Source organism: Amblyomma americanum, chromosome 5, assembly GCF_052857255.1.
Source record: "Amblyomma americanum isolate KBUSLIRL-KWMA chromosome 5, ASM5285725v1, whole genome shotgun sequence".
NCBI classification, from domain to species: Eukaryota; Metazoa; Arthropoda; class Arachnida; order Ixodida; family Ixodidae; genus Amblyomma; species Amblyomma americanum.
The window spans coordinates 202,836,706-203,125,063 of NC_135501.1; the positions used below are offsets into that span (position 1 = coordinate 202,836,706).

The following is a 288,358-nucleotide window of genomic DNA, read 5'->3' on the forward strand; positions in this document are numbered from 1 at the left end:
CATTTTCGTTTCATATAACTGTGGCATCTATGAGGCGATCGCGGTCTCTATACGCCCTTTTTACTCTAAAAATTTCCGCCTTGGCACTGAATTACCACACATGAACTGGAGAACTACACAAAACTGTATGTTCGTAAAATGTAGTTCAGTTAGTTACATGAAAACGCAGTAAAAAGCGGAATAAAAAGCAAGAACTCGAAACCTTAGCGGTCTTAGAAGTAGGCACCTCATAGCCCTACAAGGACTCAATTTCAGAATGGTAACAGCTGAAGCATGACAATGTATGTCAAGAATGTACAGGAAGTCACAGTAAAACGCGCAATAAAACTCAAGAATTCGAAATATTGGTTGTCTTCGTAATAGTGAGGTCATAGCTGTAGAAGGATGCAGTTTATGAATGGTAGCAGTGCGGAGCAAGCCTATGTTTGCGAAGAATGTCGCGAATACGGCATGGGCCTATTCAGGCTCCGCGGCTCTACCAGAAAGAGCATCTGTCCGGGGGATTCATGAGGTCGCCCGGCTTGCAGGAAAATGCCTTGGAGAACTCGGGCATGTTTTGCAGAGGTACGATGCAGCGAGACCGACTGTGCCAGTACTTGGAGCCCGGAGTGCGCCGTCGACCGGGCGTCGTGGAGCATAAGTTGAGGCAACGCGACACGAAGAACGTCTGCTCGGCGCTCAGTCCAACATCTGGCAAGGACCGCGTGCGCACGTGTTCTGGAAGGCGCCGGTAGGTGGCGTACGCAAGCACGGCGCCCGCGAAGTCTGCGAAGCCCTCAGAGTCTGTATCTCTCTCTGAGGTCCTCGCACGGGACAACGATGCCTCCGCCTGCAAACAAAGAGTGGATGTTACGAACACTGAAAGCGATCGCTGGTACGGTGGATACAATCGATTTCGGAGTGTTTCTAGGGGCGCAGTTAGAAACTGGAGGGGACACTGAAGCTCCGCCTTAAGGATATGACGCGACAGCACCAGTGGGTTAATGCCCATATGTGCGCAATAGATCATTCTCGACTTTCCATTCAAATGTCGCTGGGAATCCCCAAACCACTCCTGGCCCAGTGGCGCAGTGGTTAGAAAATACGCCACTGTCCTGCGATGGCAGGTGCTGCCACTGGTGGGGCTTGTGCGAAATAGGTTGCTCTTCCCGGGCAACCTCTCGCAACCAATCATTAACTTAACGCCGCGGTGGCTCAGTTGTTGTGGCACTCGGATGCCGGCCCGAAAGACGCGGGTTCGATACCGGCCGGGATGGCCCAATTTCTATGGAGGCGAAATTCTAGGGGCCCATGTGCTGTGCGATGTCAGTGCACGTTAAAGAACACCAGGTGGTCTTAACTTCCAGAGCTCTTCACTGCGGCGTCCCTCGTAGCCAGAGTCGCTTTGGGACGTTAAACTTCCACCCGCCACGGTGGTCAGTTTGCTTACAACCCGGTGGGCAGGTTGTGATGACGCCACTAGGTTACGTGACCCAGGCGGCCAACCCATATTGCTTCCCTTGCAATTTTTTGCCCACAACCCTTACAAAAAATTCTTTAGGCAGTCTATAGACAGTCTATAGAATTTTGTGTATAAAGTCTACAGACTGTCTATAGACAAATCATAGAAAAAAATCTATGGGCCATACAAATCCTGTAGACACACAGTGATTTGACGAAAGGAAATATCTATATGAAAGCAATAGGTTTCATAAGAAGTCTGTAGACTCTCTACGGACAACGTTTCTGAGGGAACGCCGACGACGCCTGATTTTCTGCGTAACAGGAGTCTCAACATTATCGCATCGCAAGCGCGGCGCGCCTTGGAACCGCTGTCTGGTGCTGTCATTTCTTCTCTTAAGCGATGCAGTTTTAGTCTTCATTGCGTACAAATTTGGAAATGAAAGGATTGGTGAATTTCTTTAGCAGTTATTAAGAATTACACAAGCTCGCCCCCTTCCTCTGCCCAGAAAAACATTATTGTGTCTGTGGCAGCCATCTTCATGGCATTTCAATAACGATGTACTTACCCACCTTAACTTGATCCCGTAAACCACTCGGTGCATAAACAAGGTTGGTCGAATGAACTGTTTTCGTATGTCGAAAGGTGGGCAATGCTTTGAAAATTGGGAGCATTTTAGTATAGCGAGGAAATTACTCTTGGTGGCGCATCTGCGTATATTATGTGCAGCTATTTCCTGCTGCCCAAAACTTCCACTACCTTCATTGATAACCAAATATAAAAGGTCTTTCATGACATGCTTATTGGCGGGTTAGTCACATCCTAGTCGAAATGAAGAGGAAGAAATGGGCTTTGGCAGGGCATGTAATGCGAAGGGTACATAATCGATGGTTCTTAAGGGTAACAGAGTGGATTCCAATAGAAGGCAAGCGTAGCAGGGGGGCGGCAGAAAGTTAGGTGGGCGAAGTAACAAGTATGCGTGGATTGTGTGGCCGCAGCTGGCAAAGGACAGGGCTAATTGAAGGGACATGGGAGAGGCCTTTGCACTGCGGTGGGCGCAGTCAGGCTGAACATCATGGCATGCTTTGTCCGGATCAAAACCCCGTAGGTGTGCATGGGTTACGAGAGACGGCTGAAAGGGGTGCTCCGGATTAATTTCGACCGCCTGGAACTCTTTAAAATGTATTAAAATCGCACAGCATTTAATCTTTCCTACATTTCGGCTTCATCAGAGACGCGGCCACTTCGGCCGAGATTTGACCGCGTATGCTTGGTTTCAGCAGCTGAATGTCATAACCACAGAGTAACCGATGCGGACGTATATATGTAAGGGGCCGAACCTATGCGGGTATAGGTAGCGTCGAATATTTGCGAAAGTTACGTACCCGTTCGTATGAAGCACGGATGCAGAGAAGCTTCTTTTTGTACTCCTTCATTGTCATCGTATCGTCGAAATTGCGGCGAATGTACCGGTAGGAATATGTGATCCCATCAGCGTCAAAAGCGTGCATTATTTCGTGTCCGACCACCTGGGAACAACGTTCAAAAGCGTCAAGCTGTGTGACTCGGGTGAAATGAAATTTTTCACTTACAGCAGCGGTCAAGCCATAGCATGGAAGGGAAAGATAAACTGTTATCTTTTCATAATATATTTTAATATATTTTTATAATAAAGCATTACATATTAAGTACTATACCGCATAGGCGCCGCAGAAAACGCGAGAAGACATAGCAGCAGCATAGTATTTTGTTAAGAAAGCTAACTCAACCGTTCACGATATGATTAAAGCACACGCAAAAAATACTGCTAGCATTATTGCACACATTTCCGAATGTGGCTCGAAATTATGAGATTTATGAAGATGAAAACTCGCAAGCAGAAAAAAAAAGCGTTGGGTGAAAACGCTCCGATACTTGCTAGTGTATACTTAGATCTCCTTTGTTCAGCACAGCGCATCGCTGTGCATGCATTAGGGATGGTCAGGCTGAGTCATACCAGGCATGTGCCATGTCTGTGGACAATATGTAACTTAAACGACTCAGTCTTTCATGGGGCACCGTTACACACATATGAGAAAAGCCTGTCGGCTTTTTTTGCATGTAGGTATATTGTAACAAGACCTTCGTTACCCTGGCATTGTGTCTGTCAAGAATTCAAACATGTTTCCATCAGAAGCTCAGAGAATATCGACGTCGGCAAAAAAAAAAAGATATTGCAGCTGAGCAGAGACGCAACTGAAAGGAAGCTCGCTTTACGTATGGGGACATGAAGGCGTGCTGGTGATTATTTTGGCGCGTTTCTTCATAACGTTCTTCACAGCTGTGTTAATTTCATTGAAGAAAATCACACTGAGTGGGCGCACAATATTTTTGAAGCTGCGAAGCAGACAGGAATGGAATGGAACAGACAAAGTGGTGATTCTTGGCGTATAGAAGATCGCGTGTGCGTTGACGCAGATTGGATATTGCTGCATAATCTGAGAAGCTCTTTTCCTTCGTTCCTTCCAAAAAAAAAAAGAGCCTATCTTAGGAGATTGGATAGCAAGGGGATTTCGATAAAAGCATACTGAATGCATGCAATGAACAGATTCCTCAGTAAGTACAGAATACAATACTGTGGCACTGAACTGCTGCTTGATTTTTATACCTATGCGATCACCACAGCTTTACCAGTTCATGTTGGATGCGGTTCTAGCCTATGAATGAGTCCCGTTTATTAGGCAGGCCCGTCAGCTGCCTAATATTACCATTCCGCCTGACTCATTCTAGGCACTCCAACCGTAGCTTATGTGCTCTGTTACACACAAAAAAAATTCAAAGAACGGTTACGAGCGAGTAACGCGAAAATGTTTCAGCGTTAGCAGCTACGCGACAAAGGAAGATTAATTTTTTTCTTCTCGTTGCTATGGCGCGATGTTGTAATGTTCCGGGTGATGTCACTACGTGTTGACCTATTAGCATGACTGCTTGCAGTGTGGAAGCCAGTCCCAACAATAATAAACCGGAGCAAAACTAGTAACACCTAAGGCAGTAAAATAGTTCACATAAGGGTGACCTAGAAAGCTCAGCAGTATCAAAGGAGAAACGTCGTGCACGTTAAATGAAGTTCAGGGAACGTTTATTTGAAAGCTTCCCCTGTTGCGTGAATACTTTTGCAGGAATCACGAAAAAAAATTCTAACAGAGAGCCTTTACTTTTCAGGTAGTTAGTTTCCAGCATTCAAATAGACAGATATTTTTGTTGTTAGTTTAAGCAGGTAATTAGTTGATATATGCACATGACTGCAACCATATGGCTACCACCCTTACCCCTCAAAAACGGTTGAGACACTTAACCTCCACTGTAAGGATATGACGCGATATCGTTATTGAGTTAATGCCCATATATGAAGAATTAGTCACTGGCAACTTCACGTCCCTGGAAGTCCTCATACCGCGCCTTGAGCAATAATGCAGCAGTTGAGGAATACGCCAAGGTCTGCCGATGACAGGCACTGCCACCGGTGGGTCTTGTGCTGCGCAAGTTGGTCTTCTCAAGCAGCCTCTCGCGATCAGCCATTAATCTAACTGCCACCTGCCAGGGTACCCGGAGCGTAGACTGTGATGACCCCACAAAGTCACGTGACCTAGGCTGCCCACCTAGGTTGCTTCTCCGGAGGTGGCTCCCTGGGCCACCCTACGCCACCCTATTTATATCTCACAACGCCGACACCGAATTTCGCAGCGTGTTATAAACTTTCTTTTCGTTCCAAACTAAAGCTTCATTTTCTACTCGTTTTAAAAAAAAACAATCTCCAATTTCTGCGCCCGTGTGCTGTGCGATGTCAGTGCACGTTAAAGATCCCCAGGTGGTCGAAATTATTCCGGAGCCCTCCACTACGGCACCTCTTTCTTCCTCTCTTCTTTCACTCCCTCCTTTACCCTTCCCTTACGGCGCGGTTCAGGTGTACAACGATATATGAGACAGATACTGCGCCATTTCCTTTCCCCCCAAAACCAATTATTATTCTGTCAGCTGCCCCCCCCCCCCCCCCCGCGCGCAGAGTGGCAGGTCGGAAATTGGTGTGTGTGTGAGTGTGTTGGGGGGGGGGGGTTCTGTTATACTTTTGCCTCCGACATTCCCACTGCAAAAAACTTGCGGCAGTTAAGAAAGGAAGGAGCCTTTTAAACACAGTGGCACTGGAAGTCTTGTGGTTAGCAAATCAAGGAGATGGAAACCTCGGCTAATATCTTTGTAATTAACCTAAATTCGCATGTTTTGAAGATGGAATTCATTTCCGCTGCAGCGAATCGTAAATATTCCGCATTTTTATTGATGAAAATTTACCCCATAGCTTGGTCAGCGTACCCTGCCCCTGAAAAGGAGTGCGCCAGAGGAAAGCTTACTTCCTTTCTACTTCTATACAGGCTATACCGCGCTTAGAGTGAAGTAAGACGACTATTTGGGCAAGTTGGCTCCAATATTACGATGCAGGAACATTTGATGGCGAAGGCTCGGCTCGGCGAAGCATGCGAAGTCACGTGATGCGTTGCTATGGTAGCGGCGCAGCAAGGGCGTTCAAGGTCAAACTGGAGCCCACGGCGAAATCGGCGCCGCTAGTCCAGCAAAGATTTCGCTTTAAAACGATGTTCAAAACGAAAGAAGTGCGAAACAAAGAGGGGCACTGAACACCACATTTTAGGGCTTTGCGTGATGTCAAGTATTGCAATTTTCTGCACTCAAAAGTTCGTGTTTTCTAGTATATACCTGTCCCAGTCCTCCGTAGTTAATTGCAGCGGGAGCGCCCTTGAAGAAGAAGGGCGGCTGAAGAAGGCCAGGATAGATGGTGATTGTGTTCCGGCTTCCCAGGTAGTAAGCGTTGACGCTGCTCAAAGTGAAGTTCTCAGTTGCCTGCTCCTTGAAGATCCGGGTCGTGAGCAGACGGTGGGACTTCATGTACGGAGTGAAGAACTTGTTGCGAGCGCGGGGAAATGCCGCTGCGTCGATGTCAGAGAAAATAAATAAAAATTTGGAACATATTCATACACGAGTAGCTTTAAAATTATGTCGCGTACCCAGTCCCACTCTTGAGAGCACTACCGAAATGGGGGTAACGAACGGCAGTCTCAAGATATAGAGTTTGCAAAGAACGTTCTTGCGCAATAAGACAAAGGACGAGACACATTCGACATGTACTGTACAGAGCGCAACTTCCAATTGCTTATTTTTTTGAAGAACCGCGGTACCAACCAGATCGATAACAGACGCTCACGAAACAGTCATGTCCGCGCATCGCAACAGCAACCATCCACCGAGGAGAACGGCGGCAGCCTGGTATCACCAGTCTGCCTCTGATATGCCCCGAAGCACATTCAAAACGTGTTTGAAAAGAGATCGGTGGCGGTGGGTGAAGGCTGACTTGCCATCACTTCCTCGTGACAAAGGTACCTTCGAGATTTGCCCAAAACAAAACAAAGAAAACTGACGATGCAAAATTGGCTGCCAAAGGTGACAATGAAACGTGATAAAACTCATCGTAACAAACGCAGCGTAAACAATAAACCGAAAACAGACAAAAAACAAACGAAAACTGTGCCAGTAGGAGCCGGCAGGTGACGATGGATCATGAAAAACAACATGTCATAGCAACAGCACTGTCAGTGAGAAAACCGCAATGGCAAAGAACAAAATAACACTCTGAGGCAACCGGTCAACAGTCTCACAAGCGCCTTGCTCAAATTAAGGACCCCATGACTACATTAACCGTAAAAAACATTTCAGTTGCACAGAAGGTTCACACATGACGTCCAGAAAGGTTAATTCTTCGTCGAGAAGTAAAACCGATGCACTACTAACACATTTGTCACCTGATTTAGAAATATAAAAGGCATCTGCTTCCTCTGAAGCTTTGTTTTGGCACTTGACAGAATTGTGGTCCCTCTGAACAAAGGTTTTCAGCTGCGATTCATAGTGTGCTCTGGAAGGCGGCGTCTTTCGTTATTTTTTATTGTCCTCTTGTATTCACGACGTTTTTCATTAACACACTTGCCCGTCAGTCCAACGTATATACGTTTACACATGTGAAAGAAATAGTATTTTTTTTCCTCGTATATCATAAGACGCGACAACTCCGATTTGCAGCTCTTAACGTTCACCACAAAAACTCAACTGCGGTTGAAAGTGAGGGGAGCGGTCGTCGGCACCACCTGCAGGGTTTCGCATCCCGGACGACAGGCGGTGCAAGCACTGTAATACTCGGGGCGCAGCCCTTGCGGCACCGTTATGGGCGAAAATTTATATAACGGTCCGCAAAAGACTTCGTCTTACCTTAAACACATTTAGAGCTTATAAAGGGAGCCTTAAGCGCCCCCACTATACGCCCGGTAACGCTTACAAAATTTTCAGAAAGTCTACACAGACTGTTCATAGTCTTCAATCTATAAAGACTAAAGACAATTTTTGGAGAACAGTCTATAGGCGATACAAATCTCGTAGGCAGTCTATAGACAGTCTATAGATTTATGGTCACACACTTTTAGTAGACATTTGTCTATAAACAGTCTACACACTATAAATAGACAAAAATAAATATCTATATAGGAAGGCAGTAGAGTCTATAGAAGTCTATAGATTTTCTATAGACCATTTTGTAAGGAAAGGAATATACACCGTTGCGTGGCTAATTTTCACAAATGTCCGCGTGAGCGAAGCTGCCAGGGTGAGGTGGCTAGCAAATCACCATCGAGCTACTCAGAAGTTAAGGGATTTATTCAGCGATAACTCTTTGATTTCCTGTACTCCGTTCGCTGCACCTTGTGGTTTTAGAAGGACACCGCGATGCTCCCGTTGTACCACCATTCAATTCACTTCAGCCAGACGCCAGAGAAAAGCCGAGCCATGAGGGTGGCACATCGTCATTGGACGTCATTTTAACCAGGAGATGAGCTCTGACATGTTGGTTACTCATTTGTGATAATCAGCGCAAAACGCAAAAGAGACAAGCGCTGGTCTCCTGTCCCGGTGTTTTGCGCTGTTCCATCACAAAGTCATTGTTACGCCAACCCGCTCGGTCTTGCGTTTTCGATGAAAGACCGACTGCCAAAGGCGCTGCGTATTGCAGCGGTAGCTGTACGTTTCACCACCACGATCACAAGTGGCATCAATGTTAGGAGGGGTTTGAAAACTCCGAGCTAGCTCATAAATTCGCCGCATCTTTGGTGGTGGCGTACCTTTTTACTTAAATCGGTGGCAAACGGAGGTAAGCGAATAGACCTTTTCACGACCCATGGGAGAACCGGTTTTCTGGGCTGAGGGTAGAACGTGCGGGAGCTAAACCCTCATCTCCTTCCTTTACTACGAGCACAGTCCAGTGCTCAATAAGGCGGCGCCCGTGGACCTGCTTGTGAAAAGATCTATACAAGCAAGGAATAAGACTATCGATCGATATACGAATGCTTACCGAAGAAGGCTTCGACGAGGGAGTTATTGGCGAACTGTTTTGGGTAGCCCGTGATAAGCCGCATGGCCTTGGCCTTGCCAATCATCAGGCACCACACGGAGTCCCGGATCCAGTTGGAGTTGTTGATTTTCTCCATTAGGGTTTTCCTCACATTCACCACCACACGTCTTGCGGACTTCAGCGCACTCGGTGGGACAACTGGGGAAAAGACGGTGCATTGTACAACGACAACAGCGGCCCCGTTCTGTCTCTTCCTGTGACGTTGCTGTTCAATAATTTGTAACAAGCAAATTCATTTCGGCACCGGGAGATGGTTCTAAAGCTGCGAAAAATTCTGCACGCTAGCATGATAATGCCAAGTGGTTCTCATAACTTAAAAAAAAAACAATACTAGATAGCAAAGGAAACAGGCCCCAGCACGTGCCAGGCGATAAAAGGGCGGCCCACGGACCAAAATGTGTCATGCGATTATGGAGTAAATGAAAAGATAGTGGCTCACATTGTAACAACTGAGCATGGAAATGCAGGAGATATAAGGATTAATAGCGTTATTTTGGCGTTCCAAGTCGCATAACACAAAGTGAAGTGCCATCATGCCGCGAAACCCTTACCATTATCAGTGCATCCCATCATGTGGCCACATTTCGGAAAAATATTTTGTTTTAGATGCGCGCTGTGTTGTTCTTTTTTTAAGCGAAAGCTTTACTGCGCTAGGTAAAGCAGATTTCGCCGTGCGTTGCCGTTTTACCTTCATGTGAGCCAGAGGTCAAGTGTGGCTATAGGCCTCTCCATAACTGGTCCATCATGGTGTCGCACCACTTGCCCTTTGACCTTTCGATTCGCTGGTAGGACGTGGTAGTATAGGCCGCAGCGTTCATTGGGTGACTATACCTCTCACGATCAACCATTAATTTAACTGCCACCTGCCAGGGTGGGCGCGCTGCCTATCCAGTGTGTGGAACACCCTCAACGTTAGAGACGCAAGGCCGCATCTACTTGCACGATTCACAATAGCTTTCGCTATTTAACCATGTTCAGCAGTAGTTAAACCGCAGCTAATTGTTTTGGGGGGAACTGTTCGCAATCTCTTACTTTGTGCTCCCTCTAGTGCGCCCTTCGATGATGTGCTTTAATTTCTGGCAACATGGCCTCACAGTGGTTTCGATTTCCTGGATGGAGCGGTATCCATGGTAGCCCAAACCTTTAGTCGACCACACGTCATCCCCTTGCCGTAACAGCTTTGAGTATGAAAATTGTGGACTCTACTGTATATACTAAAAATGACTAATTATGCCTGGCGGAGTAGATTGATAATAGTTTTTGGGATATCAATTTTGCCGATGTGCAATCGCCATAGCGCTCGCTGATCATTGTTTCCAGCATTGGGATACACAAAAACGGGTGCATGCACTGGCCTTCTGCAGCGTTTCTAAAAGAAATAGTTTGCCGAATCCGAGCACCTTAGGCAGAAAGCTTCCAGCTGCGCCAAAAACGATTCGGTGCTTAAAATTCGGCACGGTTCCTTTAAGACGGCCTGACAAATAGACAACGTGTGGTGCAGCATGCTCCTGGAATGCGAGGACAAGCTGCCCTTACACTGCCGAATATTCGAACAATGCAAATTGATGAAGAGATGCCCTTAATATGGTTGGGTCGCGACAGCCACTGCTTCATCGGTTTTTAAAGTTTCGAGAAAGGGTTCATTATTCGGCACAATGTCAGTGGCCTGTGTTTCCAAGCACAAAACGTACTATTCATTTCAGACCACTGAACTTAAAAGAGAAGGTCCTCCATTTGACTTGGCGACAACTCGGCTCTAGCAAAGGGTCACAGCAAGTTAAGGGCATGTCAGCGAAAACAGTATGATACTGAAAAGTGAGAACACGGCAGTGGTGTCTCTGACAAGTAGAAACTACGTTCTGATGGCATGTGTATCCCTTAAAATAAGAGCCGACATTCTTCGGGCGAGTTTCCATGGGCTCGCTATTTGATTGAATGGTTGGAAAGAGTACTGTGGGATAAAAATATTTCCAGTGTGAGAAGACATGAACACTGAACAAGATATTTGGCGGGAAAGAAGGCTCCATCAAGTTGCGACCGGAGAAGCATTAAAGAAACTAAATAAGTCCGGCTTGTCGGTGTCACATGCTACTGAGGAAGCGAAAAAATTGGAGGTGGTTTAGCTCTTGTTAAACCTGGAGTGACGCGATAGCTACAGCTGGCCGAGTAGAACCTGGTCACATGACCAACCACGTGATCGGCCACAGCGCTGACAGCTGCTCCGCACCACGTGACCAACCACGTGACAGCGTGGGGGCGCAGCCACAGGGTGGCAGCGCCGCCACGCTGAAGGCTCGAAATGCTGCTGTAATGTAGCTATCGCTACAATAATCTGGATATCAGGGCTACTGGCCCTCACTGGTCAAAAGTCCGTCGAAGTCGCCCTGTTTGCAACAATGCTGGTACATTTTTCATCATCATCATCATAAGCCTCTCTACGCCCACAGCAGGAAAAAGGATTCTCTCATACCTCTTCAATTAACCCTGTCCTTTGCCAGCTGCGACCGCCCAATTCCAGCAAACTTCTTAGACTCATACACCCACCTAACTATCAGCCACCCCCTACTACGCTTGCCTTCTCTTGGAATCCACTCCGTTACCCTTAAGGACCAGCGGTTATGTTGCCTTCGCACAACATGCCCTGCCCAAGCCCATTTCTTCCTCTTGATTTCGAGTAGGATGTCATTTACCTGCGTTTATTCCCTCACCCACTGCATCCACTTGCGGTCTGTTAACGTTACACCTATCATTTTTATTTCCATAGCTCGCTGCGTGGTCCTCAACTTAGGCTGAACCCTTCTCGTTAGCTTCAACGTTTCTGCCCCGTAGGTGAGTACCGGAATAAGTAAGATGTCGTCTGGCACTACATATACCGGGTGTGTTAGTGAGCAGAAAATAACTAGTTAAAATAGGGGCGTTTAAATAGAAACACCTTTTTTGGGACCAACTGTTAGCCGCGGTTGACGTAAGTTATTTCGCCAGACACGCTAATAAACCAGCTAGATAGCTAAAAAAATTAACTTTTTGATATGCACAGCCTGGTGGTTAGTATGGTGAGTTCGTAGCCGCGGGAAAGACGTTGCAGTACCGCCAGTTACGCCCGAGCAATGCGCTCTTTGCAGTTGTAAACTACTCGCCCCTCAGATGCTTGAAGGCCGCACGATTAAATAAAAAAAGATGAACGCAATGCACTGTAATACGTACGCATGCGGAAGTAATGGCTGGTGATGGCTAGTGACATGACGCCGTGGACCGCTTGCAAGCAGAAGTCGCCAATGGGGTCCGGGTGATTGACGAATTCCCTCGCAGTAAAAGCCCTCATCGCCTTGCCATGGGCGAACGGGAGGAGCCGGTGCAGCAGGCTCCAAGCCATCAGGAGCCGAGAGTCTTGGCGTGCCAGGCGAGTTGTGTCCAGAAGAAGCACCACCACAGCCGTCGCGTTGTCCCACATGACGACCGTGTCGGAAGCGTCGAACAAGTCTCCCGTGTAGTGCGTGATGAGCTCCTCCCAGCGGTCTAGGGGAGCAAGGTGCTCAAGGTATTAATGCGTAAGCATTATATGGCTATGTTTCTGGTTTCGTGTCATCACGAGCTTGTCATCACGATAACGTCCGAACGAATGAGTTATAAGAAAAAGAATGATAGCATTAGATACAGCATCAAAAATCTCTCAGGGAAATCATGAGGAGCATGTGAGGCAATTAGGTAGTTAATTAGAAACAATTAAGTGAGAAAAAATTCGACAAAATGGCGTCTGGGGTCACGTGTCACCATGGACATCAAAAGTGTGGGTGGGCTATCATCGACCTCTGGAAAAAAAAATTCGGTGTGGCGTCATAGGTGTGACGTCATGTGGTGCGAGAATTAAAAGAGCTAATTAAGTGCGGAAAATGCGACAAATTTCGCCCAGGATCATATGTCACCGTGAACGTCAAAAGTGTGGCTGGGTTACATCGACGTCTGGAAAAAAAATGCGGTGTGGCGTCATAGGTGTGACATCATATGATGCGACAATTTATGAGAGTTAATTAAGTGGAAAAGAAGCGAACAGTGCAAAGGAGTTTCAGAAAACGCTTAAGCATTCCCCAAGTGCGGTTGCCGCAGTGATCTCATATTTTGTTATATCCTAAGGAAACGCATATAACAGTAACCTTCGATGCCTGACTACATGATCTGCCACGTTGCTACTCAAGGACGTCCTTACGAACTGCGCCAGAGGGGCTAAAACGACAGCCTTGGCTGTTTATTCAATTTATTACCCCCTCTTTTAGAGTGAGCGCCACAAATATTTATTTCGTGTCGCTATACGTGTTATAGTAAATCATTTTCTGGAAACTGTTGACACAAGACTTCTTTTAACACTCTTTGCTTAAAAACTGTCAGTAGTGTGGGAATGGAATCGTGAGCATATTTTTCATATCAGAAGCGTTGCTCTCGCTTACAAGCTGTGAAGGTAGACTAAATTAAGTCAGCGGAAATAAATTCAACATTGTTAACAATGAAAACGAGATCAAGGATTTCAGGATAAATAAATACGGGTTGCAGCTTGAAAGCCAAATGACCCAGAACAGTTCATTAAAGTACCTGTGGAAGCCAGCACGCGAGTTGAAACAAAGAGCTAGACAGCAGACATTTCAGATTGTAGCACCCACGTGGAGTCTTCATACGACCGCTGTTGAGTCATTTACTCGAAGGATGCACTAACTGAGCTTCCCCATTAGCACGCACCGGGCCCCTAGGGTCCTGTGAATAAATTAATGAACTGTACGAAAGGTTCATCCTTATCGAGAGAAATAAATTTTACATGCGAAGTCTCATCAAAAAATGTCTTGAGCAGGCTTGATTTCTCAGATGTCTTCATGTGTCTAGATGAAGAATTGTTACAAGTGGGAAAAAAGATGAGCTAATTGGTATACGTTCATCTCAGAAAAAAAAAAGAGGCGCCAACTTGGAGACACTGGACACAAGAAATCCGCACATGTGAGTAGCACTGTGTCCTGTGGTTTTCTTCCGTCCACGTCTGAAAGTTATCCACTGTATGTTTTCACGACAAACAATTGTGGCGACTAGTGACGAATTTTTCTGCTTCGACACATGAGATTCGGACATTTGGAGCGATTAATGTTGACACATAAGAAAAACAGTAAAAACAATAGCGAATAATTATCTGTGAACACTCGGTAAGCCTCCTGTATAATGGCGGGCGCTGGTTAATGAATTAGTAATAATGAATTTATTGTCAACCTGTGTGTGGAAATCTGTTATCGGAGCTTATTGAAATGAATGATACCTGTTATCTTCTCTTGTTGCATTTTCTCTTTACACGTATAAATTATGAAACTAGCTTGAACTAGTCTTTGAAAAGGAACTGATACTTCAACTCTGCAGCAGGTACTATAGATTGACTATCCCTACTAGCATGACCCAGGAGGGACCATACATCGATTTATGCTTTACAGAAACTGAAATCCGTGAGCTGAACAACACAAAACATTAGAAACACTTGAGGCGACTACCCCTTATCAGTCACCACTGAACTCGCAACTTTTCAGGAACGCCATAGTCAGATATTCGTCAAGAGGGGCCTGATCCCGTTGTGCGCACTATGCCACATGCCGAGGTCAATGGTACAGGCTTCGACATAAGTTACTAGGCCACCCTTCCTCTCCTTATGCTATCAGAAGACTTATCATCCAGTGCAAGACAGTGGTCGCCCATGCTCACAACACGCAGATTACCCTCACAGCCAGAGAGCGTAGCGTCGTCACTCACGCTCTTATCACGGACACCTGCTTTCATTTAATGGCTACGACGATAGGAGACGGTCAATAAATGCGAGGAGTCCAACGCACCTTCTGAGACGTAACCTTCTGTGAAGCTTCCAAGTTCGTCAACATGGGTCCTCACCGTCTTTTGTTTCAGGCGGACATATTGCAAAGTCTGTCGGACTGGGAGAAAAACAGTGAGAAGCATGAATGCACTTATGATAGAGTGTCCAAGAATGCCAACCCAAACAACTGAATTCAAAAATATACTTATCAGTAGCCCCTTATCCTGTGTGCCTTGTGACCTCATATCATGTTGCGCTAATCTTGTCACCCGAAAAGGTTCACCAAATTGACTATGCAAGAATTTTCGTTGAGTAACTTAGCCTTGAAACATTTCTGACATGCAACGTATAATGTAGGCGCTGAGAATTTGTTTATATGAGCCATCCGCAGCTTCGTGCTTATAACCAGCAACGCTTTGACAGGCACCTAAGTAGCTGGCACAGACGTCACAGTCTCTTACGCTGTTGTGTCCCGTCTGTGAAGGCTACGATGGAAATATGAAGTTTGACAATGGTACTCAGGGGACGCTAGAAGGGTATTCATCAGCTTCAGAGCGCTTTGTTCATAGTTTTCATATACAGCATCAAACTTCTCAAATTCGTTCACAATCATCTCGTACTGGAGCCATCGCTGTTCATTGTTTGCTCTAAGAAGGGTTGGATTTCTAAATGGCTGGAGATTGCCTGTCCTTTGCAGAATAACCACTTTTAAGGTATTAATTGTAATAATAAAATTATTAATATTACTTGGTTTTGGGGGAATTGAAATGGCGCAGTATCTGTCTCATATATCGTTGTACGCCTGAACCGCGCCGTAGGGGAAGGGATAAAGGAGGGAGTGAAAGAAGAAAGGAAGATAAGAGGTGCCGTAGTGGAGGTCTACGGAATGATTTCGACCACCTGGGGATCTTTAACGTGCTCTGACGTCGCACAGCACACGGGCGCCTTAGCGCTTTGCCTCCATAGAAAAGCAGCCGCCGCGCTCGGGTTCGAACACGGGAACTCCGGATCAGTAGACGAGCGCTGTAATCACAGAGCCACCGCGGCGGGTATATTTGCGGGTGTTAATTGTGCAGAGTTCGTTTTTAAGACAGCGACAGTACGCGCGTTAATCTGCTACAGGGACGATGTATTTGCATCATCTTAAACATTATTGCGTCACTAGACCCCTGCTTCTCCCCACTTTTCGTCGGCCTACTCAGTGCCAATAAATGTGGAAATGCAAGCCAAACTATTTCACAATGTACCGTGACTACAGCGCAACGAATGGGACGTACGCAGAAGGACAAAGGCAGGTCCTTCTTCTACGTCCCTTTCGTTGCGCTGTAGTCATGGGATATCGAAACCAACTCGCCCAGCAACTTGCCTTTTCGCAATGTACAAATTCGCTTTCCGATCATCGTCACCCCAGTCACATCCACTGGGGTGCAGCGGACTCGCTTTGCTTACGTGGCAAATAGCCGGTAGTCAACGCACGAGTAGCAGCAAGCTCTATCACCAACGGGCTAGCATGACGCCTGGCCATGAGCATAAACTTTAAAACGAGTTAACTTCCCACGTCTCCCTCAGTAAACATAAACACAGGAGGCACGAAGTGTCATCAAGACATCATTAGGTATAAAAAATGTTGCCACCACCGTCTGGAGGGCGTTGAAGTAACGACTGTTAGCTGTTTGGTTTACTCGAATTGATATGAATGAGATTAAGCGAGGCACAGCAATGGAAATACGAAGTTGTACGTTCATTTTTCTTATTTATTTTTACTTTTCCTTTGTATTATTGGCCGACATCTTGGATTTATAAGTCACGTCACCAACCAATCAATTGGATATATCAACGACGTGACCAATCAATCACCAATCGGATATTTCAGTGATGTCACCAATCAATTACTAATTGGGTTGATATATCGATTTACTATGGGGGCCGCCATCTTGAATTCGTGGGAGGGAAAATTTCTCGCCGAAGGAAGATGGTAGCAGACACCGAGAATTCGAGAAACGTGATGAGTTCACGCTCTTAAAATCGTGTACCATAAGCTCAAGCTTGCAACGAATCCAACTGTAGGCGGCTGTTGAAAGCTACAGTGAAAGGCTGAACAGATGAGCCGGCCGGATTGCGGGGTATTTTCTCCCTAGATCCTACTTACCCACTTGCTCGCTACGGATGATGCGCTCGACGAGCGCTTGAGCGTCCAACCTCGGTTTGTAAAGGAGCACGTAGTCCTCGTAAAACCGCGCCAGGGCAACGCTGGCCAGCCTCTGGTGATTGCTCTCAATCCATCGCTCGTCAGGTTTGTAGATCTGCATCTGTTAAGGCAGGACCGTCCCAATCAATTACCTTTGCTCGATCAGGCACAGAGAGGCAAGCACACAGCCGTACGCGTAATGCTAAAAGCCTGGGAAATCTGGACACCCAATTGATTTCCTACGCCGCCAGGGCTACAGTAAGGTGCAAAGTTGGCCGAGTTGAATCAGAGTCATGATGAAAGCTGCGCTTCCGCAAGCAGTGCCAGCGCAGGAAGAACTTTGTCTTATTCTGTTGCGTGTAGGAGCACTGGTACGTCGCTGTCAACTTCGCGCACCACCCCGCCCCACTCTGCAGTTGTATGCTAAATACATATGAAAATATTTCCAGAGAGTTTCGTGATGCCCGCGACTGGTGGCCGACAGATGGCGCTATAGATGGTGATATCCAGTAGAGTCTCGCCCACTAAAGTTGGACATGCTGCAAGTGCAACCAATGCCTAAGCTGGGAAGTGCAATTAGAAAGCAAAACCTTTTCGTGGGCAGGAACTGAGGATAACGATTGACGTCCTAACGTTGCAGCCTGCAGCGAAGCTCTTGGCAAGGAGCGCTACATTGCGATGGGAAAAGCGAGCCGGGCCAGAAATGGGACTACATGTGGCAATGGCAGCTTTTAGACGCAAAAATGATGCCCGGTGCTTTCATGAAAAATTTTAGCGAACTTAGAGGCATTTCGTGCCCGCGTTTCGAGCGCTTCGTGCATGCACTGCGGTGCTTTTTAGGGTAAAATTCGAGGTCCAACACCACATAGATACAAGTACCAGCTTGCACTGCATATACTATACGATAGGTTGGAGGAAGGGTTATTTAAGTTAGCCTTCTTCATATTTAATTGGACAACAATAAAGAGTCCCCATGTCCTCAAAAGTATAACTGTGTACACAACCACGTCGAGGGTATATTCTGCACCCTTGGCCGCATAAGTAGCAGCTAGGTTGTTCATGTTACCAGATGGACTTGCAAGAGGCAGATAAAAAAGGGGAAGCAATAGTACGTACAGAAGAAGAGGGCCCTGACAGAGGGGACGACAAAGTATGGGAGCTCCCGCAGAGAAGAGTTCACCTCGAGAACAACAAAAACATCTATTTTGACACTGTGCAGTATACATCGAGAAGTATGGCACACATTGCCAGCTTGACAGTATAGGCCCCCTTCTGCGCTCATGTTAGAACATATTTAGTGTTGCACTAGAAATTTATTACTGCGAAAGCAGTGCCAATGTGACAAGAGAAAAATTCTGGCGTGTGTCTGTGTGTAGCCTCGATTATTGTAGCCTCCATGCTCTAGAAGCACGTCTGTGACGTCTTTGTGTCATAAATTTCAGCTTTTGTATATTGTTAGCGGAGAGCCTCAATGCCTTTAAAGCGCGTCCAGGAAAATAAGCGCTGGTCTAGATTATAGACATGGCGGCCTTTCTATCCGCGTCACAATACAGAGTGTTACGTACGTATAACATTTTGTTGCGAATATGGGGCCTCTTGAAGTAGCCGAACTTGACGAAGGTTGGGAAGCCATATTCGAGGGACAGCCGCACGATCCGTTCCGCGATGTCGAACTCGGGGTCGGGAGGCATTCTGGACATATCGAGACCCAGCTGGCTGAGGAACGACCTCAGAGATCGAACCTGTGCGTGAGAGCGTAAAACACAGGCCTAAATGAGCGCCCACAAAGAAAGTGACTTCGTTGGAAACAATGTTTCGTTTAACGAGCCGTGTGCTTGTACTTAGTCCTCGATCCGTCATGCGGGGCATGCTGGGGTGGCAGCCCGTCTTGTCATTCCTAAAGTGGTAATGCCATGAGGTACTAGTGATTGTTATATTTTGTGCACGTACCGCTGTCGCTAGAAGCCGCTGCCACCCGCCGTCACATTACGCCAAATGGAAAGAAAACCTGCGCAATCCTAAACGACCATGAAAAATTGACAGTGGCTTAGCTCGGCTGTTCCAGGATATACGTAACGAGAGGTACGTTTCTCTGCTGAGCTTGTTGTGGTCACTGTGTGTTTAGCAATGAGAGACATTGGGTATACACGTCTTTTATTCATTTTTTGCTTGACAGAGATGAAGACTGCCCGATGATTTGTGAAGTAGCGTGCAGCGGCCTCAATTTTGTCTATACAGTAGTTCGATTTGGTAGAGTCTCTTTGGTATACAAGGTCTATAGTAGTTCCCCACTGTGTAGATTGGACGTGAGGGCCCGAAGCTTAAGTCAACCTTTTCTTTCATACACTGACTAAGAGAGTCCTGTTTCCTGTTGAAATCACACAAAGTCACACACAACTATGAAACCGTGCCGTAAGCTGGTATACACGTGGCAACCACATCAATCGTCTGCTTGATAGACGTTTCCGGTGCCTCGTAGACTCCTTGGATAAGAATGCCGCCCTCCAGAAGCCGAACACAGCAGGCTTCGCCGCTATTAACCGCGATCGAAGGGAGATGTCTGACAGCGGTGACCCCTGAAGTTGTTTCACGTACAAACAGACTCCAGCGTTCTTATTTGGTTCAAGTCAACTGTCAGGAGACAACTTCACGATCGGAAGAGCTAATATTCTGTTGTCTGTACCTCCGTTTAGCAGCGGCTGGACTCTCCTTTTCTGCATGCATGTCAAACGTTGTGATACAGCCGCCCATTACATCTCTGCCTTTTATACGCAATCCTGCGCATGCGACGCGCGGCTCGGGTGATAGAGCGGCGTGCGGCGAGGCGGCGACGAAGAACGTGGCGCAGCTGTGGGGTCTCTCTGGTTACCATGGTATCGGCGCATGCACACAACTGCTTATCCACGTGACGTCACGCTCGGCTTTGCCGGTGGAGCGGGCGCGCGGCCGCGTCGACGGCGAAGCGCGCGCCGCACCTTGCTCCTCTCCGGTTGCCATGGTAACGGTGCATGCGCACAACTTTCCTCTCCCATGCACTGCGAAATGCCCGACTGGTAGCCCAGTGTAGCTCTCGCTACAAAACTCGGCAGAGAGGACAGGCACAAAGGCCAAAATTCGTGAACATTTCGTCCTATTTTGGGCTGAACGTTATGCTCTAGTCACGTCTGAACAGAGCGTCGGGGAATCCTTTAAATGCATGCCCAACAATTCTGGACAAAATCATTTTTGAACGAAGAAGAGTTTATGAACGCAATTTTTTATATGTTGTAAGATTTCACGAGAAAAATCAATATATCCGCAGATGTCCCGTCGGCAGGCTTTGATTTTTTTGTTGCTATAGACGTTTTTGCTGTAGTTCAAAGTGCTACCTACTGGCCTTTCCTGGCAGTATTAACTGCTCGATGCGAGCGATGGGAACACTTAAAAAACAGTTTGCGACATATCGAAGGAATGGACCATTATTTTCAATATATTCATACCATTTTCTTACAGTTCTGCGATATTGGTGTTTTTGTCCTAGCATGTTGGACGTGTTCTTGCATGGAATATTTAACCTTTTCCTCAAACATCGCTTTACAGCACCACAAGGCCATTGCTGTTGTCTGTGCAACATATCCTACGTGTGCTCTGTGGGTTACCTGCGAATGAACATGCTTTCGTATAATGCCCCTCTGTGCCCTGAAAACTGCCTGTTTTACTCAGGATTGGTTTTGACGCCCCATGGAAGAAAGAGTGCTCTCATGCCTCGTGTTCTCTGAAAACAACGCCCCAAGAAATAAACTGCCGGCCTTCCGTTCTCTTCAAAAGCTCCCTAATGGAGAACAAAGCTATAGATGCGCCAGTGGGCGACCGTTATGTTGGCTAAAAGTAGTAGATATGCAGTGTTCGCTATGATTGAGTTTATGCTGGGCATGTATACGTCTACGACCAGCCTCAGGAACAGCGTCTGCGTATATGGGCTTTGCACCGTTGAATGAATCAATCTCACGGCTGACAGTTCCCCTTCCAAGCTCAAGCCCATACCTCGGAGTTGTCGTCGCTGAGGCCGAGGTTGTGACAGGCCTGAAACAAGCCAGCAGCCTTGTGCACAGCACGCCGCTTTTTTCCTGGGATGTGGAGATCGAGAAGCATCGATTTGGTCGCCGCTCGTAGGTAGTGGCTTTGCTGATAGGAAGAGGCAAAAAAGCAACAAAAAAACAAAGCATTTTTTGCTTAATGAACCGACGCTTGAAAGCACTGTATGTCAAGCCTTATTATGTTTTTTTAGGGGGCGGGGGCGTTAACACCATCAAGTGTTCACCCTTTCGACGAAGCGATGAGAGGCTCCTTTAGAGTGTTTCTTCATGCTGGCCAAACAGGTTTGCTTCCAATATCGTCAAAAACATGCGATTTGTGAGTCCATTTTTGCCGCAGGGTTTAATTTATCGATACATACATATTGCGCACCCACAGGTTTGATTAGGCAGCCGTAAAATTTTAAATGTTAACGGGACTGTACATGGTAAGTTAAGCCTTTTTCGGTTCGCCTTATGAACGATTATCTCCCAGTTGCCCAAAATCATTGATGTGCAGAAAGTTTGAATCATAAGCCGAACGCGGGCCTGGTACTAGGCGCATTTGAAACTGTGGCATACGTGGTTGTGTGGCCCAGATTAATGTGCATGGCTGAGAGAGAGATATAGAGGGGGGGGGGGGGGGATGGTGTTCCTGACAGGGCACGAAAAAAGTGCACAAGCGTTGAGGGGGTAGCCTCAGTACTCTTAGCCAACGTTTCGGCAAAAAGACTTGTCTTCGTCCGGGAAAGCGTCAACTGTTGGCAGGGGACAAGCTTCGAGGCAGTAGCCTCGATGAAGGAAGAGTAGGAGGGTGTGATGTGGGAAAGGTGGTGGGATGGGGAACGTGAACTTAAAAATGGACTATCCAGGTAGGATGACTGCTAGAAAGGATTAGACTGGTTGGCAGGAAATACTGCGACAAAGAAAAACGCCAGCTAATCAAAATAAAATTCGGGGGTGGGGAGGAGGGAAAGACTGTGGCAGGTACACACTAGGTTGCCCTAGAAAAGTTGGGATAAAAAAATTTAGATGCAAGCGTGAAGGTTGGGGTGGAGGCGGAAATAAATGCGCCTACACCTTACACACGCGGACCAGAGGAAAGGGCCTTGCTGTCCCACCTAAGCATCTGCCAGCAGTTCTAACCTATGTGAGGGCTAATGAGGACGCAGAAAGAAGACGTGTGAAGCCTGGTGAGGCTTTCTTCTTGGTTGTTTTCATGCACAAAATGGCGCAACGGGTTTGGTTTGACGCCCCAGGTAGGTCATGAGTTATTCAGCCAAAATTATGGACGCTTATGGTTATTAAGGAACCGTGTAGTTGCAGAAGCAGTTATGGTTATGGCTAGCTGGAGGAATACAAATTTTTTTGTAACACAAAAGATCTGAGGAGCATTACTTATCTATAACAATTCAGTTAAGTAGCTAGGCATTATACTGGATTCACATATGTTAAGTATTTTTGCGACAATTCAGCCGCCATCCTGCCACAAAAAGGATTCATTTTTTTAACTGGCAGCGTAAGCTTCACCAACAAACTTATCCCCTCTCTTCCATTTTAGATAAGCTCCTATATCCACTACAGGTGACTTTTCCGACATCCTCCCATCAAAGCCTAATGCGAAGCTGCAGATGCTGAAGTGAATGAATTAATAAATATATAGCCTATTCGCCACAAACATAACGCGAAAGGGCACATCTTTCGCTATAGTGGATATCACTGCCATCCGCATGTGCTGCCAGTCGCCGTGTGTACGACACTTTGCAAGTGATGAAAAAAAAACATCAGCCAGTCAAGCACGAAGCTCTTACACGACGTGCCCCTCAAGTACAGAAAACATTCGTTTCCCTGCAGACAACTCCAGAATGCCGTGCGCTGAGTACAAACTTACGGACGAAATGGCGTCAGCGAGAGGACCGCTAAACTTGCTGCACACAAAGTTATAGAAGTCGTTGCACGGCGAATACTTCCATTCCAAGGACTCATTGATGTAGCGTGCGACCAGCTGATCGACGCCCTGATCAGACGGTGGTTCCGGCGGTGGCGGCGTTCTTCGGTCTGCGGGAACAGCCAGATCGACGAGCCTTATACGTCAATCAAGCAAGCGAGAGCTGCATCACCACTGGCTCTGCCATGCGCACTCTTTATACAACGCTGCACCGTACTGCGCTGCGCTGTTTTGTTGACGTGCTGCTTTTCCTGTATTCTTCTGTCGCTGTGCCTTTTTTTGTGTGTGCTGGGTGACGCGTTTGTTTTTGAAGCGAAAATTTTTAATACACTAGGTGAAGCAGTCCTCGCGTAGGCCGGGGAATGACCTTCAACGACCTTCAGCCCAACCACGTTAGCCGTGTATGACCATATGTGATGCAGTTATGGTTCAAACTCTCGACCCCTGGCCTTGACCAATCACCTTTAGTTGAACTTTGACATTAGGTGACCTTTGGGTTGGCCTTTGACTTTAAGAACATCCGATCGGGTGATCTGAAGCCACGTGATGACATCCGATGGTGGTGTCGTAAGACCATGTGGTACCACGTCATAGCCACGTGGTCGTGTGGGTATTATATAACGGCTCTCGCGAACGTGTAGTGGAGCTGCCATGGACGAGCCTCATACGCTTAGCAAACGTGTTTGCTTTTCGCTGAATTCCTAGGTTAGCCAAGTTAAGCCACTGACAATTTTCTTCCATATCCACTGGGTTAAGTATCAAATAGACTAAGCTAAAAAATCCGCAGCTAACGCTTCCACAGACGCGTACATGTTACTACACACCCCTGCGGTTCCGCAATAATTTCATCTAAGGTGTGATACATAGTACACTGATAACAAAACTCTCTGAAACCACTATCGAACAGTCGCTATTTTTCAGCTTCTATAACCTATACCCCCCGAATGTCACCCTCACGCACTTTCTTCATAGATTTAAACGTTCTACTTATCTGGGCCCTTTATTTTTACATTGGTATCCTATTCTTTAAAATTCTTCATCTTATGTTCCCGCTGAGCATATTTTCTTCTGTCACGCTCATAAGTAACATCGTCACACGTTTTGCGCTGCGTAATAACTTTTTACTTCCTATGGTCAGAACTACGGGAAAAAATGCCTTAGTTTTTAATTCATATCATTTTGGAATTCTTTGAACTTGGACATCAAACAAACTACTACGCTTTCTTTGTTCAAGGTCAAATTAATGTTTTTCATTCTTAATATGTGATTTTTCCTTCTTGTTTGTTATTGGTTGTATGTATCGCGGCTTCTGTGAGTGTTTTATTGCATATTATCCTGCATTACATTGTTTGTGTTTAAATATTTCGGTAATTCATATTTCACTATGTATTCATTCTCTGCATCGCTAATTAATTTGTTGTGTACCTCTTATTTTGTTGCTTATTGAAATTTTTTGTCATGGGAGGCCTCGCCCGCGGTCTTGTACCATGGGACCTCTCGCTGTATACGTCTGTAACTTTGTTTGAATGCATTAATAAACTTTCCACTTTCTCCAACAAGTATCGTTTGCTTTTCACTACGCACTTCAAGACCTCGGAAAGGGCATATATTTTGCATAACATATCGATATTAAAAATTGAACCATGCACTCACGCACCATCTCCCAGTGTCGGATAATGCGTTGCTTTCTTTCCTGTGACGCTTCGCCTTGCAGCGCCGCCGGCCCTCTTGCGGACGACGATGTCATCGCCCACGTCTTCGTAGTGTCTGCCACCTCCAGCGTCGTCATCACTGCTGTCACCTGCGTAGCACGAGGCCGCAGTGTACAGTGCGTCGCAAATCTTCTGGCGTCCTCCGTCGGTCATGAGACATTGCTTTTTTGCATATCGAAGTAACTACTTAGCAGAGCAGAACGTTAGGACAGCTGGTGTAGCCACGTATTCAGGAAAGCTTTGCGCAGATTAACACGAGACAGAAGGGAGAGAAACGCACAAACACACGAGCGCAAACTTGCAACCATGTTTTCAGAAACGATACACCGCCTTAAGAAACAGAAAGTGCGCAAGCGTACAATATCCAGAGCATGAGGGATTTTAATAGGGGAAATAAATACCTTCTCCCCGCTTCATCGCGGCTGACATACGAAAACGCCGGACCCGACCCCGTGATCCGGTACTGCGGCTTATAGCTCATGGGAGTTTAACGTCCCAAAGCGGCTCAGGCTATGAGAGACGCCGTAGTGAAGGGCTCCGGAAATTTCGACCACTTGGGGTTATTTAACGTGCGCTGACATTGCACAGTACACGGGCCTCTAGAATTTCGCCTCCATCGAAATTCGACCGCCGCGGCCGGGATGAAACCCGCGTCTTTCGGGCCAGCAGCCGAGCGCAACAACCACTCAGCCACTGCGGCAGCTAAACACGTACTACCGAGCGCACGCCGACCACTGCGAGCCTTGCTCCGAGCGAACAAAGGAACGACACACTGGCTGACACAAACATGAATTTATTGCTACAGCAATAATGACGCCAGTAACCAACAAGGTACACCAATGAATCGAGGTCATCCGACTCACCAGTAAGGTTACGAGCTAATGTTCGCCTACGCTAGGGCAAGGGATATACTCCGAGGCCGGAAAGGACGAGATACGGGAGTGAGTCTCCCCGCCGCTTCCTCGCCCCGCTAGCGAGGAGGAGGAGGATAAACTTTATTTTCGTCGACAAAAGTAGCAGATGGTGCGGGGTTATAGCCCCACCAAGTGGTCATGAGCCCGTGGCGTTCGGCGACTTCTAGGGCTTTTGTCACAACCCGGATCTGTGTGTCCGCGTCGGAACTCAGCAATGCGGCCTCCCACTGGTCTGGATTCGAGAGCTGCAAACCTCGCGGATGGGAGTCCTGATGGCAAGCCCAGAGTATGTGAGATAGAGTGGCATGTTAGCCACATAGTTGACAAGAAGGAGAGTAGACCCGATGGTATATGCAGGCATATATCGCGGGGTTGGGGAAGGTGTTCGTTTGGAGTTGCCTCCACGCAACCTCTTGGGGTTTAGTTGGAGAAATACGTGAAGAGCAAAGCCACGAGCGATACATCCGCTCGCGCCGACGATCCCAGCCGAAGAGGATGCGCTCTCCCGTGCGCACGCGCAACAATCACGCCGTCCGTGGCGCCCTCCCTTGCTAGTTAGGTTAACTAACCAGGGAAAGTCACGTGGTGCCGTGGGAGGGTGCACCGCGGGAAAGCAAACCACAAGGGAAGGCTGCGGGGCTGAGTCCTTACAAGCAACAAGTGTGGGAAAAAACAGTGACCACATAGGTACAGCAAATATTACATCAATGATAGGCGCAAGCAAGGTCATACCAGAACTATGCGGAATTGGCTAGAAACCAAGAACAACAAAAGCGGGTTAGCTATCACTAAGAAAATCAAGTTCTTTTTCGAGAAGGGCCACCGATGACTTACTCAAGCACCCTTCCGTAGTGCTAACCTCGAGGGCCTCCACAATTGCACGGGCCAGCCTATCAAGGTTAGTAGCAGAGGCCCCCAAGATTAGTGCTACGGAAGGCTGCGTGAGTAAATCATCGGAAGCCCTTCTCGAAAAAGAACTTGATTTTCTTCACGATCGATAACCCGCTTTTGTTGTTCCTGGTTTCTAGGCAATTCCGCTGAGTCCTGGTATGACTTTGCTTGTGCATATCATGGATGCAATACCCTCTGTACCTATGTGCTCGCTGTTGTTTAGCACACGTGTTGCACTGGATATTGCACGCTTGCGCCCTTTCTGCTTCTTAAGGCGATGTATTGTTTCTGAAAATAGTTGAAACTTTGCGCTCATGCGTGTGTGTGTCTGGGTGTTTCTCCCTCCCGGCTTGTGTTAATCTGCGCAAGGTTTTCCTGAATATGAAGTAACAACTACGCGTTGCAGGCAACCTGATTCGCTGCTCTGTTTAGCTGCAAACATTTCTGCGTCTCTGTGAGCCCCGTTTTACGGGGGCAAATGTCGGTAGTCCGGAAATAAGGCAACTGTTTCTGTCACGCAGCCGTTGAGGACGAAAATTCAGGCTGCGGCGGCATATTGTGCAGACCTGACCTGAATAGTCCCTAATATTCATTTTGTGTAGACAAAAGCATTTTTGAGCGGGAAACCGTTTATGAACGCGATTTTCTCATAAAATGCAAGATTTCACTATAACTATCAATATATCCACAGATCACCAGACGGCAGTCTTGTATTTTTTTTTCCTTCACGTTTTTGCTATCGTCAAAAGTGTTCACCATTGGTTTTCTATGGCAGTCTTCACTGTTCGATGGTATCGCTGGAAACACTATAAACGAAAGATTTTGCTACATATCAGAATATTGGAACATTACCTTTAATATTACCATAACAGTGTCTTAACTTCCCAATCACCAAGTAGATATTTCACAAAATTCCTTTACAGAAATAGTCTATAGACAGTCTATAGGCTTCTTATAGACTTTATTGCCTTCCTATAGATATTTCATTTTGTCTGTAGATAGTCTATAGACTGTCTATAGACAAAAGTCTACTATTAGTGTATGGCGATAAATCTATATAGATTGTCTATAGACTTTCTATCGTATTTGTACTGCCTCTAGATTATTCTCTAGGATTTGTCTATAGACAGTCCATAGACTTTATAGGCAGAAGTCAATGGACAGTCTATAGACGAACAAAATATTTGTAAGGGTAGGTTTCAAAACCTTTACGTGGTGATCCCTTTCTCAGTTCCTTTTTTTTTTCTGCATGGTTATACAACACTTCAACACTTATCGTCATCTGTCTGGACGAAGTGAATACTTATACAGAATTCTCTATGTGCTGATATTGTATTACACTATTCTAGCGGGTATAGAAAATTGTCCTCAGGTACTTGTTTATTCGAGCTATATCATAGCCTTCCCACCCACCCTATGTAATGCAAGTAAGGGTACGTAGACTGTAAAAAACTATACCAATTTTTTTGATTATATTGACTTAAAGTGCACTTAGTGACAAATATATGGTTTCTATGTCTCTCCTTTCTTACAAAAATGGTCGGTAGACAGTCTATATACTTCTTATAGACTAATTCCTTCTTATAAATATTTTTGTTTATTTGTATACTATATATTGTATATAGACAAAGGTCTACTAAAAGTGCATGGCCATAAATCTATAGATTGTTTATAGACTGTCTATAGGATTTGCAATGCCAATCGAGTGTTCTATAGGGTTTGTCTATAGAGAGTCTATTGACTTTATAGACGGACGTGTATGGAGAGTTTATAGACTGTGTAGAGAAATTTTTGTATGGGCTAGCTTGCGCCCTTGTCACCAGAATCTTTTCTCAGAGGTTAGCAAGGCAGATAAGGCAACTAAGATGTCATTTACATTCTAAGTTCGACCATAAAGCGCCTAACGAAATTAAATTCCATCTACTTGTAGCACTACACAAGGATAATGACCTGGAAGAAGCTGTGGCTTGACCCTCTTCAAAATGCATCATTGCAAACTTTTCCCTGATGATATTCGAGGTGTGGGCCTAGCTGGCCTGCTGGGATTTACCGGTCGTATCAATCGCGCTCACCGTCGCCAATGCTTCTATTGATGAGGAAGATAACAGCCACGAGGCCTCCAATGAGGAGCACGATGGTCACGATGCCCGGGATCAGAATGTCGTGATCAGAGTGCCTGCGAGGTTGGTGTCGAAAGATAATTTCTTTATTAAGAAATCATCTTAAGATAATTTCGAGCGTGTGCCGGATGAGGCACTTAACGGTCGACTCTTTAAGTGCTACAAGGAGTCGCTTTAGGACGTTAAACCCCATAAAATCATAAAATCGTTATTTTAGTTGTCACCTGTCACGGTGGGCAGGCGACAACTGTGTGACGTCCTCGCAACCTGCCACGGTGGCCGGTCGGGATGACGTCACAAGGTCAATTACCGAATTTCGTGAGACCGGACATTGATGGGGTTTTGGTAGAACGACAAATACTTTATTTGTCACTTGCCACTATTGGCACGCCGTTACGATGTCACAAGCTCGCGTGACCTATCCGACTAAACAGAGAATTTCGTCACACCGGACATTGGCGAGGTTTTGGTGTGATGGCCATTCTAATTCCATCCAATTAAAAACATTTCGGTATTGGTAAGAATTACTGGAGTTGCTCCATGAACAGATACAGGGTCATATTTTCTTTGTCGTACGGGCTCTTTAGCCCTACATTCCCTGCTCAGGCCATTTCACTTCGTACATTTAACACTCTCCGCGCATCAGCAGCACTCCTCAGCAAGGATTATTTGATAGCAATGCCGCCGCCTCGGCCACAGCAAACCCGCACGTTTACTTCTAAGACTAACGGCGAGGAAAATTTACTACCACTCTTAATTTCTTACCAGTTACATTTTCCTCTCATTGCGTCTCTTTTCTGTCGCTGTGAAAGCTTCATCAAGAGCATGGTTCAACCAATGAGCCTCTGGAATATGACCGGTTTCGTCTCAATGTCACCAGAAGTCAAAAACCCCGCCTTTAAAGCATAGCTGCGCTCCGACAGAAAAGGTAGACTGGAAACGAACATTTGTACTTCGCAGTTTCCCCACTAACAGCGAAAAGGCGCCGTCCACACTTTCGCTGCTAGAGAAAAAGCGCCCACATATTTTTGGTTTAAAGCTCGTCCGTTGTGTTTCAGTGCAGCTTGCTCATTTATAATCGTATGGCGCTAGATGCTCTGCATTCTGAAAACTTCTGGCGAAGAAAGACGCACTTCCTATTGAAACACAGCGTTATGTCTCAGTGTGTCAGCCACAATAACTGCTACAGAAATTAAGCAGGGCTGCGAACATGTCAAGATGATGTAGAATCTGGCCGTGCTGCAGGTCACGTCGCAGCTTGTAGTCAGCGCTGAATTCTTATCACTGCCTCGCTTGAACGACACGTTTGAGAAAAGACTTACTCTTTTTCACTGGCTGAAAAGAGGCAAAACCACAGTGAGCTTTGCGAGACTGATCGAAAAGGTTAATTATATTCTGTAATAGTCCACTGGTGTGAGGGTGGCACATATAGATATAAATTAGAAGGAGCGCGTCGCTGTAGCTCAGAGCTGCAGCACCGCACTTTAACCGGTCAGAAAACCATGTTGCTTATATTTTCGCCCTGGGTTGAAAAAATTAAGTGACCACGTTCAAGCATATATTGACGTTTTCACCATGATCACCCTTGCAAAAATATTTTTTACAGTCTATAGACTGTCCTTAGACTTCTGCCTATGAATTCTATAGACTAGAGAACAGTCTATAGGCAATACAAATGCACTTTTAGTAGACTTATGTCTAGAGACAGCCTATAGACCACGAATAGACACAAACAAAAACCTATAGGAAGGCAATATAGTCTATGAGAAGTATATAGACTATTTATAGGCAATTTTTGTAAGGGGCAGGGAACAGGTACTGATTTTAAGCTGGTTCTCAACACCAATAGAGCACAAGAACAAATAAATGCATGTTACATCGGTATCTACGAGCGGTAGCACGTGCACGAGAGCAGGAACTATATTACAATGGCCTGCATTCGCTGCGCTGGAGTTATAGTATACTTGCCTGAGATCAGGAAAAGCTCACTGTTCACACCGCCTACGATTCCAAAGAGAACAGAAGTCAATGTTCAGAAATGTTCACACTTGGACTGCATGTTCGCATTAGAAAGGAGCATTGAATTTAAGTTTATTTCGGAACATTTATACAAAGCATATCTAATCTAAAACAACACCTCGAATTCTAGCTAAAAGCTAGTTAGGATGCATGTAAAACATATCAAGTTAAAACAACTGCAGGCACAAGAACAAACTATTTAGATTACACATGATGAAAGCTCTTGCATTCAGATAGAAAGGTGAAATCTTCTTACCCAACGAAGGTATAAACTAATCAAATATGTATATACATACAAATACGAAGTTTCTACACAATCCAGCATACAAAGAAAAAATACTCTCATCACTCTGATTTATAATATTTTTTTAAAGGAGTGGAAAATTTCTGCTTTGCGTCACATCATCTGTAAGGGCATTCCACATGGTCGTCCCTACATGACCTATGGCAAAGGAGACCTCAAAAATTCCCATCTTTCAAAGCGTAGAATTATCGGAACGTTCGGAGGCGTACGTAATCATCAACAGATAGCTTCACAATTCTTGTACGCTCGATGTGCTATTCCGTGTGTTCGGTTTCAGTCGCAATGCGGCCTTACAGCAAGGCCGAGAAAGTCGATAGCTCAATGCAGTCTTGTAGATAAATAACGTTTCTCGAGTTTGACACCAGAATTATATGTCGGTAACAGCGGATTTATGTGCTCAGCCGCGTTAGTGAGAAGGTGGCCGAATGAGCGCAAGTGAACACGGACGAACTCTGCAGCCCGTAAAACAGCGAAGGCAGCGCAAGACGTTGAGTGTGCTGACGCGCTCAAGGAAATTAAATTGTTAAAAGAAGCTGCATGTGAAGTAGGCAGGAGACCTAGCCGAGGCTCGCTCTAAAAGCGCTGCTTGCTCCAGCACCTATGCCCAGTGACTCAATGAGCTTCGCCTGTACGTAATTCGTTTTATGCTTAAACTTCACCTACGTAGTGAAAATTGCGAAGCTTACAATGAAGGCGTTCGTATTAACCTTGAACAAAGCATTGGCTGCTTACCCCTCGTAGAAAACACTTGCTGATCCTGGAAGGCGGTGACCGACATAGTGAGCTTGATTTGCGCTCCGTCTTCTGAAACCGAACGACCTGCAGTCAATTCAATTTGGCTCACTTTGGCTCAGGTATCCTCCTGAACACAATACGCTGATCGCAGTCTGGTACAAAACATGATCTGTGTGTTGTGTTGGGTTGGGTTTTATGAAACATAGGCAGGTAAGGTCATCGTGCGCCAAACGCAAGGTACAGAAAATTGTCTTGTGCTGAATTTTATAAAAAAAAACGGTGGTGTAAAGAACTTAAACTGTTTTTTAATATTACCCAGTGAAGATAAAGGGCAGAAAACTTTTTCAAATTGCTAATGATAAAAGTTTTAAAGAAGGTCAGGTAATCTCAGCAGCCATCCTTTGCAGAGGAAGGATGTAGAGGCCCCCAACCAATTAAATAGAAACCTTAGCCTTCTTCTCAGGAGTGAGAAAGTGGCCGAGGTGTGTATCAAAGAAAAGTGAGGCATTCACAGTTTATTAAGACAACCAGCCTCGCATAAAAAGTTAAAACATCAGAAATATCAACAATTGCATTATTACTCAAGAGTAGCGCTGGGTGAAATGGAATGCAGTGATTGCAAAATTGACTAAAATACTTTTTCCTTAGTTTTTCTAGGTTTGAACATGCGAATAACATATGGTTTAGTGTGAGCTCGTCTCCGCATCTTTCACAAACAGGTTTGTCTTCTTTTGTAAGTAAGTAGTCCTGCGTCAGGTGTGTGTGTCCTTAGCGAAGGCCACATAAGATTACTTTAGTGAAATGTTCCTGGTGTCTGCATGACTTCCGTTCCTCCGAAGCGGGCTTTATGAAGTGTAGTTTGTTGTTGAGTTAATTATCCCACTCTTTCTGCCATTTGTTCTTTAATTTGTTATGTATCACCTTCATGCAGTCTTTAAAAACTATGGCCACAATTTTGATTTCAACATTTTGACCTCGTACTGCTGCTGAGTCTGCTCTCTTGTCATCCTCTATGCCGACGTCCTTGTGTCCTTCATATGTCCTTGTGCCCTATCATATGTCCTTGTGTTGTGAATTTTTTTTGTGTGTATATGATGCTGCCTAATAATGGTTCAACTGCATTTATTGACAACAACGCTGTGAGTAGGCTGATGGAATCTGTGTATATTGTACTGTTTTCGATGTTCTCATGTACTATTTTGTCCACAGCCTACTGGAGAAGTTGGCGCGGAAAAACGAGGACAAGCGAGACAAACACCAACTAGCCCAACTTTCTGCTCTCCTAAGTGTCCACAGCCATACACACTGCACAAAATTTGGCAGTAAACATTGGTACATAACTTGTCAATCTTACTATTTTTTCCCATTTCCCCTGTAATTCCAACGTACATCGATGTTTTCGAGCCATCTGTGTAAAACTACATGTAGCTTGAATATTTTTCTTTCAAAGCCAAGTATTCTCGAAGTAGGTGTTGATGTGGTGTTTGTTTTTTACGAAACTGTGTTAGCGTGAAGTCGGGTCAATTTTAGGTAGGGCATCTAGTATTCCGAGTTAATTACATGCATCTTCAAACCTTAATAGCAAAGGTTTGATTTATTGTGGTTTATTATTGAACACTCTTCTAGATGTGGACTTGGTAACTATGGGGTTATAAATATGTTTTGGTAAGGATCTTATTTTCAGTACCTATGCACAGGTAAGCATTGCTCTTCAGTTTGCAAGAGATGGTTCATTTGTTTCTACATACAGACTGTTTATGGGGGATGTTCTGTATGCACCACTTGATAGACGGAGGCCTAGGTTTTGTACAGGATCCAGTTTTTTTTTTAGGTATGATGGTCTTGCAGACCCATACACAATGAATCCATAGTCCAAAGTTGACCGTACTACGGAGCGGTATATCTGTACAAGGCATAACCTATCGGACCCCCAGTGTTTCCTTGAGGGTATCTTCAGTATATTTAGAAATCGAGAAGCTTTCTTTTTGAGGGCGTTTCTGTGGGGTAAGAATGTGAGCTTTCTGTCGAAAGTTATGCCTAGGAATTTATTCCCTTGTTTTACTTGTACAACAATCTCATTCAAGTGCAGAGTGGGATCAATCTGCACACTTCTTTCCAGTGAGGAAAGGACGGCAACTGTTTTTTACTTAAATCCGTTTTGGTCTGCTCAAGTTGCTAGTTTGTTCAGTGTAAGCTGCATCTGTCTTTTGTATGTTGATAAGCTGGATGATGTGCATCAAATTTGAAGGTCGTCAACATATACGGGATACATGATGGACTTATGGACGGGATACATGATGGACGGGATACATGATGGAATTATTTGCGATATTGAGTTCATTTTTACAATAAAGAGTGTGGTAATTAGAATACACCCCTGCGGTACGCCATTTTCTTGCATGAATTTTTTGGAAAGCGTGCAACCTAGACGTACACGAAATGAACGGTAAGAAAGTCGTTTACACAGTTCATCATCCTGCCACGGATACCTATATCCGCGAGGTCACGAAGAATCCGAGACCTCCAGGTGGTATCATAAGCTTTTTCCAATTACAAAATACTGCCAGACAGTGCTGTTTGTGTATGAATGCTTCACGGACTGTGTTCTCAAGACGGACGAGATGGTCATTTGTAAAGCAGGCTTTTTTAAATCCCCATTGGTGGATATCAAGAAGCTTGCGCGATTCAAGGATGAACATTAACCTAATATTTAGTGCACTTTCAAAACTTTTAGCAAGACAACTCATAAGTGCTATTGGCCTGTAACTACCAGCCGAAGTTGGAGGTTTTCCATATTTCAGGAATGGCACAGCCGCGGCGTTTTTCCACGCCTCTGGCATCTTTCCAGACTGCCATATTTTATTGAAGAATTTCAGAACAGCTTCTACTGCATCTTCGGAGAGGTGTGCAAGCATTTCATTATGGATTTCATCTGGGCCTGGTGCTGTCTGTCTGCCGGGCGGAAGTACTGTACGGATTTCTTGTAGTGTAATTAATTTATTGCAATCTTCATTTGCAATGCCACTGGTCGGCAGTCGTTTTTCAGTTGTATTCTTGCACTTTAAAAATGATTATGTGTAATGTGAGGAGCTCGAAACTGTGGCGAAGTGTTCCCCTAGTTTGTCGGCCTGTAATGCTTGTTTGTGTATCCGGAGGTGCTAGGAAAGGAACCGTGGAAGGAGAAAAGCTGCCATTAAGTTTGCGGACTTGTTCCCACATTTGTTTTTATGTAACTGAACTATTTATGGACGACACATAGTTTTTCCATAAACTTTTTTCAGCATTGCGACGGATAAGTCGTGCTTTTGTTCCAGCCTTTCTTAAAATGTATGAGGTTGTCGTGTGTGGGGTATTTTTGGAAAGTTCCCCAGGCTTTTTTGTTTCTTTTTTGCTTCTCTTCAATCTTGGTTATACCAAACCTTGTGGTTTTGGCGTACAACTCCTGACGACTGCGGAATAGCTAGACGTGACCGCAATGATACCTGTTGTAAAAATTTCATTTATTTCGTGAATTCTAAGATCATCCGAAAATATTTTCTACAGATAGGTCTTTTCTTGAAATACTGGCCAGTCCGCGAAGTACAGTTTCCAACGACGTGGTTTAGTTGGGATGATGGCTGATGGTGATGAAAAGTTAATTACTACTGGAAAGTGTACACTTCCGTAAGGGTTATCAAAAACATCCCGCTTAAATTCGGTAAAAACGGATGGAGAGCTAAGAGGCAAGTCTATGCAACTCATCTTACCTCAAGAACAAGAGCAATATGTGGGTTTGCCTGTACTGAGCAAGCAGACGTTGTTGCACAGCATAAAATCTTCCAAAACACAACCTCTACTGTCTCTCTGTTCACTCCCCTAAAACAGGGAGTGCACATTAAAATCCATAGCTACCAGATATGGCTCTGGTAGCTGCCTAAAAAGTTCCTCTAGATCTTGCAGTGTTACGGTGAGATGTGGTGGAAGATATAAAGAACATGCGGTAATTGTTTTCAAGCTTAGGACGGTGACTGCAACGGCTTCATAATTTGTCTGCAGCTTTATTTCATGGGTTGCAACGCCGCTCTGAACTACAACGGCAACGCCTCCAGAGAGCTTATTTGCCTGCTCACGGTCACGGCGAAAGACATTACACTTTTTAAAAATATTTTTATTAGAAGGTCCCCAGTTGGTCTCCTGCAGACACAGTGCTGAGGTGGATAAGGACTGCCATGATGATTTTTTGCGATCAAGAGAGTTCCGCCTCCGCAGCGGTGGAGGTTAACTCTGACTTGTGTCCATCGCCTTACTGGAGGCGTTGGAGTTCCGCGGGGAGTCCGCGGGCAGGGGGGTTGTGGGCTTCTTCCGAATGGGGGAAGCCTTGCGGGCTGCCGAGTTGGTGGACGGCAGGACCCTTTTCAGGGGTGGCATAGCAGCTCTCGCTGCATCTGCCGGAGGCGCGGATGGCCCTGCCTCAGCCTCACTATGCGTGAGCTTGGCAGGTGCCTGAGACTGGTGTGATGCGCCGTGCCCGCGCACCACATCGGCGAAGTTTGTGTTGGGAGCGAAGGAGAAAGTGCCATATGAAGCACTGCATAACGCCTTGTTGCCTCTTTAAATGCGATATTATCTTTTGTCTTTACTGTAATTGTTTCCTTTTCTTTCTTCCAGGCAGGAAAAGACCTTGAATAATTAGAGTGGTCGCCTCACGCAGTTTGCACAGCGTGGCGCGGCATCGCAGTCGTCTGATTGGTGGTCATTTGAGGCACATTTAGCACAAGTGTTACGGCCGCGGCAGCTTTGTGAGCCATGACCGAACTTCTGGCATTTGAAACAGCGTCTAGGGTTGGGTATATACGGGCGAACGAAGATTTTTGCATAGCCGACCTCGATTGACTATGGTAGGGTGCAAGAGTCAAACATCAGGACCAGGAGTTTTGTTGGAATCTGTTAGTTGTCTTTGCGGATTGTAAGCGTATGGGCATTGGTCACATTTTGAGGAGAAAGTCCTTCAAGCATCTCTCTGTTAGGTGTAGAAAGTCACTGTCTGAGACGACTCCACGTACTGTGTTCAATGCTCTGTGTGGTGTGACAAAGACAGAAATGTCGCCAAAAGTTTCAATGTTTGCAAGCTTTGATATTTGAGTAATGTCGAGCAGTTCGAGCAGGAGGTAACCACTAGCCAACTTTGGGACATTGTACTGAGGGCCCAAAGAATCTGTAAAAACTCTTGAAACAAGGAACGGGGCTATTTGTCTGGCTGGCTTTTCCGTTTCTTTACTGTGGACGATGTGATACTACGGAAAAGCTGTCTTCTTTTTGTTGAAATACTGGGATGTGACATCGGTCTACCCCCTTTTCAGAGGGCGATCATTAATAAGCAGGGAGGAAGCCATAAAAAATTGTTTTTCGGTCATGGTGGCAGCCACCCACCATGAAGCCCAACAAGGGCACGGGACAGGAACTTTAAAACAAGCCCTGCCCACGCCAGCTGTACACCACTGCTATAACCAAATATGACGAAACCCAGGGTAGTTCGCCACACAAGGTTAACCCTAGCCGCCAGGAAAAAAGGAAAAACCAAGGGAGGAGGAGGAGGAGACAGGAGAGTAGTAAAAAAGAGATAGGAAAGTGAAAGATGGAGGGGAGGACAGGAAAAGGCGACTGCTGATTTCCCCCAGTCGGGTCAGGCCGGAGGTGCCGTCTACAGGAAGCTGGGGCCAAAGTGGTGTATTGCCTCCGCCGAGGGGCCTTAAGGGTCCAAACGCTCGGCATCGGCTCAACCACTAGGATCCGCTTTGCCCCTGAATCGGCGATGCCACGCACGGCCATGCGCGGGTGCTCGGGTCTGTGGTGATGCACGGTTCACCATCATCCCTTTGCGGGGATGTCCCTGCGGATTCTCGGGAACCCGTGGTGGCGCCACTCACCAACGCCTGCAAGCTGCAGACGCCCCCCCCCCCCCCCTTTCGGGCAACAAAACACGATCTGAAGAAAACTGAAGCATATTGGGGTTGCAGAATGAAGGGCAGAAATTCTCTCTAGTTTCTTGCTCTATCACCGCCAAAAACTCAGCAGCGATAACTGTACCGCTTCTTGTGGTGACGCCACATTTACGCAACTTTGTCAGCAGAGTTGCATGTTGTGTTGCTGTGCGAGCTGTTTCGTCACAGCTGGAGAAATGCCGGTACCACAAAATACACGGCCGAGAAAAACAAGCGGTCGTGAATTCCCTCCTTTGTGCATCTTGGTCCTATTGCAATTCCGCTAAGATTTTTTTTAAAGTTAAATAGGATGGGTTATTTAAGATGGCAAAATTCTTTATGCCCTCAGCGTAGGCTTTTTAACGTTTTCACGCGCACGCGTACGTTCGTCCACGGTGTCCACAGCCAGGAAATCTAGGTGAAACGAGGTGGACAGGGCAAGCTACGAAGGAATAGTGGTAAGAGAGTGACAACCGAAGCGAGCCGTAATACTGACCGAGTCGCATGTAGTTGCGGGCTCCAGGCTTGCCACCAAACTGAGATGCTTTAGCTACGGCTAAAAAAATCTTATTTCACAAGTGCCTTTTAGATGTTGCAACTGTATTTTTGGTTCTCATGTTGTACTTCAAGAAAGCAGTCTAGGCCTTACAATGAAAGCGAACTGCAATTTATGTTTCGGTACGCTTATTAGAACCAGAACGGAGGAGAAACAGAATCGCATATATTACACTGCAGTTACAGTTTTTCGAATCATAATTAAGATAGATAGATAAAGAAGGAGGGAAATGCAGGGATGTTTACCAGAAAGGGGTTCCGGTTGGCTACCCTGCACTGGGGAAGAAGAATTAGGGGACTAAAAGGAGGAAGAGGAAAGGGGAAAAGGCATAACACACACACCCGCACAACGCTGTCACAATTTGTCACTCAATCCAGTCGCTCTCAAGTAGGCAAAGCGGGCCTTGTACGCCTTGAGGGCAGTCGACTGCTGCGGTCACGGACCGAGGATATTTTGCTCTGTTAATGGGCGAGGATCGAGGTGGTCCAGGGCACGACACAGTGTATGCCTTGCACTCGGAAATGCAGGGCACTCACAGCGAAGATGTGCGATGGTCTCCTCACAACCACTCAATCTGTCAATGCGTGTAAGCCCAGGATTCGTGCCACGTCATTCTATTTCTGGCAAGCACCGGGGCCTTCAAAAACCAACGCGGCCGTCAAAAAGAACCGAATTGCATAGCGTGATGCTGGAATGTACACCCCGGACGAGGCTTCAAAGTGCTTTGATTGACAAAACTAAAGTCGCTGCTGGGTTTACTGGAGAGGTGAGGCGCCTCCACTGGCGCGGCATCTTCGTAGGGCTGCAAGGACACCGACTAAAAAAGAGGCATTGTGCTCACTCTGGCAAGAGCGAAGATGAGGCAGCTTCGTAGCAGAAAAGAGCAGGGCCTGGAGGTCGGAGGACAAAGGCTGCAGTTCACTGTCTGAAGGCGAAGAACAAGGCGGCAGGGACGTCAGCGGAGCGTACGCAGCAACCACAATCAGGGATGACCAGCTCTTGTTCTTTTTGTCGGAACAGACCGCAACGCCTGGAGTCGCGAGCGGCTTCGTCTTCTTCATTTCTTCTGCGGCCCCCTGGTGGCGGCTATTTCAACATTAACCAATCCGACTCCATCCAGTCATTATCAGAACAGCTAGGTCATGCTAGGAAAAAAATCTATCTTGTCTGTCTACGGCAGTAATGCATGTGAACGGAATAGCGGGAGGCGCACGTTGACCTCGGGATATTTGGTAAGCTATCACATCCTAATGACGACATAGCCGGCAAGAAGCCGATGGGGGGCTACAGCGATTGTGTGGGCAGCCTTAATTCGGCTTGATGAATTTTTTAAAGCGACAGATTTAAGGGTCCCATTGTTGCTGGCCTTTGGTGGAGTGGCACATATCCACAGCGAGGGCTGGTTGGGTGACTTGCATATTGAAGCATTGACCCAATTAAGGTATACATAGAACGCAAAACCCGTCGTCCTGGTCGTCGGTAGCGATGATAGGTTGCGCCGGGATGACATGAGTGCTCCCAGCGATCTATGAATCCAAAGCAGACAATGACTATTTCTGCATATATGTCTATTAACTCACCACCGCTATCGCGTGATATGCCCTGAAGGTGGAGCTTAAGTGTCCCTTCCTGATATTTTATTACAGAGCCCATATTATGTACAAGCAAGCAAGAAGGCAAGCTTAGCAGGTCGCAGAAGAAAGTTAGCTGGGCGGATGAGATTAAGAAGTTTGCGGGCATACGGTTGGCGCAGCTGGCAAAGAAGAGGGTTAATTGGAGAGACATAGGAGGGGCCTTTGCCCTGCATTGGGAGCAGTCAGGTTGACGGTGATGATGATGATGTCCATCTGCCCTAGACATTACCGAGAAATCGGGAACGCTCCAATCCAGTGCCTCTAAGACTAGCGACCTATATGGCATCGGTGGAATACACCACCACCATCATCATCACCACCACCATCATCATCATCATCATCATCAGAACCGCCACGGTGGCTCAATGCTAAGGCAACTCAACTACTGATCCGGAGTACTCGGGTTTGAACCCGACCGCAGCGCCTCCATCGAAACGCTAAGGCGCCCGTGTGCTGTGCGATGTCTGTGCACGTTAATGATCCCCAAGTGGTCGAAATTATTTCAGAGCCCTCTACTTCGCACCCCTTTCATCCTTTCTTCTTTCACTTCCTCTTTTACCCCTTTCTTTATGGCGCGGTTGAGGTGTCCCCCGATATGTAAAACAGATACGTAACCATTTCCTTTCCCCAAAAACTAATAATAATAATAATAATTGGTTTTGGGGAAAAGGAAATGGCGCAGTATCTGTCTCATATATCGTTGGACACCTGAACCGCGCCGTAAGGCAAGGAATAAAGGAGGGATTGAAAGAAGAAAGGAAGAAGAGGTGCCGTAGTGGAGGGCTCCGGAATAATTTCGACCACCTGGAGATCTTTAACGTGCACTAACATCGCACAGCACACCCGCGCCTTAGCGTTTTTCCTCCATAAAAACGCAGCCGCCGTGGTCGGGTTCGAACTACGTTTCAATTTTTCATCATCATCAGCCTGATTATGTTCACTGCATCGTAAAGACGCCTCCCACGTACGTCTCTCCAATTAACCCTGTTCTTTGCAAACTGCGGCTACCGTAAATATTCATTCAAACTTCTTAACCTCATGCGCCCACGTAATTTTATGCCGCCCCCTGTCACGATTGCCTTCTTTTGGAATCCACTCCTTCACCCTTAATGACCAGCGGCCGGCTTCCCTCGGATGTTATTTTTCTTTCTTACTTCACGGGGGATGAAAAGGGCTATTTTGAACGTTCAGAGCCATGCGTCACATGGTGGTCGCCAAGAGGACTAGAAGCGCTTGTCCCAAATTCCTGGTAATGGCAACCGACAAGCGACTGAAATAGGCGCCATGCGGGCTCGCCTGATTTAGAGCACCACCGCGGCCGATGTGGGAACTACAGGGGTTACTTTGGGTCAGCTTCATTCAGGCTTAGACGAGGTTTTGCTTACCTAGAGCCCGCATTGATGTTGCATCTTCCCTCATGTACCCGACAAGGGCTGATGTCAAAAGCATAAGGACATCTCCATTTTGCAACCCCGCCACGGCTGATGTGCGACCTACAGAGGTTTCGTTCGGGAAGCCACCTCTGAGGTGGCTGTGACACCACCATGATATCTGATACCTAAATATCTCCTGCGGGTTCTTGTACTGAAGATATTAAACTTACTTTCGGAATATGGCGGAGTGCTTGGCTTGAAGCAGTCTGGCACGGGTCGGCCTGGTATTGCACTGCCTCCGGGATCGGCCCGGGGAATATTAGCGCGCGCCTTTTCTTTCTATCTTAGCTCAGCGCGTGGCAGCGAGCGTGGCTCGGCTTGAGCCCGCAGGCAGGCTCGTGCACTTTCCTTTTATTTCTTCCTATCAGCAACAGCAGCGGCAGCCCCATTTCGGCTAGCAGAGATTTTCTCCTCCATAAAGCCCATATTTACGTCTCATCATCCCTCGAATGCCCGACAAGGTATTAATGAGGGTTGGATGTGATCATGTGGGCTAAGCTACCCTCCCAGCTACTGGACACTTGTAGGATCAATCGGAGCAAGCAAAATTGAGGCTTCCCCACTTATTCCGTACAAGGGGCCGACATAGGTCCAGGAGGACTGTCCCAGCACCGCTTTCAGATGCGAAACTCACAGCGGCCTCACACAGTGCGCAACCTGGGATGACTCCATTCCGCCTAGACCCCGTTATTAAAGACGTTTTCGCATAGTGTACACCATATGACAGCTTTCGCCTTCAGATTTGCAATTTTGGAGGAATTAAGTTGCATTGTATATTTTCTATTAATTGTACCGTATATTCTGCATCACCACCAATATATCAGTTTTACCAGTTCCATACTTTCGCTTCCATGCTTCTACATATGTTGCTTTGCTCTCTCTCTACGTAATGCAATACCACAGCGTACTGCAGCCTGTGAAGCATTGGCAGATTTACTAGCGCCACTGATTAATCCGTTCTCCGCCAGAGCTGTGCTATCCAAACACCTCGTTTACAGTTTATGAGCGACTACTGCACACGAAGTACTGTCTGGGCTAAAAAAAAACGTATGCGTCGTTTTCGTATGTAAATCACAAACACCGGCATTGCACTGCTGCACTGGTGCTAAATATACACCCAGATCAGAGGCAATCGCCTCTCCTGTACCCTGCGATGGGCATTTATAGAACAGCAGATTTATTCATGCGATCAGCGATTTTCCCCCAGTGCCAGTAGGATTATTTCGTTAGCATTTTCAGGGAGTTCCTTTTCCTAATATCAGTTCTTAGGTCCTGTTTGATCAAGGCGGATTATCACCCAGAGCAAGTACACAACGAGAGCGCTGGACCTAGCATGTCCAAAATCGAAGCAGGAAAGTGCAGTGTGTAATCTATAGATTTGTGGCCGTACAGTTTTAGAAGACAGTCTATAGACAGTGTATAGACTATGAATAGACATAACGTAATATTTATAAGGAGTAAATATAGTCTGCAATAAGTCTTTAGACTGCATATAGACCATTTTATAGGGGGCACCAGAGACAGCTTTAGATCCAGAGATAATACAAAACGGTCAGTTTCCCATCAAGTATCTGAAATGACGCACGTCAGCATCGCCTTGCACATGTAAATTGCTTAGCGAGTTGACGCGCTGTGACGAGTCGGAGATCGGTCGTTTTTTTATTGGGACTGCCCACCACTCTACCAGAAATCACACCTTTTCGATGGATTCATCATGTCCCCAGGTTTGCACCCGAATGCCTGGGCAAACTCGGGCATATTTATGAGAGGCACGAGGCAGCGGGAGCGGCTGTGCCAGTAGAGGCTTCCGGAATGCCGCCGTTGGTTATCTTTGTCAGCGTTGCACCACTTGATGCAGTGCGCCACAAAGAAGGTCTGATCGGGGGTGAGTCCCACATCCGCCACGTTCAAACCGCGCTGCTCCAAGGGCAGTCGCTGAAACGCGTCGTACGTCAACAACATGCCCGAGAAGTCGGCGAAACCTTCCGAGTCTATTTTGTAGTCCAAGGCCCTCGCCCGTGCGTCCGCCTCCGTCTGCTCGCGCGGATAAGGTTACGCATGCATTAGTCGTCATCATCATCATAAGCAGCAGCAGCACCACCACCACCAGCAGCCTGAATACACCTACTGAAGGGCAAAGGCCTCTTCCATGTCTCTCCACATAACGCTCTCCTTCGCCAGCTGCACCAACCCTATGCCCGCAGACTTCTTGATCTCACCCGCCCAGTTAACCTTCTGCCGCCCCCTGCTACGCTTGCCTCGAGTTTCAATTTGGCCACAATAGATTAATGTCTTAAATTAATGTCTTAAAAGCTAAAAAATGTCCAGGAAATGAAATGGAGGTATTGCCTTCACATATCGTTTCCGCAAGCAAGCTGCGGTGACGTCAATTCAGCTTTTGGAGCGGATCTCAGAGCATAGCGTGCGCGGCCATTCATCAAAATTTTCAGCAGTAATTTTATGTTGTGCTCCTCAGCAAACATTCAATGCGTTTCAATGCGTTAGCAGCCAAACTTTCGTTATATCCGAGGTTGACACAATAAAGTTCGTTATATCCGAGGTGGTACACTTAGGTTCTTATTACCGAGATCAACACGCTAAATTAGTTATATCCGAGGTTCAGGCTCGAACGTTCGTTATATCCGTGGTGGCATACCTTGGTTCGTTATGTACAAGGTGACGCACGTCCCTTATATCCGATGTTAGCTGACAAAAGTTTGTTATATCTGATGTGGCGCATTTAGGTTGCGTATGCCCGAGGTTAACGCGCTGATGTTCGTTTTCTCTGAGGTGGTATAACAAGCTTCGTTATATCTGAGGTTATCACACCAAATTTCGTTCGTTATATCTTACGTGGCATACTAAGGTTCGTTTATGTAAGGTATTATACTGAATTGCTATAGGTAGTTATAGATGGCACATTTACCACGGTGGGCCACCTGACACTGGCTACTAAAGGACGGCGGATGCCATTTCAGATTGTACTGACTAATTACAAGGCATAAATAAATAAAATTTAAATTTCATGAAATTGTATTACCGCCTATTTAAGAGGTGCCGTAGTGAAGGGCTCCGGAATAATTTCGACCAGCTGGGTATCTTTAACGTGTTCTGACATGGCACAGCACACGGGCGCCTTAGCCTTTCGCCTCCATGGAAACGCGGCCGCCGCGAGCGCCCGAACCACTCAGCCGCCACGGCGGGTTATCCCTTCCCTTTCGGCGCGGTTGAGGTGTCCGCCTATATGTGACACATACTGCTCTATTTCCTTTCCCCAAAAACCAAAATCTACCTAAGTAAAGTAAATTTTCTAATATTGTCTCAATATTTCCGACTACCAACCTTGCTATTTCTGACAGTATTGCATTATCCCCTATCTTACTGGTCTACCCTGAGAGCTTTCCTCGTGTAAATAACACCTCTGCACTGTAAACGATATATCGATTGCTGAGGAATATCTCTGGTCATATTCGACCGAGAGAATGGAACAGCGCAGACATGGCAGATTGAGGTGAACGATCGTCCTGGTGTGCGCCCTGTTCAAATATGGCATATGTTAAACCATCTAGCCAGTAGCAGCACCATTGTGAAATTTCACTGAACATCATGCGCGTTGTGCACGTCGGATCGGCGTCAGGATTCCCTACCTCTTGGTAGGAGCGCCGGAGGCAGAGCACCTTCCTTTCATACTCCTTCATGGTGCTCGTACCTTGGAAGTTATGCTCACGGCCTGTGGAGTCCGTAACGATGCCATTGACGTCGAAGGCGTGCATGATCTCGTGGCCGGCGATCTGCAGACGTCGTTGACGTGGTGACATTAACGTCTTATGAGGCTAAGAAATACACTGATGATTCACAACAGCGCAGCAAACACGGACAAAAAGGAGACCAGAAAAAAACAAGCGCTAGACACAGCAATACCGCAGTATTTTCTGCTAAAGCCGTTCTTTTTAGGTATAAGAACCAATTGCCTAGAGAGATAATGCAAGCCTATTACCAGCATAATTCTGGAGACACTTGCATCAGTCGGCTTTCAGTAGTGGTGTCACTAAGTGAACTAGATTTCCTCACGGGTGCTTATGTTGATTGATAGCGCGATTAAGGACGCGTCCAGTGTTATCTCCCTCTAGCCAGTGTGTTGTTTATCTTGGGCGCGTGCGCATTAGTTCGTGGCTTGTATGCCGGTTCCGTTTGTGTTTTTTTGTAAGATTCAAAGATGTATATATTCTTCCCTTCCCGTGATAGATTTGACCTGAAGTGCACAGATTGTTTTATCTAGTCTTTTTTTTGTCCGTGTTTGCTACGCTGTTGATAATCATGAATATATATATACCAACTCATACAAATCAAATCATTTTGTAAAAAGTTAAGGGATGAAAAGAAACAAGGCATTAATCTCATAACTAATCTGGCAAACTTGCAAATGAATACCCATTATTATACAACTAGACATCCTGAGCACTGGGAAGTTCATCGTAACCGCACTAATTATGGTGAACAAATGTTACCACAAACAGTACCAAGTGTATTAAATTATTTTTTTCGCAAAGAAATTGATGTGATGAGCATTTCGAAAACAGAATTCAGAGATTTATTCCTTTAGTTGTTTAGAAATAGGGTTGAGAAAAGGGCAATTACTTTTTTTTTCTCTTTCTCAAATGCTACAATTGTACTACCTATGCACTACCTTTTATGGAATTTTTTTTTTCTCAGGTTTGATCTGTGTGCTCTGTGTACCTGTTAATTCTTCTGTTCGGTTTTATAACTGCTGTTCTTTCAAATCTTTGAAGTATTTTCAATCATGCATACTTACACTGCGTTTCGTACCTATACATTTCACGGAAATCGTCTTTCACCAATTTTAGTGATGTATAAAATACCCATCAAAACGTGTTTTTGTGTGTGTGTGTGTGTGTGTGTGTGTGTGTGTGTGTGTGTGTGTGTGTGTGTGTGTGTGTGTGTGTGTGTGTGTGTGTGTGTGTGTGTGTGTATGCTGATCAGTATATGTATGTTGTATGAGCTGCTGTAGCCTATGTAAACAAGGTGGGTGGGAGCCTGTCAAGTTGCTGTTCAGCAGCTTTTTCTTCCATCTCCCCATGTTTTGTACAAACATGAAAATAAACCGTATTCGTATACAACTATCTTCACTTATTAAAAATATACTCACAGTGAGAAATATTGGTAGTCGTCTCAGAATACCACCCTTAAAATCAGGATCATGTCTTGCTCGCTTTCAAAGCGAACCATTCAAGGCGTAGAGATAGAAAGATTTTGCGTACCTATTTTTGTTTGAAAGTGGCAAGCTTAGAAATCTTGAAAATGTGCTCAAAACGCCAGCGCGCAGCGTGAGTAAATAATTATCCACGGTTTTGTGCAGGAAGTTTCGGTCTCGGTGGGCGCCAGCGCTGAGGTACAGTGTTCTAGAAGGAGTGGCAGTGGCAAGACCGAAGCGGGTTTCGATCGGAGGCGCTGAAGCAAAAAAAACAAAAACGGTTGGCCGCGCGCGGCGCTGCCGCCGAATACTGGAGGGGAAAAGCCGGCCGTCTACGTTGCTGCATCGTTGCATTCAGCGAGTTTGAGCGTTGTCATTGGGAAAGGGTGGCGCTTTAACCTCGGTTGGGATAATAAAAGCGGGTGAGCGCGTCCCTCAGAGACATAAACATATGCAGAAAGTCTACAAAACGCGGGTACTACTCCACACCCAGCCGACCGCGAATATTTCGCCTGAGTGGGGCACCCCGTGAAGCATTGCCAACCAAAGGCATATAGAGCAAGAAACCACCTGTGGCAGGGAAAGTGCACTGCAGAGCAAGTAGGCGGCCAGCGAACGCGGGCAAAGTTGACGAACAATTACAAGCGATGAGCAGCGAAGCTCGCGGAGGAGGTGAGAGAATATTCGCTGAATGAAATATGGAGGTGAAACCACTCGGCTATAGCACGAAACGACGGTAAAGCAAGAATGAAAGGGTGCAGACGAAGAGTAAAACGGACGAACGGTGGTGTTGGAGAAGATAATGTGGGGGTTATGGGGTTCATCCTGAGGTTTACCTCGTAACCTGAGTCGCTATTGGGACAAGTGACTCGGGTTACGAAGGATGACGTAGCCAGCCTGGATAATTTCGAACACCTGGAGTACGTTCTTTATTGTGCCCTGACATCGCAGAGAACGCGCGTGCCTTTATAGCACTTCGCCTTCATCTAAGTATGCGACCGCTGTGGCCGGCATGATCCAACCCGAATCTTTCGGGCCAGCAGCCGAGCGCGCACTATATACAACCATAGATCAGTCAGCACGGCGGCGAAAGGAAAGGGGCGCGCAAAGAAAAAATACAATAAAGTAAGTGCTCATTAAGCGGGAAAAAGAAGGCGATAAATAAAACTGTGCGGAGAGACACAGAGATTAGAGACCTAGCTACGTCCGCCAAGGCGGACAGAAACGACCTTTTCCTTTCTCTGCAATGAGAGAGGGCTCGCTGATGCGGCAGAAGTAATTTGAACGGTTTCAGTATATCTTTGGTAAGGCCGCCACTCTTCGTGATCACTGAGCTGCTCTCAAAGAATGGCAGGCAGCCGCAGTCCCTGCAGTGACACCATTAAGGCGTCCGCCACGGTACCTCTGAATCACTCTTTCCTTAGCTTGAGCGCCAGAACAAAGTGGAAACGAGGCAGTTTTCTGCCTATATGTAACATGTGAACATAACAGCTGTTATTATATTATTCCATATGTCCCATCTGAGAAGGTACGTCCCAACTCCAAAATGAATGCTCTATTGAAAACGATAGTTCGTTGCGTTGTTACCTGCATCAAAATTAGCATTTTATAATTCTAAAATTGCATTTACATGGCTTGCGGTTACGTTAACGTTAAACTTAAATTTGAAAATCAGTTCTACGATTATGCAGGAGCGACATGAACTGAATTATAACGTCTGCATTAATTATATAGTGGTGAAAAACAGAGCTTTGAGAAGCGAGTATTAGAAGAACCAGTAACAGTATGGGTTGGTCATTATGATTAATGGCGCAACCTATTTAAGTGAACTTGAACAAAGAATAAGCACTGACGCCATGGATAGAAAATCGCGCACTATAAGGCGATTCGCATGAATGCTAAAATCGCGCACTATAAGCTGACTTGCATGAACGCATGAATGGCCTTCATTAAATAGTGGGCGTCGTACTCCATGCAGCTGATGCTTTATCCGCCCGTTCCATCAGCCACGAAATGTCCAACAATGGAAGCGTAGCAGCAAAATCACCTAGTAACGCTATAAGAACGCCTTGAGCGCATGACGTTTTAATAGCGCAATAAAATTTTCACGAATAAAACTACAGTCAAAATGGTGGTGAATTGCTGCATAGCAAAAAATCAAGGATCAGGTGTCCTGTGCTGTGAACCTCAACGAGTGAGCGAAACAGTAAAAGGCACTTGCGGACGCATCGTTCAAGCGCTATCCTATTTCGTCTGGAATATATTCCACCTGACCTGGTTGAAAAAAATAAATAAAACAAAACTGCGGAAAAATCAAGATTGGCAGCTGCCTTTTTTCAAATAGAACAAACTTGCAGCCAAAAGTTGTAGGCTATGGGTTTACCATTCCAAGGGCTGCCCAGGATGCCCTATGGGGGCAGCGTACGTCGATGGGGGAGTTAATTTTTGGGAATTGTTCCTCTTCAAGACAAAATAAAAAGAACAACTTGCGGCAATGAGACAGCGGTATATGGTTTAACTTAACGCGACGCAAAGATTAAGCCGCTTTGATGCTTGTGAGTGAAGAAAATCAATTCCTCCAGTGACAGAAAGGAGCGCCGGGCAAGTTTTCGAGGTATCGACCGCCATCCCTTGCCTCCCTTTGGCGCCGTCACTGAAACACAGCCACTGATTTCGCTTTGAAAGATTAAAAATAATTATCCATTCGTTTTTTGCATCTTCATTGGGAGCCAAGCGGTGATGCATTTAAAAAAATGGGATACTTATGTGACAACGCCATAAAAAACAGCGCGACTGTACTGTCGGCACCGACGTCGCGCTGTTTCTGCTCCAGGAATCTACGGCAGCGCCGCGCCGCGGCAACCGCTTCTAAAGCATCACGGGGAGAGCTCCGCTATTCCCACTACAAAACACTCTACAACACTGTAGCTGAGGTGCACCATGCGTCGAGGCCGGCCGCCTAACCTGCACTACCACACTCCTGATGACGTCACCGGCAAACACTGGCTGCTCCCGTGAATAGCCAGTGGGTTCGGTTGACGTCTTAATATTTACGGCAGGTACATCTTGACGTCACTCCATACAGGTGGAAATGCCGAGTGGCTCCTCCTAAAACATTCAAACCCAAATTAAGTTCCACTCAACTCCCGTCACTGAAACTTTCTAGAACGCATTTCTTTAGGGCCGATGAAACAAACCATGTCGTTTTTGTGAGTTCGTAATTTCGTGTCTGTACCCCTTCAAGCGTTTATAGCACAGATCGAAGTATTTACTTCAGAATAAAAGAGTAAATTAAGCTTTACCTATAAATATAATGATTCATTGTAGTGCTAATGCTTGCCTTTTTAAAATCATTACCAAAATTTTCGTCACTCTACAAATTGTCCTTCTTAGTTCTGAATTATGTTCTCCAAATTAGGATTCTGCGAAATTTATAAATATTTCAAAAAATTTCATTTCATGTAGGGGGTTTAACGTCCCAAAGCGACTCAGGCAAGGAGGTACGCCATAGCAAAGGGCTCCGGAAATTCCGACCACCTGGGGTTCCTTAACGTGCACTGGCGTCGCACATTGCACGGGACTCTAGAATTCCGCCTCCATCGAAATTCGAGCGCCACGGCAGGGATCGAACCCACGTCTCTCAAAAGACCTCAAAGAAGTAAAGGGAAATGTCACTTCGTTCTTGGCTTGACTGCAGGCATGAAGTTACTTATTCGGCATCATATGATAACAGATATGCGCGCTAAGGGTTTTCACAACGAAGCACTGGGGGATTTCTCTCAAGCAGTAGACAGTGATCGCCTCAACATGTCAGATTTTATTCTCATACATGAATTTATATTCATCAACTTGTCTGTCTAGAAAGTAAGAGCCATAAATATTATGGGATTAAACAGATTTTCTTCACTCCCAGCAAGTAATTGCTTAAGATTTGGTGTTTATTTGAGATATAATAACGGGACTCATTAATTCGAACTGGAAAGCAACCCAAGATAGGTTATCGTTATGCGGAGTCCGAAGTAAGGCAAGCTGTTGAAGGGAAAGTTTTTTTGCATTAAAATCCTGCCCAAATAATAATTTTTATCGCCTCAAAGTACTTTGCTTCAGTCTGATTCTCTCGTATAATTCTTCGAGAAAGGAGGGCACAGTAGGAAAAGAAAGTAAAAATATGTCGATACTGTGAAGGTGCAATTCTGAGGTCACCAAGCAACGCACATTTCAGACTCATATCTTTGGCTCCAGCAGAGAAGGATGATTATTTTCAGAGCATAGAAGCTTATGTTCTACATGAATTGTGAAATAAGGTGCCCTAAAAGAACTCCTTTCAATGCGGAAGCACTAAATGGCGCATGGCCCATTTAGTCCCGGCGACGTTATTCAGCAGCAGTGATCCGAAACCACAAAGAGGTCCCCATGATCTCGCATTGTTTCACCAGTGGTCCAAAGAGGCTAATGGGTGATCATAGACAATGAACCAGACATTAGTTATTAACAGTTAATGAGAGTGATATTTAGTGAGAGTGATAGTGGTATAGCTATGAAATTATTTTCTTTTTCTAAATGGGAGACAACAAAAAGTTTTATTGGATATGATAAACGACGTTATTAACTAATGATGAGGGTCATTATAGACAATGGCAGTAATACGCGGTAAAGACCTTCACGGCAAATGTCCTTAGGTTGAAGGCATTTCGGTGAAAATACTTTATGGTAAAAGCCTTTACGGTACAGGACTTCAGGTCAAATGCGTTCGTGGAAAAAGCCTTTAGGTCATGGGAGGCTTTCGGATACACAGCACGTAAGGACCTCAAGTGCCCAACAAAATTTTTTATGGACGGACTTAAACCATCATCATCATCATCATCATCACCCTGACTACGCACACTGCAGGGCAAAGGCCTCTTCTATGTCTCTCCGGTTAACCCCGTCCTTTGCCATCTGTGACCACCCTATGCCTGTGAACTTCCTAATCTCATCCGCCCACCTAACCCCTCTGACATACCATGAAATGGATTCAGTCTCTGTGCAACGTAGCTCGTAATTCAGATTGGCTCTCATCGGGATATGGAGCATATTTAGTTACGCCTGGTCATGCGGTCATCTGGAATCACGGAGGCACCCTCAGGGCGTACCTGACCGAAACCAGCGTAGTTTAACGAAGGCGGACCGTTCGGGATGTACACCGGCGGAAGCAGAATGCCAGCAAATGCAGTGATGGTGTTCCTGGACCGGTCATATTGGGCATTCACGGCGTCAGCTCTGAAGTTAATGATGCCGTCCCCTCGGACTTGGCGCTCCGTGAAGACGCGGAGTGACTGCAGGTACGCATCCAAGAAAGTCGCTCCGACATCCGGGAAATCAACTGGGAACGACAGGAGAGAAAGATTATGAGCGCCAATGTGAAACCCTTTCCCTGTCGTCTTTCCCCCTCCATTTTTAATTTATTCTATTTTCTGTATTATTTGTTTATTTTGTTTTTATTATTCCTCACTTCTATCCTAAAGATTACTATTTGTTTATTTTTCTATCTTTGTTTTCTCTATTTTTACGTCGTTGTTCTTATTTTTTGCATTTTTTGCATTTCTTAATTCCTGATTTTTATTTCCTTACTTAGATGTTACTTAACAACTGCTGAATAATTAACTGGTATATGTTTGCTTTATTTACTATACAGCTTGTGATTGACAGTTCGTGCCGACTACTTCCGTCCACGAACTTTCGCCAACGTGTTCCGTCCACGCCGCTCATGAGCAGAGAAACGCTTACGCCTTAATGACGCTCCTGCACATTTGATACAAGTTGCTAATATGCAAATACCGGTAACAGAACAAATTCACCGTCGATCATACTATGTGACGCGACAAATCTGCGTTGAAAGTATTGGCTGTACATTTCGTTCTGACGATTGCGTTCCCATTGCGCCTGTGAATCTCATTTATATGTCACTTTTTCGTTTAGAAGCGGCGTACAATTCTGGCGGGTGGAGGCTTTGGACGGTGAAGATGAGTGGATAGATGTATTGGGTATCCGCAGCGGTTGTTGAGTGGTTAGAGCGCTCGGCACCCGGAGTACCCGGGTTCGAACCCGACCGCGGCAGCCGCGTTCCGATGGAGGCGAAACGCAAAGGCGCCCTTGTGCTGTGGGATGTAAGTGCACGTTAAAGATCCCCAGGTGGTCGAGATTATTTCGGAGACCTCCACTACGGTACCACTTTCTTTCTTTCATCTTTCACTCCCTCCTTTATCCCTTCCCTTACGGCGCGGTTCAGGGCACCGATATATGAGACAGATACTGCGCCATTTCCTTTCCCCCAAAACTAAAATTCCAGCAATTTTGTGCTCTATCATACACACGCACAAACCTGTACAGAAAAAAGTTATTTTAATCTCCGGTGCTGGCGCAGAATTCTCCTTTAGCGTGAAATAGTATTGGCATTTCTTAAATACTTATACACGGCTGCTTTCTGCGCGGGCCAAGCGCTGAACTATATGTACTGGTGGGACCCTGTATATTTCATTCAAGTGCACCCTTAATTATGATACAATAATTGTCAGTATTATTCACACGCGTTTTTCAAGAAAAAATTATTGTGTATATAGAATAAATATTGTTTGTGTAAGATGCCTGCACTTTACTGGATGGCAAGGGTCTATACTTGCGAAGTCAGACCACCAAAGTGGTCACCGGACAGTCTGGGTGTTTCGAACCACCGCCTGGCTAAGTGCCGCATTGGAGTAATGCGAAAGCAATAAAGAATCCTCGATCAATTTAATGATCGATGATCTATTCATTATCTATGATCCGGTGATAAGCACGTAATTACTTGATTTATTTCACCGTCCTAATTAATCAATCTAATTAATCATTGGTCATAATTAGGTGTGAAATGTGCTCAGTACTTTCATTAATCATTAATTAAATGATTGTATTTCGATTAACTCCGATGATTCCCTCGTTTCATCTCAGTACCCATTTCGTGTTTTCAAATTTGGCGCTACGCGTAGCCCTGGCTATGCCCATTTTTTGGACATTTTTTGATTAATTAAGAAATCAACTTATCGACATAATTCTTTTTTCGACACCAACCTCACATCATCCGCTTTCGGTTACAACTGCTGCGGACACGACCTCTCCGACATAGTCTAGTAAAGCTAGTAATACTAAGAGTCGACTCATCATTCAGTGAATCAATCGTTCGACTAATGGACTAGTCAAACTGGCTAAGTGAACTTATTACGAAGAAGTGCTCAGTAGTCGAGCTGCTCAGCGGAAAGTTTGTTGCTCACCATACAAGGCCTCCACAGCGGCCTCGGAGGAGAGCGCATCTGGGTAGCCCAAGACAATGCCGAAGTTTTCAGCCTTTACTATGCTGATGTTCTTCAGAGGCGCCCTTATCCAATCCGTCGTCCGCAGCTTCCGCAGAAGGGATGACCGCACGTTCAGCAAAACTTGCCGGGCCGACGAGAGTGCTTGCCCAGGAACGACTGTGAAGAGAAGTGTGCGCACAGAATGACAGTCCAGCTAGCGTGTGACGGTCAAGGTTATGCAATGAAGCACTAAGTAGATATCTATGGGTATTGTGTTCAGGTGAGTTTCGGCAAATGGCAATTTCGCAAAGGCGCCCTCTATCACCGAATGGTGCTGTAACGCACTGTGAGACTGCATGGGTTGGTAGAGAGCGCCTCGCCCCAGTTCCAACTTTTCAGCCCTGCAGACTGGCATTTATGATACATCAGAGTTCAAGATCTTTGTACGGCGAGATAGTGTCTCACACCCACTTCTCAGGACGGCATTGTTTTGATAGGTGAAGCAAGTGCTCGACTGTACTTCTCAAACGCGTATACCTTGTGGCCTGGGAAATTTCAACGTGAAGATATATAAGGGATTCTGTCTGTATATTCTTCTGCAAGAAGTTTCCTTGTTTGGTTGCATTACTCTACGACAAGGATCTCTTCTGGTACAGGAGCGATACGATGAGAAGCAAACCCATAAGGCATGCGTCACATCTTCACTTCGCAGAATAATAATGATAATGTTGTCTGGAAAAGCAGCGCAGAACAGACGAGGACAGAGACGAGGCGACAAGGACGGGCGCCTCGTCTCTGTCCTCGTCTGTTCAGCGCTGCTTTTCCAGAAAACCATGTACCAACACGCCCAACTCGCCGCATAATGTTCTCTATATTACGTTTAGTTGAAAATAAACAGTGCTCTGTGCTCTCCTGCAAAAGAAGCAACCGTTGATTTCACAAATCTCGACATCGACGCATCTACACTCAAACCACCGTCCATTCTCGCTCCTTTTATGTCGTCAGAATAAAAGTAGAAATACGCACATATCTCGAAGAATCGCCTGTAGACGGCCGGTGCCATGATGGAGTTGACTGCTCGGTAGCAAAATTTACGGACACCATCTTGCCCGTGTCCAAGCATATCTGCTTTCCTGGTCAATGCACGGCCATGGGAAAACTCCAACAGCCGGCGAACAAGGCTCCAAGCAATCTGAATGTGAGAGTCTTCCAAGTCCATGAGGCGGGTGTCCATGAAAAGGACGACGATTTTCGTCGCGTTTTTCCACAGCCACAGATGATTCCGAGGTGTCAGAGTGTAGTTCGGAATCAGCCCCTGCCACTGGGCTGGAAAGGAGACGCACAGTAACGGCGCGAGTCAGTTTTCTGCAGTAGAACACCCACGAGTCGTGTTGCTGCTCAGCACACAGTGATAGCTACTGGTAGCGCAGTCCGATTGTACGGGTCTGTCTGCTCCCGACTGCATTACGGTAGTCCCATCGCTTGGTACTGCGCACTTCAAAGCAAACATCGCTATTAATTGAACTACAGACACGCACACTCAAAACCCTGGGTGAAACTGATGGCGAAATGCATTCCCTAAGAGTGCCGAAAGAAGGACCTTTTTATTTTATCGCTGCTGTCTTCATAGTGCAATGCTTCCTTCTTTTTTTGAATATTTTCACGAATAACACGGATGACCGCTCCATACACTTGCGAAGCCCTATATCCATGGTAGCATTTCATTGGTATTTTTGGCATTCGTTGCTTCGACGCGATCTTAGCCTCGATTAGTATTCTGTGGTTGTTTTTGATTGGTGCGCTAATTTTGAACAGTTGCCGTAAATTCAGCACGCTGAATTTTGTAAAAACCTGGCTTGCAAGCACTACAGGGGAATTATGCAATAAAAACGAACTTTGGTTGCGTATGTTAATTCATGCAAGACTAAATAACTATAGCCGTCTCGAGAACACACTTTCGCGCCGCACATATTCAGGTAGTCAGAACGTGTTCTATCTGCTTTGTGTTGTTTACTAGTTGCAGCTGCTGATATTGCGTCGAGATGGGTACGAAGGAAATAAAAATAATGAAATATAGCCAAGCAACCTCAGCGGTGAAGAATTCCAGGTGGTCGAAATTATCCCAGTGTCTTTCCACCTCGGCGCCTCTTTATCTTGCTTCTTTCATTCATACCTTGGCCCCTTCCTTCACGGCGTAGTTGAGGTGTACACCGAGAAGTGAGGCATATATTGCGCAATTTACTTTCCTAAAAACCACAATTTTTCATTCATGAGTATTCAGCTCACTTTTTCGCTTACAACAAACGAATAGATGCATGATTCCCTAACTTCACCAATAATTCGAAGGAGCGAAAGCAGCGTTCTCACATGGGAATTATTGGTGTCCTCTTGTGGGTCCAAGTTTGAAATATTGGTTTTCTCTTATGTTGCTAACGCTTTCAGAAACACCCACCAAATTATTTTACTGGATTGATATGGGCATACGTATGTTCCATGCCCGGCACGAATACAAGCGAAAGTGAACCTGCATATAAATATTGCAAAAGAAGACACGATTTTGTCCATGGCAACTTAAACTAATATAAACTTAAAGACGTAAACACCCTGGCACTTTATTGACGCTCAAACAGTGTTCTGTGCAAAGACACACCATTGGTGTCAAAAGTATGAAGTTTTAATAAAATAATAATAAAAATGACGGAAAAGATTTTTCATAGCCTCGGCATCTGCCATCGTTACTGAAGCACCTGAGCTGGGGCAGCGGAAATAAAGGATAGCAGGCAGAATGGAGAAAAGAAATGAAAGAGGCGAGGGGACAGGAAGATAGTATAAAGGGAGAGGTTAATGCACAAAAACTATTTACAAGACAGGAAATGTGTACAGGTTGTGCGCGTGATTCCTTCAAAAGGGAGATGAACATTTGCTGCCGTATACTCTTTATAATGACCAGAACAACATTTCTCCTCGCATTTTCTTCATTTCAATACATCTATTAGCGGATTTTTACGTGAAAAAGCAACAGCACTGGAAACAAATTGCCGTGTAGAGAAGAGCACCAAATTATTTTGAGTCTCGGGAGTGTTTTCATTAAAATGAAAAAGGTATGTTGTTGCTAGTGGCTATTTCTTAATAGTATAACAATGAAACGAAAAGATGTTGCTAGCCGCGTCATATGCCATCGAGACTTGAAGCACCTGAGCTGCGGCTAGCGGGGATAAAGGGACCGGTAGAGGGAAAGAAAGGGGGAGCCATAGTAAAAAAGGATAGCGGTAGGGCGGCAATATACACTATGAACAAATACAGAATAGGGAATAAATGAGGATGCTGTGCCGTGTAGGATATTTTTTTTTTTTGAGGAAAGGAAATGACGGAGAGGAAATGTTTCACTTATCCACAAAATCTACCTGTGAAGAATTAAAGGGGCTGCGAAACATTGCTTGAACGGATGCTGGTTACACTTCAGGAGGATTCTTTGTCACATAGATGCTGACTCAAAAAGAATTACAAGAATCGATCTATAGGAACGGGAGTTATTAAACGAAGAAATTTCAAAATACAAGGAAACGAAATTCTACCCTCAACTCGATTTTCGCGCACCTTCCCTACCCGCCGTAGTGGCACAGTGGTTACAGCGCTCGACTACTGAACCGGACTTCCCTGGTTCGAAGCAGACCGTGTCGGCTGCGTTTTTATGGAGGAAAAACGCTAAGGCGCCCGTGTGCTGTGCGATGTCAGTGCACGTTAAAGATCCCCAGGAGGTCGAAATTATTCCGAAGCCCTCCACTACGGCACCTCTTTCTTGCTTTCTTCTTTCACTCCCTCCTTTATCCCTTCCCTTACGGCGTGTTTCAGGTGTCCAACAATATACGAGACAGATACTGCGCCATTTCCTTTCCCCAAAAAACCATTATCGTTATCATTATCATCATTATCATTATCATCATTATTATTATTATTATCACCTTCCCATTTCCATTTCAATCTCCCAATGACGACACTTCGGGGGACCAATCAAAACAGCCTATCTGAGCACGTCGCGAAATCTGAACTCCATGGTTGCCAGTTCTCTGTAACTCGTTCCTGTCAGCGGCATTTGCATGGTTGCAACAACCATGTGAACGCCCAGCTGATCCAGCGATGCTTCATCGTCACGTCGACGGCGCAGAAGGGAACACTGACCAGTGACGTTCCCTTACTTATGAATCTGAACGCGATCCGAGCAGGATCCGAACTCCAGAGCGAGAGATTGCTACGGTGTGACGGCCTGCGCAAGATAAGACACATTTAGCATAGCGCGTACCGCGACCACTACTGCTCACCGCCTACCATGGCCCGTCGCTCCTGGCGCGCTACGCTTTGCCCGTTGGACAGTTTATAGAAATGAAATGACGCCAGCCTCACATAATTTGTTTGAAGGAAAGGAAATGACGCCGGTCTCAAGTTTCTCTCTGTACACCCGGACCGCGCCGTAAGGGAAGTAAAAAACGACACCGTATTCACTAGACGCGCCTTTGCTCACTTCAAACCATCGAGCTGGCGTGCCGGAGTGGTTAGCGTGCCTGGGGAACGCCAGAGCGCGCGCCGAACTCAACGTGTAGCGTGTCGGATCCGTCGTTTTAAAGCGAAAGCTTTACTAGCCGCGAACTTGCGATTTTGTCGTGGCGGTGCTCCGAGGAGGCACATGACGTCACAACGCGCGCCTCACCGCTGATATTTCTCTCTCTCTCGCTCCCTAGTCACTACAGCGCATGCGTCACTAGTAGCACCGAGCCACAGGTGTTCCGCCGCTGCGCAACGTCGCGCCGCTCTTCAAAATCTCTCTCTCATCTCCCTCCCTCCTTTATCTCTTCCTTTACGGCGCCGTTCGGGTGTCCACCGAGATATGTGAGACGGTTAGTGTGCCTTTTCTTTTCCTCAAAAACCAAACAAAACAAGTGAGCCGACGGCGTTCATAGAGTTCATTGGCATAGACAACTTTGCAAAGGCCGTTTATTTTCACGAAAGGAAAGGCGCACAAACGGCTAAGTGGGTCAGTGGAGACCTCAATCTCGCTTTCAAGTACGTGGTGTTGGTGTCCAACAAAAAAGCGTGCTTTGATTGCGTTCCGCACACTGGGTAGGAAGCGCGCCCTCCCTGTCACCCTTGGAGGTGGCATGCAGGTAATGGTCGATCGCGAGACATTGATCACCCAATGAACGCGGCTGCCTAGCTATTGCTGCCGCGCCGCATGTCATAATAATAATTAATAATTGGTTTTGGGGGAAAGGAAATGGCGCAGTATCCGTCTCATATATCGTTGGACACCTTAACCGCGCCGTAAGGGAAGGTATAAAGGAGGAAGTGAAAGAAGAAAGGAAGAAAGGTGCCGTAGTGGAGGGCTCCGGAATAATTTCGACCACCTGGGGATCATTAACGTGCACTGACATCGCACAGCACACGGGCGCCTTAGCGTTTTTCCTCCATAAAAACGCAGCCGCCGCGCATGTCAGCCACAACGCTTTCAGCGCTAATGCATTCAGGACACATCTCTTTCACCACCACCACATGTATCAAAGAACGAATGAGGCGGCCGCATATCCAGGGAGCCAGTAATGCGCCCTTCCTTTCCTCAAAGCCATCGTCGTCTAGAACATTGTTAATGCCAACGCCAATGAACACAGTGAACGCCGACATCTTTCGCTTTTTATAGCCTGTATTGGCTGAGCTAATCCACATTAATTTTTTCGACAGCAGCCAAGGCTCATCTTCTTCGCCCCTACAAGACCAATGTCTTTCGACGCAGCAAGCAATCTGGATTACGTGGACACCAAATTTCGCCAGGTTGGCCAAAGTTTGCAAATTTTACGGCCGAATTACACCCGACCACCCGGGCGACGCAGTTTGACCTAATGGCGTTGGCGTTCCACGCCGACGCGCCGCGGCATGGAACCGGCCTCCCGAGGTAAAATGGCTGACCCTGCATCATTCGTGAGGGGTTACGATCTCGACGGCGTCATCTGGACGACAGTCTCAACATTAGAAGGTGAAAACTCCGCTTCTGTTTCGAAATTTTGGCACCAATCTCTCAACGAAGCGGTCGCGTGCCGCTCGATCATTCAAGCCAAGCTGTCGGTGTCCATCGCTGCCCCGTCCTACGGGACACCGGCTGGCATGCAAGACGCAGCCTCCTGCCTCGCGCGCTGCAGGAAGCAAAGTGAAGGCCCTTCCCAACTGCAAGCCTCGCCAACTCCTAATACCGGGCCCAGACGACTTCGATTGTGGTCGTGCTCAAACCGTGCAAACATATGTCGCTGCACCAAGCCTTTTCAGAGAATCGCTACGGCGCCGCCATTACGGCCCACCTCGGCCCCTAGGTAGCAAGGTCTGTTACAGTTCTGCCATCCCGTGAACAAACCCTCGTTGTGATTTACACCCCGAACCCGGCGGCGGCTGATCGGCTCCTCGAGGACAGCTCCATTAACACCGAGCATGGGAATATTCCACTCCACGGATACCTTCGACAAGACGGAGGCAATGGCTGCCAGGGCGTCATCACCGTCAGCAACTCGGACTCTACTGAATTGCTTCGGCAGCAGGTGCAGTGAGGGCAGGCACCTGCACCGATGTTAAGAAATTCGGCTCCTCTAACAAAGCTCGGATCACATTCGCCGGGAGGGAGAAACCGCGTTTTGTGCACTACGAGAACATGCTGAACCCTGTGAGAAACTACTACCGGACGATCCCGCCCTGCGGCCTGTATGGGGCCGTTGGCCACCGAGTGGATGCTTGTCCCAAGACGCAGCTGAACACTTGTGGTCTCTGGGTTGCCACAGAACCCGCTTCAGGAGGGGGGCCTCACGAGTGTGTGCCGCGGTGCTCGGTATGCGCCGGTGCAAACGCCACAAACTCGTGGGAGTGTGCGGCGAAATCCCGCAAGCACAAGATGATCACCACGAAGGGCGGGCGAAAGGAAGAAAACAGCTGCCAAGAAGAGCCGCCATCATGGCAGCCCTGTTGCGTTACCAAGCCGGTGACACGTGGCCGCGGGAGGAGCCGGCAAGCGCCCGTTGATGCAGGCGCCAGCACACGGCGACACTGAAAAGCAGTCGACAGCGCCACCACACGATCAGACCGGGGTCTGGGTCAACGCCGTGAAACGTGGAACGCAGGTGAGCGGTACGGACAGGGCTGCCTCCTCCTCCCTCCTGCCCCCCTGCGGCACGCAGTGCCGAGCAAACCAAAATAGCTGCTCTTCAGGGCAAAATTGAGATGCTGCTCCAGAAAACTCCGCTCCTAGACTCGCAATCAAAACAGCCTATCACTCCCACCTCTAGCCCCGCTACCGAGGCAATGGAGAGTGAGCCCGCGGCACCGAACGCAGCACTGAAGGCGGAAGCTGCACTTGAGGCCCGTCTAGAGGCCAGCTTCAAAGCCCAAGAAAGTCAAATTTCCGCGGAAGCCACCCCCGCGATCGCCAGGACGACCGAAATTGTACCCGCAATCGTCGCACAGCACATCGAACAATCTTCGCGTGGTGTCCGACGCGTCGGTGGTCTAATCAAAGACGTGTCTGGCCGCTATCGCAAAATGCGTCGCGCCATGAAACTTTAGTAGAAGACGAAGCCAGCTGCTCGCTCTCAGGAATAGAGGATGGCCCCCTCACCGTGAATGCTGGCTCCAGAGTAGCGTCCCTACAATCGACCTCTCACCTAACTGACCATGGCGGACAGGACTGAATTTAGGCGCTCTCCTGATACCAATTCGGCCAACCCCATCGAAATTACCCAGTGGAACTGCCGCGGATTCTGTTCCCGTGCCAAGCGGGCGAACCTCCGGCTTTTCCTGTCAACATTCGATTTACCTCTTGCGGTGGTCGCCCTCTAGGAGCCAGGGAGCGGCGCAACCCTTACGAATTATGTTACGCTCCAGCAAGATCCCTCTTCCTGTATCTGCGTGCAAAAAAATTATACAGCCAACTTGATTGATTTGGACCGCTGATTTGGTCGGAACCAAACCACTGGCAAGATCCCACGCCCAAGCCCGCCTACCCGACTGGACAAAGTTCCGGCAAACCTACACAAACACTGTAACAAGGTAACCATGTGGGCTAGTTGGTGTATTTCATACATATCTTCACCAGCAAAGGCAAGAAACACCAGGAAAAGAAGGACACAGGACAAGGCTGGACTAACAACTGAAGTTTAATCCAGAAACGGCCAACCTAGGACACCAGAAGACGCATGCGTATCAGATACACTTAAAAAAACTAAAAAACAAATACATAAGTGGCGTTTCACGAAGGAGTGGATACACGCTCCATACATCGCAAACAACAAAAGGCACATACTTTGCCTGTCAAACGTGCACACGCACACTTTTCGTTAGGAAATGAAAGCCGGAACACAATCATTACAACTCTTGCAGTAACGTCGGAGATTATTTTGATCAAATTTCGGAGGTAATTGCTATGTTCGCGTGCGCGGTCATTAACACATCTTCCGGTTTCGTCCGTGTACACACTACCACGTGACAGCTGTAACTTGTAAACGACACGAGTCGAACAAGCAACGAACGTGTTGGCATGCTTCAGAGTGCAGCTCTTGGATTTCCTCCCCTCACTGGCCTTCGCGATTCGTGAAAATAATCCAGACAGCTTACAAGGCGCAGAGAAGGCCGCCGTCACGCCGAGCCGTTATGCCACTTTCTTCAGGTTGTGTGAAAAACCGTGAAGATAGGGCACCATTTCAACTTTCTTCCCCTCCAGACTAACATTTCTGGGATCACGTGTGTTCTGGTTCTCAATTTTCTGCAGCATCGACTCACCAACTGCAGTCGGCCCCTACCCACGAACAAGGCTACCACGCATGGTCACAAAAATTAGTGAAACACCTTCGTTCGGTAGAAACTCAAGTTCAACTATCGGAGGCCACGCCGGAGGTGGACAACCATCTCCTGCGCATCTGGGAGGCACGGCATAGCCTCGTCCGCAGATGGCGCCAACAGCAATATAATCGGAAACTCAAAATTCACATCGCCGAGCTCACCCAGCGAGCGGCTGAGTACGCGGACCTGCTCGGCGACTCGAATTGTGTGGACCGGTGCAGCACGGCCGCTAGACATATGTCTAGACGGAGCACTTGGCGTCTCTTTCGCGCCTTGATCGATCCGACTAAAACAAGAGCCGAGGCACAAGAACATCTCCAAGGGCTATCCATAGCTTCGAAGGAGATACCACAAAATTAGCATGGAAACTACGCGATCAATACCTCTGCATTCAACACGACCCCCGAGGGCCAGCGTACTCGTATGCTGGTTCCGAGAACGCGAAACTGGATCAACCTTTCCGGCTCCAAGACCTGAAGGCGGCCTTGAGTAAACGAGGAACGGCGCCGGGAAGGGAAAAAATAACTGAAATTACTTGCCAATCTTCCCGACCCGGCCTACGAGGGGCTCCTCGCATAAATAAACTCAATCTGGCTAGGTGAGGCACTCCTCCCAGTCGAATGCAAGACCGCCCTGGTCACCTTCGTTCCTAATATAATAATAATAATAAAATAATAATAATAATAATAATAATAATAATAATAATAGGTTTTTGGGGAAAGGAAATAGCGAAGTATCTGTCTCATACTGCTCTATTTCCTTTGGACACCTGAACCGCGCCGTGAGGGAAGGGATAAAGAAGGGAGTGAAAGAAGAAATGAAGAGGTGCCGTAGTGCAGGGCTCCGGAATAATTTCGACCACCTGGGGATCTTTAACGTGCACTGACATCGCACACCACACGTGCGCCTTAGCGTTTTTCTTCCATAAAAACGCAGCCGCCGCGGTCGGGTTCGAACGCGGGAACTCCGGATCGGTAGTCGAGCGCACTAACCACTGAGCCACCGCGGCGGGGACCTAAAGCCCGCAAAACCATAAACACGGACAACCTCCGCCCCATCTCCCTCATGTATAGAGGGGGGGGGGGGGAGGGAAGCTGATGGAGACTATGGTGCGAGACACGCTGTCGTGTTTTTGGAAAACCAAAATGTATTCGCAGACACCATGTTCGTGTTCCGCCCGCACCGGAGCGCGCAGGATGTCTTGCTTCAATTAGACCGCGAAATTCTGAATCCCGTCGAATACCCCCTTAGTCACAAGGTAGTACTCGCCCTCGATATGAAGGGGCCTTTAGACAATGTAACACACGACATAATTCTGACGCGCCGTTCCCAAATCAACTGTGGACACAACACGTTTAAGTTCATTAGGCAATTTTTCTACGCCCATAATTGTATATCCGGATAGAAAATGAAGAACACGGCCCCTACCAATTATGTACGAGAGGGTACCTCGCAGGGCACGCACCTCTCACCTCTGCTACTCAATTTGGAGACGATGAAACTTCCGGCTCAGCTGGAAAGTGTAAGGGGTATAAAGCACGGGTTGTATGCCGACGACATCACCATCTGGGCTAAGCACGGATCGATAGGAGATATTGAAGCCAACCTGCTAGGAGATTGTGGACGCTTACGCCCGCAGCTGCGGCCTTGAATGCTTCCCGGCCAAGTCGGAATTTGTCCACATTCGACCCTAGCCGAAGTACACTACCAAAGTCGAATTATCCGTAGCGAGCGCACCCATCCCAGAATACGCTCAGATCAGAGTACTGGGTATCTTCATAAAGAAACATCGCCTTGTCGAAACAACACTGACCAAAATGCGCCAGGTGGGGGACCATGTGGGCCGCATGATCCGCCGGGTTTCCAATAACCGCGGGGGGTTACGGTGCAAAGATGCCTTGCGGCTGGCGCACGCACTCGTAACCAGTCGAGTCTTGTACTCGACTTCTTACCTGCACCTTCGCAGATCTGACGACAAAGGTCTTCAGGTGGTTCTCCGTAAGATTTACCAGCGGGCTCTCGACCTCCCGGTCACCACGTCCAAGCAGCGCCTCCTGGGCCTGGGGATGGTCAACCCCTTCGAGAAGCGCACTTGGCAAACCACAGCACAAGACTCTCAATGGCGCCGTCGGGTCGCCGCCTGCTTGCCCGACTTCACATCCACCATCCAACACTGACGGAAGAGAGCGTGCGCATCCCAGAAATCTGGAGATACGCCCTGCATGTACGCCCTCTTTCGGCCAACATGACACAGGACGGTTATACTGCACGGCGCCTCGCGCGGGCGAGAGCCTTGGCATGCTACTATGGACCCAAACACAGAGTATTTTGTGCCGACGTCACTGGCCCACACCATAGTGGTTGGTACACGGCCGCAGTCGTCCACCAAAAGACCGCAGTGAACAGCCTTACGCTCAAAGCACAAGACATTACCCATGCGAAAGAGGTGGCAGTCGGGATCGCCGCTGCCTACCAAGACTAGCGGGTCATCATTACCGACGACTCGCGAGGGGCCTGCAGGATAATCGAAAGGGGCTTTATTCCCTATTTGGCATACCTTTGACTTCAACGTAGTAATTTTCTCGGGGCTGCCGCGTCCCGTACAATATGGACTCCCGCGCAGACGGGTCTCGAGGACAACGTAGCGGCCGACGCTGGTGCCCGCGCGCTCATTCTGCGGACATTACCCTCGCCTCCCCCCGATGCCGACTCCGGCACTAATCCGGCGTTTACCTTCAAGGAAATCATCCAATATTACCAATTCGGCCATGCAATCTTTCTTAAGCCCTGCAAGGGTCTCACGAAGGCGGAGCAACGCTTACTCTTTCGCCTTTATACTAAAACACTGCTGTGCCCGGCAGTCATCAAACTTTTCGACCCTGCGTGCACAGGGCGAGTGCCCGCACTGTAGGGAAAAGTCATCGGAGATCTCCCACATGGTGTGGGCATGCCAATCAACCCCGCATCTTCCCCCTATCCCCAGCCCTACCCGGGAGATCTGGAAGGCGGCCCTGCTCGGCTGCTGTGACCTGGCGAGCCAAAAGGCCCTGTTCGGGCGCGCCCGAGCACCAGCTACCGCCAATGGGCGGTTGTAATGAGCAGCCCACCAAGAGTTTGTAAGCAACAGCCGGGGCTTCGAAACAGCGCTTGAATGGATGCCGGTTACATTTCAGACGGATTCTTTATGTCACATAGATGCTGACTCAAAGAATTACGAGAATCGATGCATAGGAACGGGAGTTATTCAATGAAGCAATTTCAGAACACAGGCAAACAAAATGCTGCCCTCAACTCGATTTTAGTCCAGCTTCGGATTCCCATTTCACTCTCCCAAGGACGCCCTTTAGTGTGACCAATCATAACAGCCTATCTTTGCACGTGGCGGAAGTTTGCACTCCATGTTTGCCTGTTCTCTGTAGCTCGTTCATGCCAAGGCTGGAAGCCCCGTTTGCACGGTTAGAACAACCATGTGCACGCCCAGCTGAGTCAGCGATGCTTCATCGTCACGTCGGCGGCGCAGAATGGAACACTGAGCAGTGACGTTCCCTTGCTTATGGATCCGAACTCGAGCGCGAGATACTGTGACTGTGTGACAGCCTGCGCAAGATATCAGACACATTTAGCATAGCGTGTACCGATACTGCTTTCCACCAACCATCGCCCGTCGCTCCTATCGCGCTGGTTGGTCACGGCGAGCAAGGAGCGCGCGCAGTTGACAGAAACGTAGCGCCATCTGGCGCCGCCGCACGGTGATCCTCCACAAGCTGACGATTCGCACTCACTGCTAAATGTGAAACGTACGCATCTTTCCTTGGCACCGCAACGAACGCTTATAGAGTTCAATGGCTCGATCCCATTGATTCCGCAAAGCCGCTCTCAGATACATACAGAGTAGCCATAAGTGTTGAGTGCTAGGTCGTAGGATGTTTACAGAGGCGCAAAGTACTTCAATGCAAAAAGTAGCCAGAGCCTCTGGTGGTGTTTTGGTTTACTAGCTTTACAGCTGTTTTATCTAGGGCAAACAAATTGGTTTTGTTAATGCAGTATAAAACACAAAGACTTGACAAAACGTATCTCAAGTTATTAACAGAATTTGCGGTATATATACTCTGTCCAATCATCAAGCTCCCACTAAGTGATGTCATATGCTCTGCTAAACACCGCCACTGTATGGTGACACCGTCAGCGCCACGAATTTGTTTTTTCGAGCTAATTAAAATATTAAAAACCACAGTATACGTGGTACGACCGATGCTCATAGCTACACTATAACTTATTCTATGCAACCAACAGGCAAAACAAAGCACTGAAAATGTGTTTCGGGCCCCCCTTAAGGACCGCTCCACTCGCTCCCTGTATACATTTTGAAATAAAGTTTCAGTCAGTCAATCAGCCTGCTCGTCTCGCACTCCGAAGGCCCTGGTTCGATCCCCCAGCTCGACCAATTTCTACTCTGTTTCACATCAAGCTGCACGTGAGCTCCATAAACTTCTATAACGAGGACCCTCTCCACACGTAACGTGCGCATCCGCCTCGCGGGGATCCCTGGACGCGGGCGATGACTACGGGAACCAGAGTCTCCTTTCTTCCTACGCTTGCATACCACGCCGTTACCGAAGACCCTACTGATGAGTCCAACAACTTGGCTGTCCTAATGTGCAGACTAGAGCGTGCCAAACAGAGGAGCCGTGCACGACTTATGGCTGTCACACCACCGTGTTACCTTGATGCCTCAGCTGCTCTCACATCGCATGAGCAGATCATCATTAATAAGATCATCGCCGATGCCGCCTACACGCCCAACATCATAAGTAAATGGTCTACCAGCCCTCGCTGTAATGAACGGGGTAATACTGACGTTGTGAAGTGCCCGTACTGTGGCTGTATGTGTCGTGCTGGCCTGTACCACCTAGTTTGGCATTGTTCAGAGTTCCGCAAGGGACGCGACCACCTCGTCTCCAAGCATGGTTTTCAAACCGATGATGAGGAATTTCATGCATTGGCCGGAGCCGGAGCGAACGGCATCTGGGAAAATATTGGAAAATATGCTAAGTGGCCTCTACAAAGCAGTGTAAAGCGTGGCTAGACCTCCCATGTCGTCTCCTCATGCATCAATAGACCCCTACTTTTCCGTTCCTTAAACAACCCCATTCCCGAATTAATGGCCTTGAGCTTCCCTATCTGAAGAAATAGTTCATCAATTCACTCTACTAGGTTTTATTTATTAATGCTTCTGGGATTTTTCGCTCACGGCCAACGCCGCCGACGACAGGGGCTTTTCTGCGACATGGAGCCCTTAACGCTGTCGGGTTAAAATTGCGCAAACACTGCAAGAACACAGAAACACACTGCCAACGTAAAACTGGACGACTAGAGCGCCAGAAAAGACAAGCAGCCACTGTGCAAGCACTACAAGAGCAGAAAAAGTCTTGTAGCACAAAACTAAACAACTAGAAAACAAGAAGCACAAGCAGCTGCTATGTTTCACGCGTTGCCTAATCAATTTGGCAGCTATGGCACCTCCATGCTATTGTGCGAGGAACATTTATTATTGATGTTTCATTCGGTTAATACGTGATTCCACTTGGAATGGAATATCGTTTTCCGTTTACGCTTGTTTGCACCTGTACCTAGATGGCAGCCTTAATTGAAATGCATGAGCCTACCCCTTCCAGAAATGTTCTATAGACAGTCTACAGAGTCTATAGACTTCATTTAGCCTTCCTATAGATATTTATTTTTGTCTATACAGTGCCTGTAGAGAAAAGTCTACTAAAAAAGTACAGCCATAAATCTATTGATTGTCTATAGCATTTGTATAGCCTATCGACTGCTCTCTAGAGTTTGTCGACACGGAGTCCATAGACCTTATAGACAGAAGTCTATGGAAATTCTTGTAATTTGAGGCTTCGTACGAAGCCTCAAATTATGCAAAGTGACATTTGCTTTGAAGAGCCCAACACACCTTTTGAGATGGAATTGTTCGTGAACTCTCCCAGCCGCCCCAGGGTTGCCGCCGTGAACAACGGTGCATTGCGCCGGAGGATTCGCATCATTTGCCGCACTGCACCAAAAAAAGAGCAAATGAGGAAAGGCATAAGGTCCACGCAACCAATCACAAGCCACTGGGCACCACAGGCATCTGAAGTTCATTAATCATAAACCATGGCCCCTACGTTTACATTAATAATTCTAATAACATCAGTTGAAATCATGTGTTCGACCACTACAACAATACACTATGAAAGGTGAAAATAACGAATGCTATGCACTTTCATTTACACACAGCGAAGGCGAACACGGATAAGAGTCGAGAGAGGAAGAACTTATGCACTAAACGAAGATGACTAAATTTTGAATTGAATTGATTTGATCACAAAGCGCTGCGTGGCATCCCCCTTATTGTCCGTGTTCGTCTTCGCGCTGTGTAAATGAAAGCATGAAACACCAAGCTGGACCAGCAACTGGTCTTAAGCGAATGCTGCTTACTTTCCTCAAACTTAGCTTATCTTCAAACACAACTACTGAATAGTTTTCTCATCAGAAATATTGACCTACTTATTCACAACTTCTGGGTAACTTCCAAATGCATTCAGTTCCCCTTTTATCCTTCTAGCCTTTACCTTCTCATGACGAGGATCTGTGGTACACTACTTCCCGTAGTTAGGTGCCTTTGCTTCTTAACTCTTCCAGTACATCGTTGGCTATGATATCTCAAACTGTTTTATTTTTTAACTGATGAATATCGATTTTGTTTTCTTTACTAATTTTAGTCCCATTGATCTAGTTTGAGTTATTTCCTGCAAAACTAGTAATCCATACTACTAAGCTAGTAAAACAAGTCGCCTAAAACCAATGGCTGTGCTCAGGGGGGGGGGAGAGCAATAATGATTTAAATTATGCGACTCCATAGGAGACCGTCGAGCCGTATCCGGGCGTAGTGTCGCTTTCACACTCTGAGACAGCAGTTTCCATAGCCAGAGATCATGGGCCCCCCGTTTATCGCACAAGAGTGGTACTGACTGCGTTCTTATCTGCGTGATATTTCGGACCTGACTGGTAGTAGCAACATGCGCCAGCCATCGGCAGGGAGTTGAAATATCAGCCATCAAATGCAAGGGCGTCTATGGAAGCAGTTTACACTATGGATGCAATAGCAGGGGTGTCTATGAGAGCGGCTTTGCTGACGCTTCGTAACAGGTAATCATTGATAAAGTGTCCACCTTGGGGGTGATTTTTACACTCTTGACCCTCCCTGACATCCTAAGCGTCTCATTCATCGGCTGCGAATCCCAGTGCACTGCAACGTTTACTCAAAAACTGTGGCCCTCGCCTCATCATCCTGCGAACCATCTCTCATGTTCACGACACCCGCTTCAGACCTACTGGGGTAATTTGATCACGTGTCGCATTCAGCAGCCAAATTGGCTTCTTTTTCCGTCAAAGTAATTGGAAGGCCGAGATAGATTTTTTTTTGCTTCGTCTTTCAGATGATCAAACATTATCGCAAATAAATTCACGCAATATAAGTTTGCCATGCAATGGTCAGCAAAGGCCTATACGTACCAATTTGCTCGGTTCGCACAATGCGAGCGGCAAAGGCAGAAACGTTTCGGATGTTCGGCTCGTAGAGCTTGACCTTTTCGGCGTAGGAACGTGCCTGCCTCAGCTGGCCGCCAAGCTTCATGAAGTTGTCTTCCATCCGTCTCTCGTCGTCTCGGTTGACTGCTATCTGCGTAAATGCGTCGGAACACCAGCAAGTTGCATATTTCCATCTCAAAAATATGCACTGGCTTAACTCGGATAACCATGGATTGAGCCAAAAGCAAGGACGCTTGCTAAGCATTGTGGGGACCTGCCCTGCAGCCCCCTGAGTTTGCTTTCCCGCGAGGCACCGTGCAGCAGCAGTCGTACCTCGAGGCTGATTGGATTCCCTTGTCAGTTACATTAACTGGCAAGAGAGGGCGCCAGCGTCGCTGCGCGGGAGACTGCTGAAGCCTGCCCGCGGGAGATGGGCTCTCTTGGGCCGGGATAATCACCCTGGGCGGACGCGTCGCTCGGGTCTCCGCTCTTCGCCGACGGGGCGAAGAAGCGACGGGGAGACAGGCTCCCGTACTCGTCCCGTCCGGCCTGCGGAGTTTATATCCCTTGCCCTAGCGCGGGCGAACATTCGCTCGGAACCTTGCTGGTGAGTCGGACGTCCTTGATTCATTAGCGTACCTTGTTGCTAGCTGGCGTTATTGTTTCTGTAGCAATAAATGCCTGTTTGTGTCAGCCAATGTGTCGTTCCTTTGTTCCCCCAGAGCAAGGCCCGCCGTGGTCGGCGAGCGCTCGGTAGCGTACGCGATCACGGGGTGGGGTCCGGGCGGCTTTGAACCGTGTCAGCCGCGATTGAGTGGGGAGAAAGTACTATCTCCCCATGTCAACCCCACATCTGGCGCCCAACGTGGGGCCTGCTCTTGGAACATTGGACGACTGTCGGTTCGGTTCGAGGAACGCTCTTTGTCCGGACTTGACAAGTGCTAGGCCTAGAGTGAATTTTGATCGCTAGGACCTGCGGCATGCTTTCTTGAGTGCGAGGTGTATTGCGCTGCAGCATGTTTGAACTTTTCGACATGCTCAGCACATTTTTTTTCCCTGGAGTTTCCTCGTGAGAATGACTTGGCCCGCATCGAGGGAGTTCGAGGCCTAGCGCCCGCGGAGTCGCCGAGCCCGAAGCGAGTGAGTACGGAAGCCGCGTGGGTGGTCCGAGTTTCTGTATATATTTTCTCTACTATCTCTTTTTCGACTCTGGGAGTCGCGGCTCCGGGAGCCGGGTGGCCTGGGGCCACGGGTGCCGCTACGAGCTCGCTGGTATTGCAGCTCGGCACCGGGCGCTCCGACACCGTCCGATACGGTGGGCGCCGACCGCTCAGAAGCTGCTTTGTGCAGTGAGCGGGGTAGGACCACCCCACAAAGCTGATGTCTCCTCGCGGCTGGGCGCACAAAACCCGTTTCGGGTCTTTCTTGTGGTCACGGTCGTTGTCGGAGTGGTCGTTAGGCCTGAGGCTTTTCGGAGCTGCCTGCACCACATTAAAAGAGACATGACCACCGGACCGTGACGTTGAGAGGGGGCGCACTTTGCTGCCCGTCCGTTTTTTTTGTAACCTCGCACGAACTGAGCAGTCTCGTTCAACTCAAGAAAGGGCTTTGTTCACTCGAACTTTGCGTTCGCACAGCCGCCGACACGTTTTGCTAGCGAGTTAGGCATTGTGCCACGAGGCCCTTGCGGATGCCGTTTCCCCTCCCGTGACCTACGTTAAAGGCACGCCGAGAGCGTTTCGACAATTTTGCAGATCCGGTGGAGCCACCCAGGCTTGCTGACCGGTGCACATCGTCTCGCTGCCACCTGCTGCGACGGAGCGGCCTGTATCCTGTTCGCCGCATCCATCCGGGGCAGCTGTGGCGAGACCAGTCAGCAGTCACCCTCGGCTGCTGCTGCCCTGGCGACTACTGCAGGATCCTGGCCTGCAGTTTTCCCACCGGCCTTCGATTCGCGGGCCTGCGGACACGGTAGTCCGCGGGCCATACGAGTCATCCCAGCGGAGACCTTCACGCCGCCTTCGGAATACCGCGGAAGTCTGCGTGGACGCTGTCGGCGTGACCTCCGCTGCAAGACGTGCCTCAAAGACATGAAGACCAGGAGACTCCTCCATAGCATGTACTTTCAGGCGCGTGGGTCTATTTAAGGTTGGGGGGATGTGGGGACCTGCCCTGCAGCCCCCTGAGTTTGCTTTCCCGCGAGGCACCGTGCAGCGGCAATCTCACCTCGAGGCTGAGCGGATTCCCTTGTCAGTTACATTAACTGGCAAGAGAGGGCGCCAGCGTCGCTGCGCGGGAGACTGCTGAAGCCTGCCCGCGGGAGATGGGCTCTCTTGGGCCGGGATAATCACCCTGGGCGGACGCGTCGCTCGGGTCTCCGCTCTTCGCCGACGGGGCGAAGAAGCGACGGGGAGACAGGCTCCCGTACTCGTCCCGTCCGGCCTGCGGAGTTTATATCCCTTGCCCTAGCGCGGGCGAACATTCGCTCGGAACCTTGCTGGTGAGTCGGACGTCCTTGATTCATTAGCGTACCTTGTTGCTAGCTGGCGTTATTGTTTCTGTAGCAATAAATGCCTGTTTGTGTCAGCCAATGTGTCGTTCCTTTGTTCCCCCAGAGCAAGGCCCGCCGTGGTCGGCGAGCGCTCGGTAGCGTGCGCGATCACGGGGTGGGGTCCGGGCGGCTTTGAACCGTGTCAGCCGCGATTGAGTGGGGAGAAAGTACTTATCTCCCCATGTCAACCCCACAGCATCTGAGACTCGGCCATAGCAGCTCGCCTACACGATCGCGACAGCCGTTTCATATATATATCCACACGACCACGTGGCTATAGCGTTAATGAGTTCATACCCATATAGGTGGAATTGGTAATTCTCAGCATTAGATTCATATTTCCCTGGGAGTCCCAGTACCACTTTTTGAGCAATGGTACAGCTGTTAAGGAAATACGCCACTGCCGTGCGATGGCAGTTGCTGCCACCGGTGTTTCTTGTACGGCACAAGTTACTCTTTTCGAGCAACAAAATTAGGTCGAGACTGGTGATCGAACGTGGGATTATCGGCTCTCCGATACAACCAGCCTACCAAGTCACACATCTGGAATATCGGTGAAATGTTTAGGGAAATCTCCGAAGATGGAGTGAATTTGTAATAAGGAAGTAATTACTCATTGGCATCCACCCGAAAGCAGCCCCGGACCAGGACGAATTTTTCTTCAAATACGAAGTTTCTTAGAAATATGTATAGCTTTTCTTTGTAGCCGTATGGCTGCGTTCGGGTGGATGCCAATGAGTAATTACTCGCTTATTACAAATTCACTCCATCTTCGGGTATTCCCTTAAACGTTTGACTGCACTGTTCCCAGTTCGAATTATTGATCAATTCGCTCTCGCCCTGCCATAAGCTTGCCGTTCCGGTTAGCTCAGTTCGTAGAGCCACTGCGCCACTGCTCCGCTTACGGCGGTCCCGGGTTCGAACCCCGCACCGGGATGAATGTTTCTTGAACTGCGAAGCTTCTTAAAAAGCTGCATAGCTTTCCTATGTAGCAGTTTCGCTGCTTCGGGTGTATGCCACTGAGTAATTAGTCCTTTATTACTTGCAGGATATTGCAAAATACGGCTATGAACAAACTGAAGAGACTGGCCTGCAATTAGAAACGTGGTCGAAAGACTCTCTACAGACTCCTTAGACTATTCTCTGTTTATAGATATATTTCTGTCTATTCATAGACTAAAGAATGTTTAAAGACAAAAAACTGAAAGCGTTTGGCCATGAATCTACGGATTGTCTATAGGAATTGTCAGGCCTATAGACTGTTCTCTAGGGTTTGTCTATAGAGAGTCTATAGACCATACACAGAATCTTTTTGTAAGAGTGGATTTCAGATGCGTACCATAATATCGCTTTTAAATCTGTCCAGCGCTCGCGCTGAGCATTCAAGACTGGCATAGAAAAATTAATAGGCCGCGTATTTGGCGATAAATAGGAGAAGGCTACCAGCGTCAAGAGGAGGAATCTGCGGATATATTGAATTTTATGGTGTAATCTTCATTACCAGCGTTAAGTAACATAAAAAACTCTGCTCTAACACGTGTAAGGCAGATGCAAAAACAGATAAAGTAGATAACGTTAAGAGAGGTATATGGCGAACAAACACAGACGGCAACTGTGCTGCAAGACTACGACGTAAGTGCTTTAGCTATTCCTACCAAAGCCGTGCTGAAAACGGTCAGCGAAGGCATGAAAGACGTCGTGAATACTGAATCTGCTGGTAACAAGAGAGTATATCTGCTAGTAACATGAGCACAATGCCATCTTAAACTTTGAAAGTTGTGCACCTATCATTTCCTTTATGCCCTCTCTTGTGTTTTCGCAAAGCAGGCGCACACATAATGCACAGCAGTATCTTCATCTTCAAAACAGTAAGTCGGTGAAACTCATGTCTGGCTATGTCTTTGCTGAAAGTCCGTTTGAGCAAGGTCAAGTAGCGCGATAAATGTTTACCTTTAATTTATCAGGAAAGACGAGCGATGTCAAGTCCAATTTCAGTAAGAGTAGGGACATCGCGCCTAAGTGACCATTGTTCACACTTTTATCATCGCGTTCATTCGCCTGTCGAATCTTTCATCGAGAGTAAGCGAGGCCGGTGGAGTTCCGGACATGGCGGCGTCTTCCCACTACCGCGCGAGAACACATGCCGGTCGTCGGAATGCAAGCCTGGGTGAAGGGTGGCAGGCCGCCAATAGACGGGCATCAGGATACTGATAAGTCAAGCGATCGCCTCGTACAGGAAGGTTGGAAGCAAAGCCAGGCACCCACCGCACACCTCAGGGGCTTATCACGGGAGATAGTTTCTATAGATGGCCTGGACTTACCAAGATCCACGCACAAAGTTCTCATTACGTCGCCTTCCCCTTTTTTCAACTTATGCCTCATGGCGCGCTTTTCAAATAAAAAAAAAGTATACAAGTTCTAAAAAAGTACGCAAGATCTAAACCACCACGCTTCGCGAATGCGCAGACGTGAATTCTCAGTAACCTTGGCCTGATACCAATTATTTCCTCCGGCTTTTGGTGGCAGACCTTACACAAATAGTCTACGGACAGTCTATAACTTTCTTACAGACTCTATGGCCTTCTAATAGATACTTCTTTGTCTATTCAGAGTCTAAAGGCTGTGCATAGACAATATCTACTAAAAGTGTATTGCCATAAATCTATAGATTGTCCACATACTATCTAAAGGATTTGTATTGTCTATAGACTGTTCTATAGGGCTTGTTTATATTAAGTCGATAGAATTTATAGATAGAAGTTTAAGGGCAAGTGTACACAGCCTAAAGAAATTTTTGCAGGGTAGCGCTTCGAGAAGTGTGGCAGCCACGAGCTCGCGTGTTACCTTTCGTATTCAACAATACTGTACAAGGCGCACAAAGTTTGCTGCAGCCAGCACGACCACAGTGCCACTGCGTGTGCATGAAGCAGCACTAATTCCATGAAGTAACGGCATCCCGCACCTAGGCTTGCCGCCCGTGCAGTCCACATAGACTTACAAATTTCTAAAGAGAAAATTAGTCGAATCGGCCATTGTTCCGATCCAGTTGTTCACTATCCCTGTCGTGTCCGCACTGCTGATTTCTTTTTTTTTCCTTCCAATACCGACTTCATTGAACGGAGCAAACTCCCCGAGTATCGACCGCCCACCTGTACTTTCTCAATAGAGTTACGAAGCTTCGAATAACCATGCGGGCATGACCGAGCGCGAGTTTCTGAACGTTAGCACAAAAATGCCCCATCTAAGGCCGTGGCCTTAAAAAATAAACTGCGCATTTCGCAGCTCCGCTCTGTTTTGAGCATACTCTCGACTGAAGTTTTCTTACTAATTATTTAGTGGCCACTATAGAACTGACATAACTATTATCATATCTCTCTTCTGGATACGCTGCTCGTCAAAGGCATAATCTAATTACCTAGATTTTTCTTTGCGTAACAACTTTTCATTCTTCCCCAGCACAATGCTCTCAGAAACAATGACGTATTTGCACTAAAGTTAAATAATTTTATCAAGTTTAAGACGACACTATCTATATATTATTTGCTAGTTTGCTTCTTTTCTGTAACCGCGATTGTGATGATTTAACTTTTTATTTATTTTTTGTTGTTGAGCCCAACTGCGACTTGTTTGTTTATTGTGCTTTCTATTGTATAACCAGTGCTTAGTGAATTTTTTTCTTTACAAGCCATTCTTCCAAATCATGCTTGCATCACCCTGTTATAATAGCCGTGCGGTGATAGCAGTATAAACAGATAAATAAATAAGTATATAAATTATAGGTCTCCAGTTTTTATCTGAGTACTGTGCGTAGCGTCACAGTCGGCTAATTTTCAGGCTGAGGACAAATTCCAAGGTCCTAGTTCCTGGCATAAAACAAGATGGGAGTTCCAAAAGTGGCACAATTAAACAAATGCGTTGTAAGTTCTCAACGTGTCATACTTCCAAAACCGGATGGCGGGGCCGGCCTTCCATCCAATTCACTTTAAATGACACGAAGGTGTGGAGACCGTACACCAGGGAGAGCTTCGTCATCTGGTCCCAGACCTTGAAATTCTGGTCAGTGCGCATAGTTGAGAAGTCGAGGTTGAGCCCCCGCAAAAATGACTTCAGCGATGCTACCTGCACTCGAGAGGAAAAAAAAAACGGCAGTGGCCCTTTAACTTGGCTAACCCTGGAATTCAGGGAAAAGAAAGCATGCTTGCTAAACATCTAAGGCTCGTCCATGGCAGCTCCGCTACACGCTCGCGACAGCCGTTCTTTATATACCAACACGACCACATGGCTATGACGTGTATCACACTGTATTACGACACCCCCACCGGATGTAATCACGTGGCTTCACATCACCCCATCGGATGTTTTTAAGGTCAAAGGGCAACACAAAGGTCACCCAATGTCAAAGATCAGAGCTCAACTCAAGGTCAGAGGTTCAAGGTCACCTAAAGGTAATGGGTCAAAGTCAGGGGTCAGTGCTTCGACACCATAACTGTACCACATATGGTCATACATGGCTAACGTGGTTGGGCTGAAGGTCGTCGAAGGTCTTTTTCCGGCCTTCGAGACGACTGCTTTACTTAGCGCAGTGAAGCTTTTGTCTTTAGAAAATGAACTAAAATGGCGGTTACCAAAGTGTAATAGGACATTAAGCGACAGCTGTTAACGTAATTATATTTCAAAACATATTGAAGTCCACAATACAAGAGCGAATTCATATCTCTTTAGGTATAGAGAGGTAACTTTCGTTTTCAACATCTACTCGTTCCTCGACCGGCGCTTCTGCCCAGTTCACCGCTCCCCCTTAACTCCTCCCACTTGCCTCCGGGTGGTTCCCGTAGTAAACACCTTCCGGTTACACACTCCTACGATCTTGTCAAAGCTTCATACTGGTTCCCATGGCAACCACCTGCTGGCTATGCGGACTACCAGAACTACACCAACCCATAGCTCCCATACATCAACCCATAAAAACGAGTGAGGGAAGCCCCTCCCCGTTTCCAGGGAAGAGGAACGAGAGGGAATTAGGGCTTTACCGTTTTAACTTTCACGTTTCACCTCAATCGAAATGAGTCCGTCGCTGTAGGGTCCGAACCCGGGTGCTCCGGCTCAGTAGAAGAAGGATGTAACAGCCGTATAGGATTTAAATTCCAAACCGCGAGGATTTTTCACGCAGTCGTGAAGTGCCTGTACACGCGCCCAGCAGTACACGCCATTGGAAGGCGCCAATATCACGTGACTGAAGGAGCGGTGAGCCGAAGAAAATAATAATAATAATAATTCGTTTTTGGGGAAAGGAAATGGCGCAGTATCTGTCTCATATATCGTTGGACACCTGAACCGCGCCGTAAGGGGATGCGTAAAGGTGGGAGTTAAAGAAGAAAGGAAGAAATAGGGGCCGTAGTGGAGGGCTCCGGAATAATTTCGACCAGCTGGGGATCTTTAACGTGCACTGACATTGCACAGCACACGGGCGCCTTAGCGTTTTTCCTCCATAAAAACGCAGCCGCCGCGGTCGGGTTCGAACCCGGAAAATCCGGATCAGTAGTCGCGATCCGAAAAAGCGGCGAGCAGTTTAGTGCAGGAGGAAAGGATAGTTCCTTTCAGCTGGGAGAGTTGAAACAAGTGTATGACATGGCTTTTAAATTCAAAAACAGATTATTTGTGGATCTGCTGAACTGCATGTGGAACTCAACTCGTTGCTAAATATGCAGCTGGTGTGCACATAAGCAGCTGTACTGTGCTAAACTTGTTAGCGAAATTAAGCATGCGATAGGATCGGCGGTCGCGATGCCTGGGCAGTTGGCAGTGTTGCTTGTTTGAGTTGGCTGGCTTTTGCGTTCTTGCTAACCCCTATATATATATATATATATATATATATATATATATATATATATATATATATATATATATATATATATATATTGTAGGGGTGTGTTTATTCGGTGAACCCAGATGATTCCAGCCGCTCAGGGGAGACTCGCAGCGAAGCGTCAGGCGTGGCGAAAAAGCAAGGCAGCGAACAACTTCTTCGTCCTTGAGAGCGGCAGCACGCGACGCATGTCAGTGGTTATATCGATGAAGATTACCACACTACAGTTTCCCCCCGGGCAGAGAAGGAGCCATCCTGGCGACTCATGGTGCGGAAAGGACAGACGGATCGTAGTAGGGCTTGATTCGGTCCACATGAACTATTTCGCGTCCACGGCGACGCAAGTCCGCAGATGGCGTAACGGGCTCAACTACGTAGTTCACAGGAGATGTTTTTTGAAGCACTCGGTATGGACCGTGATACCGAGCAAGAAGCTTCTTTGACAGGCCGGCGGTTGTGGCAGGAACCCAGAGCCACACCAGGGAGTGGGGCGCATATGAAGGCGCCTCACCAGTGTCACGATGGTGTTTTTGTTGCCATTGATTTTCCTTTGTGAGCGAACGAGCGAGCTGACGGCATTCTTCTGCATACTGGGCGGCGTCCGAGAGTGGCGTCGATTCAGAAACATCAGGGCGGTAGGGAAAAAGCGCGTCCATTGTGCAGGTTGGCTCGCGCCCGTAAAGAAGAAAAAAGGGAGAGAATCCAGTGGTGGTCTGTATCGCAGTGTTGTACGCGTAGGTTACGAAGGGAAGAACGTGGTCCCAGTTGGAATGAGCGTCGTTGACGTACATGGCCAGCATGTCACTCAGAGTACGGTTGAAGCGTTCTGTCAGGCCATTCGTCTGAGGGTGGTAAGAAGTAGCGGTGCGATGAATGATGCGACATTCTTTCAGTAGGGCCTCGAGAGCGTCGCACAAGAAAACGCGTCCGCGGTCACTGAGCAGTTCCTTCGGAGTCCCGTGGCGAAGAATCAAGTTATTGAGAATGAACAAAGCAACGTCTCTTGCAGAGGCAGAGGGTAACGGTGATGTTTCAGTGTAGCGAGTCAGATGGTCTACTGCCACAATAATCCACCGGTTTCCAGCAGGAGTAGTCGGAAGAGGGCCATAGAGATCTATGCCAACGCGGTCAAACGGACGAGCAGGGCAGGGTAACGGCTGCAACGAAACAGAGGACTTCTGAGGAGTTTTTCGGCGTTGACAAGATTCGCAAGCGCGCACGAAATGTCTTACGAAGCGGTACATTCCACGCCAGTAAAATCGCAGACGTAGGCGTGTGTAGGTTTTCAATACGCCACCGTGAGCACATTGTGGGTCACCATGGTACGCAGCACAAATGTCGGCGCGGAGATGACGCGGGATGACTAGAAGCCACTTCCGTCCATCAAGCAAATAATTGCGGCGATAGAGAAGACCGTCACGAATGGAGAAGTGGTGTGCTTGGCGGACGAGCGCTTTGGAGGAATGACCGGGAGTAGGACTTGAGAGAAAATTCAAAAGTGCATTGATCCAGGGGTCATTCCGCTGCTCGGTAGCCATGTCGATAGTTGTAAGAGTCGACATATCGTAGGCACAGACGTGGTCAGACGAATTATCTCTAGGCAATGGCGAGCGGGAAAGAGCATCCGCGTCCGTATGCTTCAGCCCTGATCGATAAATGACATGAATGTCAAACTCCTGGAGACGAAGAGCCCAGCGAGCAAGGCGACCGGATGGGTCTTTCAGAGAGGCAAGCCAGCACAAAGCGTGGTGATCGGTCACAACGTAAAACGGTCGACCATACACATAAGGACGAAATTTTCCGATAGCCCAAATAATGGCCAAACATTCCCTTTCTGTGACTGAATAATTAGATTCTGCCTTTGTCAATGTTCGGCTGGCGTATGCCACAACATACTCGCTGTAACCAGGCTTACGTTGGGTAAGGACGGCACCAAGCCCAATACCGCTGGCATCAGTGTGGATCTCCGTAGGCGCAGCCGGATCAAAGTGGCGTAGAATGGGCGGCGAAACCAAAAGGCGGCGTAAAGTGTCAAAGGCTTTATCGCAGGCTGGAGTCCAGGCGGAAAGGTCGGAGCTGCCGGCAAGGAGCTGGGTCAGAGGAGCGATGATAGAGGCGAAGTTCAAGATGAAACGTCGAAAGTAGGAGCAGAGGCCGATAAAGCTCCGAAGCTGCTTCAGGGAGGTTGGCTTCGGGAACTCTGCAACTGCGCGAAGTTTGGTGGGGTCGGGAAGAATGCCGTCCTTAGAAACTACGTGGCCTAAAATTGTGAGTTTTCGAGCGGCAAAGTGGCACTTCTTCAAATTCAACTGAAGCCCAGCGCCGGCGAGACACGTGAGGACATCCTTTAGGCGGAGAAGGTGAGAAGAAAAGTCGGCAGAAAAAACTACGATGTCGTCCAGATAACAAAGACAGGTCTGCCACTTGAGTCCACGAAGAACAGTGTCCATCAGGCGCTCGAAAGTAGCCGGGGCATTGCAGAGGCCAAAGGGCATAACGTTGAACTCGTATAATCCATCCGGTGTTATAAAGGCAGTTTTCGAGCGGTCATTATCAGCCATCGGTACCTGCCAGTAGCCGGAGCGCAAATCCAAAGAGGAGAAATACTCGGCTCCCTGTAAACAGTCCAAGGCGTCGTCGATTCGCGGCAAAGGATAGACATCTTTGCGCGTGATTTTGTTAAGCCTACGGTAATCGACGCAAAACCGGATGGAACCATCTTTCTTGGTGACCAAAACAACCGGAGAAGCCCATGGACTGTTAGATGGCTGTATGACGCCCCGGCGAAGCATGTCGTCCACGTTGTCAGCAATGACTTGGCGCTCAGAGGCCGACACGCGATAAGGACGCTGTCGTAAAGGTGCGTTTGTACCAGTGTCGATTGCGTGCGTAACGACAGACGTGCGACCCAGAGCAGTGTGAGGAAGGTCGAAGGCAGAAGTGAAGTTCTGTAGAAGAGCAGCGAGTTGATCGCGTTGTGCGGGTGGGAGATCTGCGTCAATAGCTTGTTGAAGAACATCGGGTGGCGTCGAAGCGGTCGCTGTATCGCAAGAGCTGAGCACATTAACGTCTAATGAAGTAGGCGTTGCAGGAAGAGTATTTACAAGCGCGGGATCAAGTTCTTCAATACGACCGAGACACTCGCCGCGTAGCAGGACGGACGGGCACGAAAATGGGTTTGAGACGTACATTGCACTAAGGCCATCTTCGATCTTGAGGACCGCAAATGGAAGCAGGAGGCAGGGATGGCGTGAAGCGGCGTCGGAAGGTGTGAAGAAGACAGTCGAACTAATAACGCTTTCACAGGAGAGTGGAACGAGGGCAGCAGAAAATGGAGGAATGTCTGTGTCACTGGCGACGAGGAGTTTTGCAGGCCGGGTAGGGACGTCACACAAGACGGTATCACAAAGAGGTAAAAAGGAAACTTCCGCGCGGGCGCAGTCAATAACGGCATGATGAGTGGAAAGGAAATCGTAGCCCAGGATGATGTCGTGTGAGCAGCGAGACAGTACAATAAACTCGATGGTGTATAAGACGTCTTCGATGAGAACACGGGCCGTGCACGCCGCTGAGGGATGAATGCGCTGTGATGAGGCGGTGCGAAGCGAAAAGTCGGAAAGTGCGGTGGTCACCTTACGAAGACGACGGCAAAGAGCTTCACTGATGACTGATACGGCAGCGCCCGTGTCGACTAGAGCGAGTACTGCGACGCCGTCGACAAACACTTGAATTACGTTAGTGGGAGAACACCGAGGACTTGAAGAGTTCGAACCAAGCGCAGTTCTTGCCCCGGGAACTGCGACTGTTAGTTTCCCTCAACGGTGCCGGTAGAACGTCGGAGTGGGGACGGGGAACGGCGACGAGGGGAAGGTGATCGGCGAGCTGTGTACGTTTGATTGTCACGAGATACAAATTCGGAACTGGGCGGATTTCTCGGCGAGGGCTGGTCTGTATTGTAGGAGTAGTTCCATAGTTCAGGTCGAGAAGGTGGAAGGCGTTGGCGGCAAAGGCGTGCGACATGGCCCGGCAGCCCGCAAGAGTAGCAGATTGGTCGGTTGTCCGCGGTACGCCAAGGGTTCGTAGGGCGTTGGCGTACCCTTGGAATAGGGACATGGAATGCAGACCCAGGCAAAGGCGAAGGAAGGTTGGAAGGAGCGGCCTGGTAGGAAAGAGATGCTGATGGCATGAGCGGCCTGGCCGCAACTTGGGCGTAAGTCAGTGGTGCCGTTACTTGCGCTGGCACGGGGCTGGGCGGCAGCACAGGGCTGGGCGGGAGCATGGAGCTGGGAGGAAGAACGTCAGCGATGTGATCTTGAACGGCACGCCGTATGGTAGGGGCCAAAGACGGAGCCATGTCAGGAACAAGGCGGCCACTATCCTGTAACTGAGGGACCAGCGATAGCTGGCGGGCGACCTCTTCTCGAACGAAGGCTTTGATTTGCTGAAGTAAAGGGCTGTCCTCTGATGGGGTAGAACCGCCCAGCGCAAGTGTAGAGATGGCGTCGTCTCTAACACCGGACCGCCGGGTAGAAGCGCGCTTCTTACGAAGCACGTCGTAGCTCTGGCAAAGCTTGATCACGTCACTCACCGTGGCAGGATTTTTTTACCCAGAGCATTTGGCACGCGTCGTCAGAGATGCCTTTCATGATGTTCTCGATCTTATCCGCTTCAGTCATTAGCGGATCGACACGCTTGCATAGGTCCACGATGTCCTCTATATAACTAGTGAACGACTCATCGACTTGCTGAGTGCGCTCACGCAAGCGTTGTTCTGCCCGGAGCTTGCGAACTGCAGGGCGGCCGAACACTTCTGCAAAATTCTTTTTAAATGCAGACCAAGATGGCAGGTCTGCCTCATGGTTGCGAAACCAGAGGTTCGCCACGTCAGTCAGATAAAAGATTACATTGCTTAGCTTGATAGCGTCGTCCCATCTGTTGTAGCTACTGACGCGCTCATATGCCGCCAACCAATCGTCGACGTCCTGGTCGGCTGTGCCACTGAAGAAGCACGGATCACGCTGCCGTAGAGCTCCAGAACACAGCACGGTGGTTGGGAGGGGCGACGATGTCGTGGCAGTGTCATCCGGCATGCTGGAAGCAGAGGGTAACGTGCGGCTTCTTAGTTCCAGGGTGGACGGGAACGTACCCAGCAGCACCTGCACCAATTGTAGGGGTGTGTTTATTCGGTGAACCCAGATGATTCCAGCCGCTCAGGGGAGACTCGCAGCGAAGCGTCAGGCGTGGCGAAAAAGCAAGGCAGCGAACAACTTCTTCGTCCTTGAGAGCGGCAGCACGCGACGCATGTCAGTGGTTATATCGATGAAGATTACCACACTACAATATATATATATAAAGCCAGAAACGCAAGCAAGCATCACTGCCAACTGCCCACCAGACATCGCGACCGCCGATCCTATCGCATGCTGAATTTCGCTAACAATATATTTATAGTTCAATATGATATATTATGATATGATATATAACAATATGATATATTTCGTTAATGTTAGCATACGTGAAAAATTTTATTCCCAAAGAAAAGCATAATTATATCCTACGGACATGGTTTTGGTATATACTTCTGGATTACATTCTCGTTCACCATGTATATTTGTCATTGTACTGCCGCATTGCTTTATTGCACCTGCCCACCGCGGAGCCTCAAGTGGTTAGAGTGTTCGGCTGCAGAGCCCGAAGACGCCGGCTGGTTTCCGACAGCGGTGGTTGTGCATCGATGGAGACGTGTGCTGTGCGATGTCAGTGCATGTTAAAGATCCCCAAATGGTCGAAATTATTCCGGAGCCCTCCACTACGGCGTCCCTTATTCAACATATAGAGACGTTAAATCCCATCTACACCGTACCCGTCTCTGGACCTTGTCGCTTAGTATAAAGCAGTAACCGCATGAGGCGAAAATTCGCGGCGACACGCCGCGCGATGGCATCGCGCGATGGGCAGAGGGCCGCCGAAGCACTGTCGCTCATCGCGTAGCCCGGGTTCTGGGTTTGCAAAAAATTTCGCCCATCGCCCGAAAGGGCCGTGCGAGACTAGCCAATGACAGTAGGCCTTGCGGGTGAGTAACTTCCGATCCGTCTTACGCGCGAAAGTCGATTTTTTTTTTCAGCGGGCATTCCGCGGAGCAACAGCCGACGCATCCCTCACCATGGCAGCTATGCAAGAATTTAATCAAATGCTCATTAATGAAGTTCAAAAGTAAAGGGTGTTGTGGGTATGTCCTACACGCACTATAAGTCGCAAGAGCGCAGGAATGTCGCCTAGCGCCTCATCGCAGCGTCCCTCGGGCGCACTTTTCTGCGTCACGTGACTTTGTGTAGTCGACTAAAAATAAAATTATTACCTAAATATATTTTTAATTTTTTGATTGTGTTTTATCTTGTATGAAGCCTTAAGAGCGTTGTTATACGCGTTAATTAACTCAAAATGACTGAACGCTGAAGCTGCCACGATCGAGCAACACTGAAAACGCGCCGCTCCGACGCCGAGTCCCGTCGCTTCGTGCGGTTTGCGCCAGCGGCAGCGATGGGCGACGGCGGCGTCATCGCGCGACGTCTCGCGAAGGAGTATCGCCTCATTCGGTTACCGCTTAAATAATAGCCCAACTGCTGAATGTATGTTGACCATCATTGGTCTTAAGTCTTAGTTCTCCTTCGGCATATCTGTGCCTAATCCCAGTACCGCAGAAAGTACAATGATATTCTCGCAACAGAAAATCAAGTGCTCCGTTTTTCAGCTCAATCAAGGCTGCGAGCACATCGTAGGAGAGATGATGTTAACACTACCAAAACACACATTACACAAATGTGTGGGGCAATAGGGCGCTAAACATCGCGTATTCCAAATTTTACGAAGCGAAAGTTCAAAGCTACGAATAGTCCTACTGTCGCCTTAAAGAAAGTTGTAATAACTAAGAGTTCTCAAAGAAATTTTAAATTCACCTAAACAAGATTTTGTGATATCGTTTCGTTTAATGTCGCGCCAGGTCTTGTTCGTAATTTATGCTTTCGAAACGTTTGCGTCAAACTGTGCTAAGACGCGACCATACATCAATAAAAAAAAATTGGCTATACTAAACACAACGTGAGCAGACACAGCAAGTGCACAATTTTTGCCGCAAGGCTTAGAAAGTTTAGTAAGCTGGGGAGAACTAAAAGCATCATAGCTGCACCATGGTCAGGTAATAAGCAAACAGCCTGACCAGAGAGGTCTAATAATCAGTGCGACATCTCGCGGGTCTTCAGCAGCTCTAAAAAAGTTGGGGACCTTAACCATACTCTTAGCGAAAATTCGATACACTTTAGGTAGCCTGTTATGATGCTTAGAGTGTCTAAAGTTAGTAGTAAGATTTTTCCGCAAGAACTCCAGGAGCAATCGGTTCCATTTTGGTTATATGGTGTGCATGAGTCACGACCTTCCAGAATGTTCGAGTACCGTCCATTGGAGTGTCGTGTAGGCCTCTACTAATTCGATCCACTATCCCGCCCTAGTCCACCCGATAATCTCCACTAGCCCACTTTAAATCTTTTTCTGCAATGGGCAAACTTTCAAGGGTCCTTTGGAGTTTTGGAGGAGAGCCAACTTCGAATTTTTGGTGGTTCACCTGCAAGGGTGGGCAGGTTGCTCACAATCCGTTGGTCAGGTTGCCACCAGCTATTGTGGCAGGTTTTGATGACGTCAAAAATTTAGTTGACTCGTCTCGACCATTCAGGATGACATGAGGGCGGTTTTTGCGGCGTTTCGACCAATCACAGAATTTCGTTACGGAGAAAACGGAACTTCATGACAACAATGTAAAAGCCTTCGCATTAAAACTGCAGTATTGTTTAAATCTTTTGCTCCGCTTGGGTTCCCACTGTTCCCACTACACTATTCCCACTGCGAGTAACTGATCAGTTCGCTCTTGGTCTGTTATATGCTAGCCGTATCCGTGAGCTGAGTTGGTAGAGCGACTGCTCCGGTGAAGCGGTGGACCCGGGTTACAGCCCTGGACCAGGACGAATTGTCTGTAACTCTACGAAGCTGCTTAGCTTTCCTCTGTAGTCGTGCGGCTGTGCTTGAGTGGATTCCAGTGAGTATTTTGCTCCCGTATTATAAAACGGGAGTACGCTTAGCGCAGCGCATTGAGGTTGTTGACAATGCAGCGCTCGTTCGAACCTCGGAATTGCTCTCGCTGGATCCGAGGCGGACACAGGCCTGGAACATGGCAGCCGATTTCTCCGTCGCGCTCTGTCCCGTGGCACGGATTCCAGTGGTGTTGATTAGCATTTCTTCGATAGCCCAGCGCGTGTGGTCTCTGAGCTGATAGAGGAACACCAGTAAAGAGGGAAACATAAGCGACGCCATTTCAGACTTGGAGGGGAGAACATTTGCCTTAATTACACAGAATTCGAATTAAAGGCAAGCTTTTCAATTAGTTTCTTGCCGACCGGACTAATGTACCACTTTGGATCAACACGAGGTTTGATTTTGGCGAATTTGAATTCAGAAGAATACAGAGACACTCTTTGTTTATGCTACATGGCGATAGTTGCGCTATACCACCTTAAAAATTGATCTCCATCACGTTGACACCAATTGTCTGGATTTCGAGCTAAGTGACAAGAATATACCTGCCTCCTAACTGCTATGTTTAGAACACTGGAAAGCGTTGTATTTAACTCATCGGCAACTTGGAGGGGGGGGGGGGGGGTATTGCTGCACTAGGAGAACGACGAACATTGGCTGAATTTATTTCGCATACCCTCAATCGTGAAACATAAGAGAGAGGAATGAGCTAAAGAGATCGAAATGCGACATAAAAATGGCAAGATAAACAGTACCAAAAACGCAAAATAAGAATAGGCAGCGTGATAATCTAAGTCCAATAAAAATATATTGAAAAAATTGGCAGTTGCTTAGCTTGGCCTAACACTGGAATTCAGCGAAAAGCAAGGGCGCTTCCCAAGCATCTCAGGCACGTTCATGGTAGCCTCGCTACATGCTCGCGAGAGCTGTTCTATATACACCCACACGACCACTTGGCCATGACCTGTACCGCATGGTATTACGACACCCCTACCAGGCAGTAATCACGTGGCTTCACATCACCCCATCGTATGTTCTTAGGTCAAAGGAGAAACCAAATGTCATATAATGTCAAGACAACTCAAGGTCTGAAGTCAAAAGCTTAAAAGTCATAGGTCCAGGTCATTTGTCACGGGTTCGACACCATAACTGTACCACATATGTTCATACGCGGCTAACGTGAACACCAACCAAATAGCCTAGCGTAGCGCGCTTCTAACGGCTAATGTGCTTGGGCAGAAGGTCGTTCAAGATCATTCTCCGGCCTACGCGACGACTGTTTTACCTAGCGTATGAAGCCTTTCGCTTCAAAAACGAGGTGTCAAGATGCAATAACAATACTGACCGGAAAGCATCGCCTGCGGAGCGCGCGTCTCTCTAAATATACAGAGCCAGGCGTAAACTTGCCTTGGACAGCGTGCTAGTGCCTCCTTCGAATCTGCTGCAAACGAACTTGTAGAAATTGTTGCACGGTTGGTAGGCCCAGTCGAGCGACTCGTTGATGAACTTTGCGGCCAGCCGGAAGGCGTCCGACGATGGTGTTCCGCCTCCGCGGCTGGTCGTCGATGTTGTTCTGGTGGTCGCCGTTGTTCTGGTGGTCGCCGTTGTTGTGGCGGTAGGTGCGGCAGTCCAGTCTGGTACTCGGGGCCCCGTGTACTTTGTCCATCTCCGCGTACTCCGGGTGGGCCAGGAGCGTGGGTTCCACCAGGTGTAAAACGTCCTTGTCGTCCTAGTATATCGCCGGCTCCACCGAGTGAACGCTGCCGTCGTGTTGGCTGAGGACGTGGAGGAAGAAACTATTGAAGCGAGAGCTTCACTACGCTAGGTTTTCAATAGGGCAGCGCAGTGCTGTCACGCGACAGATGTCACGTGTGTCAGGCGGCAACTTCCCCTTCGGACTGTGAGCAACCAATCTCCCTACCATGGCAGCTGGAGATTAAATTGGTGCTCGGCCGAGAGGCCACGTGACCTTTTAACTGCATCGGCTGATTCATCCATGTGAGCTCGAAGCGTCCCGTCTAACCAGCGACCCTTTTTTGCTTTGGACAAAGTGCGCACGCTCGAAAACCTGTCCCGCTTTTCACTCAGCTAACCAGGATAGGGAAAACGAGGTTCTGGTTAAGCTGCATGTACAAAACAAGCCAACAATTATTTAAATGATGTGAATCGTATGGGAATGCCATTTAATGAATGCTTTCTAGATATGTTATAATTTTCTTGAAGGGCACTGTGTAGGCCACTCTGCACGTAAGAACAAAAAAAAGCTCAACACGCTGAGTCCTAATTAGCCTACAATGGACACGCTAATTAGCCTACAATGGACTAAAAATGGAGTAAACTGTCCTGTAGCGCACTCCTTTTCCCTTTTAGTGGCCCAAGCCTTTCCGGGACTGGGGCGCCATGTGACTGACAGTCTCTGATAGGTCGAACAGCAGCCTCGGGCAGAAGCTCCTTTGGTTGATCACCTACCACGTGGACTTGTATCCCTTTCAACGCCGCCACACCTCCACGCTCATCACGCTTGTGATTCCAACTGAAACCAGCCCGTACACGTTCACGCACCGTTTCACACTGCTGCCTATAGGTGCACGTTTGGCTGGAAATTTCAACGGCGTCTTTTACTGCTTTTCTAGAGTCGCCAGGTTGTTTTGAAAGTGGGGGAGTCAATGAAAACAGGGAACGCTTTTATGTCCGCACGCCGTCAGACGGCGGGGCTCATTATCCAGCGCCCCCTGGTTAGCTATACCAGAGCTGCTCCGTCAAGGGCGTTCGTTGCACCTAAGATAGAGTGTCACTGCTCTAATAAAGGTTTTCGTGCTAGCACCACTGATTCGTAATAAGTGTGCGTTCGTTATAACTGCTAGGTTTTAAAATGGGCTCGGCGGTATTATGAAGTATGAAAATAATAAAGGCGTTTCCCAAGCGCGAAATATTTCAAGGCGGAGGTGAAGCCACCTGCTTCTTTCCTTGCTACTGGACGCATAGTTTCCCTCGGCAGCGCCGTGTCACCGGGGCTGGGAACCAGCAAGACTTTCTTAGTTGCGCCCCCGTAACTGGAACGGCATTCCGACGCGTAACTAGTGAACCTAAAGTTACCTTAAATGAACGCACAAAAGCAAAGTAAACATCAAATTTCAACGTGAAATTTACAGCAGCAAAGAAACGTTCTTGATCGCGAAATACAAAAATGGTCTATAGACTTTTTATAAACTATTGCCTTCCTATAGATATTTCTTTGTCTTCGAAGTCTACAGCCTTTCTACCTACAAAAGTCTAGTAAATGTATATGCCCATAAACCTCTAGGTCGTCTATACACAGTCTTTATGATATATATTCTCTATAGACTTTACTCAAGGGTTGTGTATAGGGAGTCTATAGACTTTACATATGGAAGACTAAGGAGAGTCTATAGACTGTCTAAAGAAAATTTTGTACGGGTAGGACGATGCACTTCTGCAGTCGATAGCTCCAAAGCGTCGCAGCGCGGCAGACGCGAGCAGCATACGAAACTCTATAATAGCGTTACGGAGAAGTTCCGTGACCAAGAAACAGTTAAGGACTCTGATGCAACTCACGCCGCGTATACCGGGGAGGGCGGGTTCGCCACGAAGGTGTGGTGCGGCTGAAATCGCGGGATTCTCTGCCAAAACTGTCGCTGGCGCCGGCACCACTCCTGTCTTCCGAATCCTTCCGCTCAGCATCTCCGTAGTCGTCGTAGTTGCCGTCACCTGCGAAGCAACGGGCTGTTATTGGACATTGTCTGCTTCACTAACCCATTACGAGTTCGCTTTCTGAAAGAGTAACTTTACAGCGAAAGCTGTTAGGCGCCCGTCTCTGGCTTGCGCGTAACCGTCAGCTAACCGATGGGTGCGTTAGTGACGCCACCGGCCGGGTGAATGTCTTTAAAGCACCTGCCTTATATCACGGTCAACCTGTGTCGCATAAGCCTACGGATGACTGTTTGGAACGACCGCCTGCCAGTGCATGGGTGCATCACGTGACAAATACGTCAGTGGTCACGCTATTAAACGCCTAAACTAAACTAAACGCCTTAACAGCTATTGCTCAATTGATGAAGAGTGGTAATCTGGGCCTGTCGGTTCATCACAGTAGAGGAAAATATGCAGCTATAAAAACGCATGGAAGACAGAAGAAAGACACACAAAAGCGGTGACAGCGCTTTTGTTTGTGTTGTGTTTGTGTCCATGCGTTTTTTGCGCTGCATATTTTCCTCTTCCATCGCTGAATCTCGCATTACACAGTCGCAACCGTCCTGGGAGTTTTTTTTAATCAGGGCAAAAAGAAATCGTCAGTTTCTAAGTGCAAACGACACGCACAACCAACGGCAATATTTTTTTCTGGGTAACATTCGTCAGTTTCGCTTTTTTGTGGAACTGTTGGCATCACATAGGAGATGTTCTTGATGGTGTCTACTGAATCTGAAACTATGCGATCGCCTTGTTGCAGTCGCTGGCGATGTGGACAACCGGTGGCAGTTTACAAGAGTAACTAAGTTCCAAATCATCGCCTTCAGTGAAAATACCATGTTGCGGCAATACCTTTGTACTGTACATTTCAACTGTACATTTAAATTAAAGTAGCCTCCGTCGCAAGAAAGTCGTAATCAATTCATTTTGACACGGCTTACATTGGGTGACAGTACGAATCCGGACTTGGCCCACAACAGACTGACGTTACACTCGAATTGCTTACTGGGCGAAAATAAAGGCATGAACAGAACGAAACTCGCCAGTTGCGAAATTCGCTGTGCGGGCGACGAAGACAGGTTGCCAGCCGCTCCCCTTAGAGCTTAATTTAAAGGTGATGGGCAACTACCGAGAAAAGCACCTACAGCACCAACGACAACCTCGATTAACGCGTTAACAGTTGCGCTGCTACTATCATTCCAGAGAGATAAGGCGGCCACTTACGTAACAAATTGATAATGCGCCGGCGGTGATCAGAGAACATAATGACGGAAACCATCCTCTTGCGGCAACCTCTAAAGCCCCCTCTAAACAAAACTCATTATTTCTATCAGCCGATGATCACTGAGGCATATTATATATTCTGTTTATCTCTATACACAATTAGGCCATTCTATCTGCTACATGGAGGGGAGGGTACATTCAGTGAATGCAATATAGTTCCTTGGGTGAAGCAAAACTTTCCAGTGAAGAAGTTCTATGCAATAAGTGTGGGTTCAGCCATTTTAAATCCGTAAATAGTTTTTTGGAGAAATGGGAATTATTGAACGTCACCTCGTAGCATGAAATAACTGCCGCGGTGGCTCAGTGGTTAGGGCGCTCGACTACTGATCCGAGTTCCCGGGTTCGAACCCGACCGCGGCGGCTGCGTTTTTATGGAGGAAAAACGCTAAGGCGCACCTCTTTTTCCTTTCTTCTTTCACTCCCTCCTTTATCCCTTCCCTTACGGCGCGGTTCAGGTGTCCAACGATATATGAGACAGATACTGCGCCATTTCCTTTCCCCCCAAAACCAATTATATATATATATATATATATATATATATATTATAAATGGATGTATAAAACAAAAAGTTGGCGGACGCTTAAGCTACGCCTTTAAGAGCGGGACGCGGTAGCATGTTGCAGCCATGCAGGGTGTCCACGGAGCGCCATCGCCAGTTCGGCGCGACGCCTTGCCCGTACGGTGAAACGGACGCGCGGAGCGGCAAACCACGTAGAAGCGCTCCCAGGCGTCTTGACAAAACGCGCGGGACTCAAATTGCAGTCGTAGTTCGTCGGCACGTCGTTCTCGACAATTGTGATGCCAAGAACGCCACCATAGCTTCAGCGCCGAACGAGCGGGCAGCAAGCCGCAAGCTTCGTGGTGAACGCGCCTTGGATGTGCTCTGCGTTGATAGCCGCTCAGCGCGCGATTCCTGCGTCCCTGCACGGCCCCGCTGCGCCTGAGCGAGACGAGCGGGATCCGCTGTCGTCGCGCGCTATCTGTTGGGGCAGCGGGGTACATTGCGATAAGGAGGAGGTGGCTGTTGTAGTGGGTGCCGCCTGATGGCGCTACGTGCGCGATTCTGGAATTTTTCGCTCACGGCCGACGCAGACGACACAGGCTTTTCTTCGACACGGGGCCCTTAACGTTATCGCGTTAAAATTGCAGTCTGTCAGGTTGGCATGAACTACACCCTGAAGCCGAAATAGGGTTCCTTGTAATATCATTGATGAAAATACTTGATAATTAATAATAGTAATAATTGGTTCTTGGGGAAAGGAAATGGCGCAGCATCTGTCTCATATATCTTTGGACACCTGAACCGAGCCGTAAGGGATTCGATAAGGGAGGGAGTGAAAAGATGAAAATACGTGAGCTTAGCAATTTTTCTGCAGTCAACACCAGTCGTGAACGAAGTTGTTAGAGTATAAATGTAACTGACAATTTATAAACATGTTGAAGTTCTTCTACGAGATATTGCTTGTGTCTATCCTTGATTAAGCTTGCTGATGCCAGGGTTTGTGGTACTATTAATTTTTATGCTTCTAGCTCGACATTCTATGCTGCATCTTTTCGTTTTCACCTTTTTGGACAGTTTTTATTTTGGTACTCCACAGATATCCTGATGGTCACTCCGGTTGAAGCTGAGATATATAAGGCTTATATATCTATTTAGCTTAAAGTTTGCTTTCAATCAATGTTGTTAGTTTTACACGGGTACACTAGTGGTGCGTTCTTCTCTTACCCAATCATTGAAGTTGACTGAGCACAATTATTTTTGTGGCCAACAGTCCTGACCGATAATACAGGACTGTAAAAGCAGCTTTCTTCCTGTCACCAGTGCTGCGGTACCGCTGCTACACAGTCGTTTTACTGGTGGCGTTAAAATTTACGTCCCATGAATGGGTCGTGCAGTTAACCGACCACGGTTTATATCACCCTTTCTTACAGCAAATCTCATCGTATCTCAACATCACGGGATAATTTTTTTTTTTTATGTGAACAGGCTGCCACGACCGCACATAAAGCGGGTGGGCGAAAGGAGCGGCGACAGAGCGGCGGCGCTGCGGTCCTCAGCTCTCGTCGGCTGCTAAGAAAACCGGGGGTGACGAGAACCCACGCCACCGCTACTCTCCTCTGTGTGAGGGACTTTTAGAATACGGTGACGCTATCGGTTGGGGGGTAGGGTAATAGTGGGGGCCCAGTGCGTAGGTGTAGGACCACAGCCGGAGGTAAGGGTGTTATTGTCCTGCTCCTATGCACTAGCCCCCACTATTCAACTACTATTCAAGTGAAAAGCGTCACTGCGCTAGGTAAACGAGTCGTCGCGTAGGCCAGACAATGACACTGGACGACATTCAGCCCAGCCAAGTTAGCAGTGCATGACCATATGCGGTACAGTTATGGTGTCTAACTCTTGACCACTGAACTTTACTTTACCTAGAGCGGCTGTCGAGAGCGTGTAGCGGAGCTGCAATGGACGAGCCTCAGAGGCTTACCAAGCGTGTTTACTTTGACGCTGAATTCCAAGATTAGCCAAGTTGAGCCACTGCCAGTTCTTTACCGCTTTATTACCCGATAGCATCGCCATATCGTAAACACCGCTAACAACTCTCCTAATAGCGCGATAACCAGTAACGACCGCGTGGCTACTTTTGACAGGACGCTGTAAAGCAGTTCAGTGACTAAGTGCTTGTTCTGAGTCCCGGAGGCCACAATATTGCCCTATATATACTTAAACCTGGCCACATTCCTGGTTTTTACCCAGAACGGTGCGTTCCGCTTCCATATTTCACCGCGAAATTTCCAGTTCAGAAAATGCCGAGGAATATGTAAAGGTTTAAGCCTGGTCTTCACAAAGTCCAGCGCTCACATCAATCTGTTGCGAGAGATGCTTCAGGGGTGCTCTCTAGGCGACGTTCCTGTAGTTACTCTATAGGACTCATGTCGACGCCCTTACCAGCGCGTGACATTTCGAGGACCACGAAGGTGGTCAGGCCGACAACTCCGACGGCGACGAGGCAGAAGGCGATGCCCATGAGCGCCATCTTGAGGTCGTGGTCTCTGCAAGGATTTGTTTCGTATCACGCTGAAGCCGATCACCGCACGGCTTAGTGCGGAATGGCATGGCTCAGATACGCATCAGACATGTATCAAATAATTTATTGTTAGAACGGTTTTGGGGCCAGCGTTATGGTCCTTGGCGTGAGAATAAAGCAATTTGGGTGTTCATGCTAACTAAACTGAAATGCGACCATAGCACTGAGTCCATTTGAATCAAGACGGAATAAAAACTATTACTTCTCCGTAGAAAGTTACATAAACCTCATGCAGGTGAGAACGCATATCGTTGTACATCAATTGTCCGGCAAACAATGGAATAAGCAGTTTGAGTCTGCAGACCCCATCAGAAAGATAACTAAGATAGGGCGTGTTCAGAAATTAGCTCTTCGGTTCGCATTCATACCTGCCTCGGTGGCTCATAGATTAGGCGCTGGGCTACTGATCCGGGGTTCCCGGGTTCAAACCAATCAATCAATATCTATTTCTTCTTCAGAAATAGATTAAACGAGGACAAGGAGGGCTCGAAGAAAATGTAGAAGTTTCCACTTGACGAGCTTCGCACCCCCGACCGCCGACCCGAGTTTTTCCACTGTCTAAAAGCGGAACGGAAACGGAGTGGGAGGCGGGGGTGGTGAGGGAGGCAGCGGGGACCACCAATAGGGGTTGGGAGGAGGTCGGCGACCTGAAGACGTCATATCTGTCTGGAGCAATCGGCGAATTTTGTGACAAACCACAACGCCGGGATTGTCCGAATTTGGGTTTTGTTCCCTGATGAGGCTTATATTGCCCTTCCAGTAATACAAATGAAATAAGTAAGCCTTACCCTCTTTTGGAGTCTTCTGAAATATTGGAAAAAATGCGTTAGGCTCGACAAAAAAAAATATTTGAAAATATCTCTAAGCAGATAGGCGAACATCGAAAAAATGGAATCCAGGCGACAGCTTCACACAACATTGATAGGGCAGGCCGTAAAGGAAAAGCTCTCTTTCTATTCACCTGCAAACCAACGTACACACGCGATTAGGCTGGTTTTGAACGATGCATTGTTTGCAGTCAATGGGAGCATTCATGGGAGCGGAGAGAAACCTTCAGCATGAACTGCTCATCATTACTTGACCTGTCTATACTGCAGTGTTCATCACGTAGCCTACTAATCACTTGAAGATGTCTATCTCGCACTGACACGAGACGGGGCTGCAAGAGTCAATCACCGCCTTGACACAAAAGAACGGGCGAAAAACAGTGAAAACCAAGTGCACGTGCTGGGGGTTCTTTCGCTGTTTCAGCAATGGAATTTCTGCAGAACACGTTCCTCGGCAAGTTGGTTCATAGCTTGAGTAGATGAAGAGCACAAAAGCACGGCTAACAGGAAAAGAAAGACACCAGAGAGGTGCTATACTTGCCACTCTAGTTGCAAGTAGTACATGTCCGGTGCCTTTCTTTTTACCGTGTGCTGTGTTTTCGTGCACATAATATACTCAGTTTAATAAAGGAGTCGAGGATGCAAAGTTGTATCGACTGAAAGAGGAGCGTACGTGATATGTAATTTGCAGGTTAAAATTAATCGCTTTTGCACAAAACAGGCGCCTTCCATGCTTACCTGGAGTTACGGAGTCATGGTCATCATAGATGAGGTGTACGCTCGACTCAAGTGGCGAGCAATAACCTGCAAACAGCCACGAACACACACTGAATATTTAACTGAATATGTCTTACTCTGGCTCAGGATGCCATCCCAAACAACGTAGCTAATCAATGACGCTGCATTGCGGTCACTGTGCAAGGGGATCGGATATATCAGGCAACGCTATTGCAGACAAACATATACTCACTCATTGTGAGGATTCACTAGAAAATTCTTCGGAGAACAGACGCTGGCAGAAACGCTGCTGTCAGATCAAGAGTGCAAGATACGCCCGAAGTGATCCTGGTAGCAAGGCCGTCAGTGCCAGAGCTGAAATGAAGCCACGCGATTAATATCGAACTCAGTGTCGTAATCTTCTACTTCAGCGTGCAAGGTGATAAATGGACTTATTTTCTAACGTCACATTTCCTTCTCGTTTAGTTTCGCCATCTGCCATTCGTCGCTGCAGCCGCTGCGGTGGCTCAGTGGTTATGGTGCTTGGCTGCTGACCCGAAAGATGTGGGTTCGATCCCGGCTGCGGTGGTCAAATTTCGATAGAGGCGAAATTCAAGAGGCACGTGTACTGTACGATGTCAGTGGACGTTAAAAGAACACCGGATGGGGGAAGTTTCAGGAGCCCTTCACTACGGCGTCCCTCATAGCCTGAGTTGCTTTGGGAGATTAAACCCCTATAGACCAAACCAAACCATTCGTCGCTGCTGTCAGTGGCTTACGCCATGGGGGATGGCAGCAACAAGACCTCGATGCCACTTACTGCACCACTCCCACGAGTCAGTTACAAACCGGGTCGGCGCCGACGAATGGCGTTGGGTGCCTAGCAATGGTGCCATGCCCATATCAGCCGTGCCTGTGATTAACGGTTTTCTTCCTCATCTCTTTTCACTATCATCATGATTGACATCACGACCGAATGATATTTGGACGAAAGGAAATGTTACAGAAAACACGCCCTTTGACGAGTAACGTGGTATACTGACAGAGCCTGACTAATCATGGCAAAAATCCCGAGGTTCTGAAAGCCTGAGTGAAGACAAGATGACGGACTATATTTTTTAATAATAGCGAAAAGCCAGGCTTGGTTTCGGTTAACTCATGTTCACAGAATTGCAGTGTAGCTTGTTGGATCGTTTGGGACATGGTTCAAGGTGAAGACCGACGAGGCAGCGCCGGAACAGAGGAACAACGTCTTCACTATGCACTGCTTTTCACGTGAAAACGTTCTGTTCCATTTGTTCAATAAAACATGATGTTGGTTGTTAGATGCGGGCCCCTGGTTCGCCTGTGCCGCCTCTCGCCAAGGTCGGTGTCCCCGAGTTCCGGATCGGGAGACTGCTGTTGTGGGGGTGACGAACAGATGAGAGGGGCTTCGAGGTGAAGAAGAGACTGAAAGGGTTTATTTACATTTTTACAAAGCTCGAAAGAGTGAATCGGGAGCTGGCGAACACACGCCAGATCACTGCTTAAATAGTGTCCCCTGTCCCCAGGTCCTTAGTTGGGGAATCTAGTTCATTAAAAATGCGTCGAATCCCTGTGATGTAGATCACGTGTCCAGTCTTCCGGGTCCGCCTTCCAGGACGCCCCCAGCCACACATTCTTGCCACTTCTGGCAGATTATGGTCCGCGCTGTCCAGGCTTCAGTGATGAATAGCCCGAAGGGGGTCCCATGGCAGCGTCGAAGGTCAGTCCCCTGCACTTCACAGCGGTAGCGTGGGAACGAAAGGTTTCCACCGCAGTTTGCAGAAGCTTTCACGTGGAGCGTGGGACCGAAAGGTTGCCACTGCAGTTTGCAGAAGGTTCCACGTATAAGGAAAAGCACTGTCTAAGACGAAGTTGTTTTCGAAGCACGAGGATTCCGGCGACGTTGGCTTAGTCAAACCCGGCCGCATTTGCCACGGCTCATTTGCAGTCCCGCCGCTCGCCGGCTCCCCCGTCGTCCCCTCCGGGAGAAACGGGTGGGTCCGGCGTTGAGAGCAAAAGACAGGTTCACCAAAGCCGTTCTCAGACAGCGGAGGGCCGTTTCACCCCGTAAACAGCAGGGGGGAAGGGGGGGGGGGGAAAGGACCCTTGTAGACGCCACCACCTGCACTCGTGGCGCTGCAACCACATCGACGGCCCTTTGAAGCCTCTGTAGATTGATGATTCCCAGTGGATTGAATATTCTTGGCATGTTGGCGTCTCCAAACGTAACATGGTAGTGTTGGCGATTCACACCAGGAGCTAAGACAGCGCAAAAAAGGCAACCACAGAATAGAAGACGACACGGCACAAAAGAGTGCTACTATAACTTATGTATTTTGTCAGCTAGTCACATTTATATGGGTGGTCACATCACGTGTCACAGCATTTTCCACATGACAGGGGGATCTTGTACACCACTCCCAAGGCACATTTAACAAATGCTTCTTCATGTTGGTTTTTGCGAACGCGCTCGCCCTCGCCACAGATGCGGGGGCGTAGCTTAGCCAACTTATTTGTCGCAGAGAAAACGAGCGACACATCGTGCCTGCTGGCCGAAAAAAGTGGCCCCTTCACAGGTGTAGATATTCAAAACAGGCGATATAAAAGCTACGCTTGTTTTTTACCTTAAATCATGCCCCAAGTTTTCTTTGTGTATCCCGTTACTTGAATTTTTTGATGGTGTACTTTTGGTTGGCTAATCTCTAGATCAGGGGTGGCCAAACTGTGGCAAGCGAGCCGTATGTGGCTTCTTGAGGGGGCAAGCGTGGTTCGCGATTCTTTCAATCACTCCCCCCCCCCCCCCCCCGCCTCCGTTCGCCCATATTTCGGCTTGTACAACGATTCCTGACCGAAGCAAACATTAGTGAGTACCAATGTTGAGGAGCTTCATAGTGATTTGCAATCTCAGTGTGAAGATATCAAAGAACTCAAAGCATGTTTTGTGCTTCTAAACAATTCCTTAATGGTGCGTTGGCTGCTATCTAACCATGGCAAGCTTCGTCGGAGATGCTGACGTATTCTAAATGCTGCTCCAGGAACTCCAAGAAGAGCGGGTTGGAAGATAATGCGATCTGCAGAGGCTGCCGAATTCAGGCGGAAGCAGGTGCCAGAAGTAAGGTATCCCGTTCTCGAGCATGCTGGCCAGAAACTTCTGTCAACGTTTGGGTTCATCTACTGCTTTCAGGCACTCTTCTCAAGAATGAAAGTCAAAAGAGCGTGGGACCGTTACGGAAGAATATCTAAGTTGCTCCCGACTGCAACCACTTCATTCGAGACAGACTTCAAGGCTTCACGAATGCAGCAGCACAATGCAGGGGCACAATGAGCATTCGCTGCCTGCACACTAAACAATTTCTCACCCTTTAGGGTGTAAATCAGCTGTCCCCAGACGAACACCCTTTTCCAATTGTTCGGTGCTAAAAAAGGGTGCAGAGATCAGCAGACTTAATGAAGGGTGTACTTAATGATGCTTTAGAGGATGTAATGGTTGCACCCTCATTAAAGGGTACTATTTTTCTATAACACCTCTACGAATGCATGTTTGAAGGGTGCTCCACATCGACTCACCCATGAAGCAAAAGCATTGGATTGATGCGCGCCATCGAAACTTTCATGTTTTGCGCCCTTCCTGAAGGGTGCTGATCTTTGCACCCTTTTTAGCACTCAAAGGGGTGTTCGTCTGGGGACAGCTGATTTACACCCTTAAGGGTGAGAATTTGTTTAGTGTGTGGCTGGCACTCGCTGTGACCGCCAGCTTTGTTGGACGAAATAAAAAAATTGTCATGTCACCTTTGGTTGCGGCTCTTGACAAAGATTATTCTCATAGCTTTTCGCCTAAGCCTACCTGACCCCCCCCCCCCCCCCCGCCTCCCGCCAAAGTCTAGATATTAAAAACGGGCGAGGTAATTGTATCCTCCAACCTTCTTAAACCTGCCGTTTAGAAGTGCACTGGGCACATTTACTGAAAAGCAGCATATATTGCCAGGTAAGTCTTTTACACGGTCTTCTTTTCAGAAATAAGAAATGCGTGCGTGGAATAAAGTGGTGCGATGACTTTATAGAGGCCAGCTTTCAGTCTTGAAAGAAGCTCCTCGTCTATCTTATGCATTTATGTCCCGCATTTATAACGGTCACTCAAAATGGACCTATGTTATAGTAGTCAATTTCGCACCCGAGGGCATTCTAAAGTTTTTGGAATGTGGAAACTACCGACCCTAAAAATGCCAGCGCTTGAACGGTGCTACACGCCTACACATGCATAGGCGATAACGTATGTTTTTGTTGTTACACTCTTTTGCAATGTTATGTTTTTTCGGAAAATCAAAAAATTTGGAGAAAAAACTAACAGACTGCAATGTAATGCAGCAAAACAAATTGAACAATATGAAGACCTTGGTCGGTGCTAGGCCGTGAGGACATTACGGTGGTCGGGGCACAAACACGCCCGTCATTCCAATCGATGGTGTCATACGGTATAGTGGCAGTCTGCCGAGGGAGACCATGCATCACCAGAAGGCCTAGGCTATATCGCAGTGCCTCAGAACCGTTTAAAAATGTAATCGTCTGCGGACATTTGTTGAGCAACTGATACGTGAAACTTTAGAAGCGTTGCAGGTAAAAAGCTATCCCTTTCGTCTGTTCAGCGTTACTTTTGCTTTACTTCCAGCGAAGGAATGTCTACTTAAAATGACAGCGTCGAACGTTAGATTTCGTCACAGTCCTTTCGTTTGCGTGGTATTTTACGTTGGCGGCCTCCCACTTGCTACTTATTCTGTGCGCAAACCAAGGAAATGTCGAGTTCGGAGCCGCCCGTAAAAAAATCGCTGTTATCTTCCTAGAAGTGCTAAGCATTACGCCGGACCTCTGTATGCTTATTGGTGCCGACAGCCTTACTGGGCACTACCAGCCTCAGTAGGCGGCTGGGGCCCCGATGCACTCGTCCCTCGACAGACTGAAGCGACGCTAAAATCAGAATATAAAGATATGAAAAGCTTCGTGGACTAGGTCTTCACACGTTCATCTGGGTTACACCTCACACAGAGTTAACTGGTCATGGGAAGCGCTGCACTGGTTTAGCGCTGGCCACCGATAGCGTGAGCACGCTAGCCCTGAAAGCGCAAAGGACAAAAACAGGATATGTTGAGCTCACCAGAGCCGTAGCCAAGATGAAGATGCCACGTAGCAGGAACCACCCAGCAAGCACCAGAGCCTGGTAGTCGGAGAAGGTTTTTCACTGTAGTGCCTGAGGCTCAGCTAGCAGATAGGAAAAGAACCGACCGTCAGCGATGAACAAAATGGCTGAACTGATTGCAACGGCTCGCGGCACGAGCTGCTGCTTCTTCTTTCAAGCTGCTGTTTTCTTGCCGACTCTGCATTGCTTGCGAAAAATATGAACCCGTGTCTTGTTTACCTTTAAAGAATAATATGATTAAAGTTAGCACGAGTGTGGCGAACAGGGCTTGTTGGTGAAGGTTCACGCTTAAAACAGCCCGAAAGGCGGGGAAAAAATAAGGAGACAAAGCAAGCGCTGACTGACAACTGGCAGATTTTATTCCAAGCACAGGAAGATATATAGGTTCAAAAAGATGAAACAAAAAACACGGTTATAAGCAGGAATTGGTGCACAACGCGGCATGACAAGAGAAGGGCATGTGCCTGCAGCCGGGCTGCTAAGAGGGTCTCAAGAGAAGAACCGGAAACTGCAAAAGCTACAAAAACAACAAAGAAAAAACAACCTACCTGGATTAAACAGTTGGCAACAAGACGATTGTTTAATATAGCTAATACCTAGTGGCAGGGCACGCGTCTCAAAACTAGTTATCTAGAAATGCGATTACAAAATTTAGTGGCAAGATTACTCGCTTCCTGGAGGAAACGTAACACATGCCACGCAGATGGACAAAGACCACAGTACGCGCATGAGTCGTTTAAATAAGGTTTCCTTACCCGTCTTCTTTTCCTTGAGAAGGAGGAGGGAAGGAATAATAACCGTTTATCGAATTCAAGGACTGTGTCTCTATTTTGGCGGTGTTCGGGTTCTTTTGGCGCGCGCGTACTATATGACACTACTTGGACGTTCGTGGCAGTACTTGGATGTGGCTTGATACAGGCCACAATTGATTCTGCATCCTATGCCGGGGCTGGGGAACGTGTGAGTTTGTAGCCTCTGCAGCGTTGTTTCCTCTTCTTTGTTGAGTTGTTTCCTACCTTATGGGTATCTTTCTTTCTATAGTTTGCAATGCTCCAGAGCGTTTCTCTACTTGGTTGGAGGCTCCCCTAGTTCAGGGAAGCCAGCGGTGCCTTGGACTAAAGGGCGACCCCAAGCGCGACCACAAGCGGCGGAAAACGGGCTCCTGCCGCAAGGATATCAGTGTAACTAGAAAAGACGTGATTCCATATGCTGAGCAAAATGCTGAAAAGAACGGCTTTGTATTTTTCAAATAAGCTATTCTTTATTGAATGACGACCGAGAAGACAAACTATTCTTTGCGACCCCTTCCGGAACCGTAATAGTTAACCTGTTTGAACCTCCCGTGCATCCTGACGTCAACCGACGCATAGCGGCTAAGCCTAGCAGCTTTGAAAATCCAGAAGCGTTCTGAAAATCAGGCGCGTTTCATCGCTAAAATTTTGCGTTGCGGGCATCTTCAGACCAAGCGAAAGCTCCGCGAGACTTTTGTTTGCCGTGAACGTGAGGCAGAATGTAGCCGCAACGACGAGTTCGTGATGAGCGGGGATCGAAAGGCGCGGCCCTGTTGTAGAAGCGGGCGGAAGTCAGACGCGGTTGCGCCTTGATTGGTCCGCGCTGATAGCCCACGTTGGCCGCTTCTGGCCAGCGGTTGACCGCCGCGCGAACATAGCTAGCCCGGCTTGATTGACGGAGAACAGCCGCTGGCGGCCGCCGGGCAGCCGTTAACCAGTTTTCCGCAAGAAAAACGCTCTATGTGGGCCGCCCTTAAACGGTCCCTGAAAAGAGCGTTTGAGTTTGTCTATAAAATTCTCGCATTAAGTACAGCACAGGCCACCGACAGTTCGTGCCGCGTACAATACCGCAAAAGCGGGCCGATAATTTACGATGCAATTTTTAAATCTGCCGTTTGCGCACCTAGCGGAGACCTGCGCTGCTGGGCTTTCGCCCCAATCCGCGCTCGTTAGTTCAGCATCCGCACTCCTTACGTCATGTAGCGCTCGTCACGTCGGCAGAGAACTGCTAGCATTGGGCCCGAATTATGAACCTCTCTGCAATTGAGACCGCTCTAAAATGCCCGCTATTATTGGTCGCCGGCGCACTTTTGAAAAGTTGCGTCAGGGGAAGCTGCAATGGCGTCACTGACGAGAAAAAAACACATGACGTTGCACACCTAATTATTCCCGCGGTTTTAAACTTTATTTGCGAGCGCTAAGAGTCGATATACAAAGTTTCAGAGGTAAAATGGCGCCGTCTGCTATCTATGGGTGCTGGAGCGTCTGCTATCTACGGGTGGCGGAAGCGGCAACGTCGGCGCCAGCAACGATCAAGGACGCTGCACGAGGACGCGTATTACTTGCCGGACGAGCTGTTCCGTCGCTTATTTCCACTGCATAAGGAGAAAGTGGAGTGGTTGTGCGGCGAAATTGCACGAACTGCGGGGCGTATGGACGAGCGCTTTGTCGGTGCGGCGGCAGGTTCTGTTCGCTCTCCGTTTTTGTGTTTTTGCCTCTGGGGGCTTTCAAATGTGCGTCGGCAACGTGCATACCGTAGGCCTCGCACAACCGGCGGTCAGCAAGTGCGTGTGGCGTGCGGCACAGAAGAGATGGGTGCGTTTCCCGGTGTACTCTGAGGAAAAAGCGGCGGCGAAGGCGACCTTCCGTCGCCAAAGCACCATCCCCGGCGTCCTCGCCTGCGTCGACGGCACGCTGATTGCCCTCAAAGCGCCGCGGGGAGACCCTACAAATAGCGCAGAATTCTGGAGCCGCAAGGGATACTACAGGCAGAACAACATGATCGTGAGTGGACTGCTTTTCTGAGCGCATGTCTTCGAAAGCTGCGACCTCGACAATGGAAGTTCACGACTGAGTTTGTCTTTGTTTCTCGCAGATCTGCGCCACAAACATGAGTATCCCTGTCGTGATGCCTTTTCTTGGCATTATTCATGGCTGCGTCGGAAGGGGGAGCACGGACTGGTGGAGGATGAAGATTTTCTTCCGAGCAAGCAGCCTGTTCATCATCGGGTGACTTCGACCGCACATATTAAGCTACAGTACTGCGCAGTGGCTCATACCTAAATGAGGCGGGTTATAACATTGAAGACATGTAACAGTATGATGTATTGTATTGTACTTTTGTGTATTTACTGTTATTACCGGAGCAGAGGCACAAGACACATTGTTAACAAGTGAATCGTATTTACTGCGTAAAACACCTAGGCAAAAGAGGTGTGCACATCCCCAGTATTGTGTAGGATATCACAGTACATCGTTAAGCTAGAAGGTTGTGCTTACAAAGGTAGCCCTTAGTCATTAAGCTTCTACATGCCCATGAATGTTATGCTCAGCATTCTGGCTTTGAGCTGCGTCGTATGAATCATTTATTACACAGACAACAACACGCTTAACGGCACATTTTGGCCGTGCAGGAAACAGCGGATATCTACTGGAGCCGTGGCTGCTCACACCAGTGTCAGGGCATCCTGGTGCAAACACAGCAGAAGTGCACTACAACGCAGGACATGCCTCCATTCGATGTGTTGTGGAACGATGTATTGTTCTGAAAAGCCGCTTCCGGTGCCTTCAAAGGTACCGGACACACTACGAGTCGGAACAGGCGGTAGTCATCAATGCAGCGTGTGCTTCGTTGCATAACATCTGTCTTGACGAAGCCCTGGCAACAGACGAAGATGCCACTACCGATGACCCTGACAACAATGGGCCACCTCTACTTACCGGGTACTTGGAGAAGTCAGGATCCCGCATGTCCTACCTGCGTGGTAGAGCCATGCGAGACCACATAGTTGGCCTCTTTGCCACAACTAGTGGGCAGAGGCAAGCACACCATCAGATGTTGCGGCGACAGCGGCAGCGGCAACAGCAGCAGCACCACCACCGGCAGTAAGTTTTACATCATCTGGCGCCTGCGGCTGGAATGACTGACCGGGCTGGCGTGGCGAGTTGTCGCAGCCACTCTTGCTACTGGCAGTGCCAATGCCTTGTGTTAGTGCGTGAGCCCTTGTGTGATATCATGCCCCTGGCCACAGGTAGCCACATTCCAGAATTTCTAAAATAATTTTTTTTGAGTGTGCTTGAAAGCCTCCAGTGGTAAGATATAAAGTGCACACACCAGCTGCTCCACCACCGAGAGTGTTCACCAGTGTGCCTTTCAGTGCATCAGCAAGCCTCCAACACAGCTACTACACTTTCTCCGTCTCAGGTCGAAAAACATGCCGAAACAGCTCGTCCAACAAGTGAAATGCATCCCAAGAGGATTCTAAGAGGATTCTGCCGTGGGCTAGTTGGTTCATACTTTCAACGACACAGATTGACACAGTGCAACGGAACGAGGACGAGAAGAAACACGAAACGCTGGACAGCGCCCTTCCTGTGTTTCGTGTTTCTTCTCGTTCTCGTTCTGTTGCGCTGTGTCAATCTGTGTTGTAAAACACAGCAGGGAAAAAGAATAATGCAGCATCAACAGTGATTCGCATGTGCCCTGTCTAGTGCTGCACAGATTATGCTGCTCAGAGATTGCCCAAAAACCGTGGTATCTTACACTGTGACCAAACGGCCGAGTTGGCTATGCATTTTTTTAAGGGCAAACAGTGCAAAAGACATAGCCGGAAACCAGAGGAAACACAGGACGAGCACTCTTCCTATGTTTTCTTTCCTTTCCGTCTAAATCTTACGCGCTGTTTGCCCTTAAAAGAAAAAAAAGCTTCATCTTGACTGCAAGCTTGAGTGCTAGTAATTACATGTCTGGCATGTTGTGCATACTGTAGACCCACTGCAGGTTTGCACTTTTTACTGAAACACATTACATAACTGCTGGAATGCACAGCAAGTGTTACACAACACATACCTGTTCGTAGAATTTACTGGGCTAAAAATTCATACTACGTGTACAAGACACACGCGTATCACAGACGATGATGCCAACATGGCTACGTTTGAAGTTGTAAAGGGACCCACAAATGAGAGCCATTAACATTGTTGCATCATACCTTTAAAGGCGGAGCTCAAACGTCACTCAATTTTTTTTGCCTGCATTCCACACCATTCAACACCAGGACACCAGAATTGTCTTTGGACGAATGCTGACAAGCCTCATTTTTCATCCAGTCTCCTGAGGATAAAACACGTTACAGTGCACACAATGGAAACTGTACTGAAAAGCAGGAAAAGTAATGCGAAAGTCATTCAGGAACATCCGAACAAATTTAACAGGCACAAAATCGAAGTGTTCAAAACTTATTCAGAATCCCCACATTATGAAACTCCTCATAGCTACATTCACTTCGGAACAGTTTGCCCCAAATATTGCACCTGGAAATGAAACAATGTATGAGGCTTCGCTCATCCGCAATCTAAGCGACGAAGCAATAGTCCAGCTCACGGAATACCTAAATGAACTATGGGCCACAGGCACCGTCCCCAATGACTGGAAGCACGCGGAGGTGGTCATGATACCAAAACCAGGCAAAAAGCTTCAGATAGAGAACCTAAGACCCATCTCGTTAACATCATGTCTAGGCAAACTCTATGAAAGAGTCATCACGAAAAGAATACAGCAACACCTTGAAGACGAGGAACAATATCCTCAAAGTATGTTCGGCTTCAGAGCAAACTTGTCCACCCAAGACATCCTCCTACAAATCAAAGAGGAAATAATAGACACAATTCCGAAAACAGAAGAAAATATCGTAATGGCCCTGGACATCAAGGGAGCTTTTGACAACGTCATTCATGAAGCAATCATGGAAGGAATCAACAATACCAGGTGTGGGAGAAGAATCCGCAACTATGTAAGGGCCTTCCTGTCAAACCGCACGGCCACGGTGGGACTGGGAGACCTAAGAAGCGAAACATTTAACGCACCAAACAAAGGAACTCCACAAGAATCGGTGATCTCACCGGTCCTGCTCAACATGGCAATGATCGGCCTCGCACGCAAGCTGAGCAAGATCGAAGGTATCCAGCATGCCATGTATGCGGATGACATCACTGTCTGGGTCGACCAAGGGTCACTTGGCCGAAAAGAAGAACTATTGCAGAAAGCAGCGACATGCGTAGAGGAATACGTCAGGGCTAGAGGACTCGCGTGCTCAACCGAGAAATCGGAAATTCTGCGGGTCGGAAAGAAGCCAACGCCGGAAGAATTGACAGTGCGTTTGGAAGGACAGACCATTCTAGAACGAAACATGATATGAATACTGGGTATGTGGATCCAAGGATACAATAGATGCAGCCACACACTCAGTCTCCTAAAACAATCAACACAGCAAGTCAGCAGAATGATCACGCGAGTCTCACAGAAAAGGCACGGGATGAAAGAGGGAGATACAGTAAAGCTGATTAAAAGCCTCGTAATCAGCCGGATCACCTATTCCCTGCCGTATCACCACATGACAAAGAATGAGAAGGAACAAGCGGACACGCTTATAAGGAAAGCCTTCATAACAGCGCTAAACCTACCAAGAAATACATCAAATGAAAAACTCTTGATGCTGGGCATCCACAATAACTTCGAAGAGCTACGAGAGGCGCAAGCTGGATCGCAACTAACCAGACTCCAGCAGTCGACCACTGGCCGTGCGCTCCTCCGCAGGTTAGGGTATAGCAGTAAAGAAACAGAAGGCAGAGTAGCAAACATACCAGACGAAGTCAGACAAACCATCAGGGTCTGCCCCTTACCGAGAAACATGGACCCAAACCTGCACGGGGCTAGACGAGCCGCTAGGGTAGAGTACGTAGAAAAACACTTAGCTACCAAAGAAAACACGGTATACACGGATGCAGGCCTGTATCCGTGGAACAGGGACACCAAAGAACATAGAGTTACATCAGTGGTCGTCAACCAGAGCCTAGAGGCGGTCACGTGTGTAACAACCAAAAAGTGTTCGGTAACCGAGGGGGAAGAAGTTGCCGTAGCTCTGGCAGTAGCTGTAGCGAACCGACTAAATAAATCACTCACGATTCTGACGGACTCGAAAGCCGCGTGTAGAAGCTACACGACGGGAAGAATATACAAGGGAGCACTGCAAATCATCCTCCATGCAGGGCCTCCCAATACATCAATACAACACAGAATTTTCTGGATACCTGGACACGCCGGAGTGGAAGGGAACCTGAGGGCAGACAGTCTAGCTCGCGAGATGACCCACCGAAGTCAGAGGAACAAACCACAACGGTAGAACCCACATATGCAGAAATACTAAATTACCATAGAGGAAGGAGACTGACGTATCCTCCACCACACCCGTTGCTGACACAGCACGAGGCAGTGGGATGGCGAAGATTACAAACAGGTACCTTTACAAACCTACACACACTACATAAGATGTATCCATGACAATACATTGACAAATGCACGTGGTGCGGGGCAACCCCCACGCTATATCATATTACATGGGAATGCAGACACAACTATGCATTCCATAAACTATAAAAGCCCAGTGCAAAACAGTGGGAGGGCCTGCTCACCAGCAGCGAGCTGGCGGTCCAGAGAGGACTCGTGCAGCACGCAAGCGAGGTGGCAAAGCTCAGCGGGGCCCTGGAATGAGGGCACCGACCATTGGAACTCGGAAGATGAAGACGTCCGGAATCCGCTAAACCCAAAGAAACGAAAATAAAGTTTTATTCATTCATTCATTCATGAGGCTTCCACACCTGGCAGAGATTAAAGTACATAATTGGAAGACAGCGTGTGAAGCACGTGGCCCTGCAGAGTTGACCCCTGGTCGTAGCAGGTGGTAGCGTCCTGCTTTAACATCCTGAACGGGTTCAGGAACGCCAGGAAGTCCACGGTGCGAAGCCGTAGAACTCAAGCTCACCGGAGCAGTAGCCGGCGTCGCTCTCTTCCAGCCGAAGCGTCCCTGACCCGCCGGAGCCTCCGCTTCTCTGTTCTTACCCGCGCATCGCTCTTCCTACCTTTTTTTCCTTTCTTCCTTCACGGGTGATGCGAACGGGCTATTTTTGAACTTTCAGAGCCATGCGTCACATGGTGGCAGCCAAGAGAATAGGAAGCGCTCGTCTCGAATTCCTGGTAATGGCAACCGACAAACGACCGGAATAGCCGCCATGCGCGCTCGCCCGATTTCGAGCACCACCGCCGCCGATGTGGGAACTACAGGGGTTACTATGGGTCAGCTCCATTCGGGCTTGACGAGGGTTTTTCCCACCTAGACCCCGCATGTATCTCGCGTCTGCCCTCAAGTACACGACAAGGGGTGATGTCGCAAGCATTAGGGCACATCCATTTTGCATCCCCGCCACGGCTGATGTGCGACCTACAGAGGTGTCGTTCGGGCCGCCCCCTTTCGGCTAGCAGAGATTTTCTCCTCCATAAAGCTCATATATATGTCTCAGCTTCCCTCAGGTACCCGGCTAGGTATTAATTAGGGCTGGATGTGATCATGTGGGCTAAGCGACCCTCGCGGCGCCGATACTGGACACTTGTAGGATCAACCGGAGCAAGCAAAATTGAGGCTTCCCCACTTATTCCGTTTGGTTTATGGGGGTTTAACGTCCCAAAGCGACTCAAGCTTTGAGGGACGCCATTTTGAAGGGCTCCGGAGATTTCGACCACCTGGGGTTCTTTAACGTGCACTCACATCGCACAGTGCACGGGCCTCTGGAATTTCGCCTGCATCGAAATTCGACCGCCGCGGCCGGGGTCGAACATGCGACTTTTGGGCCAGCAGCCGAGCGCCATAACCACTCAGCCACCGCGGCGGCGTACTTATTCCGTACAGGGGGCCGACGTAGGTACAGGGATACTGCCCCCAGCCCCCCATTCAGATGTGAAGCTCACAGCGGCCTCGCACTGTGTGCTACTTGGGATGACTTGACATTTTCGCATAGTGTATACTGCATGACAGATTTCGCCTTCAAATGTTGTTGTTATCCTGTCAAAAGATGGCACATACCCGCACTGGGGGATTGGCCTAAAATCGGGTGGCGATTAATCTGTACTCTGTTAATAAAATAAAAAAGAAAAGCCCGCGGTAACGCAACACCGGAGTATTTTTCCTCAAATTTCAAAAGAAACAAGCTTTCACGAGCTTGAAAGGACGCACAGATGCATATATCAGCGTTCCCGCGTGCTATAACACTTTGTAAGTCTCTCTGATCGCATTACTAATACTCGCGACTTATCCTCAGGAACGGAATCAATAGATATCAATAAATTCCTTATTTTGGATGAATTGCGTTGCATTGTATATTTTCTATTAATTGTACCGTATATTCTGCATCACCACCAATATATCAGTTTTACCAGTTCCATACTTTCGCTTCCATGCTTCTACATATGTTGCTTTGTTCGCTCTCCACGTAATGCAATACCACAGCGTGCTGGAGCCTGTGAACCATTGGCAGGTTTACTAGCGACACTGATTAATCCGTTCTCCGCCAGAGCTGTGCTATCCAAACACCTCGTTTACAGTTTATGAGCGACTACTGCACACGAAGTACTCTCTGGGCTAAAAAAAAAACGTATGCGTCGTTTTCGTATGTAAATCACAAACACCGACATTGCACTACTGCACTGGTGCTAAATATACACCCAGATCAGAGGCAATCGCCTCTCCTGTACCCTGCGATGGGCATTTATAGAACAGCAGATTTATTCATGCGATCAGCGATTTTCCCCCAGTGCCAGTAGGATTATTTCGTTAGCATTTTCAGGGAGTTCCTATTCCTAATATCAGTTCTTAGTTCGTTTGATCAAGGCGGATTATCACCCAGAGCAAGTACACAACGAGAGCGCTGGCTCCAAACGGATTTATTTCGCGTTTGGACTGTATCTTATACGTGATGCACCTAGCATGTCCAAAATCGAAGCAGGAAAGTGCAGTGTGTAATCTATAGATTTGTGGCCGTACAGTTTTAGAAGACAGTCTATAGACAGTGTATAGACTATGAATAGACATAACTTAATATTTATAAGGAGTAAATATAGTCTGCAATAAGTCTTTAGACTGCATATAGACCATTTTATGGGGGGCACCAGAGACAGCTTTAGATCCAGAGATAATACAAAACGGTCAGTCTCCCATCAAGTATCTGAAATGACGCACGTCAGCATCGCCTTGCACATGTAAATTGCTTAGCGAGTTGACGCGCTGTGACGAGTCGGAGATCGGTCGTTTTTTTATTGGGGCTGCCCACCACTCTTACCAGAAATCACACCTTTTCGCTGGATTCATCATGTCCCCAGGTTTGCACCCGAATGCCTGGGCAAACTCGGGCATATTTATGAGAGGCACGAGGCAGCGGGAGCGGCTGTGCCAGTAGAGGCTTCCGGAATGCCGCCGTTGGTTAGCTTTGTCAGCGTTGCACCACTTGATGCAGTGCGCCACAAAGAAGGTCTGATCGGGGGTGAGTCCCACATCCGCCACGTTCAAACCGCGCTGCTCCAAGGGCAGTCGCTGAAACGCGTCGTACGTCAACAACATGCCCGAGAAGTCGGCGAAACCTTCCGAGTCTATTTTGTAGTCCAAGGCCCTCGCCCGTGCGTCCGCCTCCGTCTGCTCGCGCGGATAAGGTTACGCATGCATTAGTCGTCATCATCATCATAAGCAGCAGCAGCACCACCACCACCAGCAGCCTGAATACACCTACTGAAGGGCAAAGGCCTCTTCCATGTCTCTCCACATAACGCTCTCCTTCGCCAGCTGCACCAACCCTATGCCCGCAGACTTCTTGATCTCACCCGCCCAGTTAACCTTCTGCCGCCCCCTGCTACGCTTGCCTCGAGTTTCAATTTGGCCACAATAGATTAATGTCTTAAATTAATGTCTTAAAAGCTAAAAAATGTCCAGGAAATGAAATGGAGGTATTGCCTTCACATATCGTTTCCGCAAGCAAGCTGCGGTGACGTCAATTCAGCTTTTGGAGCGGATCTCAGAGCATAGCGTGCGCGGCCATTCATCAAAATTTTCAGCAGTAATTTTATGTTGTGCTCCTCAGCAAACATTCAATGCGTTTCAATGCGTTAGCAGCCAAACTTTCGTTATATCCGAGGTTGACACAATAAAGTTCGTTATATCCGAGGTGGTACACTTAGGTTCTTATTACCGAGATCAACACGCTAAATTAGTTATATCCGAGGTTCAGGCTCGAACGTTCGTTATATCCGTGGTGGCATACCTTGGTTCGTTATGTACAAGGTGACGCACGTCCCTTATATCCGATGTTAGCTGACAAAAGTTTGTTATATCCAATGTGGCGCATTTAGGTTGCGTATGCCCGAGGTTAACGCGCAGATGTTCGTTTTCTCTGAGGTGGTATAACAAGCTTCGTTATATCTGAGGTTATCACACCAAATTTCGTTCGTTATATCTTACGTGGCATACTAAGGTTCGTTTATGTAAGGTAGTATACTGAATTGCTATAGGTAGTTATAGATGGCACATCTACCACGGTAGGCCACCTGACACTGGCTACTGAAGGACGGCGGATGCCATTTCAGCTTGTACTGACTAATTACAAGGCATAAATAAATAAAATTTAAATTTCATGAAATTGTATTAGCGCCTCTTTAAGAGGTGCCGTAGTGAAGGGCTTCGGAATAATTTCGACCAGCTGGGTGCCTTTAACGTGTTCTGACATGGCACACACAGCACACGGGCGCCTTAGCCTTTTGCCTCCATGGAAACGCGGCCGCCGCGAGCGCCCGAACCACTCAGGAGCCACGGCGGGTTATCCCTTCCCTTTCGGCGCGGTTGAGGTGTCCGCCTATATGTGACACATACTGCTCTATTTCCTTTCCCCAAAAACCAAAATCTACCTGTCTAAGTAAATTTTCTAATATTGTCTCAATATTTCCGACTACCAACCTTGCTATTTCTGACACTATTGCATTATCCCCTATCTTACTGGTCTACCCTGAGAGCTTTCCTCGTGTAAATAACACCTCTGCACTGTAAACGATATATCGATTGCTGAGGAATATCTCTGGTCATATTCGACCGAGAGAATGGAACAGCGCAGACATGGGAAAGTGAGATGAACGATCGTCCTGGTGTGCGCCCTGTTCAAATATGGCACATGTAAAACCATCTAGCCAATAGCAGCACCATTGTGAAATTTCACTGAACATCATGCGCGTTGTGCACGTCGGATCGGCGTCAGGATTCCCTACCTCTTGGTAGGAGCGCCGGAGGCAGAGCACCTTCCTTTCATACTCCTTCATGGTGCTCGTACCTTGGAAGTTCAGCTTACGGCCTGTGGAGTCCGTAACGATGCCATTGACGTCGAAGGCGTGCATGATCTCGTGGCCGGCGATCTGCAGACGTCGTTGACGTGGTGAGATTAACGTCTTATGAGGCTAAGAAATACACTGATGATTCACAACAGCGCAGCAAACACGGACAAAAAGGAGACCAGAAAAAAACAAGCGCTAGACACAGCAATACCGCGGTATTTTCTGCTGAAGTCGTTCTTTTTAGGTATAAGAACCAATTGCCTAGAGAGATAATGCAAGCCTATTACCAGCATAATTCTGGAGACACTTGCATCAGTCGGCTTTCAGTAGTGGTGTCACTAAGGGAACTAGATTTCCTCACGGGTGCTTATGTTGACTGATAGCGCGTTTAAGGACGCGTCCAGTGTTATCTCCCTCTAGCCAGTGTGTTGTTTTTCTTGGACGCGTGCGCATTAGTTCGTGGCTTGTATGCCGGTTCCGTATGTGTTTTTTTTTGTAAGATTCAAAGATGTATATATTCTTCCCTTCCCGTGATAGATTTCACCTGAAGTGCAGAGATTGTTTTATCTAGTCTTTTTTTTTGTCCGTGTTTGCTACGCTGTTGATAATCATGAATATATATACCAACTCATACAAATCAAATTATTTTGTAAAAAGTTAAGGAATGAAAAGAAACAAGGCATTAATCTCATAACTAATCTGGCAAACTTGCAAATGAATACCCATTATTTTACAACTAGACATCCTGAGCACTGGGAAGTTCATCGTAACCGCACTAATTATGGTGAACAAATGTTACCAGAAACAGTACCAAGTGTATTAAATTATTTTTTTCGCAAAGAAATTGATGTGATGAGCATTTCGAAAACAGAATTCAGAGATTTATTCCTTTAGTTGTTTAGAAATAGGGTTGAGAAAAGGGCAATTACTTTTTTTTCTCTTTCTCAAATGCTACAATTGTACTACCTATGCACTACCTTTTATGGAATTTTTTTTTTCTCTGGTTTGATCTGTGTGCTCTGTGTACCTGTTAATTCTTCTGTTCGGTTTTATAACTGCTGTTCTTTCAAATCTTTGAAGTATTTTCAATCATGCATACTTACACTGCGTTTCGTACCTATATATTTCACGGAAATTGTCTTTCACCAATTTTAGTGATGTATAAAATACCCATCAAAACGTGTTTTTTTTGTGTGTGTATGCTAATCAGTATATGTATGTTGTATGAGCTGCTGTAGCCTATGTAAACAAGGTGGGTGGGAGGCTGTCAAGTTGCTGTTCAGCAGCTTTTTCTTCCATCTCCCCATGTTTTGTACAAACACGAAAATAAACCGTATTCGTATACAACTATCTTCACTTAATAAAAAATATACTCACAGTGAGAAATATTGGTAGTCGTCTCAAAATACCACCCTTAAAATCAGGATCATGTCTTGCTCGCTTACAAAGCGAACCATTCAAGGCGTAGAGATAGAAAGATTTTGCGTACCTATTTTTCTTTGAAAGTGGCAAGCTTAGAAATCTTGAAAATGTGCTCAAAACGCCAGCGCGCAGCGTGAGTAAATAATTATCAACGGTTTTGTGCAGGCAGTTTCGGTCTCGGTGGGCGCCAGCGCTGAGGTACAGTGTTCTAGAAGGAGTGGCAGTGGCAAGACCGAAGCGGGTTTCGATCGGAGGCGCTGAAGCAAAAAAAAAAAAAAGAAACGGTTGGCCGCGCGCGGCGCAGCCGTCGAATACCGGAGGGGAAAAGCCGGCCGTCTGCGTGGCTGCATCGTCTCCTTTACCCCTTCCCTTACGGCGCGGTTCAGGTGTCCAACGATATATGAGACAGATACTGCGCCATTTCCTTTCCCCCAAAACTAATTTTTATTATTATTATTCAGCGAGTTTGAGCGTTGTCATTGGGAAAGGGTGGCGCTTTAACCTCGGTTGGGATAATAAAAGCGGGTGAGCGCGTCCCTCAGAGACATAAACATATGCAGAAAGTCTACAAAACGCGGCTACTACTCCACACCCAGCCGACCGCGAATATTTCGCCTGAGTGGGGCACCCCGTGAAGCATTGCCAACCAAAGGCATATAGAGCAAGAAAACATCTGTGGCAGGGAATGTGCACTGCAGAGCAAGTAGGCGGCCAGCGAACGCGGGCAAAGTTGACGAACAATTGCAAGCGATGAGCAGCGAAGCTCGCGGAGGAGGTGAGAGAATATTCGCTGAGTGAAATATGGAGGTGAAACCACTCGGCTATAGCACGAAACGACGGTAAAGCAAGAATGAAAGGGTGCAGACGAAGAGTAAAACGGACGAACGGTGGTGTTGGAGAAGATAAAGTGAAACGTTTGCATCGGTTTTATGGGGTTCAACTTAAGGTTTAACCTCGTAACCTGAGTCGCTACTGGGACAAGTGACTCGGGTTACGAAGGACGCCGTAGCCAGCCTGGATAATTTCGAACCCCTGGAGTACGTTCTTTAATGTGCCCTGACATCGCAGAGAACACGCGTGCCTTTATAGCACTTCGCCTTCATCTAAGTATGCAACCGCTGTGGCCGGCATGATCCAACCCGAATCTTTCGGGCCAGCAGCCGAGCGCGCACTATATACAACCATAGATCAGTCAGCACGGCGGCGAAAGGAAAGAGGCGCACAATGAAAAAATGAGAGAGGGCTCGCTGATGCGGCAGAAGTAATTTGAACGGTTTCAGTATATATTTGGTAAGGCGGCCACTCTTCGTGATGGCAGGCAGCCGCAGTCCCTGCAGTGACACCATTAAGGCGTCCGCCACGGTACCTTTGAATCACTCTTTCCTTAGCTTGAGCGCCAGAACAAAGTGGAAACGGGGCAGTTTTCTGCCTATATGTAACATGTGAACATAACAGCTGTTATTTTATTAGTCCATATGTCCCATCTGAGAAGGTACGTCCCAGCCCAAAATGAATTCTCTATTGAAAACGATAGTTCGTTGCGTTGTTAACTGCATCAAAATTAGCATTTTATAATTCTAAAATTGCATTTACATGGCTTGCGGTTACGTTAACATTAAACTCAAATTTGAAAATCAGTTCTACGATTAGGCAGGAGCGACATGAACTGAATTACAAGGTCTGCATTAATTAATTACTGATGAAAAACAGAGCTTTGAGAAGCGAGTATTAGAAGAACCAGTAACAGTATGGGTTGGCCATTATGATTAATGCCGCAACCTATTTAAGTGAACATGAACAAAGAATAAGCACTGACGCCATGGATAGAAAATTGCGAACTATAAGGCGATTCGCATGAATACATACAATCGCGCACTATAAGCTGACTTGCATGAACGCATGAATGGCCTTCATTAAATAGTGGGCGTCGTACTCCATGCAGCTGATGCTTTATCCGCCCGTTCCATCAGCCACGAAATGTCCAACAATGGAAGCGTAGCTGCAAAATCACCTAGTAACGCTATAAGAACGCCTTGAGCGCGTGACGTTTTAATAGCGCAATAAAATTTTCACGAATAAAACTACAGTCAGAATGGTGGTGAATTGCTGCATAGCAAAAAATCAAGGATCAGGTGTCCTGTGCTGTGAACCTCAACGAGTGAGCGAAACAGTAAAAGGCACTTGCGGACGCATCGTTCAAGCGCTATCCTATTTCGTCTGGAATATATTCCACCTGACCTTCTTGAAAAAAAATAATTAAAACGAAACTGCGGAAAAAATCAAGATTGGCAGTTGCCTTTTTTTCAAATAGAACAAACTTGCAGCCAAAAGTTGTAGGCTATGGGTTTACCATTCCAAGGGCTGCCCAGGATGCCCTATGGGGGCAGCGTACGTCGATGGGGGAGTTAATTTTTGGGAATTGTTCCTCTTCAAGACAAAATAAAAAGAACAACTTGCGGCATTGAGACAGCGGTATAATGGTTTAACTTAACGCGACGCAAAGATTAAGCCGCTTTGATGCTTGTGAGTGAAGAAAATCAATTCATCCAGTGACAAACGAGCGCCGGGCAAGTTTTCGAGGTATCGACCGCCATCCCTTGCCTCCCATTGGCGCCGTCACTGAAACACAGCCACTTTTTTTCCCATTGAAAGATTAAAAATAATTACCCATTTGTTTTTTGCATCTGCATTGGGAGCCAAGCGATGATGCATTTTAAAAAAATGGGATACTTATGTGATAACGCCATAAAAAACAGCGCGACTGTACTGTCGGCACCGACGACGCGCTGTTTCTGCTCCAGGAGTCTACGGCAGCGCCGCGCCGCGGCAACCGCTTCTAAAGCATCACGGGCAGAGCGCCGCTATTCCCACTACAAAACAATCTACAACAGTGTAGCTGAGGTGCACCATGCGTCGAGGCCGGCCGCCTAACCTGCACTACCACACTCCTGATGACGTCACCGGCAAACACTGGCTGCTCCCGTGAATAGCCAGTGGGTTCGGTTGACGTCTTAATATTTACGGCAGGTACATCTTGACGTCACTCTATACAGGTGGAAATGCCGAGTGGCTCCTCCTAAAACATTCAAACCCAAATTAAGTTCCACTCAACTCCCGCCACTGAAACTTTCTAGAACGCATTTCTTTAGGGCCGATGAAACAAACCATGTCGTTTTCGTGAGTTCGTAATTTCGTGTCTGTACCCCTTCAAGCGTTTAGAGCACAGATCGAAGTATTTACTTCAGAATAAACGAGTAAATTAAGCTTTACCTATAAAGATAAATGATTCATTGTAGTGTTAATGCTTGCCTTTTTAAAATCATTAACAAAATTTTCGTCACTCTACAAATTGTCCTTCTTAGTTCTGCATTATGTTCTCCAAATTAGGATTCTGCGAAATTTATAAATATTTCAAAGAACTTAATTTCATGTAGGGGGTTTAACGTCCCAAAGCGACTCAGGCAAGGAGGTACGCCATAGCAAAGGGCTCCGGAAATTCCGACCACCTGGGGTTCCTTAACGTGCACTGGCGTCGCACATTGCACGGGACTCTAGAATTCCGCCTCCATCGAAATTCGAGTGCCACTGCAGGGATCGAACCCACGTCTTTCAAAAGACCTCAAAGAAGTAAAGGGAAATGTTACTTCGTTCTTGGTTTGACTGCAGGCATGAAGTTACTTATTCGGCATCATATGATAAGAGATATGCGCGCTAAGGGTTTTCACAACGAAGCACTGGGGGATTTCTCTCAAGCAGTAGATAGTGATCGCCTCAACATGTCAGATTTTATTCTCATACATGAATTTATATTCATCAACTTGTCTGTCTAGAAAGTAAGAGCCATAAATTTTATGGGATTAAACAGATTTTCTTCACTCCCAGCAAGTAATTGCTTAAGATTTGGTGTTTATTTGAGATATAATAACGTGACTCATTAATTCGAACTGGAAAGCAACCCAAGATAGCTTATCGTTATGCGGAGTCCGAAGTAAGGCAAGCTGTAGAAGGGAAATTTTTTTTGCATTAAAATCCTGCCCAAATATTAATTTTTATCGCCTCAAAGTACTTTGCTTCAGTCTGATTCTCTCTTACAATTCTTCGAGAAAGGAGGGCACAGTAGGGATAAAAAGTAAAAATATGTCGATACTGTGAAGGTGCAATTCTGAGGTCACAAAGCAACGCACATTTAAGACTCATATCTTTGGCTCCAGCAGGGAAGGATTATTATTTTCAGAGCATAGAAGCTTATGTTCTACATGAATTGTGAAATAAGGTGCCCTAAAAGAACTCCTTTCAATGCGGAAGCACTAAATGGCGCATGGCCCATTTAGTCCCGGCGATCTTATTCAGCAGCAGTGATCCGAAACCACAAAGAGGTCCCCATGATCTCGCATTGTTTCACCAGTGGTCCAAAGATGCTAATGGGTGATCATAGGCAATAAACCAGACATTAGTCGCAGCAGTAGTAGTTAGTAACAGTTAATGACAGTGATATTTAGTGAGAGTGAGAGTGGTATAGCTATGAAATTATTTTCTTTTTCTATATGGGAGACAATAAAAAGCTTTATTGGATATGATAAACGAGGTTATTAACTAATGATGAGGGTCATTATAGACAATGGCAGTAATAAAGGTCTTTAAGGCGCGGTAAAGACCTTCACGGCAAATGTCTTTAGGTTGAAGGCATTTCGGTGAAAATACTTCATGGTAAAAGCCTTTACGGTACAGGACTTGAGTTCAAATGCATTCGTGGCAAAAGCCTTTAGGTCATAGGAGGCTTTCGGATACACAGCACGTAAGGACCTCAAGTGCCCACCAAAATTTTTTATGGACGGATTTAAACCATCATCATCATCATCACCCTGACTACGCACACTGCAGGGCAAAGGCCTCTTCTATGTCTCTCCGGTTAACCCCGTCCTTTGCCATCTGTGACCACCCTATGCCTGTGAACTTCCTAATCTCATCCGCCCACCTAACCCCTCTGACATACCATGAAGTGGATTCAGTCTCTGTGCAACGTAGCTCGTAATTCAGATTGGCTCTCATCGGGATATGGAGCATATTTAGTTACGCCTGGTCATGCGGTCATCTGGAATCACGGAGGCACCCTCAGGGCGTACCTGACCGAAACCAGCGTAGTTTAACGAAGGCGGACCGTTCGGGATGTACACCGGCGGAAGCAGAATGCCAGCAAATGCAGTGATGGTGTTCTTGGACCGGTCATATTGGGCATTCACTTCGTCAGCTCTGAAGTTATTGATGCCGACCCCTCGGACTTGGCGCTCCGTGAAGACGCGGAGTGACTGCAGGTACGCATCCAAGAAAGCCCCTCCGACATCCGGGAAATCAACTGGGAACGACAGGAGAGAAAGATTATGAGCGCCAATGCGAAACCCTTTCCCTGTCGTCTTTCCCCCTCCATTTTTAATTTATTCTATTTTCTGTATTATTTGTTTATTTTGTTTTTATTATTCCTCCCTTCTATCTTAAACATTACCATTTATTTTTCTATTTTTGTTTTCTCTAATTTTACGTCGTTGTTCTTATTTTTTGCATTTTTTGCATTTTTTAATTCCTGATTTTTATTTCCTTACTTAGATGTTACTTAACAACTGCTGAATAATTAACTGGTATATGTTTGCTTTATTTACTATACAGCTTATGATTGACAGTTCGTGCCGACTACTTCCGTCCACGAACTTTCGCCAACATCTTCCGTCCACGCCGCTCATGAGCAGAGAAATGCTTACGCCTTAATGACGCTCGTGCACATTTGATAGAAGTTGCTAATATGCAAATACCGGTAACAGAACAAATTCACCGTCGATCATACTATGTGACGCGACAAATCTGCGTTGAAAGTATTGGCTGTACATTTCGTTCTGACGTTGATTGCGTTCCCATTGCGCCTGTGAATCTCATTTATATGTCACTTTTTCGTTTAGAAGCGGCGTACAATTCTGGTGGGGGGAGGCTTTGGACGGTGAAGATGAGTGGATAGATGTATTGGGTATCCGCAGCGGTTGTTGAGTGGTTAGAGCGCTCGGCACCCGGAGTACCCGGGTTCGAACCCGACCGCGGCAGCCGCGTTCCGATGGAGGCGAAACGCAAAGGCGCCCTTGTGTTGTGGGATGTAAGTGCACGTTAAAGATCCCCAGGTGGTCGAGATTATTCCGGAGACCTCCACTACGGTACCACTTTCTTTCTTTCATCTTTCACTCCCTCCTTTATCCATTCCCTTACGGCGCGGTTCAGGTGTCCACCGATATGAGACAGATACTGCGCCATTTCCTTTCCCCCAAAACTAAAGTTCCTGCAATTTTGTGCTCTATCATACACACGCACAAACCTGTACAGAAAAAAAAGGTATTTTCATCTCCGGTATTTTCATACACGGCTGCTTTCTGCGCGGGCCAAGCGCTGAACTATATGTACAGGTGGGACCCTGTATATTTCATTCAAGTCCACCCTTAATTATGATACAATAATTGTCAGTATTATTCAAACGCGTTTTTCAAGAGTAAATTATTGATTGTGTATATAGAATAAATATTGTTTGTGTAAGATGCCTGCACTTTACTGGATGGGAAGGGTCTATACTTGCGAAGTCAGACCACCAAAGTGGTCACCGGACAGTCTGGGTGTTTCGAGCCACCGCCTCGCTAAGTGCCGCATTGGAGTAATGCGAAAGCAATGAAGAATCCTCGGTCAATTTAATGATCGATTCATTGATCTATGATCGGGTGGTAAGCACGTAATTACAAGATTTAATTCACCGACCTAATTAATCAATCTAATCAATCATTGGTCATAATTAGGTGTGAAATGTGCTCACTACTTTCATTAATCATTAATTGATTGATTGTATTTCGATTAACTCCGATGATTCCCTCGTTTCATCTCAGTACCCATTTCGTGTTTTCAAATTTGGCGCTACGCATTGCCCTGGCTATGCCCATTTTTTGGACATTTTTTGCTTTAATTAAGAAATCAACTTATCGACATAATTCTTTTTTCGACACCAACCTCACATCATCCGCTTTCGGTTACAACTGCTGCGGACACGACCTCTCCGACATAGTGTAGTAAAGCTAGTAATACTCAGAGTCGACTCTTCATTCAGTAAATCAATCGTTCGACTAATGGACTAGTCAAACTGGCTAAGAAGTGAACCTATTACGAAGAAGTACTCAGTAGTCGAGCTGCTCCGCGGAAAGTTTGTTGCTCACCATACAAGGCCTCCACAGCGGCCTCGGAGGAGATCGCATCTGGGTAGCCCACGATAATGCCGAAGTTTTCAGCCTTTACTATGGTGATGTTCTTCAGAGGCGCCCTTATCCAATCCGTCGTCCGCAGCTTCCGCAGAAGGGATGACCGCACGTTCAGCAAAACTTGCCGGGCCGACGAGAGTGCTTGCCCAGGAACGACTGTGAAGAGAAGTGTGCGCAGAGAATGACAGGCCAGCCAGCGTGGGACGATCACGATTATGCAATGAAGCATTAAGTAGACATCTTTGGGTATTGTGTTCAGGTGAGTTTCGGCAAATGGCAGTTTCGCAAAGGCGCCCTCTATCACCGAATGGTGCTGTAACGCACTGTGAGACTACATGGGTTGGTAGAGAGCGCCTGGCCCCAGTTCCGGCTTTTCAGCCCTGCAGACTGGCATTTATGATACATCAGAGTTCAAGATCTTTGTACGGCGAGATAGTGTCTCACACCCACTTCTCAGGACGGCATTGTTTTTATAGGTGAAGCAAGTGCTCGACTGTACTTCTCAAACGCGTATACCTTGTGGCCTGGGAAATTTCAACGTGAAGATATTCTATCTGTATATTCTTCTGCAAGAAGTTTCCTTGTATGGTCGCATTACTCTACGACAAGGATCTCTTCTGGTACAGGAGCGATACGATGAGAAGCAAACCCATAAGGCATGCGTCACATCTTCACTTCACAGAATAATAACGATAATGTCTATATTACGTTTAGTTGAAAAATAAACAGTGCTCTGTGCTCTCCCGCAAAAGAAGCAATTGTTGATTTAGCAAATCTCGACATCGAGGCATCTACACTCAAACCACCGTCCATTCTCGCTCCTTTTATAAAATAAAAGTAGAAATGCGCACACTTCTCGAAGAATCGCCTGTAGACGGCCGGTGCCATGATGGAGTTGACTGCTTGGTAGCAAAATTTACGGATACCATATTGCCCGTGTCCAAGCGTAGCTGCTTTCCTGGCCAATGCACGGCCGTGGGAAAACTCCAACAGGTGGCGAACAAGGCTCCAAGCAATCTGAATGTGAGAGTCTTCCAAGTCCATGAGGCGGGTGTCCATGAAGAGGACGACGATTTTCGTCGCGTTTTTCCACAGCCACAGATGATTCCAAGGTGTCAGATTGTAGTTCGGAATCAGCCCCTGCCACTGGGCTGGAAAGGAGACGCACAGTAACGGCGCGAGTCAGTTTTCTGCAGCAGAACACCCACGAGCCGTGTTGCTGCTCAGCACACAGTGATAGCTACTGGTAGCGCACTCCGATTGTACGGGTCTGTCTGCTCCCGACTGCATTACGGTAGTCCCATTGCTTGGTACTGCGCACTTCAAAGCAAATATCGCTATTAATTGAACTACAGACACGCACACTCAAAACCCTGGGTGAAACTGCTGGCGAAATGCTTTCCCTAAAAGTGCCGAAAGAAGGACCTTTTTATTTTATCGCTGCTGTCTTCATAATGTAATGCTTCCTTCCTTTTTTGCGTATTTTCACGAATAACACGGATGACCGCTTCATACACTTGCGAAGCCCTATATCCATGGCAGCATTTCATTGGTATTTTTGGCATTCGTTGCTTCGACGCGATCTTAGCCTCGATTAGTATTCTGTGGTTGTTTTTGATTGGAACGCTAATTTTGAACTGTTGCCGTAAATTCCGCACGCTGAATTTTGTAAAAACCTGGCTTGCAAGCACTACAGGGGAATTATGCAATAAAAACGAACTTTGGTTGCGTATCTTAATTCATGAAAGAATAAATAACTACAGCCGTCTCGAGAACACACTTTCGCGCCGCACATATTCAGATATTCAGAACGTGTTCTGTCTGCTTTGTGTTGTTTACTAGTTGCAGCTGCTGATATTGCGTCGAGATGGGTACGAAGGAAATAAAAATAATAAAATATAGCCAAGCAACCTCAGCGGTGAAGAATTCCAGGTGGTCGAAATTATTCCATGTCTCTCCACCTCGGCGCCTCTTTATCTTGCTTCTTCCATTCATACCTTGGCCCCTTCCTTCACGGCGTAGTTGAGGTGTACACCGAGAAGTGAGGCATATATTGCGCAATTTACTTTCCTAAAAACCACAATTTTTCATTCATGAGTATTCAGCTCACTTTTTCGCTTACAACAAACGAATAGATGCATGATTCCTTAACTTCACCAATAATTCGAAGGAGCGAAAGCAGCGTTCTCACATGGGAAGTATTGGTGTCCTCTTGTGGGCTCAAGTTTGAAATATTGGTTTTCTCTTATGTTGCTAACGCTTTCAGAAACACCCACCAAATTATTTTGCTGGATTGATATGGGCATACGTATGTTCAATGCTCGGCACGAATACAAGCGAAAGTGAACCTGCATATAAATATTGCAAAAGAAGACACGATTTTGTCCATGGCAACTTAAACCAATATAAACTTAAAGACGTAAACACCCTGGCACTTTATTGACGCTCAAACAGTGTTCTGTGCAAAGACACACCATTGGTGCCAAAAGTATGAAGTTTTAATAAATTAATAATAAAAATGACGGAAAAGATTTTTGATCGCCTCGGCATCTGCCATCGTTACTGAAGCACCTGAGCTGGGGCAGCGGAAATAAAGGATAGCAGGCAGAATGGAGAAAAGAAATGAAAGAGGTGAGGGGACAGGAAGATAGTATAAAGGGAGAGGTTAATACACAAAAACTATTTACACGGCAGGAAATGTGTACAGGTTGTGCGCGTGATTCCTTCAAAAGAAGATGAACATTTGCTGCCGTATACTCTTTATAATGACCAGAACAACATTTCTCCTCGCATTTTCTTCGTTTCAGTACATCTATTAGTGGATTTTTACGTGAAAAAGCACCAGCACTGGAAACAAATTCCCGTGTAGAGAAGAGCACCAAATTATTTTGAGTCTCGGGAGTGTTTTCATTAAAATGAAAAAGGTATGTCGTTGCTAGTGGCTATTTCTTAATAGTATAACAATGAAACGAAAAGATGTTGCTAGCCGCGTCATGTGCCATCGAGACTTGAAGCACCTGAGCTGCGGCTAGCGGGGATAAAGGGACCGGTAGAGGGAAAGAAAGGGGGAGCCATAGTAAGAAAGGATAGCGGTAGGGCGGCAATACACACGATGAACAAATACAGAATAGGAAATAAATGAGGATGCTGTGCCGTGTAGAATATGAAAAATGGAAACCTTTTTTTTTTTTGAGGAAAGGAAATGACGGAGAGGAAATGTTTCACTTATCCACAAAATCTACCTGTGAAGAATTAAAGGGGCTGCGAAACATTGCTTGAACGGATGCTTGTTACACTTCAGGAGGATTCTTTGTCACATAGACGCTGACCGCACTCAAAGAACAGGTGGTGGTGTTTTGCTCGCAATTGACGAGCAGTTTGATTGTCACTGCATATCAATTGTTTCTGATATTGAATCTGTGTGGTGCTGCGTGAATTTAGGTTTCAGGAAAGTGATCATCGGCGTTTGCTATCGCTCCCCTTCCAGCGATATGTCATTCTGTGATAGCTTGCATGACAGCCTGAATCAAATCACTGTTCGATATCCCAGCGCACAAATTCTACTCTTGGGGGACTTCAACTATCCCAACATTATCTGGTCACACACGTTCCCTTTTTCTAACCCACCGAGCGCAGAAACTAACCAATTTATCACCATCTGCGCAGACTTTGGCTTGACACAAATCGTCACTTCACCCACACGTGTTACTCAAAATTCATCCTCTCTTCTAGATCTTGTATTAACGACTGCAGAAGATTGCACGTCACCTGTAATACATATGCCTGGCCTGAGCGACCACGATGTATTACATTTCACGTTAACTCATGAACACGTACCTTCATCAAACCGCTCCAAAAATATTAGGGACTACAACAAGGCTAATTTTCTTGCTATTAATGATGAACTGAGCTCTTTTCTAGACATATTCTTGCCTAATTACCTCGAGCGCTCGGTGGAAACTAACTGGTGCATGTTCCGAAATAAGGTATCTGAATTGATTAACCGACATATTCCTCTTCGGCGCGTCTACTCGAATAACCAAGCTCCATGGTATAATCGATATTTAAACCGCCTTTCTAACAAAAAGAAAAGACTTTTTCGAACTGCTAGGAATTCATTAAAACCTGAGCGATGGACTGCATATAAATCAGCTGCCTTAGCCTATTCCCGTGCACTAAAGACTACTAAATTTTCTTTTTTTAATGTAACCCTCCCGAACATCTTAAAGTCTAATCCTAAACGCTTCTGGAGCATAATAAAACCTAGCACTAACGACAAAGTGTCATTACTTTCAGCAACTGGAAATCCCATTCCGGACCATCTTTGTGCCACTTCACTAAATGACTCTTTTGTCGTCATTTTCTTCCTCATCCGTTGATCGCCACCATCCCAAACTCCAATCGTGTAACTACTACTGTATGGATCCAATTGTGTTTGACTCTCATGGCATTATACCGATCATTAATAATTTAAAACAAACATCTTCTAGCGGAATCGATGGCATTAATAGCAAATTTCTTCGGAATACTATGGAATATACCTCTATCATTTTGGAAAGCATATTCTCACAGTCGTACCATGATGGCGTACTACCCGAGGACTGGAAGACTGCTAAGGTCATACCTGTACATAAAGCCGGTGACAAACAGAACCCATCTAACTATCGACCCATCTCTCTCACATCAATACCCTGCAAAATAATGGAACATATAATTTTCACTCACCTTGTTAATTTTCTTGAAGATAATAGCTTCTTTTCTCTGACACAGCATGGCTTTCGGAAAGGTTTCTCCTGTGAAACTCAATTACTTTCCTTTACTAATGATCTGCACTTCTACTTAGACTCCGCGTTTTCCACAGACTGCATATTTCTCGACTTCGCTAAGGCATTCGATAAAGTTAACCATTCATTACTTCTATATAAACTCAGCATTCTAAATATTGACCCTTCTGTTCTGAACTGGATTCGCGCGTTTCTTTTTTCTCGCCTTCAGTTTGTGCATGCTAATGACACTAATTCTTCTACCGTGCCAGTTGGTTCTGGGGTTCCTCAAGGATCTGTCCTTGGCCCTTTACTGTTCCTGATTTATATTAATGATCTGCCTGCTACTGTTAACTCTAGGATTTGTTTGTTTGCCGACGACTGCGTGATTTACCGTAAAATAACTAACGATTCCGATATTCGCTCTCTCCAGGTCGATCTTAATAACATACTAGACTGGTGTCATAATTGGAAAATGGAACTAAATATTAAAAAATGCAAATCTATGAGAGTTTCACGTTCAAATACTACTTGTCCTCTTTATTTTCTTCACAGTCATCCCCTTGAAAGCGTAAGATCGTACCGGTATCTTGGCATACATATAACTAACACCCTGTCCTGGAAACTTCATATAGAACATATAGCATCTAAAGCAAACAAAACGCTTGGTTATCTTCGAAGAAATTTTACACTTGCTCCATCTTCATTAAAATCATTATTATACATGACCTACGTACGACCGCAAATGGAATACGCTTCATCTATATGGGACCCTGGACAGGTCTCACTGACACAGGTTCTGGAAACTGTCCAGAATCGTGCAACTAGATTCATTTTAGGCAATTACCATCGTACATCTAGCGTCACCCAAATGAAAAAGTCTTTAAACCTCCTGCCCCTAGCTACCCGCCGTAAGCACTTCCGCATCTGCCTATTCCATAAGATTTTCTACTCCAATTTTCAACTTCGCTCTCGATGGATTCAACCAGCACCGTTCATTTCTCACCGTCGTGATCATCAACACAAGGTCACAGTGCCTCATTGTAACACAGTGACATGTGCGCAATCATATTTTCCGCAAACTTCTAAAGAATGGAATTCCCTACCCGCATCATTAACTAGCATCACTGATTCAACTCAATTTAGAAGAATACTTACCACTCTGATTACATAATGATCGCTCCACGTATTAGTATTGTTCTTAAACTATTTTATTAATCTGTTCCGTGTTCATTTTGCTCACTTCTTTTTATCCTGCCTCCGTTGTTCTATAGTTTTGTATGAATTGTGCTTTGTTTATTTTTCTTGTTAACAACTGCCCTTCCCCTCTGAAATGTACTTTGTACCTTGAGGGTATCACAAATAAATAAATAAATAGGAACGGGAGTTATTAAACGAAGAAATTTCAGAATACAAGGAAACGAAATTCTGCCATCAACTCGATTTTCGCTCACCTTCCCTCGACCGCGGCGGCTGCGTTTTTATGGAGGCAAAACGCTTAGGCGCCCGTGTGCTGTGCGATGTCAGTGCACGTTAAAGATCCCCAGGTGGTCGAAATTATTCCGGTGCCCTCCACTACGGACCTATTTGTTCCTCTCTTCTTTCACTCCCTCCTTTATCCCTTCCCTTACGGCGCGGTTCAGGTGTCCAACGATATATGAGACAGATACTGCGCCATTTCCTTTCCACCAAAAACCAATTATTATTATTATCACCTTCCCTACCCGCCGTAGTGGCACAGTGGTTACAGCGCTCGACTACTGATCGGGACTTCCCTGGTTCGAAGCAGACCGTGGCGGCTGCGTTTTTATGGAGGAAAAACGCTAAGGCGCCCGTGTGCTGTGCGATGCCAGTGCACGTTAAATATCCCCAGGAGGTCGAAATTATTCCGAAGCCCTCCACTACGGCACCTCTTTCTTGCTTTCTTCTTTCACTCCCTCCTTTATCCCTTCCCTTACGGCGTGTTTCAGGTGTCCAACAATATACGAGACAGATACTGCGCCATTTCCTTTCCCCAAAAAACCATTATCGTTATCATTATCATCATTATCATTATCATCATTATTATTATTATTATCACCTTCCCATTTCCATTTCAATCTCCCAATGACGACACTTCGGGGGACCAATCAAAACAGCCTATCTGAGCACGTCGCGAAATCTGAACTCCATGGTTGCCTGTTCTCTGTAACTCGTTCCTGTCAGCGGCATTTGCATGGTTGCAACAACCATGTGAACGCCCAGCTGATCCAGCGATGCTTCATCGTCACGTCGACGGCGCAGAAGGGAACACTGACCAGTGACGTTCCCTTATGAATCTGAACGCGATCCGAGCAGGATCCGAACTCCAGAGCGAGAGATTGCGACGGTGTGACGGCCTGCGCAAGATAAGACACATTTAGCATAGCGCGTACCGCGACCACTGCTGCTCACCGCCTACCATGGCCCGTCGCTCCTGGCGCGCTACGCTTTGACCGTTGGACAGTTTATAGAAATGAAATGACACCAGCCTCACATAATTTGTTTGAAGGAAAGGAAATGACGCCGGTCTCAAGTTTCTCTCTGTACACTCGGACCGCGCCGTAAGGGAAGTAAAAAACGACACCGTATTCACTAGACGCGCCTTTGCTCACTTCAAACCATCAAACCATTGGCGTGCCGGAGTGGTTAGCGTGCCGGGGGAATGCCAGAGCGCGCGCCGAACTCAACGTGTGGCGTGTCGGATCCGTCGTTTTAAAGCGAAAGCTTTACTAGCCGCGAACTTGCGATTTTGCCGTGGCGGTGCTCCGAGGAGGCACATGACGTCACAACGCGCGCCTCACCGCTGATATTTCTCTCTCTCTCGCTGCCTAGTCCCTACAGCGCATGCGTCACTAGTAGCACCGAGCCACAGGTGTTCCGCCGCTGCGCACCGTCGCGCCGCTCTTCAAAATCTCTCTCTCATCTCCCTCCCTCCTTTATCTCTTCCTTTACGGCGCCGTTCGGGTGTCCACCGAGATGTGTGAGACGGTTAGTGTGCCTTTTCTTTTCCTCAAAAACCAAACAAAACAAGTGAGCCGACGGCGTTCATAGAGTTCATTGGCATTGACAACTTTGCAAAGGCCGTTCATTTTCACGAAAGGAAAGGCGCACAACCGGCTAAGTGGGTCAGTGGAGACCTCAATCTCGCTTTCAAGTACGTGTTGGTGTCCAACAAAAAAGCCTGCTTTCATTGCGTTCCGCACACTGGGTAGGAAGCGCGCCCTCCCCGTCACCCTTGGAGGTGGCATGCAGGTAATGGTTGATCGCGAGACATTGATCACCCAATGAACGCGGCTTCCTAGCTATTGCTGCCGCGCCGCGTCATAATAATAATTAATAATTGGTTTTGGGGAAAAGGAAATGGCGCAGTATCTGTCTCATATATCGTTGGACACCTTAACCGCGCCGTAAGGGAAGGTATAAAGGAGGGAGTGAAAGAAGAAAGGAAGAAAGGTGCCGTAGTGGAGGGCTCCGGAATAATTTCGACCACCTGGGGATCTTTAACGTGCACTGACATCGCACAGCACACGGGCGCCTTAGCGTTTTTCCTCCATAAAAACGCAGCCGCCGCGCATGTCAGCCACAACGCTTTCAGCGCTAATGCATTCAGGACACATCTCTTTCACCACCACCACATGTATCAAAGCACGAATGAGGCGTCCGCATATCCAGGGAGCCAGTAATGCGCCCTTCCTTTCCTCAAAGCCATCGTCGTCTAGAACATTGTCAATGCCAACGCCAATGAACACAGTGAACGCCGACATCTTTCGCTTTTTATAGCCTGTATTGGCTGAGCTAATCCACATTAATTTTTTCGACAGCAGCCAAGGCTCATCTTCTTCGCCCCTACAAGACCAATGTCTTTCGACGCAGCAAGCAATCTGGATTACGTGGACACCAAATTTCGCCAGGTTGGCCGAAGTTTGCAAATTTTACGGCCGAATTACACCCGACCACCCGGGCGACGCAGTTTGACCTAATGGCGTTGGCGTTCCACGCCGACGCGCGGCGGCATGGAACCGGCCTCCCGAGGTAAAATGGCTGACCCTGCATCATTCGTGAGGGGTTACGATCTCGACGGCGTGATCTGGACGACAGTGTCAACATTAGAAGGTGACAACTCCGCTTCTGTTTCGAAATTTTGGCACCAATCTCTCAACTAAGCGGTCGCGTGCCGCTCGATCATTCAAGCTAAGCTGTCGGCGTCCATCGCTGCCCCGTCCTACGGGACACCGGCTGGCATGCAAGACGCAGCCTCCTGCCTCGCCGCGCTGCAGGAAGCAAAGTGAAGGCCCTTCCCAACTGCAAGCCTCGCCAACTCCTAATACCGGGCCCAGACGACTTCGATTGTGGTCGTGCTCAAACCGTGCAAACATATGTCGCTGCACCAAGCCTTTTCAGAGAATCGCTACGGCGCCGCCATTACGGCCCACCTCGGCCCCTAGGTAGCAAGGTCTGTTACAGTTCTGCCATCCCGTGAACAAACCCTCGTTGTGATTTACACCCCGAACCCGGCGGCGGCTGATCGGCTCCTCGAGGACAGCTCCATTAACACCGAGCATGGGAATATTCCACTCCACGGATACCTTCGACAAGACGGAGGCGATGGCTGCCAGGGCGTCATCACCGTCAGCAACTCGGACTCTACTGAATCGCTTCGGCAGCAGGTGCAGTGAGGGCAGGCACCTGCACCGAGGTTAAGAAATTCAGCTCCTCTAACAAAGCTCGGATCACATTCGCCGGGAGGGAGAAACCGCGTTTTGTGCACTACGAGAACATGCTCATCCCTGTGCGAAACTACTACCGGACGATCCCGCCCTGCGGCCTGTATGGGGCCGTTGGCCACCGAGTGCCACAAAACCCGCTTCAGGAGGGGGGCCTCACGAGTGTGTGCCGCGGTGCTCGTTATGCGCCGGTGCAAACGCCACAAACTCGTGGGAGTGTGCGGCGAAATCCCGCAAGCACAAGATGATCACCACGAAGGGCGGGCGAAAGGAAGAAAACAGCTGCCAAGAAGAGCCGCCATCATGGCAGCCCTGTTGCGTTACCAAGCCGGTGACACGTGGCCGCGGGAGGAGCCGGCAAGCGCCCGTTGATGCAGGCGCCAGCACACGGCGACACTGAAAAGCAGTCGACAGCGCCACCACACGACCAGACCGGGGTCTGGGTCAACGCCGTGAAACGTGGAACGCAGGTGAGCGGTATGGACAGGGCTGCCTCCTCCTCCCTCCTGCCCTCCTGCAGGCACGCAGTGCCGAGCAAACCAAAATAGCAGCTCTTCAGGGCAAAATTGAGAGGCTGCTCCAGAAAACTCCGCTCCTAGACTCGCAATCGAAACAGCCTATCACTCCCACCTCTAGCCCCGCTACCGAGGCAATGGAGAGTGAGCCCGCGGCACCGAACGCAGCACTGAAGGCGGAAGCTGCACTTGAGGCCCGTCTAGAGGCCAGCTTCAAAGCCCAAGAAAGTCAAATTTCCACGGAAGCCACCTCCGCGATCGCCAGGACGACCGAAATTGTACCCGCAATCGTCGCACAGCACATCGAACAATCTTCGCGGGGTGTCCGACGCGTCGGTGGTCTAATCAAAGACGTGTCTGGCCGCTATCGCAAAATGCGTCGCGCCATGAAACTAGTAGAAGACGAAGCCAGCTGCTCGCTCTCAGGAATAGAGGATGGCCCCCTCACCTTGAGTGCTGGCTTCGGATTAGCGTCCCTACAATCGACCTCTCACCTAACTGACCATGGCGGACAGGAAGGAATTTAGGCGCTCTCCTGATACCAATTTGGCCAACCCCATCGAAATTACCCAGTGGAACTGCCGCGGATTCTGTTCCCGCGCCAAGCGGGCGAACCTCCGGCTTTTCCTGTCAACATTCGATTTACCTCTTGCGGTGGTCGCCCTCCAGGAGCCAGGGAGCGGCGCAACCCTTACGAATTATGTTACGCTCCAGCAAGATCCCTCTTCCTGTATCTGCGTGAAAAAAAATTATACAGCCAACTTGATTGATTTGGACCGCTGATTTGGTCGGAACCAAACCACTGGCATGATCCCACGCACAAGCCCGCCTACTCGACTGGACAAAGTTCCGGCAAACCTACACAAATTCTGTAACAAGGTAACCATGTGGGCTAGTTCGTGTATTTCATACATATCTTCACCAGCAAAGGCAAGAAACACCAGGAGAAGAAGGACACAGGACAAGGCTGGACTAACAACTGAAGTTTAATCCAGAAACGGCCAACCTAGGACACCAGAAGACGCATGCGTATCAGATACTTAAAAAAAACTAAAAAGCAAATACATAAGTGGCGTTTCACGAAGGAGTGGATACACGCTCCATATATCGCAAACAACAAAAGGCACATACTTTGCCTGTCAAACGTGCACACGCACACTTTTGGTTAGGAAATGAAATTCCTTGTTAGTGAGATATAAAGACGGTAGCTGCCTTGCAACCTAATATGGTAGGCCTCCAGGATTTCCCTCTCCAGACTGTTTTTCCCTTTTCCGATGACTGACATGTTGTTAAAAGCCGGAACACAATCTTTACAACTCTTGCAGTGACGTCGGAGATTATTTTGATCAAATTTCGGAGGTAATTGCTATGTTCGTGTGCGCGGTCATTAACACATCTTCCGGTTTCGTCCGTGTACACACTTCCACGTGACAGCTGTAACTTGTAAACGACACGAGTCGAACAAGCAACGAACGTGTTGGCATGCTTCAGAGTGCAGCTCTTGGATTTCCTCCCCTCACTGGCCTTCGCGATTCGTGAAAATAATCCAGACAGCTTACAAGGTGCAGAGAAGGCCGCCGTCACGCCGAGCCGTTATGCCACTTTCTTCAGGTTGTGTGAAAAACCTTGAAGATAGGGCACCATTTCAACTTTCTTCCCCTCCAGACTAACATTTCTGGGATCACGTGTGTTCTGGTTCTCAATTTTCTGCAGCATCGACTCACCAACTGCAGTCGGCCCCTACCCACGAACAAGGCTACCACGCATGGTCACAAGAATTAGTGAAACACCTTCGTTCGGTAGAAACTCAAGTTCAACAATCGGAGGCCACGCCGGAGGTGGACAACCACCTCCTGCACCTCTGGGAGGCGCGGCATAGCCTCGTCCGCAGATGGCGCCAACAGCAATATAATCGGAAACTCAAAATTCGCATCGCCGAGCTCACCCAGCGAGCGGCTGAGTACGCGTACCTGCTCGGCGACTCGAATTGTGTGGACCGGTGCAACACGGCCGCTAGACATATGTCTAGACGGAGCACTTGGCGTCTCTTTCGCGCCTTCATCGATCCGACTAAAACAAGAGCGGAGACAAAAGAACATCTCCAACGGGCTATCCATAGCTTCGAAGGAGATACCACAAAATTAGCAGGTAAACTACGCGATCAATACCTCTGCATCCAACACGACCCCCGAGGGCCAGCGTACTCGTATGCAGGTTCCGAGAACGCGAAACTGGATCAACCTTTCTGGCTCCACGACCTGAAGGCGGCCTTGAGTAAACGAGGAACGGCGCCGGGAAGGGAAAAAATAACTGAAATTACTTGCCAATCTTCCCGACCCGGCCTACGAGGGGCTCCTCGCATCAATAAACTCAATCTGGCTAGGTGAGGCACTCCTCCCAGTCGAATACAAGACCGCCCTGGTCACCTTCGTTCCTAATATTATAATAATAATAATAATAATAATAATAATAATAATAATAATAATAATAATAATAATAATAATAATAATAATAATAATAATAATAAAAGGTTTTGGGAAAAGGAAATAGCGAAATATCTGTCTCATACGGCTCAATTTCCTTTGGACACCTGAACAGCGCCGTGAGGGAAGATATAAAGAAGGGAGTGAAAGAATAAACGAAGAGGTGCCGTAGTGGAGGGCTCCGGAATAATTTCGACCACCTGGGGATCTTTAACGTGCACTGACATCGCACACCACACGGGCGCCTTAGCGTTTTTCTTCCACAAAAACGCAGCCGCCGCGGTCGGGTTCGAACCCGGGAACTCCGGATCGGTCGTCGAGCGCACTAACCACTGAGCCACAGCGGCGGGGATCTAAAGCCCGCAAAACCATAAACACGGACAACCTCCGCCCCATCTCCCTCATGTATAGAGGGGGGGGGGGGGGGGAAGCTGATGGAGACTATGGTGCGAGACACGCTGTCGTGTTTTTGGAAAACCAAAATGTATTCGCAGACACCATGTTCGTGTTCCGCCCGCACCGGTGCGCGCAGGATGTCTTGCTTCAATTAGACCGCGAAATTCTGAATCCCGTCGAATACCCCCTTAGTCACAAGGTAGTACTCGCCCTCGATATGAAGGGGCCTTTAGACAATGTAACACATGACATAATTCTGACGCGCCTTTCCCAAATCAACTGTGGACACAACACGTTTAAGTTCATTAGCCTATTTTTCTACGCCCATAATTGTATATCCGGATAGAAAATGAAGAACACGGCCCCTACCAATTAGGTACGAGAGGGTACCTCGCAGGGCGCGCACCTCTCATCTCTGCTATTCAATTTGGCGACGATGAAACTTCCGGGTCAGCAGGAAAGTGTAATGGGCATAGAGCACGGGTTGTATGCCGACGACATCTCCATCTGGGCTAAGCACGGATCGATAGGAGACATTGAAGCCATCCTGCTAGGAGATTGTGGACGCTTACGCCCGCAGCTGCGGCCTTGAATGCTTCCCGGCCAAGTCGGAATTTGTCCACATTCGACCCTAGCCGAAGTACACTACCAAAGTCGAATTATCCGTAGCGAGCGCACCCATCTCAGAATACGCTCAGATCAGAGTACTGGATATCTTCATCAAGAAACATCGCCTTGTCGAAACAACACTGACCAAAATGCGCAAGGTGGGGGACCATGTGGGTCGCATGATCCGCCGGGTTTCCAATAACCGCGGGGGGGTTGCGGTGCAAAGATGCCTTGCGGCTGGCGCACGCACTCGTAACCAGTCGAGTCTTGTACTCGACTCCTTACCTGCACCTTCGCTGATCTGACGACAAAGCTCTTCAGGTGGTTCTCCGTAAGATTTACCAGCGCGCTCTCGACCTCCCGGTCACAACGTCCAAGCAGCGCCTCCTGGGCCTGGGGATGGTCAACCCCTTCGAGAAGCGCACTTGGCAAACCACAGCACAAGACTCTCAATGGCGCCGTCGGGTCGCCGCCTGCTTGCCCGACTTCACATCCACCATCCAACACTGACGGAAGAGAGCGTGCGCATCCCAGAAATCTGGAGATACGCCCTGCACGTACGCCCTCTTTCGGCCAACATGACACGGGACGGCCATACTGCACGGCGCCTCGCGCGGGCGAGAGCCTTGGGACGCTACTATGGACACAAACACAGAGTATTTTATGCCGACGTCACTGGCCCACACCATGGTGGTTGGTACACGGCCGCAGTCGTCCACCAAAAGACCGCAGTGAACAGCCTTACGCTCAAAGCACAAGACATTACCCATGCGAAAGAGGTGGCAGTCGGGATCGCCGCTGCCTACCAAGACTAGCGGGTCATCATTACCGACGACTCGCGAGGGGCCTGCAGGATAATAGAAAGGGGCTTTATTCCCTATTTGGCATACCTTTGACTTCAACGTAGTAATTTTCTCGGGGCTCCCGCGTCCCGTACAATAGTATGGACTCCCGCGCAGACGGGTCTCGAGGACAACGTAGCGGCCGACGCTGGTGTCCGCGCGCTCATTCTGCGGACATTACCCTCGCCTCCCCCCCGATGCCGACTCCGGCACTAATCCGGCTTTACCTTCAAGGAAATCATCCAATATTACAATTCGGCCATGCAATCTTTCTTAAGCCCTGCAAGGGTCTCACGAAGGCGGAGCAACGCTTACTCTTTCGCCTTTATACTAAAACACTGCTGTGCCCGGCAGTCATCAAACTTTTCGACCCTGCGTGCACAGGGCGAGTGCCCGCACTGTAGGGAAAAGTCATCGGAAATCTCCCACATGGTGTGGGCATGCCAATCAACCCCGCATCTTCCCCCAATCCCCAGCCCTACCCGGGAGATCTGGAAGGCGGCCCTGCTCGGCTGCTGTGACCTGGCGAGCCAAAAGGCCCTGTTCGGGCGCGCCCGAGCACCAGCCACCGCCAATGGGCGGTTGTAATGAGCAGCCCACCAAGAGTTTGTAAGCAACAGCCGGGGCTTCGAAACAGCGCTTGAATGTATGCCGGTTACATTTCAGACGGATTCTTTATGTCACATAGATGCTGACTCAAAGAATTACGAGAATCGATGCATAGGAACGGGAGTTATTCAATGAAGCAATTTCAGAACACAGGCAAACAAAATGCTGCCCTCAACTCGATTTTAGTCCGGCTTCGGATTCCCATTTCACTCTCCCAATGACGCCCTTTAGTGTGACCAATCATAACAGCCTATCTTTGCACGTGGCGGAAGTTTGCACTCCATGTTTGCCTGTTCTCTGTAGCTCGTTCATGCCAAGGCTGGCAGCCCCGTTTGCACGGTTACAACAACCATGTGCACGCCCAGCTGAGTCAGCGATGCTTCATCGTCACGTCGGCGGCGCAGAAGGGAACACTGAGCAGTGACGTTCCCTTGCTTATGGATCCGAACTCGAGCGCGAGATACTGTGACTGTGTGACAGCCTGCGCAAGATATCACACACATTTATCATAGCGTGTACCGATACTGCTTTCCGCCAACCATCGCCCGTCGCTCCTATCGCGCTGGTTGGTCACGGCGAGCAAGGAGCGCGCGCTGTTGACAGAAACGTAGCGCCATCTGGCGCCGCCGCACGATGATCCTCCACAAGCTGACGATTCGCACTCACTGCTAAATGTGAAACGTACGCATCTTTCCTTGGGACCGCAACGAACGCTTATAGAGTTCAATGGCTCGATCCCATTGATTCCGCAAAGCCGCTCTCAGATACATAGAGAGTAGCCATAAGTGTTGAGTGCTAGGTCGTAGGATGTTTACAGAGGCGCAAAGTACTTCAATGCAAAAAGTAGCCAGAGCCTCTGGTGGTGTTTTGGTTTGCTGGCTTTGCAGTGCTTTTATCTAGAGCAAACAAATTGGTTTTGTTAATGCAATATAAAACACAAAAACTTGACAAAACGTATCTCAAGTTATTAACAGAATGTGCGGTATATATACTCTGTCCAATCATCAAGCTCCCACTAAGTGATGTCATATGCTCTGCTAAACACCGCCACTGTATGGTGACACCGTCAGCGCCACGAATTTGTTTTTTCGAGCTAATTAAATTATTAAAATCCACAGTATACGCGGTACGACCGATGCTCATAGCTACACTATAACGTATTCTATGCAACCAACAGGCAAAACAAAGCACTGAAAATGTGTTTCGGGCCCCCCTTAAGGACCGCTCCACTCGCTCCCTGTATACATATTGAAATAAAGTTTCAGTCAGTCAATCAGCCTGCTCGTCTCGCACTCCGAAGGCCCTGGTTCGATCCCCCACCTCGACCAATTTCTACTCTGTTTCACATCAAGCTGCACGTGAGCTCCATAAACTTCTATAACGAGGACCCTCTCCACACGTAACGTGCGCATCCGCCTCGCGGGGATCCCTGGACGCGGGCGATGACTACGGCAACCAGAGTCTCCTTCCTTCCTACGCTTGCATACCCCGCCGTTACCGAAGACCCTACTGATGTGTCCAACAACTTGACTGTCCTAATGTGCAGACTACAGCGTGCCAAACAGAGGAGCCGTGCACGACTTATGGCTGTCACACCACCGTGTTACATTGATACCTCAGCTGCTCTCACACCGCATGAGCAGATCTTCATTAATAAGATCATCGCCGATGCCGCCTACACGCCAAACATCATCATTAAATGGTCTACCAGCCCTCGCTGTAATCAACGGGGTAATACTGACGTTGTGAAGTGCCCGTACTGTGACTGTATGTGTCGTGCTGGCCTGTACCACCTAGTTTGGCATGGTTCAGAGTTCCGCAAGGGACGCGACCACGTCGTCTCCAAGCATGGTTTTCAAACCGATGATGAGGAATTTCATGCATTGGCCGGAGCCGGAGCGAACGGCATCTGGGAAAATATTGGCAAATATGCTAAGTGGCCTCTACAAAGCAGTGTAAAGCGTGGCTAGACCTCCCATGTCGTCTCCTCATGCATCAATAGACCCCTACTTTTCCGTTCCTTAAACAACCCCATTCCCGAATTAATGGCCTTGAGCTTCCCTATCTGAAGAAATAGTTCATCAATTCACTCTACTAGGTTTTATTTATTAATGCTTCTGGGATTTTTCGCTCACGGCCAACGCCGCCGACGACAGGGGCTTTTCTGCGACATGGAGCCCTTAACGCTGTCGGGTTAAAATTGCGCAAACACTGCAAGAACACAGAAACACACTGCCAACGTAAAACTGGACGACTAGAGCGCCAGAAAAGACAAGCAGCCACTGTGCAAGCACTACAAGAGCAGAAAAAGTCTTGTAGCACAAAACTAAACAACTAGAAAACAAGAAGCACAAGCAGCTGCTATGTTTCACGCGTTGCCTAATCAATTTGGCAGCTATGGCACCTCCATGCTATTGTGCGAGGAACATTTATTATTGATGTTTCATTCGGTTAATACGTGATTCCACTTGGAATGGAATATCGTTTTCCGTTTACGCTTGTTTGCACCTGTACCTAGATGGCAGCCTTAATTGAAATGCATGAGCCTACCCCTTCCAGAAATGTTCTATAGACAGTCTACAGAGTCTATAGACTTCATTTAGCCTTCCTATAGATATTTATTTTTGTCTATACAGTGCCTGTAGAGAAAAGTCTACTAAAAAAGTACAGCCATAAATCTATTGATTGTCTATAGCATTTGTATAGCCTATCGACTGCTCTCTAGAGTTTGTCGACACGGAGTCCATAGACCTTATAGACAGAAGTCTATGGAAATTCTTGTAATTTGAGGCTTCGTACGAAGCCTCAAATTATGCAAAGTGACATTTGCTTTGAAGAGCCCAACATACCTTTTGAGACGGTATTGTTCGTGAACTCTTTTAGCCGCCCCAGGGTTGCCCCCGTGAACAACGGCGCATTGCGCCGGAGGATTCGCATCGTTTGCCGCACTGCACCAAAAAAAGAGCAAATGAGGAAAGGCATAAGGTCGACGCAACCAATCACAAGCCACTGGGGACCACAGGCATCTGAAGTTCATTAATCATAAACCATGGCCCCTACGTTTACATTAATAATTCTAATAACATCAGTTGAAATCATTTGTTCGACCACTACAACAATACACTATGAAAGGTGATAATAACGAATGCTATGCACTTTCATTTACACACAGCGAAGGCGAACACGGATAAGAGTCGAGAGAGGAAGAACTTATGCACTAAACGAAGATGAATAAATTTTGAATTGAATTGATTTGACCACAAAGCGCTGCGCGGCATCCCTTATTGTCCGTGTTCGTCTTCGCGCTATGTAAATGAAAGCATGAAACACCAAGCTGGACCAGCAACTGGTCTTAAGCGAATGCTGCTTAGTTTCCTCAAACTTAGCTTATCTTCAAACACAACTACTGAATAGTTTTCTCATCAAAAATATTGGCCTACTTATTCACAACTTCTGGGTAACTTCCAAATGCATTCCGTTCCCCTTTTATCCTTGTAGCCTTTACCTTCTCATGACGAGGATCTGTGGTACACTACTTCCCGTAGTTAGGTGCCTTTGCTTAACTCTTCCAGTACATCGTTGGCTATGATATCTCAAACTGTTTTATTCTTTAACTGATGAATATCGATTTTGTTTTCTTTACTAATTTTTAGTCCCATTGATCTAATTTGAGTTATTTCCCATGCCAGCCAATGATCGGGGGTACCTGGCCGAAATATTCTTGAGCTGGAAAACTAGTAACCCATACTACTAAGCTAGTAAAACAAGTCGCCTAAAACCAATGGCTGTGCTCAGGGGGGGAGGGGGGGGGGGAGCATTAATGATTTAAATTATGCGACTCCATAGGAGACCGTCGAGCCGTATCCGGGCGTTGTGTCGCTTTCATACTCTGAGACAGCAGTTTCCATAGCAAGAGATCATGGGCCCCCCTTTATCGCACAAGAGTGGTACTGACTGCGTTCTTATCTGCGTGATATTTCGGACCTGACTGGTAGTAGCAACTTGCGCCAGCCATCGGCAGGGAGTTGAAATATCAGCCATCAAATGCAAGGGCGTCTATGGAAGCAGTTTACACTATGAGTGTCTATGAGAGCGGCTTTGCTGACGCTCCGTAACAGGCAATCATTGATAAAGTGTCCCCCTTGGGGGTGATTTTTACAATCTTGGCCCTCCCTGACATCCTAAGCGTCTCATTCATCGGCTGCGAATACCAGTGCACTGCAACGTTTACCGAAAAACTGTGGCCCTCGCCTCATCATCCTGCGAATCATCTCTCATGTTCACGACAGCCGCTTCAGACCTACTGGGGTAATTTGATCACGTGTCGCATTCAGCAGCCAAATTGGCTTCTTTTTCCGTCAAAGTAATTGGAAGGCCGAGATAAAATTTTTTTTGCTTCAGCTTTCAGATGATCAGACCTCACCGCAAATAAATTCATGCAATATAAGTTTGCCAAGCAATGGCCACCAAAGGCCTATACGTACCAAGTTGCTCGGTTCGCACAATGCGAGCGGCAAACGCAGAAACGTTTCGGATGTTCGGCTCGTAGAGCTTGACCTTTTCGGCGTAGGAACGTGCCTGCCTCAGCTGGCCGCCAAGCTTCATGAAGTTGTCTTCCATCCGTTTCTCGTCGTCTCGGTTGATTGCAATCTGCGTAAATGCGTCGGAACACCAGCAAGTTGCATATTTCCATCTCAAAAATATGCACTGGCTTAACTCGGATAACCATGGATTCAGCCAAAAGCAAGGACGCTTGCTAAGCATCTGAGACTCGTCCATAGCAGCTCCACTACACGATCGCGACAGCCGTTCCATATATATATCCACACGACCACGTGGCTATAGCGTCAATGAGTTCATTGGTAATTCTCATCTTAACATTCATATGTCCCTGGCAGTCCCAGTACCACTTTTTGAGCAATGGTACAGCGGTTAAGGAAATACGCCACTGCCCTGCGATGGCAGTTGCTGCCACCGGTGTTTCTTGTACGGCACAAGTTACTCTTTTCGAGCAACAAAATTAGGTCGAGACTGGTGATCGAACGTGGGATTATCGGCTCTCCGATACAACCAGCCTACAAAGTCACGCACCTGGAATATCGGTGAAATGTTTAGGGAAATCTCCGAAGATGGAGTGAATTTGTAATAAGGGAGTAATTACTCATCGGCATCCACCCGAAAGCAGTCCCGGACCAGGACGAATTTTTCTTCAAATACGAAGTTTCTTAGAAATATGTATAGCTTTTCTTTGTAGCCGTATGGCTGCGTTCGGGTGGATGCCAATGAGTAATTACTCGCTTATTACAAATTCACTCCATCTTCGGGTATTCCTTTAAACGTTTGACTGCACTGTTCCCACTTCGAATTATTGATCAATTCGCTCTCGCCCTGCCATAAGCTTGCCGTCCCGGTTAGCTCAGTTCGTATAGCCACTGCTCCGCTTGCGGTGGTCCCGGGTTCCAACCCCGCAGCGGGATGAATATTTCTTGAACTGCGAAACTTCTCAAAAAGCTGCATAGCTTTCCTATGTAGCAGTTTCGCTGCTTCGGGTGGATGCCACTGAGTAATTAGTCTTTTATTACTTGCACGATATTGCAAAATATGGCTATGAACAAACTGAACAAACTGAAGAGACTAGCCTGCATTTAGAAAAATGGTCGGTAGACTGTCTACAGACTCCTTATAGACCTTTCTTTTTATAGATATATTTTGCCTATTCATAGACTAAAGACTGTTTATAGACAAAGAACTGAAAGCGTATGGCCATGAATCTACGGATTGTCTATAGGAATTGTCATGCCTATAGACTGTTCTCTAGGGTTTGTCTATAGAGATTCTATAGACCATACACAGAATCTTTTTGTAAGAGTGGATTTCAGATGCGTACCATAATATTGCTTTTAAACCTGTCCAGCGCTCGCGCTGAACATTCAAGACTGGCATAGAAAAACTAATGGGCCGCGTATTTGGCGATAAATAGCAGAAAGCTACCAGCGTCAAGAGGAGTAATCTGCGGATATATTGAATTTTATGGTGTAATCTTCATTAACAGCGTTAAGTAACATAAAAAGCTCTGCTCTAACACGGATAAGGCAGATGCAAAAACAGATAAAGTAGATAACGTTAAGAGAGGTATATGGCGAACAAACAGAGACGGCAACTGTGCTGCAAGACTACGACGTAAGTGCTTTAGCGGGTCCTGCCAACGCCATGCTGAAAACGCTATGTGGTCAGCGAAGGCATGAAAGTCGTCGTGAATAATGAATCAGCTAGTAACAAGACCCGCCGCGGTGGCTCAGTGGTTAGGGCGCTCGACTACTGATCCGGAGTTCCCGGGTTCGAACCCGACCACGGCGGCTGCCTTTTTTTTGGAGGAAAAACGCTAAGGGGCCCGTGTGCTGTGCGATGTCGGTGCACGTTAAAGATCCCCAGCTGGTCGAAATTATTAAGGAGCCCTCCACTACTGCACCTCCTCTTCTTTTCTTCTTTCACTCCCTCTATCCCTTCCCTTACGGCGCGGTTCGGGTGTCCAACGATATGAGACAGCTACTGTGCCATTTCCTTTCCCTAAAAACCAATTATTATTATTATTATTATTAGTAACAAGAGAGTATATCTGCTAGTAACAAGAGCACAATGCAACCTTAAACTTTGAAAGTTGTGCACCTATCATTTCCTTTATGCCCTCTCTTGTGCTTTCGCAAAGCAGGTGCACACATAATGCACAGCAGTATCTTCATCTTCAAAACAGCAAGTCGGTGAAACTCATGTCTGGCTATGTTGAGCAAGGTCAAGTAGGGCGATAAATGGTTACCTTTAATTTATCAGGAAAGACGTGCGATGTCACGTCCAATTTCAGTAACAGTAGGGACATCGCGCCTAAGTGACCATCGTCCACACTTTTATCATCGCGTTCATTCGCCTGTCGAATCTTTCCTCGAGAGCAAGCGATGCCGGTGGAGTTCCGGACACGGCGGCGTCTTCCCACTACCGCACGAGAACACATGCCGATCGTCGGAATGAAAGCCTGGGTGAAGGGTGGCAGGCCGGCAATAGACGGGCATCGCGAAACTGAGAAGCCAAGCGATGGCCGCGTAAAGGAAGGTTGGAAGCAAAGCCAGGCACCCACCGCACACCTCAGGGGCTTATCACGGGAGATAGTTTCTATAGATGGCCTGGACTTACCAAGAGCCACGGACTAAGTTCTCATTACGTCGCCTTCCCCTTTTTTAAACTTATGCCTCATGGCGCGCTTACCAAGAGCCACGGACTAAGTTCTCATTACGTCGCCTTCCCCTTTTTTAAACTTATGCCTCATGGCGCGTTTTTCGAATAAAAAAAAGTATAAAAGTTCTAAAAAAGTACACAAGATCGAAACCGCCACGCTTCGCGAATGCGCAGACGTGAATGCTCAGTAACCTTGGCCGGATACCGATTATTTCCTCCGGCTTTTGGTGGCAGACCTTACACAAATAGTCTACGGACAGTCTATAACTTTCTTACAGACTATGGCCTTCTAATAGATACTTCTTTGTCTATTCAGAGCCTAAAGACTGTGCATAGACAATATCTACTAAAAGTGTATTGCCATAAATCTATAGATTGTCCACATACTATCTAAAGGATTTGTATTGTCTATAGACTGTTTTATAGTGCTTGTTTATATTGAGTCGATAGAATTTATAGATAGAAGTTTAAGGGCAGGTGTACACAGCCTAAAGAAATTTTTGCAGGGTAGCGCTTTGAGAAGTGTGGCAGCCACGAGCTCGCGTGTTACCTTTCGTATTCAACAATACTGTACAAGGCGCACAAAGTTTGCTGCAGCCAGCACGACCACAGTGCCACTGCGTGTGCATGAAGCAGCACTAATTCCATGAAGTAACGGCATCCCGCACCTAGGCTTGCCGCCCGTGCAGTCCACATAGACTTAAAAATTTCTAAAGAAAAACTTAGTCGAATCGGCCATTGTTCCGATCCAGCTGTTCTTCTTCTTCTTCTTCTTCTTCTCCTCAAGTAATATGGCACATACCTACGTGGGGGGGATTGGCCAAGGTATAGGGTAGAATGCCAATGAAGCATTTGCGCGGGGAAGGAAACGTCAGAAGACTGAATCAAGATAAAAAAAAATTGGGAAAAATAAAATGAATTCAAGAGGTATGAGTCATCCGGAATAGAATCAATCTAGCCTTTTTTTGGACATGCGAAAGAATTTTGTGTATAGCTAACAAGATAATCGATTAGTTGCACTTATGTAATCGTGAAGGTAGCCGCATACACTGCTTAACGGGAATCCCTTGGCACTCGCACCGAACGATAGAAGAACTGTAAGAGACAGAGGCAGTCCTAGTCTCGAAAGAGGAACCTCCAGATATTGCTTTCTCTGAACCGCGAACCGCCGGCAAGAGAGGAGAAAATGATCGATTGATTCAACTTGTCCACATGATACACAATGGTTTGTCGCAGCGAACCCGCACCTGCATAAGTACAAGTTTAAGTGAGGGATTCTACATCGCAGGAGCGTCATGGACACTTCACAAAGCCTTGACTTACACCACCGGATATTCCATGGGTACTTTAGGTGATGAAAGTCCACGGTATTCAGCAACGGATCGCTCAAAGTGGCTGAAATATGTTGGAACCGCTGGAAACGTGAAGCTGCTAACATAATGAGGTGAGGGACGGGATATATTACAGGTGCGCTGAGAGCTGACCTTGCCAATAAATCAGCCACCTCGTTAAAATAGACGCCTGAATGCCCAGGTACCCAGACCAAACGGATCTCGCGCACTGTGCTCGGAACAAAAAACCTAAGTGAACGAGTCAAGAATGATTTTTCCGAATTTTGGAGAGAGACAATAACTGAAAGGCAGTCTGTGAGAATAAGAACCCGTGCGACATGTCTGGGAATTTTGAGAAGAGCCAAACCAATGGCCAAAAACTCTGCGAAGAATATAGGAGTATAATCAGGGATACGAACGGAGTAGCTCCAATCTAGATCCTGCGAATATATGCCAATCGCCGCCTTCTCACAGCTGCCGGAGGCATCAGTGGAGAGAACAGTATGATGTGGAAAATTCTGTAGGTGTTCAGAAAGAAGACCATTTAGGGTATGTGCGGGCATATGCTTCGCATGGGACGGGAAAATAAAGTCGTAATAGAAGACGGGATCAGCCTGCGTGTCAGCAACTCGTTGCAAGGAGATCAGATCAACCTGAAGCGGAGCTAACAGATTCTGCGTGAACCTAACTTGCGGAAGCTGATAACGTGGCCAGTGATTAGTCAAAAAAAGGTGTGGTTGGGATACAAAAATTGGAATACTAACGCCTGGGGCCGGGTCAAAAGACTTGAGGAAAGTACGCACTGTTAGAAGTTGGAAGCGGGAATAGAGGTTGGGGATACGCGCTTCCAGATAAAGGACAGCGTTGGAAGCTGATTTTGGGAGCCCGAGGCATAGCCGTAGGGCACGTCTTTCCAGTAAGGCTAATGGCTGCAGCTTGTAGTTCGCGCTACCAGAGAACAAGGGGCAACCAAATTCCAGAATCGGTCTCATATAAGCCTTATAGAGCAACAGTAGCGTGTCACGACGCATGCCAAACTTTTTATTGCCAACTGGGGTCAAACGGCCCAGTGCACGTTCCCCATTAATAACATTAGTCTTAATATGGTGTCGCCAGTCCAAATTTTGGTCATAAGTAACACCTAGGTATTTAACCGACTCCACCTGCGGAATTGGAATGGAGCGGTAGGCTAGCGAGATGTACATAGGAGCGTCGGGTGGAAATACCAGCACGCCGCATTTGCTGACATTAAGTGATAAATTTATTTGGTCCAGCCAGATTTCAAGAGCATTCAGATATGCCTGCAAATACCCGTAGAGCACATGAATATCATTTGCTGATGCGAAAAAAGCTATATCATCTGCGTATACATAAACTGTAACGTTAGGATGAATGGGGATGTCCCGAACCAATATGTTGAAAAGCAGCGGAGAAAGAACAGAGCCTTGCGGCACACCTCTTGATTGACCATAGGTATTAGAACAAAAAGATCCGTCTGTACAGAAGAAAAATCTATCTTTTAGAAATTCACAAATCCAGGCGTAGAGGTAATGCGGTGGTTGTAGTTGAGCAAGCTTGTTAATGAGGACTGTGTGCTCCACGCTGTCAGGCCTTCGCAACGTCAAGCGTCACCAAGGCCGAAACTTCTCTCTGGCGCATTGAGAGTCGTATTCGGCTCTCGAGATCCACATGCGCGGACCATATGGAACAACCGCGACGAAAGCCAATCTGTGCGGGGCTGAGGCCGTTAATATGATGAACATGCTTTGTGAGGCGACTGTGTACTACTCTTTCTATTAGCTTTACTAAATTTGAGGTTAAAGCAATCGGCCGAATATTGTCTAATTGAAATCCATTGTCTGCATTTTTTAAAAGTAAAATTATTTTCGCAATTTTCCAACTGTGAGGAATCCAAGAGGTTTCCAATGACGCATTTACAATATCTAGAAGGTGAGTTGGAAAGTCGTGAGCTAAAATCTTTAACATGCCCACAGTAATCCCGTCAGATCCCGGAGCAGCAGAGTGCATCGAGGAAACAATTTGCAGGAGCTCCGACACGTCGACCTCAGGATAGTCCGAGCTGGGGGTGAGAGTGTGCAAAGGTTCTGCTTTCTGTGCCTGGAAACGTAAGGCCAGCCCCTGCGCGATGCGTTCAAGGTTTTGCTTAGCCTCCTGCGGAGACATTACCATTGACCATATGCGATTGGAGGCCGGAGAGCTGTTATTCTGCGCCATGAATCTATAGAGAGCCTTCTTATTCTGGGGTTTTGAGAGATACGTGTTTAAATTTTGATTATAATCCTCTTTTGCCTTTTTAACAGTTCTTTTGAAACATGCAGAGAAGAACTTATAATTTATCCAATTAGCTGGGCTCTGATTATAGGAAAGGCTTTTCCAGGCTGCTTTTCTACGACGATAAGCTTTCTCACACTCCTCCGTCCACCAAGGAGACGGCTGTCTGGCAGGAGCAGTAGTGCACACCGAGAATACAGAACTCTCAGCAGCATCTTGCAGAAAGGTAATTGTCCGCTGAGCTCTTTGTGCTCGACCTGAGCTAACTATGGAGGGGAGTGAGGCAGATATCAATTTTTTGTACATAATGTGGTTTAGAAATTTCATGGTTGCACCACCTTTTCTGATAGGCGAGGATATAATAGAAAAGGTTATTGGAAAGTGGTCACTAGATGTACCTGATTCTTCAGTTGACCATGCAGATACGCCAACCCCACGAGATGCTAATGTTAAATCTATGATTGAACGGGATCCTCCACGCATAAAGGTTACTGCTCCGGAATTACAGCAGCGCACTGCATTCATTGACATCCAGGACCACAGAAGCTGGCCGCAGGAGTCAGAGCGACTATCCCAGGCACTGTGGTGCGAATTAAAATCTCCTGCGATGACTGTGCTGTTTGCGCCGCTCAGTAAGGTGTCCAAACAGTGTGTCCTGTGAACACCGATTGGGAAGTAGACGTTAGCAATAGTGACTTTGGCGCACTGTGGAAGGGAGATTTCAACCGCCAACAACTCACAGTCAGGACGCATAACTGTCTGCGAGATTGATGCCCGGTGACATATTTTCGTAGAGATCATAGTTATTAACCCACCACCCCTGCCATTAACGCGATCTACCCTGAAAACACGAAATTTTTTAAATGTGAATGATTTAAGTGGAGAGAGCCACGTTTCTTGTAAAATCACAATATCTGGATTATGTTTATGAAGAAGTAATTCAAGATCCGGTAAAGAAGAAAGTACGGAGCGACAATTCCACTGCATAACTTTTAGACCCGCCATGATTATCGACTGGTTAAAGAGGCATCAACAGCCTCCTTCAGCACATCAGTCTGGGGAATTAATTTGGGGGGTCCTTTCTTTGCTTTGACTTGCGGAACAGCTGACTTCGAGGGTGAGGAAGAAGCTCGACGCTTCTGGGAAGTGGTGAGCATTTCAACGTCCATGCTACAAGGATCTACGTGAGCGACACTGTCAGGAGCGCTGTTGGCAGGCGGTACTTGGGGCACGGTAGGAGGCGACATGGAATGACTCTTACTAGCAGCACTCGGGAGTGATGCCGGCGTAGCCGCCGAAACATGTGATTCAGTAGGCAGAGATTGGCCAGCAACAAGTTGAGATAGAGCCTCGGTGAAACTGCCCAGCATTCGCTCGACCACCACAGAAAGAGCCTGTTCTACTGAGGACACTATTGAAGTAGTCAAACTTGACGGTATATCAGCAACAGAGCTTCGCGCACGGCTGGCATAAGTATTATCCCTTCGATCCAGAAGTGCATAAGCATCTGCTCTCGAACATCGTTTCGCTTGAATGATATCGAGCAGGTTTTGTTCGTCGGCTCGTTTCGAGCAGTTGACATCATCAGCTGAGTGGTTGCCCTTGCATAGGCAACACTGGAGCTGATCAGAGGCGCAGCTGTCATCTGAATGCCCTTCTCCACAAACCCGGCAGCGGGTCGCCGACTTACACGCTTTACCACTGTGACCGAAACGCCAACAGTTGTTGCACTGAAGAGGACGGGGCTGCAGAGGGTCCACACGATACACTATCGGCCAAACCTTGAGTTCAGAAGGACAGGAGGAACCAGCAAACGTAGTGATAACTGACTCTGTCGCAACACGCACACCATTGAATTCTCTACTGCACCGGTAGACAGAAAGAACCCCCACACCTGCATCCTGAAACTCCTTCAGTATATCCTGCGGGGAAGATGCTGGGTCCACGCCACGAACAATACCTTTGGAACATGCGAGCTGTTCCGGGATGAAGGCTTTAACCGCTAAGGACAAATATTTTGCACTGGAGCAGGTCTGTGACACAATCAATGTCAGCGGACCTGCAAACAATGCCTCTCCGGCCGAACGGTCGCACCTCAGAGATCTGAAGGTAGTGGGTAGTGAGAGATCTTAGCTCCTGCTGAAGGACCTTGGGGCTTTTCATCTTGATCGTTCCCTCACCGATCGGCACGAGAGCCACAGGGATGATGTCAATTCCATTTTTACGAAAATTTTCTAGCGGCAAGCTTTGGGTGGGCAAGCTGGCAAACCAGGTTGCCGTCCCTCCACCCGGGGAGGTCAGCGACATACCTGAGCCAAACGCACCCTCAAATGCACATTAACCTGGCCTACAGACCTAGCCGGAGACCTGGCCAAATCCCCCACACAGAACGGCCTCACCAGAGATGACCACGTAGGCACCACCAGGACACCACAGTTGAGCTCGAAGCCAAGCACCAGCAAGAACACGTCAGCACCGTCCAACACTTCCCTGCAGTTGTTCACTATCCCTGTCGTGTCCGCACTGCTGATTTCTTTTTTTTCCTTCCAATACCGACTTCATTGAACGGAGCAAACTCCCCGAGTATCGACCGCCCACCTGTACTTTCTCAATAGAGTTACGAAGCTTCGAATAACCATGCGGGCATGACCGAGCGCGAGTTTCTGAACGTTAGCACAAAAATGCCCCATCTAAGGCCGTGGCCTTAAAAAATAAACTGCGCATTTCGCAGCTCCGCTCTGTTTTGAGCTTACTGTCGACTGAAGTTTTCTTACTAATTATTTAGTGGCCACTATAGAACTGACATAACTATTATCATATCTTTCTCTTCTGGATACGCTGCTCGTCAAAGGCATAATCTAATTACCTAGTTTTTTCTTTGCGTACCAACTTTTCATTCTTCCCCAGCACAATGCTCTCAGAAACAATGACGTATTTGCACTAAAGTTAAATAATTTTATCATGTTTAAGACGACACTATCTATATATTATTTGCTAGTTTGCTTCTTTTCTGTAACCGCGATTGTGATGATTTAACTTTTTATTTATTTTTTGTTGAGCCCAGCTGCGACTTGTTTGTTTATTGTGCTTTCTATTGTACAACCAGTGCTTAGTGAATTTTTTCTTTACAAGCCATTGTTCTAAATCATGCTTGCATCACCCTGTTATAATAGCCGTGCGGTGATAGCAGTATAAACAGATAAATAAATAAATATATAAATTATAAGTCTCCAGTTTTTATCTGAGTACTGTGCGTAGCGTCACAGTCGGCTAATTTTCAGGCTGAGGACAAATTCTAAGGTCCTAGTTCCTGGCATAAAACAAGATGGGAGTTCCAAAAGTGGCACAATTAAACAAATGCGTTGTAAGTTCTCAACGTGTCATACTTCCAAAACCGGATGGCGGGGCCGGACTTCCATCCAATTCACTTTAAATGACACGAAGGTGTGGAGACCGTACACCAGGGAGAGCTTCGTCATCTGGTCCCAGACCTTGAAATTCTGGGCAGTGCGCATAGTTGAGAAGTCGAGGTTGAGCCCCCGCAAAAATGACTTCAGCGATGCTACCTGCATGCGAGAGGAAAAAAAAACGGCAGTGGCCCTTTAACTTGGCTACCCTGGAATTCAGGGAAAGAAAGCATGCTTGCTAAGCGTCTGAGGCTCGTCCATGGCAGCTCCGCTACACGCTCGCGACAGCCGTTCTTTATATACCAACACGACCACATGGCTATGACGTGTATCACACTGTATTACGACACCCCCACCGGATGCAATCAAGTGGCTTCACATCACCCCATCGGATGTTTTTAAGGTCAAAGGGCAACACAAAGGTCACCCAATGTCAAAGATCAGAGCTCAACTCAAGGTCAGAGGTTGAAGGTCACCTAAAGGTAATGGGTCAAAGTCAGGGGTCAGTGCTTCGACACCATAACTGTACCACATATGGTCATACATGGCTAACGTGGTTGGGCTGAAGGTCGTCGAAGGTCTTTTTCCGGCCTTCGCGACGACTGCTTTACTTAGCGCAGTGAAGCTTTTGTCTTTAGAAAATGAACTAAAATTGCGGTTACCAAAGTGTAATAGGACATTAAGCGACAGCTGTTAACGTAATTATATTTCAAAACATATTGAAGTCCACAATACAAGAGCGAATTCATATCTCTGTAGGTATAGAGAGGTAACTTTCGTTTTCAACATCTACTCGTTCCTCGACCGGCGCTTCTGCCCAGTTCACCGCTCCCCCTTAACTCCTCCCACTTGCCTCCGGGTGGTTCCCGTAGTAAACACCTTCCGGTTACACACTCCTACGATCTTGTCAAAGCTTCACACTGGTTCCCATGGCAACCACCTGCTGGCTATGCGGACTACCAGAACTACACCAACCCATAACTCCCATACATCAACCCATAAAAACGAGTGAGGGAAGCCCCTCCCCGTTTCCAGGGAAGAGGAACGAGAGGGAATTAGGGCTTTACCGTTTTACCTTTCACGTTTCACCTCAATCGAAATGAGACCGTCGATGTAGGGTTCGAACCCGGGTGCTCCGGCTCAGTAGAAGAAGGATGTAACAGCCGTATAGGATTTAAATTCCAAACCGCGAGGATTTTTCACGCAGTCGTGAAGTGCCTGTACACGCGCCCAGCAGTACACGCCATTGGAAGGCGTCAATATCACGTGACTGAAGGAGCGGTGAGCCGAAGTAATAATAATAATAATAATTAGTTTTTTGGGGAAAGGAAATGGCGCAGTATCTGTCTCATATATCGTTCGACACCTGAACCACGCCGTAAGGGAATGCGTAAAGGAGGGAGTTAAAGAAGAAAGGAAGAAAGAGGGGCCGTAGTGGAGGGCTCCGGAATAATTTCGACCACCTGGGGATCTTTAACGTGCACTGACATTGCACAGCACACGGGCGCCTTAGCGTTTGTCCTCCATAAAAACGTAGCCGCCGCGGTTGGGTTCGAACCCGGAAAATCCGGATCAGTAGTCGCGATCCGAAAAAGCGGCGAGCAGTTTAGTGCAGGAGGAAAGGATGGTTCCTTTCAGCGGGGAGAGTTGAAACAAGTGTATGACATGGCTTTTAAATTCAAAAATGAGATTATTTGTGGATCTGCTGAACTGCATGTGGAACTCAACTCGTTGGTAAGTATGCAGCTGGTGTGCACATAAGCAGCTGTACTGTGCTAAACGTGTTAGCGAAATTCAGCATGCGATAGGATCGGCGGTCGCGATGCCTGGGCAGTTGGCAGTGTTGCTTGTTTGCGTTGGCTGGCTTTCGCGTTCTTGCTAACCCATATATATATATATATATATATATATATATATATATATATATATATATAGTGGGCTCAACGGACCCTACGTTCGAAAGGACTCCTGAAGAGCATGCACCGACTGACCTGGTCATCATGCCATCGCCAAGGCTCACCCAAGAAACAACGCCCTACGTGCATCAAGCCCGTCAGCGTATCAGCTTGGTGACATCATCAGATAGGGACCATTTCAGGCATAAATACTGGACGCTCTTGCAAGATTCCTTCAGTGGGCTTGGTGACACCGGTTACAGAAGGATGCTGATCCCGATTCTTTTTGCCCAGAATGCCTGCCGGGCGCACTTCGCCGTGGGATCAACGGACCCTCCGTTCGAAAGGACTCCTGAAGAGCATGCGCCGACTTACCTGGTCATCATGCCATCGCTACGGCTCACCCAAGAAACAACGCCCTACGTGCATCAAGCCTGTCAGCGTATCAGCTTGGTGACATCATCAGATAGGGACCACTTCAGGCATAAATACTGGACGCTCTTGCAAGATTCCTTCAGTGGGCTTGGTGACACCGGTTACAGAAGGATGCTGATCCCGATTCTTTTTGCCCAGGTTGGTGACAAGTATCTAACTTCTTCTATTAGAGATGATACTTTCATATTGACGGTGTTGCCAAGCCCACAGTGTTTGTTTGGTCTATTAAGTGACTGTTTACATGTGATCAGGTTATTGCTACTAACATCCGGAGACATAGAGCTAAATCCTGGTCCTACTTCTGATTCAGAGTCTGAGACACAGTTAAACAACCAATTACTTAAGAAAATTTTGAAAGAGCAAACAGACTAATAAGACTCTGGTTTCGCTGACTAATAATCTGAAACAGGTAGAATCGACAGTCGAGAATATTCAAACCAGGATCCGGAAGGGCCGTGAGAGACTAGCCAATGACGGTAGGCCTTGCGGGTGAGTAACTCCCGATCCGCCTTGCGCGCGAAAGTCGATTTTTTTTTCAGCGGGCTTTCCGCGGAGCAATAGCAGACGCATCCCTCACCATGGCAGATATGCAAGAATTTAATCAAATGCTCATTAATGAAGTTCAGAAGTAAAGGGTGTTGTGGGTATGTCCTACACGCACTATAAGTCGCAAGAGCGCAGGAATGTCGCCTGGCGCCTCATCGCAGCGTCCCTCGGGCGCACTTTTCTGCGTCACGTGACTTTGTGTAGTCGACTAAAAATAAAATTATTACCTAAATATATTTTTAAAATTTTTATTGTGTTTTATCTTGTATAATGCCTTAAGAGCGTTGTTATACGCGTTAATTAACTCAAAATTACTGAACGCTGAAGCTGCCACGATCGAGCAACACGCCGAGTCCCGTCGCTTCGTGCGGTTTGCGCCAGCAGCAGCGATGGGCGACGGCGGCGTCATCGCGCGACGTATCGCGAAGGAGTATCGCCTCATTCGGTTACCGCTTAAATAATAGCCCAACTGCTGAATGTATGTTGACCATCATTGGTCTTAAGTCTTAGTTCTCCTTCGGCATATCTGTGCCTAATCCCAGTACTGCAGAAAGTACAATGATATTCTCGAAACAAAAAATGAAGTGCTCCGTTTTTCAGCTCAATCAAGGCTGCGAGCACATCGTAGGAGAGATGATGTTAACACTACCAAAACACACATTACACAAATGTGTGGGGCAATAGGGCGCTAAACATCGCGTATTCCAAATTTTACGAAGCGAAAGTTCAAAGCTACGAATAGTCCTACTGTCGCCTTAAAGAAAGTTGTAATAACTAAGCAGTTCTTAAAGAAATTTTAAATTCACCTAAACAATATTTTGTGATATGGTTTCGTCTAATGTCGCGCCAGGTCTTCTTCGTAATTTATGCCTTCGAAACGTTTGCGTCAAACTGTGCTAAGACGCGACCATCAAGCAACAAAAAAAATTGGCTATACCAAACACAACATGAGAAGACACAGCAAGTGCACAATTTTTGCCACAAGGCTTAGATAATTTAGTAAGCTGCGGAGAAATAAAATCATCATAGCTGCACCATGGTCAGGTAATAAGCAAACAGCCTGACCAGAGAGGTCTAATAATCAGTCCGACATCTCGAGGGTCGTCAGCAGCTCTAAAAAATTTGGGGACCTTAACTAGATTCTTAGCAAAAATTCGATACACTTTAGGTAGCCTGTTATGATGCTTAGAGTGTCTAAAGTTAGTAGTAAGATTTTTCCGCAAGAACTCCGGGAGCAATCGGTTCCATTTTGGTTATATGGTGTGCATGAGGCACGACCTTCCAGAATGTTCGAGTACCGTCCATTGGAGTGTCGTGTAGGCCTCTACTAATTCGATCCACTATTCCGCCCTAGTCCACCCAATAATCCCCACTAGCCCACTTTAAATCTTTTTCTGCAATGGGCAAACTTCCAAGGGTCCTTTGGAGTTTTGGAGGAGAGCCAACTTCGAATTTTTGAAGGTTCACCTGCAAGGGTGGGCAGGTTGCTCACAATCCGTTGGTCAGGTTGCCACCAGCTATTGTGGCAGGTTTTGATGACGTCAAAAATTCAGTTGACTCGTCTCGACCATTCAGGATGACATGAGGGCGGTTTTTGCGACGTTTCGACCAATCACAGAATTTCGTTGCGGAGAGAACGGAACTTCATGACAACAATGTAAAAGCCTTCGCATTAAAACTGCAGTATTGTTCAAATCTTTAGCTCCGCTTGGGTTCCCACTATTCCCACTACACTATTCCCACTGCGAGTAACTGATCAGTTGGCTCTTGGTCTGTTATATGCTAGCCGTATCCGTGAGCTCAGTTGGCAGAGCGACTGCTCCGGTGAAGCGGTGGACCCGGGTTAGAGCCCTGGACCAGGACGAATTGTCTGTAACTTACGAAGTTCCAGTGGAAGCTGCTTAGCTTTCCTCTGTAGTCGTGCGGCTGTGCTTGAGTGGATGCCAGTGAGTATTTTGCTCCCGTATTATAAAACGGGAGTACGCTTAGCTCAGCGCATTGAGGTTGTTGACAATGCAGCGCTCAGTTCGAACCTCGGAATCGCTCTCGCTGGATCCGAGGCGGACACAGGCCTGGAACATGGCAGCCGATTTCTCCGTCGCACTTTGTCCCGTGGCACGGATTCCAGTGGTGTTGAGGAGCATTTCTTGGATGCCTCTGCGCGTGTGCTCTTGGAGCTGACAGAGGGACACCAGTAAAGAGGGAAACATCAGCGACGCCATTTCAGACTTGGAGAGGAGAACATTTGACTTAATTACACAAAATTCGAATTAAAGGCAAGCTTTTCAATTAGTTTCTTGCCGACCGGACTGATGTACCACTTTGGATCAACACGAGGTTTGATTTTGGCGAATTTGAATTCAGAAGAATACAGAGACACTCTTAGTTTATACTATATGGCGATAGTTGCGCTATACCACCTTAAAAATTGATCTCCATCACGTTGACACCAATTATCTAGCTTTCGAGCTAAGTGGCTAGAATATACCTGCCTCCTAACTGCTATGTTTAGAACACTGTAAAGCGTTGTATTTAACTCATCGGCAACTTGGGGGGGGGGGGGGGGGGTACTGCTGCACTAGGACAACGACGAACATTGGCTGAATTTATTTCGCATACCCTCAATCGCGGAAACATAACAGAGAGGAATGAGCTAAAGAGATCGAAATGCGACATAAAAATGGCAAGATAAACAGTGCCAAAAACGCAAAATAAGAATAGGTAGCGTGATAATCTAAGTCCAATAAAAATATATTGAAAAAATTGGCAGTTGCTTAGCTTGGCTAACACGAATTCAGCGAAAAGCAAGGGCGCTTCCCAAGCATCTCAGGCACGTTCATGGTAGCCTCACTGCATGCTCGCGACAGCTGTTCTATATACACCCACACGACCACTTGGCCATGACGTGTACCGCATGGTATTACGACACCCCTACCAGGCAGTAATCACGTGGCTTCACATCACCCCATCGTATGTTCTTAGGTCAAAGGAGAAACCAAATGTCATATGTCAAGACAACTCAAGGTCTGAAGTGAAAAGCTTAAAAGTTATAGGTCCAGGTCAGTTGTGACGGGTTCGACACCATAACTGTACGACATATGTTCATACGCGGCTAACGTGAACACCAACCAACTAGCCTAGCATAGCGCGCTTCTAACGGCTAATGTGCTTGGGCGGAAGGTCGTTCAAGATCATTCTCCGGCCTACGCGACGACTGTTTTACCTAGCGTATGAAGCCTTTCGTTTCAAAAACGGGGTGTCAAGATGCAATAATAATACTGACCGGAATGCATCGCCTGCTGAGCGCGCGTCTCTCTAAATATACAGAGCCGAGCGTAAACTCGCCTTGGACAGCGTGCTAGTGCCTCCTTCCAATCTGCTGCAAAAGAACTTGTAGAAATTGTCGCACGGTTGGTAGGCCCAGTCGAGCGACTCGTTGATGAACTTTGCGGCCAGCCGGAAGGCGTCCGCCGATGGCGTTCCACCTCCGCGGCTGGTCGTCGCCGTTGTTCTGGTGGTCGCCGTTGTTCTGGTGGTCGCCGTTGTTGTGGCGGTAGGTGCGGCAGTCCAGTCTGGTACTCGGGGCCCCGTGTACTTTGTCCATCTCCGCGTACTCCGGGTGGGCCAGGAGCGTGGGTTCCACCAGGTGTAAAACGTCCTTGTCGTCCTGGTATATCGCCGGCTCCACCGAGTGAACGCTGCCGTCGTGTTGGCTGAGGACGTGGAGGAAGAAACCATTGAAGCGAGAGCTTCCCTACGCTAGGTTTTCAATAGTGCAGCGCAGTGCTGTCACGTGACAGATGTCACGTGTGTCAGGCGGCAACTTCCCCTTCGGAGTGTGAGCAACCAATCTCCCTACCATGGCAGCTGGAGATTAAATTGGTGCTCGGCCGAGAGACAACGTGACCTTTTAACTGCATCGGCTGATTCAGCCATGTGAGCTCGAAGCGTCCCGTCTAACCAGCGACGCTTTCTTGCTTTGGACAAAGTGCGCACGCTCGAAAAGCTGTCCCGCTTTTCACTCAGCTAACCAGGATAGGGAAAACGAGGTTCTGGTTAAGCTGCATGTACAAAACAAGCCAACAATTATTTAAACGATGTGAATCATATGGGAATGCCATTTAATGAATGCTTTGGTGGCGGTTGTGTAATAGTTAAGTAATAATTTCTAGATATGTTATCATTTTCTTGAAGGGCACTGTGTAGGCCACTCTGCACGTAAGAACAAAATAAAGCTGAACACGATGAGTCCTGATGAATATAAGTTTTACCTCAGCGTAAACCTTAAACGCTAATTAGCCTACAATGGACTAAAATGGAGTAAACTGTCCTGTAGCGCACTCCTTTTCCCTTTTAGTGGCCCAAGCCTTGCGGGGACTGGGGCGCCATGTGACTGACAGTCTCTAATAGGTCGAACAGCAGCCTCGGACAGCAGCTCCTTTGGTTGATCACCTACCATGTGGACTTGTATCCCGTTCAACGCTGCCACACCTCCACGCTCATCACGCTTGTGCTTCCATCTGAAACTAGCCGGCACACGTTCACGCACCGTTTCGCACTGCTGCCTATAGGTGCACGTTTGGCTGGAAATTTCAATGGCGTCTTTTACTGCTTTTCTAGAGTCGCCAGGTTGTTTTGAAAGTGGGGGGGTCAATGAAAACAGGGAACGCTTTTATGTCCGCACGCCGTCGGAAAACTCATTTTTCGACGGCGGGGCTCATTATACAGCGCCCCCTGGTTAGCTATACCAGAGCTGCTCCGTCATGGTCGGTCGTTGCATGTGAGATACAGTGCCACTGCTCCAATACAGGGTTTCCGGTAAGCACCACTCATTCGTAATAAACGAGCGTTCGTTATAACTGCTACGTTTTAAAATGGGCTCGGCTGTATTTTGAATTATGAAAAAAAGGTGTTTCCCGAGCACGAAATATTTCAAGTGGGTGGTGAAGCCACCTGCTTCTTTCCGCGCTACTGGACGCATAGTTTCCCTCAGCAGCGCCGTGTCACCGGGGCTGGGAACCAACGAGACTTTCTTAGTTGCGCCCCTGTAACTGGAACTGCATTCCAACGCGTACCAAATGATCCTAAAGGTACCTTAAGTGAGCGCACAAAAGCACAGTAAATATCAAATTTCAACGTGAAATTAACAGCAGCAAGGAAGCGTTCTTGATCGCGAAATACAAAAATGGTCCATAGACTTTTTATAGACTATTGCCTTCCTATAGATATTTCTTTGTCTTCGAAGTCTATAGCCTGTCTATCAACAAAAGTCTAGTAAATGTTTATGGACATAAACCTATAGATCGTCTATACACTGTCTATATGATATATATTCTCTATAGACTGTACTCAAGGGTTGTGTATAGAGAGTCTATAGATTTTACGTATGGAAGACTAAGGAGTGGCTATAGACTGTCTAAAGAAAATTTTGTACGGGTAGGACGATGCACTTCTGCAGTCGATGGCTCCAAAGCGCCGCAGCGCGGCACACGCGAGCAACATACGAAACTCTCTAATAGCGTTACGGAGAAGTGCCGTGACCAAGGTAGATTAAAGGACTCTGATGCAACTCACGCCGCGTATACCGGGGAGGGCGGGTTCGCCACGAAGGTGTGGTGCGGCTGAAGTCGCGGGATTCTCTGCCAAAACTGTCGCTGGCGCCGGCACCACTCCTGTCTTCCGAATCCTTCCGCTCAGCATCTCCGTAGTCGTCGTAGTTGCCGTCACCTGCGAAGCAACGGGCCGTTATTGGACATTGTCTGCTTCACTAACCCATTACGAGTTCGCTTTCTGAAAGAGTAACTTTACAGCGAGAGCTGTTAGGCGCCCGTCTCTGGCTTGCGCGTAACCGTCAGCTAACCGGTGGGTGCGTTAATAACGCCACCGGCCGGGTGAATGTCCTTAAAGCACCTGCCTTATATCACGGTCAACCTGTGTCGCATAAGCCTACGGATGACTGTTTGGAACGACCGCCTGCCAGTGCATGGGTGCATCACGTGACCAATACGTCAGTGGTCACGTTATTAAACGCTTAAACTAAACTAAACGCCTTAACAGCTATTGCTCAATTGATGAAGAGTGGTAATCTGGGCCTGTCGGTTCATCACAGTAGAGGAAAATATGCAGCTATAAAAACGCATGGAAGACAGAAGAAAGACACACAAGCGCTGACAGCGCTTTTGTTTGTGTTGTGTTTGTGTCCATGCGTTTTTTGCGCTGCATATTTTCCTCTTCCATCGCTGAATCTCGCGTTACACAGTCGCAACCGTCCTGGGAGTTTTTTTTAATCAGGGCAAAAAGAAATCTTCCGTTTCTAAGTGCAAACGACACGCACAACCAACGGCAATATTTTTTTCTGGGTAACATTCGTCAGTTTCGCTTTTTTGTGGAACTGTTGGCATCACATAGGAGATGTTCTTGATGGTGTCTACTGAACCTGAAACTATGCGATCACCTTGTTGCAGTCGCTGGCGATGTGGACAACCGGTAATAGTTTACAAGAGTAACTAAGTTCCAAATCATCGCCTTCAGTGAAAATACCATGTTGCGGCAATACCTTTGTTTCGGACTCATTCAACTGTACATTTAAATTAAAGTAGCCTCCATCGCAAGAAAGTCGTAATCAATTCATTTTGACACGGCTTACATTGGGTGACAGTACAAATCCGGACTTGGCCCACAACAGACTGACGTTACACTCGAATTGCTTACTGGGCGAAAATAAAGGCATGAACAGAATGAAACTCGCCAGTTGCGAAATTCTCTTTGCGGTCGACGAAGACAGGTTGCCAGCCGCTCCCCTTCGAGCTTAATTTAAAGGTGACGGGCAACTACCGAGAAAAGCACCTACAGCACCTACGACAACCACGATTAACGCGTTAACAGTTGCGCTGCTACTATCATTCCAGAGAGATAAGGTGGCCACTTACGTAACAAAGTGATAATGCGCCGGCGGTGATCAGAGAACATAATGACGGAAACCAACCCCTTGTGGCAACCTCTAAAGACTCCTCTAAACAAAACTGATTATTTCTATCAGCCGATGATCACTGAGGCATATTACATATTCTATTTATCTCTATACACAATTAGGCCATTCTAACTGCTACATGGAGGGAAGGGTGCATTCAGTGAATGCAACATAGTTCCTTGGGTGAAGCAAAACTTTCCAGTGAACAAGTTCTATGCAATAAGTGTTTGTTCAGCCATTTTAAATCGGTAAATAGTTTTTTGGAGAAATGGGAATTAATGAACGTCTCCTCGTAGCATGAAATAGATAACTGCCGCGGTGGCTCAGTGGTTAGGGCGCTCGACTACTGATCAGAGTTCCCGGGTTCGAACCCGACCGCGGAGGCTGCGTTTCGATGGAGGAAAAACGCTAAGGCGCCCGTGTGCTGTGCGATGTCAGTGCACGTTAAAGATCCCCAGGTGGTCGAAATTATTCCGGAGCCCTCCACTACGGCACCTCTTCCTCCTTTCTTCTTTCACTCCCTCCTTTATCCCTTCCCTTACGGCGCGGTTCAGGTGTCCATCGATATATGAGACAGATACTGCGCCATTTCCTTTCCCCCAAAACCAAATATATATATATATATATATATATATATATATATATATATATATATATATATATATATGTGTGTGTGTGTGTGTAAAACAAAAAGTTGGCGGACGCTTAAGCTATGCCTTTAAGAGCGGGACGCGGTAGCATGTTGCAGCCCTGCAGGGAGTCCACGGAGCGCCATCGCCAGTTCGGCGCGACGCCTTGCCCGTACGGTGAAACGGACGCGCGGAGCGGCAAACCACGTAGAAGCGCTGCCAGGCGCCTTGACAAAACGCGCGGGACTCAAATTGCAGTCGTAGTTCGTCGGCACGTCGTTCTCAACAATTGTGATGCCAAGAACGCCAGCATAGCTTCGGCGCCGAACGAGCGGGCAGCAAGCCGCAAGCTTCGTGGTGAACGCGCCTTGGATGTGCTCTGCGTTGTTAGCCGCTCAGCGCGCGATTCCTGCGTCCCTGCACGGCCCCGCTGCGCCTGAGCGAGACGAGCGGGATCCGCTACCGTCGCGCGCTATCTGTTGGGGCAGCGGGGTACATTGCTATAAGGAGAAGGTGGCGGTTGTAGTGGGTGTCGCCTGATGGCGCTACGTGCGCGATTCTAGAATTTTTCACTCACGGCCGACGCAGACGACACAGGCTTTTCTTCGACACGGGGCCCTTAACGTTATCGCGTTAAACTTGCAGTCTGTCAGGTTGGCATGAACTACACCCTGAAGCCGAAATCGGGCTCCTTGTAACATCATTGATGAAAATACTTGATAATTAATAATAGTAATAATTGGTTCTTGGGGAAAGGAAATGGCGCAGCATCTGTCTCATATATCTTTGGACACCTGAACCGAGCCGTAAGGGAAGGGATGAAGGAGGGAGTGAAAAGATGAAAATACTTGAGCTTAGCAATTTTCCTGCGGTCAACACCAGTCGTGAACGAAGTTGTTAGAGTATAAATGTAACTGACAATTTATGAACATGTTAAAGTTCTTCTACGAGATATTGCTTGTATCTATCCTTGATTAAGCTTGCTGATGCCAGAGTTTGTTGCACTATTAATTTGTATGCTTCTAGCTCGACATTTTATGCTGCATCTCTTAGTTTTCGCCTTTTTGGACAGTTTTTATTTCGGTACTCCACGGATATCCTGATGGTCACTCCTGTTGAAGCTGAGAAATATAAGGCTTATATATCTATTTAGCTTAAAGTTTTCTTCCTATCAATGTTGTTAGTTTTACACGGGTACACTAGTGGTGCGTTCTTCTCTTACCCAATCATTGAAGTTGACTGAGCACAATTATTTTTGTGGCCAACAGTCCTGACCGATAATACAGGACTGTAAAAGCAGCTTTCTTCCTGTCGCCAGTGCTGCGGTACCACGGCTACACAGCCGTTTTACTGGTGGCGTTAAAATTTACGTCCCATGAATGGATCGTGCAATTAACCAACCACAGCATATATCCAATTTTCTTACTACAAATCTCATCGTATATCAACATCAGGGGATGATTTTTTTTTTATGTGAACAGGCTGCCACGACCGCACATAAAGCGGGTGAGCGAAAGGAGCGGCGACAGAGCGGCTGCGCTGCGGTCCTCAGCTCTCGTCGGCTGCTAAGAAAACCGGGGGTGACGAGAACCCACGCCACCGCTACTCTCCTCTGTCTGAGGGACTTTTAGAATACGGTGACGCTATCGGTTGGAGGGTAGGGTAATAGTGGGGGCCCAGTGCGCAGGTGTAGGACCACAGCCGGAGGTAAGGGTATTATTGTCCTGCGTCTATGCACTAGCCCCCACTATTCAACTACTATTCAAGTGAAAAGCGTCACTGCGCTAGGTAAACGAGTCGTCGCGTAGGCCAGGCAATGACACTGGACGACATTCAGCCCAGCCACGTTAGCAGTGCATGACCATATGCGGTACAGTTATGGTGTCTAACTCTTGACCACTTAACTTTAGTTTACCTAGAGCGGCTGTGGAGAGCGTGTAGCGGAGCTGCAATGGACGAGCCGCAGAGGTTTACCAAGCGTGTTTACTTTGACGCTGAATTCCAAGATTAGCCAAGTTGAGCCACTGCCAGTTCTTTACCGCTTTATTACCCGATAGCATCGCCATATCGTAAACGCCGCTAACAAGTCTCCTAATAGCGCGAGAACCAGTAACGACCGCGTGGCTACTTTTGACAGGACGCTGTAAAGCAGTTCAGTGACTAAGTGCTTGTTCTGAGTCCCGGAGGCCACAATATTGCCCTATATATACTTAAACCTGGCCACATTCCTGGTTTTTACCCAGTACGGTGCGTTCCGCTTTCACCGCGAAATTTCCGGTTCAGAAAATGCCGAGGAATATGTAAAGGTTTAAGCCTGGTCCTCACAAAGTCCATCGCTCACATCAATCTGTTGCGAGAGATGCTTCAGGGGTGCTCTCTAGGCGACGTTCCTGTAGTTACTCTATAGGACTCATGTCGACGCTCTTACCAGCGCGTGACATTTCGAGGACCACGAAGGTGGTCAGGCCGACAACTCCGACGGCGACGAGGCAGAAGGCGATGCCCATGAGCGCCATCTTGAGGTCGTGGTCTCTGCAAGGATTTGTTTCGGATCACGCTGAAGCCGATCACCGCACGGCTTAGTGCGGAATGGCATGGCTCAGATACGCATCAGACATGTATCAAATAATTTATTGTTAGAACGGTTTTTGGGCCAGCGTTATGGTCCTTGGCGTGAGAATAAAGCAATTTGGGTGTTCATGCTAATTAAACTGAAATGCGACCATAGCACTGAGTCCATTTGAATCAAGACGGAATAAAAACTATTACTTCTCCGTAGAAAGTTACATAAACCTCATGCAGGTGAGAACGCATATCGTTGTACATCAATTGTCCGGCAAACAATGGAATAAGCAGTTTGAATCTGCAGACCCCATCAGAAAGATAACTAAGATAGGGCGTGTTCAGAAATTAGCTCTTCGGTTCGCATTCATACCTGCCTCGGTGGCTCAGAGATTAGGCGCTGGGCTACTGATCCGGGGTTCCCGGGTTCAAACCAATCAATCAGTATCTATTTCGTCTTCAGAAATAGATTAAACGAGGACAAGGAGGGCTCGAAGAAAATGTAGAAGTTTCCATTTGACGAGCGTCGCACCCCCGACCGCCGACCCGAGTTTTTCCGCTGTCTAAAAGCGGAACGGAAACGGAGTTGGAGGCGGGGGTGGTGAGGGAGGCAGCGGGGACCACCAATAGGGGTTGGGAGGAGGTCGGCGACCTGAAGACGTCATATCTGTCTGGAGCAATCAGCGAATTTTGTGACAAACCACAACGCCGGGATTGTCCGAATTTGGGTTTAGTTCCCTGATGAGGCTTATGTTGCCCTTCCAGTAATACAAATGAAATAAGTAAGCCTTACCCTCTTTTGGAGTCTTCTGAAATATTGGAAAAAATGCGTTAGGCTCGACAAAAAAAAAAATATTTGAAAATATCTCTAAGCAGATAGGGGAACATCGAAAAAATGGAATCCAGGCGACAGCTTCACACAACATTGATAGGGCAGGCCGTAAAGGAAAAGCTCTCTTTCTGTTCACATGCAAACCAACGTACACACGCGATGAGGCTGGTTTTGAACGATGCGTTGTTTGCAGTCAATGGGAGCATTCATGGGAGCGGAGAGAAACCTTTAGCATGAACTGCTCATCATTACTTGACCTGTCTATACTGCAGTGTTCATCACGTAGCCTACTAATCACTTGAAGATGTCTATCTCGCACTGACACGAGACGCGGCTGCAAGAGTCAATCACCGCCTTGACACAAAAGAACGGGCGAAAAACAGTGTGAAAACGAAGTGCACGTGCTGGGGGTTCTTTCGCTGTTTCAGCAATGGAATTTCTGCAGAACACGTTCCTCGGCAAGTTGGTTAATAGCTTGAGTAGATGAAGAGCACAAAAGCACGGCTAACAGGAAAAGAAAGACACCAGAGAGGTGCTATACTTGCCACTCTAGTTGCAAGTAGTACATGTCCGGTGCCTTTCTTTTTACCGTGTGCTGTGTTTTCGTGCACATAATATACTCAGTTTAATAAAGGAGTCGAGGATGCAAAGTTGTATCGACTGAAAGAGGAGCGTACGTGATATGTAATTTGCAGGTTAAAATTAATCGCTTTTGCATACAACAGGCGCCTTCCATGCTTACCTGGAGTTACGGAGTCATGGTCATCAAAGATGAGGTGTACGCTCGACTGAAGTGGCGAGGAATAACCTGCAAACAGCCACGAACACACACTGAATATTTAACTTATATGTCTTACTCTGGCTCAGGATGCCATCCCAAACAACGTAGCTAATCAATGACGCTGCATTGCGGTCACTGTGCAAGGGGATCGGATATATCAGGCAACGCTATTGCAGACAAACATATACTCACTCATTGTGAGGATTCACTAGAAAATTCTTCGTAGAACAGACGCTGGCAGAAACGCTGCTGTCAGATCAAGAGTGCAAGATACGCCCGAAGTGATCCTGGTAGCAAGGCCGTCAGTGCCAGAGCTGAAATGAAGCCACGCGATTAATATCGAACTCAGTGTCGTAATCTTCTACTTCAGCGTGCAAGGTGATAAAGGGACTTATTTTCTAACGTCACATTTCCTTCTCGTTTGGTTTCGCCATCTGCCATTCGTCGCTGCAGCCGCTGCGGTGGCTCAGTGGTTATGGTGCTCGGCTGCTGACCCGAAAGATGTGGGTTCGATCCCGGCTGCGGTGGTCAAATTTCGATAGAGGCGAAATTCAAGAGGCACGTGTACTGTACGATGTCAGTGGACGTTAAAAGAACACCGGATGGGGGAAGTTTCAGGAGCCCTTCCCTACGGCGTCCCTCATAGCCTGAGTTGCTTTGGGAGATTAAACCCCTATAGACCAAACCAAACCATTCGTCGCTGCTGTCAGTGGCTTACGCCATGGGGGATGGCAGCAACAAGACCTCGATGCCACTTACTGCACCACTCCCACGAGTCAGTTACAAACCGGGTCGGCGCCGACGAATGGCGTTGGGTGCCTAGCAATGGTGCCATGCCCATATCAGCCGTGCCTGTGATTAACGGTTTTCTTCCTCATCTCTTTTCACTATCATCATGATTGACATCACGACCGAATGATATTTGGACGAAAGGAAATGTTACAGAAAACACGCCCTTTGACGAGTAACGTGGTATACTGACAGGGAGCCTGACTACTCATGGCAAAAATCCCGAGGTTCTGAAAGCCTGAGTGAAGACAAGATGACGGACTATTTTTTTAATAATAGCGAAAAGCCAGGCTTGATTTCGGTTAACTCATGCTCACAGAATTCCAGTGTAGCTTGTTGGATCGTTTGGGACATGGTTCAAGGTGAAGACCGACGAGGCAGCGCCGGAACAGAGGAACAACGTCTTCACTATGCACTGCTTTTCACGTGAAAACGTTCTGTTCCATTTGTTCAATAAAACATGATGTTGGTTGTTAGATGCGGGCCCCTGGTTCGCCTGTGCCGTCTCTCGCCAAGGTCGGTGTCCCCGGGTTCCGGATCGGGAGACTGCTGTTGTGGGGGTGACGAAGAGATGAGAGGGGCTTCGAGGTGAAGAAGAGACTGAAAGGGTTTATTTACATTTTTACAAAGCTCGAAAGAGTGAATCGGGAGCTGGCGAACACACGCCAGATCACTGCTTAAATAAGGTCCCCTGTCCCCAGGTCCTTAGGTGGGGAATCTAGTTCTTTAAAAATGCGTCGAATCACTGTGATGTAGATCACGTGTCCAGTCTTCCGGGTCCGCCTTCCAGGACGCCCCCAGCCACACACTCTTGCCACTTCTGGCAGATTATGGTCCGCGCTGTCCAGGCTTCAGTGATGAATAGCCCGAAGGGGGTCCCATGGCAGCGTCGAAGGTCAGTCACCTGCACTTTACAGCGGTAGCGTGGGAACGAAAGGTTTCCACCGCAGTTTGCAGAAGCTTTCACGTGGAGCGTGGGACCGAAAGGTTGCCACTGCAGTTTGCAGAAGGTTCCACGTATAAGGAAAAGCACTGTCTAAGACGAAGTTGTTTTCGAAGCACGAGGATTCCGGCGACGTTGGCTTAGTCAAACCCGGCCGCATTTGCCACGGCTCATTTGCAGTCCCGCCGCTCGCCGGCTCCCCCGTCGTCCCCTCCGGGAGAAACATGTCCCGGGTGGGTCCGGCGTTGAGAGCAAAAGACAGGTTCACCAAAGCCGTTCTCAGACAGCGGAGGGCCGTTTCACCCCGTAAACAGCAGGGGGGGGGGGGGGGGGGGGGGGGGACAGGACCCTTGTAGACGCCACCACCTGCACTCGTGGCGCTGCAACCACATTGACGGCCCTTTGAAGCCTCTGTAGATTGATGATTCCCAGTGGCTTGAATATTCTTGGCATGTTGGCGTCTCCAAACGTAACATGGTAGTGTTGGCGATTCACACCAGGAGCTAAGACAGCGCAAAAAAGGCAACCACAGAATAGAAGACGACATGGCACAAAAGAGTGCTACTATAACTTATGTATTTTGTCAGCTAGTCACATTTATATGGGTGGTCACATCACGTGTCACAGCATTTTCCACATGACAGGGGGATCTTGTACACCACTCCCAAGGCACATTTAACAAATGCTTCTTCATGTTGGTTTTTGCAAACGCGTTCGCCCTCGCCACAGATTCGGGGGCGTAGCTTAGCCAACTTATTTGTCGCAGAGAAAACGAGCGACACATCGTGCCTGCTGGCCGAAAAAAGTGGCCCCTTCACAGGTCTAGATATTCAAAACAGGCGATATAAAAGCTACGCTTGTTTTTTACCTTAAATCATGCCCCAAGTTTTCTTTGTGTATCCCGTTACTTGAATTTTTTGATGGTGTACTGTTGGTTGGCTAATCTCTAGATCAGGGGTGGCCAAACTGTGGCAAGCGAGCCGTATGTGGCTTCTTGAGGGGGCAAGCGTGGTTCGCGATTCCTTCAATCACTCCCCCCCCCCCCCCCCCCCGCCGTCCTTTCGCCCATATTTCGGCTTGTACAACGATTCCTGACCGAAGCAAACATTAGTGAGTACCAATGTTGAGGAGCTTCATAGTGATTTTCAATCTCAGTGTGAAGATATCAAAGAACTCAAACCATGTTTTGTGCTTATAAACAATCCCTTTATGGTGCGTTGGCTGCTATCTAACCATGGCAAGCTTCGTCGGAGATGCTGACGTATTCTAAGTGCTGCTCCAGGAACTCCAAGAAGAGCGGGTTGGAAGATAATGCGATCTGCAGAGGCTGCCGAATTCAGGCGGAAGCAGGTGCCAGAAGTAAGGTATCCCGTTCTCGAGCATGCTGGCCAGAAACTTCTGTCAACGTTTGGGTTCATCTACTGCTTTCAGGCACTCTTCTCAAGAATGAAAGTCAAAAGAGTGTGGGACCGTTACGGAAGAATATCTAAGTTGCTCCCGACTGCAACCACTTCATTCGAGACAGACTTCAAGGCTTCACGAATGCAGCAGCACAATGCAGGGGCACAATGAGCATTCGCTGCCTGGCTGGCACTCGCTGTGACCGCCAGCTTTGTTGGACGAAATAAAAAATTGTCATGTCACCTTTGGTTGCGGCTCTTGACAAAGATTATTCTCATAGCTTTTCGCCTAAGCCTACCTGACCCTCCCCCCCCCACCTCCCGCCAAAGTCTAGATATTAAAAACGGGCGAGGTAACTGTATCCTCCAACCTTCTTAAACCTGCTGTTTAGAAGTGCACTGGGCACATTTACTGAAAAGCAGCATATATTGCCAGGTAAGTCTTTTACACGGTCTTCTTTTCAGAAATATGAAATGCGTGCGTGGATTAAAGTGGTGCGATGACTTTATAGAGGCCAGCTTTCAGTCTTGAAAGAAGCTCCTCGTCTATCTTATGCATTTATGTCCCCCATTTATAACGGCCACTCAAAATGGACCTATGTTATAGTAGTCAATTTCGCACCCGAGGGCATTCTAAAGTTTTTGGAATGTGGAAACTACGGACCCTAAAAATGCCAGCGCTTGAACGGTGCTACACGCCTACACATGCATAGGCGATAACGTATGTTTTTGTTGTTACACTCTTTTGCAATGTTATGTTTTTTCGGAAAATCAGAAAAATATGGAGAAAAAACTAACAGACTGCAATGTAATGCAGCAAAACAAATTGAACAATATGATGACCTTGGTCGGTGCTAGGCCGTGAGGACATTACGGTGGTCGGGGCACAAACACGCCCGTCATTCCAATCGATTGTGTCATACGGTATAGTGGCAGTCTGCCGAGGGAGACCATGCATCACCAGAAGGCCTAGGCTTTATCGCAGTGCCTCAGAACCGTTCAAAAATGTAATCGTCTGCGGACATTTGTTGAGCAACTGATACCTGAAACTTTAGAAGCGTTGCAGGTAAAAAGCTATCCCTTTCGTCTGTTCAGCGTTACTTTTGCTTTACTTCCAGCGAAGGAATGTCTACTTAAAATGACAGCGTCGAACGTTAGATTTCGTCACAGTCCTTTCGTTTGCGTGGTATTTTACGTTGGCGGCCTCCCACTTGCTACTTATTCTGTGCGCAAACCAAGGAAATGTCGAGTTCGGAGCCGCCCGTAAAAAAATTGCTGTTATCTTCATAGAAGTGCTAAGGATTACGCCGGACCTCTGTATGCTTATTGGTGCCGACAGCCTTACTGGGCACTACCAGCCTCAGTAGGCGGCTGGGGCCCCGATGCACTCGTCCCTCGACAGACTGAAGCGACGCTAAAATCAGAATATAAAGATATGAAAAGCTTCGTGGACTAGGTCTTCACACGTTCATCTGGGTTACACCTCACACAGAGTTAACTGGTCATGGGAAACGCTGCACTGGTTTAGCGCTGGCCACCGATAGCGTGAGCACGCTAGCCCTGAAAGCGTAAAGGACAAAAACAGGATATGTTGAGCTCACCAGAGCCGTAGCCAAGATGAAGATGCCACGTAGCAGGAACCACCCAGCAAGCACCAGAGCCTGGTAGTCGGAGAAGGCTTTTCACTGTAGTGCCTGAGGCTCAGCTAGCAGATAGGAAAAGAACCGACCGTCAGCGATGAACAAAATGGCTGAACTGATTGCAACGGCTCGCGGCACGAGCTGCTGCTTCTTCTTTCAAGCTGCTGTTTTCTTGCCGACTCTGCATTGCTTGCGAAAAATATGAACCCGTGTCTTGTTTACCTTTAAAGAATAATATGATTAAAGTTAGCACGAGTGTGGCGAACAGGGCTTGTTGGTGAAGGTTCACGCTTAAAACAGCCCGAAAGGCGGGGAAAAAATAAGGAGACAAAGCAAGCGCTGACTGACAACTGGCAGATTTTATTCCAAGCACAGGAAGATATATAGGTTCAAAAAGATGAAAAAAAAAACAGGGTCATAAGCAGGAATTGGTGCACAACTCGGCATGACAAGGGAAGGGCATGTGCCTGCAGCCGGGCTGCTAAGAGGGTCTCAAGAGAAGAACCGGAAACTGCAAAAGCTACAAAAACAACAAAGAAAAAAACAACCTACCTGGATTAAACAGTTGGCAACAAGAGATTGTTTAATATAGCTAATACCTAGTGGCAGGGCACGCGTCTCAAAACTAGTTATCTAGAAATGCGATTACAAAATTTAGTGGCAAGATTACTCGCTTCCTGGAGGAAACGTAACACATGCCACGCAGATGGACAAAGACCACAGTACGCGCATGAGTCGTTTAAATAAGGTTTCCTTACCCGTCTTCTTTTCCTTGAGAAGGAGGAGGGAAGGAAGAATAACCGTTTATCGAATTCAAGGACTGTGTCTCTATTTTGGCGGTGTTCGGGTTCTTTTGGCGCGTGCGTACTATACTTGGACGTTCGTGGCAGTACTTGGATGTGGCTTGATACAGGCCACAATTGATTCTGCATCCTATGCCGGGGCTGGGGAACGTGTGAGTTTGTAGCCTCTGCAGCGTTGTTTCCTCTTCTTTGTTGAGTTGTTTCCTACCTTATGGGTATCTTTCTCTCTATAGTTTGCAATGCTCCAGAGCGTTTCTCTACTTGGTTGGAGGCTCCCCTAGTTCGGGGAAGCCAGCGGTGCTTTGGACTAAAGGGCGACCCCAAGCGCGACACCAAGGATATCAGTGGTCGCAAGGATATCAGTGTAACTAGAAAAGACGTGATTCCATATGCTGAGCAAAATGGTGAAAAGAACAGCTTTTTATTTTTCAAATAAGCTATTCTTTATTGAATGACGACAGAGAAGACAAACTATTCTTTGCGACCCCTTCCGGAACCATAATAGTTAACCTGTTTGAACCTCCCGTGCATCCTGACGTCAACCGACGCATAGCGGCTAAGCCTAGCAGCTTTGAAAATCCAGAAGCGTTCTGAAAATCAGGCGCGTTTCATCGCTAAAATTTTGCGTTGCGGGCATCTTCAGACCAAGCGAAAGCTCCGCGAGACTTTTGTTTGCCGTGAACGTGAGGCAGAATGTAGCCGCAACGACGAGTTCGTGATGAGCGGGGATCGAAAGGCGCGGCCCTGTTGTAGAAGCGGGCGGAAGTCAGACGCGGTTGCGCCTTGATTGGTCCGCGCTGATAGCCCACGTTGGCCGCTTCTGGCCAGCGGTTGACCGCCGCGCGAACATAGCTAGCCCGGCTTGATTGACGGAGAACGGCCGCTGGCGGCCGCCGGGCAGCCGTTAACCAGTTTTTCCGCAAGAAAAACGCTCTATGTGGGTCGCCCTTAAACGGTCCCTGAAAAGAGTGTTTGTGGTTGTCTATAAAATTCTCGCATTATGTACAGCACAGGTCACCGACAGTTCGTGCCGCGTACAAGACCGCAAAAGCGGGCTGATAATTTACGATGCAATTTTTTAATCTGCCGCTTGCGCGCCTAGCGGAGACCTGCGGTGCTAGGCTTTCGCCCCAATCCGCGCTCGTTAGGTCAGCATCCGCGCTCCTTACGTCATGTAGCGCTCGTCACGTCGGCAGACGACTGCTAGCATTGGGCCCGCATTATGAACCGCTCTGCAAGTGAGATCGCTCTAAAATGCCCGCTCCTACTGGTCGCCGGCGCACTTTTGAAAAGTTGCGTCAGGGGAAGCTGCAATGGCGTCACTGACGAGAAAAAACACATGTCGTTGCACACCTAATTATTCCCGCGGTTTTAAACTTTATTTGCTAGCGTTAAGAGTCGATATACAAAGTTTCAGAGGTAAAATGGTGGCGTCTGCCATCTATGGGTGCTGGAGCGTCTGCTATCTACGGGTGGCGGAAGCGGACAGGTCGGCGCCAGCAACGATGAAGGACGGTGTACAAGGACGCGTATGACTTGCCGGACGAGCTCTTCCGTCGCTTATTTCCTCTGCATAAGGAGAAAGTGTAGTGGTTGTGCGGCGAACTTGCACGAACTGCGGGGCGTACGGACGAGCGCTTTGTCGGTGCGGCGGCAGGTTCTGTTCGCTCTCCGTTTTCGTGTTTTTGCCTCTGGGGGCTTTCAAATGTGCGTCGGCAACGTGCATACCGTCGGCCTCGCACAACCGACGGTCAGCAAGTGCGTGTGGCGTGCGGCACAGAAGGGATGGGTGCGTTTCCCGGTGTACTCTGAGGAAAAAGCGGCGGCGAAGGCGACCTTCCGTCGCCAAAGCACCATCCCCGGCGTCCTCGGCTGCGTCGACGGCACGCTGATTGCCCTCAAAGCGCCGCGGGGAGACCCTACAAATAGCGCAGCATTCTGGAGCCGCAAGGGATACTACGGGGCGAACAACATGATCGTGAGTGGACTGCTTTTCTGAGCGCATGTCTTCGAAAGCTGCGACCTCGACAATGGAAGTTCACGACTGAGTTTGTCTTTGTTTCTCGCAGATCTGCGCCACAAACATGAGTATCCCTGTCGTGATGCCTTTTCTTGGCATTATTCATGGCTGCGTCGGAAGGGGGAGCACGGACTGGTGGAGGATGAAGATTTTCTTCCGAGCAAGCAGCCTGTTCATCATCGGGTGACTTCGACCGCTCATATTAAGCTACAGTACTGCGCAGTGGCTCATACCTAAATGAGGCGGGTTATAACATTGAAGACATGTAACAGTATGATGTATTGTATTGTACTTTTGTGTATTTACTGTTATTACCGGAGCAGAGGCACAAGACACATTGTTAACAAGTGAATCGTATTTACTGCGTAAAACACCTAGGCAAAAGAGGTGTGCACATCCCCAGTATTGTGTAGGATATCACAGTACATCGTTAAGCTAGAAAGTTGTGCTTACAAAGGTAGCCCTTAGTCATTAAGCTTCTACATGCCCATGAATGTTATGCTCAGCATTCTGGCTTTGAGCTGCGTCGTATGAATCATTTATTACACAGACAACAACACGCTTAACGGCACATTTTGGCCGTGCAGGAAACAGCGGATATCCACAGGAGCCGTGGCTGCTCACACCAGTGTCAGGGCATCCTGGTGCAAACACAGCAGAAGTGCACTACAACGCAGGACATGCCTACATTCGATGTGTTCTGGAACGATGTATTGGTGTTCTGAAAAGCCGCTTCCGGTGCCTTCAAAGGTACCGGACACTCCACTACGAGTCGGAACAGGCGGTAGCCATCAACGCAGCGTGTGCTTCGTTGCACAGCATCTGTCTTGACGAAGCACTGGCAACAGACGAAGACGCCACTACCGATGACCCTGACAACAATGGGCCACCTCTACTTACCGGGTACTTGGCGAGGTCAGGATCCCGCATGTCCTACCTGCGTGGTAGAGCCATGCGAGACCACATAGTTGGCCTCTTTGCCACAACTCGTGGGCAGAGGCAAGCACACCATCAGATGTTGCGGCGACAGCGGCAGCGGCAACAGCACCACCACCGGCAGTAAGTTTTACATCGTCTGGCGGCTGCGGCTGGAATGACTGACCGTGCTGGCATGGCGAGTTGTCGCAGCCACTCTTACTACTGGCAGTGCCAATGCCTTGTGTTAGTGCGTGAGCCCTTGTGTGATATCATGCCCCTGGCCACAGGTAGCCACATTCCAGAATTTCTAAACTAATTTTTCTTGAGTGTGCTTGAAAGCCTCCAGTGGTAAGATATAAAGTGCACACACCAGCTGCTCCACCACCGAGAGTGTTCACCAGTGTGCCTTTCAGTGCATCAGCAAGCCTCCAACACAGCTACTACACTTTCTCCGTCTCAGGTCGAAAAACATGCCGAAACAGCTCGTCCAACAAGTGAAATGCATCTCAAGAGGATTCTAAGAGGATTCTGCCGTGGGCTAGTTGGTTCATACTTTCAACGACACAGATTGACACAGTGCAACGGAACGAGGACGAGAAGAAACACGAAACGCTGGACAGCGCCCTTCCTGTGTTTCGTGTTTCCTCTCGTTCTCGTTCTGTTGCGCTGTGTCAATCTGTGTTGTAAAACACAGCAGGGGAAAAGAATAATGCAGCATCAACAGTGATTCGCATGTGCCCTGTCTAGTGCTGCACAAATTATGCTGCTCAGAGATTGCACAAAAACCGTGGTATCTTACACTGTGACCAAATGGCCGAGTTGGCTATACATTTTTTTAAAGGGCAAACCGTGAAAAAGACATAGCTGGAAAGCAGAGGAAACACAGGACGAGCACTCTTCCTATGTTTTCTTTCCTTTCCGTCTAAATCTTACGCGCTGTTTGCCCTTAAAAAAAGCTTCATCTTGACTGCAAGCTTGAGTGCTAGTAATTACAGGTTTGGCATGTTGTGCATACGCCCACTGTAGGTTTGCACTTTTTACTGAAACACATTACATAACTGCTGGAATGCACAGCAAGTGTTACACAAGACATAGCTGTTCGTAGAATTTACTGGGCTAAAAATTCATGTTATGTCTACAAGACACACGAGTATCACAGACGATGATGCCAACATGGCTACGTTTGAAGTTATAAAGGGACCCACAAATGAGAGCCATTAACATTGTTGCACCATACCTTTAAAGGCGGAGCTCAAACTTCCCTCAATTTTTTTTTTGCCTGCATTCCACACCATTCCACACCAAGACACCAGAAGTGTCTTTAGACGAATGCTGCCAAGCCTCATTTTTCATCCAGTCTCCTGAGGATAAAACACGTTACAGTGCACACAATGGAAACTGTACTGAAAAGCAGGAAAAGTAATGCGAAAAAGTCATTCAGGAACATCCGAACAAATTTAACAGGCACAAAATCAAAGTGTTCAAAACTTATTCAGAATCCCCACATTATGAAACTCCTCATAGATACAGTCACTTCGGAACAGTTTGCCCCAAATATTGCACCTGGAAATGAAAGAAATAAAGCACTAGAAATTGCACCTTGTGCGCCTGCCACAGCTCCAGGTAAACAATTGAAAGAAATGGTAAATAAAACAATGTACGAGGCTTCGCTCATCCGCAATCTAAGCGATGAAGCAATAGCCCAGCTCACGGAATACCTAAATGAACTATGGGCCACAGGCACCGTCCCCAAAGACTGGAAGCACGCGGAGGTGGTCATGATACCAAAACCAGGCAAAAAGCTTCAGATAGAGAACCTAAGACCCATCTCGTGAACATCATGTCTAGGCAAACTCTATGAAAGAGTCATCACGAAAAGAATACAGCAACACCTTGAAGACGAGGAACAATATCCCCAAAGTATGTTCGGCTTCAGAGCAAACTTGTCAACCCAAGACATCCTCCTACAAATCAAAGAGGAAATAATAGACACAATTCCCAAAACAGGAGAAAATATCGCAAGGGCCCTGGAAATCAAGGGTGCTTTTGACAACGTCATTCATGAAGCAATCATGGAAGGAATCAACAATACCAGGTGTGGGAGAAGAATCCGCAACTATGTAAGGGCCTTCCTGTCAAACCGCACGGCCACGGTGGGACTGGGAGACCTAAGAAGCGAAACATTTAACGCACCAAACAAAGGAACTCCACAAGAATCGGTGATCTCACCGGTCCTGCTCAACATGGCAATGATCGGCCTCGCACGCAAGCTGAGCAAGATCGAAGGTATCCAGCATGCCATGTATGCGGATGACATCACTGTCTGGGTCAACCAAGGGTCACTTGGCCGAAAAGAAGAACTATTGCAGAAAGCAGCGACATGCGTAGAGGAATACGTCAGGGCTAGAGGACTCGCGTGCGCAACCGAGAAATCGGGAATTCTGCGTGTCGGAAAGAAGCCAACGCCGGAAGAATTGACAGTGCGTTTGGAAGGACAGACCATTCCAGAACGAAACATGATAAGAATACTGGGTATGTGGATCCAAGGGTACAATAGATGCAGCCACACACTCAGTCTCCTAAAACAATCAACACAGCAAGTCAACAGAATGATCACCCGAGTCTCACAGAAAATGCACGGGATGAAGGAGGGAGATACAGTAAAGCTGATTAAAAGCCTCGTAATCAGCCGGATCATCTATTTCCTGCCGTATCACCACATGACAAAGAATGAGAAGGAACAAGCGGACACGCTTATAAGGAAAGCCTTCAAAACAGCGCTAAACCTACCAAGAAATACATCAAATGAAAAACTCTTGATGCTGGGCATCCACAATACCTTCGAAGAGCTACGAGAGGCGCAAGCTGGAGTGCAACTAACCAGGCTCCAGCAGTCGACCACTGGCCGTGCGCTCCTCCGCAGGTTAGGGTATAGCAGTAAAGAAACAGAAGGCAGAGTAGCAAACATACCAGACGAAGTCAGACAAACCATCAGGGTCTGCCCCTTACCGAGAAACAGGGACCCAAACCTGCACGGGGCTAGACGAACCGCTAGGGCAGAGTACGTAGAAAAACACTTAGCTACCAAAGAAAACACGGTATACACGGATGCAGACCTGTATCCGTGGAACAGGGACACCAAAGAACATAGAGTTACATCAGTGGTCGTCAACCAGAGCCTAGAGGCGGTCACGTGTGTAACAACCAAAAAGTGTTCGGTAACCGAGGGGGAAGAATTTGCCGTAGCTCTGGCAGTAGCTGAAGGAAACCGACTAAATAAATCGCTCACGATTCTGACGGACTCGAAAGCCGCGTGTAGAAGCTACACGGCGGGAAGAATATACAAGGGAGCACTGCAAATCATCCTCCAGGCAGGGCCTCCCAATACATCATTACAACACAAACTTTTCTGGGTACCGGGACACGCCGGAGTGGAAGGGAACCTGAGGGCAGACAGTCTAGCTTGCGAGATGACCCACCGAGCAGACACAACGGAGTCAGAGGAACAAACCACAACGGTAGAACCCACATATGCAGAAATACTAAATTACCACAGAGGAAGGAGACTGACGTATCCTCCACCACACCCGTTGCTGACACAGCACGAGGCAGTGGGATGGCGAAGATTACAAACAGGTACCTTTACAAACCTACACACACTACATAAGATGTATCCAGGACAATACATTGACAAATGCACGTGGTGCAGGGCAACCCCCACGCTATATCATATTACATGGGAATGCAGACACAACTATGCATTCCATAAACTATAAAAGCCCAGTGCGGAACAGTGGGAGGGCCTGCTCACCAGCAGCGAGCTGGCGGTCCAGAGAGGACTCGTGCAGCACGCAAGCGAGGTGGCAAAGCTCAGCGGGGCCCTGGAATGAGGGCACCGACCATTGGAACTCGGAAGATGAAGACGTCCGGAATCCGCTAAACCCATAGAAACGAAAATAAAGTTTTATTCATTCATTCATTCATGAGGCTTCCACACCTGGCAGAGCTTAAAGTACATAATTGGAAGACAGCGTGTGAAGCACGTGGCCCTGCAGAGTTGACCCCTGGTCGTAGCAGGTGGTAGCGTCCTGCGTTAACATCCTGAACGGGTTCAGGAACGCCAGGAAGTCCACGGTGCGAAGCCGTAGAACTCAAGCTCACCGGAGCACTAGCCGGCGTCGCTCTCTTCCAGCCGAAGCGTCCCTGACCCGCCGGAGCCTCCGCTTCTCTGTTCTTTCCCCCGTGCATCGCTCTTCCTACCTTTTTTTCCTTTCTTCCTTCACGGGTGATGCGAACGAGCCATTTTTGAACTTTCAGAGCCATGCGTCACATGGTGGCAGCCAAGAGAAAAGGAAGCGCTTCTCTCGAATTCCTGGTAATGGCAACCGACAAACGACCAGAATAGCCGCCATGCGCGCTCGCCCGATTTCGAGCACCACCGCCGCCGATGTGGGAACTACAGGGGTTACTTTGGGTCAGCTCCATTCGGGCTTGACGAGGGTTTTTCCCACTTAGACCCCGCATGTATCTCGCGTCTGCCCTCAAGTACACGACAAGGGGTGATGTCGCAAGCATTAGGGCGCATCCATTTTGCATCCCCGCCACGGCTGATGTGCGACCTACAGAGGTGTCGTTCGGGCCGCCCCCTTTCGGCTAGCAGAGATTTTCTCCTCCATAGAGCTCATATATATGTCTCATCTTCCCTCAGGTACCCGGCTAGGTATTAATGAGGGCTGGATGTGATCATGTGGGCTAAGCGACCCTCGCGGCGCCGATACTGGACACTTGTAGGATCAACCGGAGCAAGCAAAATTGAGGCTTCCCCACTAATTCCGTTTGGTTTATGATTTATGGGGGGTTTAACGTCTTAAAGGGACTCAAGCTTTGAGGGACGCCATTTTGAAGGGCTCCGGAGATTTCGACCACCTGGGGTTCTTTAACGTGCACTCACATCGCACAGTGCACGGGCCTCTGGAATTTCGCCTGCATCGAAATTCGACCGCCGCGGCCGGGGTCGAACATGCGACTTTTGGGCCAGCAGCCGAGCGCCATAACCACTCAGCCACCGCGGCGGCGTACTTATTCCGTACAGGGGGCCGACGTAGGTACAGGGATACTGCCCCCAGCCCCCCATTCAGATGTGAAACTCACAGCGGCCTCACACTGTGCTACTTGGGATGATTTGACATTTTCGCCTAGTGTATACTGCATGACAGCTTTCGCTTTCCAATGTTGTTGTTATCCTGTCAAAAGATGGCACATACCCACACTGGAGGATTGGCCTAGAATCGGGTGGCTATTAATCTGTACACTGTTAATAAAATAATAAAAAAGAAAAGCCCGCGGTAACGCAACACCGGAGTATTGTTCCTCAAATTTCAAAAGAAACAAGCTTTCACGCGCTTGAAAGGACGCACAGATGCATATATCAGCGTTCCCGCGTGCTATAACACTTTGTAAGTCTCTCTGATCGTATTACTAACACTCGCGACTCACACTTACTAACACTCGCGATTCACACTCAGGAACGGAATCAATAGATATCAATAAATTTCTTATTTTGGATGAATTGTGTTGCATTGTATATTTTCTACTAATTGTACCGTATATTTCGCACCACCACCAATATATCACTTTTACCAGTTCCATAATTTCGCTTCCATGCTTCTACATATGTTGCTTTGCTCATTCGCCACGTAATGCAATGCCACAGCGTGCTGGAGCCTGTGAAGCATTGGCAGATTTACTAGCGCCACTGATTCATCCGTTCTCCGCCAGAGCTGTGCTATCCAAACACCTCGTTTACAGTTTATGAGCGACTACGGCACACGAAGTACTGTCTGGGCTAAAAGACGTATGCGTCGTTTTCGTATGTAAATCACAAGCACCCGCATTGCACTGCTGCACTGATGCTAAATATACATCCAGGTCAGAGTCAATCGCCTCTCCTGTACCCTGCGATGGGCATTTATAGCACAGCAGATTTATTCATGCGATCAGCGATTTCCCCACAGTGTCAGCAGGATTATTTCGTTAGCATTTTCAGGGAGTTCCTATTCCTAATATCAGTTCTTAGTTCCTGTTTGATCAAGGCGGATTATCACCCAGAGCAAGGACACAACGAGAGCGCTGGCTCCAAACTGATTTATTTCGCGTTTGAACTGTATCTTATACGTGATGCACCTAGCATGTCCAAAATCGAAGCACGAAAGTGCAGTCTAGAATTCGCAACCACCCCTTACAAAAATTTTTTGACAGTCTATAGACTGTTCATGCACTAATGTTTATAATGTCTAGCGATTTTCTGTAAACAAACCCCAGAGAACAGTCTACAGACAACCTATAGATTTATGGCCATACAGTTTTAGTAGACTTTCGCCTACAGGCAGTCTATAGACTATGAATATACAAAAATGCATATCTATAAGAAGTCTATAGGCTGTATATAGACCATTTTATAAGGGGCAGCAGAGACAGCTTTAACTTCAGAGACAATGCAAAACGGTCAGTTTTCCATCAAGTCTCTTGCCCACCACTCTACCAGAAATCACACCTTTTCGCTGGATTCATCATGTCCCCAGGTCTGCACCCGAATGTCTGGGCAAACTCGGGCATATTTATGAGAGGCACGAGGCAGCGGGACCGACCGTGCCAGTAGAGGCTTCCGGAACGCCGCCGTTGGTTAACTTTATCAGCGTTGCACCACTTTAAGCAGTGCGCCACAAAGAAGGTCTGATCGGGGGTGAGTCCCACATCCGCCACGTTCAAACCGCGCTGCTCCAAGGGCAGTCGTTGAAACGCGTCGTACGTCAACAACAATCCCGTGAAGTCGGCGAATCCTTCCGAGTCTATCTTGTCGTCCATGGCCCTCGCCCGTGCGTCAGACTCCGTCTGCTCGCGCGGGTGAGTTTACGCATGAATTAGTCATCATCATCAGCAGCAGCAGCCTGACTACAACCAGTGCAGGGGAAACGCCTCTCTCAACTCTCTCCTGTGTACCCTGTACTTTGCAAGCCGCGGCCACCCAATGTCCGTAGACTTCTTAATCTCATCCGCCCAGCTAACCTTCTGCCGCCCCCTGGTACGCTTGCCTCGAAGTTCAAAAACAGCCTTTTTTAAATAAAAAGAAACTCTTAAAAGCTAAAAAATGTCCAGGAAATGAAATGTAGGTATTGCCATCACATATCGTTCCCGCAAGCAAGCTGCGGTGACGTCAGTTAAACTTTTGGAGCTGATCTCTCAGGCCAGGGTACGCCGCCATTCACTTGCAAACGGTGATCCCGGGATTTCTTTTGGACTTGAAGTCGAGAGCTTGTATTTAGTGTTGGAAAATTATTTCATCAAAATTTTCAGCAGTAATTTTATGTTGTGCTCCTCAGCAAACATTCGCATACACAGAATAAGCTAAAGATAACTTTTTTCTACATAACTCCTCGCGATTTGGAAGGATCGTTTCAATGAGTTAGCAGCCAAACTTTCGTTATATCCGAGGTTGACACAGTAAAGTTCGTTATATCCGAGGTGGTATCCTTAGGTTCTTATATCCTAGATCAACACGCTAAATTAGTTACATGTCACGTTCAGGCTCGAACGGTTGCTACATCCGACGTGGCATACCTAGGTTCGTTGTATACAAAAGGACACACAACCCGCCTTGGTGGCTCAGTGGTTGTGGCGCTCGGCTGCTGACCCGAAAGACGCCGTTCGATCCCGGCCGCGGCGGCTGAATTTCAATGGAGGCGAAATTCACGATTTCCGTGTACTGTGTGATGTCAGTGCACATTAAAGAACCGCAGGTGGTCGAAATTTCCGGAGCCCTTCACTACGGCGTCTCTTATGGCCTGAGTCGCTTTGGGACGTTAAGCCCCCATAACCCATAACCCACAAGGTGACACACGTCTCTTATATCCGATGTTAGCTGACAAAAGTTTGTTATATCCCATGTGGCACATTAGGTTGGGTATGTCCGAGCGTAACGCGCTGATGTTCGTTTTATCCGAGGTGGCATAACAAGGTTCGTTATACGCGAGGTTGTCACACCAAACTTTGCTCGCGATATCTTACGTGGCATTCAAAAGTTCGTTTATCTAAAGTAGTATACTGAGTTGTTATTAGTAACTATATATGGCACACCCACCACGGTAGCCCACCTGACACTGGCTACTGACGGACGGCGGACGCCATTTGAGCTTGTACTAACCCTAACTTTAAGCCATAAATAAAATTCATTAAATTCCATGAAATTGTATTAAGCGACAATTTAAGAGGTCCTGTAGTGGATGGCTCCGTAATAATTTCGATCACCTGGAGATCTTTAACGTGCTCCGACATCACACAGCACAGGGGCGCCTCAGCGTTTCGCCTCCATCGAAACGCGGCCGCCGTGATCGGATTCGAACCCGGGTACGCCGGTTCTGTAGCCGAGCGCCCGAACCACTCAGCCACCACGGCGGGTAATCCCTTCCTTTTCGGCGCGATTCAGGTGTCCGCCGATATGTGAGACTCACTGCGCCATTTCCTTTCCCCAAAAACCAAAATCTACCTCTTTAAGTAAAGTAAATTTTCTAATATTGTCCCAATATTTCCCACTACCAACCTTCCTATTTCTGAAGATATTGCATTATCACCTATCTTACTGGTCTACCCTGAGAGCTTTCCTCGTGTAAATAACACCTCTGCACTGTCCAGGACGTACCGATTCCTCAGAAATATCCCTGGACATATTCGACCGAGACAATGGAACAGCGCAGACATGGGAAAGTGAGATGAACGATCGTCCTGGTGTGCGCCCTGTTCAAATATGGCTTATGTTAAAACATCTAGCCCGTAGCAGCACAATTGTGAAATTTCACTGAACTGATGCGCCCTGTGCACGTTGCATCGGTGTCAGGATTCCCTACCTCTTGGTAGGAGCGCCGGAGGCAGAGCACCTTCCTTTCATACTCCATCATGGTGCTCGTACCTTGGAACTTCAGCTCACGGCCTGTGGAGTCCATAGCGATGGCACTGACGTCGAAGGCGTGCATGATCTCGTGGCCGGCGATCTGCAGACGTCGTTGACGTGGCCAGATTAATGTCTTATGAAGCTAAGAAATACACTCATGATTCACAACAGCGCAGCAAACACGGACAAAAAGGAGACCAGAAAAAAACAAGCGCTGGACACACTAATACCGCGGTATTGTCTGCTAAGGCCGTTCTTTTTCGGTATAAGAAGCAATTGCCTAGAGAGATAATGCCAGCCTATTGCCTGCATAATTCTGGAGACACTTGCGTCAGTCGGCTTTCAGTAGTGGTGTCACAAAGTGAACTAGATTTCCTCAAGGGTGCTTATGTTGATTGATAGCGCGATTAAGGACGCGTCCAGTGTTATCTTCCTCTAGCCAGTGTGTTGTTTTTCTTGGACGCGTGCGCATTAGTTCGCCGCTTAAATGACGGTTCCGTTTGTGTTTGCTTTTTTTGTAAGATTCAAAGATGTATATATTCTTCCCTTCCCGTGATCTAAATTTGGTTTGGTTTATGAGGCTTAACGGCCCAAATCGACTCAGGCTTCGAGGGACGCCGTAGTGAAGGGCTCAGGAAATTTCGACCACCGGGGGTTCTTTAACATGCACTGGCATCGCACAGTACACGGGCCTCTAGAATTTCGCCTGCATAGAAATTCCGCTGACGCGGCCGGGATCGAACCCGCGTCTTTCAGGTCAGGAGCCGAGCGCGCACTATATACAACCATCGATCAGTCAGCACGGCGGCGAAAGGAAAGGGGCGCGCAAATAAAAAATACAATAAAGTAAGTGCTCATTAAGCAGGAAAAAGAAGGCGATAAATAAAACTGCGCGGAGAGACACAGAGAGTAGAGACCTAGCTACGTCCGCCGAGGCGGACAGGAACGACCTTTTCCTTTCTCTGCAATGAGAGAGGGCTCGCTGATGCGGCAGAAGTAATTTGAACGGTTTCAGTATATCTTTGGTAAGGCCGCCACTCTTCGTGATCACTGAGCTGCTCTCAAAGAATGGCAGGCAGCCGCAGTCCCTGCAGTGACACCATTAAGGCGTCCGCCACGGTACCTCTGAATCACTCTTTCCTTAGCTTGAGCGCCAGAACAAAGTGGAAACGGGGCAGTTTTCTGCCTATATGTAACATATGAACATAACAGCTGTTATTTTATTAGTCCATATGTCCCATCTGAGAAGGTACGACCCAGCCCAAAATGAATGCTCTATTGAAAACGATAGTTCGTTGCGTTGTTAACAGCATCAAAATTAGCATGTTATAATTCTAAAATTGCATTTACATGGCTTGCGGTTACGTTAACGTTAAACTTAAATTTGAAAATCAGTTCTACGATTATGCAGGAGCGACATGAACTGAATTATAAGGTCTGCATTAATTAATTAGTGCTGAAAAACAGAGCTTTGAGAAGCGAGTGTTAGAAGAACCAGTAACAGTATGGGTTGGCCATTATGATTAATGGCGCAACCTATTTAAGTGAACTTGAATAAAGAATAAGCACTGACGCCATGGATAGAAAATCGCGAACTACAAGGCGATTCGCATGAATGCATAAAATCGCGCACTATAAGCTGACTGCATGAACGCATGAATGGCCTTCATTAAATAGTTGGCGTCGTACTCCATGCAGCTGATGCTTTATCCGCCCGTTCCATCAGCCACGAAATGTCCAACAATGGAAGCGTAGCTGCAAAATCACCTAGTAACGCTATAAGAACGCCTTGAGCGCGTGACGTTTTAATAGCACAATAAATTTTTCACGAATAAAACTACAGTCAGAATGGTGGTGAATTGCTGCATAGCAAAAAATCAAGGATCAGGTGTCCTGTGCTGTGAACCTCAACGAGTGAGCGAAACAGTAAAAGGCACTTGCGGACGCATCGTTTAAGCGCTATCCTATTTCGTCTGGAATATATTCCACCTGACCTGGTTGAAAAAAATAAATAAAACAAAACTGCGGAAAAATCCAGATTGGCAGCTGCCTTTTTTCAAATAGAACAAACTTGCAGCCAAAAGTTGTAGGCTATGGGTTTACCATTCCAAGGGCTGCCCAGGATGCCCTATGGGGGCAGCGTACGTCGATGGGGGAGTTAATTTTTGGGAATTGTTCCTCTTCAAGACAAAATAAAAAGAACAACTTGCGGCAATGAGACAGCGGTATAATGGTTTAACTTAACGCGACGCAAAGATTAAGCCGCTTTGATGCTTGTGAGTGAAGAAAATCAATTCCTCCAGTGACAGAAAGGAGCGCCGGGCAAGTTTTCGAGGTATCGACCGCCATCCCTTGCCTCCCTTTGGCGCCGTCACTGAAACACAGCCACTGATTTCCCTTTGAAAGATTAAAAATAATTATCCATTCGTTTTTTGCATCTTCATTGGGAGCCAAGCGGTGATGCATTTAAAAAAATGGGATACTTATGTGACAACGCCATAAAAAACAGCGCGACTGTACTGTCGGCACCGACGTCGCGCTGTTTCTGCTCCAGGAATCTACGGCAGCGCCGCGCCGCGGCAACCGCTTCTAAAGCATCACGGGGAGAGCTCCGCTATTCCCACTACAAAACACTCTACAACACTGTAGCTGAGGTGCACCATGCGTCGAGGCCGGCCGCCTAACCTGCACTACCACACTCCTGATGACGTCACCGGCAAACACTGGCTGCTCCCGTGAATAGCCAGTGGGTTCGGTTGACGTCTTAATATTTACGGCAGGTACATCTTGACGTCACTCTACACAGGTGGAAATGCCGAGTGGCTCCTCCTAAAACATTCAAACCCAAATTAAGTTCCACTCAACTCCCGCCACTGAAACTTTCTAGAACGCATTTCTTTAGGGCCGATGAAACAAACCATGTCGTTTTCGTGAGTTCGTAATTTCGTGTCTGTACCCCTTCAAGCGTTTATAGCACAGATCGAAGTATTTACTTCAGAATAAAAGAGTAAATTAAGCTTTACCTATAAAGATAAATGATTCATTGTAGTGTTAATGCTTGCCTTTTTAAAATCATTAACAAAATTTTCGTCCCTCTACAAATTGTCCTTAGTTCTGCATTCCGTTCTCCAAATTTGAATTCTGGGAAAATTTTCAAATATCTCGAAGAATTTCATTTCATGAAGGGGGTTTAACGTCCGAAAGCAACGTCAGGATGAGAGACGCCGTAGTGAAGGGCTCCGGAAATTTCGACCACCTGGGGTTCCTTAACGTGCACTGGCGTCGCACATTACACGGGCCTATAGAGTTTCGCCTCCATCGAAATTCGAGCGCCACTGCAGGGATCGAACCCACGTCTTTCAAAAGACCTCAAAGAAGTAAAGGGAAATGTCACTTCGTTCTCGGCTTGACTGCAGGCATGAAGTTACTTATTCGGCATCATATGATAACAGATATGCGCGCTAAGGGTTTTCACAACGAAGCACTGGGGGATTTCTCTCAAGCAGTAGACAGTGATCGCCTCAAAATGTCAGATATTTATTCTCATACATGAACATATATTCATCAACTTGTCTGTCTAGAAAATAAGAGCCATAAATATTATGGGATTAAACAGATTTCCTTCACTCTCAGCAAGTAATTGCTTAAAATTTGTTGTTTAGTTGAGATATAATAACGTGACTCATTAATTAAAACTGTAAAGCAACCCAAGATAGGTTATCGTTATGCGGAGTCCGATGTAAGGCAAGCTGTTGAAGGGAAATTTTTTTGCATTAAAATCCTGCCCAAGTATTAATTTTTATCGCCTCAAAGTACTTTGCTTCAGTCTGGTTCTCTCGTACAATTCTTCGAGAAAGGAGGGCACAGTAGGAAAAAAAAGTAAAAATATGTCGATACTGTGAAGGTGCCATTCTGAGGTCACCAAGCAACGCACATTTCAGACTCATATCTTTGGCTCCAGCAGGGAAGGATGATTATTTTCAGAGCATAGAAGCGTATGTTCTACATGAATTGTGAAATAAAGTGCCCTAAATGAACTCCTTTCAATGCGGACGCACTAAATGGCGCATGGGCCATATAGTCCCGGCGATGGTATTCAGCAGCATTGATCCGAAACCACAATGATTTCCCCATGATCTCGCATTGTTTCACCAGTGGTCCAAAGATGCTAATGGGTGATAATAGGCAATGAAGCAGACATTAGTCGTGGCAGTAGTAGTTAGTAACAGTTAATCAAAATGATATTTAGTGAGAGTGATAGTGGTATAGCTATGAAATTATTTTCTTTTTCTATTTGGGAGACAATAGAAAGTTTTATTGGATATGATAAACGACATTATTAACTAATTATGAGGGTCATAGACAATGGCAGTAATAAAGGTCTTTAAGGCGCGGTAAAGACCTTCACGGCAAATGTCTTTAGGTTGAAGGCATTTCAGTGAAAATACTTTATGGTAAAAGCCTTTACAGTACAGGACTTCAGGTCAAATGCATTCGTGGCAAAAGCCATTAGGTCATGGGAGGCTTTCGGATACACAGCACGTAAGAACCTCAAGTGCCCACCACATTTCTTTATGGACAGATTTAAACCATCATCATCATCATCACCCTGACTACGCACACTGCAGGGCAAAGGCCTCTTCTATGTCTCTCCAGTTAACCCCGTCCTTTGCCAGCTGTGACCACCCTATGCCTGTGAACTTCCTAATCTCATCCGCCCACCTAACCCCTCTGACATACCATGAAGTGGATTCAGTCTCTGTGCAACGTAGCTCGTAATTCAGATTGGCTCTCATTGGGATATTGAACATATTTACTTAGGTCTGGTCATGCGGTTATCTGGAATCACGAAGGCGCTCTCAGGGCGTACCTGACCGAAGCCACCATAGTTAAACGAAGGCGGACCGTTATTGATGTACACCGGCGGAAGCAGAATGCCAGCAAATGCAGTGATGGTGTGCCTCTGCGGTTGATAGTGTGCAATGGCTTCGTCAAGATTGATGTTATTGATGCCGACCCCTCGGACGCTGAGCTCCATGAGGACGCGGAGTGACTGCAGGTACGCATCCAAGAAAGTCGCTCCGACATCCGGCAAATCAGCTGGGAACGACAGGAGAGAAAGATTATGAGCTCCAATGCGAAACCCCTTCCCTGTCGTCTTTCCCCCTCCATTTTTTAATTTATTCTATTTTCTGTATTATTTGTTTATTTTGTTTTTATTATTCCTCACTTCTATCTTAAAGTTCACCGTTTGTTTATTTTCTATTTTGTTTTCTGTATTTTTACTTGGTTATTTTTATTTTTTATTTTTGTACTTTTTGCATTTTCTAATCCTTGGTTTTTATTTCCTTACTATATGTTACTTAAGAACTGCTGAATAATGAACTGTTTTTTTGCTTTATTTACTATACAGCTTATGAATGACAGTTCGTCCCGACTATACTTCCGTCCACAAACTTTCGCCGACAACTTCCGTTCACGCCGCTCATGAGCAGAGAAACGCTCACGCCTTAATGACGCTCGTGCACATTTGGTACAAGTTGCTAATATGCAAATACCGGTAACAGAACAAATTCACCATGGATCATACTATTTGACGCGACAAATCTGCGTTAGCAGTTTTGGCTGTACATTTCGTTCTGACGTTGATTGCGTTCCCATTGCGCCTGTGAATCTCATTTATATAGTCACTTTTTCGTTTAGAAGTGGCGTACACTTCTGGCGGGTGGAGGCTTTGGACGGTGAAGATGAGTGGATAGATGTATTCGGTATCCGCCGCGGTGGCTCAGTGGTTAGAGCACTTGACACCCGGAGTACCCGGGTTTGAACCCAAGCGCGGCGACCGCGTACCGTTGGAGGCGAAACGCAAAGGCGCCCGTGTGCTGTGCTATATCAGTGCACGATAAAGATCCCTAGGTGGTCGAAATTCCGGAGCCCTCCAATACGGTACCTCTTTCTTCCTTTCCTCTCTCAGTCCCCCTTTTATTCCTTCCCTTACGGCGCGCGCGGTTCGGGTGTCCGCCGAGATGCGAGACAGATTCTGCGCCGTCTCCTTCACAAAAAAAAAAAAAACAATTTTCTCGCATTGGGTGCTATATCATACAGAGCACAAACTTGTACAGAAAATAAAGTTTTTTTAATCTCCGTTACTGGCCCAGAATTCTGCTTTATCGTGAAATAGTATGGGAATTTGTTAAATGCTTATACACGCCTGATTTTTGCGCTGGCCAAGCGCTGAACTTTGTATACTCGTGGAACCTGTATACTTCTTTGAAGTCCATCCTTAATTATGCAATAGTCAGTATTATTCAACACCTTCTAGAATAAATTGTGTTTATAGAATAAATACTGTGTGGGTAAGATGCCTGCGCATTACAGGATGGGAAATTTCTTTACTTGCAAAGTGAGACCAAAGTGGTCACCGGAGATTCTGGGTATATTTCGAGCTACCGCCTCGCTGAGAGCCGCTTTAGACACCCGGTTACTCTACTGCGGCAACCCGCATTGGAGTAATGCGATAGCAATGACGCCTCCTCGATCAATTTATTGATCGATGATCGATTGATTGATCTATGATTGGGTGATTGATCTATAATCGGGTGATCTGCGCGTAATTACTTAATTTTGTTTAACCGATCTAATTCATCAATATTATTATTCATTTATCATATTTACGTGTGAAATGTGTTCACTACTTCCATTAATCATTGAGTGATTGTATTTCGATTAACTCCGATGATTCCCTCGTTTCATCTCAGTACCCATTTCGTGTTTTCAAATTTGGCGCTACGCCTTGCCCTGGCTATGCCCATTTTTTGGACATTTTTTGCTTTAATTAAGAAATCAACTTATCGACATAATTCTTTTTTCGACATCAACCTCACATCATCCGCTTTCGGTTACAACTGCTGCGGACACGACCTCTCCGACATAGTCTAGTAAAGCTAGTAATACTAAGAGTCGACTCTTCATTCAGTGAATCAATCGTTCGACTAATGGACTAGTCAAACTGGCTAAGAAGTGAACCTATTACGAAGAAGTACTCAGTAGTCGAGCTGCTCCGCGGAAAGTTTGTTGCTCACCATACAAGGCCTCCACAGCGGCCTCGGAGGAGATCGCATCTGGGTAGCCCACGATAATGCCGAAGTTTTCAGCCTTTACTATGGTGATGTTCTTCAGAGGCGCCCTTATCCAATCCGTCGTCCGCAGCTTCCGCAGAAGGGATGACCGCACGTTCAGCAAAACTTGCCGGGCCGACGAGAGTGCTTGCCCAGGAACGACTGTGAAGAGAAGTGTGCGCACAGAATGAGTCCAGCCAGCGTGTGACGGTCGAGGTTATGCAATGAAGCATTAAGTAGATATCTATGGGTATTGTGTTCAGGTGAGTTTCGGCAAATGGCAATTTCGCAAAGGCGCCCTCTATCACCGAATGGTGCTGTAACGCACTGTGAGACTACATTGGTTGGTAGAGAGCTCCCGGCCCCAGTTCCGGCTTTTCAGCCCTGCTGACTGGCATTTATGATACACCAGAGTTCAAGATCTTTGGGCGGCGAGGTAGTGTCTCACACCCACTCCTCAGGACGACAGTCTTTTGATAGGTGAAGCAAGTGCTGTACTGTACTGCTCAAAAGCGCATACCTTGTGGCCTCAGAATTTCCAACGTGAAGATATATTAGGGATTCTGTCTGTATATTCTTCGAATTCCTTGTAACATTCCATTACTCTACGACAAGGATGTCGTCTGGTTCAGGAGCGATATGATGAGAAGCAAACACATAAGGCATGCGTCACATCTTCACTTTGCAGAATAATAACGATAATGTTGTATATATTACGTTTAGTTGAAAAATAAACAGTGCTCTGTGCTCTCCTGCAAAAGAAGCAACCGTTGATTTCACAAATCTCGACATCGAGGCATCTACACTCAAACCACCGTCCATTCTCGCTCCTTTTATAAAATAAAAGTAGAAATACGCACACTTCTCGAAGTATCGTCTTTGGACGGCCGCTGCCATGATGGAGGCGGCTGTTACGTAGCAAAATTGACGGACACCATCTTGCCCGTGTCCATACATAGCTGCTTTCCTGGCCAATTCACGGCCGTGGGAAAACTCCAACAGCCGGCAAATAAGGCTCCAAGCAATCTGAATGTGAGAGTCTTCCAAGTCCATGAGGCGGGTGTCCATGAAGAGGACGACGATTTTCGTCGCGTTTTTCCACAGCCACAGAGAATTCCGAGGTGTCAGAGTGTAGTTCGGTATCAGCCCCTGCCACTGGGCTGGAAAGGAGACACGCAGTGACAACGCGACTCAGTTTTCTGCAGTACAACACCTGTGCGTCGTGTTGCTGCTCAGCACACAATGATAGCTACTGGTAGCGCACTCCGATTGTACGGGTCTGTCTGCTCCCGACTGCATTACGGTAGTCCCATCGCTTGGTACTGCGCCCTTCAAAGCAAAGATCGCTATTAATTGAACTACAGACACGCACACTCAAAACCCTGGGTGAAACTCCTGGCGAAATGCATTCCCTAAGAGTGCCGAAAGAAGGGCCTGTTTGTTTTATCGCTACTATCTTCATAGTGTAATGCTTCCTTCCTTTTTTGCATATTTTCACGAATAACACGGATGACCGCTCCATACACTTGCGAAGCCCTATATCCATGGTAGCATTTCATTGGTATTTTTGGCATTCGTTGCTTCGACGCGATCTTAGCCTCGATTGTGTATTCTGTGGTTGTTTTTGATTGGTGCGCTATTTTTGAACTGTTGCCGCAAATTCCGCACGATGAATTTCGTAAAAACCTGGCTTGCAAGCACTAGAGGGGAATTATGCAATAAAAACGAACTTTGGTTGCGTATGTTAATTCATGCAAGACAATAACTATAGCCGTCTCGAGAACACACTTTCGCGCCGCATATATTCAGATATTCAGAACGTGTTCTGTCTCCTTTGTGTTGTTTACTAGTTGCAGCTGCTGATATTGCGTCGAGATGGGTACGAAGGAAATAAAAATAATGAAATATAGCCAAGCAACCTCAGCGTTGAAGAATTCCAGGTGGTCGAAATTATTCCAGTGTCTCTCCACCTCGGCGCCCCTTTATCTTGCTTCTTTCATTCATACCTTGGCCCCTTCCTTCACGGCGTAGTTGAGGTGTACACCGAGAAGTGAGGCATATATTGCGCAATTTACTTTCCTAAAAACCACAATTTTTCATTCATGAGTATTCAGCTCACTTTTTCGCTTACAACAAACGAATAGATGCATGATTTCCTAACTTCACCAATAATTCGAAGGAGCGAAAGCAGCGTTCTCACATGGGAATTATTGGTGTCCTCTTGTGGGCTTAAGTTTGAAATATTGGTTTTCTCTTATGTTGCTAACGCTTTCAGAAACACCCACCAAATTATTTTGCTGGATTGATATAGGCATACGTATTGACACTTATATGTTCAATGCCCGGCACGAATACAAGCGAAAGTGAACCTGCATATAAATATTGCAAAAGAAGACACGATTTTGTCCATGGAAACTTAAACTAATATAAACTTAAAGACGTAAACACCCTGGCAGTTTATTGACGCTCAAACAGTGTTATGTGCAAAGACACACCATTGGTGTCAAAAGTATGAAGTTTTAATAAAATAATAATAAAAAGGGCGGAAAAGATTTTTGATAGCCTCGGCATCTGCCATCGTTACTGAAGCACCTGAGCTGGGGCAGCGGAAATAAAGGATAGCAGGCAGAATGGAGAAAAGAAATGAAAGAGGTGAGGGGACAGGAAGATAGTATAAAGGGAGAGGTTAATGCACAAAAACTATTTACAAGACAGGAAATGTGTACAGGTTGTGCGCGTGATTCCTTCAAAAGGGAGATGAACATTTGCTGCCGTATACTCTTTATAATGACCAGAACAACATTTCTCCTCGCATTTTCTTCATTGCAATACATCTATTAGTGGATTTTTACGTGAAAAAGCAACAGCACTGGAAACAAATTGCCATATAGAGAAGAGCACCAAATTATTTTGAGTCTCGGGAGTGTTTTCATTAAAATGAAAAAGGTATGTTGTTGCTAGTGGCTATTTCTTAATAGTATAACAATGAAACGAAAAGATGTTGCTAGCCGCGTCATATGCCATCGAGACTTGAAGCACCTGAGCTGCGGCTAGCGGGGATAAAGGGACCGGTAGAGGGAAAGAAAGGGGGGAGCCATAGTAAGAAAGGATAGCGGTAGGGCGGCAATACACACTATGAACAAATACAGAATAGGGAATAAATGAGGTCGGTGGTGGTAAACCTTAATAAATATTGAACCATATCTTAAACTATTCTGGGGTTGGCTCTTGGTCGGGTGAAGTGGCCGGCAGTCGGTGACGTCCGGCGGCTTCCAAAGCCCAGCCCACCAGCTGCTTTTGGAAAGCTGGGTCGGAGCTGGACACCGCGACCTCCCATCGTTCGAGGTCAGTGAGTTGCCACTCTGATGGCGGCTGGAACTCGGAGCATATATATAGTATGTGATGGAAATCAGCTCTTGGGGCTCCGCATAGGGTACACTCTGGAGAGAACAGCCCTGGGTGCATTAGTGCTAAAAGGGCGGGGGAGAGAAACGTGCGAGATTGTAGCTGGCGCCACGTCACCTGCTCTAATTTATTGAGTGATTTGTGAGGCGGAGGATACTGGAGTCGTTGCTCTCTGTAGTGGAGTGAAATTTCGTGGTATGTCACCATTCGGTCACGGGCGCGCCCTGGCTCGGCGGCTTGCCCTGCTCGGTTGACGTACGCTCGAGCGGTGCCATGGGCAGCTTCGTTGCCTGGATGGCCCGCATGCGAGGGGACCCATATGAGTTGAATGGGCCTAGTGGGGGGCTGAGAGGAGTTGAGAATTTTACGGGCGACGGCATGCGTCCGCCCTTTTGCGAAGTTTCTGATCGTGGTTTTTGAGTCACTAAATACGAGTGTGGCAGTGGTGGAGGAGATCGCAAGAGCAATTGTTGCTTCTTCGGCTTCTAGCGACGTGTCCGTTAATACCGATGCAGCTGCTATAGGTGAAAGATTGTGGACGATTGCGGAAATGGCAAACGCCGGCTGAGTGGTGTATGCAGCGGCACACAAGCACACGCACGCACACACGCGCGCACACACGCACGTACACGCGCACACGCACACGCGCGCACGCACGCACGCACGCACGCACACGCACACACGCACGCACACACGCACGCGCGCACGCACGCACACGCATGCACACGCACACACACGCACACACACGCACACACACGCACACACACGCACACACACACACGCACGCACACACACGCACGCACACACACGCACGCACACGCGCACGCACACGCGCGCACACACCGTATTTATTCGGGTAAGGCCGCACTCGTGTAGGCACCAAATATAGCGTCAGACTGTCTGGGTTATTAAAGTAGTTTCTTTCCACTTTCGGTTCAGTGCCGAAAGAACAAGAAAGTGGAATTGCAAAAAATGACAGTTCGAAGTGTTCGTCGCACTTTAATAAGCTGAGTTCGCAAGTTTCAACGGAGTTTTTGCGGCACATACGAACTGTGGATTCCATGCTCATATCGATAAAATTTTTATCGAGCCTGTAATGCAGCCAAACTCAAGCATATGATCTTATTAATAATTAAGAATCATTTACTGCTGCTTATCTATACTCTAAAAATCACACGAAAGGTGTCACAACGTGAAGAAGCCGCTTTGCTTTATAGAGACGCACGTTATGGAATCGGCATCACCACCTCGTCCGCCATGCCGCACTGCCGCCGCGCCAGCTATAGGAGCTGGAATGACCGAATATATGTTTAGTACGAAGAGGCTGCTGCCCTTGCGTGTGCGGGGTAAGAGTTCTACTAAGAGTCCGTCTATGTCATCAAGCTCTAAAGTGTGCTCAAGTGCGGTAAAGTTACGGTGAACGAGTGTCGCTACTCGCGTTCTTGGCAGCACGCTGGTTGACTCATGAACTGTGTACTTTCGAAGCTGGACATTACAGAGTTTCTTGCAATGCCATGACGGTAGGTATCTCGTCTGCTGGGAGGTTTTCGAGGTGAAGTTGCAGGTTGTCGCGCTTCTCTCGGAAGCTTCTACAATTCCACTGCCACACTCGAATGCAGCTATGTTGTGCGGCCATGTTGGTGGATGGCTGACGGGTCTATGAGATTTGGGCCGTTGGCTGGGTGATGAATTGTCTTTGTATGTGGGGCTGAATTTGTGCCATAGAGGCTTCATGTGCGCCTTGACGTCGCTCGAGGGCAGTCATCCGGCCTGCAATGTTTGCCATCCATGCTGCAGTATTAGTGCGAAGGGCGTTCATGTTCTGTTCGAGGCTTTGAATTATCGAGGTTAGCTGAGTGAGCGCAGCTGTGTCTACCGAGTTGTGGGGGTCATTTTCAGCTTGCGCCTTGCGCTTAACTGGGGGTTTGCGAGTAGGTGACGCAGTGCGTGAGAAGCAGGTGAAGGCAGGGGAATGAGTGAGTTGCTTGGGTGTGATGGTTTGTATTGCGTTGGGGGGGACCGAATTCTTTGTAGGCTGTTCTCGCCTGAGAAGTAGCTGTAATTGTTGGCGGAGCTCTGCAATTTCTAAACCTTGCTGTCGGAGTTGTGCTCTGAGCTCTTGATTATCTTTAGCGAGCGAGGGAGAGATCCCGGCTTCCAGCTCACCCGTGTGTCCATGGGCTGGGTCCCGGTAGTGGCGTGAAGGAGGCGGACCGGCTCCTGCGCTGGCTTTTCTGTGAGACGGACCTGAAACCGGTTCTGGAGTTGGTACCGAAGCCGGCTGCGTGATGATCGGGACTGCTGAGTCGTGCTCTTGGTGGATGAAGACCCGGTGGGATTGTCTGTGGTGGTTGTAGCTTTGGTGTTGGATTTCGGGTTGCCAGTCAGGTTGAACCGGACTTTTTTTTGGACCCCGTGAAGTGGGAGCCACCGCAAAAGATACATTCGGAGTCGCACGTGGCAGTGTAAGTTTCCGGATGGGTGCTGCCGCATCTGTGACATCGGTTGCTGACAGCTTGCGGGCAGACGTCCGACCGGTGGCCCTGTCTCCAGCAGTTAAAACAGGCCTCTACCTTGGCTTTGAAGGAGTGGCAGTTATAGAAGGCTCCGTAGAAGTTGAGCTGCTTGGGAACCTCCTTGGTTTTGACGAAGGTGATCAGGATTGATTTAGTGCGGCCCAAAGGGCGCGCATCTGCTATTGTGTAGGATCGGCTAGGGATTAGTGCGACGAGGTCGTTGAAAATCTCTTCTTGGGTTTGGTTGTAGATTGCATTGCACAGAATTCCACGTACGGCACCGTCGGGCGTGGCGATGTAAGCCTTTACCGGGAATTGCTTGTCGTTGAGTTGGAGCGTCTGCAGCTGCACGTAGTTCTTGGTACGTACCTCGGCAGGTGTGCTGACTGTGAATTAGTTATTGTGTGGGTAAACTCTGAGTCGGTCGTGCTGCCGGGCGTCATGGTAGTTGAGCATTAAAGCCGCACACACAATAGGCAGCAGCGCGCCGCCGTTACATTGTCTAAGATCAAATCCACTACCAGGTCGGCAAATTACTTTCAGGTCCGTAGCCGGGAGTTTTGGTAGTGGAGCATGACGTTTAAGTGTTGGAGAAATAGTCTTGCATTGATTGGGCAACGCCAACGTGACCGGGTCGGCGGATGGATGAGCTTGGGAGGCCTCCTTCAGAGCCGGATTCGAAGTGGCTAGGGTGGGGAAGACCACATTGCGGGCTTGGATTGCACTCGACCAACGCGGGTCGTTAGCGAAGTCTTCGGGGTTGATTTCTTCGCCTTCTACACTGTAGGCCATCATTGCTTAGGTCAATACGTAGGCGAGGTGAGTCTAGACGCGCCGGTGGCCGTAGGCCTAACCGGCGCCTGCAGTGGCGGGGGCCCTTGTGCTAGGCACAAAGCGAGGCTTAGCGTTCCGCTCCTGGCTTGGTGCGGTAGAGTCTTTTTCGGGCAAAAATGGTCGGAATTGCACCGAAAATGGTGGGAACGGGTGTCCAACGCCTTCACTGACCGATTATCGGTGATATCAGTTCATTTCACGTCGAGAATCTGCTGTCCCGAGTAAAAATCCATTGAGCCGAGGTGAGGTGCGTCCGCTCTCTCTCTGCCGTCCACCTGGCGGTCCGAAATAAATGAGGATGCTGTGCCGTGCAGGACATGAAAAATGAAAACTGGTCTTTGAGGAAAGAAAATGACGCAGCAACTGTTTCACTTATTCACAAAATCTACCTGTAAAGAATAAAAGGCGCTGCGAAACACTCCTTGAACGGATGCTGGTTACTCTTCAGGTGGATTCTTTGTCACATAGATGCTGACTCAAAAAAAATTACAAGAATCGATGTATAGGAACGGGAGGTATGAAATGAAGAAATTTCAAAACAAAAGCAAACGAAATGCTGCCCTCAGCTCGATTTTCGCGCACCTTCTCTACCCGCCGCTGTGGCTCAGTGGTTAGTGCGCTCGACTACTGATCCGGAGTTCCCTGGTTCGAACCCGACCGTGGCGGCTGCGTTTTTATTGAGGAAAAGCGCTAAGGCACCCGTGTGCTGTGCGATGTCAGGGCACGTTAAAGATCCCTAGGAGGTCGAAATTATTCCGGAGCCCTCCACTACGGCACCTCTTTCTTCCTTTAGTCTTTCAATCCCTCCTTTATCCTTTCCCTTACGGCGCGGTTCAGGTTTCCAACGATATACGAGACAGATACTGCGCAAAAGGGAACACTGACAAGTGACGTTCCCTTTCTTATGGATCCGAACGTGATCCGAACAGGAGCCGAACTCCAGCGCGAGATACTGCGACGGTGTGACGGCCTGCGCAAGATAAGACTCATTTAGCATAGCGCGTACCGCTACCACTACTGCTCACCGCCTACCATGGCCCGTCGCTCCTGGCGCTACGCCTTGCCCGTTGGACAATTTATGTAAAAGAAATGACGCCTGTCTCACATATCTTGGTGGACACCAGAACCGGGCCGCAAGGAAAAGAAAATGAAATGAAAAATTGCCGACGGCCTAGCTCTGTTAGGCCAGGATATACGTAGCGAATGCACCGAGACTTCTGCATCGGAAGAGTGCATTCACTAGATGAGCGGAATTGAAGCGAAAAAGAAGCGAAACTGCAGGCTGCCGCAACGTGCGTACAAAAATATGTTAGAGACAGGGGCTTAGCTTGCTTGACAGAAAAATCAGTACTACTAAGTGTCTGGCAAGGTAAACTCAACCGATCAGTAGCGGGAACAGGAGAACTAAAATTAATGTTTATCTAGAAGGGCAAACCATACCGGAAAGAACAACCATCAGAATATTAGGGACGAGGATACAACTCAACCAAATGTGGCGCCCTGAACGACTTCAGCACCCATAGCACACTCTGGGGGTACGTGCGAGAAGAGAAGCGCGGCCGCAAGCTAGCGGAACTTGGGTCCACGCTGGGCCTGACCCATCAGGCCGACCCTGCGCATCTAACGCGGGTTGGTAACTCCGCGACTCGGGACATGCGTCCTGACCTTACTTTCACCAAAAACATAAGACACGCAGAATGGGCCAACACCGAGGAAACCGTCGGCAGTGACCACTGCATACTCAACACCAGCGTCAGAACCAAACCACCGCCAAGATCGCAAGCCAAAGCCCGCCTGCCGGACTGGACAAAGTTCCGGCAAACCTACACTAATACGGCTCCTATTCACGAACAAGGCTACCACGCGTGCTCACAAGAATTGGCTACACACCTGCGTTCGGTAGAAACTCAAGTTCAACTATCGGAGGCCACTCCGGAGGTGGACAACCACCTCCTGCACCTCTTGGAGGCGCGGCATAGCCTCGTCCGCAGATGGCGCCTCCAAAAACATAATCGTAAACTCAAACTTTGCATCGCCGAGATCACCCAGCGAGCGGCTGAGTACGCGACCCTGCTCGGCGACTCGAATTGTGTGGACCGGTGCAGAACGGCCGCTAGACATATGTCTAGCCGGAGCACTTGGCGTCTCTTTCGCGCCTTGATCGATCCAACTAAAACAAGAGCAGAGACACAAGAACACCTCTAACGGGCTATCCATAGCTTCGACGGAGATACCACAAAATTAGCATGGAAACAACGCGATCAATACCTCTGCATCCAACACGACCCCCGAGGGCCAGCGTACTCGTATGCAGGTTCCGAGAACGCGAAACTGGATCAACCGTTCAGGCTTCACGACCTGAAGGCGGCCTTGGGTAAAATGAAACGAGGAACGGCGCCGAGAAGAGAAAAAATAAGTGAAATTACTTGCCAACCTTCCCGACCCGGCCTACGAGGGGCTCCTCGCACACAAACTCAATCTGGCTAAGTGAGGCACTCCTCCCAGTCGAATGCAAGACCGCCCTGGTCACCTTCATTCCTAATATGATAATAATAATAATTGAATTTTGGGCAAAGGAAACAGCGCAGTATCTGTCTCATATATCGTTGGACACCTGAACCGCGCGTGAGGGAAGGGATAATGGAGGGAGTGAGAGAAGAAACGAAGAGGTGCCGTAGTGGAGGGCTCCAAAATAATTTCGACCACCTGGGGGTCTTTGACGTGCACTGACTACGCACAGCACACGGGCGCCTTAGCGTTTTTCCTCCATAAAAACGCAGCCGCCGCGGTCGGGTTCGAACCCGGGAACTCCGGATCAGTAGTCGAGCGCCCTAATCACTGAGCCACCGCGGCGGGGCTGCTGTGCCGTGCATGACATGAAAAATGAAAACTGGTTTTTGAGGAAAGAAAATGACGCAGCAACTGTTTCACTTATTCACAAAATCTACCTGTGAAGAATCAAAGGTGCTGCGAAACATTGCTTGAACGGATGCTGGTCACTCTTCAGGTGGATTCTTTATGCCACATAGATGCTGACTCAAAAAGAATTACAAGAATCGATGTATAGGAACGGGAGGTACTAAATGAAGAAATTCAACACACAAGCAAACGAAATGCTGCCCTCAGCTCGATTTTCGCGCACTTTCTCTACCCGCCGCGGTGGATCAGTGGTTAGTGCGCTCGACTACTGATCCGGAGTTCCCGGGTTCGAACCCCACCGTGGCGGCTGCGTTTTTATGGAGGAAAAGCGTTAAGCCACCCGTGTGCTGTGCGATGTCAGGGCACGTTAAAGATCCCCAGGAGGTCGAAATTATTCCGGAGCCCTCCACTACGGCACCTCTTCCTTTCGTCTTTCACTCCCTCCTTTATCATTTACCTTACGGCGCGGTTCAGGTGTCCAACGATATACGAGACAGATATTATTATTATTATTATTATTATTATTATTATTATTATTATTATTATTATTATTATTATTATTATTATTATTATTATTATTATTGTTGTTGTTATCACCTTCCCATTCCCATTTCACTGTCCCAATGACGACACTTCGGGGGACCAATCAAAACAGCCTATCTGAGCAAGTCGCGAAAGTCTGAACTCCATGGTTGCCTGTTCCCTGTAACTCGTACCTGTCAGCAGCATTTGCATGGTTGCAACCACCATGTGAACGCCCAGCTGATCCAGCGATGCTTCATCGTCACGTCGACGGCGCAGAAGGGAACACTGACAAGTGACGTTCCCTTATTAATCTGAACGCGATTCGAACAGGAGCCGAACTCCAGCGCGAGATACTGCGACGGTGTGACGGCCTGCGCAAGATAAGACACATTTAGCATAGCGCGTACCGCTAACACTACTGCTCACCGCCTACCATGGCCCGTCGCTCCTGGCGCTACGCCTTACCCGTTGGACAATTTATGTAAATGAAATGACGCCTTCACCTTCACCAAAAACATAAGACACGCAAAATGGGCCAACACCGAGGAAACCGTCGGCAGTGACCACTGCGTACTCAACACCAGCGTCAGAACCAAACAACTGCCAAGATCGCAAGCCCAAGCCCGCCTACCGGACTGGACAAAGTTCCGGCAAACCTACACTAATACGGCTCCTATTCACGAACAAGGCTACCACGCGTGCTCACAAGAATTGGCTACACACCTGCGTTCGGTAGAAACTCAAGTTCAACTATCGGAGGCCACTCCGGAGGTGGACAACCACCTCCTGCACCTCTTGGAGGCGCGGCATAGCCTCGTCCGCAGATGGCGCCTCCAAAAACATAATCGTAAACTCAAACTTTGCATCGCCGAGATCACCCAGCGAGCGGCTGAGTACGCGACCCTGCTCGGCGACTCGAATTGTGTGGACCGGTGCAGAACGGCCGCTAGACATATGTCTAGCCGGAGCACTTGGCGTCTCTTTCGCGCCTTGATCGATCCAACTAAAACAAGAGCAGAGACACAAGAACATCTCCAACGGGCTATCCATAGCTTCGAAGGAGATACCACAAAATTTGCATGTAAACTACGCGATCAATACCTCTGCATCCAACACGACCCCCGAGGGCCAGCGTACTCGTATGCAGGTTCCGAGAACGCGAAACTGGATCAACCTTTCCGGCTCCACGACCTGAAGGCGGCCTTGAGTAAACGAGAAACGGTGCCGGGAAGGGAAAAAATAACTGAAATTACTTGCCAATCTTCCCGACCCGGCCTAGGAGGGGCTCCTCGCAAAAATAAACTCAATCTGGCTAGGTGAGGCACCCCTCCCAGTCGAATGCAAGACCGCCCTGGTCACCTTCGTTCCTAATAATAATATTAATAATAATAATAATAATAATAATAATAATAATAATAATAATAATAATAATAATAATAATAATAATAATAATAATATTAATAATAATAATAATAGGTTTTTGGGGAAAGGAAATAGCGAAGTATCTGTCTCATACTGCTCTATTTCCTTTGGACACCTGAACCGCGCCGTGAGGGAAGGGATAAAGAAGGGAGTGAAAGAAGAAACGAAGAGGTGCCGTAGTGGAGGGCTCCGGAATAATTTCGACCACCTGGGGATCTTTAACGTGCACCGACATCGCACACCACACGGGCGCCTTAGCGTTTTTCCTCCATAAAAACACAGCCGCCGCAGTCGGGTTCGAAACCGGGAACTCCGGATCGGTAGTCCAGCGCACTAACCACTGAGCCACCGCGGCGGGGACCTAAAGCCAGCAAAACCATAAACACGGACAACCTCCGCCCCATCTCCCTCATGTATAGGGGGAGCTGATGGAGACTGTGGTGCGAGACACGCTGTCGTGTTTTTGGAAAACCAAAATGTATTCGCAGACACCATGTTCGTGTTCTGCCCGCACCGGTCCGCGCAGGATGTCTTGCTTCAATTAGACCGCGAAATTCTGAATCCCGTCGAATACCCCCTAGTCACAAGGTAGTACTCGCCCTCGATTTGAAGGGGCCTTTAGACAATGTAACACACGACATAATTCTGACGCGCCTTTCCCAAACCAACTGTGGACATAACACGTTTCAGTTCATTATGCAATTTTTCTACTTCCATAATTGTATATCCGGATACAAAATGAAGAACACGGCCCCTACCAATTATGTACGAGAGGGTACCTCGCAGGGTGCGCACCTCTCATCTCTGCTACTCAATTTGGCGACGATGAAACTTCCGGCTCAGCTGGAAAGTGTAAGGGGTATAAAGCACGGGTTGTATGCCGACGACATCACCATCTGGGCTAAGCACGGATCGATAGGAGATATTGAAGCCAACCTGCTAGGAGATTGTGGACGCTTACGCCCGCAGCTGCGGCCTTGAATGCTTCCCGGCCAAGTCGGAATTTGTTCACATTGGACCCTAGCCGAAGTGCACTATTAAACTCGAATTATCCGTAGCGAGCGCACCCATCCCAGAACACGCTGAGATCAGAGTACTGGTTATCTTTATCAATAAACATCGCCTTGTCGAAACAACACTGACCAAAATGCGCAAGGTGGGGGACCATGTGGGCCGCATGATCCGCCGGGTTTCCAATAACCGCGGGGGGTTACGGTGCAAAGATGCCTTGCGGCTGGCGCACGCACTCGTAACCAGTCGAGTCTTGTACTCGACTCCTTACCTGCACCTTCGCAGATCTGACGACAAAGCTCTTCAGGTGGTTCTCCGTAAGATTTACCAGCGCGCTCTCGACCTCCCGGTAACCACGTCCAAGCAGCGCCTCCTGGGCCTGGGGATGGTCAACCCCTTCGAGAAGCGCACTTGACAAACCACAGCACAAGACTCTCAATGACGCCGTCGGGTCGCCGCCTGCTTGCCCGACTTCACATCCACCATCCAACACTGACGGAAGAGAGCGTGCGCATCCCAGAAATCTGGAGATACGCCCTGCACGTACGCTCTCTTTCGGCCAACATGACACGGGACGGCCATACTGCACGGCGCCTCGCGCGGGCGGGATCCTTGGCACGCTACTACGGTCACAAACACAGAGTTTTTTATGCGGACGTCACTGGCGCACACCATGGTGGTTGGTACACGGCCGCAGTCGTCCACCAAAAGACCGCAGGGAACAGCCTTACGCTCAAAGCACAAGACATTACCCATGCGAAAGAGGTGGCAGTCGGGATCGCCGCTGCCTATCAAGACTCGCGGGTCATCATTACCGACTCGCGACGGGCCTGCAGGATAATCGAAAAGCCCTGGATGGGCGCGCCCGAACACCAGCTACCGCCAAAGGGCGGCTGTCATGAGCAGCCCACCAAGAGTTTGTAAGCAACAGCCCCTGAGAGTTGCTTCGAAACAGCGCTTGAAGGGATGCCGGTTACATTTCAGACGGATTCTTTGTCACATAGATGCTGACTCAAAAAGAATTACGAGAATCGATGCATAGGAACGGGAGTTATTCAATGAAGCAGTTCCAAAACACAGGCAAACAAAATGCTGCCCTCAACTCGATTTTCGCGCATCTTCCGATTCCCATTTCGCTCTCCCAATGACGCCACTTAGTGCGACCAATCATAACAGCCTATCTTAGCACGTGGCGGAAGTTTGTACTCCATGTTTGCCTGTTCTCTGTAGCTCGTTCATGCCAAAGCTGGTGGCCTCGTTTGCACGGTTACAACAACCATGTGCACGCCCAGCTGAGTCAGCGATGCTTCATCATCACGTCGACGGCGCAGAAGGGAACACTGATCCGTGACGTTCCCTTACTTATGGATCCGAACTCGAGCGCGAGATACTGCGACGGTGTGACAGCCTGCGCAAGATATCAGACACATTTAGCAGAGCGCGTGCAGATAATGCTTTCGGCCAACCATCGCCCGTCGCTCCTAGCGCGCTGGTTGGACATGGCGAGCAAGGAGCGCGCGCTGTTGACGGACACGTAGCGCCAGCTGGCGCCGCCGCCCGGTGATCCTCCACAAGCTGACGATGCGCACTCCCTGCTAAATGTGAAACGTACGCATCTTTCCTTGGGACCGCAACGAACGCTTATAGAGTTCAATGGCTCGATCGCATCGATTCCGCAAAGCCGCTCTCAAATACATAGATAGTAGCCATAAGTGTGGAGTGCTAGGTCGTAGGATGTTTGCAGAGAGGCGCGAAGTCCTTCGATTCAAAAAGTAGCCAGAGCCTCTGGTGGTGTTTTGGTTTACTTGCTTTACAGCTGTTTTATCTAGGGCAAACAAGTTGGTTTTGTTAATGTAATATAAAACACAAAAACTTGACAAAACGGTTCTCAATTTATTAACGAAATTTGCAGTATTTACTCTGTCCAATCACCAAGCTCCCACTAAGTGATGTCATATGCTCTGCTAAACACCGCCACTGTATGGTGACACCGTCAGCGCCACGAATTTGTTTTTTCGAGCTAATTAAATTATTAAAATCCACAGTATACGCGGTACGACCGATGCTCATAGCTACACTATAACTTATTCTATGCAACCAACATGCAAAACAATGCACTGAAAATCTGTTTCGGGCCCCCCTTAAGGACCGCTCCACTCGCTCCCTGTATACATATTGAAATAAAGTTTCAGTCACTCAATCAGCCTGCTCGTCTCGCACTCCGAAGGCCCTGGTTCGATCCCCCACCTCGACCAATTTCTACTCTCTGTTTCACATCAAGCGGCACGTGAGCTCCATAAACTTCTATAATGAGAACCCTCTCCACACGTAACGTGCGCATCCGCCTCGCGGGGATCCCTGGACGCGGGCGATGACTACGGGAACCAGAGTCTCCTTCCTTCCTACGCTTGCATACCCCGCCGTTACCGAAGACCCTGCTGATGTGTCCAACAACTTGGCTGTCCTAATGTGCAGACTAGAGCGTGCCAAACAGAGGAGCCGTGCACGACTTAGGGCCGTCACACCACCGTGTTACCTTGATACCTGAGCTGCTCTCAAACGGCATGAGCAGATCTTCATTAATAAGATCATCGCCGATGCCGCCTACACGCCAAACATCATCAGAAAATTGCCTACCAGCCCTCGCTGTAATCAACGGGGTAATACTGACGTTGTAAGTGCCCGTACTGTGGCTGTATGTGTCGTGCTGGCCTGTACTACCTAGTTTGGTATTGTTCAGAGTTCCGCAAGGGACGCGACCACCTCGTCTCCAAGCATGGTTTTCAAACCGATGTTGAGGAATTTCATGCATTGGCCAGAGCCGGAGCGAACGGCATCTGGGAAAATATTGGCAAATATGCTAAGTGGCCTCTACAAAGCAGTGTAAAGCGTGGCTAGATCTCCCATGTCGTCTCCTCATGCATCAAAAGACCCCTACTTTTCCGTTCCTTAACAACCCCATTCCCGAATTAATGGCCTTGAGCTTCCCTATCTAAAGAAATAGTTCATCAATTCACTCTACTAGGTTTATTTATTAATGCTTCTGGGATTTTTCGCTCACGGCCAACGCCGCCGACGACACGGGCTTTTCTGCGACATGAGGCCCTTAACGCTGTCGGGTTAAAATTGCGCAAGCACTGCAAGAACACAGAAACACACTGGAAACGTAAAACTGGACAACTAGAGAGCCAGAAAAGACAAGCAGCCACTGTGCGAGCACTACGAGAGCAGAAAAATTCTCGTAGCACGATACTAGACAACTAGAAAACAAGAAGCAAAACTAGCTGCTAATATTTTTCATGCGTTGCCTAATCAATTTGGCAGCTATGACATTTCCATTCTATTGCGCTTTCTTTAAGAGAAACAATGTTTATTGATGTTTAATTCGTTTAATACGTGATTGCACTTGGAATGCAATATCGTTTTCCGTTTAATCTTGTTTGCACCTGTACCTAGATGGCAGTCTTAACTGAAATGCATCAGCCTACCCCTTAGAGAAATGTTCCATAGACCGTCTACAGACAGTCTATAGACTTCATTTAGCCTTTCTATAGATATTTCTTTGTGTATATTCATAGTCTATAGAGTCTAGTAAAAAGTACGGCCATAAATCTATTGATTGTCGATAGGATTTGTATAGCCTATCGATTGCTCTCCAGAGTTTCTCTATAGGGAGTCCATACAAGTCTATGGACAGTCTAAATAGTGTCTAAAGATATTTTTTTAAGGGACGAAGCCTCAAATTGTGCAAAGTGATATCTGCTTTGAAGAGCCCAACACACCTTGTGAGATGGAATTGTTCGTGTACTTTCCCAGCTGCCCCAGGGTTGTAGACACGAAATTCGGCGCGTTCAGCCGGAGAATTCGCATTGTTTGCCGCACTGCACCAAAAAAAGAGCAAATCAGGAAAGGCGTAAGGTCGATGCAGCCAGGCACAAGCCACTGGGCACCACAGGCATCTGAAGTTCATTGAGAACAAACTAAGGCCCCTACGTTTACATTAATAATTCTAATAACATCAGTTGAAATCATTTGTTCGACCACTACAACAATACACTATGAAAGGTGATAATAACGAATACTATGCACTTTCATTTACACACAGCGAAGACAAACACGCACAAGAATGGAGAGAGGAAAAACTGATGCACTAGAAGAAGATGATTAAATTTTGACTCCATCTGATTTCACCACAACGCACTGTGTGGCATCCCCCTTATTGTCCGTGTTCGTCTTCGCGCTGTGTAAATGAAAGCATGAAATACCAAACTGGACCAGCAACAGGTCTTATCCGAATACAGCATTAGTTTCTCAAACATAGCTTATTTTCAAACTCATCTATTCAATAGTTTTCTCATCAAAAATATTGGCCTACTTATTCACAACTTCTGGGTAACTTCCAAATGCATTCAGTTCCCCTTTTATCCTTCTAGCCTTTACCTTCTCATGACGAGGATCTGTGGTACACTACTTCCCGTAGTTAGGTGCCTTTGCTTAACTCTTCCAGTACATCGTTGGCTATTATATCTCAAACTGTTTTATTCTTTAACTGATGAATATCGATTTTGTTTTCTTTACTAATTTTTAGTCCCATTGATCTAATTTGAGTTATTTCCCGTGCCAGCCAATGATCGGGGGTACCTGGCCGAAATTTTCTTGAGCTGCAAAACTAGTAACCCATACTACTAAGCTAGTAAAACAAGTCGCCTAAAACCAATGGCTGTGCTCAGGGGGGGGGGGGGGGGGGAGCATTAATGATTTATATTATGCGACTCCATAGGAGACCGTCGAGCCGTATCCGGGCGTTGTGTCGCTGTCACACTCTGAGACAGCAGTTTTCATAGCCAGAGATCATGGGCCCCCCGTTTATCGCACAAGAGTGGTACTGACTGCGTTCTTATCTGCGTGATATTTCGGACCTGACTGGTAGTAGCAACTTGCGCCAGCCATCGGCAGGGAGTTGAAATATCAGCCATCAAATGCAAGGGCGTCTATGGAAGCAGTTTACACTATGGATGCAATAAGCATGGGTGTCTATGAGAGCGGCTTTGCTGACGCTTCGTAACAGGTAATCATTGATAAAGTGTCCCCTTTTGGGGGTAATTTTTACACTCTTGACCCTCCCTGACATCCTAAGCGTCTCATTCATCGGCTGCGAATCCCAGTGCACTGCAGCTTTTACTCAAAAACTGTGTCCCTCGCCTCATCATCCTGCGAACCATCTGTCATGTTCACGACAGCTGCTTCAGACCTACGGGTGTATTTTTATCACGCGTCGCACTCAGCAGCCAAATTGCCTTCTTTTTCCGTCAATGTAATTGGAAGGCTGAGATCGATTTTGTTTTTGCTTCAGCTTTCTCATAATCAAACCTCATCGCAAATAAATTCAGGCAATTTAAGTTTGCCATGCAATGGCCAGCAGAGGCCCACACGTACCAAGTTGCTCGGTTCGCACAATGCGAGCGGCAAATGCAGAAACGTTTCGGATGTTCGGCTCGTAGAGCTGGACCGTTTCGGCGTAGGAACGTGCCTGCCTTAAATGGCCGCCAAGCTTCATGAAGCTGTCTTCAATCCGTTTCTCGTCGACTCGGTTGATTGAAATCTGCGTAAATGCGTCGGAACACCAGCAAGTTGCATATTTCCATCTCAAAAATATGCACTGGCTAAACTCGGATAACCATGGATTCAGCCGAAAGCAAGGACGCTTGCTAAGGATCTGAGACTCGTCCATAGCAGCTCGCCTACACGATCGCGACAGCCGTTCCATATATATATCCACACGACCACGTGGCTATAGCGTTAATGAGTTCATACCCATGTAGGTGGAATTGGTCATTCTCATTTTAACATTCATATGTCCCTGGCAGTCCCAGTACCACTTTTTGAGCAATGGTACAGCGGTAAAGGAAATACGCCACTGCCCTGCAATGGCAGTTGCTGCCACAGGTGTTTCTTGTACGGCACAAGTTGCTCTTCTGGAGCAACAAAATAAGGTCCAGACTGGTGATCGAACGTGGTATTATCGGCTATCCGATAAAATTACCCTACCAAGTCACGCTTGTGAAATATTGGTGAAATGTTTAGGGGAATCGCCCAAGATGGAGTGAATTTGTATTAAGGGAGTAATTACTCATTGGCATCCACCCGAAAGCAGCCCCGGACCAGGACGAATTTTTCTTCAAATTCGAAGTTTCTTAGAAATATGTATAGCTTTTCTTTGTAGCCGTATGGCTGCGTTCGGGTAGATGCCAATGAGTATTTCTCGCTTATTACAAACTCACTCCAACTTGGGGTATTTCCTTAAACGTTTTACTGCACTGTTCCCACTTCGAATTATTGATAAATTCGCTCTCGCCTTACCATAACCTTGCCGTCCCGGTTAGCTCAGTTCGTAGAGCCACTGCTCCGCTTGCGGTGATCCCGGGTTCGAACCCCGGACCGGGATTAATGTTTCTTTAACTACGAAGCTTCTCAAAAAGCTGCATAGCTTTCGTATGTAGCAGTTTGGCTGCTTTCGGGTGGATGCCAATGAGTAATTAGTCTTATTATTTGCACGATATTGCAAAATATGGCTATGAACAAACTGAACAAACTGAAGAGACTAGCCTACATTTAGAAAATTGGTCGGTAGACTGTCTACAGACTCCTTATAGACCTTTCTTTTTATAGATATATTTTGCCTATTCATAGACTAAAGACTGTTTATAGGCAAAGAACTGAAAGCGTATGGCCATGAATCTACGGATTGTCTATAGGAATTGTCATGCCTATAAACTGTTCTTCAGGGTTTGTCTATAGAGAGTCTATAGACCATATACAGTACCTCCTTGTAAGAGTGGATTTCAGATGCGTACCATAATATTGCTTTTAAATCTGTCCAGCGCTCGCACTGAGCATTCAAGACTGGCATAGAAAAACTAATGGGCCGTGTATTTGGCGATAAATAACAGAAAGCTACCAGCGTCAAAAGGAGGAATCTGCGGATATATTGAATTTTATGGTGTAATCTTCATTAACTGCGTTCATAAACATAAAAACCTCTGCACTATCATGTGTAAGGCACGTGCAAAAACAGATAAAGTAGATAACGTTAAGAGAAGTATATGGCGAACAAACACATACGGCAACTGTGCTGCAAGACTACGACGTAAGTGCTTTAGCGGGTCCTGCCAAAGCCGTGCTGAAAACGCTATGTGGTCAGCGAAGGCTTGAAAGACGTCGTGAATAATGAATCTGCTAGTAACAAGACCCGCCGCGGTGGCTCAGTGGTTATGGCGCTCGACTACTGATACGGAGTTACCGGGTTCGAACCCGACCGCGGCGGCTGCGTTTTTATGGAGGAAAAACGCTAAGGCGCCCGTGTGCTGTGCGATGTCGGTGCACGTTAAAGATCCCCAGCTGGTCGAAATTATTACGGAGCCCTCCGCTACGGCACCTCCTCTTCCTTTCTTCTTTCACTCCCTCTATCCCTTCCCTTACGGCGCGGTTCGGGTGTCCAACGATATGAGACAGATACTGCGCCATTTCCTTTCCCCAAAAACCAATTATTATTATTATTATTAGTAACAAGAGAGTATATCTGCTAGTAACAAGAGCACAATGCAACCTTAAACTTTGAAAGTTGTGCACCTATCATTTCCTTTATGCCCTCTCTTGTGCTTTCGCAAAGCAGGCGCACACATAATGCACAGCAGTATCTTCATCTTCAAAACAGTAAGTCTGTGAAACGCATGTCTGGCTATCTCTTTGCTGAAAGTCCGTTTGAGCAAGGTCAAGTAGGGCGATAAATGGTTACCTTTAATTTATCAGGAAAGACGTGCGATGTCACGTCCAATTTTAGTAAGAGTAGGGACATCGCGCCTAAGTGACCATCGTCCACACTTTTATCATCGCGTTCATTCGCCTGTCGAATCTTTCCTCGAGAGCAAGCGATGCCGGTGGAGTTCCGGACACGGCGGCGTCTTCCCACTACCGCGCGAGAACACATGTCGATCGTCGGAATGAAAGCCTGGGTGAAGGGTGGCAGGCCGCCAATAGACGGGCATCGGGATACTGATAAGCCAAGCGATTGCCGCGTACAGGAAGGTTGGAAGCAAAGCCAGGCACCCACCGCACACCTCAGGGGCTTATCACGGGAGATAGTTTCTATAGATGACCTGGACTTACCGAGAGCTACGCACTAAGTTCGCATTATACGTCGCCTTCCCCTTTTTTCAACTTATCCCTCATGGCGCGCTTTTCGAATAAAAAAAGTATACAAGATCTAAACCGCCACGCTTCGCGAATGCGCAGATGTGCATGCTCAGTAACCTTGGCCAGATATCGATTATTTCCTCCGGCTTTTGTTGGCTGACCTTGCACAAATAGTCTACGGACAGTCTATAACTTTCTTACAGACTCTTTAGCCTTCTGATAGATACTTCTTTGTATATTCAGAGTCTAATGACTGTGCATAGACAATATCTACTAAAAGTGTATTGCCATAAATCTATAGATTGTCCACATACTATCTAAGGGATTTGTATTGTCTATAGACTGTTTTATAGGGCTTGTTTATATTGAGTCGATAGAATTTATAGATAGAAGCTTAAGGGCAGGTGTACACAGCCTAAAGAAATTGTTGCAGGGTAGCGCTTCGAGAAGTGTGGCAGCCACGAGCTCGCGTGTTACCTTTCGTATTCAACAATACTGTACAAGGCGCACAAAGTTTGCTGCAGCCAGCACGACCACAGTGCCACTGCGTGTGCATGAAGCAGCACTAATTCCATGAAGTAACGGCATCCCGCACCTAGGCTTGCCGCCGGTGCAGTCCACATAGACTTACAAATTTCTAAAGAGAAAATTAATCGAATCGGCCATTGTTCCGATCCAGTTGTTCACTATCCCTGTCCTGTCCGCACTGCTGATTTCTTTTTTTTTCCTTCCAATACCGACTTCATTGAACGGAGCAAACTCCCCGAGTATCGACCGCCCACCTGTTCTTTCTCAATAGAGTTACGAAGCTTCGAATAACCATGCGGGCATGACCGAGCGCGAGTTTCTGAACGTTAGCACGAAAATGCGCCATCTAAGGCCGTGGCCTTAAAAAATAAACTGCGCATTTCGCAGCTCCGCTCTGTTTTGAGCATACTCTCGACTGAAGTTTTCTTACTAATTATTTAGTGGCCGCTATAGAACTGACATAAATATTATCATATCTTTCTCTTCTGGATACGCTGCTCCTCGAGGGCATAATCTAATTACCTTGTTTTTTTTCTCGCGTAACAACTTTTCATTCTTCCCCAGCACAATGCTGTCAGAAACAATGACGTATTTGCAGTAACGTTAACAATAATTTTATAGAGTTTAAAATAACGCTATATATTATTTGCTAGTTTGCTTCTATGCAGTAACCGCAATTGTGATGATTTAACTTTTTATTTTTTGTTGTTGAGCACAGCTGTGACTTGTTTTTTTATTGTGCTCTCTATTGTCTAATCAGGGCATAGTGAATTTTTTTTTCTTTACAAGCGATTGTTCTAAATCATGCTTGTATCACCCTGTTAAAATCGTCGTGCAGTGATTGCAGTATCTACAAATAAATAAATATTTATAAATAAATAAATAAAACAAGTCTCCAGTTTTTATCTGAGTATTGTGCGTAGCGTCACAGTCGGCTAATTTTCAGGCTGAGGACAAATTCCAAGGTCCTAGTTCCTGGCATAAAACTACAAGGGAGTTCCAGAAGTGGCAGACTTAAACAAATGCGTTGAAAGTTCTCAATGTGTCATACTTCCAAAAACGGTTGCCGGGACGGGCCTCCCAACCAACCGACTAGAAATGTCACGAAGGTTGGCAGAGCGTAGACCAAGGAGAGCTCCGTCATCTTGTCCCAGACGTTGAAATTCGTGTCAGTGCGCATAGTTGAGAAATCGAGGTTGAGCCCCCGCAAAAATGACTTCAGCGATGCTACCTGCACGCGAGAGGAAAAAAAAAACGGCAGTGGCCCTTTAACTTGGCTAACCCTGGAATTCAGGGAAAAGAAAGCATGCTTGCTAAACACCTAAGGCTCGTCCATGGCAGCTCCACTACCTGCTCGCGACCGCCGTTCTTTATATAAACACGACCACGTGGCTATGACGTGTATCACATTGCACTATGACACCCCCACCGGATGTAATCACGTGGCTTCACATCACCCCATCGGATGATTTTAAGGTCAAATATTAATTCAAAGATCACCTAACTCCAAAGATCAGAGGTCAACTCAAGGACAGAGGTCAATGGTCATCTAAAGGTAATGAGTCAAAGTCAGGGGTGAGTGCTTCAACACCATAACTGTACCAAATATGGTTATACATGCCTAACGTGGTTGGGCTGAAGGTCGTGAAAGGTCATTTTCCGGCCTTCGCGACATCTGCTTTACTTAGCGCAGTGAAGCTTTTGTCTTTAAAAAATAAACTAAAATGACGGTTACCAAAGTGTAATAGGACATTAAGCGACAGCTGTTAAAGTAATTATATTTCACAACATATTGACGCCCACAATACGAGAGCGAATTCATATCACTATAGCTATAGGGAGGTAATTTTCGTTTTCAACATCTACTCGTTCCTCGACCAGCGCTTCTGCCCAGTTCACCGCTCCATGCACGCGGCGCCACCGTCGCTGACCCCCCCCCCCCCCCCCCCCCCCCTTCTCGAGCGGCGAGTTCCGCAGCAGCCATCGCAGATGGACCGTACTATAGTCGGGTACAATTCAAGAACCAAGCGGTTTTTAACCGTCGAAGGACCCCTTTCCAGTCAGTGGCGTCGACCGGTTTGCATAAGCCTCCTAGCGTGGCATTGCACTGGATCTAGAAATTGAATGGAAGGGTTTTTTTTTTGTCATTCCTTGCACTCACCATATCCGTATGCTTCTGCATTTACTCCCCCTTAACTCCTCCCACTTGTCTCCGGGTGGTTCCCGTAGTAAACACCTTCCGGTTACACACTCCTACGATCTTGTCAAAGCTTCATACTGGTTCCCATGGCAACCACCTGCTGGCTATGCGGACTACCAGAACTACACCAACCCATAACTCCCATACATCAACCCATAAAAACGAGTGATGGAAGCCCCTCCCCGTTTCCAGGGAAGAGGAACGAGAGGGAATTAGGGCTTTACCGTTTTACCTTTCACGTTTCATCTCAATGGAAATGAGACCGTCGCTGTAGGGTTCGATCCCGGGTGCTCCGGCTCAGTAGAAGAAGGATGTAACAGCCGTATAGGATTTAAATTCCAAACCGCGAGGATTTTTCACGCAGTCGTGAAGTGCCTGTACACGCGCCCAGCAGTACACGCCATTGGAAGGCGCCAATATCACGTGACTGAAGGAGCAGTGAGCCGAAGTAATAATAATAATAATAATAATAATTAGTTTTTTGGGGAAAGGAAATGGCGCAGTATCTGTCTCATATATCGTTGGACAGCTGAACCGCGCCGTAAGGGAAGGGATAAAGGAGGGAGTGAAAGAGGAAAGGAAGAAACAAGTGCCCTAGTTGAGGGCTCCGGAATAATTTCGACCACCTGGGGATCTTTAACGTGCACTGACATCGCACAGTACATGGGCGCCTTAGCGTTTTTCCTCCATAAAAACGTAGCCGCCGCGGCCGGGTTCGAACCCGGGAACTCCGGATCAGTAGTCGCGAGCCGAAAAAGCGGCGAGATATTTACTACAGTTTCGAAGTTTAGTGTCTAAAGTTATTAGTAAGATTTTCCCGCAACAACTCCAGTTGCAATCGGTTCCATTTCGGTTATATGGTGTGCATGAGTCACCACCTTCTAGAATGTTCGAGTACCGTACATTCGAGTGTCGTTTGGGCTTCTACTAATTCGATCCATTATTCCGTCCAAGTCCACCCGATAATCCCCACTAGCCGACTTTAATTCAGTTTCTGCAATGGGCAAAATTTCAAGGGTCCTTTGGAGTTTTGGGGGAGAGCCAACTTCTAATTTTTGGGGATCCACCTGCAAGGGTGGGCAGGTTGCTTTCACCGGAGAGATTTGAAACAAGTGTACGATATGGCTTTTAAATTCAAAACTGATTATTTGTGGATCTGCTGAACTGCATGTTGCACTCAACTCATTGCTGAGTACGCAGCTGGTGTGCACATAGGCAGCATTACCGTGCTAAACAAGTTAGCGAGTTTCAGCATGCGACAGGATCGGCGGTCGTGATGACTGGGCAGTTGGCAGTGATGCTTGTTTGCGTTGAGTTCTGTTCTCTTAATGTCTTTCGCATTCTTGTTAACCTATACATATATTGATATATTTCGTTAATGGTAGCATAAGCCTGAAAAATTTTATTCCCAACGAAAAGCATAATTATAATCTACGGACATGGTTTTGGTATATACTTCTGGATTACATTCTCGTTCACCATGTATATTTGTCATTGTACTGCCGCATTGCTTTATTGCACCTGCCCGCCGCGGAGCCTCAAGTGGTTAGTGTGTTCGGCTTCAGAGCCCGAAGACGCCGGTTGGATTCCGACAGCGGTGGTTGTGCATCGATGGAGACGTGTCCTGTGCGTTGTCAGTGCACGTTAAAGATCCCCAGGTGGTCGAAATTATTCCGGAGCCCTCCACTACTGCGTCCCTCATTGCACATGTAGAGACGTTAAATCCCATCTACCACTACCCTCTTACACTGCACCCGCCACTGGACTTTGTCGCTTAGTATAAATAATAGCCACACTGCTGAATGTACGCTGACCATCATTGGTCTTAAGTCTTAGTTCTCCTTCGGCGTATCTGTGCCTAATCCCAGTACTGCAGAAAGTACAATGATATTCTCGAAACAGAAACTCAAGTGCTCCGTTTTTCAGCTCAATCAAGGCTGCGAGCACATCGTAGGAGAGATTATGTTAACACTACCAAAACACACATTACACAAATGTGGGGGGCAATAGGGCGCTAAGCATCGCGTATTCCAAATTTTACGAAGCGCAAGTTCAAAGCTACGAATAGTGCTACTGTCGCCTTAAAGAACGTTGTAATAACTAAGAGTTCTCAAAGAAATTTTAAATTCACCTAAACAAGATTTTGTGATATGGTTTCGTCTGATGTCGCGCCAGGTCTTGTTCGTAATTTATGCTTTCGAAACGTTTGCGTCAAACTATGCTAAGACGCGACCATAAGGCAATAAAAAAAATTGGCTATACTAAACACAACGTGAACAGACACAGCAAGTGAACAATTTTTGCCGCAAGGCTTAGATAATTTAGTAAGCTGGGGAGAACTAAAAGCATCATAACTGCACCATGGTCAGGTAATAAGCAAACGGCCTGGCCACAGAGGTCTAATAACCAGTGCGACATCTCGAGGGTCGTCAGCAGCTCTAAAAAATTTGGGGACCTTAACTACATTCTTAGCAAAACTTCGATACACTTTAGGTAGCCTGTTATGATGCTTAGAGTGTTAGTAGTAAGATTTTTCCGCAAGAACTCCGGGAGCAATCGGTTCCATTTTGGTTATATGGTGTGCATGAGTCACGACCTTCCAGAATGTTCGAGTACCGTCCATTGGAGTGTCGTGTAGGCCTCTACTAATTCGATCCACTATTCCGCCCTAGTCCACTCGATAATCCCCACTAGCCCACTTTAAATCTTTTTCTGCAATGGGTGAACTTTCAAGGGTCCTTTGGAGTTTTGGAGGAGAGCCAACTTCGAATTTTTGAGGGTCCACCTGCAAGGGTGGGTAGGTTGCTCACAATTCGTTGGTCAGGTTTCCATCAGCCATTGTGGCAGGCTTTGATGACGTCAAAAATTCAGTTGACTCGTCTCGACCATTCAGGATGACAAATGAGGGCGGTTTTTGCGACGTTTCCATCAATCACGAAATTTCGTTATGGAGAGAGCGGAACTTCATGACGGCAATCTAAAAGCCTTCGCATTAAAACTGCAGTATTGTTCAAATCTTTATCTCCGCTAGGGTTCCCACTGTTCCCACTACACTATTCCCCCTGCGAGTAACTGATCAGTTCGCTCTTGGTCTATTATATGCTACCCGTACCGGTGAGCTCAGTTGGTAGAGCGGTTCTCAGGTGAATCGGTGGACCCGGATTAGAGCCCTGGACCACGACGAATTGTCTGTAACTCTACAAAGTTCCAGTGGAAGCTGCTTAGCTTTCCTCTGTTGTCGTGCGGCTGTGCTTGAGTGGATGCCAGAGAGTATTTTGCTCCCGTATTACAAAACGGGAGTACGCTTAGCTCAGCGCATTGAGGTTGTTGAGAATGTAGCGCTCGTTCGAACCTCGGAATTGCTGTCGCTGGATCCGAGGCGGACACAGGCCTGGTACATGGCAGCCGCTTTCTCCGTCGCACTCTGTCCCGTGGCACGGATTCCAGTGGTGTTGAGGAGCATTTCTTGGATGCCTCTGCGCGTGTGCTCTTGGAGCTGATAGAGGGACACCAGTAAAGAGGGAAACATCAGCGACGCCATTTCAGACTTGGAGAGGAGAACATTTGCGTTAATTACACAGAATTCGAATTAAAGGCAAGTTTTCAATTAGTTTCTTGCCGACCGGACTAATGTACCACTTTGGATCAACACGAGGTTTGATTTTGACGAATTTGAATTCAGAAGAATACAGAGACACTCTTATTTTATGCTATAAGGCCGTAGTTGCGCTATACCTTCTTAAATATTCATCTCCACCACGTTGACACCAATTCTCTAGCTTTCGAGCTAAGTGACTAGAATATACCTGCCTCCTAGCTGCTATGTTTAGAACAGTGGAAAGCGTTATATTTAACTCATCGGCAACCAGGGGGGTGGGGGGGGGGGGGGGGGGACTGCTGCACTAGGACAAACGACGAACATTGGCTGAATTTATTTCGCATACCCCCAAGCGCGGAAACATGAGAGAGAGAGGAATGAGCTAAAGAGATCGAAATGCGACATAAAAATGGCAAGATAAACAGAACCGAAAATGCAAAATAAGAATAGGCAGCGTGATAATCTAAGTCCAATAAAAATATATTGAAAAAATTGGCAGTGGCTTAGCTTGGCTAACACTGGAATTCAGCGAAAAGCAAGGGCGCTTCCCAAGCATATCAGGCACGTCAATGGTAGCCTCGCTACATGCTCGCGACAGCTGCTCTATATACACCCACACGACCACTTGGCCATGAAGTCGTACCACATGGTAGTACGACACCCCTACCAGGCAGTAATCACGTGGCTTCACATCACCCCATCCTATGTTCTTAGGTCAAAGGTGAAACCAAAAGGTCACAGAATGTCAAAGATCAAAGTTCAGAGGACAACTCAAGGTCTGAGATGAAAAGTGTGAAATTTATAGGTCAAGGTCAGTTGTCACGGATTTGACACCATAACTGTACCACATATGGTCCTACGCAGCTAACGTGAACGCCAACCAACTTGCCTAGTATAGCCGCTTCTAACGGCTAATGTGCTTGGGCTGAAGGTCGTTCAAGATCATTCTCCGGCCTACGCGACGACTGTTTTACCTAGCGTAGGGAAGCCTTTCGCATCAAAAAAAGGGGTGTCAAGATGCAATAACAATACTGACCGGAGAGCATCGGCGGCGGAGCGCGCGTCTCTCTAAATATAAAGAGCCGAGCGTAAACTCGCCTTGGAAGACGCACTACGGCCTCCTTCGAATCTGCTGCAAACGAACTTGTAGAAATTGTCGCACGGTTGGTAGGCCCAGTCGAGCGACTCGTTGATGAACTTTGCGGCCAGCCGGAAGGCGTCCGCCGATGCCGTTCCGCCTCCGCGGCTGGTCGTCGCCGTTGTTCTGGTGGTCGCCGTTGTTCTGGTGGTCGCCGTTGTTGTGGCGGTAGGTGCGGCAGTCCAGTCCGGTACTCGGGGCCCCGTGTACTTTGTCCATCTCCGCGTACTCCGGGTGGGCCAGGAGCGTGGGTTCCACCAGGTGTAAAACGTCCTTGTCGTCCTGGTATATCGCCGGCTCCACCGAGTGAACGCTGCAGTCGTGTTGGCTGAGCACGTGGAGGAAGAAACTATTGAAGCGAAAGCTTCACTACGCTAGGTTTTCAACAGGGCAGCGTAGTGCTGTCACGTGTCAGGCGGCAGCTTCCCCTTCGGACTGTGAGCAATCAACCTCCCTACCGTGGCAGCTGGAGATTAAATGGATGCTCGGCCGAGAGAAACGTGACCTTTAAACTGCATCGGCTGATTCAGCCATGTGAGCTCGAAGCGTCCCGTCTAACCATCAACGCTTTTTCGCTTTGGACAAAGTGCGCACGCTTGAAAAACTGTCCCACTTTTCACGAGCTAACCTGGACAGAGAAAACGAGGTTCTGGTTAAGCTGCATGTACAAAACAAGCCGACAATTATTTAAACGATGTGAATCATATGGGAATGCCATTTAATGAATGCTTTGGTGGCGGTTGTGTAATAGTTAAGTAATAATTTCTAGATATGTTATCATTTTCTTGAAGGGCACTGTGTAGGCCACTCTGCACGTAAGAACAAAATAAAGCTGAACACGATGAGTCCTGATGAATATAAGTTTTACCTCAGCGTAAATCTTAAACGCTAATTAGCCTACAATGGACTAAAATGGAGTAAACTGTCCTGTAGCGCACTCCTTTTCCCTTTTAGTGGCCCAAGCCCTGCGGTTACTGGGGCGCCATGTGACTGACAGTCTCTAATAGGTCGAACAGCAGCCTCGGACAGAAGCTCCTTTGGTTGATCACCTACCACGTGGACTTGTATCCCTTTCAACGCTGCCACATCTCCACGCTCATCACGCTTGTGCTTCCAACTGAAACTAGCCGGCACACGTTCACGCACCTTCTCACACTGTTGCCTATCGGTGCACGTTTGGCTGGAAATTTCAACGGCGTCTTTTACTGCTTTTCTAGAGTCGTCAGGTTGTTTTGAAAGTGGGGGGGGGGGGGGGGGGGGTCAATGAAAAACAGGGAACGCTTTTATGTCCGCACGCCGTCAGAAAACTGGGCTGCTCCGTAACGGGCGTTCTTTGCACCTGAGATACAGTGCCACTGCTCCAATACAGGGTTTCCGGTAAGCACCACTCATTCGTAATAAACGAGCGTTCGTTATAACTGCTACGTTTTAAAATGGGCTCGGCTGAATTTTGAATTATGAAAAAATAAAGGTGTTTCCCAAGCACGAAATATTTCAAGTGGGTGGTGAAGCCACCTGCTTCTTTCCGCGCTACTGGACGCATAGTTTCCCTCGGCAGCGCCGTGTTACCGGGGCTGGGAACCAACAAGACTTTCTTAGTTGCGCCCCTGTAACTGGAACTACATTCCGACGCGTACCAAATGATCCTAAAGGTACCTTAAGTGAGCGCACAAAAGCACAGTAAATATCAAATTTCAACGTGAAATTAACAGCAGCAAGGAAGCGTTCTTGATCGCGATATACAAAAATGGTCTATAGACTTTTTATAGACTCTATTGCCTTCCTATAGATATTTCTTTGTCTTCGATGTCTATAGCCTGTCTATCGGCAAAAGTCTAGTAAATGTGTATGCCCATAAACCTATAGGTCGTCTATACACTGTCTTTATGATATTGCCGCATGCAAGAAGACGCTAAAGATGAATACAGGTCTACGAGCGCGAGGCAAGAAGAAGAAGCTGAAGTGCGCGGGGGCTTTTTCTGGTTAACCAGTAAACCGTTTTACCTTCAGCTCTCCTCGGTGTTCTACCGAGGCCTGACACTGGTGGAGGTGCGGGGAACACGTCGTTTTTGGTCACTTTATTGAGCTTGCGGTAGTCAATGCAAAATCGTAAGCTGCCGTCCTTTTTAACAATACCACGGGGGAAGCTCAGAGACTCTGACGTCTGGATAACGTCGTCTCGAAGCATGTCGGCCATCTGACGCTGAATAGCCTCGCGCTCTTTCGGAGCCACACGGTAAAGATTTTGTCGAATATGGCGAATCGCGTCATCCGTGATAATGCGATGTTTGGTCAAAAGTAGGTAGGTAGGAAAAACTTTATTGAAAATGCCGGCAACCGACGGTTTGACGCGTCGTGACGTTGGCCAAGCGTCGACCCGGGGTTATGCCCTCCTCTGCACTACCCCCGTTCGGCCCGTTTGTGGTGGGTCGTGAGGCTTGTGCTTTTCGAGCGCACCCCGGGCCTGCTGGACGGCCCATCAAAAGTGTTTGGTAGATGAACAGATGAGTAGATGAGTAGATGGTAGATGAGTAGATGAACAGTCATCTACTCGTCGTCCCAACAGCTCTTCGCACGGAAATCTTGCAAACGTGTCACGACGAGCCAACCGCCGGCCACCTAGGCTACACCCGCACGTTGGCAAGAGTACAGCGCGGATACTACTGGCCGAAACTACCGCAGACAGTGAAGCACTATGTACGGACGTGTGTAGACTGCCAACGTCGTAAATCACCCCCTGAAAAACCGGCCGGTCTGCTCCACCCTCTTCAAGTGCCAAAGACACCTTTCAAGCAAATTGGCATGGACCTCCTGGGACCATTTCCGACGTCTACTGCCGGGAATAAATGGATAATTGTCGCCACCGATTATCTAACTCGCTACGCGGAGACAAAGGCTCTGCCCAGGGGTACCGCCGCCGAAGCAGCTCGGTTCTTCGTTGAGAACATTGTCCTCAGGCATGGCGCTCCGGCACTCATTATAACTGACCGAGGAACTGCCTTTAACCGTTCTCCGCCTCAGCGGTACCAGTCGTCGTAAAGTGACAGCCTATCACCCCCAAACCAATGGATTGACGGAACGCCTCAATAAGACAATCGCCGACATGATCTGTATGTACGTGGACGTAGACCACAAGAATTGGGACGAAATTCTTCCCTACGTCACATTCGCCTACAATACGGCACAACAAGACACCACTCGCATGACGCCTTTCAGCCTTCTTCATGGCCGACCAGTGAAAACTATGCTAGATGCCATGCTGCTCCCGAATGCCGACGGCGACGATGTCGATCAGGACGCCGAGGTTTGCACAGCGCGCAGAGGAAGCTCGCCAACTAGCGCGTGTGCGCATCAGAACTCTGCAAGAGGCTGACGCACGACGCTACAATCTTCGCCACAGACATGTCAGGTATCAACCTGGCGACAAAGTGTGGATCTGGACGCCTATTCGCCGTCGTGTACTCTCCGAAAAATTATTACAGCGGTACTTCGGGCCCTATGTTGTGCTGCTACGTTTAACCGACGTCACGTATGAGGTGGTGCCGGACGGGTTATCGACATCCAAGCGACGCCAGCAACAAGTCGACGTCGTCCATGTTGTACGTATGAAGCCGTACTACTCGGACCGATCTTGACCTCCTACTTCCTTTTGTTACCATCGAGACGATGCTTCCTGAGGAGGGGGGCAAATGCCGCATGCAAGAAGACGCCAAAGATGAAGACTTGGTCTACGAGCGCGAGGCAAGAAGAAGAAGCTGAAGTGCGCAGGGACTTTTTCTGGTTAACCAGTAAACCGTTTTACCTTCAGCTCTCCTCGGGGCTCTACCGAGTCCTGACAATATATATTCTCTGTAGGCTGTACTCAAGGGTTGTGTATAGAGAGTCTATAGACTTTACAGATGGAAGTCTAAGGAGAGTCTATAGACAGTCTAAAGAAAATTTTGTACGGGTAGGACGATGCACTTCTGAGGTCGATAGCTCCAAAGCGCCGCAGCGCGGCACACGCGAGCAACATACGAAACTCTATAATAGCGTTACGGAGAAGTTCCGTGACCAAGAAACAGTTAAGGACTCTGATGCAACTCACGCCGCGTATACCGCGGAGGACGGGTTCGCCACGAAGGTGTGGTGCGGCTGAAATCGCGGGATTCTCTGCCAAAACTGTCGCTGGTGCCGGCACCACTCCTGTCTTCCGAATCCTTCCGCTCAGCATCTCCGTAGTCGTCGTAGTTGCCGTCACCTGCGAAGCAACTGGCTGTTATTGGACATTGTCTGCTTCGCTAACCCATTACGAGTTCGCTTTCTGAAAGAGTAACTTTAAAGCGAAAGCTGTTAGGCGCCCGTCTCTGGCTTGCGCGTAACCGTCAGCTAACCGGTGGGTGCGTTAATGACGCCACCGGCCGGGTGGATGTCATTACAGATCCCACCTTATATCACGGTAAACCTCTGTCGCATAATCCTACGGGGGACTGTTTCGAACAACCGCCTGCCAGTGCATGGGTGCATCACGTGACCAATACGGCAGTGGTCACGGCGCTACATGCACGCTTCTCAGATTTTTCGCTCATGGCCGACGCCGACGACACCGGCTTTTCTGCGACACGGGGCACTAAACGCTGTCGCGTTAAAATGGCAGTCTGTCAGGTTGGACAGAACTACAACCTGAAGCCGAAACAGGGCTCCTTGTAATACCGTTGATGAAAATACTTAAGCTTAGCAATTTTTCTGCAGTCAACATCAGTCTTGAACGAAGTTGTTAGAGTAAAAGTCTAACTGACAATTTATGAATATGCGTCTACGAGATATGGCTTGTTTCTATCCTTGATTAAGCTTGCTGATCCCAGAGTTTGTTGTGCCATTAATTTATGTACTTTTAGCTCACACTATATGGCGCGACTTATAGTTTTCGCTTTGGGAAAAATTTCTGCTAGGGTGCTCAACAGAGATCCTCATGATCACTCCGGCTGAAGTTGAAAAATTGTATTGCTTAAAGGGCCACAGGAAGGGGTGTTTGAGCTTGGCTTTAAAATTTTTGCACTATGTACAGTACAGTCCACCGAGCGTCCATGCCGCGCACGAAGCCTCAAAAGCGAGCGGGAAATTTACAATACATTTTTAAAAACTCCTGCTTCCGCACCTCGCTGCGACGCGCGGTGCCCGGCTTTCGCACGAAAACCTGCCAGACGACGTCACGTCTTGCACATGACGTCAGGAGCCAGGGGTTATCATTGGTTCACATCGCCAAATTCTTGCAGACGTCACGCGCTACCGCGGCCGAGGCCACTCCGCGCGCGCCGCAGCCGGCGGATGTAGGGAAGGGGCCGAGTGAGTGGGGCCGGCGGAGGAGCGCCGCCGTTTCGGCGTGCGAGAGGAGAGGGAAAGGCGCGAAAGTTTAAATTTCGTCTGCATATAACTCAGCTTCCACAAAACGCATTAAAATAATTCTTGTTGGGGGATAATTATGAACCACCGTCTTTTAATATCCCAGACATATCACACCGTTATTGAGACCCCCTTTCCGTGTCCCTTTAAATATCTATTTAGATTAAAGTTTTCTTTTTATTAATATATTAGTTATATATACACGGGAACAGTAGTGGTGCATTCTTCTATTACCCAATCATTGAAGTTGGCTGGTCATGATTATTTTCGCGGCCAACTGTCCTGACCGATAATACACGACTGAAAAGCAGGTTTCTTCCTGTCACCAGTGCTGCGGTACCGCGGCTACACAGCCGTTTTACTGGTGGCGTAAAAATTTACGTCCCATGAATGGATCGTGCAATTAACCAACCACAGCATATATCCAATTTCCTTACTGCACATCTCATCGTATCAACATCAGGGGATAATTTTTTTTTTATGTGAACAGGCTGCCACGACCGCACATAAAGCGGGTGAGCGAAAGGAGCGGCGACAGAGCGGCGGCGCTGCGGTCCTCAGCTCTCGTCGGCTGCTAAGAAAACCGGGGGTGACGAGAACCCACGCCACCGCTACTCTCCTCTGTGTGAGGGACATTTAGAATACGGTGAAGCCATCGGTTGGAGGATAGGGTAATAGTGGGGGTTCAGTGCACGAGTGTAGGACCACAGCTGGAGGGAAAGATGTTATTGTCCTGCGTCTATGCGCTGGCCCCCCGCAATTCAACTACTATTCTAGTGAAAAGCTTCACTACGCTAGGTAAACGAGTCGTCGCGTAGGCCAGACAATCACACTGGACGACATTCAGCCCAACCACGTTAGCAGTGCATGACCATATGCGGTACAGCTATGGTGTCGAACACTTGACCACTGAACTTTACGTAGACCGGCTGCCGAGAGCGTGTAGCAAAGCTGCCATGGACGAGCCTCAGGGGCTTACAAAGCGTGTTTACTTTGACGCTGAATTCCAAGATTAGCCAAGTTGAGCCACTGCCAGTTCTTTACCGCTTTATTACCCGATAGCGTCACCATATCGTAAACGCCGCTAACAAGTCTGCTCATAGCGCGAGAACTGGTAACGACCGCCTGGCTACTTTTGACAGTACGCTGTAAAGCATTTCAGTGACTAAGTGCTTGCTCTGAGTCCCGGAGGCCGCAATATTGCCCTATATTTACTTAAACCTGGCCACATTCCTGGTTTTTACCCAGAACGGTGCGTTCTGCTTCCATATCTCACTGTGAAATTTGCAATTGAGAAAATGCCGAGGAATATGTAAAGGTTTAAGCCTGGTCCCCACTAAGTCAAGCGCTCACATCACTCTGTTGCGCGAGATGCTTGAGGGGTGCTCTCTAGGCGACGCTCCTGTAGTTACTCTATAGGACTCATGTCGACGCCCTTACCAGCGCGGGACATTTCGAGGACGATGAAGGTGGTCAGGCCGACAACTCCAATGGCGAAGAGGCAGAAGGCGATGCCCATGAGCGCCATCTTGAGGTCGTGGTCTCTGCAAGGATTTGTTTCGGATCACGCTGAAGCCGATCACCGCACGGCTTAGTGCGGAATGGCATGGCTCAGATACGCATCAGACATGTATCAAATAATTTATTGTTAGAAAGGTTTTTAGGGCCAGCGGTATGATCATTAGCGAGAGAATAAAGCGATTTGGATGTTCATGCTAATTAAACTGAAATGGGACCATAACATTTGAATCCATATGCGTCAAGGTGGAAGAGAAACTATTATTTCTCCATAGAAAGTTACATGAACCTCTTGCAGATGATAACCCATATCCTTACAGATCACTTGTCCGGCAAACAATAGAATAAATAGATATAATCTGCAGACACAATCAGAAACATCACTAAGATAGAGCGTGTTCTGAAATGAGCACTTCGGTTCGCATTCACACCTTATTCGCGTCAGGTGAAGGTTATACTGAATTACAAAAAAGGGGCCAACCTTCTAGCTCGCACGAGGTGAAGAATTTAAAAGCGAAAATTCCCGCACATTCGAGTCTGGATCTGGTTTGTGAGGGTTTAACGTCCCAAAGCGACTCGGGCTATGAAGGACGCCGTGGTGAAGGGCTCTAGTAGTTACGACATTCTGGGGTTCTTTAACGTACGCTGGTTATATCTAAATATAATTTATGGCGAACATTCGGGCCATCCCCTTCAAAATTCTGTGAAAAAGTTGTTATAACTATTGTAAGCACTCCTGCTCAGGCCGGAGAACGGACAACAGTACGTGTGAATAGAAAAAAAGTCAGTATGCAGATATATCTATTTAGGTTCTGCATTTTTAAATGTCGAGGCTTTTAGAAACTATACATGTGGTCATGTCCATAGCTCAGTGGTGCCGGGGACCACCGGGCGAGGCGCTCCGCGTGCGGGGGTGCCTCCAGGGAGCTCTGACCTCAATCGACGCCAGGTTACGCGGTCTTTCTTTCGCTGAGCGCCGACAAATCGATGGCCATGGCATGCGTTTCGCGTTCGCGCGCGCACCTTGCGCCTCTGTCACTGCCCGGGAATCAGATTCCTTAGCTTATATCGGTGCGGTACCTCGGCCTGGACATCGACTGGCGCCTTTCCTTCCACCCTGTAGCGACCAAGGCCTCCCTGCAGATGAAGAGGATCACCGCCGCCGTACACAAGCTAACCGCCCGAGGCCAGGGCATCTACCACCAAGCCGCGCTGCTGCTATACAATGCCGCAGCTTTGGGGGCGGTGCTCTATGCCCTGCCGCACGTCACAGTGCACAAGCCCTGCTGGAAGAAACTCGAGCTCCAGTACCGCAAGTCCCGGCGCGTGCGCCTAGGCCTGCCCAAAAACTCGCTGTGCACCGCAACGTTGGCCGAGGCAGGAGCCTGGCCACTTGAGCTCCAAGCAGCGCGCAGGGCACTGAATCACATCGACCGGCTTCACCGCGCACCGAACGGTGGCTCGCTGCAGCAGCGTATGCGCTCGCGCCCGCGCTCACGAATGGACGCGGCACTGCTCGAGTATGAGCAATTGATTCAATGCCCACCCCCCTACGGCTCCTGCACGCCCTGGCCTGCTGCCTCAGAAGTACAGCGAGAGAATGTCGGCATCGCGGGAAAGCGGAGCACACCCCTCTGTGCTGTACAGCAGCTGACCAGAGCCGTCATACATGAGGAGCTCCAGGACTATGTCCTCGTGTACACCGACGGCTCAGTGGCCCGCGACAGCTGCTCCCTTGCAGCGGCGGCTACCATCCCCGCCCTGCGACTGCACAGCCGGCAGCACGCAACCTTCCTGGGCTCCTCCACCACAGCGGAGTTGATGGGGATCCGGCTCGGGCTCGACCTGCTGCTCACCGTCTGCCCTCCGCAGCCCAGGAGTGCTCTGCTGTGCGACTTTCGCGCCGCCCTCAGCCGCCTGCAATTCAACGGCCGCGGTACCCCACTAGTCAGGAAGATTCGTTCCCGTATCGAGCGCCTCGTGCAGAGAGGATGCGCCGTGCGTGCACGGTGGGTGCCCGGTCACTGCAGCATCGCTGGCAACGAAGAAGCAACGAACGCGACCGCTGCGTACCAACTACCTGCCAGCGATCTGCCCCTTGCGCTGGAGGACGTGCGTGCGGCCATCCACGACCATCTCCGAAAGCAGCACCCCGACCCACGCATCGCAGGAGGTGAGAGCATCGACAGTGTCACCGGCTGTCGCGCACTTACACGGTTACAACACGTGCAATGATCCTCCGCGCGCGCATTGGCTGCGTGTGGCCCGGGGAACGACGGGTGCGTCACGGAATCGCGACGAATGATGTGTGTGACGGATGCGGGGCAGTGGAAACACTAGAACACCTACTCCTTCACTGTGCCGCGTTCGCCGATGCTCGTCGCGATATGCTCGCGGCCTATAGGGCGTTGGGCATACTACCAGACTCCCTCAAGGCGCTATTGCGGCCGGTGGGCAGTGCGCGCACCCGTGAGCGAACCTTGGTGAGCCTCTGTGCATACCTCGAACACACGGGCTTGACGTCCCGTCCGTTCTCCGTCAGGTAGTTACACGCAGCGACCGAATGCTCCGCGAGTTCTACCTCGGACGATTAACAACCGGACGCCCCACTCCAGTTGTATTCATCGTAGTGCTGTGCGCGTGGTTTTTATTGCTCTATCATTAACTAATCACGCGCACAACCTGGACACATTTCTTATTGTGTAAACATTTTCTGTACATTACTTCTCCCCCTATCCTCTCTTTCTGTCCCCTTACCTCTTTTATTTCATTTCTCCATTCTGCCTGCTATCCTTTATTTCCGCTGCCCTAGCTCAGGTGCTTCACTAACCATGGGAGATGCCGGGGCTAGCAAACATCTTTTCCTTCCTTTTTATTATTATTTTAATAAAACCTCTTATTACTACTATATTGTTGAAGGTTGCAAGCTTATAAGTAAAACTGCTAAGGAATGTAGTAAGGTTCATGTAAATAAATTTCCCTGAGCGCGGATTTTTGAATGCGGCATCACTGTTAACATATCACTATCCAAAACACTATAAAGTCGTTTTCACAGGCTTGAGATGTGTCTTTCCTGAAACGAGAAAAAAATGGTTTTGGGGGAATTAAATGCGCCGTAACTGTCTCACTTCTCGGTGGATACCTCAACACCGCCCTAAGGCTAGGAAGGATGATGAGAGTGAAAGAAGAGAGAAAGTGGTGCCTTAGTGAAGGGCTCCGAAATAATTTTGACCCCCTGGGGGTGTTTAATTAAGCTGCACAGAAATCGCACAGCACACTGGGGCCTTTTCCGTTTCACCTGCATTGAAACGCGGCCACTGGGGCCGGGTTGGCACCAGACCACGAATTTTAATATCGACAAGAACGCGATTCAACGAATTTTAGGACAGACCACTACGCAGGGTTTTTCTATTGTCTAAAAGCGGAAGTGAAAGGGAGATAAAGGACACAGGTTGCGGCGGGGGTGGGGAGAGAGGCAGGGGAGACCACCGATGGGGGTGCGGAGGTGGTCGGTGACCCGATGACGTCATATCTATCTGCAGCAATCAATGAATTTTATGACAAACCACAACGCCGTTTTTTTCCGAATTTGGGTTTTGTTCCTTGATAAGGCTTCTATTGCTGTTGCATTAATACAAATGAAACAAGTAAGACTTACCCTCTTTTTGAGTCTTCTGAAATATTAGAAAAACTGCATTAGGCTCAACAAAAATCTTTGAAAGATATCTAAGCAGATAAGCGAATATCGACCATCAGGAATCCTGGCGACAGCTTCACACAACATTGATAGGGCAAGCCGTAAAGGAAAAGGTCTCTTTCTGTTCACATGCAAACCAACGCACACACGCTATTAGGCTGCTTTTTACGATGCATTGTTTGCAATCAATGGGAGCATTCATGGGAGCGGCAAGAAATCTGCACCTTGAACTGCTCATCATTACTTCTTGCACGTCTGCGGACCTTTCGCTGTTTTAATAAAGAATTTCAGAATGCAAAGTTTTTCCGACTGAAAGAGGTGCGTACCTGGTACGTCCTTCGCATGTTGAAATTAATCGCCTTTGCACAAAGCAGGCACCTTCCAAGCTTACCTGGAGTTGCGGAGTCATGGTCGTCATAGATGAGGTGCACGTTCGACTCAAGTGGCGAGGAATAACCTGCAAATAACCATCCCAAACCATCAGGAAAATAACCATCAGGATACCATCCAAAACGACGTAGCTAATCAATGACGCTGCATTTGCGGTCACTGTGCAAGGGGATGCGATATATCAGGCAACGCTATTGCAGACAAACATATACTCACTCATTGTCAGGAGTCTCTAGAAAATTCTTAGAACAGACGCTGGTTGAAACGCTGCTCTCAGATCAAGAGTCCAGGATACGCCCGAAGTGATCCTGGTAGCAAGGCCCTCAGTGCCTGAACTGAAATGAGGCCACGCGATTAATATCGAACGCAGTGTCGTAATTTTCTACATGAACATGAAAGGTGATAAATAGCAGACTAATTTTGTAAAGTTACACATCCTTCTCGTTTAATTTCTCTATTTGCCATTCGTCGCTGCAGACGCTGCGGTGGCTCAGTGGTTATGGTGCTCGGCTGCTTACCCGAAAGACGCGGTTTCGGTCCCGGCCACGGCGGCCGAATTTCGTTGCAGGCGAAATTCCAGAGGCCTGTATACTGTACGATGTCCGTTCACGTTGAAGAATCTCAGATGGTCAAAATTTCAGGAGCCCTTCACTACGGCGTCCCTCATAGCCTGAGTTGCTTTGGGTCGTTAAACCCCTATAAACCTAACCAAACCATTCGTCGCTGCTGCTGGTGGCGTCGGCCATGGGGGATGGCAGCAACAAGACCTCGATGCCACTTACTGTACCACTCCCACGGCTCAGTTACAAACCGGGCCGGCGCCGACGAATGGCGTTGGGTGCCTAGCGATGGTGCCACGCCCATATCGGCCGTGTCCGTGATTAACTGTTTTCTTCCTTAACTCCTTTCACTATCATCACAATTGACATCACGACCGAATGATATCAGGACGAAAGGAAACGTTACGGAATACACGTCCTTTTACGAGTTACGTGGGATACTGAGAAGTAACCTGACTTGACTAATCGTGCCAAATCCCGCGGTTCTGCAAGCCTGAGTGAATACAAGATGAATGACTTTTCTTTTTTTATAGCGCAAAGCCAGGCTTGGTTTCGGAGAACTCATGTTCACAGAATTGCAGTGTAGCTTGTTGGATCGTTTGGGACAATGTTAAAGGTGAAGACCGACGAGACAGCGCCGGAGCAGTGAAACAACGTCTTCCCTATGCACCGCTTTTCACGTGAAAACTTTCTGTTCCGCTTACTGAATAAAACATGATGCTGGGATAGTTGGCGATTCACACCTGGAGCCTAGACAGCTCAAAAAAGGCAACCACAGAAGAGCAGACGACACGGCACAAAAGAGTGCTACTATCAACTTATGTATTTTGTCAGCTAGTCACATTTATATGGGTGGTCGCATCACGTGTCACATTTGGGGGACGCCAGCTATCTTTGGCAGAGTGAATTTTTGCAGACATAATTTTACCGCCTCTTTGGCTGTGAAAGCCAGCTGTTTTCAAAAACAAAGTGACTACAAAAGAAAGGAAGAGTGTGTCAATGAAGAGCACTTGACATAGGACCAAGCACAAAAGGCCTCCGTTATCTTTACACATATTTCTCCACAAGACCACGCCCAGGCGTGTAAGCTTATCGAGGAATCGCTGATCCACTGATCCGCTTTCTTTTCTATATATGGAAGGCTTCGAGCAAAACTCCTGCTTTAGTGCTTAAACTCTTGCCCAGAATCTTAGCTTGGCACTTGCGAGTCATTGCATGCTTAAATAATTTCGCGAGCCTATATTGTTGCCTAGGTTTTGAGAATGCTCCCTCAATTGGTCAATAAGGGTGCGCCCTGCCTGCCCGATACAGCATTTTCCACAGGACACGGGGATCGTGTAAACCACGCCCAAGGCACATTTAACAAATGCTTCTTCATGTTGGTTTTTGCAAGCGCGCTCGCCCTCACCACAGATGCGGGGGCGTAGCTTAGCCAACTTATTTGTCGCAGAGAAAACGAGCGACACATCGTGCCTGCTGGCTGAAAAAAGTGGCCCCTTCAAAGGTCTAGATATTCAAAACAGGCGATATAAAAGCTACGCTTGTTTTTTACCTTAAATCATGTCCGAAGTTTCCTTTGTGTATCCCGTTACTTTGATTTTTTAATGGAGTACTTGTGGCTGGCTAATATCTAGATCAGGGTTGGCCAAACTGCGGCAAGCGAGCCGTATGTGGCTTCTTGAAGGTGCAAGCGTGGTTTGCGATTCTTTCAATCAATACCCCTCCCTCCCCCCCCCCCCCCCTCCCCCCCCCTCCTGCCGTCCTTTTGCCCATATTTCTGCTTGCACAACGATTCCTGAGCGAAGCAAATATTAGTGAGTACCAATGTTGAGGAGCTTCATAGTAATTTTCAATCTCGGTGTGAAGATATCAAAGAACTCAAACCATGTTTTGTGCTTCTAAACAATTCCTTAATGGTGTGTTGGCTGATATCTAACCATGGCAAGCTTCGTCAGAGATGTGTCAGTGTTCGAAGTGGAGCTCCAGGAACTGCAAGAAGAGAGGGTTGGAAGATGATAATGCGATCTGTGGCTGAATTCAGGCGGCAGCAAGTTTCAGAAGCAAGGTGTCCCGTTGTCAAGCATGCTGGCTAGAAACTTCTATCAACGCCTGGGTTCATCTACAGCTGACAGGTACTTCTTTCAACAACGAAATTCAAAAGAGCGTGCGACCGTTACGGTCCTTACTGAGCTGCTCCCGAGTGCAACCACTTCATTCGAGACAGACTTAAAGGCTTCCCTAATAGCGCAGCACAATGCAGGCGCACAATGAACATTCGTTGCGTGGTTGGCATTCACTGAGACCACCAGCTTTGTTGCACGAAATAAAAAAAAATTTCATGCCCTTTATTTTTCGGCGGCTCTTAACAAAAATATAATTTTTATCGCTTTATGCCTAAGCCTGTTCCGACACCCTCCCAACCCCGTCCCGGGTCTAGATATTAAAAGCGGGCAAGATAAATGTATCCTCCAATCTTAAACCTGGAATTTAGAAGTGCACTGGGTACATTGACTAAAAACCAGCCATTATGGTCAGGTAAGCCTTTTGAAAATCGTTATTCTTTTCAAAAGTCTGAAATGTGTCCGGGGATGGAAAGCGTTTCGAAGACTTTATAGAGGCCAGGAAATAGTTCCGATCTCGTGCTTTCAGTTCTGAAAGAAGCTCTTCGTCTATCCTATGCCTCTACGCAGTACGCCACAAAGTAAAGGTCACGCGAAATGGACCAATGTTAACGTAGCCCATTTCGCACCAAAGTGTATTCATAAGTGATTGAAATATACAGACTACCAACGCTAAAAATGCCTACGCATGAATAAGCAATAGAGTATGTTTTTATTGTTTCACTCTTTTGTAGTGTTATGTTTTTTTCGGAAATCAGAAAAAATACGGAGAAACTAGTAAAAGACTGCAATGTAATGCAGCAAAACAAATTGAACAATATGAAGACCTTGGTCCGTGCTAGGCAGTGAGGACGTCACGGTGGTCGGGGCACAGACACGCCCGTGATTCCAATCGATGGTGTTATACCGTATAGTGGCAAATTGCCGAGGGAGACCACGCATCACCAAAGGGCGTAGGTTTTAGCGCAGTGCCCCACAACTCTTTAAAAATGTAATGGTCTGCGCACATATGTTGAACAACTGATACGTGAAACTTTAGAAGCGTTGCAGGTAAACAGCTATCCCTTTCGTCTGTTCAGCGTTACCTTTGCTTTACTTCCAGCGAAGGAATGTCTACTTAAAATGACAGCGTCGAATGTTAGATTTCGTCACAGTCCTTTCGTTTGCGTGGTATTTTACGTTGGCGGCCTCCCACTTGCTACTTATTCTGTGCGGAAACCAAGGAAATCTCGAGTTCGGAGCAGCCCGTAAAAAATCGCTGTTATCTTCTTAGAAGTGCTAAGGATTACGCCGGACCTCTGTATGCTTATTGGTGCCGACAGCCTTACTGGGCGCTACCAGCCTCAGTAAGCGGCTGGGGCCCCGATGCACTCGTCCCTCGACAGACTGAAGCGACGCAAGATATGAAAAGCTTCGTGGACTAGGTCTTCACACATTCATCTGGGTTATACCACACACAGAGTTAACTGGTCATGAGAAACGCAGCACTGGTTTAGCGCTGGCCACCGATCGCATAAGCTCGCTAGCCCTAAAAGGGCAAAGGACATAAACAGGATATATTGAGCTCACCAGAGCCGCAGCCAAGTTGAAGATGCCACGTAGTAGGAACCACCCGGCAAGCACCACAGCCTGGTAGTCGGAGAAGGCTTTGCACCGTAGTGCCTGAGGCTCAGCTAGCAGACAGGAAGAGAACCGGCCTTCAGCGATGAACAAAATGGCTGAACTGATTGCAACGGCTCGCGGCACGAGCTTCTGCTTCTTCTTTCACGCTGCTGTTTTCTTGCCGACTCCGCATTGCTTGCGAAAAATATGGACCCGTGTCTTGCTTACCTTTAAAGACTGAGAGGACTAAAGTTAGCACGAGTGTGGCGAAAAGTACTTGTTGGTGAAGGTTAACACTTAAAACAGAGCGAAAGGCGGGGAAAAAGAAGCAGACAAAGTAAGCGCTGGCTGACAGCTGGCAGATTTTATTCCAAGCACAGGAAGATATATAGGTTCAAGAAGATGAAAAAAACCAGGGTTATAAGCAGGAATTGGTGCACAACGCAGCATGACAAGGAAAAGGCACGTGCCTGCAGCCGGGCTGCTAAGAGGGTCTCAAGAGAAGAACCGGAAACTGCAAAAGCTACAAAAAACAACAAAAAAATAACCTAACAGGATTAAACAGTTGGCAACAAGACAAGTGTATAAGATAGCTAATACCTAGTGGCAGGGCAGGCGTCTCAAAACTAGTTATCTAGAAATGCGATTAAAAAATTTAGTGGCAAGATTACTTGCTTCCTGGAGGAAACGTAACACATGCCACGCAGATGGACAAAGACCACAGTACGCGCATGAGTCGCTTAAATAAATGTTCCTTACCCGTCTTCTTCTCTTCCTTGAGGAGGAGGAGGAGGGAAGGAGGAATAACTGTTTATCGAATTCAAGGTTTTTGTCTCCGGTCTATTTGCCGCACGCATACCATATGTGGCCCTACTGGTTCGTGGTCCTACTTGTAAGTGGCTAGATATTGGTCACGATTGATTCCGCATTCTGTGCTGGGGCTGGGCAAAGTGTGAGTTTGCAGCCTCTGTAGGGCTGTTTCCCCTTCTTTGTTGAGTTGTTTCCTGCCATGTGGGTATCTTTTTTTCCTAGTTTGTAATGCTCCAGAGCCCCGCCGCGGTGGCTCAGTGGTTAGGGCGCTCGACTACTGATCCGGAGTTCCCGGGTTCGAACCCGACCGTGGCGTCTGCGTTTTTATGGAGGAAAAACGCTATGGCGCCCGTGTGCTGTGCGATGTCAGTGCACGTTAAAGATCCCCAGGTGGTCGAAATTATTCCTGAGACCTCCACTACGGCACCTATTTCTTTCTCCTTCGAGGCACCTTCCGAGGAAGAGTTGCAGTTCTTAGATTTGCGCCTGCGATTCAGTCCCGATCATGTCTGCTGGAAGTATAACCCCAGATCTACTAAACCGCTCCTTAGTTCCCACTCAGGTCATTCCAAAATTGTAAAAAATGGTATTATTAGTTCCTGCCTCCGTAATTCCTTGACAAAATCCTGTCACCATTCTCTCAGCAACAGTTTCCAATCTCAGCTATCCAGAATTAGGCTTGCCGGGTACCCAAGTTTTACGGTAAGCGACGCCTGCTCTCGTTTGCTCAAGTGGGTGAAACAGCAGGACACTCAGCATACACGTAACAACCAACAAGAAAAAAAGAAAAAAGTTCCTATTCTTCCTTATCTACATCGTATCACCCAAGGGCTAAAAAATGTGGCAAATAGATATAAGGTTAATGTAGCAATATCAGCTCCCAACAAACTAAAACAGTTGTGTCCGGCGATCCAAAGGGAGAAGGAACGGTCGAGAAAAAGGAAAGGTTGTGGCACCGAGCACAGGAACAAGCTCGTCGCTTGTCGCAAAGGAGTTGTGTACAAAATTCCACTCTCCTGCGGAGCCCAGTACATTGGGCAGAAAGGGCGATGCCTAAATTAAAGGTTACAGGAGCACAAAAATAATCTGGAAAATGACAAGGAACTTTCTTACTTGGTCAGCCACTGCAAAAAGTGTTAGGTAATGAAAAAGAAAAAGAAAAAATGCACGGCCATCTGGCGTAGCCCGAAGGTGCTTTATACGCACAGTGAACAGACCACGCGGGAATTAATGAAAGCCTTTTATATCAGTCAAGAGGCCAGTTGTGTCAGCAAAACGTCAGTCATTCTTTGTGACAAAGAGATAGCCTTTCTTGGTGGCATTTGAGCGTCGTATGCTTCTCTGCCTCTTGTTTTATCGCTTTTAGTGTGACATGTCATGTACTTTGTCTATGTGATTTTTTCTTTATAAACACCAGGTGTTGCCTAATAAACTTTAGTTGAGAGTCAGCGCCCGTCCTGTGTCCTCCTTCATCTTGTCCTACGTTGTTCGCGCTGTTTTACTAAAGATGCATCTATACCAACTCGCCCAAATGATCGTTCTACTCCTTTCACTCCCTCCTTTATCCCGTCCCTTACGGCGCGGTTCAGGTGTCTGCCGTTTTATGAGACAGATACTGCGCCATTTCCTTTCCCCAAAACCAATTATTTTTATTATTACTTTTCCTTAGCCTCCACATCTGCGGCCGATAGGTTAGTACCGGTAATATACAGCTGCTGTACACTTTTTTCTTGCGGGATATTTCTAAATTTGCCATTCATTATCTGTGAGAACCTGCCATATGCGCTCCACGCAATTCTTATTCTTCTAGTTATTACCCTCACGTGATCAGCACCTGCGTAAGACAGGACAGTAGTAATCGTTGTTCTGCTTGTCTCCTTAAAGACATAATTACTTGTCTGTTCCTTCATCATCAACTTGGCGGCGAAAAAAGTGCGGCCTGTGATCGCTGACGTACGACGCGCAGTTTATGCGCTCGAAGTCATGGTAGTGTCAGCAATAGGATGCATCAGCGGCAATTTGGTTGAACGTGGTAGCCTTGCTCCTAGCTCAGCTGACAGCAGTGACAGAGCAAACTCAGCTGTGGAGTAGAGCCCCTCTATCCAGAAGGCGCTTCCTCGCTCAACTGTCAGCCTAAAAACTTCTTCGGCTAAGGCAGTTTTGACGCTTCGCTTAGTGAAGTACACAAGGATCAAAAGGAGCAGAGGAAAAAAAATGAAATCGGCAGATAGTGCTGGCTCCGAACGCCGAGGTAGCATGCGTCAGCGGAGGTTCCAGTTAAAAATGAAAGTGAAAATTTTAGAAGAAGAATCGGCGGCGAAACAACATTTTCTACACGAAAGATGAATCAGGGAAGGGTGCGACCAGCGTAGAACAAAAGAAGCTGCATCCAGCCAATGGGGCATACATCGCGGACAATTTCTAGGAAGGCCAGATAGCAGGAGGGGCAGACCGAAGACCGGCGAACTCGAGTGGCAGCACTGGCACGGGTTCGATGCGCGTTCTGACGGTGTGAAGGAAACATGTAGACACTGGTTGACGCTGCGAACTCAGTGCTGCTGGGAGCATGCTGACATCCGACGGAGCAGGTAGGCAGGCAAAGCAGGCAGAGCAAGTAGAGCACGCAGGTAAAGAAGAGGTAGGGAAAGAAGAAATGAAGAAAGAAGAAATTGAAAATTGGATTTTGAGGAAAGGCACGGTTCGAACCCGATCGCGGCGGCCGCATTTCGATGGACGCGAAAATCTTTTTCGTACCTGTGCGGTCGAGTGCCCTAACCACTGAGCCACCGCGGCGGGATCCGGAGTTCCCGGGTTCGAACCCGACCGCGGCGGCTGCGTTTTTATGGAGGCAAAATGCTAAGGCGCCCGTGTGCTGTGCGATGTCAGTGCACGTTCAAGATCCCCAGGTGGTCGAAAATTATGCCGGAGCCCTCTTCTTCTTCTTCTTCTCCTCAAGTGCCCTCCACTACGGCACCTCTTTCTCTTTCTTCTTTCACTCCCTCCTTCATCCCTTCCTTTACGGCGCGGTTCAGGTGTCCAACGATATATGAGACAGACACTGCGCCATTTCCTTTCCCCCCCAAAAAACAATTATTATTATACCTGGGCGGTACGAAAAAGACGTTATAGTCGTCCTACAATGTATCATGAAAGAATCTGGGGTCTTTTTGCTATCACAGAAGTACAAGCGCGGTGGAAATAAATTGAAACAGCGGAGCGTGTTCGCCCCGGGTTGTTCGCGTTTCTTTCCATCGAGGTAGTACCGCCGGGGCTGGGATCGAACCCGCGTCTTTTGGTCCAGCAGCCGTGCGCCATTACCACTGAGCCACTGCGGCAGCCCACAGAAGATGGAAGGATGAAAATAGCAGAAGAAGAATAGCAAAATGTTACAATCAATATTATGCTCCGGTTAATTATTCTTTTTCCGATAGGCAAAGAATTCAAAACATTTTGTTTTTGTAAACTGGTTTGATGTAGTTCTGTAGCTGAACTTACCTCCGGCATGAGATTTCAGATTATAAAAACACATACTTCAGAGCTTTGCCTGTTACTCGTGAAGGTCTTTTCTTTATGATATTTTAGCCCTTGCGTTTCTTTTTAACGTTTGGGAATATTTTGACCTTGACGAATAATCTAAGTTTCCACCTTTTATAGTATTTTGAAAAGGCGGCCAGCGTGTGCTCCCATGAATATCGGCTCCATGAAAAAAATTTGAAGAACGGTGTAGTTTGCTGCGGAAAACTGTGAATTCTCAATAGCCTGAGCGGCCATTTTTTTAATGCGTTAACACTAATACCTCCGCTCACCAAGTTCGCCGTTGTCTGTCTGGCTACCTGGCCACTGTCTGTCATTCTGGCTGCCAAATGGTGAGCAGACTGTCCACTATTTGAGGTAGAACTTAAATTCATGACTCATAGCGAGATGCTGCTCGGGAAGAAAGAGCCACCTGGGTAACACAAGCACCACCACCGGTGGCAGCACCTGCCATCGCGGGGCAATGACATATCTCTTAACCGCTGCACCACTGCTCGAGAAGTGGTATAAGGAGTCCCAGGGATCTGTGAACCTTAAGTATATGATAACCTATTCTGCATTATGGTAATTAACCCATTAATGCAATCGTGTCGTACTCTTAAAGCGGAGCTCAAGTCGACTCCGCTTATCTTTGCCTGGAGCCTGCTTAACCTTCAATTCCGAGCTTTGAACCGAAGCTGAAGTTTTGGCCTAGCTCCTTTTGACCTAACCAAGGTAGTCATTTTTTTTTGTCGAGGAGTACACAGCATTCAAATTGTCTGTTTATTTGACGTCCACTCTGACGTCTGAAGAGACCTTTCGTCGTCAGTTTTATGCCTTAAGGCCGACTCCGGGGTTTTCTGAATATTTTCAGTTCATAATCATACGACATTCCTTAGAGTCCTCTCGATCCGGTACAAAAAACCGCTTTTCATAACACTAAGTATAAAAAGTATTTAAAAAGTATTAAAGTATTAACAAGTATTTAAAAAGATCAGAAAACGAGGAAACGGTACCCGACTTTCGAGCAAACGATGACGCTACGATAGACCGCACTATGACGTCATGGGTACTGTCGCAAAACGGATTGTATGCGCATTTACTGGCTAAACTGGCCATTGTATTTGAGAGCCCGGGTCATTATTTTTCTGAAATGACCAAATCCTGCTCGAAACTTCGCTCTATACACCAAACACAGAGCGAATATCGACGCCCATGCGCCCAGTGACGTCACAGATTCAAGGCTGCCCGAAGAAATCTCCCCGATTGAGGCCACGAAACGAGAAATTAAAATTCATCAACCGGCCCGCTATGAAACTAGGCACAAATGACCAAGAAACTTCGGTTTTTTATACCGCGAAAGTTTAATTAAAATCAGCGAAGGTAAAAAAAAAAAACGCCGGAGTTGCTCTTTTACATGTACTGCCGTGTCCCTCTTTCTGGCTTTTAGCATTGAACTCCACTTTATCTCTTGTATCACTTCCTTCAGTGTTCTGAGGCCGACCTAAACTTGTTTCCGGAGCCCTCATGCCTCAGTCCGTATGTCTTCACTAGCAGGACAAGTACAGTCATGGACGAATATTTGAGAGCTTGAGATCGACGGCAGACTATTTATTTATTAGGTTGTCGTGCAACCCAGTCTTTGGTATTAATCCCAGCGGATGGAGCACCGCATGTTCCTTCATGTTCGTAATTCATCCGCGCATCCTGCTTCGGTTAAGCCTAGAAAAACAAGAGCTAAACTGGAGAAATCACTCTCTCGGCCACGCTATTTAAACCGGTTTCTGCCGAGCCACAGAATCCCCCCAGGCGCTTATATATGCACTACCCCTGACATCAAACGCCCCGCCTTCCACTATGACGTCAAGAACTGCCTTTGACCAATCTCCTAGTTTACCTACATTCTTAACCATTGACGTTACAGTGACGTCAAACTCACCTTCTTGACCACATTTTTTTGTTTGACCTTTGACCTTGACCTTGAGTAGTGGTCCATCCTGGCTAGGAACCATATACCCATTGGTAACCCATGCGACTTATTCAGTGGCCTACGTGACTGCTTTTCCAGGTTCGACCTTCAAAGCTATTCAACGTGAAAACCGCAGTGACAGCGACGGCTCTAAAAGCTGGCGTAGTGAAGCTTTTCGCTTCAAAAGGATCTGTAAATACGGCAAGCGTTGCTTAGCACGTAGGTTGTGCAATCAGGCGGACACAAAGTAAGATATGGCAGTTGCGACATTAAGAACCTAACTAACTAAGCTATTACTATTTTAGTCATTGTTATTAGCGGGCATACGTTTGTATTGGAATTTGAAGCTTATGCGTGGTCGTAATTTATAACAGCTCCCTTTCTCAAAATACTCTTAGTACGCCTACGTTCCAAGATAATGTTTTCCAAATTACCCGCTCAATCCGCTTACTTACACATGCAAAGCGATGACGATCAGCTAGATTATTTATGCGGCTGTTTTGTATGCTGTTCGTTTTGTCAACGGCGTAGAGCAGTGTCAGAAGCTCAACCAACAGTCGCTATCATATTTGTTACTCAAAGTCGAAGAAATGTCACAACCTCAGATTAGTTTGCCGCCGAACATCACTGTGCTCTAGGCGCAATTACGAAGAATACGTAACGGATTTAGATGATAATATGATCGGAACATAGATGTGCTGCAAGAATTCTCGCAAATGGAATAGTCTAAATATATAATCACCTCTAGGTTTGAAATACAAATGTGCATGGTAACTTCGCACTCTGCACTCAATAAAGTAGTTTGAAATTCACTTCATATAATTAGACGGTTATTTACGTATTTAGCCATTTCATGCCTGATAACCGGCGCTCAAAAACAGATTTCGTGCACTGCTCGCCATTCGTCTGATAAAAAGTTTGAAAATCTAATTTTTCAAAACCTTGTATTATACGGTGTCCACTGTGCGTTTCAGCGAACGGCCGGTTATATGCTATTCGCTCGACTTTTCCTGTACATATCAATGGCTTTTTAGTAAGAAAGTTCTACTTAATGTGGTCCCAACCGATAATCAGAATCAGCTTTATTTTTTCATAAAAAAATGGAGGTAGGCCCGAAAAAAAGTTAAAGCAAGTTCCCTTGACAAACGTCCAGGCCTCAGTTTACATGACAGGCAGTAATGGTGACCAGGAAAAAAATGCACATAGGAATACACTTCAGTAGCAACTATTACACAGGTGTGAAACAAAAGTAAGTTTGGTTGACAGATTGCGATGTTCAACGTAACATAATGCAAATCAATGTAATTTGAAAAAAATATACAAAATATACACGATATAAATGCATGGTGATTTACATTTGCATGATAAAAAGTGCGTAAGTTTTCTCATTCACATCTCCTATCTTAATCTTGTCCTCACGCAGATAATTCAGGAGAACAGGCCGAGTGTGTCGAAGCATCTGCGTACCATATAATATTCGGGAAAACTGCACTTTCCAAGTATCGGTACGACGTGTAGGGTAAATGTTTGCCTTATTAAGACAAACATTGTTAAGATATAGACCAATGAACCAACATCCAGAGACAGAATAACCACGCTTAAATGCGCATACGTCCTCACAATACGGTCATTTACGAAACATCTCTCCGCCCCGTCATCACAAAGTGCTTCATCTAGAACAGCCATTAAAAATAAACCTTAATCAATCATGCTACTGGGCTTTTTCAGAATAACCATGCTCTACACCTGTGCTTATCAGGTCACGTGGCGTTCTGATGTCAGTATATATCAGATGCCGAACATATTGCGAAACCGACCCGCACCCTTGTACATATATGGTGCTTAATTTACCGGTTTTAGGTTTACGGATTTTAGGCTTTTCAGAATGCGGGGAGTTACATATGTAACAGCCAAGCGACATTTTTTAGCTCAAATTTGCGTATAAAAAAAGATACTGCGCAAAACAAATAATACTTCGAAGTTTCTGGGGTCAAGTTTTTAAAAAGAAAGTAATTACCAGCAACCGCTTTACTTCTGCAAGGCATAAAAACGTCTTTTTAGTTATTATTTTCATAAACACTATGAAAATTTAAGGCGCACTATAAAGAGAACTTTATTTCTTTTCCATTCTTCTCAACCTTTTTTTTTAGGGGCTGGGGGGTGCACATTACTTAACCCTTCGCAGCCCTTTTCTGTCCTTGCCTCATTCCGTTTCTGCACTGCGAAGGCAGCTAAACACGAAAGACCATTTTAAAGGCAAATGATCCTAGGAACAGGACGTCACGAGCGTCAGAAGCACTTTACAGATTGACGTCAATAAGACGTCTGATCAGTGCTCGTGCTTCGTCTTTTCACTTCTAAAACGTACTGTATGAACTTATCTTGAAATTAATCCTCTTCATGAATAACCACTGTTAAATGGGCCTAAAACTGCCTGTTAACGGAAAACAACCCTCTGGAATAAGCGCTATTTATCTGTGAATTTTACAGCGGTGTCTTCCGATTTCTGCAATGGGAAACTAGGTTCCGTAGAGAGAACATCCTAGGCTCTTAATCGGGTTTTACTCGATGCTTGGTAAATCTGTTGGAGGTCGACAATTCGGACAAAGAAAGCGAAGGACTCCGAAAGCTCAAGCTGCAAGGTTATGTTTTAACACAGTGTTGTCGCGTTGGTTATTTGAGAGCGCCCATTGCGCGAGTAAGTGCAGGGTTTTAGAAGAAGTTAAAATAAGCAGCTATTTTAGTTGATGCGGATTCTTCGATGTAGAGAAAAAAAAAAGGATAGAACACCTCGGCTGATTTGTTCAAAGTAGCTTGTTCCATACGCCGAATACTTGTTCTATACGCGCTGAACTTGGGGTTCAGCGTGTCATAGATGAAGAGTGCACATGTTCGCATCAATAAAAACACACCCACAACTTTAGCAGAAGGCGTGTTTCGATAGAAGACTGGAATTGTCTCCCAAACAATATTTCAAACTTCAAAAACTTGCCTCACTAGCTGGAACATGGTTACTAGCGCTAGTAACCATGTTTCAGCCAGTGAATAAAAAGTACCAACTAGCCTGTCCTGCTTCTCTAATCAAGAGCTTGGCGATGACTGCATAAGCTTGATTATTTTACCAGACATGCTTCCGCACTTATGCAAAATAGCCACTAGGACTTCTGTTTAAACTTGTAATTGATGGGTGGCCGCTTTGATGGAAGGTATCGCATTTTTATAGAACAATTTAGTAAATATAGGATTGTTGGCTGCTAACATTTTCTATATAGTCTGTATTTCTTGTGAGCAACGGAGTATTCAGTATGTGGACATGACTGGTCGAAGACAAGATATGTGAAAAATGTATAGGCTGCTGATGCTAGAATATTCAGGAGCACAAGGTGGACACCATAAACTTAAATCTATATTGTGCCAACATTTTTATGATGTTGCAGCTCTCACTTAATCTGAGTAATACTTCTGCCAGCAAACATAATTAATATGACGCTGTTTTCCGCATTTGAAATTATATAACGTGTTTCCTTCAGCAGTTTCGGTGTCTTTTGTATACTATGAAGCTGCAGAGTAGAATTTAGGACATTTATTGCGATAATCTAAGAAACTTTTTAGAAAAATAGAGACTAAATTTTATCTCATGAAAAAAATTCGCATTCACTGTACATTTTGAGAATACTGCAGCTGCCACGAAGAAACTTTTGGCTCAAAATGAAACACTACGCAAACCAAAACTACACGAAGGTGAAATGCAAAATATGACCTTACAATGTTAGCCGCTTCAAAATTGTAATTTATTTTACACTAAAGAAAAAAGTACAGTAGACGCTATTGAAATTCAGTACGGACATGTATAATAACAAAAGGAATATTGACTACGGCATAATGTTTTCTACGCGTCTAGAAATATAAAAGAATGCAGCAATAAGTTAAAAACCGATGTGAGGCTTCCTTTCCTGTCATGCTTAAATGCTTCATCCTTTTTGCTTCCTGAGAGGGCGCGTCCGTTTCTAAGCCCGTTCGTATTCTATAAATATATCCATGTATACGACGGGCTCGGAGAGCCGGTCTTCAGGATGTCTACATTAGCATTTATTACTTAAGTTCAGAAAATTCTTAAAGTCACAATTTTTTGTACAAGCATTCCTTGCGAATGGCACGTAAATGTTGCTTTTTGACTATAAAAGAATGTAGTTTCTCTGATCTTCAACGAAAGCCATTTTTCTGGGAATTATAAAATAAACCGGAGCTGAAGAGACAGGTGCAAACGAGTTTATATTCTTCACATAATACTGATGATCAAGCCCCCTTTAAATAACGCCATAACAATAGTACTGAAAAATATAAAGAAAGGTAACACATAATACAAATTGGCGAAACAAAAAAGACATTACAAAATGCATTGACAATAACGACGATAACAAAAGATATTTTGGCCTACGTAAGGAAGGGTTGAAGACTCATTCTCGAAGAATTTCCTCCTCGGGAAGCCAGGCCAGGGAAAACCTTGCCCTCATTGGAAACCGGTGCTATGCGTCGTTTTCGTATGTAAATCACAAACACCGGCATTGCACTGCTGCACTAGTGCTAAATATACGCCCAGACAAGAGTCAATCGCCTCTCCTGTACCCTGCGATGGGCATTTATAGAACAGCAGATTTATTCATGCGATAATCGATTTCGCCACAGTGCCAGTAGGATTATTTCGTTAGCATTTTCAGGGAGTCCCTATTTCTGATATCTGTTCTTTGTTCCTATTCGATCAATGTGGGTCATCACCTAGAGTGCCGCGAGTGCAAAAACAAGCGACAATCGAGAGAGTGCAAGAACATGACGCGAGCGCTGGCTCCAAACTGATTTATTTCGCGTTTGGTGTATATCTTATACGTGATGCAACTACTATATCCAAAATCCAAGCAGGAAAGTACAGTGTATAATCTATAGATTTATGGCTATACAGTTTTAGAAAACTTTAGTCTATAGACAGTCTATAAACTATGAATAGACAAAACTAAATATTTATAAGGAGGAAATATAGTCTATAAGAAGTCTATAGACTGCATATAGACAGTTTTATAGGGGGTACCAGAGACAGCTTTCACTTCAGAGACAATGCAAAACGGTCAGTTTCCCATCAAGTGTCTGAAATGACGCACGTCAGGATAGTCTTTCACATGTAAATTGCTTAGCGAGTTGACGCGCTGTGACGTGTCGGAGATCGGTCGTTTTTAATTGGGGCTGCCTACCACTCTTACCAGAAATCACACCTTCTCGCTGGATTCATCATGTCCCCAGGTCTGCACGCGAATGCCTGGGCAAACTCGGGCATATTTATGAGCGGCACGAGGCAGCGGGACCGGCCGTGCCAGTAGAGGCTTCCCGAATACCGCCGTCGGTTCGCTTTGTCAGCGTTGCACCACTTCAAGCAGTGCGCCACAAAAAAGGTCTGATCGGCGGTGAGTCCCACATCCGCCACGTTCAAACCGCGCTGCTCCAAGGGCAGTCGCTGAAACGCGTCGTACGTCAACAACATGCCCGAGAAGTCGGCGAAACCTTCCGAGTCTATCTTGTCGTCCATGGCCCTCGCCCGTGCCTCAGACTCCGTCTGCTCGCGCGGATAAGGTTACGCATGCATTAGCCGTCGTCATCATCATCAGCAGCAGCAGCCTGACTACACCAACTGAAGAGCAAAGGCCTCTTCCATGTCTCTCTAATTAACCTTGTCCTTTCCAAGCTGCGCCTACCCTACGGCCGCAGACTTCTTAATCTCACCTGCCCAGATAACCTTCTGCCGCCGCCTGATACGCTTGCTTTGAAGTTTGAAGTTGGCCTGAATTGATCGATTACCGGCTCCGATAGAAGACAGCCTTTTTTTTCCAAAAGAAGCCCTTGAAAGCCAGAAAATGTCCAGGAAATGATATAGAGGCATTGCCATCACATGACGTTTCCCCACGTAAGATGCAGTGACGTCAATTAAGCTTTTTGAGCAGATCTCTGAGGCCAGGGTACGCCGCGATTCACTTGCAAACGGTGATCCCGGGATTTTTGTCATGAGCTTGTATTTAGTGTTTGAAAACTATTTACTCCAATTTCTCACCCGTAGTTTTATGTTGTGCTTCTACACAAACATTCACATACACAGAATAAACTAAACAATAACTTTTCTCCAAAACCCTCTTGGCGATCCTCAAAGAATCGTTTGAATGCGTTAGCAGCCAAACTTTCGTTATATCCGAGGTTGACACAATAAAGTTTGCTATATTCGAGGTGCTACACTTCTTGTGGCAGGAACAGCGCAGCAAGAGACAAAGAAGGGACAGGCGGGACACGACGCTAACCTTTCGAGGCGCTCACATATGCTGGCGGTGCGGACCATGAAGCAAGAAGGGACTGCTCCCCTACACATCTGCGCATTCCAACATCATCAAGCGGAGAATAACAAAAGCAGCAATGAGAGCCGCAATGACGAGATCATGTCATCAGGAAGTCTAAGGCAGTTTTGACGCCCAGGACCGCCGGCTGAAAGCAGCAGGTTACGCGACGAGACTGCTATCCAGTGTCGCAGAAGGGATTCTGCCAGCACTTAAAGGCAGGAAATACATCGCAACCACATTATAAGAAAGGAAGCCGTACGCGGTCATTCCTTACATTCATAGCATTTCCCTCAACCTCAAAAAAATAGGCGCAAGAGCTGGCATCAAAGTTCTCATGTCAGCACCCAACAAGAATACCCGCCGCGGTGGCTCAGTGGCTAAGGCGCTCGACTACTGATCCGGAGTTCCCGGGTTCGAACCCGACCGCGGCGGCTGCGCTTTTATGGAGGCAAAACGCTAAAGCGCCCGTGTGCTGTACGATGTCAGTGCACGTTAAAGATCCCAGGTGGTCGAAATTATGCCGGAGCCCTCCACTACGGCACCTATTTCTCTCTTTCTTCTTTCACTCCCTCCTTCATACCTTCCTTTACGGCGCGGTTCAGGTGTCCAACGATATATGAGACAGATACTGTGCCATTTCCTTTCCCCCCCAAAAAACCAATTGTTATTATTACCGATGCCCCGCCGCGGTGGCTCAGTGGTTAGGGCGCTCGACTACTGATCCGGAGTTCCCGGGTTCGAACCCGACCGGGGCGGCTGCGTTTTTATGGAGGAAAAACGCTAAGGCGCCCGTGTGCTGTGCGATGTCAGTGCACGTTAAAGATCCCCAGGTGGTCGAAATTATTTTGGAGCCCTCCACTACGGCACCTATTCTTCCTTTCTTCTTTCACTCCCTCCTTTATCCCTTCCCTTACGGCGCGGTTCAGGTGTCCAAAGATATATGAGACAGATACTGCGCCATTTCCTTTCCCCAAAAACCAATTATTATTATTATTATTATTACCGAACAAGAAGCCTGGGCGCCAAAGCCAACAGCGAGCCAAGAAGAAAAAATCAATGCAAGAAAAAGCACCGGACAAAACATGTGAATTATGTGAAAAGCGTTGTGTATGAAATACCTCTGTCATGCGGACGCACCTACATTGGTCAAAGGGCGCTGTTTAAGTGAACGGCTTCAGGAGCCACCATCCTGCCAAGGCCTTCCGGCACCTCCTCCCCTTCCTGGAGGCCGCCGGCCTCTCTGGCCGCCTCTAGGCCTGAGGGGGCAGCACATGTCAACTGGCATGATCATTGCGTCTCCGCGCCTTCCCTCTCCTTTTAATCTTCTTCCCCTCCCCAACCTCCTTCTATGACACGCAGGCAGTGGGCGTGGAGGCTACCCCTCAAGTAGACAAGCACGTGTCTTCACACTTTGCTTTCTTCCTACAACCACAGAAGAAAGAAGAAGCAGCACAAAAGATCCCTAAAGGGCGCGATCAGCAATGAACTAGCAAAGCATTGCAGAGACCATGGATGTGCTCCACAGCAACAACGCAATGATCATCGCGTCATATTTTTATCAACAGACCAGAGAGATTGAAGAAGCCTTCAACATCCGAAAAAAGAGCAATGTATGCGTCAGCATACCTTCGATAGCGCTTCGTGACGGCGAAATTTATTATCTGCGAGCATAGTCCTAATCTATTATCACGTGTGCTTCTTATAGGTTTTCTTCTACCCTTTCCTTCTTGCACGAGCGAGAGGTATATATTCGACGAGCCTGCATTAAAAATCTGGTTGTTAGTCAGCGCCGTGTCCCGCCTGTCCCTTCTTTGTCTCGTGCTGCGCTGTTCCCGCCACAAGGACATGCACCAACCGGCCCAACTTTTCACCTTGTTAAAGTACGTGCTAAACTTAGGTTCTTATATCCGAGATCAACCCTCTAAATTAGTTACATCCGAGCTCCAGGCTCGAACGGTCGCTACATTCGAGGTGGCATACCTAGGATCGTCATATAGAAGGACACAAACGTTCCTCATATCCGATGTTAGCTGACAAAAGTTTGTTATATCCGATGTGACTTATATAGGTTGGCTATGTCCGAGGTTAACGCGCCGAAGTTCGTTTTATCCGAAGTTGCATAATAAGGTTCGTTACGTCCGAGGTTATCACACCAAAGGTCGTTCGTTATATCTTACGTGGCATACTAAGATTAGTTTATCTAAGGTATAATACTGAGTTTCTATAGGTAGCTATAGATGTCCCACCAACCACAGTGGGCGACCTGACACTGGCTACTGACGGACGGCGGATTCCATTTCAGCTGGTACTGACCCTAATTACAAGGCATAAATAAAAAGAATTAAATTTTCATGAAATTGTATTCAGCGCCTCCTTAATATGTGCTGTAGTGGAGGGCTCCGGAATAATCTCGACTACCTGGTGATCTTTAACATGCACTGATGTCGCACAGCACACAGGCGCCTTAGCGTTTCGCCTACATCGAAACCCGGCCGCCGCGGTCGGGTCCGAACCCGGGTAAACCGGATCAGTAGCCGAGCGCCCGAACCACTCAGCCGCCACGGCGGTTTATCCCTTCCCTTTCGGCGCGGTTGAGGTGCCCGCCTATATGTGACACATACTGCTCTATTTCCTTTCCCCCCCCAAAAAAATTCTACCTGTTTAAGTCAAGTAAATTTTCTAATATTGTCTCAATATTTCCAACTACCAACCTTACTACCAACCTTGTCTACCCTAAGAGCTTTCCTCGTGTAAATAACACCTCTGCACTGTAACGAATATATCGATTGCTGAAGAATATCCCTGGGCATACTCCACCGAGAGAACGGAACCACGCAGACATGCGAGATTGAGATGAACGATTGTCCTGGTGTGTGCCCTGTTCAAATATGTCGTGTCAAACCATCTAGCCCGTAGCAGCACCATTGTGAAATTTCACTGAACTGATGCGCCCTGTGCACGTTGCATCGGTGTCAGGATTCCCTACCTCTTGGTAGGAGCGCCGGAGGCAGAGCACCTTCCTTTCATACTCCATCATGGTGCTGGTAGCTTGGAACCTCAGCTCATGGCCTGTGAGGTCGTAAGTGATTCCTTCGACGTCGAAGGCGTGCATCATCTCGTGGCCGGCGATCTGCAGACGTCGTTGACGTGGTCAGATGAATGTCTTATGAGGCTAAGAAGTACATTCATGATTCACAACAGGGCGGAAAACACGAATAAAAAGCAGACCAGAAAAACAAACAAGAGGTAGACAAAACAATAGCCTTGTGTTTTCTGCTACAGCCATTCTTTTTAGATATAAGGACCAACTGCCTAGAGAAATAATGGAAGCCTATTACCTGCACAATTCTGGAGACACTTGCGTCATTCGGCTTTCCGTAGTGGTGTCACAAAGCGAACTAGATTTCCTCAAGGGTGCCTATCTTGATTGATAGCGTGATTAAGGACGCATCTAGTGTTATCTTCCTGTGGCCAGTGTGATTTTGTTTTTCGACGCGTGCGCATTAGTTCGCACTTTTTATGCCGGTTCCGTCTGTGCTTTTCTTTTTTTTTGTAATATTCAAAGATGTATATATTCTTCCCTTCCCGTAATAAGTTTCACTTAAGTGCGGCGATTGTTTTATCTAGTCTCCTTTTTGTTCGTGTTTGCTACACTGTTGTAAATCATGAATATATATACAAGGTCGCCTAACTTCCTTCACTCAATAAGAAATATACTTTCAGGAAGAAATATTACTGGTCGGCTCGAAATGCCAAACTTGAAATCAGGATCAAGCTTTGCTCTCTTCCCAAGCGACACTTTCAAGGCGTAGGGACAATAAGTTCTCGGGTGCCTGTTTTGCCTTGAAAGAGGCCATTTTTCTAGTAATCTTAGTGTGCTGAAAATGCCAGCGCGCAGAATGAATAACTAATTATAAACGATTTTGTGCAGGCAGCTTCGGTGTCGGTCGGCACCAGCGCCGACGTGCACCGTGACGTCACGGTCGGAGGCTAGCCTGCACTACCACATTCCTTATAACGTCACCGGCAAGCACTGGCTGTTCCCGTGATCAACCAATGGACTCGGTGACGTCATAATAACTAAAGTAATTCTTGACGTCACTCTATGCAAATGGAAAAGCCGAGTGGCTCCTCCTAAAACATTCTAACTCAAATTGTGTTCCACTCAACTCCTGCGACTGAAACTTTCTAGAACGCATTTCTTTAGGGCCGATGAAACAAACCATGTCGTTTGCATGGGTTCGGAATTTCGTGTCTGTACTCCTTCAAGCGTTTATAGCACAGATCGAAGTGTTTACTTCAGAATAAAAGACTAAATTCAGCTTTACCGATAAAGATAAAAGTTTCATTTTGCTATTAATGCTCGCTTTTTTTTAAAAAGTGAATTACAATATTTTCGTCACTCTACAGATTGTCCTGTTTAGTTCTGCATTCCCTTCTCCAACCTCGGATTCTGCGAATCTTCATAAACACCTCAAAGAAGTTTCAGGAAATGTCACTTTGTTCTTGGCTTGACTGCATGTCAGTTTTTATTTTCACAAATGTATTTAGATTCATCAACTTACCGGTCTAGAAAATAAGAGCCATAAATAGTAAGGAATTATACTGATTTCCTTCACTCCCAGCAAGTGATTGCTTACTATTTGGTGTTGATTTGGGATATATTAACGTCACTCATTAATTCGAACCGGAGAGGAACCCAAAACTGGTTATAATTATCTGGAGTCTGAATTAAGGTTAGCTCTTGAAGGGAGAGTTTTTTTTGCATAAAGTTTTTCGCAAATATACATTTTTCTCGACTCAAAGTAGTTGGTTTCAGTCTCATCCTCTCGTACGGGACTGGAGGACACTGTTAAAAAAAAAAACATATGTCGATAGTGTGAAGGTGCTATAGTAAGGTAACCAATGTACACATATCTCAGATTCTTATCTTGGGCTCCAGCTGGGAAGGAGTCATATTTTCAGAGCAGAAGTAAACGTGCTATGAATGAATCGTAACCTAAGGTGCTCTCAAAAAACTCATTTCAATGCGAAAGCACTAAGTGGGGCATGGGCTATATAGTCCCGGCGATGTTATTCGGCAGCAGTGGTCCGAAACCCCAAAGACGTCCCCATGATCTCGCATCATTTCAGCAGTGGTCCAAAGATACGAATGGGTAATGATAGGGAATGAAGCAGACATTAGACAAGACAGTAGTAGTTAGTGACAGTTACTGATAGTAATATTTAGTGAGTGTGATTGTGGTAGCTATGAAATTATTCCTCTTTCTCTATTTGAGAGACACAATAAAGTTTTATTTGATTTGATAAATGTCGTGGCTAACTAATGATGAGGATCATTAAGGACAGTGGCAGTCATAAAGGTTTCTAAGGCGTGGTAAAGACTTTCAGGGCAAATGCCTTGAGGTTGAAGGTGTTTCGGTAAAACTATTTTATGGTAAAAGCCTTTACGGTACAGAACTTCAGATCAAATGCATTGGTGGTAAAAGCCTTTAGGTGATGGGAGGCTTTCGGATTCACAGCACGTAATAACCTTAAATGCCCACCGTAATTCTTGAAGAACAACATTCAACATCATCAACATCATCATCAGCCTGACTACGCCCACTGCAGGGCAAAGGCCTCTCCCATGTCTCTCCAATTAACCCTGTCTGTTGCCAGCTGTGACCACCCTATGCCAGCCAACTTCCTAATCTTATCCGCCCACCCTCTGAGACAAGACGAAGTGGATTCAGTCTCCGTGCAACGTAGCTCGTAATTAAGATCAGCTCTCATCGGGATATTGAGCATATTTAGTTACGTCTGGTCATGCGGTCATCTGCAATCACGGAGGCACTCTCAGGGCGTACCTGACCGAAACCAGCGTAGTTAAACGAAGGCGGACCGTTGTGGATGTACACCGGCGGAAGCAGAAGGCCAGCAAAGACAGTGATGGTGTGCCTGTGCGCTTCATACTGAGCATTGGCGGCGTCACTACTGAAGTTACTGAGGCCGACACCTCGGACGTTGCGGTCCGTGATGACGCGGAGCGACTGTAGGTACGCATCAAAGAAAGCCGCTCCGACATCCGGGAAGTCAGCTGCGAACGACAGGAAGGAAAGATTTATGAGCGCAAATGCGAAAGCCTTTCCCTGTCGTCCTTCTCCCTCCTTTTTTCATTTTCTTTTATTTTCTGTTTTAGTTGTTTTGTTTCATTATTTATTTACTTTTATTTAAATGTTTACTCTTTGTTTTATGCTTTTGTTTTTCTTTATATATACTGTCTTATTTTTTTATTTTTTTTGTGTTACGTTTCGTTTCATTTCTTTTTAATTCCTGCCTTTCATTTCATTATACATGTGGCTTAAAAACTGTTGATTAATTAACTGCCATATTCTTGCTTTATTTACTATGCAGCTAATGATTTTTATAAAACATGGTACCAGCGCAAGAGAGAAGGACGAAGGGAGAAGACAACACGAATGCCGGTACTAGAAAGCCTGTCGCTAAGGGCAGACAGCTGGGCTAATTGGTTGTTTGCATTATTATGGATGGCACCAGCGCAAGAGACAAGGACGAAGGGAGAAGACAACACGAACGCCGGTTCTAGAAAGTATGTCGCTAAGGGTAGACAGCTGTGCTAGTTGGTTGTTTGCATTATTATGGAACATGGCACCAGCGCAAGAGACAAGGACGAAGGGAGAAGACAACACGAACGCCGGTACTAGAAAGTATGTCGCTAAGGGTAGACAGCTGTGCTAGTTGGTTGTTTGCATTATTATGAAACATGATTGACAGTTCGTTAACTTCCGTTGACAACTTCCGTCCACAAAGTTCAGTATACAATCTCCGCCACGCCACGTAGTTATTGTTTTAATTTCTTTTTAATTTCTGGTTCTATATAATTACATATATGTTGCTTAAGAACTGTTGAATATTAAACTGTTGAATAATTAACTTCCTTCCACGCCACTCATAAGCCAAGAAATGCTTACACCTTAATAGCACTCGTCCACATTTGATACAAGTTACTAATATGGAAATACCGGTAACAGAACAAATGCACCTTCGATAATACTATGTGACGCGACAAATTTGTGTTAGCAGTATTGGCTGTACATTTCATTCTGACGTTGATTGCGTTCCCACTGCGCCTATGAATTTCATTTATAGAGTCGCTTTTTCGTTTAGAAGTGCCCTAGTCTTTCCACCGGTGGAGGCTTTGGAGGGTGGAGATGAGTGGGTAGTTGCGTGCACCCACCGGAAGGTGCCTCGGGAGGGCGGAAGCTGCATAAACACACAGAGCCGCCAGCGTTTTGCCCTAAAAAACTATACTGCTGATTTGGGAGAAAGATGACCGACGCCAACCAACGTAAATTGCAGAAAAAAACACGATGTTTTGGGACAGGCTCGGTTCCTTCTTCATGGTGTGACTACGGGCGAGGCGCAGCTTGGGTATTTAAGCCCTCGTGTGGAAGAACTCCGGGACAGTGGCCACAAACCATAGATGTAAGAAGAGGAAAGTGTCCCCAGGGAGCAACTAACGTTCTCCCATGTCTGTTGTATGTGCCACGGCTCCAGTAGAAGCCTCCTGCACGGGTTGGCCTCGGTTTCTAGTACAACAGTACCTTCAAAACTCCTAACGTAGTAAAATAGATTTTCCTATACATGTATTGGGTGCCGTATCATGAAGACGCACAAACCAGTATAGAAAATAAAGTTCTTTAAAATAATATCCGTTCTTGGTGCGGAATTCTGCTTTAACGTTAATCAGTATGGACATTTGTTAAATACTTTACACGCCTGATTTCCGCGCCGGCCAAGCGCTGAACAATACTGATGGAACCTGCATATTTCTTTCAAGCGCATGCTTAATTATGCAACATATTATTAGTCAGTATTATTCACAAACGTTCTTGGAGTTAGCCTCCTTTTGATTGCGTTTATAGAAGAAATATTGTTTGGGTAAGATACCTGCGCTTCACTGGACGGAAAATGACTAATTTCAAAGTGAGATCAAAGTAGTCACTAGACAGTCTGATCAGTTTCGAGCTACCGACTCGCTAAGAGACTCTCTAGACCCTGGTTACTCTTCATCTGTACAGCAAAGCAATCCAAGCTTCTTAAAATGTGAAAACAATGAAAAACGTTAGAGATCATTGCGGTCACCCGCACTAGAGTAATGCGAAAGCAATGGTGCCTCCACGATCGATTGATTGATCGATGACTGGGTGATCTAAGCTAAATTACTTAATCTCTATAATTAACCAATCTAATTAAATTAATAATTGACCACTAATTTAGGTGTTAAATGTGTTCACGCTTTTCATTAATCAATAATTGATTGATTGGATTTCGATTAACTCTGATTATTCCCTCGCTACATATGAGCACCCATTTCGGGTTATCAAATTTGTTGTCGCGCGTAAGCTCCGCCCACACTTCCGGTTTTCCAAATTTGGCGCCACAGATTTCCCTGGCTCCACCCACTTTTTGGACATTTTTGCTTTAATTAACTAATCAACTTATCGCCACAATTCTTTTTTCGACATGAGCCTCACATAATTCGTTCTAAGTTCCTCACAACTGCTGCGGACACGACCCTGGCGACATAGCCTAGTAATGCTAATATTAAGAGTCGACTCATCATTCAGTGAATCAATCGTTCGACTAATGGACTAGTCAAACTGGCTAAGAAGTGAACCTATTACGAAGAAGTACTCAGTAGTCGAGCTTCTCAGCGGAAAGTTTGTTGCTCACCATACAAGGCCTCCACAGCGGCCTCGGAGGAGATCGCATCCGGGTAGCCCACGACAATGCCGTAGTTTTCAGCCTTTTCTATGGTGATGTTCTTCAGAGGCGCCCTTATCCAATCCGTCGTCCGCAGCTTCCGCAAAAGGGATGACCGCACGTTCAGCAAAACTTGCCGGGCCGACGAGAGTGCTTGCCCAGGAACGACTGTGAAGAGAAGTGTGCGCAGAGAATGACAGGCCAGCCAGCGTGGGACGGTCATGGTTATGCAATGAAGCATTAAGTAGACGTCTATGGGTATTGTGTACAGGTGAGTTTCGGCAAATGGCAATTTCGCAAAGGCGCCCTCTATCACCGAATGGGGCTGTAACGCACTGGGAGATTACATGGGTTGGTAGAGAGCCCCCGGCCCCAATTCCGGCTTTTGAGCCCTACAGACTGGCATTTATGATGCTCCAGAGTTCAAGATCTTTGGACGGCGAGATAGTGTCTTACACCCACTCCTCAGGACGACAGTGTTTTGATAGATGAAGGAAGTGCTCGACTGTACTGCTCAAAAGCGTATACCTTGTGGCCTGAGAAATCCAAACGTGAAGAGGCATAAGGGATTCCATCTGTATATTCTTCTGCAAGAAGACTTGACTTTTCTTGCATTCCTTTTATCGTTGCATTAATCTACGACAAAGATGTCATGTGGTTCAGCAGCGATATGCTGAGAAGCAAACCCATAAGTCATGCGTCACATCTTCACTTTGCAGAATAATAACGATAATTTTACATATAATACGTTTAGTTCAAAAAATAAACAACGTTCTGTGTTTTCCCGTAGAAGCAACGGTTGATTTCACAAATCTGGACATTGAGGAATCCACATTAAAACCACCGTCCCTTCTCGCCCCTTTCATCTCGTCGAAATAAAAATAGAAATACGCACACTTCTCGAAGTATCGCCTTTGGACGGCCGGTGCCATGATGGAGGAGACTGTTTCGTAGCAGAATTGACGGACAGCATCTGGCCTCCGTCCATGCGCAGTTCTTGCTTTCCTGGCCAATTCACGGCCGTGGGAGAGCTCCAAAAGCCGTCGAACAAGGCTCCAAGCCAGCAGAATGCGAGAGTCTTCCAGGTGCATGCGGGAGCTGTCCATGAACAGGACGACGATTGCAGTCGCGTTCTTCCACACCCACATAAAGTTGCGAGGTGTCAAAGTGTAGTTCGGGATCAGCCCCTGCCACTGGGCTGGAAAGGAGACACGCAGTGACAGCGCGACTCAGTTTTCTGCAGTACAACACCCACGCGTCGTGTTGCTGCTCAGCACACAGTGATAGCTACTGGAAGCGGAATCCGATTGTACAGGTCTGTCTGCTCCCGACTGCATTAGAGTAGAAGAACTGCAGATTGGGCTAGTTGGTGTTGATGCATAGTGGTGGTTCAACAGCGCAAACACACACATACCAAGTAAGAGACGAGACACACAAACCAGCGCTGGTTTGTGTGTCTCATCTGTTACTTCGTATGTGTGTGTGTTTGCGCTGTTGAACAACCACTATGCATTAGAGTAGCCACATCGCTTGGTACTGCTCCCTTCAGAAGAAAGGTCGGTATTAATTAAACTACAGACAATCACACTCAAAACCCTGTGTGAAACTTCTGGCGAAATGCATTCCCAAAGAGTGCCCAAACAAGCCTCTGTTTATTTTATCGTCGCTATCTTCATATTATAATGCTTCCTCCCTTTTTTGCATGTTTTCACGGATAACATCTGACGACCGCTCCATGCCAGCACGGCCATATATTTATGGTAGAATTTCGATGGTATTGGTGGAATTCGTTGTTTCCAAGTGGTCTTGGCTTCGATCAGTAAGTATTCTGAAAAGTTTTTCAGCGGTGCCTTAAGTTTAAATGGTTGCCATGAATTCCGGATGCTTAATTCAGTAAAAACCTGCCCTGAAAGCACTATAGAGGATTTCTGTAATAAAAACGATCTTTGGATGGGTATGTTAATCGATGCAAAACGAAATTGCTTTAGCCGCCTCGAGAGCTCACTTTCGCGCCGTACACATTGAGGGTATGTTCTGTCTGCTTTGTGGCCTTCACTAGTTACAGCTCCTGATATTGCGCCAAGATGGGTATAAAGGGAAAAAAATAGAAAATAAAGAAATAAGATACGTAGCGAAGCAACCTCAGCAGTGAAGAGCCTCAGGTGGTCGAAATTATTCCGGGGCCCTCCAACCTCGGCACCTCTTTCTTTCTTCACTGATACCTTGCCCCCTTCCTTAATGGTGCGGTTGAGGTGCCCACCGAGAAGTGAGGCATTTATTGCGCCATTTAATTTCCTAAAAAACCACAATTTTTTAGGAGCATTCAGCTCACTTTTTAGTCTACTATGTACGAATAGATGAATGGTTTATTTTCTTCGTCCATGATTACGAAGAAGCAAAAGAAAATTTTTCAAGTGGGAAATATTTGTTTTCTCTTGTGTTGCTAACACTTTCAGAAAAGCTCACGAAATTCTTTTGCTGGATTAATATGGGCATACGGATTGATACTAATACAACGTTATGTTCAATAAACTGCATGTACACACGCAAGTGAAGCTGCACTTACAATCCTGCACAACAAGACACGATTCTGAACATGGCAACTTAAACTAATATAACCTTAAAAACCTAAACGCTCCGGCGCTTTTCTTGACTCTGAAACAGCGTTCTGTGTAAAGACACCCCACTGGTGTCAAAAGCTCCTTCCTTTAAACTGGAGAAGAACATTTGCTGTCGTATTCGCTTTAAATAAAGGAACAACATTTCTCCTCGCATTTCTTTCATTGCAATAGATCAGTTAGTGGATTTTCACGTGAAAAAGCAACAGCACTGGCAACAAATTGCCGTGTAGTGAAGAACACCAAATTATTTTGAGTCTCAGGGGTATTCCCGTGTTAATAATAATAATAATAATAATAATAATAATAATAATAATAATAATAATAATAATAATAATAATAATTGGTATTGGGGGGAAAGGAAATGGCGCAGTATCTGTCTCATATATCGTTGGACACCTGAACCGCGCCGTAAGGGAAGGGTAAAGGAGGAAGTGAAAGAAGAATGAAGAGAGAGGTGCCGTAGTGGAGGGCTCCGGAATAATTTCGACCACCTGGGGATCTTTAACGTGCACTGACATCGCACAGCACACGGGCGCCTTAGCGTTTTTCTCCATAAAAACGCAGCCGCATCGGTCGGGTTCGAACCCGGGAACTCCGGATCAGTAGTCGATCCGGAGTTCCCGGGTTCGAACCCGATCGCGGCGGCTGCGTTTTTATGGAGAAAAAACGCTGTTCCCGAGTACAATCTGAAAATTGGTTTTCGAGGAAATGAAATGACGCAGTAACATTCACAAACCTCAGCGGACACGTGAACCGCGCCGTAAGGGTTGGGATAAAGGAGAGAGTGAAAGAAGGAAGGAAGAAAGAGGTGCCGTAGTGGAGGGCTGAGGAGTAATTTCGACCACCTGGGGATCTTTTACGTGGGCTGAAATCGCACAGCACACGGGCGCCTATGGGTTCGAAGCCGACCGCGGCGGCAGCGTTTAGACAACACACGGGGACCTTTTGCGTTTCCTGAGTATCGCAAAGCCGTATCAAAGCGCGGACTGTCTAGCCGTATCAGAACGCAACGTCGTCCTTAGCCGTCAAACCCTGTAGCCGCTTATACTTTGCCAGACGGTACTAACCCGCTGCCAGAGGGTATTTAGTGTCTAACCTCAGCGAAATGAAGTGCGCTTTCTAAAGAAGGCTGCCAAGAACGTATACACAAAATCTACCTGTGAAGCGTTTCCTGAGTATCGCCAAGCCGTATTAAAGCGCGGACTGTCTAGCCGTATCAGAACGCAACGTCGTCCTCAGCAGTCAAACCCTGTAGCCACTTATACGTTGCCAGACGGTACTAAACCTCTACGAGAGGGTATTTAGTGTCTAGCCTCAGCGAAATGAAGTGCGCTTTCTAAAGAAGGCTGCCAAGAACTTATACACAAAATCTACCTGTGAAGAAAGAAATCAAAACTGCGCAAGCACTGCAAGAACACAGGAACCCACTGGAAACGTAAAACTGGACGACTAGAGCGCCAGAAAGCACAAGCAGATACTGTGCGAGCACTACAAGAGCGGAAAAAATTCTCGTAGCACAAAAGTAGACAACTAGAAAACAAGAAAGCACAAGTAGCTGCTAATTTTTTTCACGCGTTGCCTAATCAAATTGGCAGCTATGCCATCTACAGGCTAGTGCACGTTCTCTCAGAGAAATATTGTTTATTTTTAATTGGGAAGATGTGATTTCACTTGGAATGGAATACTGTTTTCCATTTGTTGTCCGCACCTGTACCTGGATGGCAGCCTTAACTAAAATGCATCTGACTACCGCTTACAAAATGGTCTACAGACTTCTTCTAGCCTTCCTATAGACATTTCTTTTTGTCTATTCATAGTCTATAGAGTGCCTGTAGAGAAAAGTCCACCAAAAAGTACGGCCATAAATCTATAGATTGTCTATAGGATTTGTATAGCCTATCGACTGCTCTCTAGGGTTTGTCTATACAGAGTCCATAGACTTTATAGACAGAAATCTTTGAACAGTCTAAAGACTGTTCAAAGAAATTTTTGTAAGGGACGGAGCCTGAAATTGTGCCCAGTGACACTTGCTTTGAAGAGCCGAACACACCTTGTGACACGGTATTGTTCGTGTACTTTCCCAGCTGCTGCAGGCTTGTCTGCACGAAGTCGCGCGCGTTGCGCCGGAGAATTCGTATCTGTTCCCGCACTGCACCAAAAAAAAGAACAAATAATGAAAGCCATAAGGTCGACGCAGCCAGTCACACGCCACTGGGCACCCCAGGCATCTGAAATTCATTGAGCACAAACTAAGACCACTACGTTTACGTTAAAAAATAGAGATCACTGTGGCAACCTGCACAGGAAGAATGCTAAAGCGTTTACGCTTACTCGACACTAGTCGCCTTTCAAGTTTGGCGCCATAGTTGCTTTCCCGTTCACTCGATTGGTTATTGATGAACTCTGATTATACCCTACTTTCATCCCTGCAACCATTTTGAGTTTTCTAATTTGGCGCCTACCTAAATTAATTAATTACCTAATTTCATCTAATTATCCATCTTTTTTATATCTCCTTTTATCTCTTAAACCCTTTCTAATGCTTTTGAACTGTTTATCTAAATTTATTAATCATTTTGCTGCTATTTACACGCCCATGTCCATTTTCCCGTGCACTCACTGCATCGACGTTCGCGCTATTTCGACGTTTTTCTGACATGTTTGGCTCTAATTAACTACTCATCCTATCGACATAATTCTTTTTGCGACATCAACCTCACGTCACCCTCTTTAGATTACAGCCCCTCGTTTGCAGCAACCTTTTCTGAGGACTTCACAACTGCGGCGAAAATCTTCTGGTGGCACGACCCAGTCGGCATAGCCTAAAAAAGCTTTCGCATTACAAACCTAATGACATCAGTTGAAATCATTTGTTCGACCACTACAACAATGCAGTATGAAAGCTGATCATAAAGAATACTATGCACTTTCATTTACACACAGCAAAGGCGAACACGGACAAGAGTGAAGAGCGGAAAAATAATAATAATTGGTTTTTTGGGGAAAGTAAATCGCGCAGTATTTGTCTCATATCGTTGGACACCTGAACCGCGCCGTTAGGGAAGGGATAAGGGAGGGAGTTAAAGAAAGGAAGAAGGAGGTGCCGTAGTGGAGGGCTCCGGAATAATTTCGACCACCTGGGGATCTTTAACGTGCACTGACATCGCACAGCACACGGGCGCCTTAGCGTTTTTCCTCCATAAAAACGCAGCCGCTGCGGTCGGGTTCGAACCCGGGAACTCCGGAAAACTCATGTACTAAACGAAGATCAATAAATTTTGATTTGATTTGACCACAAGGCGCTGTGTGGTGCCTCCACTCCTGTCCGTGTTCTTTCCGCTGTGTGAATGAAAGCATGAAATACAAAACTCGCCCAGCAACTGGTCTTAAGCGAATACTGCATTAGTTTTCTCAATCGCAGGTTATTATTTTCAGAAACAACGGTTCAATAGTTTTTTCCTCATAAATATTGGCCTACTTATTCACAACATCTGGGTAACTTCCAAATGCATTCTGTTCTCCTTTTATCCTTGTAGCATTTACCTTCCCATGACCAGGATCTGTGGTACACTACATCCCGTAGTTAGGTGCACTTGCTTAACTCTTCCAGAACATCGCTGGCTATGCTATCGCAAACTGTTTTGTTCTTTAAGTGATGAATATCGATTTTGTTTTCTTGACCTTAATTTTTAGTCGCATTGATCTACTTTGAGTTATTGCACATGCTAGGCAATTATCCGCGGTACCAGGACGAATTTTTCTTGAGCTGCAAAACTAGTAACCTATGCTATTAAGCTAGTAAGACTAGTCACCTATAACATATGGCTGCACTCAGGCGGGGCTTTAATTATTTATATTATGCGATTGCATAATAAACCGTAGAGCTGTTTCCGGGCGTTGTGTCGCTGTCACACTCTCTGAGGCAGCAGTTTCCATAGCCAGAGATTATGGGCCCCCAGTTTATCGCACAGTTTGGTACTGACTGAGTTTTTATCTGCGTGATATCTCGCACCTGACCGGTAGTAGCAACTTGCGCCAGCCATCGGCAGGGGGTCGAACTGTCAACGATCAAATGCAAGGGCGTCTATGGAAGCGGTTTACACTATGGATGCAATAGCATGGGTGTCTATGAGAGCGGCTTTGCTGACGCTTTGTAACACGTAATCAGCGATTAAATGTCCTCATTTTGAGGTGGTTTTTACACCCTTGACTCTTCCTGACACCCTAAGCGTCTCATTTATCGCCTTTGAATCCCAGTGCACTGCAACTTTAACTCAAAAACTGTGGCCCTTGCCGCGTCATCCAGCGGACCATCAGTTATGTTCACGAGGGCCCCTTCAGACCTATTTGTGTCATTTTATCACGCGCCGCACTCAGCAGCCAAATTGGCTTCTTTTTCCATGGGAGTAATTGGAAGGTTGAGATCGATTTTTTTTTTGCTTCAGCTTTCAGATGATCACACCTCGCCGCAGTTAAATTCACGCAATATAAGTTTTCCATCCAATGGCCAGCACAGGCGTATACATACCAACGTGCTCGATTCGCACAATGCGAGCGGCAAACGCAGAAACGTTTTGGATGTTCGGGTCGTAGATGTTGACCCTTATGGAGTAGGAACGGGCGGTGTTCAGGTCGCCGCCAAGCTGCATGTAGCTGTTCTCCATCCATTTCTCATCATCTGCGTTGATTGAAATCTGCGTCAAAGCGTCGGAACACCAGTAAGTTGCACGTTTCCATCTCAAAAATTCGCACTGGCTTAACTCGCTGACCCTGGATTCAGCGAAAAGCACGCTTCCTAAACAGTGTGAGGCTCGTCCTTGGCAGCTCCGCTATACGCTCGTGACAGCCGTTCTACATATATCAACACGACCACGTGGCTATGACGTGGTATCACATATGGTCTTACGATACCCCAATCGGATTCCATCACGTGGCTTCACATCGCTCCATCGGATGTTGTTAAGGTCAACCCAAAGGTCACCCAATGTCAAAGGTCAAATGTCACCTAAAGTTCATGGGTCAAGGGTTCCACACCATAACTGTACCACATATGGTCGTACACGGCTGACGTGGTTGGGCTGAACGTCGTTCAAGGTCATTCTCCAGCCTACGCGACGACTCCTTTACCTAGCGCAGTGAAGCTTTCCGCTTCAAAATTAGACAGGACACTTAAGCTCCGCCTTAAGGGTTTGACGCCATTGTGGTAATGAGTTCACGCCCATATATGCGGAATTGGTCATTCGCACCTTTACATTTATATGTCCCTGGGAGTCCCCGTACCAATCATTGCGCAATGGTGAAGCGGTTAAGGGAATACGCCACTACCCTGCGACGGCAGTTACTGCAAGCGGTGTTTCTTGTGCGGCACATGTTACTCTTCCCGAGCAACAAAAATTAGGTCCAGTCCGGTGATCGAACATGCCATTATCGTTTATCCGATACAGCCACACTATCAGGTCACGATTGTGGAATATTGCAAAATACGGCTATGAACAAACTGACGACAATGACCTGCCCTTATAAAAATGGTCTGTAGACAGTCTATAGACTCCTTATAGACTATTATCTTTCTATAGATATTTTTTGCCTATTCATAGGCTAAAGGCTCTAGACAAAAGTCTACTGAAAGTGTATGGCCATTAATCTACTGATTCTCTATGGGATTTGTATTGCGTATAGACTGTTCTCTAGGCTTTGTCTATAAAGAGACAGAAGTCAATGGACAGCCTACACAGATTTTTTTGCAAGGGTGAACTTCGAATGCGTCCCATAATCTTCCTTTTAAAGTTGTCCAGCGCTCGCACTGAGCATTTAAGACTCGCATAGAAAAACCAATGGGGCGCGTTTTTGGCGATAAATAGCAGAAAGCTACCAGCGTTCCAAGGAGGAATCTGCAGATATATTGTATTCTATAGTGTAATCTTCATTAACTGCGTTCATTCAAATTTCGTGGTGAAAAAATGCGCTCGTCAAGAATTTATGGGTCTGCAACTGTGCTAGTCAGAAAGGATAACTAGACTAAAAAGACGCAACTGCAGCTGCACTATAAACAACCGCTATAAAGGAGACTGCAATGGATAGGTGACTGTTCCCGTTTAGATCTCTAGATTTCAACCAGTATTTTTTAACTGCGAATTTTCTAGAAAGGCTGTGTATTAGTTACACCTATAATTTGCATGGTTTCGCATGGTTGACTAATTATGCGTAATTACTCCCTGATTGTAAGCTCACTCTGCATATGAAGGGATTCTCACAAGCGCATACTGGACCGTGAAAGTTTCAGCACCCAAACCCTTAAGTACACCTATTAACGCGACAGCGTTACAGGCACCGTTCACCAGAAAATCCTGTGTCAGCATCGGCGTTGCGCGAAAAATCACGAGCATGGGTTTGGCATGTGGTCCCCAGAAAGCAACCCAGGAAGCTGGTAGGTCACCTAAGTCACGTGTGACCTTGCAGCGTCATCACAACCTGCCCACTGCATTATTAGCAAACTGCCCACCGCGGAAGGTGGCTGTTAAATTAATGATTGGTCGCTTTGGAAGAGGAACCTAGTCTGCACAAGGCCCACCGCTGGGAGCACCTGCCATGGCAGGGTAGTGGCGCATATAACCTCAAGGTGGAGCCTTAAGTGTCCCCTCCAAGTTTTCTTCCAGCCCTATCTGGATCCTATCAAGTTACATGCACATAGAAAATGGCGAAAAACTGACATTGACAGCTAGCTGCCAAGTACTAAGCTGAAGCCAAAGGGGGAAGAGGAACTGCGTTAACCCCATGAATGTCCCAGGTTCAGCACCCTCTCCAGATTGGGACACCTCATGCACTCACACTTCCTTTCATGTAGGGCGGTACCCAGAAAACGCGCATGCTATGAAAGCGCCTGCTGAGTTCTAAGGTCCACTTAAAAAAATCTGTACTATCATGTGTAAGGTAGATGCAAAAACAGATAAAGTAAATATGGTTAAGAGATCTTGCGGTTTATGGCCAACAAACAGACGACAGCAGTGCTGGGAGACTACGACGTAAGTGCTTTAGCTATTCCTGCCAAAGCCGTGCTCAAAACGCTATGTGCTCAGCGAAGGTTTGAAAGACGTCGTGAATAATGAATTTTCTAGTAACAGGAGGGTACTCCCAACAGTGGTGTCTTGCTGAAGTAAGACTTCTTTATGGAGCAATTTGTCCGACCGCACAAGGGAGGTGTAAAATTGCAACTTACAAATCTGCAAGTGTCGCCCCGATCATTTCGTTTATTTTCTGTTTTCTGCGTTCGTCAAGCACGCGCACACATATAGCACCGAGGTATCTTCGTCTTGAAGATATTGAAGTCGGTGAAATTGATGTATGGCCATGGAAAAAAATATGATAGGTCTTACGTTAAGAGACCGGAAGCGGGCAGAGTGGGTGAGGAAGCAAACGCGGGTTGATGACATCCTAGTCGAAATCAAGAGAAAGAAATGGGCTTGGGCAGGGCATGTACTGCGAAGGCAAGATAACCGCTGGTCTTTAAGGGCAACGGAGTGGATTCCAAGAGAAGGCAAGCGTAGCAGGGGGCGGCAGAAGGTTAGGTGGGCGGAGGAGATTAATATGTTTGCAGGGATACCATGGCCGCAGCTGGCAAAAGGAAAGGGTTAATGGAGAGACATGGGAGAGGCCTTTGCCCTGCAGTGGGCGTAGATAGGCTGATGATGAATTGGGGTGAAGAAGTTTTTAATTTATCAGAAAAGACTTCCAATTTCAAGTCAAATTTCAGTAAGAGTAGGGACATCGCGCCGAAGTGACCATCGTTTACACTTTTATCATCACGTTCATTCGCCAGTGGGATCTTTCATCAAGAGGAAGCAAGGCCGGTGGAGTTCCGAACACGATGGCTTCTTCCCACTGCCGCGCGAGGGCACATGGCGATCGTCGGAATGAAAGCCTAGGTGTCGGGTGGCAGGCCGCCAATAGACGGGCATCGCTAAACTGATAAGCCAAGTGATGGCCGCGTACAGGAAGGTTGGAAGCAAATCCAGGCGCCCACCGCACACCTCAGTAGCTTGTCACGGGATATAACTGTTGGACGGCGCGGACTTATACAAGAGCCACGCGTAACGTTGCGACGCGAATAGTATGCAAGGTCGCTCAATATGAAAGGCAACACGCGAGAGCTAAGCCACCACCCTTCGCGAATGCGCAGATGCATGTGCTCAGTAACCTTGGCCGGGTGCCGCCTATTTCCTTTTTGGTGGCAGCCCTTACAAAAATGGTCTATAGACAATCTATTTACAGTCTAAAGACTGTTCATAGACGACAGTCTACTAAAAGTGTATAGTCATAAATCTATAGATTGTCTACTTACTGTCTATAGGATTTCCATCGTCTATAGACTGTTCTCTAGGGTTTGTCTATGGAGAGTCTATAGACTTTATAGATAGAAGTCAATGGACCGTCTATAGAGTGTCTAAAAAAAATTTTGTGCGAAAGCGCTTCGCAAAGTGTGGTAGCCACGAGCTCGTGTGTTACCTTTCATATTGAGCAATCCTGTGAAAGGTGCAGGCGGTTAGCTGCAGCTAGCACGACCAAACTGCCACTGCGTGTGCGTGAAGCGGGACTAATTTCATACAGGAACGGCATCCCATGCAGTCCACATAGACTTACCGATTCCCAAACAGAAAATGAGTCGAATCAGCAATTGTTCCGTGCTAGTTGTTCACTATCCCTGGCTTTTTTCACTACTGATTTTTTTTTACTTCCAATACTGACTTCACTGAACGCAGCAAGCTCTCAGAGTATCGACGGCCCACCTGTTCGTTTTCAACGCAGAGTTACGAAGCTTCGAATCACCATGCGGGCATAACTAAGTACCAGTTTCTGGACGTTGCCACAAAGATGCGCCATCTAAAGCCGTTGCCTTAAAAAATAAAAAGCGCATATCCAGCTCCGATCTCTTTTGAGCATACTATCGACAGAAATTGTCACGCTAATTAATTAATGGCCACTGTAAAAACTGGCTTAATATATCTTTCGCTTCAAGACAGGCTACTCGCCAAAGACATAATCTGACTATTACCCCGTTTTCTTAGCGTAAAAACAGTCAAGTTTTCATTCTTCCCCCGCACAATAGTTGAATGGAATCAACTCAGAAACAATAGCGTCTCTGGACCAATGTTAACTTCGTTTTTATCAAGTTTATAATAATGCTATTCCATGCATTATTTGCTAGTTTGCTTTGCTGTACCCGCGTGTGTTTGTAGAGCCCTGCTGTGCCTTGTGTGTTTGTTGCGTTTTCTATTGTATAACCAGTGCTTAGTGCATTTGTTTTCTCTACATGCCATTGTTATAAATCATCCTTGTACCACCCTGCTAAAATCCTCGTGCGGTGATTGTAGTATCTACAAATAAATAAATAATAAGTAGCCAGTTTATTATCTGAGTACTGTGCGTGGCGTCACAGTCGGGTAATTTTCAGATTGAGGACGAATTTGAAGGTCCTATAGTTCTGGGCGCGAAACTACAAGGCAGTTCCAAAAGTCTCACGCTTAAATAAATGCATTGAAAGTTCTCAAGGTGTCATACTTGCAAAATCGGTTCGCGGGGCCGCCGATTCGTCCAAGTCACTTCAAATTTCACGAAGGTGTGGAGACCGTAGACCAAGGAAAGCTGCGTCATCCTGTCCCAGACGTTGAAATTCGGGTCTGTGCGCATAGTTGAGAAGTCGAGGTCGAGCCCCCGCAAAAATGACTTCAGCGATGCTACCTGCATGCGAGAGAGAAAAAGCGGTTACCACAACAGCGTGATGAGAGATTAAGCGACAGCTGTTGACCTAATTATATTTCACGTGTATAGAGGCAAATCAAATAATAAATGTGGACGACCACAATCTGTGAACACAGTGCAGCTCAGTAGCCCAGCGTTCGTGAGCGCAAAACTGAGCTTTGTCAGCTTCGTCTTCGTTCTCCTTCATCGGCAGTGGCCGCTTGGGCATCGAACCCCAACTGTCTTACACACTACATACACAGTATGAGATCGAATTCGAATCTGTATAGTTATAGAGTCCTTATTTTCGTAAGCCTAGTACTACAATTTTCTTTATAGTTCCTTCTTAACAACTATGGTTTCGTGGTGAATTCAGATTTGTAGCTCGCCCTCTGGAACAGCCGTATCGGATTTAACAACTTCTAAAGCGCGAGTATTGTTTTCAGCATGTTAAAACTAAACCACGCAGACGTGAAGTGCATGTACCCGTACCCACTAGTTCACACTACTCGAAGGCACCGATATCACGTGACTTCATCGGTTCGTCCGGATTGCTGGGCTGAAGGAGCGGCGAGCAATTTAGTTCAGCAGGAAACGATAGATTTAATCAGTGGAGAGAGGCGATATGAATGGATGGTCTGGCTTTAAAATGTAAAACTGATTATTTGTGACTCTGCTCAATAGCATGTTGCACTCAACTCGTTGGTGCCTATACGGCTGGTGCGCACATAAGCAGCTGTACAGTGTTAAACTCGCTAGCGAATTCCAGCATGTGATAGGATCGGCGGTCGTGATGCCTGGGCCGTCCCAACGAAAAGCGTAATTATATGAGAAAGATAATGCACGATTTCCTTGCCCCCAAAACCAATTATTATTATTGTTATTCCACGAGCTTAGTTTTAGTTACATTCTTGGATTACATTCTTGTTCACCATGTATATTTGTCATTGTACTGCCGTACTGTTACAATGCATCTAACCACCGCAGAGCTTCAAGCGGATAAGGTGCTCGGTTTCAGAGCCCGAAGACGACGGTTTGATTCAGGGACGGTTGTATTTCGATGTAGGCTAAATACAATGTACTGTGTGATGCGAGTGCTCCTTAAAGTGCTACAGGTGGTCGAATTTATTCCGGAGCGCTCTAGTATGGCGTCCCTTATAGGCCATGTCCAGAAGTTAAATCCCATATACCACTGCACTTTTACATTTTACCTGTCACTGGACCTTGTCACTTAGTATAAATAAGCGCCCCACTGCTGAATGTACGTTGACCATCCTTCGTCTTCAGTTTTCTTTTCCTTCGGAGTATCAGTGCTTAATCCCAGTACCGCAGAAAGCAGAATGAAATTCTCGTAACAGAAAATCAAGCGTTCCGCTTTCCAGCTGAATCAAGGCTGCCAGCGCATCGTAGTAGAGCTGTTAACACTGCCAAAAAAGACAACACATACGTGTTTGGCAATCGGGCTCTAAACGTTGCGTATTCCAAATTTTCTGTAGCGAAAGTTCAGAGCCAAGAATAGCGTTACTGTCGTCTTAAGGATATATATAATAAATAAATATTTCTCAAACAAATTTCCTTTTTACCAAAACAGGATTTCATTATACGCTTTTTTCGAATGTCGCTTCCAGTTTCGCGCGTAATTTACACTTTCGAAACGTTTTCGTGAAACTGTGCTAATACGCAGCCGTCCAGCAACAATATATGGATCTCCGAACGACATGAGCAGTCAGTCACAGCAGCTGCACCATTTTTACCACAAGCCTTATATAATTTTTGGTAAGCTGGAGAGAAGTACAAGCATCATAGCCGAACCATGGTCAAGTAATAAAAAAACAGTCTGAGTGAAGCGGTTTAATTAGCAGTCGAACTGGTCCAGGGTCGACGGAACCTCGCAAAAAAAATGGAGACCTTCTTAACCACATTTTTAGTGAAAATGCGAAAGCCTTTAGGTTGCCTCCTATTGTGTCTACAGTGAGTGCCGAATGTTCCTGTGATTTTTCGCGCCAACAACTGTTTATAAACGCCGCGGCTGCCACCTGTGCCTTGCTTCCATCTGAATTTTGAATGAATGAACGCGTTACATTCACTAGACGAAGGACTATTTATATATATAAAAAACTACCGCCCCGGGGACACATTAATCCACCCCAGCCCTCCAAGAAACCCTGCTAAACCACTTTAATGCCCTGCCATAATGATAGGCTTTGATGACATAGTCACTTGACTCGTCTTGACCAATCAGGATGACCCATCGGGGCAGTTTGGGTGACGTTTCGACCAATAAAGGAATTTTGTTGCAGATAGTTATAGATCAATTGGCTCCCACCCTACCATATGCTAACCGCCCCGGTTAGCTCAGTTGGTAGAGCGACTGCTGCGGTGAAGCGGTGGTCCCGGGTAAGATCATCAGACCAGCTCGATTTTTTTCTTTTTTTCACAGAAACTACGAAGTTTCTGCGAAAACTGTATACCTTTATGGCGCGTTCACACTTGAACATTCGGCGGCGAGAGCGAGCGGAATCCACGGCCGCCTAAATGCTGCCTCGTGCACACTTCCCGGCCACCGTGTCGCCGTTCATCATCTGTGTGCCGTCTGCTCACGGCGTACACAGATATGACAAGAAGTTAATCGATGCTGTCTGCGTACTAAAACAGCATGCACGCTTACGTACGCTATATGCAGCTATTTTGCCGGAAGTTACGTCATTTCTAAAATTCTCACTTTTTAAACGATAGGTTTAGCCTAGTGTCGCCATCTGGTGGTTAGGAGGGAAACCACTGTCGCCAACAAACCGACGCCCATCTCAAGCCTAAAAGGGGAAGAATCGCCACCCAAAATTAAAAAAAATAAAGCAAATGTGTCACTCACACGTTCTGATATAGGCGAGATAAGACGAAGGGAAAGACCTCTGGTTTTTTTATGGCCGGTGAACGCGCTGAAAAAAGCAGTAACAGCGACGATATATGAAACAGATACTGCGCCATTTCCTTTCCCCAAAAAACAAATTATTATTATTAATTCAATCCCAAGCGAGGCGTCCTGCATCTAAGGGCGCCGCCATGTGTGTCGCGGCGGGAATACAACTTCGTACTCGCCTTCCTACTGGCTGACGAGATTCGACGGACTTTTTTCTGGAGGCAGAATTCGGTCCTGGACCGATCGGACTTTCCACTGGGTATTTTGGCGGAATCTCTGTCGCGGCAGCGGATTCCGCTCGCTCCCGCCGCCGAATGTCCAAGTGTGAACGCGCCATTACTCTGTAGCCGCATAGCTGCGCATGGGTGGATGCAAATGAGTACTTTGCTCCCTTATTATAAAACGGCAGTACGTCTCGCACAGCGCACTGCGGCTTTAGCAAATGGAGCGCTCGTTCGTACCTCGGAATTGGTGGGGCTGGATCCGAGGCGGACACAGGCCTGGAACATGGCAGCCGCTTTATCCGCCGCGCTCTGTCCCGTGGCACGGATTCCAGTGGTGTTGAGAAGCATTTCTTGGATACTTCTGCGCGTGTACTGTTCGATCTGATAGAGGACACCAGTAAGACGGGAAAACATGAGCCGCAGCATTTCGAACTTGGAGGGGAGGGAACATTAGCCTTAATTACCCGGCGTTCGAATTAAAGCCGAGATTTTCAATACATTTCTTGCTGACGGCAATGAAGTCCCAGCTCGGATAAGCAGGAGGTTTGATTTCGTCGAATTTGAATTTAGAAGAGTATAGTGACACTATTATTTTATGCTATCTGGCCATAGCTGCGCTATAGCGCCATAAATAGTGATCCTCACAACGTTGACACCTATTCTCTAGCTTACAAGAAAACTAGCTGCCTCTATTATGGTGTTTAGAAAACTAGCAAGCGTTATATTTAACTCGTCGGCAACTTGAGGGGGACTGCTGCACTAGGATAACGACGAACGTTGCCTGAATACAAGATATGGTGATTTGTTTATGCATTTCGCATACCCTCCATAGCGGATGCATAGGAGAGAGGAACGGGCTACCGAGATCAAAATACGACATAAAAACGGCAAGATAAACAGTACAGAAATACAGAATAAATATAGGTAGCGTGATAATGCAAGTATTGAAAAACTAACAGGACGGTTACGGCTATGTAACGCGAGATTCAGCGACAGCTCTTCAGTCGTTTAGTTTTGGGAATATTTTGATGTAGAAAAAATAGTGACCTCGTATCACACTGGTACAGTGGTCACGTAATGCAACCCTGCACTGGCAGCAGGCTGTTCCAAACAGAGCCACCCGTATAGTTATGCGGCCCAGGTTGACCGTGATACCAGGTGAGTGCGTTAATGACATGGTGGATGTCATTACACATAATGACATGGTAGATGTCATTAGACACCTTTAGCATACCGTGTACAGTGTAAAAGCCACCGGTAGTGGAGTACCGGCAGTCCGCGCGACGCCAATGCGCATGGACAAATCGCCTTGACGACAACAGATGGCGCCAGTTACCCGGAAGATGCGCGCGAGTCTGCAGCACCGGGACCAATCAGCGCGCGCTCACGAGCGTTAGGCGGGCTCCCGGTACTCGGGCACCGGTAACGATAACACGGTACTCGGTATGCTGAAGGTGTCCATTAACGCACGCACCGGTTACGCCGACGGCGACGAGAAAGCCAGGCACGGGCGGCTAACAGCTATCGTTGTGAAAAAGGGATGACACGACACAATAACAATACCTTCTGCGACCGGATAACATCGGCTGCGGAGCGCCCGTCTCTAAACATAACGAGCCGAGCGTTAACCCACCTTGGACAGCGTGCTGATACCCCCTTCGAATCTGCTGCAGACGAACTTGTAGAAGTCGTCGCAAGGTTGGTAGGCCCAGTAGAGCGACTCGTTGATCAACTGTGCGGCCAGCCGGAAGGCGTCCGCAGAGGGCCTTTCTCCTCCGCTGGTGGTCGTCGCCGTTGTTCTGCCGGTCGCCATTGTTCTTGTTGTCCGGGTGGTCCGGCTTCTTCTGCTGGTCGCCGTTGTTCTGGTGGTAGGTGCGGCAGTCCAGTCTGGTACTCGGGGCCCCGTGTACTTTGTCCACCTCCGCGAAGTCCGCGTGCGCCAGGTGCGCGTGTTCCACCAGGTGTATATCGTCCTTGCCGTCCTGGTATATCGCCGGCTCCACCGAGTGAACGCTGCAGTCGTGTTGGCTGAGGACGTGGAGGAAGAAACTATTGAAACGAAAGCTTCACTACGCTAGGTTTTCAACAGGGCAGTGTCAGAGCAGTCACGTGACAGATGTCACGTGGTGTCAGGTGGCAACTGCCCCATCGAATTGTGAGCAACCTCCCTACCGTGGAAGGTGGAGATTAAATTGGCCGTTGGCCGAGAGGCCACGTGACCTTTTAAATTCATGTGCTGACTCAGCCCTGCGATCTCGAGGCGCCCCTTCTAACCAGGTAAGCTTCAACTTCGGCACTGAACGCGGAGACGGTTTCAACTGAGACGGAGCGCTAGAAAACTGACTTTGTGATCGGACTCAGCGAGTCTGATTCGGCTACACGTGCATTTCATCGACGCTTTACAGACAGACCGTTCGGCAGTGTGTGTGAACGTAGCCATGCAAAGGAAGTCTTCGCTTCTCACCGGGGTGAACCAAAGTTTAAACCACAGCTAATTTTTTTTTCAATGAGGAAGAGCATCGTCAGTTTGGTTTTGGACAAAGTGGGCATGCTCAAAAAAAGCTGTCCCGCTTTTCACGACCTAACCAGGGTAGAGAAAACGAGGTTCTGGTTAAGCTGCATGTACAAAACAAGCCAACAATTATTTAAACGATGTGAATCATATGGGAATGCCATTTAATTAATGCTTTGGTGGCGGTGGTGTAATTGTTAAGTAATAATTTCTAGATATGTTATAATTTTCTTGAAGGGCACTGTGTAGGCCACTCTGCACGTAAGAACAAAATAAAGCTGAACACGCTGAGTCCTGAAGAAAATAAATTTTACCTCAGCGTAAACCCTAAACGCTAATTAGCCTAGAATGGAGTACAATGGAGTAAACTGTCCTGTAGCGCACTCCCTTTCCCTTTTAGGGGCCCAAGCCCTGCGGTGACTGGGGCTCCATGTGACTGACAGTCTCTAATAAATCGAACAGCAGCCTCGGACAGCAGCTCCTTTGGTTGATCACCTACCACGTGGACTTGTATCCCTTTCAATGCTGCCACACCTCCACGCTCATCACGCTTGTGCTTCCAACTGAAACTAGCCGGCACACGTTCACGCACCTTTTCACACTGTTGCCTATCGGTGCACGTTTGGATGGAAATTTCAATGGCGATTTCAATTTATTGCTTTTCTAGAGTCGCCACGTTGTTTTAAAGTTGGGGGGAGGGATCACATAAGCCTGGCGGAAAACTTGCGTTTTTCGACGGCGGGGCTCATTATACAGCGCCCCCTGGTTAGCTCTACCAGAGCTGCTCCGTCACGGTCGGTCGTTGCATCTGAGATACAGTGCCACTGCTCCAATACAGGTTTTCGTGTTAGCACCACTCATTCGTAATAAGAGGTCGTTCGTTATAGCTTCTACGTTTTTAAGCGTGCTCGGCTGTATGTTTAAGTATGAAAATAATAAAGGCGTTTCCCAAGCGGGAAATATTTCAAGGCGGAGGTGAAGCCACCTGCTTCTTTCCTTGCTACTGGACGCATAGTTTCCCTCGTCCGCGCCGTGTCACCGGGGCAGGGAACAAACAAGACTTTCTTAGTTGCGCCCCCGTAACCGGAACAGCATTCTGACGCCTACCAAGTGAACCTTGAGTGAACGCAAAAAACACAGTAAGTAACGAATTTCGACGTGAAATTAACAGCGGCGGGGATGCCTTCTCGATCGCGAAAGCACCCAGTTCTACCCCTCACAAAAATGGTGTATAGACTTATTATGGCCTCTATTGCCTTCCTATAGGTATTTCTTTGACTATTCGTAGTCTATAGACAAAAGTCTACTAAAAGGTTATGGCCATAAGCCTACAGATTGTCTTTGCATTGTCTATAGGATTTGTATTGCCTATAAACCGTTCTCTAGGATTTTCTATGGACAGTCTACCGACTGTCTAAAGAAACTTTTGTTACTGTAGGTCGATGCACTTACGCAGTCGATGGCGCTGCAGCGCGGCAGACGCAAGCAACATACAAAGCTCTCTAATAGCGTTACGGAGAAGTTTCGTGATTAAGAAACATTTAAGGACTCTGGTGTAACTCACGCCACGGATACCGGGGAGCGCGGGTTCGCCACCAAGGTCTGGTGCGGCTGAAAGTGCGGAATTCTCGACCAAAACTGTCGCTGGCGCCGCCATCACTCCTGCCTTCCAAATCCTTCCGCTCAGTGTCGTCACCTGCGAAGCAACGGGCCGTTATTGGACATTGTCTGCTTCACTAACCCGCCGGGTGGACGTCATTAACGCACCCACCTCATAGCACGGTCAACCTGGGTCGCATAAGCCCACGGGTGGCTCTGTCTGGAACAACCGCCTTCCAGTGCATGGGTGCATCACGTGACCAATACGGCAGTGGTGACGCTATTAAACGACTAAACTAAACTAAATGCCTAAACAGCTATTGCTGAAATGATGAAGGGTGGTAATTTTCGTCTGTTGGTTCACCCAAAAATAAAAAAATATGCAGCGCAAAAAACGCATGGACGGCAGAAGAAAGGCAAACACAAGCGCTGTGTTCAATTGTCTTTCTTCTGTCGTCCATGCGTTTTTTTTTTTGCGCTGAATATTTTCCTCTTCTATCGCTGAATCTCGCGTTACACAGTCGTAACCATCTTGTGAGTTTTTTTTTTTTTAATCGGGACAAAAACCTTTCTTTTTAAGCCGTAAAGGACAAGCACAACCAATGGGTAATTTTTTTTCTGGGTAAAATTGGTTAGTTTTGCTTTTTCTGCATCTGTTGGCATCAAATTGCTGATGTTTTTGACGGTGTCTACTGAATTGGAAACTATGTGATCGCCTTGTTGCAGTGGCTGGCGATGTGGACAAGTTGCGACAATTTACAAAAGCAACTACGTTCAAAATCATCGCTGTTAGTGCATGTTGCGGTAATACCTTTGTTTCTGATACATGCAACCGCTGATTTAAATGAAAGTAGCCTCGGTTACAGGAAAGTCGTAATCAATTCATTTTGACACGGCTTACATTGAATGACAGTACGAATCCGGAGTTGAAAAGGCACACAGCAGACTGACGTTAAACTCGAGTTGCTTACGGGGCGAAAATAAAGGCATGAACTGAATGAAACTCGGCTGTTGCGAAATTCGCTTCGCGGTGGACGAAGACAGGTTGCCAGCCGCTCCCCTGTCGTGCTTAATTTAATGGTGACGGGCAACTACCGAGAAATGCACCTATAGCACCTACGACAATCTCGATTAACGCGTAAACAGTTGCGCTGCTGCTATCATTCCAGAGAGATATGGTGGCCACTCACGTAACAAAGTGATAATGCGCCGGCGGCGATCAGAGAACATAATGACGGAAACCAACCTCTTGAGGCAACCTCTAAAGCCCCCTCTAAACGGAGCTGATTATTTCTATCATCCGATGATCACTGAGGAATATTACATATTTTATTTATTCCTGTACACAATTAGGCCATTCTAACTGAGAGAGGGCGGGGAGGGTACATTCAGTGAATGCAACATAGTCCCTAGCGTTATTCAATACTTTCCAGCGAACAAGTTTTATGAAATAAGTGCGGGTTCAGTCATTTCAAATCGGTAAGTAGTTTTGTTGAAGAAATGAGAATTAGAGAACGTAATCTCGTGGCATGAAAGAGATGTAACTGTTAAGAGATGACTAAAACAAAATGGAAGTCTGCCAGGTTGGCCTGAACTACAGCCTGAAGCCGAAATAGGGCTCCTTGTAATAGTGTTGATGAAAATACTTAAGCTTAGCAACTTTTCTGCAGTCAACACCGGTCGTGAACCAAGTTGTTAGAGACTGCATGCTTTATATCCACTTTTCTTACTGCAAATCTCATCGTATCTCAACATCAGGGGATAAATTTTTTTTTATGTGAACAGGCTGCCACGAGCGCACATAAAGCGGGTGGGCGAAAGGAGCGGTGACAGAGCGGCTGCGCTGTGGTCCTCAGCTCTCGTCGGCTGCTAAGAAAACCGAGACTGACGAGAACCCGCGCCTCCGCTACTCTCCTCTGTGTGAGGGACCTCTATGATAAGGTGACGTTATCGTTTGGGAGATAGGCTAATAGTGGGGGCCAGTGCGCACACGCAATACAATAGCACCCCTCTCTCCGGCTGTTGTCCTACACCTGCGCACTGGGCCCCCGCTATTACCCGACTATTATCCCATTTATCATCATCAGCCTGAATACACTCACATTTGGGCAAAGGCCTCCCCCATGTCTCTACAATTTACCCTGTCCTTTGCTAGCTGCGCCCACCCTATGCCTGCAAATCCGCCAACCTAACCTTCTGCCGCCCCCTGCTACTCTTGGCTTCTCTTGGAGTCCAGTCCGTTACCCTTAAGGACCAGCGGTTATCGTGCCTTCGCAGTACATGCCCTGCCCATTTCTTCCTCTTGATTTCGGATGTCGGTAACACGCTTTTGTTCCCTGACCCACTCTGCCCGATTCCGGTCTCTTAACGTTACACCTATCATTTTTCTTTCCATAGCTCTCTGCGTTGTCTCTAACTTGAGCTGAACCCTTTTCTTTAGCCTCCACTTTTCTGCCCCGTAGGTGAGTACCGGCAAGATACAGAATACTCCAATATTACCCCGATAGCGTCACCACATTCTAAATGTCGCTCACAAGTCTTCTCTTAGCAAGAAAACCGGTAACGACCGCTCGGCTACTTTTAACAGTACGCTGTAAAGCAGTTCAGTGACCAAGTGCTTTGTTCCGAGTCCCGGAGGCCTCAGTATTGCTCCATCTATACATTATCCTGGTTCCATTCCCGATTTTTACCAGAACGGGGCGTTCCGCTTCCATATCTAACCGTGAAATTTGCAGTTCAGAAAATGCCGAGGAATATGTAAAGGTTTAAGCCTGGTCCCCACTAAGTCCAGCGCTCACATCAATATGTTGCGAGAGATGCTTGAGGGGTGCTCTCTAGGCGACGTTCCTGTAGTTACTCTATAGGACCCATGTCGACGCCCTTACCAGCGCGTGACATTTCGAGGACCACGAAGGTGGTCAGGCCGACAACTCCGACGGCGACGAGGCAGAAGACGATGCCCATGAGCGCCATCTTGAGGTCATGGTCTCTGCAAGGATTTGTTTCGGATCACGCTGAAGCCAAACACCGCATGGCTTAGTGCGGAATGGCATGACTCAGACACGCATCAGACATGTATCAGGGCATTTATTGTTAGAAAGGTTTTAAGGCCAGCGGTATCGTCTTTGGCAAGAGAAGAGCGCAATTTGACTGTTGTTGCTAATTAGACTGCAATGGGAGCATCACACTGAATCTATTTGCCTCAAGGCCGAAGAGAAACTATGATTTCTCCATAGAAAGTTACGTAAACCTGCCACAGGTAATAACAAATACACTTAAAGATCACTCCGGCAAACAATGGAATACGTTTATTTAATCTGTAGCCCCCCCCCCCCCCCCAGAAACACATAATTAAGATAGAGCGTGTTCAGAAATTAGCGCTTTGGTTCATATCTACACGTTATTCGCGTCATGACATCGTTATACCGCCCTACAAAATAGGGCCAACAGTCTAGCTCGCTCGGGGTGTAGGACAGTTTCAAGGCGGAACTTCCTAGACAGTCAAGTCCGGATATACCGAAATATTATTTATTTCGAATACTCGGACCATCCACTTAAATATTCCGCGCAAGATTTGTTGTAACTATTGTAACCATTCCTACTCATCCCCGAGAAGGGCCAACAGTATGTGTAAATTGAAAATAAGTCACATTATGCAGCAGTATCTATCTAGGTTCTGCATTTGTTAAATGTCTAGGTTTTTGGAAGCTAGCATGCTGGAAGTTGAGTGGGAGTCAAGTGCGCAATAACTTCTGTGCACACTTGGAGTTTGTATGGCCCCTAGAACTCTTGCAGCACATAAGGCTACCAAGAAACAAGTAGAGCCACGCAGTGCTGATTCAACCAAAGGCCGTCAAAATGAGCTAACATGTGAAGTCCCTACCCCACCCCTAAAAAGAAAACCATGGTAGAAGCTGATTAGGGGTGGAATTTGGGATAAATACGGTGGAGTGGGATTTGCTGTTGTTTCTTTATGCTTGCAGGGTATCAGGGTAGCAAGAGGCACCTAAAGTGTTGTAATAAGTAAAGTCTACCCCTTTTCCCACCCTCTCTATTCCTCATAAGCTTCCCAGAAAGTGAAACCTCTTGGCTGCAGCTTGCTACGGCCTTCCAGAATGGTAAAAACGTGTTCTGAGTGGGAGTCTACTGGGCACTGCAGAGGCACCTCCTAGGAAGTAAAAGGGCACCAAGCATACTTCTCTACTGTACGTCACATTAGCCACACATTTATATGTGCGCCAGAAAAGCAATAAAAATATCTGCACATATACATACGAGGGCTATGTTTTAACGTGAGGCCACTTTGGTAATATGAAACACTTTCATCTTCTTCTTTACAAGCGAATCACGCCAGGTTACATCCTTATTTACAAGCAAAGCTGTCAACCAAAGTAGTAAGGTTCTTCCAAATATGGTTCTCTGAGCGCGGATTTTGGAACGCGGCATCACTGTTAAGACATCGCTGTCGAAACTCGGTGATAGCCATTTTGACAGGCTTGAGGTATATGTCTCTCCTGAAAGAAAAAAAATGGCTTTGAGGAAACTGAATGCCCCATATCTATCTCAGTTCTCGTTGGACACCTCAACAATGCCCTAAGGGAAGGGAGGACGATGGGAGGGAAAGAAGAAAGTAAAAAAAAAGAGGGGCCGTAGTAGAGGTCCCCGGAATAATTTCGACCATCTGGGGATCTTTAACTGATGACATAGCGCAGCACACGGGTGCCCTTTACACTTCGCCTCCATCGAAACGCGGACGCCGCGGCCGGGTTCGAACCCGCCCACGAATTTTGAGACCGACCAGAACCAGAATTTTAGAACAGACCACTAGATGGTTTTTTTGTTCTCAGGGTTCTAGAAGTGGAAGGGAAAGGGAGAGGGAGGACACAGATGGCGGCGGAGGTGGGGAGAAAGGCAGCGGGGACCACAAAGGGGGGTGGGGAGGCGATCGGTGACCTGATGACGTCATTGCAGTCCTGAGCAATCAGCGAAGTTTATGCAAGACAGCAACGCCGGGATTTTGCGAATTTGGTTTTTTTTACCATTATAGGACTTTAATGCTCCTGCATTAGTATACAGTATACAAGCAAGTATACAAGCATACAAGCAAGTAAGACTTACCCTCTTTTGGAGTCTTCTGAAATTTTGGAAAAACTGCGTTAGGCTCAAGACAAAAAAAAAAAGCTTTATTCGAAAAAAATATCATCTAAGCAGATATGAGAAATGTCGTCGATCAGAGATTCTAGCGACAGCTTCACACAACAGGGCGAAGATAGGGCAAGTCGTAAATGAAGTGGTTTTTATTAAAATAATAATAAAAAGCAAGGAAAAGATTTTTGCTATCTCCGGCATCTGTCATCGATACTGAAGCACCTGAGGTGGGGCAGCGGAAATAAAGGATAGCAGGCAGAATGAAGAAATGAAATGAAAGAGGGGAGGGGGCCGTAAATGAAAAGCTCTCTTTCTGTTCACATGCAAACCCAACGTACACACGCTATTAGGCTGGTTTTGAACGATGCGTTGTTTGCAGTCAATGGGAGCCTTCATGGGAGCGGAGAGAAACCTTCAGCATGAACTGCTCATCATTACTTGACCTGTCTATACTGCAGCATTCTTCACGTAGCCTACTAATCACTTGAAGATGTCTATCTCGCACTGACACGAGACGCGGCTGCATGAATGTATTCACCGCCTTGACACAAAACAAAGGGAGAAAAACAGTGTCAAAACCAAGTGCACGTGCGGCGGTCCTTTCGCTGCTTTAGTAAACGAATTTCAGTAGAACACGTTCTTCGGCAAGTTGGTTCATAGCTTGAGTAGATGAAGCGCACAAAAACACGGCTAACAGGAAAAGAAAGACATCAGAGAGGTGCCACTTGCCACTCAAGTTGCAAGTAGCAAATGTCTCGTGTCTTTCTTTTCCCGTGTGCTGTGTTTTTGTGCACATCATCTGCTCAGTTTAATAAAGGAGTCGAGGATGCAAATTTGTACCGACTGAAAGAGGTGTGTAAGTGATACGCCCTTCGCAGGTTGAAATTATTCGCTTTTGCACAAAGAATGCTCCTTCCAAGCTTACCCGGAGTTGTGGAATCATAGTCGTCATAGATGGGGTGCACTTTCGACTCAAGTGGCGAGGAATAACCTGCAAACAGCCATGAACACACACTGGAAATTTAATTCAATTTGTATTACTCTGGCTCAGGATAACGTCGCAAACAATATACTGTAGATAATCAATGACGCGGCATTGCAGACACTGTGCAAGGAGATGGGATATATCAAGCAACGCTATTGCAGACAAACATATACTCACTCATTGGGAGGATTCACTAGAAAATTCTTCGTAAAACAGACGCTGGAAGAAAAGTTGCTGTCAGATCACGAGTCCAGCATATGCCCGAAGTGATTCTCGTAGCAAGGCCATCAGTGCCTGAGCTGAAATGAAGCCACGCGATTAATATCGATCGCATTGTCGTAATTTTCTACTTGAACGTGGTAGGCAATTTATAGGAGACTTATTTTCAAACGCTCCATTTCCTTCTCTCTCTCCGTCTCTCTCTCTCTCTCATTGTTATTTTGTTAAATCAATAAATACAAACTTGACTGGACACGGAAACGTTACAGGATGCACGTCCTTTGACGCGTTACGTGGGATGCTGCCAGGGAGCCTGCAACTTACTAATGCTGGAAAATCCCGAAGTTCTGTAAGCCTGAGTGAAGACAGGATGATTTTTTTTTTCATAATAGCGAACAGTCAGGCTTGGCTTAGGTGAGCTCATGTTCATAGAATTGAAGAAGCGTGGCTTATTGGAGCGTTTGGGGCGTGGTTCAAGGTGAAGACCGACGAAACCGCGTCGGAACAGCGGAACAGCGAATTAGCAGCGCTTGCACCATAAAGACTGGTATTTCATGGTTTATCATGACTTTTTTTCTTGACCAGAACTGGCTTACCTAGGGTGATATATCATATCATGTAAGCTTGCATGATATTGCACCATTTTAGACTTGTACTGCAGTAGAATCGGTCATTCTCTACATTCACAGACCCATGGGAGTCCTGATTCCCCTCCTGGCGCAGAGGTGCAGCGAATTCAGGTGGAATAAGGTGCCAGAAGCAAGGTATCCCGTTCACGAGCATGCGGGCCAGAAACTCCTGTCAACATTTGGATTCATCTAGGGCTGTCAAGCACTCGTCTCAACAATGAAAGTCAAAAGAGCGTGCGACCGTTGTGGGCGAATATCTAAGTTGCTCCCGACTGCAACCACTTCTTTCGAGACAAATTTCAAGGCTTCAAGATGCAGCAGCACAACGCAGGGGCACAATGAGCATTCGATTTGATAACCAGCTTTGTCGACGAAATAAAAAAATTGCCATGTCGCTCTTTTGCTGCGGCTCTTGACAAAAAGTTTATTTCTATCGCTTCTTGCGTAAGCCTGTCTGACCTCCCCCCTCTCCCAGGTCTAGATATGCAAAACGGGCGAGATAAATATATCCTCCATTCTCCTTAAACCTGCCGTTTACAAGTGCACTGGGTACATTGGCTAAAGAGCAGCATACAGCCTTTGTCCGTAAAGTTTCAAGACTGATTTACTTTCTTCCCTAGAAATGATTACAAAAAACAAATGTTGGTGCGTATGTGTCGGGCCATTTTTATGTGTATTGTGCGTATGTGTAGGGACACCGGAGCTATTTATGTTAATTCCTATGGCAGCCGTTAGATGGCACCACATGTAGAAAAATACGTTGTCACTAGTCGTCTGCGCATTCTACTGTGAGTGAACGTGGCGAGATGGACGTTCACCTCGAACAGCATGTACACATAAAATTCAGTGTGAAGCTTGGAAAGACAGCCACACAGACATATGAACTCCTGCGTGACGCTTACGGCAACGAGACATTATCACGGGCGCGAGTTTTGGAGTGGCACAAGAGATTCGTTTCGGGGAGAACGTCGGTGTAAGACGACACAAGGCAGGGGCGCCCTCTAACCTCATGGACTGAAAACAACGTGGCTCTGATCAGGGAAACCTTACAAGACCGCACCATTACAGTCCGCTTTCTATCAGATGCTCTCGACATTACTAAGACAACATGCCACCAAATTTTGCGTGAGAAATTGGGGAAACAAAAGCTGAATGCCAGACCTGTGCCGCACTCCCTCACACAGGACCAGAAGGACACGCGGGCATCAGTGAGCGCTGACTTGCTCTCCTAGGCAGACAAGGATGCTGCATTTGTCGACAGCATCATTCCTGAAGACGAAACATGGTGCTTTCAATACGATCATCAAACAAAGAGGCAGAGCTCCGAATGGCGGTCCACAAGCTCTCCGGCGTAGAGAAAAGCGCGGCAACAGAAGACCAAAACAAAGACGATGCTGATAGTTTTGTTTTTCGATGCCAGCTAGAGGTGTTACACACCATGAGTTCGTCCCACAAGGGCAGACGGTTAATCACGAGATTTATATCCGTGTGCTCCAACACATGCGCAACGCACTGAGACGCCGCCGCCCTGACTTGGGCATCTGGAAAATGGAGCCTTCTCCGCGATAGCACAAGGCCGCACATTGCTCTAAGCGTGACAAAATTTCTCGCCAAGCACAGAATTACTGTACTTCCCCATCCGCCATACTCGCCTGACCTCTACCAAGGCGATTTTTTCCTGCTTCCTCATGTGAAAAGAGCCCTAAATGTTCGCTGAATGCTGAGTGTGTAGGCCATTCAAGACGCCACGACAAAGGAGCCGACAACCCTGGCAAAAGAAGCGTTTTCCAACTGTTTCCAAGATCTCAAGAAGCGTTAAGACCTGTGTATAGACTGCAAGGAAGACTGTTTCGAAGGGGTCCTGTACAAATGATTTCTATATTAAACGCATTTTTTTAATAGACTCAGTCTTGGAACTTTACGGACAAAGGTTGTATATTGCTAGGTAAGCCTTTTACTCGGCCTTCTTTTCAGCAATGTGAAATGGGTAAAAAGTGTTCGAAGACTTTATAGAGGCCAGAAAATAGTACTGATCTCAAGCTTTTAGCCTTGAAAGAAGCTCCTTGTCTATCCTATGCCTGTACACTGTGTACCCCAAAGTTTATAAAGGTCACGCAAGATGGACGCATTTAAGTTAAGGTAGTCAATTTCGTACCCGAGCGAATTCTTAAGCTTTTGTAGTGTACAAACTACCGACCCTAAAAATGCGAGCACTTGAACGGTGCTACACGCCTACACATGCATAAGCGATAAAGTATGTTTGTGTTGTTTCACTCTTTTGTAGTGTTATGTCTTTTCGGAAAATCAGGAAAATATAGAGAAACTGCAATGTAATGCAGCAAAACAAATTCATTCAGGTGTTCAACGATAAATGAGACAGATACTGCGCCATTTCCTCTCCCCAAAAACCAATTATTAATATTATTATTATTATTATTATTATTATTATTATTATTATTATTATTATTATTATTATTATTATTATTATTATTATTATTATTATTATTAAGACCTTGGTCAATGCTAGGCCGTGAGGACGTCACGCTGCTCGGGGCACAAACACGCCCGTGATTCCAATTGATAGCGTCATGGCCAAATGGCAGACTGCCGAGAGAGACCACGCATCCCCAGAGGGCCTAGGCTTTAGCGCAGTGCCCCGCAACCGACGGCTTAAAAATGTAATGGTCTGCGCACATATGTTGAGCAGCTGATACGTGAAACTTTAGAAGCGCTGCAGGTAAGTAGCTACCCCTTTTAGCTGTTCAGCGTTACTTTTTCTTTACTTCCAGCGAAAGGATGTTTGCTTAAAATGACAGCGTCGAATGTTAGATTTGGTCACCATTTATTTGTTAGCGTCGTTGTATTTTACGTTGGCGGCTCCTATTTGCTACTTATTCTGTGTGCAAAGAGAACAAATGTCGAGCTCGAAGCCGCCCGTTAAAAATTGCTGTTATCTTCCTCGAAGCACTAAGGATTACGCCGGACCTCGGTAGGCTTATTGGCGCCGACTGCCTTACTGGGCACTACCAGCCTCAGTAAGAGGCTGGGGCCCTGATTCACTCGGCCCTCGACAGACTGAAGCGACGCCAAAATCAGACTATAAAGATATGAAAAGCTTCGTAGGCTGGGTCTTCACACGTAAATCTGGGTTATACCGCACACAGAGTTAACTGGTCATGGGAAATGCAGCACTGGTTAAGCGCTGGCTACCGATAGCGTAAGCTCGCTAGCCCTGAAAGCGCAAAGGACAAAAACAGGATATGTTGAGCTCACCAGAGCCGCAGCCAAGATGAAGATGCCACGTAGCAGGAACCACCCAGCAAGCCCGAGAGCCTGGTAGTGGGAGAAGGCTTTTCACTGTAGTGCCTGAGGCTCAGCTAGCAGATAAGAAGAGAACCGGCCGTCAGCGATGAACAAAATGGCTGAACTGATTGCAACGGCTCGCGGCACGAGCTGCTGCTTCTTCTTTCACGCTTCTATTTTCTTGCCGACTCTGCATTGCTTTCGAAAAATATGGACCCGTGTCTTGCTTACCTTTACAGGCCGTAAGACTAAAGTTAGCTTATAAGATTACTTGAATCCTGGAGGAAAAGCAGCACACACCAGACTAGCAGACTAAAACCACAGTACGCGCATGAGCCGTTAAAATAAATTTTCCTCACCTGTCTTCTTCCTTTCATTGAAAAGGAGGGGGTGAAGAAGGAATAAACGTTTATTGAATTCAACGTTTTTCGTCTCAAATCTATTTTGGAATGTTTGTATTATTTTGGCAGCCTTCACCACGTGGTTTTATATTCGTAGCGCTAATTGCATGTGCTCAGTGGTAACGTAGACCAAACACGGCTTTATTGCGAGGACAAGAGTATATGAATCACACGTTCCCGTGATAGAAAATGTCCAATAGGCAAGTAGATTACACGCTGACAAGTAAGAAGACAATCCAATGAAACAAAAACCAAAACCAAAGACTTACGATATAACATACTTTCTTCCTTTGCTGCAGTCAATAATGCCTGTACAACAATTGTCGGCAAAACTGGAGGGAACACGACCTCTTAATGAGTAGTAATTAACAGAACATCGAAGGGATATATTTGCGACAGGCTGGTAACTGCAGCTATGGAAACAACATGTGTATTTCATTGTAGCTGGTTTAAATGTGCCGATAAGATAAGTATTTTCATCCCCTAAATGTACTTTCTTCTCCAAAAAGCACTTATCAAATATTAGGGAAAGTGCGTTACAGAACTCAGACGCATCGTATTAAGGGCAGCAGCAGTCAGCACCGTGCACGATTTTCTTTTTATTAATATTAGGTGCATATTCGGCTATTCATGATCAAATAAATTCACATTTCTGCGCACCAATAGGTCAATGATCGTTTGTAGGCAAAGAATATTCGGACGTAAATACCAGAACCCCTGTACGAGGTATCAACACAGAAGCATAATCACAAGAGTAGTCATAGAAAGCAAAAGGCTGATATCGCCTGGCGCAAACAATTTTTCAGAAGAGCAAATGAGAGCAAACCTGTGGTGAAGGGTTTCAAACAGAGCTTATTTCTCATGAAAAAGTTTCCATAGAGTAAGAGACTAAAATAAATTGCAGAAATACCTGAACGAGCTCTTTCAAAAAAAGCTATGCTCAGATGAAGGCGAGATGAATACATGAGAAGAACGGTTAGCGGCTAAAAACTTGGAGATCATCCTGGCATCCAGTATGAAAAACCGTGACGACCCAAGTACTCTTGCCTTAATGTTGTCGGTCCATAGGGACATCCATCAAAAGCAAAGAGCTTTCCGAACCCTGCACTTGAACCATTCTCCATAGTGCTTTACCATGTGCTACATAGTGGAAAGGTTTAAGCAAATAGCATGTTGACAGGGCAATTGGCAGATTGCCGCGAATATTTGCAGTGTTTGTTGGTTTTTCAAATCTGCCGCCACACCACTTTATCGCTTTGTTTGCGACGCAAGACGCGGCTAGATTTATCTCGATTGATCGCAGCCAGGCAGAGCTGATTCTACATTGTTCCGGCATGTTCTAGTAACTTTGCGCTCTTTATCTCGAAAGTTCGCTATCAGATTTGAATAGAGCACGGCCGACAGCGGCCGGCATTCTGTTCGACGACCGCCGAGCACGCTTGTCGCTTCGCCGCCGCGGAGTGATTCAGTCCACTCTGGGTGCAAGTTAGCCCCATTAACAGTTTTCTTTTAGAAGACCCTTTTGTCCGTCTTCATCGCTGCTTCGACTGCCGTCACCGCTACGTGACAATATTTTACACAGTTAACATCTAAATTTCTGCATCTGTCACTTCGCCTGTTGATTCGAATCATGATGAGACCAACTCTCGTTGGGATACGTATCATCATCAATAGGAGCAGCCCCGCTACAGTCCAAGGCGAACGAGCATCCCATTAACTCCAATTTAGGCCTTTCGGGCGCTAACAGCGGCCACTATTTCCCAAAATCCCAAACTTCGTCTGCTCTATTCCTTTCCTTCTATACCTGTTGTGTTTATAACTTATCTTAGAATGAACTCCCATGAGAGGACTTCGGTGATCTCCTCTCTCTATCACATGAGCGATCATCCCATATTCATCATCTCTGCTTAATCCCATTAACTCAATTTAACGATAAAGCGTTAAACACAAACGTACACACACACACACGCACGCACGCGCACACGCACGCACATACACACGCGCACACACACGCATGCACACACACGCGCACACACTCACACACACACACACACACACACACACACACACACACACACACACACACACACACACACACACACAGCGGCTTCATCGCCGAAGAAGGCGAACCTTGAAATGCCATCTCGGACGAGGTTCGCGCGGCAGTTACAGTATGAAGCACCACGCTAAGCAAACGCAGC

At 47.2% G+C, this 288,358-nt stretch overlaps 8 protein-coding genes across 8 annotated transcripts; all 8 read right to left on the reverse strand.

The window, feature by feature from the left end:
- Window positions 1-366: 366 nt before the first annotated feature.
- LOC144135521 (neprilysin-2-like) lies at window positions 367-6,403 on the reverse strand. Its single transcript, XM_077668168.1, has 3 exons — window positions 6,188-6,403; window positions 2,827-2,970; window positions 367-829 (listed from the first exon to the last, which is right to left on the reverse strand). Exons 1-3 carry the CDS (start codon window positions 6,374-6,376, stop codon window positions 476-478), a joined length of 687 nt encoding a protein of 228 aa, XP_077524294.1. The 5' UTR covers window positions 6,377-6,403; the 3' UTR covers window positions 367-475.
- A 2,390-nt stretch (window positions 6,404-8,793) lies between these two features.
- On the reverse strand, window positions 8,794-20,978 carry LOC144134529 (uncharacterized). Its single transcript, XM_077667436.1, has 7 exons — window positions 20,946-20,978; window positions 18,523-18,699; window positions 16,919-17,078; window positions 14,792-14,887; window positions 12,144-12,455; window positions 8,880-9,077; window positions 8,794-8,816 (listed from the first exon to the last, which is right to left on the reverse strand). The coding sequence occupies exons 1-7, from the start codon at window positions 20,976-20,978 to the stop codon at window positions 8,794-8,796; spliced, it is 999 nt and encodes a 332-aa protein (XP_077523562.1).
- Window positions 20,979-42,889: 21,911 nt separating this feature from the next.
- On the reverse strand, window positions 42,890-86,924 carry LOC144133457 (neprilysin-3-like). Its single transcript, XM_077666555.1, has 9 exons — window positions 86,787-86,924; window positions 76,688-76,867; window positions 70,183-70,348; window positions 68,582-68,680; window positions 54,781-55,080; window positions 53,734-53,931; window positions 51,580-51,809; window positions 44,883-45,026; window positions 42,890-43,269 (listed from the first exon to the last, which is right to left on the reverse strand). The coding sequence occupies exons 1-9, from the start codon at window positions 86,895-86,897 to the stop codon at window positions 42,916-42,918; spliced, it is 1,782 nt and encodes a 593-aa protein (XP_077522681.1). The 5' UTR covers window positions 86,898-86,924; the 3' UTR covers window positions 42,890-42,915.
- A 3,325-nt stretch (window positions 86,925-90,249) lies between these two features.
- Window positions 90,250-96,661, reverse strand: LOC144134530 (uncharacterized). The gene is made up of 5 exons (XM_077667438.1): window positions 96,566-96,661; window positions 96,334-96,399; window positions 95,557-95,572; window positions 94,630-94,733; window positions 90,250-90,425 (listed from the first exon to the last, which is right to left on the reverse strand). Exons 1-5 carry the CDS (start codon window positions 96,567-96,569, stop codon window positions 90,250-90,252), a joined length of 366 nt encoding a protein of 121 aa, XP_077523564.1. The 5' UTR covers window positions 96,570-96,661.
- Window positions 96,662-111,701: 15,040 nt separating this feature from the next.
- Window positions 111,702-151,743, reverse strand: LOC144134531 (neprilysin-3-like). The gene is made up of 8 exons (XM_077667439.1): window positions 151,629-151,743; window positions 141,877-142,042; window positions 140,242-140,340; window positions 123,282-123,581; window positions 122,389-122,586; window positions 120,280-120,509; window positions 113,672-113,815; window positions 111,702-112,055 (listed from the first exon to the last, which is right to left on the reverse strand). Exons 1-8 carry the CDS (start codon window positions 151,719-151,721, stop codon window positions 111,702-111,704), a joined length of 1,584 nt encoding a protein of 527 aa, XP_077523565.1. The 5' UTR covers window positions 151,722-151,743.
- Window positions 151,744-157,840: 6,097 nt separating this feature from the next.
- LOC144134532 (uncharacterized) lies at window positions 157,841-171,172 on the reverse strand. Its single transcript, XM_077667440.1, has 7 exons — window positions 171,033-171,172; window positions 166,492-166,613; window positions 166,261-166,326; window positions 165,480-165,495; window positions 164,553-164,656; window positions 160,100-160,252; window positions 157,841-158,238 (listed from the first exon to the last, which is right to left on the reverse strand). Exons 2-7 carry the CDS (start codon window positions 166,493-166,495, stop codon window positions 157,841-157,843), a joined length of 741 nt encoding a protein of 246 aa, XP_077523566.1. The 5' UTR covers window positions 166,496-166,613; window positions 171,033-171,172.
- Window positions 171,173-181,349: 10,177 nt separating this feature from the next.
- Window positions 181,350-230,443, reverse strand: LOC144134533 (endothelin-converting enzyme-like 1). The gene is made up of 15 exons (XM_077667441.1): window positions 230,367-230,443; window positions 230,152-230,217; window positions 229,722-229,737; window positions 225,986-226,089; window positions 223,251-223,403; window positions 219,124-219,491; window positions 217,780-217,974; window positions 213,279-213,458; window positions 208,943-209,108; window positions 207,289-207,387; window positions 191,735-192,034; window positions 190,839-191,036; window positions 188,627-188,856; window positions 183,713-183,856; window positions 181,350-181,703 (listed from the first exon to the last, which is right to left on the reverse strand). The coding sequence occupies exons 1-15, from the start codon at window positions 230,368-230,370 to the stop codon at window positions 181,350-181,352; spliced, it is 2,577 nt and encodes an 858-aa protein (XP_077523567.1). The 5' UTR covers window positions 230,371-230,443.
- A 15,232-nt stretch (window positions 230,444-245,675) lies between these two features.
- On the reverse strand, window positions 245,676-275,568 carry LOC144133458 (neprilysin-3-like). Its single transcript, XM_077666556.1, has 11 exons — window positions 275,438-275,568; window positions 272,995-273,389; window positions 271,599-271,742; window positions 268,041-268,220; window positions 263,014-263,179; window positions 260,536-260,634; window positions 256,760-257,062; window positions 255,835-256,032; window positions 252,945-253,174; window positions 250,082-250,225; window positions 245,676-246,326 (listed from the first exon to the last, which is right to left on the reverse strand). Exons 2-11 carry the CDS (start codon window positions 273,172-273,174, stop codon window positions 245,973-245,975), a joined length of 1,998 nt encoding a protein of 665 aa, XP_077522682.1. The 5' UTR covers window positions 273,175-273,389; window positions 275,438-275,568; the 3' UTR covers window positions 245,676-245,972.
- Between the last annotated feature and the right edge of the window lie 12,790 nt (window positions 275,569-288,358).

Excerpts from the sequence above, each read along its gene's own strand:
- LOC144133457 (XM_077666555.1), bottom strand. The coding sequence starts at position 86,897 with ATGCTAATCAACACCACTGGAATCCGTGCCACGGGACAGAGCGCGACG. Across the intron at positions 53,932-54,780 it reads CAGGCGATTCTTCGAGATAT|TCGTTCCTGGGCAAGCACTC; the intron begins GTGCGTATTTCT and ends TTCTCTTCACAG. Across the intron at positions 45,027-51,579 it reads ACTACGCTGGTTTCGGTCAG|ATCGCCGGCCACGAGATCAT; the intron begins GTACGCCCTGAG and ends CGACGTCTGCAG.
- LOC144133458 (XM_077666556.1), bottom strand. The coding sequence starts at position 273,174 with ATGGCGACCGGCAGAACAACGGCGACGACCACCAGCGGAGGAGAAAGG. Across the intron at positions 263,180-268,040 it reads CCCGCGAACCGATTTTGCAA|ATTTCAATCAACGCAGATGA; the intron begins GTATGACACCTT and ends GCTTTGACGCAG. Across the intron at positions 246,327-250,081 it reads TCCGGCGCTCCTACCAAGAG|ACGGAGTCTGAGGCACGGGC; the intron begins GTAGGGAATCCT and ends CCGCGCGAGCAG.
- LOC144135521 (XM_077668168.1), bottom strand. The coding sequence starts at position 6,376 with ATGAAGTCCCACCGTCTGCTCACGACCCGGATCTTCAAGGAGCAGGCA. Across the intron at positions 2,971-6,187 it reads ACTACGGAGGACTGGGACAG|GTGGTCGGACACGAAATAAT; the intron begins GTATATACTAGA and ends CGTTGTTCCCAG. Across the intron at positions 830-2,826 it reads TCCGTGCTTCATACGAACGG|GCGGAGGCATCGTTGTCCCG; the intron begins GTACGTAACTTT and ends CTTTGTTTGCAG.
- LOC144134531 (XM_077667439.1), bottom strand. The coding sequence starts at position 151,721 with ATGACGAAGCTCTCCCTGGTGTACGGTCTCCACACCTTCGTGTCATTT. Across the intron at positions 142,043-151,628 it reads CCCGCCATCCGGTTTTGGAA|ATTGCAATCAACCGAGACGA; the intron begins GTATGACACGTT and ends GCATTTACGCAG. Across the intron at positions 122,587-123,281 it reads CAGGCGATTCTTCGAGAAGT|TCGTTCCTGGGCAAGCACTC; the intron begins GTGCGCATTTCT and ends TTCTCTTCACAG.
- LOC144134533 (XM_077667441.1), bottom strand. Across the intron at positions 192,035-207,288 it reads GAACAATTCCATCTCACAAG|CCCAGTGGCAGGGGCTGATA; the intron begins GTGTGTTGGGCT and ends TCTCCTTTCCAG. Across the intron at positions 183,857-188,626 it reads ACTATGGTGGCTTCGGTCAG|ATCGCCGGCCACGAGATCAT; the intron begins GTACGCCCTGAG and ends CGACGTCTGCAG.
- LOC144134532 (XM_077667440.1), bottom strand. Across the intron at positions 160,253-164,552 it reads CCTCGAAATGTCACGCGCTG|GTGACGGCAACTACGACGAC; the intron begins GTAAGAGCGTCG and ends GTTGCTTCGCAG. Across the intron at positions 158,239-160,099 it reads CCCTCCCCGGTATACGCGGC|CCAACACGACGGCAGCGTTC; the intron begins GTGAGTTGCATC and ends CCACGTCCTCAG.
- LOC144134530 (XM_077667438.1), bottom strand. Across the intron at positions 90,426-94,629 it reads CCTCGAAATGTCACGCGCTG|GTGACGGCAACTACGACGAC; the intron begins GTAAGGGCGTCG and ends GTTGCTTCGCAG.
- LOC144134529 (XM_077667436.1), bottom strand. The coding sequence starts at position 20,978 with ATGGGCTTGAGCTTGGAAGGGGAACTGTCAGCC. Across the intron at positions 18,700-20,945 it reads TGGAAGGGGAACTGTCAGCC|GTTCGATCTCTGAGGTCGTT; the intron begins GTGAGATTGATT and ends TCTCACGCACAG. Across the intron at positions 12,456-14,791 it reads AGAAGGTTACGTCTCAGAAG|ACCGCTGGGAGGAGCTCATC; the intron begins GTGCGTTGGACT and ends TTGCTCCCCTAG.